The sequence below is a fragment of the Gigantopelta aegis genome, chromosome 3 (genome assembly GCF_016097555.1).
Source record: "Gigantopelta aegis isolate Gae_Host chromosome 3, Gae_host_genome, whole genome shotgun sequence".
Lineage (NCBI taxonomy): Eukaryota > Metazoa > Mollusca > Gastropoda > Neomphalida > Peltospiridae > Gigantopelta > Gigantopelta aegis.
Genome location: NC_054701.1, coordinates 10953756 through 11226255, shown reverse-complemented (window position 1 = coordinate 11226255; position 272500 = coordinate 10953756). Strand labels below are relative to the sequence as shown.

The 272500-nt window shown below is 37.5% G+C and overlaps 10 protein-coding genes across 13 annotated transcripts in view; 4 read left to right on the top strand and 6 right to left on the bottom strand.

Annotated features, from left to right (window-relative positions):
• LOC121368480 (toll-like receptor 6) overlaps nt 1-1998 on the bottom strand; it is a 5118-nt gene extending 3120 nt beyond the window's left edge. The window contains exon 1 of the mRNA XM_041493213.1: nt 934-1998. Within this exon, the coding sequence (XP_041349147.1) occupies nt 967-1998 (1032 nt within the window). The 3' untranslated portion in view covers nt 934-966. The remainder of the gene's footprint in view (nt 1-933) is intronic.
• Nucleotides 1999-8855: 6857 nt separating this feature from the next.
• LOC121369469 (toll-like receptor 4) lies at nt 8856-12073 on the top strand. Its single transcript, XM_041494572.1, has one exon. It carries the CDS (start codon nt 9497-9499, stop codon nt 11669-11671), a length of 2175 nt encoding a protein of 724 aa, XP_041350506.1. The 5' UTR covers nt 8856-9496; the 3' UTR covers nt 11672-12073.
• Nucleotides 12074-17012: 4939 nt separating this feature from the next.
• LOC121368479 lies at nt 17013-20506 on the bottom strand. The gene is made up of 2 exons (XM_041493212.1): nt 19811-20506; nt 17013-17623 (listed from the first exon to the last, which is right to left on the bottom strand). Exons 1-2 carry the CDS (start codon nt 20504-20506, stop codon nt 17333-17335), a joined length of 987 nt encoding a protein of 328 aa, XP_041349146.1. The 3' UTR covers nt 17013-17332.
• A 16097-nt stretch (nt 20507-36603) lies between these two features.
• On the top strand, nt 36604-119469 carry LOC121367519 (SH2B adapter protein 2-like). The gene is made up of 7 exons (XM_041491745.1): nt 36604-37942; nt 86368-86469; nt 100025-100155; nt 102165-102211; nt 102948-103124; nt 107591-107790; nt 108368-119469. The coding sequence occupies exons 1-7, from the start codon at nt 37226-37228 to the stop codon at nt 108785-108787; spliced, it is 1794 nt and encodes a 597-aa protein (XP_041347679.1). The 5' UTR covers nt 36604-37225; the 3' UTR covers nt 108788-119469.
• Nucleotides 119470-127930: 8461 nt separating this feature from the next.
• LOC121367518 (rab GTPase-binding effector protein 1-like) lies at nt 127931-182016 on the bottom strand. Its single transcript, XM_041491744.1, has 22 exons — nt 181881-182016; nt 175859-175996; nt 175000-175203; nt 172597-172723; nt 171488-171605; nt 170910-171026; nt 170234-170320; nt 169419-169554; nt 165541-165699; nt 163966-164088; nt 162947-162978; nt 161590-161863; nt 160162-160286; nt 157524-157745; nt 152672-152770; nt 147825-147863; nt 146966-147067; nt 144734-144923; nt 142523-142689; nt 140045-140161; nt 136072-136182; nt 127931-134382 (listed from the first exon to the last, which is right to left on the bottom strand). Exons 1-22 carry the CDS (start codon nt 181933-181935, stop codon nt 134215-134217), a joined length of 2910 nt encoding a protein of 969 aa, XP_041347678.1. The 5' UTR covers nt 181936-182016; the 3' UTR covers nt 127931-134214.
• A 4545-nt stretch (nt 182017-186561) lies between these two features.
• LOC121367517 (RPA-interacting protein B-like) lies at nt 186562-197128 on the top strand. 4 transcript variants are annotated; one of them, XM_041491741.1, is made up of 8 exons: nt 186562-186625; nt 188514-188600; nt 189859-189999; nt 190957-191035; nt 192043-192163; nt 192604-192667; nt 193356-193493; nt 194464-197128. In XM_041491741.1, exons 2-8 carry the CDS (start codon nt 188526-188528, stop codon nt 194491-194493), a joined length of 648 nt encoding a protein of 215 aa, XP_041347675.1. In that variant the 5' UTR covers nt 186562-186625; nt 188514-188525; the 3' UTR covers nt 194494-197128. The 4 variants fall into 4 exon arrangements, with proteins under 4 accessions (XP_041347675.1, XP_041347677.1, XP_041347674.1 ...); XM_041491743.1 differs by having other exon boundaries at nt 186562-186700; XM_041491740.1 differs by having other exon boundaries at nt 186566-186634.
• Nucleotides 197129-198149: 1021 nt separating this feature from the next.
• Nucleotides 198150-211563, top strand: LOC121369467 (inositol polyphosphate 5-phosphatase K-like). Its single transcript, XM_041494571.1, has 12 exons — nt 198150-198472; nt 199626-199730; nt 201311-201404; nt 201900-202016; nt 202522-202629; nt 203396-203463; nt 203831-203942; nt 205861-205970; nt 206649-206811; nt 207295-207432; nt 209353-209520; nt 210108-211563. Exons 1-12 carry the CDS (start codon nt 198441-198443, stop codon nt 210114-210116), a joined length of 1224 nt encoding a protein of 407 aa, XP_041350505.1. The 5' UTR covers nt 198150-198440; the 3' UTR covers nt 210117-211563.
• Nucleotides 211564-222361: 10798 nt separating this feature from the next.
• Nucleotides 222362-235276, bottom strand: LOC121367516 (metabotropic glutamate receptor 3-like). Its single transcript, XM_041491739.1, has 7 exons — nt 235085-235276; nt 232370-233827; nt 231044-231799; nt 229299-229673; nt 228293-228470; nt 226480-226677; nt 222362-225191 (listed from the first exon to the last, which is right to left on the bottom strand). The coding sequence occupies exons 2-7, from the start codon at nt 233825-233827 to the stop codon at nt 225151-225153; spliced, it is 3006 nt and encodes a 1001-aa protein (XP_041347673.1). The 5' UTR covers nt 235085-235276; the 3' UTR covers nt 222362-225150.
• Nucleotides 235277-241582: 6306 nt separating this feature from the next.
• LOC121367515 (metabotropic glutamate receptor 2-like) lies at nt 241583-253042 on the bottom strand. The gene is made up of 7 exons (XM_041491738.1): nt 252867-253042; nt 247039-248520; nt 245816-246565; nt 244860-245234; nt 243960-244131; nt 242885-243085; nt 241583-242301 (listed from the first exon to the last, which is right to left on the bottom strand). The coding sequence occupies exons 2-7, from the start codon at nt 248518-248520 to the stop codon at nt 242261-242263; spliced, it is 3021 nt and encodes a 1006-aa protein (XP_041347672.1). The 5' UTR covers nt 252867-253042; the 3' UTR covers nt 241583-242260.
• A 5660-nt stretch (nt 253043-258702) lies between these two features.
• LOC121368478 overlaps nt 258703-272500 on the bottom strand; it is a 70301-nt gene continuing 56503 nt past the window's right edge. Inside the window, exons 23-28 of the mRNA XM_041493211.1 lie at nt 270696-270867; nt 267579-268909; nt 265668-267173; nt 263984-265046; nt 262239-263177; nt 258703-260735 (exon numbers count right to left, since the gene is read on the bottom strand). Coding sequence (XP_041349145.1) covers nt 260731-260735; nt 262239-263177; nt 263984-265046; nt 265668-267173; nt 267579-268909; nt 270696-270867 — 5016 coding nt within the window. The 3' untranslated portion in view covers nt 258703-260730. The remainder of the gene's footprint in view (nt 260736-262238; nt 263178-263983; nt 265047-265667; nt 267174-267578; nt 268910-270695; nt 270868-272500) is intronic.

Genomic DNA, 272500 nt, shown 5'->3' with positions numbered 1-272500 from the left:
CAGCTGTAGCCATTTTATACAATGTGTATATATACTCAACAAAAACAAATAAACGCGAATTTTTTAATATATATACATGATCAAATTAATTTAAATACTGTCAAAATGGGCTTTAAATGTGCACAAGAATGTTTCCATCTGTGAACTGGCTAAAACAGACTGTTAGGCTCCACCTACTAGATCGCTTTGTAAATACAGTATTGGCATAACGACGTAATACACTCTACGAGAACGTAAACGTATAGACGGGTTTGTTTTTGTTTTTGTTTTTGTTTTTTTCTTAAAGAAAACACAGTTTGAAGAATACTTGAATACTTTATTAAGCAGGACAAATTATATTACTCTTCTACGATTTCGTCTTTCCAACTAGTTTGTACCAATAGAGAAAACGGTGGTCTAAAATACCACGCGAAAATCGGTTATGTACATTATGCTCCTCTGACGAAATCGGAGGTGAATTTCACTGTTAATCTTTATGTGATAAATTTAAAGATGAAAGATCAATGTATTTAAAGAAAGTGTATAATGTTCGGCCAAATGTTATTAAATTTAAACACTTGTTTCATTGTAAAAAATGCTAGTACTCCAAGACAGTTATGCCACTTTGTCAATAATATAAGCAAAATATGTTTCTCCTGTTTGTATGTGCGTGTGTGCGTGCATGCATGTGTGCGTGCGTGTGTATGTATGTATGTATGTATGTATGTATGTATGACATCTATATATTGTATGTATGTCGGGTTTGACTATTACATACATAGATATTAACGCACTGGCGCAGGAGATAATCAAATCCTTTCTGGCCTCAAAACTTGTATAATGCCGTCGCAGGGACTCGACCCTGCGGCATCAAATCGCTCGTACCTTGCAGACTTGCCGCGATACACTTTCGGCTATTGTGTCAAGCACAAATATATCTAAGTGGTCACATACCTGTGTTTCTATGGGTGTTGATTACGACAGTCATCACTGGCAAGACCTCGTGCTTGCAACTGGGTGAGGAACTGACCCTCCTGCACTGGCGACTGGGTGAGGAACTGACCCTCCTGCACTGGCGACTGGGTGACGAACTGACCCTCCTGCATTGGCGACTGGGTGAGGAACTGACCCTCCTGCACTGGCGACTGGGTGAGGAACTGACCTTACACTGGCCTCTTCTCTCAAAGACTGCACAACTTGTGTCCAAAAGAGTTCCCGTGCTCTTGGCTCCTCAGAATATTCAATACACTCCCGTGTTGTAATAAGATGGAACAGCGAGTCGGTCATGTGGCGCTGGTCGATGGCGCCCAGTTTGACAATGACCAGGAAGCCCTCGCCCTCCGACCGCAGTTGTCTCTGAATGACGGCCAGCTCAAACAGACACCAGCCGCTGGAGGCGAAACTGTCAGACAGAACTATGATGAATCTTCTACTGTCATTCACACAGCGCACTATATTGTCTGCACGCAGTCCGCCTAGTTCATAGTCTCTCTGGTTTAAACACAGCTTGGTGTTCGCCTGTTCCTCAAGTTCTGGAATAGCTTGTTCAAGGACCCACTTCAGATCTTTACCAGAATAACACAAAAACGCATCATACTTAAACTCTGCAGTTGCACCCGGCCGCTGACCCAGACGGTATCTACGCAACAGAAAAAGAAAATATCTGAAATGCCATCTATAGTAATAGAGGGCTGACCCCACAATGATGAGAATAACTAAGAAACTGGAAGCGAACATGATAATAAGGGACGTTGTGGATGCCAAGAGACACGATTGCCATCCGATTGTTTTTGCAAAATCAGTTAAGTTTTTCCCCCGTTGAAATGACGGACTAGCACATATATACTTCTCTCCAGATTTCTTAAAAGTATTGTTAAATCTCTCGTTTGTGAATACCTCTAGAAACCACAGGAGCTCACACGTGCACTCAAACGGGTTGTATCCCAAATCTACAACAATGTCCTCCAAATTTTCTGGCAACGAATATTCATTCACTGATGTTATGTCGTTGTCGTACATGTTAATAAAACCTAATGTGGGAGGGAAATCGTCGCGGTCCAAACTAGTCAGTTCATTGGATGCTAAATGCAAATACTTGAGGTTCGTGAATAATGTCACTGCCTTCGGAAACGTCCGCAGTATATTGTCACTTAAACTCAGCTCTGTCACAGTATGGCTGATTGGTTCAAACAAAGATTTAAGATACTTGTACTCATCATGATATTTCCGCTCAGATCCAAACGTTCTAGGCTGTTACATCCAGTGAGCATAGATGAGGAATAGGACTTATTTTCAAATAGTATTTCGTTGTTCTTCAGGGAGATGAATCTAACGTGGCTGTTGTTGAATGCATAGTCTTCAACGTAGCTCAAGCCGCAAATGTTTTCCAACGTTAGGTTCGTTAGGTTTGGCAAAAAAAAAAATGCATTACTGGCTATTTGTAAAATTGGATTCATGGACAAATCAATATATTCAACATGTGGAAAAGAGGAAAACATTTCTTTAGATATGTAGAGTAAGTCGTTGTGCATCAGGTAAAGTTTCCTAACCGCCGGCATGGAACAGTTTTTGGCGTTAAGTAATGACAGTAAGTTAAAGCTGAGGTTTAAGGATATTATTCCCAGATCTGACAGTTCTAACTGGTAGATGAAGTTTTGGCTGATGTCCACGCTAGTCAGGTTTGGAAGAGGGCGCAACGCAGATATGGTGAATGTGTGAAAATCATTATGCCTCATGTAGATTTGACAAACACCCGATCTGTTGAGATTGTGGAAAAAATCCTCTGAGATGCATTGTAAAGACATGTTATTTAGACTCAGGATGTGTAAATGTGGACGATTCAGTGATTCAAACGCGGCTGTCAAAGTAGACTTCAAAATTCGATTTTTATCCAAAATTAATGTTCGCAGAAATTGCAGTCTTATGAATGTATCCTTCGATATATATTTAATATGGTTTTTTGTGATATTGAGAAATTTGAGTCGACATGTTGGACAAGCGACATTCGCAAATGTTTGGTTGGTAAGGTATCCAAGTTTGTTGTTTCCAAACTGTAGTTTAGTTATATTCCGAGGTAAATAAGATGGTATACAAGTTAAATGTCTGTCCGAGCAATTGGCACTGCTTTTGTAGATGTGACATTTTTCACGTGTTTCTACTGAGCTTAAAGCTATAGGACAAATCGAAATTAGAACACCCCACTTGAATATTGTGCTCAACATTGCAGGTAGTCTAGCAAATACTATTTTCACTCAACTAAAGGCAAATGGAAATTACTATTGCCGTTTTCAAGCTACAGACTACAGAATTATTATTCTCTCTTGGTATGTAAAAACTCCACTCAATAAATACAGAATTGTTATTCCCTCATGCTGTGTAAAACCTCCACCCAGTGACTATGGAATGAATATATCCAATTGATATGGTATTACAAAATATTCAGAATGATTGTTCCAGGTATGTACAGACTTCAACCAGAACATATATGATTATACCCTCTTACTATGTGATTACTATGTGATTACTAAGTGATTACTATCTCTTGGTGTATAAATATTCTAGTTACTAAATACAGAATGATTATATGCGAAATGTTCAGAATGATTACCCCCTCTTACATGCCCCTCTTGAATTGAATCGGATTATCACACGATTTGAATTGGACGCACATAGTATACCACAAAGGTCATAACGGTCGTACTTTGATAAACTTCCTGTTGGGTTATAACTCAAAATTACAGCATCTGCCTTAGACACACATTGTAGTCCACAAAGGTCATATCGATCAACTTGCTGTTGGGTTATCAGTCAAATCACAACATCTGCATTGGACGCACAAAATATCCCACAAAGATCATAACCGTCATTCAGTATACACGTCCCTCTTCAATTGTATCTGACTGTCACAATATGTGAACTGGATGCTCAAAAAACACCACAAACTCCATACCGATCAGTGAGTATGCAACTCTTTGTTGGATTAAATCTGAAAATCACGCAACCTAAACAGAAGATTATCCGCAACGAAAACCAGTTGTCTAGCAAAGAGAACTCGGTAGGCCCTACCTGTGCGTTTAAGAGGGGGACGTAAAAACATCTGTTAAACAAACAGTGTCACCCTACTTACAAATTTAGAGCAGTCTGTTTATACACACTTAACTTTAACGACAGAGGCGTGTACTGAGGGGTGTTTCGGCGTCAAAACCTCCCCTGCGGATATGTGTATGCGTGCGTGTGTGTGCGCGCGCGCGCGCGTGTGTGTATGTGTGCGTGTGTGACAAACTAGGTTTTACGCTACACATTAAACCCGTCAAAATACTAGACCGACCGGCACAAACATAACATTGTCACTCGTTACGATTTAGGCGTGCCGTGACACACATATTGTGAGCAGCAAGGGGAATTCTTCCACGAACGTTTTTCCTTGTTCCTCTTTCTTTTCCTTAATTATTAATAACTTCCCATTTTGCTGAGCTTTTTCTCTCTGGGGTTTTCTTTTCTTTCTGTCTATAGTCTTTACCACAAGGAACGCCTTTTTTATATTATGTTAATAATGTAGATATACTGAATTTAATTTAATTTAATTACCGTACTATTCAATTTACTACACGTTATTTAATTCCATAGGCGTACGGGCTCCAATTTTTACAGGGGGTCAGGGTGGCTTTTTTCCTAAATTAAACGAACATGTCCGAATCTGGATAACAACATTTATTTATATTAACATTACTTCCAAACAGCTGTATAGGGTTGCAAACAAGTTACTACTCATTTTTACACGGATTACAACTAATTTTGAGGGTAGAGTGATCGAAATACATGGTGAAACGGTTCTAACATCGGTAATAATTTTTGCATGAATTTGAGGTTTTGCTCCAGCACTAGGGAGGAGGGCATTTGTTTCTCCCACCCGCCCCTGTCTCGTACGCCGTTTGTTTCTGAGCCGATTGTTTTCTCCCACACGCCCCCTGTCTCGTACGCCGTTTGGTTCTGAGCCGATTGTTTCTCCCACCCGCCCCCGTTTGTTTCTGAGCCGATTGTTTTCTAAATTTCACACAAAAATAGTTTTTAAAAAAATATTATTTTCAAAACGCTTTTACGTTTTTTCTCAAGTGAAACCAAACAGAATTTGTTTATATATGTAATGTTTTTCTTTTTTAGGAGGATGGGATGAACTATAGACCCATAGGCGTACGGACTCCCATTTTTGTGGCTTCCACCACTACTAATACCTGTACAAGCGTAAGAGACATGGGTACAGGGGGTGGGGCAACGTACGCTTATGTGTATAGAGAATAATACATGAGTGGCAGTTAGATACCATTTATCTTACAACGAGTTGTTTTTAAATGTATCTAACAAGTGAAAGCGAGTTTGATGTGTTTTTAAACAACGAATTGTAAGATAAATGGTATCTAACGGACACGAATGTATTATTCTATTTCTGACATATCCTCAAAAACCAGGTTTTAAGTAAATTAAAAAACAAAATTCGACTAAACGTTATTTACAGCCCATGGACTTGTAGCTAACTTACGCGTCACAGACAAATGATTGTCAGGTTAACTATACGTCACAATGTAATCGATTTCGATCGTGTTATTTTTTTATTGGATGTATGGCATTGGTGACCTGGTCATCACTTAGGAACAACCAGTCGTATGTCTTGAAATTGTTAAGAAACGTACATGTGTAAACAAGTATGAGTTACCAAAAATAACGAATGATGTTCTATATAAGACCTGTAACATGTTCTTATATAGACAAGTGGTCAACTTAGTTCCAGAGTAAAGTTGGGTCACCACTTATGCGGACACAGACGCGGATGCGGCTAAAAACCCACCCCCAGAAATAACTTTAGATTGTGTCCATTTGTCCAGTGGGGAATGCGGTCCGGCGAACGGCTACGGATACAGTTGTTGTTTTTTGTTTGGTTTTTGATCGGATCAAATAACAACAGATACAGTAAGGCGTCCGAAAACACACACGTGTTTACAAGCCCGTACTGGTAACCGCCCCGCATATACTACTGTCTGCGAGTAGCCTGTTCCTTCCAAATAGCAGCAAGTGATCGTTTATATACACTTCTCTAGTAATGGGGCACTGGTTGGGGTGTAGTGGGGGTGGGGGTAACACGTATCTACATAGGGTGATACTGGTGGTGGTAGTAGTAGTAGTGGTGGTGGTAGTAGTAGTAGTAGTAGTAGTGGTGGTGGTGGTGGTGGTAGTAGTAGTAGAGGTCGTAGTAGTAGTGGTGGTGGTGGTAGTAGTAGTAGTAGTGGTGGTGGTAGTAGTAGTAGTAGTAGTGGTGGTGGTAGTAGTAGTAGTAGTAGAGGTCGTAGTAGTAGTGGTGGTGGTGGTAGTGGTGGTGGTGGTAGTAGTAGAGGTGGTAGTAGTAGTAGTAGTAGTAGTGGTGGTGGTGGTGGTGTTGGTAGTAGTAGCGGTGGTGTTGGTGGTGGTAGTGGTGGTGGTGGTGGTAGTAGTAGAGGTTGTAGTAGTTGTGGTGGTGGTGGTAGTAGTAGTGGTGGTAATAGTGGTGGTGGTGGTAGTAGTAGTAGTGGTGGTGGTTGTAGTAGTAGTGGTGGTGGCGGTTGTGGTAGTAGTAGTGGTGGTGGTGGTGGTAGTAGTTACTAAGTGGTGGTGGTGGTGGTAGTAGTAGTGGTGGTGGCGGTAGTAGTAGAGGTGGTGGTGGTGGTAGTAGTAGTAGTGCTGGTGGTGGTGGTAGTTACTAAGTAGTAGTGGTGGTGGTAGTTGTGGTGGTGGTGGTGGTGGTGGTTACAAAGTATTAGTGATTATGGTAGTAGTAGTGATGGTGGTGGTTGTAGTAATGGTGGTGGTGGTAGTTACTAAGTAGCAGTGGTGGTGGTGGTAGTTACTAAGTAGTAGTGATGGTGGTGGTTGTAGTAGTGGTGGCGATGGTGGTTACTAAGCTTCACGTTCATGTCTCCAAGCTCTACAGTCCATGGAATTGGAGCATCCCTTGGTTGGGATGGTGATACAAAAGTGTATATTTTTATCCATTGCCAATAAAGATGTTATATTTTGTTGGGTACCCAGCCATATTGGCATTATGGGCATTATGCTGCCAAGTCTGCTTTGAATTTGCCACGCGACAGTGTATTTTCGACTTAGCAATATTATGGTGACGGTGCGTGCGCGAACAAGCTTCATTCTGTCAAACCAGTCCTAGGAGAGTGGCAGTCCATTTATTTTAAAGAAGGACCCTCCTCCTCAGTGACTGTGCGCCACATTTTGGGGGAGTGTGATCATCTGAAGCAGCTGACAATGGGGCGGGACATAGCCCAGTGGTAAAGCGCTCGCTTGATGCGCGGTCGGTTTGGGATCAATCCCCGTCGATGGGCCCATTGCGCTATTTCTCGCTCCAGCCAGTGCACCACGACAGGTCGTGGTATGTGCTATCCTGTCTGTGGGATGGTCCATACAAAAGATCCCTCGTTACTAATGGGAAAATGTAGGGGGCTTCCTCTCTAAGACTATATTTCTATACAAAGTCTTAAAAATTTAATACACTTACCTTGATATTTGTATAGTACTATACTTTTCCCCACAGCTCTTTACACTCTGGTTTTACATAATTATATAAATTTTATTCTTGATATAAATAATATTTCAGTGGCTTAGGCAGGATTTTGTATTGGGGGGGGTGGGGTGTGGGGGAGCACCTGGCATCGAAGCAAACAATGATCTCGAGTAGTGGGATATGACACAGGAACCTTTTTAATGTTATTAATAAGCGAAAAGGTAAAGCTTTCCCAGGACTGAGGGGGCATGGCCCCCCCCCCCCCCCCCCCCCCCCCCCCCCGGCTACGCCACTGTAATATTTTCATATGCCATTTCTGACACCCAATAGCCGATATATTTTTATGCTGGGGTGTCGTTAAACATTCATTCATTCTAGTACTAGTAGTGGTAGCGGTAGTGGCGGTTGTAGTAGCAGCAGTATTGATGGTTGTATCGGTAGTGGTGATTGTAGTAGTAGCAGTAGCAGTGGTGGTGGTCGGCGGTAGTGGTGGTTGTAGTGGTAGTAGTTGTTGTTGTTGTTTCAGTTGTAGTAGTAGTTTAGTAGTATTTGTTGTTGTGGTTGTTGTTGTTTTTGTTTTAGTAGTAGCAGTAGTAGTAGATCGATCGCGCATTAGGCGTACGCTTTACGACAGGACTGCGTTCAACCAAACAGAGCGGGAAAACGCCCGCTAGACTGGTTTAGGCGCCTCACGTTAACCCAAATGGCCACGTCAGGAACCAGTCACGCGAATGTTAGCGAAACGTTTGCTGTCTGAACTTAGGGAAGGACTGTATTCCGCTCCGCTCTATTAATTACAGTTAACTGTTTGAAGTTGCATGGTACCAAAGAAGAGAGTTTCGTGTCAAAGTTCGAGGTGCACCGTCATATATTTACGGAGTAAAAACAGCTGTGGGTGTGATCAGCAGTAATATGTGACATTGGTTATTTGTGCAAATACTATTATTCATTGGCAATAAATAAATACACTTTTATCTGTTATACAGTTGTTATGCAGTATATACCAGAGGTTGAAACTAATGCGTGGTAAATGGTATGTGACACACACACACACACACACACACACACACACACACACACACCAAGTTTCTTGCAGGTAGATTAGATGTGAGGTGCCACACCTTTTATTGCTGTACTTTCTGGGTGTGTTGATACGCTGCTTATATCTGTTTTATTAGAAAACGTTAACACTATCGGCAATAGGAATTGATTTGGTATATTAGAACCTTGACACACACATATGGAAATGTTTGCATATTGTTTGCCGTATGCCGGCCTGTAATCTCACGGTTACTACCCTACATTATTTATTCAGTTTAGTTATAGTACCAGGGTGTGTCATTGTGGACGGTTGAATCACGTGACGTTGATGGCGACGGCTCAGTATGGCCGACGCTTTTTTAACCGTTTACAGTTACTGTGGGAAATGAAGATTGCTGCAGAGAAGCAGTGTTCTGTTTATACCTTGTGAAATCATGATAATCATTTTAAAAACTCATAGTCTCAGTCTGGAAGAAAACAAAAACAACAAAAAACCCTACAATTTTATATAACGTTGTTAATGTGGAAATACTTCCCGGTGTGAGTCAGGAAAGAATGACAATCAATAGGCTACTCAGGATCAGCGGGTGGAAGAATGATAGTATCTACAAGGTGCGATAACCAGAAAATACACGACGAATACACGGTTAAGAAACGTGCGAACGTGACTGAATTCTTCATTCTGCGAGGATACGGATAACGTTATTAATATCTGGAAATATATACGTGTTTAACAATAAACATCATTTTGGATACGATATTCAATTGACGATTGTCATTTGGATTGTGTTTTAACGGTAAACAGTGTTGAAAATACTATCTGTTGAACCACCGATTGATACTATTCGATACTATTCGATTGATCTATTCGGATTTGGATTGTGTTTTAACGGTAAACACTAACTCTTGAAAATAATATCTGTTGAACCACCCGCCATGTTGGATAAGATATTTAAGTGCTGTGTTCTGCTATGGATTACTGGTATGGCTTTAAGCTCAGTAGGGATATCTGAAAAATGTCAAATCTACAAAACGTTTACTAACTGCACAGGCAGAAATTTAACTCGTATACCATCTTATCTTCCTCCTAATATCACTGTCCTTCAGTTTAACGATAACAATCTTGGAAACCTTACCAACCAAACGTTTGTGAACATATCGTACCCAAGATGTAGACTCATTCGCCTCAATATCGAACAAAACCATATAAATTATATAGCTAAGGATACATTCCAAAATCTAATATTTCTGAGAACATTAATTCTGGACATAAATCGAGTTGCTAAGTCCAGTTTGACAGCAGCGTTTGAATCGCTGAATCATCCAGCGTTGTACCGCCTCAGTCTAAATAACATGTCTCTTCGGTACATTTCAGAAGACTTTTTTCACAACCTCAATGGATCGGGTATTTCTGCCATATCTATGAGGGTTAATGATCTTCGTACATTCAATGTGTCTGTGTTACGTCCGCTTCCGAATCTGAGGAGCGTGGACATCAGCAGAAATTTTATTTATGACATAAGGCTGTGCTCAAATACTGGAATCAAAACTTTAAACTTGGACTTTAACAGACTGTCGTTAATCCATGGTGATGACTGTAATATGCCGACAATAAAGAAACTTCGTTTGATGCACAATGACATTATGTACATATATAAAGGGTTCTTCAGGTGTTTCCCAAACGTTGAACGTGTTTATTTGTCCCTCAATCCAATCATAAAAATATATGACCACGCATTTTTTTCTTTACCAAACTTAAAAGTACTAAAATTGGAAAACATATGTGGCTTAAGTCAAATTGGAGAACATGCATTCAGCAACGGTAACCTGACAACTATATCCTTGAAAAATAACAACATTCAGTTTGATAGTGCTTTCTATTCTCCAGATATGTTTAATGGATGCACAAACCTACAGCGCTTGGATCTAAGTGGAAACATTATGATAAAGACAGGTCATGAATATTTTAATTCTTTGTTTGAACCAATCAAACATACTGTTACAAACCTTAGTTTAAGTGACAATATACTACGAACCTTTCCGAAGGCAGTGACATTATTCACAAACCTCACAAATTTGCATTTTGCATCCAATGAACTGACTAGTTTGGACCGCGATGATTTTCCTCCCACATTAGGTTTTATTAACCTGTACGACAACGACATAACATCCGTGAATGAATATTCGCTGCCAGAAAATTTGGAGGACATTGTTGTAGATTTGGGATACAACCCGTTTGAGTGCACGTGTGAGCTCCTGTGGTTTCTAGAGGTATTCACAAACGAGAGATTTAACAATACTTTTAAGAAATCTGGAGAGAAGTATATATGTGCTAGTCCGTCATTTCAACGGGGGAAAAACTTAACTGATTTTGCAAAAACAATCGGATGGCAATCGTGTCTCTTGGCATCCACGACGTCCCTTATTATCATGTTCGCTTCCAGTTTCTTAGTTATTCTCATCATTGTGGGGTCAGCCCTCTATTACTATAGATGGCATTTCAGATATTTTCTTTTTCTGTTGCGTAGACACCGTCTGGGTCAGCGGCCGGGTGCAACTGCAGAGTTTAAGTATGATGCGTTTTTGTGTTATTCTGGTAAAGATCTGAAGTGGGTCCTTGAACAAGCTATTCCAGAACTTGAGGAACAGGCGAACATCAAGCTGTGTTTAAACCAGAGAGACTATGAACTAGGCGGACTGCGTGCAGACAATATAGTGCGCTGTGTGAATGACAGTAGAAGATTCATCATAGTTCTGTCTGACAATTTCGCCTCCAGCGGCTGGTGTCTGTTTGAGCTGGCCGTCATTCAGAGACAACTGCGGTCGGAGGGCGAGGGATTCCTGGTCATTGCCAAACTGGGCGCCATCGACCAGCGTCACATGACCGACTCGCTGTTCCATCTTATTACAACACGGGAGTGTATTGAATATTCTGAGGAGCCAAGAGCACGGGAACTCTTTTGGACACAAGTTGTGCAGTCTTTGAGAGAAGAGACCAGTGCAGGAGGGTCAGTTCCTCACCCAGTCACCAGTGCAAGAGGGTCAGTTCCTCACCCAGTTGCAAATGACGAATCTTCAGAAGAAACGTTTGTGCAGCAGATACAAGTTTGAAAACAGTGACTAACGGTTTCTCCCAAAATGGCAATAGTGTTTACTGGCCCCGTGCTTATAAAACTTTTCAGACTCGAGACTCGAGACTCTAATAGAGTCTGATATTCAAAAAGTTTTATAAGCACGGGGCCTGGTCACGGAGATCAGATGTATTGAGAATAGACGGCACTTGTGCGGATAGTTGTAATCAGACCGATATTGCAGTTTGACTTAAAATAGGTTGTTCGCATTGGTCATGCTATCAGATTTATGACCGGCACATTTTGGGTTCGAATCACGGAATAAATGTACTGCTTAATGCTCTCTCTCTCTCTCTCTCTCTCTCTCTCTCTCTCTCTCTCTCTCTCTCTCTCTCTCTCTCTCTCTCTCTCTCTGTGTGTGTGTGTTCGTGTGTGTGTGTGTTTGTTTGTGTTTGTTTGTGGTTTGTTTGTTTTTGTTGGGTGTTTTTTGTTTTTGTGTTGTTGGGGTGTGTGTTTTTTTTGGGGGGGCGGTTGTTGTTTTTTTTGGGGGGAGGGTATTTTAAATTTTGTTTTGTATGGGTTTTCTGGTTTGTGTGTGAGAGTGAGCGTGTGCTTGGAGTTTGTTTGCAAATGGCATTATCTATTTCTAATAAATTAATGTATTATTTTTAGTGTGTCATTCTATAGTTGCTGTATCTTTTTTAACCCTGCAATAACTATATGTATAGTGTATAAATAAGAAATAAATTGTTATTTACAAACTATTTTGTTTTGGTGTGAGCCTACTACCCATGAAAACTGTATAGTTGTGAAATAAAATAGTTAATTTTATTATTTTTTCGAATTATATCCAGGATTGCAGGATAAATAAAATAACAGGTTACTGTCTTAAGATATCGGCTTTATCCTGCTTAGTCGAATGGCATTAAATAGTTCGGCGGAGATTCCTAATTCTAACCTTCGTAGGATAAACTTAAAGTTTATTTTGTTTAACGACACCACTGGAGCACATTGATTTATCGGCTATTGGTATTTTTTACATAGTCTTAGAGAGGAAACCCGCTACGTTTTTCCATTAGTAGCAAGGGATCTTTTATATGCACCATTCCATAGACAGGATAGCATATACCACGGCTAATGATGTACTGATGGGCCTACCGAGGGTGATCGATCCCAGACCGACCGCGCATCAAGCGAACGCTTTACCACTGGACTACGTCCCACCCATCGTAGCATAAAGTTAAAATTTAAAGACAATAACTAGTTATTATATATGTCTTTAGCATCTAAATTATGAACTTATAGCAGCTAATGGCATACACACTACTAACATCCGAGTATTCATGTTATAATTTTGTTTTCCTGTGTATTGTATTTTATAGCAATATTACACGTTATAGCAATGACAACTGGAAATTGTGGTGTACGTTTCCTGTCGAGTTCAGTATAATAGTAGTCAAAAATAATTCGACATGACGAGAATGTAAACTTCAAAAGTAAAATTTAAAAACAAAACACAAACGTGTTAGTTTATTTATACATGTAAATCATACAATTAAACAAAAATGGCATATCTTGAAATAAAGTACAATGATATGTTGTGTACAGAATGAAATAATGTCAATGTGTATATGCTAACGTATTATTGAAATAAAGATAAGATGAACACCACGGCCTTTGTGGAACACTGGTTGGAACGGGAGTTGGGGGGGGGGGGGGGGGTCCGGTCAGAGAATGGGTCCATCGAGAGGATTCTATCCTCTGACCTTAGGGCGCCTTATACCGGCTGAGCCCGGTCCTCAGGACGAAAAGGTTTTTTATACGCAACATCCCACAGATATATATATACCATGACCTTTGATATACAAGAAATAGCTCACCGACGGGGATCGATCCTTCACCGACCGCGCATCAGGCGAGCGCTCCACCACTGAGCTGTGTCCCGCCCAGGAAGGAAGGAAGAAATGTTTTATTTAACGACGCACTCAACACTTTTTATTTACGGTTATATGGCGTCGGACATATGGTTAAGGAACACACAGATTTTGAGAGAGGAAACCCGCTGTCGCCACTTCATGGGCTTCTTTTTTCGATTAGCAGCAAGGGATCTTTTATATGCACTATCCCATAGACAGGATAACATACCACGGTCTTTGATATACCAGTCGTGGTGCACTGGCTGGAGCGAGAAATAGCCCCTGTTATATAGCGTCGGACCACACAGATAAATATAATGAGAGAGGAAACCCGCTTCCGTCACACCATGGGCTCCTCTTTTCGATTAGCAGCAAGGGATCTTCTATATGCCCCATCCCACAGACAGAATAGTACATACCACGACCTTTGTTATACTGATGGGCCCACTGCCAGGGATCAATCATTGACCGAGCGGGCATCAGGCGAGCGCTATATCACCGAGCTTCGTTCGACATCCAGGACGGAAAAAAGCACTTGAATGCATGGATTGGACAGAAAAAGGTGAGTATATTTGATACCAAAATAAGGGCATATTTCATTTGAAATCAGAATGCACGTCCTAGTTCATGTGCGATGGCATTTAGGCCCGGCAAGAAATCGACGTTATATCGTGGGAAATTTAATTTATAATAATGTTGACGCGCGACCGTCAAAATCGACGAGTGCGCTAACCAGAGACTAGAGATTTATTTTGTTTGGCCTAAACAAACACTCGTTTCCTTTCCTTCTGTCAAGGGTGGAGACCACCAAATCAAATCCCATAGACGATAATAGTAACATGTGGCTAAACCTCCTACCTGCAGCGTATCAATCGACATACACATCACGGCGAGGCGGGACGTAGTCCAGTGGTAAAGCGCTCGCTTGATGCGCGGTAGGTTTCGGATTGATCCCCGTCAGTTCTAGTGGTGTCGTTAAATAAAACAAACTTTAACTTTCTATCATATCACGTCCATTTAAGGTTAGCCCCAAAAAACAGTCTGTTGAGCAACAGTAATCGTTCGGTATAATGGAACCCAGCAATGCTAATGACATTTTAACTTTATGATCGTAACAATATCGTTTAACAAACCATTGTCTGTCACATGTTCCAATCACTAATAATGGGAACAGCTTGGTAGCAGATCAAAATGCTAATTTTGTAGACTGTCGTTCGTTGTCTCGTTCACTGGTATTTTAGTATATACTACACAAAAGAATTTAAGGGTCAGACGATATTTTCGACATTATTTTTTGAATGTCAATTATATTAGCTAGACCATAATGTCACGCATGGTATTGTTCCATTATGACGAAAGTGGGTCTAAGCAACCCATAAATGAATTAAAATCCACTGTCATTGACACTGTCGACTAGTTCTAATGGCAAAAACATGATTACATTTGCACGTAAATTAGGGCGAAAGCGAAAGGTCTGCTAAGTGCCCATAACTTGCTTTTTCACAAAGCGCTTCATTTGTACGCTTTGCACGTGTATTCCATGTTCCCAATGCTGAATTTCCGTATAATTGGAGCTTGCGTTCGTGTACGGTGCACACTCAAAATTCGACAATGGTACGACTTCAACTGACTATCGAAGATCGAGGAAGGGCTATTGCTTGGCTTCAGTATGTCAATACGCAAAGAAATGTTGCTCTGAGACTTGGTGTCAGTCAGAGTGTCGTTGGCCGACTGTGGCAACGGTACCAAGCAACGAATTCTGTTCGAAATCGTCCACGTTCGGGAAGACCCCGAAGCACTACAATAGAGAGGACCGCTACATCACCAATATGGCTCTACGTCAACGCACAACTACTGCACGCCGATTACGTGACAATCTGCGGACTGCGACTGGAACTTGAGTGTCTGATCAAACCATACGCAATCGTCTGAGAGCCAATAATCTACGCTGCCGTCGCCAGGCTGTTCGACCACCACTCCTACCACGTCACAGAACGGCCAGACGTCACTGGTGCACGCTTCATCTGCGGTGGCAACGTGTTCAGTGGGGTCGAGTGATGTTCACTGATGAGTCCAGGTTTAGTCTCCAGTTCAACGACGGTCGGGTTCGTGTCTACAGACGTCCTGGGGAGCGCTTCGCTGACGTTAACGTTAGACAACGTCACCGGTTCGGTGGTGGCAGCGTCATGGTGTGGGGCGGCATCTCTATCCACCACAGGACCCCCCTCTATGTGGTGGATGGCAATCTGAATGGAATCCGCTATCTGAATGAGATTATCCGGCCGTTGGTTCTCCCAGGCCTTCAGCAGATTGGCGGCGGGGCAGTTCTGCAGGATGACAATGCCAGACCCCACCGCGCCAGGGTGGTAACGGACTTTCTCAGACAACAAGGTATCGCCAGGATGGATTGGCCAGCATATTCGCCTGACTTGGCCCCAATAGAGCACGCCTGGGACGAATTAGGCAGGAGAGTTCGGGATAGCCATGCCCCTCCGGCCAACCTTCATGATCTGGGTCAACTTCTTATGGCAGAGTGGCAGGCCATTCCCCAAGTGTTCTTCAGACGTCTGATCAACAGCATGAGGCAACGATGTGTCGAGTGTATTCGCGCCAGGGGTGGATTCACACACTATTAAACGAATGTTCTAATGTGTAAAATCCATGTTTGACAACCTTCAACTTTGACAGCATGTCATGTGACTTTCTTGTATACAGTGACGTTTATTTGTGTTTTTTTGTAAATATGGAACAATAAATAAAAAAATTGGTGTAGTTTACATCATCAATCTAATACACTCTGAAACTTATTTGGTTATAAATTTTTGACCCTTAAATTCTTTTGAGTAGTATATATAACCTCGTGTTTGATTCAATGTCACTAATCCGTTCACTGGTATTTTAGTGTAACTTCCTGTTTGATTCAGTGCCACTAATCCGTTCACTGGTATTTTAGTATAACCTCCTGTTTGATTCAATGCCACCAATCCGTTCACTGGTATTTTAGTATAACATGTTTGATTAAATGTCACTAATCCGTGCACTGATATTTTAGTATAACTTCCTGTTTCATTTACCCATTCACTGGTATTTCAGTACAAAATCCTATTTGATTCAATGTAGCACTTTATCTCGTTCGATCCCATTGTTTTCATTGTTTAGCACGTCATTTTATTTATTCACATTCATTGCTTAGCACTTCAACTGGTTTGATCTCATTGGTTTAGCACTTCAGCTTACTACGCGACATCGTCTTATGTTGCATGATTTCACTCTACTATGCGGGAATTCATACTGAACTTGTAGGCACATGGGAACGAGGGGCAGTGAACTTGTAATTCCCTCATTTGAGGACGAAAATGTACTCTCTTCTTTATCCTAATATATATATATATATATATATATATATATATATATATATATATATATATATATATATATATATATATATAACCAGTTTCTTGTGTCCCCACCCTTCAAATAGACCGTGTCCCCTCCACTAAAGACTGTGCTCACCACTCCAGACATTGTTCCTACGGACCTATATTGAATCACATTTCGGTCTCAGAAACTTTCACTAACAGTCGAAATGTTTTTATATGAGATTTTTACAGAACATAATACATCAGAAACTAAATAGAGAATTCCTGGCCCCATTCACAATCCCCTCCCTCACCCTCCCACCTCCTGTTTGGATATGTCGGTGGTAGTTGTCCCAAATTGTATGACGCAGGATTCGTGCAATATGAAACAAGACTTCTGCAGTATATGGTAACCCTAGATGGTTTTCATTCCCTTTTGTCAAAATCGTCTGTTTTAAACGCGTTTGACCGCTGCATCAGCCCGTGAAGGGCAGTGAGGTTCTTCAGGTTGTAACCTCGGCAGCTGGGAGGTCTCGGGGTCAGGTCATTCTGGTCCGTCACGTTACGAGTTCGTCCGATACACAACGACTTCGGGGCTCTCTCGTCACGTGACTGGTAATTACGAGACGGCGCATCCAGTGACGGAAGCAATATACTTGATGACTTCCGGCAAGTTATACCAGAAGCTGTTTTAGCTCTTTGATCGTCGTCAAGTACCTTAAGAAAATAAATAGTATATAAGTTTTAGTAATTATTTAAAGAGGCAAACATAGGTTTGTTGCTATTGTAAAATGTTTCCGACAACTGAAATATTGTAACGACTAAATTATCACACTACAGTCCGTCCTACAAGGATCGCCATTTTTCTTACTATGGAATTTACCACAACTTATTTATTTCTCAACTGTTTGTTTAAGTTATTTTCAAAACACTTTTACTTAAAACCAAACTTGTTTCTTGTCGTCCTAATATTTGTAAGTAGCTCAAACTGGATTTGGTATCCCTATAATTTCTTACGTACGAAACAAAATGACGTGGAAGATCAGGAAAACAGTATCTTCGTTGATTTAAAAGATGATATACTTATTTATTAAAACCCTCTTAAAATAGTATTAGTTGTCTATGTGGTATTCGTCAGACATTTAAAAGATGTGAGCATCGAGTACTTTCCATATACACCTGTATGAATGTTTGGACTGAACACGTGCGTCGTTGGTTATGTGCCCCTCTCTCTCTCTCTCTCTCTCTCTCTCTCTCTCTCTCTCTCTCTCTCTCTCTCGTTGACGCTCTCTCTCTCTCTCTCTCTCTCTCTCTCTCGTTGACTCTCTCTCTCTCCATCTCTCTCTCTCTCTCTCTCTCTCTCTCTCTCTCTCTCGTTGACTCTCTCTCTCTCGTTGACTCTCTCTCTCTCTCTCTCTCTCTCTCTCTCTCTCTCTCTCTCTCTCTCTCTCTCTCTCTCTCTCGTTCTCTCTTATTGTCTGTCTTTCTATATATATATATATATATATATATATAGTCTTTTAAAACTTAAAACTAATATATATAGGATAACCAACACTAGGATAATCAACACTAGGATAACCAACACTAGGATAATCAACACTAGGATAACCAACACTAGGATAATCAAACCGCATTTAATAATATAATATACAACCACTGATATTTTATACAAAACAAAATGTAGGCAATGTAATATGCTATTTTAGTCATTAAATCTGTTAATCGTCAACGTATTAACGCAACAAACTCAGGAGAGTTCCTTTAACGTATAAGCCTACGTTATCTGTTATGTGGGCTGTTTTTGTTTTCTTGGGGGGGGGGGGGGGGGGGGGGGGGGGGGTTTAGAGGGTAGGGTGAGGGTACTAGGAAGTTTTTATTACTATTGTGTTTGTAACTGAATCTTCTTGAGGACGCTTAAAAATAAACGTAATTTTACCAAACTAAAGTTGGTGTCGTGTGCCTCCACCCTCAGAATCCGCGACTGGCTGTAGCTTACCAGTGTGTGGGTTTCGGACATTTTCATTTTGTTCAGAGAAACTCCGACTTAGTCAGTCAGGAAGGAAATGTTTTGTTTAACGACGCACTCAGCACATTTTATTTACGGTAATATGGTGTCAGACATATGGTTAAGGACCACACAGATATTGAGAGAGGAAACCCGCTGTCGCCAATTCATGGGCTACTCTGTTCGATAAGCAGCAAGGAATATTTTATATGCACCATCCCACAGACAGGATAGTACATACCACGGCCTTTGTTACACCAGTTGTGGAGCACTGGCTGGAAAGAGAAATAGCCCAATGGGTCCACCGACGGGGATCGATCCTAGACCGACCGCGCATCAAGCGAACGCTTTACCACTGGGCTAACTGGTATACTGCTATCTTGTGGCATTTTAATTTTTCACGGACTGGTTAACGCTTGCCATATCAAACTGTGTGAATTAATTTATGAGGATTTGGAAGCATGACCGCTCGCTCGAGACAAAGCTGTAAGCAATGCTTAACTGCTAATTTTTACTAATCTATAATTGTGTGATTTGTCTAGATAAAAATATAGACATAGATATGATAATACGGCATATCCACCCACACCCATAATGCCCACACAACCCCGCTCCTTTAATGTAAATAGTTGTGGCCTACGTTCAGCCATCCGCGTTTTGCTTAAACGTTTGCAAACTATCCTGGCTGGTTCCCTGTGTGGTCTTCTGGCCCTGCCAGAGATTTGACTTGGGATGGACGTCACGTCTGAACCGTGATCAGATAATCAGGTATGGGCACATAATTAGAGTTTACGTTTCAATCCTGAAGTGGTAATTTGGTTTACTGTGTAAAGTATGAACCAGTTTAGAAAAACGTAAGCGACAAACGGCTGGATGCCCCTGGAAAAAAAACTTACCCAATTTGTCCCATATTCGTCGCCATTTGGGGAGATCCCATCCTTGGACGAAGCAACGCCAGGCGTCAGTGGGTGGGATTCGCTGCTTCGCCGTGCATTCTTGTTGGATCTGGGGTCAAGTGGCACGCCACTGTTCAGAGTGCTCGAATGCACGCGCAGATACTGATTCAGCCCAGGGGTCAGAAGAGTTGTCTTTCCTGAATAAACATTATCACCATGATGTCGTGATGCGTTTAATTCGGAAACCTTTCGCCGATATTCGCTTGTGTATTGGTTTACTCGTTTAGGGTAGAACCTGTTAATATCCTGGCCAGCGCCCGTACCACGAGAATAATACGCAATTGTTTCTGCATTTGATGCGTTATTTGTGTGGATCAAATCGGAATTGGACCTTCCATACGGAATAAATTCATCGGCAGATCTAGAGACAGGTGTCCTTTGGCGGAACCTACTCGTTAGAGTCTGTTGGTTGGATGTCAGATAGGGCACAGAGCTCTGACGTAGTATGGGCTGTTCTGGGAAGCTCACAGCTTGTGGTTTAGCTTGTGCTAGTTCAATAGAAAGCAGCTTTGTTTCGCTGTCTATGACTTCCATCGTCCGCTTCCTTTGGGTTTCTATCTCTTTTAGCTTCAGCTTCAGCTCATGTTTGATCGTGTTCATGCGCTGCTTGTTACCTGCGGAGAGTTCCGAAAGCATTTTGTTTGCACAGTCCTTGTCCTAAGAAACATATAAAATAATTCCTTAAATTATTTGATCACCAGCCATTGAGCACTAATATACGTGTTTTGTGATCTGAATACTGTCCACCAACTATGATTTACTGGTATTCCTGGGAAATATCACTGGGTTGTACGATTTAATGTCGTTATTCAAACCATGAGTACGTAAACCACATCAGCCGTTACAATCGGCTTACAAATCATATACAACCAAGGCTTACCCGTCGCCAGTTTTATGAAGCTTATTTTTCGATGTCGTAATATCTATTGATTTGCCAATATTTAATTTCCTGTTATTCCAACGAGTACAAACAAATACGACAAAAGCAAAGTTTATTTAACGCTTGATGCGGGATAATAGGGAAAACGCAGAGTTAGATTAACTGCTTTCAAGTGATCTTTGTCTTTTTTATTAGCTGTATTTACTATTGTTGAACGTTTGGCGTTGGGTAAAGCAGTACCATTCGCAGGCCTGTAAGAACGTTGCATGGAGGGGGGGGGGGGGGGGGCACAAGCTGTATTTGTATCATTATCTATATGATATGGAGTTGTACCCCCTTCCCCAGTACATTTTCGGCCTGTAACATGACTGTCACTCTCCCACGACTGGGTTGACAGAATAACTTTTATTCAGGAGGACTGCCACTCTCCCAGGACTAATTAATTTGTTCAGGATGATTGCCATTCTGCAAGGACTGGTTTGACACAATTAATTTTCACCGTTTCAATCATCTTGTTAAGTTGAAAACAAATCTTAATATGATGTTTAAAATCACTGAAGCAGAAATGGCAGCACAATATTACATCTTTATTGACAATGGATAAACAGACGGCAAACGTCGGTGTAGTGGCCATATTGAGTGGTTAAACTTCACTCTGGGTGAGAACCGGTACCGGTATGCGAACCTAATACCTACCAGTCCGATGACTTAACCACTATACCACTTATGCCGATACCTTGCTCACTTTTCAGTATTCATTTACTTCATTTATTTCAACTTACTTTCGAGTTTATATCCAAAGTTCAGACACGCTGTCCTGGGCACACACCTCAGCTATCTGGGCTGTCAGTCCAGGACAGTGGGTTAGTGAGAGTGAAGTCGGTGTAGTTGTCTTACACTTACTCGTTAAAACTCGCTCTGGGTGGGAGCCGGTATCGGGCTGCGAACCCACTACCTGCCAGACTTATGTTCCACCATAGCCGTACGGTCTCTCATTATTGGGGGGGGGGGGGGGGGGCAGGCCTATTTGTGCCCGAATTAAATAAAATTGCCCGAATCTGGATAACAACACTTATTTATAGTAGCATTACTGCCAAACAGTTACATACGGTTGCAAACGAACCACTACGCAATTTTACTGGGATTACAACCAATACTGTGGTTAGAATGATGAAAATACAATGTCATGGTGAAAAACGTTTCAAGCCAGCGCTAATTTTTTCCCGAATATCTCTATCTCTATCTCTATCCAGGAGATGTGTGTGTGTGTGTGTGTGTGTGTGTGTGTGTGTGTGTGTGTGTGTGTGTGTGTGTGTTGCACCTCCACCCTCCCGGCCCCCTGTCTCGTACGTGTGTGTGTCCGATGGCTTAACTACAACACCACCGAGACCGGTACAGTGTTCTCCTCTGTATTAGAACAGATCTATTAAGTACATAACCCTAGCTTGGTATAATTCGAAACAAATAAACAACTATGTAATGTTTTAAAAAAAAAAACATTATAGTTTCAGTGTCAAATATTAATAACTCGATAAGATTAGCATAGCTTATATGTAGTGGATAATACCATCGTGTAGGTAGGGTCACAGTGAAAACGGGTATTATTCTCGAGTAAATTCTTAATAGGTTTTATAAGGTTTTACACACCTGGTAGGCTATGGCGTCAGTTATAGTCAGATACATACAACTTGATATGATTAACTGCATAATGTCATTAAATGCGTGCACGTGGTCATTTTGCGATCACTTTTAGAATGGTTAACGAGTGAACACTAAAGTAGGTTTAATATAAGCTTTATAGTTTGTTGACCGATTCTAAATTAAATCTTGTTTTTTCAATGTCAATGTTAGCGTTCATATACATTGAATGCGGCGCGTGCCTTTGGTGTAGCTATACAAATTAAAATACATGTACATTCATTTTTTATATTTCTTTTCGTGCTTATATCCAATTAGATTCAACCAAGCTGCCGTGGCACACACTTCAGCTATCTGAACTGTCTGTCCAGGACAGAGGGTTAGTGCTTACTTGTTAGTGGTTAGTGAGAGAGAAATTCTACTCGCCATTTTACTCTCAGCTCTCGAAGGGTGAAGCTGTCTTGTCAAAACTGAGTTTGCTGCAATGTTTAAGATGTTATCGACTAACAGAGACGTTTTAACCATTGTAATTACATATCAAACTGAGTTTGCTGCAATGTTTAAGATGTTATCGACTAACAGAGACGTTTTAACCATTGTAATTACATATCAAACTGAGTTTGCTGCAATGTTTAAGATGTTATCGACTAACAGAGACGTTTTAACCATTGTAATTACATATCAAATATAGTTTTCTGCATAATATATTAGTGGCTGTATATTAAACGTGTTTCTGGTCGTTCTAATATTTGTACTAGGTTAAATTTCATTTTATTTCTTAAAAGACAAAATCCAGTTTGGGCTTCTAGCAAATATTAAGACGACCAGCAACACATTGAATTTACAGACACTGATATTCTAAACAAGAAAATATATTTAATATGTAAGTTTAATCGTAGAAATACTTTATTAGTCGGAAACATTTTACAATGCAGGGAACTCGGGAATGTCCCTTTAAGAGCTTTCGTTCTTTGGCTGTTTCGCGTGCAACACGACTGGTCTACGGCGACTGTTACTTTGGTTTATGGTTTGCTCGAGTGTCCTCCGACGCTATTCGGTTGTATGTGAAAATAACGCTAGAGATGATTGTGTGTAATACTTCGGGAATCTTGGACAACCAAATGGTAACCAGCTATTGTGTTTGAAATACGGATTGTTTTCCTAAATCTGATGACACAGACCTTTATTTAGATTATTTCCAGAGTTGAAGCATGACCTTAAACTTACATGCTGGTAATCGGTGTCGACACTAGACGAAGAAATCTGACGCCCCTATGCGAAAGTCCCATTATTGTTGTGCTGACGTAGGAAAAAGTGTCGTGACACGTGACTCGACTATCGCGCTAATGTTTAAGGGTCGTTTCATGGTAGAAGACCATAGTTATTTGTGAATCTTCAGCTGAGATTTATGCATGCCAGCCCTTGGCATCCTAAATGCACACCTATGGTTTAAAGAGAAAGAAAGATACAGGTATTTTAGTCTCAAGGAAATTACAAAAAGGGTCATAATTATAAAGATGACTCATTTTAAATATTTTTTGTTAAATGTTTGTGTTACTTTCATTATAATGTGCCCAAACTGCATGATTTTTGGTGCATTTTTGATATGACAATGTTCACATCTATATAAACCACACCCAAGCGGGAGTTGGCGGATATCACACATATATTTATGGAAACTTTGTACATCAAACCCTACAAAAACATTCATTTCAATAAAAGTTTAGCTATTAAATTTTTCACAAAATCAGCTTGTTTGAAAATTACATAATTGATCGAGCCCCACTTTTGTCACAAGGAAAACCCGGTGTATGAATATCAAGCCCCACTACAGCTAAACCATTTGCACTGGGGAAGCTAAAGTTGGTTCGATATTCAACATTCAATATTGAATATTGCTCTGACAGAAAAACATTCAACATTTAGGGTTTTTTTTCTGAATTATGCAACATTCTTTAAAATCTACGATATAAACTTTAAGTCCTGTGATAATATGATGAATCTAGGGCGGTTTAGGGATATAAATTAATATGGTGTGGCTCGGAAATGTTGCACAGAGCTAAGCCTCGCCGAAATCTACAAAACAAAATGATTATATAGCAAAAGAATCAACATACACACATCTGAAATTATGTCATATGATAAACATTCTATGTTTAGTTTCAGAATTGTGGGTTTATTGATTTTACACTGAATACCATGTATATGGATGGGGCGTTACGTGGGATGTTGCCCCTGTGCCACCCTGTTTTTGTTATATATCGGTGGGATGGGCAATATTGAACACCTCTTTATCAAATAATAAAAATTCTACGTTTTCTTTCAGAATTGTGCGTTCGTTTACTCCATTTTAATACCTTTACAGTGTTAGAAGAGTAGATTTTAGCGTGGATTGTCACTTTGCTTTATTTCTGAGCCAACCCATATTATCGTTTATTCCTAAGCCACTCTAAATTGGTTGTTTTCACAGACAAAGACGTATTTGAATTGAAGTTTTTAAAGAGTGTTAATTGCATCTTGCAGAAAAATATTCTGAATGTTGAATGTTGTTCTGTCAGAGCAATATTCAATATTGAAAGTTGGACGTTGAATATCAAACCAAATTCCGCTTCCCTTTGCACTGCTGTTGAAAAAGCTATTGCCATTTTAAAAACATAACTCCTTGGCTATCACTAAGCTTAAGAATTTACTTCTAATTCCAAATAATTAGCCTTCAAACATGGATCTGTGTAAAACCACTAAGTGAACTCTTGTATCATGCACGCCCGCAAGGCGAATAGGCTAAACCAGTCATCTCCAGCGTTATTCACACATAGAATAACGCTGGAGGACACGAGCTAGTTTATGGTGAGAGTAAGCCAAGTTGTAATCTGGAGGAGTAGACCATCGATGTTCCAGCGTCCACAAGGGCGGTTTGGGGTGGGACGAAAGCCGGCAGCCCTCGTCTTCCTTGGTCCCTTCCGCGACGACCCCCCTCCCCCCTCGTCGAAGAGAGTACTAGCATCATCTGGGGCTGGAGGGTATACTTAAAGTAAGTAAATCTATTAACGCGTTCATATACCACGGCGGTTTCAAATACGCCCATCACGGGCTTAGCCTCTGACATCGCCAGTGACCGAGTCCGGGACAGGACATACTTAAAGCATGCACACACTACCAAAAGAAGTCAGGGTTTTTTTTCAGAGCGGTTACACTCCCAATGGCCCCTGGCTACATAAATACATAGCAATAATAAATATATAAAATATTTTCAAAACATAGCTCTATTTTTAACTCTTTTTTAATATAAAAATGCATTGCAGTGAGTTTTTTTAAATTGAGGCTGGAACACAACTGGTGCACATTTTTCCAGTGCGAATCTTTGTATAGATTAACACCTGTCCGTTTTCGTCCAGTCCCTTCATATATATGAATGGGTTTGTGACAGACGAGTACTGCTTTGCCTAGATATTATAGTCCATGAGCCAGACCTGGAATGTTTAGGTTTGACTACTAAATCGAGGGACTTAAAACCACTATGATTTTCAGTTAGCCTGATGTCTGAACTATATCAAAATATGTGATGGACATTTCAGAAGCCCATCTAAATATGAAAATGGCGGTAATTTTTTTTATAAATTAGCAATTATCAGATATTAGCCTCTTCTTCAAAAAGGCAAAATAATTTGATTGAATATTGCCCAGTATTGCATCCTGAATATTCTAATGTGTATTTTATAGCATTGTTGTGATATATTAAAGGAAAAAAAAAGTGTCTTTTTGTTTTTACATTGATTGCAAAAGAAAATTTGTATATAAAAACAAAAGTAAGAAAATACAGTGTTTAGGGTTTTTTAATCAGTGTAACCCATAGTGACTCAGAAAATAAAAGTCCTATCTATGGGGCGTGGATAATGTTATCCCCAGTACTTTGAAATCATGGCTGTCAGACTTATCCAAAAGTCACTGACATAAGGGGTAGGGATAACAAATTTAGGTTTTTGGTCTCTTCTATTCTTTCTATGGCAATGAAAATGTGCAAGAAGTTATAAAAGTAATTACTCTTTACTGTTGTCTATAGATAAAATTCATGTGATAATGCAATGATGATCAAATCCAGGATGGCGTCCATTTATGGCGGAAAAACGAAAATATTGTTTACTGGTTAGCTCAAATCATTCTAAATCATCTTTTCTTTTTAAAACTGCTCGTAATACAATGTCCTAACAAATTGGTTTGAATTTGTAACGTAATTAGATCTGTAGTGACATGGGTTCAAATCCTTATGATGACGATATGCTCTCACTTTGTTATGCACCAATTATAAAGGACTAACACATTTTAATGTTTCGTCACTTCTAGGCTTCCTATGGTGATGAACATTGGCAAACAATAACAAACATTATTACCCTTTATTAAAGTACATCAGGCAATTTCATGTGATATGATGTCCGGATGAATTACAAGATGACATCCATTTTGGTATGTTTGCAATAAAACGTTATTTATCTCTATTACAGATCTTAACAATTTGGTATGAATGTTTAGGGTTCGAATCTTGAAGATGGTTCTGTTTGACTGTAAATGTGTTCAACCTTTTCATGTATCAGTTATAAAGTGCTAAATTTTAGTCACTTCTGGTCTTTCTGTGACATTGAAATTTGGTAAGAAGTGAATACACGTTACTGATGTTTGGTTGAAATCGATATGCTAAAGCTATCCTGATAAATCCAAAATGGCGTCTATCTTGGCTGGCAAAAATGAAACAATAATAAACTGACGCAGTCTAACTCGTTGAAAACAACTGAACAGTTTGTTACAAAATCTTGTTTATCTCTATTACAGATCCTTACTATTTGTTATGAATGTCTTTGGTAAATTAGTATAGTGACATAGGCTCGAATCCATGCTTTATATTGATACTTTTTAACCTGTCCATGCACCTTGGAGATCAGCTAAAACAATGTTGACGAATCACCCTTTGGCAACCTCGGCACAAGCCTCTAAACGCTTCATTCCATGGATGAAATCGGTACACAGGTTCGTACACGATTGATTGCGACTTCGGATTTTACACGTACATTTACAATGTAACGTTCTTGTCCACTATTGGTAGAACAAATCTAGACCAAACATTCTTCCAATGAGGATCAATAACTTTGGAAGTCCAGTTTCTAAATGGTTTGTAGCAGTACTCGGGCACTATGGAAATGCTTGGTAGTTACAATCGAAGATATTTGCTATGATTTCAAGATGTTTAGCAGTGCAATCAATGACTGTAAAAGCGAACTGTCGTCAGAGTCCATACCTTACCATGCTCATACTCGAACAGCCAAATCAAATACAGATATAGCAAGTGTTCCTAGCGTGGCTTGGGTATCGGAGTTGTATAAATACATGTAGGATTTATCAGCTGTCTCTTGAAATAAGCCGTCTTTGCTATTACTGTCACTAGTTTACTCAAGTGCTATGTTCGAATGTTGATGCTGTTGTGTACCATGCACTTTGTTTGAAATAAAGCTCTGTTCCCTAGCATTTGAGTGAACCACTGATGAGATCTTTTGTGGACTGAATTTTTCAAGGCCCAGCTGGTTTTAACATTCTTCTTCCCTATGACCAAACGTGTTAACCGGTTAATCTGTCCGGTGATGCAGAACGATACCAACAGTCCGCTGCTTTTTGGCATAATCTAGTGCGGAATAAAGACAATCAGTATATCAGATTCTGTTTGTGCTTGATTTAATACATGACTATGTACTTTCACGTTATCATGGAGTATACCAATGAAGCCAACATTATTAGCGATTCTATTAATGAACATTTCCCAGGTCCAATCCTTGTATTGTATGGACGACGAGAAGTCTGACTTTAGTATTAGGTGGCAATTTGATTTGATTTGCAATACCAATGTTCATAGTTGTGAGTTGAAAGCTCGTGATATCTATCAAATTTAATCATACACAGGGAAAATTGATGTTTAAATATGACCAGTACTAATCTAAGATGCCTTTTTTAAGAGTTGCATTTCCACCTATGTAGTAAAAACCGACAACCATCAGCAACAAGGCACATTTACTCACACAATGGATTTACAACTGTTACATTCCTATATTCCTAAACCATCCCTTCACCAAGCACATCTATTTCACACAGAAACTATTCCTCTGCAAGCTCTGATCGATTCTAATCTAAAATGGCCTAACATTAACTGAATGAAATAGTCAGACCACTGCTCAGTGTTGTGTTTCATCCTGCTATAATTTTGAGTTTATGATCTTGCAAAGTTTTAAAAACATCTGAACAGATTACTGCATACTTTAGCTGTTACTTATAACAGATGCGAGTCCATGTGGAGATACAATGTGCATTGAAAATGACGGTTGGCTCCTTTATAATAGAAGATGGAAATGCAATACTTAACGAGACGTCTGAACAAGTACTCATCAAAACTTAACCGTGAATGTGACCAGTGTACTGTTATAGATGATAAACATATTGAATTTTAATCACATGCATGATGAGTTTCCAGCTACCATCAAATAAGTGAACCCCTCTCATCGTCTTAACAAGAATGAGGACATATCATTTGATAAAATCACAATTAAAATTGCTGTGCTCATCCAGTACCGGTACTTGAAACAAACGCAGATGTTGATAGACTCGTTGCTTCTACTATTCTAGATTTAGTAAAGAATCTGCAAGCTGTTAATTGAATTTAAAGGATCTGTGTATATTGCTATTGTTTCTGCATTACTGGGAAGATGATAAAACAAACGATACAATGTCCATCAGATCATTAGATGAACAAAGCAAACAATAGTGGGCTTTTCCACAATTCATTAAATATGTGTGTCGCGGGTTTCCTCTGATGACTACGTGTCAGAATTACCAAATGTTTGACATCCAATAGCCGATGATTTAATTAATTAATGTGCTCTCGTGGTGCCGTTAAACAAAACAAACAAACAAACACATTTTTTATTAAAGATGTTGTCAGAAAAAGGTTTCCTATTCATGCTTGGAGTGAAAAATTAAAGTTTCTTTTGTTTAACGACACCACTAGAGCATATAGATTTAATATGAGACATGACATCTTCAGCTTTTGGAGATAGCCTACCAGTGCTAACCTGAAGCTACATGTATACTTCAGTTCAGGAGACAGCTGATTTATTTTATTCACCTGATACTTAAGACACTGATGGTAGACACTATGTATAGCTTTATTCACTTGCAATGGAAGGACTTCAACGACAGCTCGCTTTGTGCAGTCAAACATTTTAGAATCAAAACGATTTCTCTCTCGGTACATGAAAATACACAAACTATACAGAGGATAAGCTTTGATGATGAAGTGTTTCATCAGTGTTCATTGGATTGGCAACATGATCGTTTTGGACTTGAATCAGTGAAAGCAGACCGGCTATAACGTTGGACAGTGCTAAAACCCACTGGACACAGATGTAAAAATAATAAATCCCTACCATTCTGGTAAGAATCTGTTGTCTTGACCCATCCATAGAATCAAGTTTGTAGAGGCTTCAGTTGTGGAAGTTCCCCTGAGTGATCTATTAAAATATCTGCTGTCAGTCTTCAAGAATAATTGGTACATGAAAGGTTGAAAAGAAGTAACGTGACAGCATACTGTCATCTTCAAAATTCAAATCCATGGCACTGCAGATTAATAATCCCCTAACTTCAGACAAAACTGTAAGGAATTAAATTACATTACAAGCTAATTTGAAAGATTTTATGCGAATTAGAATGATGTGACAGTTTTTAAACATCACTTTCATTATCCCCGCCAAAATGGACGCCATTTTGGAATTCATCCGGACATCATATCAAACTGCCTGGTGTATTCTAAAGGGTAATAATTATTAATTGTTTGCCAATTTTCACCACTATAAGAAAACAGAAGTGACGATAAATTAAAACGTGTTAGCCCTTTATAATTGATGCAAAGTATGGTTGAAAACAACGCGAGAGCATATATAGTTTTCATAAAGATTTGAACCCATATCACTACAGATCTAATTACGCTAAAAATGCAGACCAAATTGTTAGAATCTGTAATAGAGATAAACGGCAAGCATTAAAAAAAATAATTGATGATTTAGAATGATTTGAGCTAACCAGTAAACACTATTTTCGTTTTCTTGTCAAAAATGGACGCCATCTTGGAATTGGTCATCATTGCATCGTCACATGAATTTTGCCTATAGACAACAGTAAAGGGTAATTTTATAATTTCTTGCAAATTTTCATTATCACAGAAGTGATACAAGTGACTAAAAACTTAAATGTATTATCCCTACCCCTTATGTCAGTGAATTTTGTATAAGTCTGGCAGCCCTGATTTCAAAGTACTGGGGATAACAATATCCATGCCTCATACATGGGGATTGTATTTTCTGAAACACTATGGGCTTACACTGATTAACAAAATATAATAACCATTTATTCTTTGTTTTTTTACATACAAATGTTCTTTTGCAATTGGTGTATAAACAAAAAAAGATACTCTTTTTTGCATTTTTTACTTCATATTTTCTCAAATATTTAAAAATATATAAAAACAATGCTATAATATATACATTAGAATATTCAGAATGTAATACTGGACAGTTTTCAATCAACTGATTATGCCTAACCACAGTCAATTTTGAAGGAAGAGCTATTTTCCGACATATGTTAATAGATAAATACTGACGACACAATTTTAAAAAATGGACGCCATTTTTATACTTAGCTTGGCTTCTGAAATGTCCATCACATATTTGCATACAATTCAGACACCAGGCTAACTGAAAATCATGATGGTTTTTGTCCCATTTTGGTAGTTAAATTTTGCCTGGCTCATGGACTACTAGGAGTTACTATGCTTGAAACATTTTTGAATTGTTCAAAAAGTCATACATGACTGAGTACTAACAAACTATACCTGTTCCTGTGTAAAATTTATTGTTTTTAATCTAGAAGCTGTACGGTAAAACAGGATACACATTTAAGTGTGGGTATGTTTGTGCGTGCGCGCGTCTCTCTCTCTCTCTCTCTCTCTCTCTCTCTCTCTCTCTCTCTCTCTCTCTCTCTCTCTCTCTCTCTCTCTCTCTCTCTCTCTCTCTCTCTCTCTCTCTCTCTCTCTCTCTCTCTCTCTCTCTCTCTCTCTCTCTCTCTCTCTCTCTCTCTCTCTCTCTCTCTGTGTGTGTATGCGCACTCATGAGTACCACCTCACGCACTCAAACATTGATTTAGTACCTTTAAATCGCCATGTTAGGCTACCAGCCACTGGGTGGTGTAGTTTTATAATCGTATACCTTTTGGCAAAAAAAGATTTTTATGACATACATATATTTATATCGTGTGAATGGATAAGTAGCATATTTAGTCCATTTTGCTGTTAACTAACCATTTGCGGGTATAACCAGAAGCATACTGGCAATTGCATTGTAAAGGTAGAAATCTTGTGTCGGACGAATTTCAGTGTTTCTGAAATTGTCATTGTCAACAAACTGCAGGGATTACGTATCTAGCTATTAGATAGACAACAATCCAATTCCTCCAGGATTGCAGCCAGCACCAACAAATAAGAGACCAATTCACAAAGCTCTCTTAGGCTCTGCTAGACAACAAGGTATCCTCTTTGCAAGCCTTTTAGCATTGCACTGCGATATCGCAAAGTTGCGAGAGTTTAGTGAATTAGGCCCTTGATATTGTTTGCTTAAATAGCCTTGGCAGAAACATTAAATGGCGATAAAGAACATGCCCAGTTCACCCTGGTGTCGAGTAGAATCGTTTAAATTGATAAAGCAACCTATTTTGGACTCGACAGTCATGATTATAGTGAACAAGAAGAAGACGAAGATATAGCGACATAATGGGAATGATAAAAACTGATTCCATAGTATTTACGAATTAACCATTTCGGCTGCCATGTTGAAGTCAAGCAATAGTAAAAAAATTATCTGCATTAGAAAGAGAATGCGAGAATCTGTTTTCTACATGAATTCATTGACCCCAAAACACAGGCATTGTCTGTAGCAATACCTTTGTCCAAGATGATGTGTAATCCAAGAAACTGCAATTCCCACATGTTATTTTGACCGCCATGATAGTACTCACTTTGGATTTATTCGATGATACCTTATCCAACTTACGAGAAAGAAATACAGAGACAGACATTATTTGATAAAAGGCTTATGATACAAAATACAAACGAAAGCAAGCAAGCAAGCAAATATATATATATATAATATATATATATATATATATATATATATATATATATATATATATATATATATATAGATATATATATATATATATATCACACACATATACATACATACATACATACATACATACATACATCTCATATCACTATATTTTTACATACAAATAATATATGTAAGATTTTTTTAAATAACAACTGCGTATTACGTTGACTAAACATATCATAATCTTCCCTCATATGCTCTTTAATTTACCAGTGTCTACGGTTTACACAAAAACTGTCTAAATCTTGAGAATGCAATTCGTATGCTCAAAGAAATATTAAATTGAAAGTAACTTTCATCACCAAGTAAAGATTTATGCTGGTCATAGTAATAGCAAAAATCTCAACTTTCCATACAGGAAGCCTATTCTTGTTGTAGAATAGCATAGTTTTTGTTTAAATAAACGGATAAAACTATTGACGTCACCCATATCCCGGCTTAGCCATCCAAAACAAAAACCAAGTTTGAATAGGATTTGTTTAATGCTTGTAGCCCACGTAGTATGCCCAGCATCATCAAGATATTTAAGTATAATATAACTCTGTTTGGGCAATCTGAACCATGGAAGTTGGATGTTTAGTCCCTAACCGGAGGGGACGAATGGATTCATATCCATCCTTATGGCCATCAGTCTGTCTGTCTGTACCACATATAGTTTTCTTCAATGCCTCAAGATATTCAGCTGAAATTTTGTTTACACCTTTATCATGTACTGTTACAGATCAAGTTTGACTTACTTTGTAATGTAGACATTTTTCATAGAGCCAATGGCCCTTGAACGTAGAAGATAGGAACATTTCTTTTCCGAACTTTTTTCACAATACTTTAAAATAATGAGCTGAATTTTGTGTAGCCTATATCTTTCTCATGTACTGATACAATCTGATTAAAATTAGCTGTACTGGTCTACCAGTAGATCTAACAGCATTGCGTGGACTCCCCATGTCCAGGTGACATTTCATCTATAAATAACAATTTAAATATCGACTAATTACACTTCGCCTTTTATAGCGTTATTCTGGAGCATACAAATTCTAAAATTATTGGGCGAGACAGTTTATGCAATAGGCGAACTTGTTGGTATATTTCAACATTAAAAAACAGGGGGAAAAGTGTAGTAATAAACTCTGGATTGTATACTAGTATAAACAGATTTTATGGCTATACCATCACGGGGTGTTTTTCGTCTTGAAACGAATTTTATATAAAATTTTATATTGAAATTAGTTTCTGGCATATACTTCATAATTCACCCGAATCATTTCGTATACCCTCGGCATAATCCCGAATGTTTTCAAATTATTTTTAAATCACTGGCATGATTTTGCAAGTAAGGTTTTGATTGGTCGAATGAAAGGTCAACAGGACATGAGCTCCAACGGGGTGCTGTTAGATCCACGGGTAATAGTAATTAATCAGTGAAGCTAATTTTAATTAGATTGGTACTGATACAGATCAAGTTTGACTTCCATGGCGATTTCTTAACGTTTGCATTTGCCAGTTTGACACCCAGTAGCCGATGTATTTTTCGTGTTGGGAACACCCATCATGTTGTTAAACATCTATTTTATTCTATTCTATTCTATGGCGATTTACCCATTTTTTGACTGTTTGAACTTAGGAAATACGAAAATAAGTTTTCTGGACTTCTTTTCGCAATGCCTCAACATAATAAGCTGAAATTTCTTATATAGCTTTGACACATACTGATACAGATCAAGTGTTACTTCCATGGCGATTTACCTATTTTTGACGGAGTCTGAGATATAGCCTTTGAACTTGCATTGCTTTAGCAGTACTGTCAGGTGCACAAGTACTGAACACGCACGAGGCGGGTAAATGAACTGATGTGGAGTTCTCCATACTCGCCTAACACGATGTGTTACTTTTCCACCCTTAAGAAGATACTTAAAAAACTTAATTTGGACAGATTCTGCTATTGTGCTTCGAGCTCAGCCCCAGATGTCTGACCATAAGTTAAAAGTTAAAGTTTGTTTTGTTTTATCGACACCACTAGAGCACATTGATTTATTAATCATAGACTATTGAAACTCAAATATTTGGTAATTTTGACACAGTCTTAGAGACGAATCCCGCTACATTTTTTCTTTAGTAGCAAAAGGTGTTTTATATATACCATCCCACAGACATGATAGCACATACCACGGTCTTTAACATACCAGTCGTGGTGCACTGGCTGGGTCGATACATAGCCCAAACGACCACCGACGGGGATTAATCCTAGACCGACATCGCATAAGGCGAGCGCTTTACCACTGGGCTACGTCCCGCCTCGACACATTAGTTAAAAGTTGGAAGGAAGGAAGGAAGGAAAAAGGAAGGAAGGAAATGTTTTATTTAACGACGCACTCAACACATTTTATTTACGGTTATATGGCATCAGACATATGGTTATGGATCACACAGATATTGAGAGAGGAAACCCGCTGTCGCCACTTCATGGGCAACTCTTTTCGATAAGCAGCAAGGTATCGATCCCACACCGACTGCGCATCAAGCGAATCATAGCATCAAAGATTTTTAAACTATCAATTACACTTTTATCCCCTATTCTCTTCTGATACCTGGTTGAGTTTTATTATAAGAGAATCGAAACACCTCGGTGGATCCATTCAACTGATTGGGGGTTTTCTCGTTCCAACCAAAGGCCGTGGTATGTGCTTTCCTGTCTGTGGAAAGTGCATATAAAAGATTCCTAGCTGCATTATGGAAAATGTAGAGGGTTTCCTCTGATGACTACGTGCCAGAATTATCAAATGTTTGACATCCAATAGCCGATGATTAATAAATCAATGTGCTCCAGTGGTGGTGTTAAACAAAACACACTTTAAACTTTCATCATTGGACCATTTTAAGATCGCAAAGAATATACTGTTTAAATAGTCTAATTCCAGTAGATAGACAAAACATTTCAAAGACTTTAATGTTTAATTCTAACTGAGAGCAAGAGTAATGTTTTGGCAGCTGACTTGGGTGTCTTGAATATTTCAAAATAGCCATCGGTGCCAAATTCACAAGCATCCCAGCAGATTCTAAGACCAGAGGCATCGGCATGTTATAATGTGTGTGTGTGTGTGTGGGGGGGGGGGGGGGGGGTATGCAATAGAGAACAGTACAAATTTGCACAATATAAGTTTAATACGGTGCATGATCACACACACACACAAACACACACACACAGAGAGAGAGAGAGAGAGAGAGAGAGAGAGAGAGAGAGAGAGAGAGAGAGAGAGAGAGAGAGAGAGAGAGAAGGGCCGTAGATAGCGGGGGAGGGCAAAAACAAATCCGATAAAAATAACAGAAACTTAAAGATAATCCTCTTTTTAACCGTTTGAGGAGTTTTAAGTATGTAACCTCCCTGAAATGGCTGCAAAATTGTATTTCAGAGCCTCTCGATTTTAAAATGTCCTGGGGTAGGGAGCATACGCAAATAGATTCAAATATCCTAGATCAAAACACAACAACGACAACGTGATGTAAAAAAAACAAAAACAAAAAACTATACCGATTAAAACTTACTCAACATCTGCTGTACATGTGGTCGATTAAAACTTACTTAACATCTACTGTACATGTCTACTAATGGTCGATTATTATTTATTTATTTTTACATTAGTTGTTGTAAAAGTAAGCCTTTTATCAAAATGAAACTTTCACCTTCAATTCACAAAATAATAGGCCCTAAACTGCTTTTATGCAAAATATGCTTCGCACACTTTAAAAAATATATATATATTCAACTTAAAAAAATACACAAAATTGTCATTAAATCGCCCAAAAGTAAACCAAATAGGCCCTACCACCATTCACACATAGATAAGTTGAAAGAAATTTTACGACGAGACCCCACGCACCTCCTACAACAAAAAAACCCAGATACACCCCGACTCCCGCGCCCATCCCTTCTGCCCCCCCCCCCCCCCCTCCAATGTCAAATTCTTTCCGACGCTCCTTTAGTCAGTACCCGTCCCTTGAAATAGAAACAAATGTGGGTACAAAACCTTCAAACTACGTTTTGATCACTAAAGCCCAACTAGAATGAATTAATGAAGATTTATCAACACAACGGCTGCACGACAATCACACGCATGAGCTATTAAGGTAAATGCAAAAATGAAAAACCGCTCTACGAGGTGCTGTGTCATGTAAATATATAATCGAATTGTTTGGGAAATGTTGTTTTGCATTTTTCTTTTGTAAATCATGAAATAATATAGGCCTACTGAGAGTGCATTTATTTACGCATAGTCCGATAAAAATAAAAATAAAGAGAAAAAAAAAGAGAGAAAAAAATAGAAAGAAAGAGAGAGAGAAAGAAAGACCGATAAAAAGAACAAAAAGACTCAGACAGATACCGCCAGACATATTATTAACCCTGTGGCCTCGATGTGCAGTGCGCAAACCAGGAAGTGTAAATCTTCAACTAGGTGTTCGGGAAGTAGCATAACAATCCTCCGATTCGCTGCTACTCGGAAAGCAGACGCATTACTATCTGTTGGACTATCACGTTTTTGAACATGTTTACTACAGTGATTTCGGTGTAATGGGAGGACTAGGTGTTTAATGGCCACTGTGAACGGGGCCTCACATGAGGAAGCCTCACCCCTGGGCCAAACATGGATCCAGTTTTGTGAGGGTGAGGCCACGACCGCGGCCCAAGATTTTGTGCGAGACTTCCTTATTTATCAAAACAGCTCGTCCCATAACAGAAACAGGGAGCCAGTGGACCCGTACGAATATTATCGGAAATTCGTGGAATGTTTTGAAAAACAGTTTGACCTTGAAATACGTCGGACCTCTTTTATTTTGGACGATACGAGTACAGAAGTGAAGTTGACACGGTCCGAACAATGCCCCGTGCGTCAAAATGGCGTGCCCGAGTTGGCAGGCGATTACCACGAACGGAGTATTGTCGCGGAACAAGGGGTTAGCCCCTCGCGGAAACCCAACAAAAGTATTCTACGAAGATTTTCCTTCAAAAATATTAAAAAGGGGAAAATATTTAAGCAGTCGTCGGACGAAGTAGATGCTAATGCCCACGGGGATAGTAATACTAGTAATAGTCACAGAAAACAAAAACTAAAACACGAAAAAGAGGTGAAAAAACAAGCCGCAAAATTAAGCAAATCAGATGGTCGTGTTTCAGAGGTTGAAAAGGAAGGTATCGTGTATGTTTTAGCAGGGGAGGATTCTAAAGGCAAGTCAAAGTGGGAGCGAACGAGGCTGGTTTTGTTAAAAACCACGGGAGACTACCTGCTCGAGTTTTACTCCCCACCTAAGGTAAGTAGTCAACACGAAGATAGTACCCAGTTGGTCACACATAACGGTTTTCGTCGGCTTGCGTTGACCTCCGCATTCCTGACTTGTTTATCCATTGTCTGTGAATTGTCACTAGCCTAGGTAAACGACACTCAACCAAATTTTTAACAGCATAAAGAAGCAACGTGCAACTTGTAATTACAATGTACACATATTGATCATAAGATGAGCTGTAGAACTATTTCATATTTTGAGCACAAAAAACACACTACCGACAGGCGACACTGTCACACACACACATACACAACATGCACACAAAAGTGACACACACACTAGTCTAAAATTAAAAGTACATGTATTATAATTTTATAATTATTATATATATATATATATTTTTTAATTTCAATTTTGTTCACAAATATACCCACTTTATTCTTTTATCTCCTTTAATCCAAAAATGAAATTAAAATTAAACTATTAAATATAAAATACACATAGACACGCTGGCATGAGTTCGACCCATACCCCCTTTCAATGGTTAGGGTTAGGCTCAGGGTTAGTCTTGGAGACTTTGACAAGCATAATAGTGGAGTCATATCAAACCTTTAGTAGTCCTCTACCAGTGTTGTCTCTGTCTGCCCCACATAGTTTTCTGGAAAAAAATTTACTCAATGCCTTGAGAAGACATTGAGATGAAATCTTGTGTATTATAATCATTATCATTGTCATAATTACTATTACTATACATGTATCTGATTTAACCATTTTATATTCTTATGTTGTCCAATGTATACCATTCCATTTTTATATGATCCATATATAAATGAATGATTTGATTTGATAGCTTTATCATACAGGTACCATAAGAGATCAACTTTGATGTTTATGGTCATTTACCCATTTTGAACTAAGGAGAGATGGAATGTTGTTTTCTGAACTTTTTTTCTTCTAAGTTTGACATTCATGGCGATTTACTTTTTTTTCTCTCACAATTATGGCCCTTGAACATAGGAGATACAAATATTTGTTGGGCCTGGTACAGGGGTTACGTAAATATATCAAAAGCTGTACATATGTGCTGTTTTGTCTGTGGGAAGTTGCATATATCTATATACAATATCTCTTGCTGCAAATGGAAAAATGTCTGATGGCCAGTATCCGATAATTTAATAATTAATCAAAGATGCTATACTTGGTATCATTAAACAAATAAACTTTTTTTCTTGTGACAGTCACTGCATATTTTTATAGTATTTTTCAGTATTAAAGGGACATTCCTGAGTTTGCTGCATTGTAATATTTTCCCGACTAATAAAATATTTCTACGATTAAACTTACATATTAAATATATTTTCTTGTTTAGAATATAAGTGTCTGTATATTCAATGTGTCTCTGGTCGTCTTAATATTTGTAAGAAGCCCAAACTGGGTTTTGTCTTCAAATAATTTCGTACGTACGAAAAAAGAGTATTTTAGAAAATAAGATGAAATTTAACCTCTAGTACAAATATTAGAACGATCAGAAACACTTTTAATATACAGCCACTAATATTTTATGCAGAAAAATATATTTGATATGTAATTACAATCGTTAAAAAGTCTGTTAGTCGATAACATCTTAAAAAGTGCAGCAAACTCAGGAATGTCCCTTTAACTTAAGCTGGGCTCAGTCTTGAAAAACAAAAAAGTCATGTTAATTACAACTTTCTAGATAATTTGTCTGTCATAAATTTCGTCCACTCAGCTGTACACTATTATATTCCCATATATTGCAGCTTATCAACAGTTTTGTATTCGTGGGGGGTGTGGTGGGGTGGGGGGGGAGGAGTAGTGAATATAGATGATCATGGAATGTGTTATGGAAAGTTATGCGGTAGGCATGGAGCGTTCTTCAAGAGTTGCATATATACAGCCCTCTACACTGCGACCGATTTGGTCACATATATGCAACCATATGTTTCATTTGGCGACTCAAATATTTCATACTATCTATATAAAAATAGAAGTCGGCGCCATCTGACTCATAGATGAAAAAGTTAATGTAAAGGGTTGATATAATAATAATAATAACAGATTTTTATTTCAGATCAGAGATCCATGGAACATATTTAAATATCACATGCAAAACTGATTACATAATATACAGTAGTTTGTGCCAGCGATTTACACATACAGAATTGACGTACACATTTGTACACCGGAGGTGGGCAAGTAGGTCGTTTGAAGTTGTTTCAATTCTGCTCTTCAGTGAATATGCTGTTGAGCTAAGTAAAGCGCCAAAGCTTTTTACTCAATGACTGACAAACATCTTGCTGGCAAGATATAAAATTTTACTAAATAATGGTTGTAATCAGATATGTTACCTAAAGAGGGAGATAGAGCTTAAAAAAACTAAAACATTTTTGGGTTGGGGTTGGGAAAGGAATTCATATTTACAAAATAGACTAAACTGCAACAATTGACCAAAACAAATTCACTAGCCATCGGGCATGGCAATAGTAGTTATTTACTAGTCCAACATTGAATATCACTAGCCATGGGAGTGGGACTACCATAATCTTGAAGCTCTGTCTGGCATGGCAATAGTAGTTATTTACTAGTCCAACATTGAATATCACTAGCCATGGGAGTGGGACTACCATAATCTAGAAACCCTGCAACAAATTTCAGTACATCACCACACAAATTAATATATCGAAGGCACATTCAGTGCTAGCCCTGAGTGGCTATTTTTGTTTGCCAAAATTTTTGCCAATCTTCAATTTCTTTTGCCAATCTAAATATGTATTCGCCAATTACATCTTGGCATTTCAGTTAAAATATTTTGTTTTTAATCCTGTTCTTTATGATAATATAGTACATGCTAAGATGTACTTATTATTCAGTTTACGTCTTGTATGACACTATGGCACTGTTTTAGGGGATTATTTTTTAGCAGATGTTTCAACCTGAAAAGAAAAATTAATTAGCTCTGCTCAAATTTTAGTAGAAACCATCCGCATATTAGACCAAACTCTGTGGTTATCGACAGCAGTGTGTAAACCCCCCCCTCCCCCCCCAATTTAAAAAAAAAAAAAATCCCGATGCATATATGATAAAGCTATGAATAAATGTTTTTATTAACAAAATTTAAAAAAAGTGCGAACCGACTCAGTTAACAGTACAAATGGATCCGGGTCGAAACGACGCGGGTGATCTAGTAACAGGGCCGAAACGACCTGTTACCAGTCACACCAGTTACTATGCTACCCCTCCAGAGTGCTCCAAAGCCACCGGCCTATATACATATATCTTAATAAATAGATGTATTATTGTATATATATATATATAATAGAAAAATCTCTTTTTTTTTTAGAAACGAAATGACCAGACAGGCTGTTTTATTTTATGAAACAAAAATTTATATATATATATATTATAAAAAAACAAAAAATATTTTTTGTAAGTGCGTAACTCTTGATCATATCCTACCCCATGACCTCGTTTTGTAACTATCCTCCAAACTTACCTGTATGATTTATTACTCAGTTTACTGAATACTGTTCATAATTGTTTTGGTGTCCAACTCAAGAGTATTGCCAGTCACCCAAAATAAAGACAAAGGAAACATCTTTATATGTTATTGCTATCAAAACACTGGCTCGCGACTGTTTCACAAGTGGAAAAATGCTCATTCAGTTTCACGCCGGTTTTGAGAGACTTGTATTTCTGTGCAAGGGGCGGAGGGATGTATCATGTTGGCGTTTATATTATATCAGTATATATAGCAGATATGAATTATAATTTCGCCATTTAATATGTTTGAAATATAATCTGTAAACGTAGAAAGGTTAAAGTAATAATGATTGCATATAAGTGAGAAACAATGTCTTCCTCACCAACGTACCCACTTCGTGGAAATGAACTCAAGCACGTGACCTAGATTTACAATGTAACCGGTACGACAAAACACGACTAATAAAATTTAAAACTTGTTGTCGCTAGTTGTCACGGGGATCCTATAATACCCGTAACTGAATGAAACACGATTATCCAAATATCTCTCCTAACTGTATATCTATTAGATCTCTCTGTAACGGGCAGTTATACCCGCGTGGCTCGTCTAGGTATGATCAGAGATAAGATCTTATATAAAGTATATGTAATATAGCACGTTTAGTTCACTAGAAAACACAACAAAAACACAATACACTTTGGAATCTGTATTACTACTACGCTGACAAAAGTACTGCCGCAGTAGTTAATTAACAACAACAAATAATAACAACCCAGAACTGATCACATAATTAGTTAATCTCTAGGTGTCTAGTTTACACAATATTCTAATCACTTCACTGTGACACAACACCCACACGTGTGATAATTGGGAAACGCTTCCAGGGGAACTTAATTAATAAAGGAATTACAACTCTATTCCTGACTGGTTAATTTTTAATTAACCCTTAACTACTCATTCAGTAACCTTGTAATACATAATTAATACTGGTACCTATCACAATAAAGACAGTAACCTACAGTTTACCTAGGTCCTCTAGGATGACTGGTTAAGCTTTATATATATTAGAACAGTGAGCCTACAGTTTACTGCGTCAGATTACCGGCAGCACCGTCTAAATAATATTGGTATAATACAGTATTAAAATATTTAAAGTCACATCAATCACATCAAGGTTATACACAGAGCAGAAAATATATAATTACCAGTCTGGATGGACAACGATCCCCTGGAGCCTTCCTTTTGTTTCTCCCCCATATCTCTAAAACCCTAGCTATTTATCATAACCCGAATATCGCCTAGGGGTACAACGCGGCACCGAATACCTACAAGTGATATTTCCACAGCGACCAAGACGGGAATTTTACTTCGATGGCCAGACTTGCTGATGCCTAGTCGCCAAAATTACGGTCGTAAAAACCGCACTCGCGGAGGTATTACGTAACTACTGGACACATGGCCTCCGCACCTGGTCTGGGTGTGTATTGAAAACAACAAGTCCACCGTCGCGCAGAGGTATTACGTAACAAAGTGCCCATCTGGGCTTAAGTGCATATTGGAACTGCACACAGCCCTCTAAAACAATTAATATCGCCACTGGCGTAAACAAAATTAAGAACATGTTCCGTCACACTAGTAATCAAACATTTAGTATCAACAGTGCAGCATGACTTAAAGAGTATTTAATTTTATTTAATCATGTTTTGTAACTTTAGGACAGGCAGCTGGCAGTATGCTACTGAATAGTAGACTGGCTCACAGACATGCAAATAGCGCTTATTTACACCATGAGGCGGATCAACAGAACAAAACTGGTTGAAGAAATGTTTGGTTCTAAAAATCAGATGGGGGGAAAAAATCTTTCGCAAATTAGTTTTTTCTTTTCGCAATTGGCGACTTTGGCGAACGACAGCCTGAGCCCTGCACATTGATCAACTTCAGGGTCTCTGGCTCAGTACACATACAAACAGTTTTCATTGTATTATGTATCATAATTTTCTGCAAATTTCTCGCAAATCGTTAACATTTTTCTTAATGCAGAAATAGATGGGCAAAGAAGTGACATATCATCAGCAAAACTGAAGTTATTTAGAAACACCCCACCAACATTACACCCAACTGCACATTTTAACAACTGTAGGTTAAGGTCATCAATATATATATTAAATAATAAGGGTGATATATATACTCTTCAAAAAAAGAAACGCAAAAGGGTACAAATGGGTTATAACTCAGATTTTATGTTTCCTACTGGTTCATGCTTTGTGAATATAAGGTCATTGCATGTCCCAAACACATTCCCACGGTTACATTCGATAAAACGCAGCTACTGTAAAATAGTTTCAAAATGTGAATATTCGCAAAAACGCAGCCACGTGCAAACCATGTCACCACTGCACGTGCGTTGTCTGCACGTGCAACATGAACACCGACAGTATAAAAGTGCAGGGTGTTCGCTTGCCTGGCCTCTGTATCTGGCCGACAGTTGACAATCCAGGACATGCCACGTCTCAGTGAACCGCAGAGAAACAATGCCATTGGCCGACTAGACGCAGGCGAATCCAGAACGGCCGTTGCCAGGGCATTCCATGTGTCCCCAAGCACCATCTCCAGACTGTGGGACCGTTACCAGCAACATGGATCAACACGTGACCTCCCTAGATCCGGTCGACCACGGGTCACTAACCCCGGGCAGGACCGCTACATCCGGGTACGCCACCTTCGGGAACGATTGACTACTGCCACCTCCACAGCCGCAGTAATACCAGGTTTGCGCAGGATATCCGACCAGACCGTACGGAACCGCCTACGTGAGGTAGGAATTCGTGCCAGACGTCCAGTTCGAGGTGTCATCTTAACACCACAACACCGTCGACTCCGAGTGGTGCCAGATTCATCGACAATGGCCTCAACTGCGATGGAGACAGGTGTGGTTCAGTGACGAGTCCCGATTTCTGCTCCGACGTCATGATGGAAGATGTCGCGTGTATAGGCGTCGTGGTGAACGTTATGCGGCAAACTGCGTGCAGGAAGTGGACAGATTCAGCGGGGGTAGTGTCATGGTGTGGGCAGCCATCTCACACACTGGCAGAACTGACCTGGTCCACGTGCAGGGCAACCTGAATGCACAGGGCTACATTTACCAGATCCTCCGGCCACACATCGTTCCAGTTATGGCCAACGCCAACGCAGTGTTCCAACATGACAACGCCAGGCCTCACACAGCACGTCTCACAACAGCTTTCCTACAGAACAACAACATTAATGTCCTTCCTTGGCCATCGATATCACCGGATTTGAACCCAATTGAGCATCTATGGGACGAGTTGGACCGACGCCTCCGACAGCGACAACCACAGCCCCAGACCCTGCCCGAGCTGGCAGCAGCCTTGCAGGCCGAGTGGGCCACCATCCCCCGGGACGTCATCCGTACTCTGGTTGCTTCAATGGGCAGGCGGTGCCAGGCAGTTGTCAACACACGTGGAGGCCACACCCGGTATTGACTCCAGATGACCTTGACCTTGGTGGTGTGTCCTATCACTTACTCACAATGGACTAGAGTGAATTGTGAACAATCCTGCAACATTTGGTAATTATCGGACTCACTATTCAATAATTAAATCAATTCTCCAAATGTTACAACAATGTGGTTTTGCGTTTCTTCTTTTGAAGAGTATATATATATATATGAAGAGTTTCATCGCAAAATGCGATAAACGCCACTATACACACACCCAATCCTAAAAACTTTTCATTTCAAACCACCATAAACACTACGCAAGTTTCTCTGCAATCTGCGATATTTCTTCAAACGATCGTATCGCATTTTGCTGAAAACTGAATTTGAACTTATGTTTGTCTACATGTGAACAGTGTCTGAGTGGTGTTCACACAATGGTTTTTAATATGGTGTTTATCGCTTAACTTCATATATATATATATATATATATATATATATATATATATACACACACATTACATAACATTTTCAGAACAGTTATCTCGTTTAAATTATATATTTTGAAGTAAAATGTAGTCGGACTCATTATTTTTTTTAACAGTCCTTCATGTTAAAAATATCTGGCAAGTGATAAATCACTTTCTTGATAAGCTCCAGGGGAGTGATTTGCATACCAAGGGAAAATCTTGAGTAAAGCTTGCACACATATTGAACAGTCACTGAATTCAGTATATAATGATAATCAAACACTAAACGACAGTCTATAGGGTTAAAGCAGCTAACATAACCAACTGAAGACACTTTGTGACCTTATTTTTAGGTGAATGATAAAAAACAAATTAATATGCACTTGGGTATGCAAGTGCGATCATGCATATCATATGAAGGACTGGTTTAACAGATGGTTTTCTATCCAGTGCATGTATTTATTATCATCGACTAAATATTGAATCTCAAACATTTTGGTAAATCTGGCAGTGTTAGAGGAATATAAACCCTACATACATGTTCATATACTACATATATAGTTTGAAGTACATATACTACATATATATAGTTTGAAGTACATATACTACATATATAGTTTGAAGTACATATACTACATATATATAGTTTGAAGTACATATACTACATATATAGTTTGAAGTACATATACTACATATATAGTTTGAAGTACATATACTACATATATATAGTTTGAAGTACATATACTACATATATAGTTTGAAGTACATATACTACATATATATAGTTTGAAGTACATATACTACATATATAGTTTGAAGTACATATACTACATATATATAGTTTGAAGTACATATACTACATATATAGTTTGAAGTACATATACTACATATATAATTTGAAGTACATATACTACATATATATAGTTTGAAGTACATATACTACATATATAGTTTGAAGTACATATATTTCATTTTCTTTTGTCCATAAAATTTTCCATTCAACTGATTTGGGTTACCAAATGTTTGACATCCAATAGCTGATGATTCATTAATCAATGTGTTCCAGTGATGTCATTAAACAAATCAAATGTTAACTATTGTATAGAGCTAGCTATTTGGTAGCCATGCTAATATGAAAAAACCACGTTAAATCCAGATTTGGGAATGTTTGTTTAATTTTAGCAGAAATCGGCCTAAACACAGCCCCAACCTCCACCCCACCCCCCAAATTAAGGAAGCCTGCATGTATGCCTATGAAAACATTAAATGGAAAGTTTATGTAGCTGTTCGTTAAATACAAAAACCATTGAGTAGGCCTGCATGTATAGGTTCACTGCATAAGCACATAAGAATTTCAGCCTGTTAGCCATGTGATTCAAACTATTTGAGTTGATATGTACATCCCACTAACTAGTACCAAATTTCAAAAGTGGGGTCACATAACACCTGGTCGGTGTGATTGATCATTGTTGCCACCTCCCTGGAACTATTTTCATTTTGCCTTTCATCCATCAGTTAACATCACTGACAAGTATGTGACATAATGTGTAACAAATCAGACCTTGTTTACAAAATGACATCACATTTTACTGAGAACAGACATTGTACATGTATGTAATATCGATGCCAAATGGATTATACCAGTCAGGTTTTTTTTAAATTATACATATATGTATATAATATACGCAGCCCCTGCCAGTGCACTATGACTGGTATATCAAAGATTGTGGTATGTGCTATCCTGTCTGTTGGAAAGTCTATAAAAAAGATCCCTTGCTGTATTACAAAATATGAAACGGGTTTCCTCTGATGACTGTATGTAAAAATTACAGTATGTTTGACATCCAATAGCCAATGATTAATCAATCAAGATGCTCTAGTGGTGTCGTTAAATAAACCAAACTCATTGATACCTTTGTAGCAGGATATTTATGCAGGGCTCGAATTCAATGGCAGTCATGCGGCAAATTGTTGCAATGCCCTAGTAATATACTCCAGTGTCCTGAAAATTAATCAAAATCTTTCGCGACTCCTGAAGGTTGTTTTATTACAAAAACATGAAACTGTTCACACATATTTATTTTGAGTGGGAGCTGTTGTGTTATATTGATACACTTGTTACGGTTTTCTTGTTGCCCTGCCTTTTGTCCGTAGTGCCCTGAAAAAAATCTCCATCATTTGAGGCCAAATGGCCATGCCCTCTGCCAAATTTCGAGGGCTGTATGTGATTAGATCATTAAATTAATTCATTTCAACTTATTTTTGTGCTTATATCCTGGGCACACATCTCATCTATCTGGGCTGTCTGTCCAGGACAGTGGGTTAGTTGGTTAGTGGTTAGTGAGAGAGAAGAGGGTGTAGTGGCCTTACACCTACCCACTGAACCCTTAAGAATTTGCTTTTGGTTGGAGCCAGTACCGGGTTCCCGAACCCTGTACCTAGCTGTACCCTGTAATCTGATGGCTTCACCACTGCGCCAACGAGGCCATTCATTAAAACCTGTGTAGCAAGATATAAATTATATTAGTACATATATCCATGAAGCAGGAGAATTGGTAAACATTAAATTGTTGGTACCCATTTTATAATATGTATATATAGCAGGTGATTTACAATAAATCGTTAATACCCATGAATCAGGACATAAAATTTACACTACATCGGTCGTACCCATATCAGGGCACAATATTTCACGCAAACCGCCATTCTGTTCGCGTGTCGGTTACGCAAAATAAAATTTACGCGAACCGCAAATCGGTTACGCCGTGACTGGTAGACATTCAAAAATTAAAACTTGCAGACTTCACGATTACTGGACGTTTTTACATGCAGACATACTACTACAGTAGTGTTGGAAATAGAATAAAAATGATTTTCGTCGATTACTTCTTTCATATTAAACTGATAAGTAAATATTTTGTAAATATCTATTTAATGATACTCTACCTAATTTAGTATGTACTTGTTTGGGCTCTCATTGATGTACAAGATGGTGTTTACTCTTGAAATTAAAAACAAAATGTCAATAAACAGGTGATTTGCGCACTTTACTGGAACAGACTATAACAGAGTTCCATCCAGTGTCAATTTCATTTACCCTTAAACAAACTTTTAATTTAAAACTCCATGTTAATTGAGTATTTTGAATTACATCATAAATTATTAATAATGACCAGCTTATTTAGTGAATATAAATTCAATATAAGTACATTAAAAAGTTACACAATCTTGCAACCACTTAAAGGTGCTATATCATAGTTATATGTGAGCATTGGTTTGTAATACAGATTGTCCGATAAATTTTTTATTTTCTACTAGTAAATAAATTTATTTCATTATAATCCTTTATGGGCATATATTTGAAGGTGTAGTCCTTATATTTTAAAGCAAACTTTAATAAAACATTGTTTGCAATAGCTGTCATTATGCAACATTGAGATAGCACCTTTAATACCGGTATAACAGATTCCACACTCAGAATAGTTCTTGACTGTTTTGCTCAAAAGTTACTTATAAATGTTTGCAAATATTTTGTTTTGGATAGGGATTGGGGTAAACTGTCTGTAGACATTCCATCACATATTGCAACAACAATGAAACTGATACCTCGATCACAATTTGTTATAGTCTGTTCCAATAAAGTGCATAAATCACCTGTTTACAGACATTTTTCTTTTAATTTCAAGAGTAAACACCACCTTGTACATCAATAAGAGCCGAAACAAGTAAATGTTAAATTAGGTAGAGTATCATAAAATATTTATTTGCAAAATATTTACTTGTCAATTTAATGTGAAAAAAATAATCGACGAATATCATTTTTATTCTATTTCCGACACTACTTTAGTATTCTGACCAATGTTTTAGACTGATTTTTTAAATACTTGATACGCAGCAAACCAGTACACAACGGTATATTGCAACGGCTGTAACTTGCGACCGAAGGCTCAGAATAGAGACAAGCCAAATGTTTCAAAGAAATGTGCACGGACCGCTAAGGCGCCTAAATTATCTGCTGCTATTTTATATCTAAAGGAATATATGTAGACATAATACTGGATTGCCTATAATTTTACAAAGGTTGAAAAAATCCAAAAATGTCTCGAAAGCTGAAAAATACTAACATCGCATAACGTCACTGTAGTATAGAAGTACTATCCATAAAGTGAAAGTAGCATAGCCACCGCAAAATATCAGTGTCAAATTGTGGTCTTTCTTTTTATGTTATTATAAGATTTATTTTTATTAATTTAATCTAATCATGCACCAGTGAGTAGCCTGTTTTACAGTTGAGAGGAACTGGACATTTGTTGTTTGGTTTTTTTTTAGGTTTTTTTTTTTTAATCAGCTATATACTAAATTTTGCATATTATCAGTGACAAATGGTTTTTATATATCTACAACGCTACGATCATACAAAAACAAAAGAAACATCTACAAGTCACTTCTTTCGATTTGCAAGCATTAATGAAACTGTTTCGTTTTCTTTTGTATTTTGTTTTAACTTTATGTTTGAGCTAACAATTATGTATTTAAAATATAATTTCAACGTAACTTTGAGGTAACCGATCAGGTAATCTACATGTTACGCAAATATAATTCACGTAACCGCACAATTGGTTACCTAGGTAGAAACCATGTGAACCGACTTCCGGTTACCTCAGATTTCAAAATATTTTCCCCTGCATATATAGTAGGATATTTACACTAGATCTTAAGTACCCAGGTACCATGCAGGGGATTTTACTGATTATCTGTTACAGGTGAACCTTCCTGATCTCCATAATGCCTGCCTGTCCCCAGTGCATCTTGAAGCTTGTCACTGTTTTCATCATGGCTCAGGATAATCACTGGAGATAACACACGGGAAGAGTACACAAATAGGTGTCACTTGTCAACACTGTCATATATGTACATGTATAAATTATGTGTGCATTGTACATGTATTGAATTTAAAGATTCTACCGAAATTGTAATTTTAAATAATGTAATAATAACTATAATATAGATGATTTGGGGATGATTCCATCTCATAATCGTATACACTTCCAACTAAAAATCTGGGATTCGTGGAATCCCAGCTAGAATCCTGCTAAATTTACAGATTACGTGAACATGTATGTGCGCGTATAGTCGTGAATGTATAAATATGTTTACGTGAGTCGTTCACCAGGAAAGGCAAACAGTCCTTCTTGCTCCCTTCCACACTCTTACTAACATTTGTTTTTATTTTAAACTTCATGTGATTGCTCACCTAGAAGTAGCCTCATTTCAGGAGTTGTGCTACAGGTGAAGACTGCATGTCACACTATACAATGTATTGCATACATGTATTCATGTTTATAAGCAAATGTACACACACAGTAAACTATAAAAATATTTGCTTGCATACATTGATGTGTACAAAAAAATAAAAAAAGATGTCAAAACCACTTAGGCAGCCACCCTGCCTTAAGAGGGCTCATGCATGATGTTTTTTGTTTTTTTTGCAAATTCTGTACTAATTAATGTAAAAAGGTCAGCTTATTTTCACAGATAGATAAGATAAAGATAAGATAAAATTTATTGCATTCAAACGTTCCACATGGGAACAAAGTGCACAAAATAACATCAAAATAACATTAAAAATGCACAAAAATTCACATGTCTGTGCATATATAGAAACAGATTGCATTCAAATTGGGCTTATCAAAACAAGTTGGTGAGGAAGGGTATTTGGCTTTTATCTGGGATGAGGGTTGGGCATGACAGTGTATAATCTTCAGAGTTAGCGAGGGGGAATGCCCCACATCACCCGCTTGAGATGTCTTATATAATATAAATGATTGATATTCAGATTAGGAAACATAATATACTCAACAATGAAAGGTTAGCAAATATCTTTTATGATGTCTAAATTTGCCATGGTTGAATAAACTGAAAAGAAAACCAGGTCATCCTGTTGTGTTACGGCAAATGTTGATGAGTTTATGTTGTTTGTAAATCATTTTATGGTAAACATTTCAGATGTGAATACTAATAAAATTAGGTTAATTTATAAATGTTATGTCATTTCTTTTAACATTACATGTAGCTAAACTTTCATTGTTGAGTATATATTGCACATTTAGTAACATAATGATAAACACGCATCTGTGTGCAGGAAAAAGTCGATAATATCTGAAGTCTGTATATATATATACATGTATAAATGTATTGTCTGTTAAGTGTTGTTAGAATTAATATGAGCTGTAAATTCAGATGTTGCTGAAATGTCTTTGTCTTGAACAGTTCAATACAAACGTATATCAAATATGTGGAGTTACATAATTGCATGTCTCTAAGTACTGAATATGGCCTTGATTATTAGCACACTGTGTAGCTTAGTGGTAGAGAAATCATCTGGGTGTATAGTGTGTTAGGATTGACCTAGCTATCTCCATTGACCAATGCATTGGCTTATTTTATGGTCTACCAGTACCAGTGTCCATGTGTACTCAACGTTTGCTAGAAATATAAATTGGAAAAGTAAAGCAACTATATTTAATGTGTTACATCTGATGACATATATCTAGCTGTAGTTATGCATTACTATGTTGCACAAATTGTTTATCGTGACATATATTTGATATATCACAAGCGAAGTTGAATACCAGTAGTATATGTACCAAAGACCATTATGCCTATAGTGTGGGCTGTCAGGGCTATGCTAATAGAAAATGTGTGCTGACAAATGGGCACTGGTACATGTAATTAGATGAAGTACTTTGCATGGTGCCAGTAGGTTTATTATCATGCCCATAGGGTGCATCTTGAAATTAGGAGGGTGAGGTTTTTTTTGTTTTGTTGGTAAACCCAGGCAGAGTGAGCATAAGTATTTTTGGTTTTGCCCTCTTATGTACATGTAGGGTCATCATGACATTTGGGTGCAGTTTCAGGGGGTAGGGTACATGCCTTAGATCTTAAAATGGAATAACATTATGATACTGACAATTTTAGAGAGTTTCTTTTAACCCCACCTAACCCATCTTACCCTGCAGGCAAGATTATCTCATGTACCTGAGCAATTGAAGATTCACAGATATCATGATGTGTTTGACACCTACATGTAGCTAATACATCATGTACGTTGTAAATGCAGAGGTAAAAAACTATCAGATATTTATCTTGAATTCTGGATTTTAAAGGATATACTTCCCAGTGTTCTCCAACTTTTATGCGACCAGGTTGATGGACATGTGAGGCCCAAGGCCTCACAAACGAGTGGTGGGGGTGGGGGTGGGGTTGAGCTCGAGAGGGGTTCGTCCCCTCTCGCACCGGAAAATTTTGTAAATCTTAAGTCACAAAAGGTGCTTTTTTCTGGCATTTAATAGTTGATTTAAATAAAGTTAACCATAATCTATCTCATGATCTGCCGCACCGGCACCGGTCACGCTGAAGTAGTCGGGCCTAGATGATCATAGGCCTAAATGTGTGCGGCCAGTGAGCTAATCTCACCCAGAAAATTTTGAAAATAAAAGCTCATATAGATGCGATTTCCTGGCATCTGGGGATAGTATTTTGCCGTCTTTCATTGCATAAAATATTATTCTCGATTTATGGTTTTCAACATGCCAACAGCCAGCAGTAGACAATTCCCCTGCATAAAATTTGCCCGGACCCTTGTCAATTACTCGCAAGGACTAAGATTTACTAAAAATCATAATATGCAAATTGCCAATGATGAAATACAGGGCTAGAAATGAAAAAAAAAATCAACATGCACCAGGTGCATGCTGAAAAAAAAGTTACATGCACCATTAAAATTCTGCATGCACCAAAAATAAGGTAAATCCTGTTAACAATGAGGAAAATACTATTTTAATTACCTTGATTACAGTGTTGATTTTTTTTTATACGAAGCTATTCAGAATTATTCGGCAATACCTATATTTATTTATTTATTTATTAACAGTACCGGAACGTTATACAACTGTGTTTATTACTGATTCTTGATCAAATTTGAAAATTTCACTCAACGTAAACGCCTTACAGAAATCAATAATAGGCCTATTACAAAAACGTACAAATATTTGTGTTTTGTATTAAGCAAGTTACCAACTTTTTTAACTCGATAAGATCTGTTGGTATAATATAAATTAGCCTACGGAATTCGACGAGAAGTTGCGATTGAAATAATCACTGGCTGACTTCGAATCAACTACGCGAGTAACGCACCTGCACGTTCGCAATCATCTGATCAAGTGTCCATATCTGAGGTCGAAAATGTTCAAGGCAGTTACGGTACTTTGTATTGATCACAGATCTGGCGGAGTTCAATTTGTCAGTGACGACAACTGTGTTATGCGCGTGGATACCCCAAAGTCGGTCTCGACCACCTTCCCTAATACCGTTCACGGATATAACCGAGATATTGCCGGCAATTTTCACAAATATATTTCACGGAAATGACCGAACAACCATTGTTGTAAGTAGGATTATGGGATACAAAATGGATGCGCCCATAAGATAAAAGTTATCGTTTTCATGTGGCGAACAGATTATGAAATGCATACGCAAAATTCAACAACTCGAGTCTGAATCTGGTTGACAACAGGATACTAGTATACGCAATACACAGTACTTGAAAAATATTAGCATGCACTGCGTGCACGCAGTTTTAAAAGTTACATGCACACGCAAAAATCAGCATGCACTGGTGCATGTACTAACACTACATTTCGAGCCCTGAAATAACGGGTGGCTGTCTGTCAAAAATTACCGCTCGCTGATTGGATTAGAGGAGCCAAGCTGTTGAGAGCAATCTACGTTGCACCGCTGAGATTGTGCCGCTTGTATTAAAGGGACATTCCTGAGTTTGCTGCAATTTTTAAGATGTTTTCGACTAGCAGAGACGTTTTAATGATTGTAATTACATATCAAATATATTTTCTGGATCAAAATATTAGTGGCTGTATATTAAACGTGTTTCTGATCGTTCTGATATTTGTACTACCGGGTAGTTAATAATTATTGACAATGCATTAACCTACGTAGAACACAGCCTAATTGTTTTCAACAACTGAACAAAGACCGATTCTGTAACACAATACTCAATGATCAGCTGTAGACAGGAGTTCCGTCATAGTAGACAAGCTGATGCCTAGGGACCGATGGCGATGAGTTTGTAAGGAGGATAACTCTGGAAAGTACACTGGTTTTTGTACCAAATGATGTGTGTCCCTATTGCTCTAGATAGTGAACTGCAGAGATCAGTCTATTTTAAGGGAAAGCTCAGTAATATTCATGAAGTTAATCACCGCCAAAACATTGTTTGAACAATCATTAATGCCAGTGACCAGATTTCAAAATAAACTCAGGCAACAGGTAGTTAGTATTGTTTACATTTTTACTATTAGTGATGACTGTTAATTTAACTAAGTGGACTGTTGTCTTGGCACGTGAGTGAGATCGTACGCTTTTTTGCATAACCAAAACCGTTCTAATGCCAAAAACAAAAGGTTATAAAAAATAAATGTGTCAAATTAACATATTTGAGTATAAATACATGGCATACTTCAACAATAAAACTTGTAAAATAATCCCCAAAACAGTAATATTTTTTGGTGAATTTTTTTTACCCTCTTATAAGTCGACCCCCCAAGTTATAAAATAATTTTTGGGTGAAAAAAAATTCGACTTATAGGCGAAGATATACGGTACCATACATATATGTGATTTACATTTGCTTGGATAAAACGATCGTTCATATAAAATTAGTTATTAAGCAAACAAAATACTTACAACCAACCCAAAACAAAATTTGAACTATTTTTATTACTTAATTTACTAGTATCCTAGCGCCTTTTTTCTCTCTTTATTTTGCTTTTTGCTTTTTAATGAGATGTTACACCACAGTTTCACATTTGAGTCATTTCCGCATATTTCTTAGGGAGTGGGTTTCAGCTCAGTCATTTGAGTGTTCGTGTCGCAGGATCAAACAACCGCGATGGATCCATTCAACCGATTGATTTTTTTGTCGTTCCAACCAATGCACCATAACTGTCCAGCCTGTGGGAAAGTACATATAAAAGATCCATTGCTAATGTAGCGGGTTTCATCTCCAATACTCATGACAGAGTTACGAAATGTTTAACATCCAATAGCTAGTGATTAATAAATCAATGTGCTCTAGTGGTGTCGTTGAACAAAACAAATTTCAATATTTTTTAGTTTGCTCTGAATAGCAAAACAACTAATTATTTTGCAAGATAAGTTTTAAAGATCGAATGAGCTATGCACCGATTCAATTTTGATTTTGTAGTAACAAGCATTGCCATCCATCCCCTTAATGCCTCAGAATACATCTTATGATACCCCATCCCCTCAAAAGCGTTACGTAATTGTTGAAAATAAATCCCACACACACACTCTACTACTGTACTAATGACAAATTCATAAAACATAAAATAATCAAATTAAATTACTACTTACTTTATCTTTCATAACAGGAGGCAGTATGTAGCACATACCTTTGCCGTATCCTGTCGATAACACCCCAAATGTATCCTTCAAATTCAAAATGGAATCAATAATGTGTAATTGTTTTGGTTTAATGACGTAATTAAATCCAAATTCAACCAAAACGGCATTAGCCAACTCTTCCATGTTGTAACGTCGCTTGGTATGAGACGGCCCCTGTAACTGCTGCACAAGGCGGAATCGCCCAGTGGCCGATCACGTGATCTACGTCTCGAAAATTTTGTAATTGTTGCAACGGAGTGTCACGAAGTGTAGCTGAATGTGGGTACTGTCGGGTTTCTTTCTGTAGTATGTGTATTAGTGATTAATATGTGGAATTTTTTGTATCAGTTAACTCGAAAATGATCGATGTAAAGGTATTTGACGTCAAACATAGGATTGTTGTGGTATTAGAGCCGGAATCTTTGCCTACCGTTTGGTAGTCAGGAATTGCCAAAAATATACATAGGTTGGTCTCTGACTGTAATGAGAGCGCGTATTTATGTCCAAATGTCCGTCTAGCTGTCTTACAGTCAGAGTACTCGGGCTAGGGATAACCCTACTGTGTTTTCTGATTTGCGAACGTATATCGGTGGTTTTACTGTCGCAAATTTAGTTTTATTGGCGACGCGTTAGCAAATCGGAAAACACAGTAGGGTTATCCCTATTCTAGTTAAACTGTTTGCTGGTTGATTTTAAATAGGAAATTGTCACATTTGTAGTAAGAATAAGCCTATAAACGTCACCAGCTGGTGACGTCATTAGGTAGTCCATTAACAGACGATGGGTGTCGGACAGTTAGCGGCTCGAACATAGATGTGTAATTTGACATATTTAATCTGCTCTCATGATTAGATAACGACTAATAAAAAATAATATGTTCATTTCTGACATAAAAACTTCTCAGTATTTAACGACTTCTGTATGTAATATGAACGCTACAGAAATTGTCTTTATGACATCATTACAAAACAACCCTGTTCCTCGCTTAACCTATGACGTATTTCTGCCAGAAAATTTGCGACCGGTATATCGGTGATTTTACCACCTGAAATTTTTAGCAGGGATCCAATCAGATTCGTTCTTACAAATGTGTTGAATTAGAATATTATTATTATATACTCCAAGTCCAAGTACAGGCTAAATATAGCGATAGGTGAATAGAACTGACGGAAGTTTTTTTCATCATAGCGGATTGATTTTCGACTTGACGGCATTTTTTATCAGCTTGGCGGACCCGTCTGCAAAAATCTTCAGCTTGGCGACGCAAATTCTCAGCTTGGCGGGTGTACAAGCCGCTTCTGGGGTTGGAGAACATTGACTTCCTGCTCATGTGTATTTTTTTTTTTTTTTTTAAAGAAAAGCTCATAGTAATACCTGCTTTATAAAACAAGCAAAGTTTTCGGCATTTGTTCCATTGTTGTCGTTATCTTTGTATAGACCTGTCTTATATAATTAACCACCTACAAATTAAAATGTCATTAAAACAAGAATATGGGGTTGGGGTAGAGTGGATTTGAATGTAATGAAACCATTAGACTTGAAATGATAATTACAAGGCATTCTCGACACCCCATCCCCTGTAATCCCACCCCATCCCTATAATCTCACACCACCCCCTATAATCCCACCCCATTCTCTATAATCCCACCCAACCCCCTATGATCCCACCCCACCCTCTATAATCTCACCCAACCGCCTATAATGCCACCCCACTCTCTATAATCTCACCCAACCCCCTATAATCCCACCCCACCATCTATAATCCCACCCAACCCCCTATTATCCCACCCCACCCTCTATAATCTCATCCCACCCTCTATAATCTCATCCCACCCTCTATGATCCCACCCCACTCTCTATAATCTCACCCAACCCTCTATGATCCCACCCCACTCTATAATCCCACCCCACCCTCTATGATCCCACCCCACTCTCTATAATCTCACCCAACCCCCTATAATCCCACCCCACTCTCTATAATCCCACCCAACCCCCTATGATCCCACCCCACCCTCTATAATCCCACCCCACCTATAATCCCATCCCACCCTCTATAATCTCATCCCACCCTCTATAATCCCATCCCAGCCCCAGGTGTTTAATTGTGGACAACCATTGGATGATCTACAGCGTTGTTGACAATCTTGTGAGAAAGTCGATTGTCGAGTTCTGAAGCAAACACTGCACGTTCTCCTCCCACGTGTGTCTGTCTGTCCTGGCTTTGACTGTCTGAAGCAGACACTAGACTACACAAAGCTGTCCTTGTGCTCATGTGTTTGTCACTTGTTTGTCACTGAGCCACAGTACATTGTGCACTGCTGTACTTCTCAAGTCAGTTCACAAGTTAGATATAAATTAACAGTCACGCACCAAACTGGATTAGACTGCACTTCATGCAAATTTCATTATAAGTCTGCTTACATCTATACATCAAAGCCCCCTCCCCCACCCCTCCCTGCAAGCTATATGTGTATAACATAATCAGTCAGAAAGACACAAGATGACTGCCCCCAGTTAGCAGGAATAATCATGGTTTTTCAAAATTAATTTTAAAGTTAGGCATTTTCATTTGTTAAATTGCATGTCTGTATGTGTTGGTGGTCTGGGTTTGCATGTTGCCAACAAATAAGGCTCATATTTTATAAACCTGTCTCTTTGAAAGAAAGTAAAGTTTGTTTTGTTTAACGACAGCACTATAGAGTACATTGTTTTCCTAATCATTGGCTGGATGTCAGACATTTGGTAATTCTAACATAGTATAGTGTTTTCCCTAGCTTGTTTTAGCATGGCACAGCACCATGCCTCAGTAGTTTAGCACCACCTTGCCTTAATCAGTGCCATGCTGCACTGAGATTAAAAACGCTTTGTTCAATAATTCATTCTAAAATTGCCTTGATGAAACACTCAAAATATTTATTATTAATTAATAAAAATATCTCTGTTATATATTTTGCCATCATTTATTAAAGCAAGAGCATTAATTACATTTATGTTTTTTTTGTTTTTTTTGTCTTTAATGCAAAAAAAAGTGCCCTGAAAATGGTGAAAATGCCCCCAAAGTGTTTTGTCTACCATGCCTTGCCAAATGTCTAGGGAAAACACTATTTAGTCTTAATACGTCTTAAAGGAAATCCGTTACAATTTTCAGTAAGCAACAAGGGATATTTTATATGCAGTTTAATAAATGGTCTTACAAACAGGACAGCACATACCATGACTTTTAATATACCAGTTGTGGGGCACTGGTTGTGATAGCAGAAAACGACACTTGGAGAATGGGTTGACAACCAAAGCAGCCCAGAAGAGCACATCAGATCCCCCTTTAAAATAATTCAACATACCATAGATTTGGAAACATTATTATAATTTTTATGTGGAGTATACTAAAAGATATATAGTAATGACCAGTTAGTTCTCTCTTCTGTGAACTGTATAAAAATTAAATGTTTTTAAAAGATCATTGTACTTGTAAATGTAGCATAGCCGGAGTTTGATTTGTTTTTATCCCTTTTTTTTTTCTTTTTTAATTATGTCTGTATTTATTTTAATTTATACATGTACTATATTTTTTTTTTTTAAACCTACATGGTAAATTTGTTTCATGGGTTGTAGAGATTAGATTACAAACGTGTGAGTGAAATTGTTTCAGATAATAGTGTTTTGTCGAAGCTTAATATCTAGACTCATAATCTATCATCCTGATGTTCATGAATGTTTAATTATTGGTGCATTTATGATCATTTTTAACAAATGTCTGACATTATTTTTTATTTAGTTTTCATATATGGCCATAGTTACAAATATCCAAGGAAAGTTAGAGCACATTTTCCCAAACACACACCTTACACAGGTATCTTTATACCCCCCCCCCCCCCCCCCCCCCCCCCTCCCCCTACAGGGCTTTTATAACTTACTCTGGGTGGGAGCTGGGATGGAAGTCTAGCTCCTAGCACTTTGCCAACTTCTTGGGCGGGATAAAGTCCAGTGGTAAAGTGTTCGCCCAATGCGCGGTCAGTCTAGGATCGATCCCTGCCAGTGGACCCATTGTACTATTTCTCATTTTAGCCCATGCACCTCGACTGATATATCAAAGGCCAAGATATGTGCTATCGTGTCTGTAGGATGATGCATACATGTATAAAAGATGCCTTGCTACTAATAGGAAAATTTAGCAGGTTTCTTCTCTAAGACTGTATGTTAAAACTACCACATGTTTTGTAATCCAATACCTTTTAATTTTCTTTCGGGCCAATTTCATGTATATGCACCAGCTTTAATGCTGATTGACTTAATGACAGTGTTTCTGCCAGAAAGAAAACTTTGGGTATGCAGTGCTCAATTTTAAGGATTTGGGTTGCTTGCCAGGAGGGCAAGTATGGGTTCACATTGAGGTTGCCCCTCCAAAAATGTGGTTGCCCTGATTTCATCTGTGTTTTGAAACTAGAGTTATATTTATATTCCAATAAAACAGTAACCAACATGTTTGGAATTAATATGTTGTCAATGTAAAATGTAATATGACAATAAAATACATTACTTTTTAATAATGTTTTTAAATGTTTGTAGTTATACACATGTACACATAGGGCCTAATTGCTTAAGATTTTTGTGATTTGGCGACACATCAGCTATTTTCTAATCGAATGCACTCTATGTTCCAATCGAATGCACTGGAATGTTCAGCTGATTACGATTTTTCCTGATGTCTCACAGAATCGGCCGAGGAGTTCCGAGTGGCAAACACGTAATTTCTACTGATGCTTTAGTAGAGGGGATGATTTTCCGTTTCAGATTTTGCCACATTCCGTTACAGATTTTTTGCAAATTCCGTGTGGGTTTTTGTCCTTTTTGTGTGTTAATTAGTGTCATGTTTTATTATTATAAACTATATCCATTTGTGTTTTATTGTTCCAGCTCTGAGCTTGTTGGCTATTGCTATTTTTTAAATACCTGTACACATTTTTGTTGACACAAACTTAAAAAAAAGAAAAGAAATTAAGTAATGTTTACTTGCCACTAATAAAGACTAAAAAAGTGATGTACCATATTTTCTGGCCTATTACACGCATTGGTGTATAAACTGCACCACTTGGTTTTAGACAAAGTTTCGACCTTCGTCCGTACATAAGCCGAAGTTAAAACAAAGTTACAAACTTAATTACTGTTAATTATTGTTTGTATTTAATAATAATAAAGAGATCCATTCTCCCTTAAATTCAAACAATACATAATTGTTGATTGTGTGGCTTTCAGTTTCATTTCATTTAATGGATTATGGTTAAGATTCATAAACAAAACACACATTTGACAAACCCCGCTATTTTCATGAAAATATTAACAAGAACTTGGTAATGCCTTGTTTGTAATCTTACATTAGTTGCCAAAAATATATAAATAAATAAATACATGATAACATTTTATTTGGTCCAGTATGATTACAAAACGTGAACCAAAAAAAAAAGTGCACAAGTAAGAATTACTAGTACCCACTCGATTACACATGTATGTTTCTCTGTAACCTAACTAGCGTGCCGTGTGCACAAATTACATATTCAAACGTGGTTGGGTCAAGCTGGATATAGGCCAGCGGTAGTGAACCGACACTAAGCACTGTTCTGTCGATCGTTTACAGTTTCGACATTGTTTTATAACTTTTAAATGAAGGCCTTTAACAAACAAACAAAAAAGAAAAAAAAAAGATTGTTTAGAATTATGTATTCAGAACCAGTTTAAGGATTCACGGGGCCAATAGCACAAATAACAGCGGGGCCCAATTCCCAAGATATATATTTTTCAACCCATTCGGGGAGAGGGGAAAAATTACCTGGGGAAAATAAATGTACCCAATTACTCACCGCGGGACCCCCTGAAGCGCGGGAACGTAGCATGTGCTACATGCTATTAGAATAAACCAGTAAGAAGAAAAGTAAAATGCTATTTTTGTGTGCAATTTAGAAAACAATCGGCTCAGAAATAAATAATGTGTAGTAAATTCCATAGTATGAAAAAAGGTGTTCCCTGTGGGAGCGACTATAAATGTGAATTGCTTCCGTACAGACAGATTAACGAATATGCCCAAGGTTTACGAAATTATGTTTTCCAACGAAAGTGTTGTGTAAATCGGTTATACTTCCGAATCGTAACAAGTATTATTAAAAAATATTGAAATTGAACATACTAAAAATCTTGTTATATAATCAACATTCTAAAATTGTATTAGTTCATGTTTATTTTTATATTTCAAATTAAATTTTACTGTGTAAAGTGACACGGGTAAACAGTCAACATGCTTTCTTACAAGCTTACAGCGTAACTTCCGAGAATGAACGGTTCTGGTAGTGTTTAGACATACGAAAGTTGGCATACAAAAACACTATATGCGTATATTATTAATATTGAATCTTAAAACTACCAAAAAGATTTATAATGGTGCTTGAACCAGAAATACAACTTTTGAAGGTTTTTTTTTTTTTTTAATCGCGAATTCCGTTTCAGTTACTAAATTCCGCGATTCCGTCCGGTTTTTTCGTGATCGCGGAAAATCATCCCTTCTACTTTAGATAATGACAGTTTAAAAGTGATTGTGGGCAAGGAAACTGCACATTATTATGTGACACAACTCGCCTTTTGGTGTTTAAACAAAAGTCAGTCGTACGACGGGCAACTAGTATCAGAGAATTAAGTTGCCCGACTGAATATTAGGTCGTCACAGACGACCGGACGACCGTAAAAATTGAGTGCTGGTATGACACTTTGGAATTGAATGCAATCATAGTCAACAGTGGGTATTGGGGGGGGGGGGGGGGGGGGGGCTTTCCCAGAAGGAAAATGGGTTACGTTTAAGGTTAGGGTTAAGAAAAGTATATAGTAATGATAAGAATAATTAATTTTGGGAAAAGGTTAACTTAAAAACATAAAATCTGCCAAATATTTGAGTATGGCGCCATACCCATTTTACCCTCTGGCAGAAACCCCTGAATGACTGCATTATCAAGGTGGGTAATATGTTTCACCTTTTTGTCTGAATGTCTGAATTATAACAAATAATACATTTATATTTAGCTCTACAAATGGATAAACATTTTTGGTTTATTATAGTAGTAGCTCCTGCTGTCAGGAAAATGTTGTTTTTGTAGACAGCTGAGAACCTGAGGGCCTGCATGTGTATGGGGATAGCCAGTACACACAACATCCTCATTAGCCTTGAATAGATCTATAAATGAGAGGGTAGGATTGTCCATGTTTCAGAATAATGTTTATAATAGGGTGACAGTTTTGTACTCTGTATTCAACAACAGAGAAGATTACAAGCAAACGTTTATTGTTCATGTGTTATTTTGAAGTATACTACTCAAAAGAATTTAAGAGTCAAAAATGTATAACCAAATAAGTTTCAGAGTGTATTAGATTGATGATGTAAACTACACCAAAAATTTAATTTATTGTTCCATATTTACAAAAAAACACAAATAAACGTCACTGTATACAAGAAAGTCACATGACATGCTGTCAAAGTTGAAGGTTGTCAAACATGGATTTTACACATTAGAACATTTGTTTAATAGTGTGTGAATCCACCCCTGGCGCGAATACACTCGACACATCGTTGCCTCATGCTGTTGATCAGACGTCTGAAGAACTCTTGGGGAATGGCCTGCCACTCTGCCATAAGAAGTTGACCCAGATCATGAAGGTTGGCCGGAGGGGCATGGTTATCCCAAACTCTCCTGCCTAATTCGTCCCAGGCGTTCTCTATTGGAGCCAAGTCAGGCGAATATGCTGGCCAATCCATCCTGGCGATACCTTGTTGTCTGAGAAAGTCCGTTACCACCCTGGCGCGGTGGGGTCTGGCATTGTCATCCTGCAGAACTGCCCCGCCGCCAATCTGCTGAAGGCCTGGGAGAACCAACGGCAGGATAATCTCATTCAGATAGCGGATTCCATTTAGATTGCCATCCACCACATAGAGGGGGGTCCTGTGGTGGATAGAGATGCCGCCCCACACCATGACGCTGCCACCACTGAACCGGTTACGTTGTCTAACGTTAACGTCAGCGAAGCGCTCCCCAGGACGTCTGTAGACACGAACCCGACCGTCGTTGAACTGGAGACTAAACCTGGACTCATCAGTGAACATCACTCGACCCCACTGAACACGTTGCCACCGCAGATGAAGTGTGCACCAGTGACGTCTGGCTGTTCTGTGGTGTGATAGGAGTGGTGGTCGAACAGCCTGGCGACGGCAACGTAGATTATTGGCTCTCAGACGATTGCATATGGTTTGATCAGACACTCGAGTTCCAGTCGCAGTCCGCAGATTGTCACGTAATCGGTGTGCAGTGGTTGTGCGTTGACGTAGAGCCATATTGGTGATGTAGCGGTCCTCTCTATTTGTAGTGCTTCGGGGTCTTTCCGAACGTGGACGATTTCGAACAGAATTCGTTGCTTGGTACCGTTGCCACAGTCGGCCAACGACACTCTGACTGACACCAAGTCTCAGAGCAACATTTCTTTGCGTATTGCCATCCTGAAGCCAAGCAATAGCCCTTCCTCGATCTTCGATAGTCAGTTGACGTCGCACCATTGTCGAATTTGGAGTGTGCACTGTACACGAACGCAAGCTCCAATTATACAGAAATTCAGCATTGGGAACATGGAATACACATGCAAAGCGTGCAAATGAAGCGCTTTGTGAAAAAGCAAGTTATGGGCACTTAGCAGACCTTTCGCATTCGCCCTAATTTACGTGCAAATGTAAGCATATTTTCGCCATTAGAACTAGTCGACAGTGTCAATGACAGTGGATTTTAATTCATTTATGGGTTGCTTAGACCCACTTTCGTCAAAATGGAACAATACCATGCGTGACATTATGGTCTAGCTAATATAATTGACATTCAGAAAATAATGTCGAAAATATCGTCTGACCCTTAAATTCTTTTGAGTAGTATATATATTTGAGGATCATATGTGATTGATGAGCGGCAGTGTGTGAAGTTCAAAGTCCATTGAAATAAATCTATTTCAAACCTCATGAGTAATCACACCCCAGCTTGAAATACAGACAGGTCTGTTGTGGGCCCAAAGTGAAACGGTATAATTTTACAGATACACTGATTTGCCAATAAACTGCTTTTGATGTTCAAAACGTTTTCACATACTGTCAAGTAAATGCCCCTTGCACCAGCTTTGACACAATGTCTTGATACCCGCCCATAAATAACAATGTTGTGTTCACTTATTGAACATGTGTGAAATATCCCACCCAGTGGAAAAAAGGGGTTTTACATATTTCCCCAGAAGTGCCCATTTGAACAAGGTTGTTTTCATATGTCGTTGATAAAGTGCCCCACCAACCAATGTTGTTTTCCTATAAAGTACCTCACTGACCAATATTGTTTTTCAATATTGCCTATAAAGTGCCCCACCGACAAATGTTTTTACTTTTTATCCATAAAGTGCCCCACTGACCAATGTTGCTTTCACTTATTACCCATGAAGTGCCCCACCGACCAATGTTGTTTTTCTATATTGCCCATAAAGTGCCCCTCTTAACAATGTTATTTTCCTAGATATTGCCCATAAAGTGCCCATCGACCAATATTTTCACTTATTACCCATAAAGTGCCCCACTGACCAATGTTGTTTTCCTATATTGCCCATAAAGTGACTCACTGACCACTGGTGTTTTTCTATTTTGCCCATAAAGTGCCCCACCAACCAATTTTTTTTCTTATATTGCCCATAAAGTATCCCACCAACCAATGTTTTTTCTTATATATTGCCTATAAAGAGACCCACCAACCAATGTTTCCCCCCACCCCCACCACCCTATATTACCCATAAAGTGCCCTACCGACCAATGTTATTTTTCTTATATTACCCATAAAGTGCCCCACTGACCAATGTTGTTTTCACTTATTGCCTGTAATGTGCCTCATTGACCAGTGTTATTGTTGTGCACATGCTTACTACCCTTTGAGACCTGAACTTGACCTGAAGGCTGCATGGCTGCACTGGCCAGTCTGGGTGACCCCTGTGTGACTTGACCAGTGTTGTTGTTTACCACTCCAAGTGACCATCAAACTGAAACATTGCTGCCTGACCATGCAATCATTTTGTACTATTGCTTTAGCATTCCACTTATGATTAAGATTCCAACACAATGTGCAGTTTGGAATGTTGACAGATTTATTTACATTCTTCTTCATACTAATTGCACTTTGATGTTTAACAGTGAATGCAGAAAAAACAGATTACTTTTTTCTCATAATATATACAGATAGAGATCGTGGCATGATTGTATTGGTACATTCTTGAAGGACATTAACACATAATTTTGTATGCAGTGTTGAGGGTCCTGTTTTTTGAGCATGTGATATGTAGGAATAATAGTCTTGAATTTTAGTACCGGGTACATGTATATGTATTTACCTATAATGCTTTCAGAGAGATATTGGAAGCAGGTATATACTATCCTGTATGTGGAATGGTGCATATAAAAGATCTGTTGCTGCTATTAATACTAAAAGAGTAGCCCATGGAGTATGTGACAGTAAGTTTTCTCTCTACTTATCTCTGTGGCCTTAACCGTATATCTGACACCATAATTAAAATGTGTTGGGTGCATTCAATAAAACATGTTTTTCTTTCCCCATTGACTTAAAAATGTTCTGAGGTGTCATTAAAGAAAAGTTATCTCTCCACTGCCCCATAAAAGTTTAAAGATCCCATAATGCTACCATTGAAGTTTAAAAACATGTTTTATTGGGGCATGGAGTAACTTCAACTTGGTAATGGCACTTTCACTATAAGCTTTCAACGTTATATTGTCTGTTGTTCACTAAGAATGTGTGTATGATAGCTCTCCAGTTAGCCCAGTCCAATCTGTGTGACTATTTTGAATACAAGGGCATATCCCTAGGAGTGTGTTGTGTATGGATTCATGAATAATAATTCACTAGCATAATGGCGAGTTTCAATTATTTTTGACGAATTGACACTTTGGAGTGCATTCTCCAGCTGAATCCATTGTTTAATTAATGTTTCAATGTTCTTGACAAATTAACACCTGCTTCATATTTTAATAAAAAACCCCATCAAGAAACATTGGTTAAATTAAATGGCAAGGAATGTTTACAAAACTAATAAGCCCAAATGACAGGATCGTTTTGGCCCTTGTCTGGATGCTTTTGCCACTCAGTTCTCAGCAGTGGATTGCTGACATTAAAAGTGTGACACATGTGCTAAATGTGTACATGTAATTTATGATTTCCTATTTATTATTTGTCAGTCTTTGTTGTATTCCATCTGAATATATTACTATCTCTGTATCTGACTTATACGGTTTAATTTACACATTGATTCGATGTATACCTGAAAGTGGTCTAAAGTGCTAGATTTGTGTATCATGTACATGTATGAATTCAGTCCCGACCTGCGTGCAAAAAGTTCAAGCTGCATTGTTCACAGCTGTCAGTTCTTGAAAACTAATCTACAGTTAGAACAATAGTGTGACAGCACAGGGACAGATTAAGTACAGGGTAAATCGGTTGAACTGGGGAAGGTTGAACTGGGGACAGATTAAGTACAGGGTAAATCGGTTGAACTGGGACAGCACAGGGACAGATTAAGTACAGGGTAAATCGGTTGAACTGGGACAGCACAGGGACAGATTAAGTACAGGGTAAATCGGTTGAACTGGGACAGCACAGGGACAGATTAAGTACAGGGTAAATCGGTTGAACTGGGACAGCACAGGGACAGATTAAGTACAGGGTAAATCGGTTGAACTGGGACAGCACAGGGACAGATTAAGTACAGGGTAAATCGGTTGAACTGGGACAGCACAGGGATAGATTAAGTACAGGGTAAATCGATTGAACTGGGGACGGTTGAACTGGGGACAGATTAAGTACAGGGTAAATCGGTTGAACTGGGGACAGATTAAGTACAGGGTAAATCGGTTGAACTGGCAACAATGTCCGGACAGCAGTGCCAACAAGAAAATATGTGTAGGTTATTTCCCTTTTATCATTAATGCTAGTGATGACAAATAATGGCATCTTCATTTTTCATTCATATAGTCGCCAGGAGGGAATGCACTGATTGGTTCCAATTTATTAAATGTTTTTGGAAATGCAACTGTACGTGCATATATTTGGTCCCATTTCGATGTTATTGTTATACCTGTAGATACATGTACATTTGTATATGCATATTAAAAATGTGTAATGAATTAAAAGTAACTGATAATAATTTTTTTTAAAACAACAAAGAACAAAGAAAACAACAACACAAACATATATTTACATTTAGATTAGTCCAAACCAATTTATAATTGTAGGTGCAGCTGTTGTGCATGTTTTTCATTTTATTTTTTATTTTCTTCTTTTTTAAATACATGTAGCACTACAATGTACATGTAGGTTAATCATGAATTTTTAATACATAGAGTTTATTACCAGAGTGTTTTTCGGTATCGTCAATATCATATATTAGGAATAAAAATTGTATTATGCGAGCCTCTGGCGAGCATAATACATTATTTTTATTCCTAATATATGATATTGACGATACCGAAATACACGAGGGTAATAATCTCTTTATCATATAAGCTCAAGCTTAATACAATGTGTTTTTGTAAACTACACTTTAATTCCAGTCCGCCATTACTAGATATTCAAATGACGTAAGAATATGTGGCGCGGTGTATTTTTAAATGGAAATGATGTCAAACTCGAATGACGTCATTTTGGATGTCCTTACATCAAAATAAAGTTATGCCTAACGTTTTTTGTTTTTTGAACGCTGGACAGCTTCAGTGTCAAATTGCCATTGAAATGTTTTTATTTGATGACTTTGTATTCATACGTCAATCATGGAGTGTCACCCAAGTACGTTTGCTTAAATGTCAATAAACCTAGTGCCGAGACCTCGACTAATTTACATCTAATTTGCAAAGTTATCAAATTCTCGAAGTATGTGATCTGAAAAAAATCACATACTTTGATTGCACTGAAAATGTAAGATATTATATGATAAATATATTGTAACGGGCGGCTCATGTCCACAATTGCTCGCGCTTTAAATTTGGTAGCGGGCGCCACGAACAATTGTGTTTCCGAGCCCCGCTAATGATAATTTGAAATAACGTAACTGAGCAGGAAGCATTCTCTTCAGGGTCTTAGAAGAGTTAAGGTCCAGTTAAAATCCAGATATAACAAGATACTAGATGACACTAGAAATTCAAACTAAGATACAACACAGAAGTTGGAGAATAAACATTTATGTCACAAAACACAAATAAAGCAATGGTTGACATGGAATTGATCGATCGCGTTATTTTCACGACGCGTGTTATTGTCCAATTATTGTGTCTGGTAGTATACACTGCTCATTTACAGTGTATTGGAACTGCACTGGCCATGTGCAAATCCACTAAGATTTCGTCTGGGGTGGGGCGTCGGTCTGGTACACTGGAAACGTTATCGAACCACAGGAGGTCCAAGGTCTAATATCCTAGTGAAGCTAACAAGGAGAGAAGGCAACACCTTGTTGGTGCCCGTAGTCAAGCCGTTGTCCCTGTGGGTTCACTCCGAGAATATAAGAGGTCTTGAATCTCTGGTGGGAATTAAACATCAACAGAAGTACCGGTCTGGGTCAAACATCCAACAACAGAGTGGTGACGGTCTTCAACAATTGGAGTACATCAAAGTCACCGCTGAGGAGTGACAGCGATACTGCGAGTTCCCCGGATGCCTTATGGATGCATCGCCGCGCCTTACACCTGCATCTACCTCCAGTTCCTGTCCCGCTCCTCCGTCACAGCTCACCACGAGCTGTAGTGAGAATTCAGGGAAACCTCAACCTGTAATCTCTCATCCAAAACACTAGAATACACTTAAGTTCACAATCCTAGAATGCACTAATTCCACAATTCTGGAATACACTAGCACAATTATAGAATGCACTAAGTTCACAATCCTAGAATACCAATGGCGATGAGGTAGTCGTTGCTGCTGATGACTGACACTAAGACATTACAAAGTACAAGAAAGTAAGGGGTTCCCAGATGCTAACATATTTCAAAACAATATCACATATACACGCTGAACATCTAATATGCTATGCGTCTAAGCTGCGTCCCATGCGTTAACAAAGCGTTCAATGCTGCGTCCCATGCGTTAACACTGTGTTGTTGCTGCGTCCCATGCGTTAACACTGTGTTAAGCCGCGTTCCTTGCGATACACTGCGTCCCTTGCGTTGTGCTGCGTTCCTTGCATTGACACTGCGTTGTGCTGCGTTCCTTGCGTTGACACTGCGTTCCGTGTGTTGTGCTGCGTTATTTGCGTTAACACTGCGTTGTGCTGCATTCCTTGTGTTGTGCTGCGTTCCTTGCGTTAGCGCTGCGTTCCTTGCGTTAGCGCTGTGCTGTGTTCCGTGCGTTGTGCTGCGTTCCTTGCGTTAACACTGCGTTGTGCTGCGTTCCTTGCGTTCCGTGCGTTAACACTGCGTCCCTTGCGTTCCACTGCGTCCCTTGCGTTAACACTGCGTCCCTTGCGTTAACACTGCGTTGTGCTGCGTTCCTTGCGTTGTGCTGCGTTCCTTGCGTTAGCGCTGCGTTGTGCTGTGTTCCGTGCGTTATGCTGTGTTCCGTGCGTTGTGCTGCGTTCCTTGCGTTAACACTGCGTTGTGCTGCGTTCCTTACGTTAACACTGCGTCCCTTGCGTTCCACTGCATCCCTGGCATTAACACTGCGTTCCTTGCGTTCCTTGCGTTAACACTGTGTCCCTTGCGTTCCACTGCGTCCCTTGCGTTAACACTGCGTCCCTTGCGTTCCACTGCGTCCCTTGCGTTAACACTGCGTCCCTTGCGTTAACACTGCGTTGTGCTGCGTTCCTTGCGTTCCTTGCGTTCCACTGCGTCCCTTGCGTTAACACTGCGTTCCTTGCGTTCTACTGCGTCCCTTGCGTTAACACTGCGTTCCTTGCGTTCCACTGCGTCCCTTGCGTTAACACTGCGTCCCTTGCGTTCCAATGCGTCCCTTGCGTTAACACTGCGTCCCTTGCGTTCCGCTGCGTCCCTTGCGTTCCTTGCGTTAACACTGCGTCCCTTGCGTTCCACTGCGTCCCTTGCGTTAACACTGCGTCCCTTGCGTTCCACTGCGTTCCTTGCGTTAACACTGCGTCCCTTGCGTTCCACTGCGTCCCTTGCGTTAACACTGCGTCCCTTGCGTTCCACTGCGTCCCTTGCGTTAACACTGCGTCCCTTGCGTTCCACTGCGTCCCTTGTGTTAACACTGCGTCCCTTGCGTTCCACTGCGTCCCTTGCGTTAACACTGCGTTGTGCTGTGTTCCTTGCGTTGTGCTGCGTTCCTTGCGTTAGCGCTGCGTTGTGCTGTGTTCCGTGCGTTGTGCTGCGTTCCTTGCGTTAACACTGCGTTGTGCTGCGTTCCTTGCGTTCCTTGCATTAACACTGCGTCCCTTGCGTTCCACTGCGTTCCTTGCGTTAACACTGCGTCCCTTGCGTTAACACTGCGTCCCTTGCGTTAACACTGCGTTGTGCTGCGTTCCTTGCGTTGTGCTGCGTTCCTTGCGTTAGCGCTGCGTTGTGCTGTGTTCCGTGCGTTGTGCTGCGTTCCTTGCGTTAACACTGCGTTGTGCTGCGTTCCTTGCGTTAACACTGCGTCCCTTGCGTTCCACTGCGTCCCTTGCGTTAACACTGCGTTCCTTGCGTTAACACTGCATCCCTTGCGTTCCACTGCGTCCCTTGCATTAACACTGCGTCCCTTGCGTTCCACTGCGTCCCTTGCGTTAACACTGCGTTCCACTGCGTCCCTTGCATTAACACTGCGTCCCTTGCGTTAACACTGCGTTGTGCTGCGTTCCTTGCGTTGTGCTGCGTTCCTTGCGTTAACACTGCGTTGTGCTGCGTTCCTTGCGTTAGCACTGCGTTCCGCTGCGTTGTTCTGTGTTCCGTGCGTTAGCACTGCGTCCCTTGCATTCTGGTCTCCACTCTGCTGTTGTTGGTTCCAGTCTTTGGAGATGGGTAAAAACCTCAAACCCCCGTTACAGCGTTACGTTTCGTCTTATATACCCCCAACCCGGGTAAATGACGTCATGTTACATGACGTCGGCTAACATTACGTCATTAATTACACAATCGGAAGGCGATGTCAAAATCCAAAACCCGGAAATAGTTCAAATGTACAATTAAGACCCATGTTTAATTTTAATTATAGAATTGTTTCATATTTCTTATTTTATAGTCTACAATTTAATGTGGAGATGCTGTTCTCTGTAGGTTGATAAAGGCAATAATAATTTATTCTTTATATCGCCAATGTCAAATAACATATAAACAAAACCAAAAATGTATAGTTAACAACACTTTAAATCGGCTTACATTTTACATGCCTTTACAAGTGTAATTAACGCCAAAGATAATTTAGTAATAATACGAAAAAGATTCTGGGTAGATAAAGAAATAAGATATTTAAGTATAAGTCGTTGTGAACACTATAACTTCTATTATTTTATTATATAGAGAACAGTACTCACGTTTTAATACTTTTATACGTTCCGTTGTTCCTTATATTCCAACGAAACATCCTTAATAGTTCGTAATTAGAATAAAAGTGTCTAAACGTGATAAATCAACACGTTAAACTACATCGAATACACAGCAAGAGCTAAAGCTGGCCAGGGGCCGCTTCAATATATATATACATGTATTAATAACAAACAAACACTCACAAAATGTAAAATAAAACAAATACATACATCAAACCAGTTTATTAAAGTCATTTACTGAAATAATTCTAAGTATATATGGCTAAAATATTAATATTTTGTAAGTTAGTTTTATATTTATGCTCATTTACATTTTAGTATCGTTCAAGCCAGTGCGCCACAACTTGGTATATCAAAGGCTGTTGGTATGTTATCCTGTCTGTGGGATGGTGCATATAAAAGAGCCCTTAATTGCTACTAATGGCAAAATGTTGTGGGTTTTTTCTCTAAGACTATATTTCAAAATTACCAAATGTTTGACATCCAATAGCTGATGATTAATAAACCAGTGTGCTCTAGTGGTATTGTTAAACGAAACAAACAAATAAACTTTAATTTATAGTATGTAATGTCATCTCAGAGACACATTTATTTGGGCTTACTGCTTGTTCTCAATCCACTTTATTTATTACATAAATATTGTTTATAAAAATAACAGTAAATTTAGATACTTTACTTCAGCTGTGTTTCATTCTGTACCTTGAAGTAAATTAGCTTAATGTATTACAGCATAAGCTCAAGTTTTATCTGCACCTCATATGCAGGAATGCACAGAGCATAATATGTGAGAAGGCTGGTAAATAGGTGGACTTCCTGCTTGCCGACATACTTAAAAAGCTGCCTTGGGATTAGTTGCAGGTTGATAGCCTCTTTAATAGTCGTGATTGACATTAGTCCACACCGGAGGACTCCATGACATACAGGCTGTTTGCTTGACCGGATTCCGTAACACACAAGATACTGCCTTTGTGACTGACTTACATATTAAAAGCAGGGCGGGACACGTAGCCCAGTGGTAAAGAGCTATAGCCTGATTGAACCCCATCAGTGGGACCCGTTGGGTTATTTCCCGTTCCAGCCAGTGCACCAAGACTGGTATATCAAATTTCTGTGGTGATAAAAAGCCCAAAGATATAGCATTACCCAATGTGCGATCAGTCTAGAATCGATCCCCATTAGTGGGGCCCGTTATTTCTCACTCCAGTGCACCACGATTGGTATATCAAAGACTGGTATGTGCTATCCTGTCTGTGGGATAGTGCAGATAAAAGATCCCTGGCTACTAATGAAATATGTATTATATATAGTGGGTTTCCTCTCTAAGACTATATATGTCCAGTGGTAAAGTGCTCGCCTGATGTGCGGTTGGTCTAGGATCGATCCCATCAGTGGTTCCGTTGGACTATTTCTCATTCCAGCCAGTGCACTGGTTATAAACTGACAATCAAAAGAAAGTATACCAATTACTTTTTCAAAGTATTAAAAACAACACAAAACACAAGTTGATGCAAATGTTATATATTGAAAGTATGATAATTTGGCGATAAATAAACACGAGTATACTCAATAAAAGCCATAAAATGATAATATCACAGTTCACAACAGCATTAGGGTGAATAAATTTGACCACAAAGAACATGTTTCAATAGCGTATATGTCCACCATGTGCAAGTATGCAAGCATGGACCCGACGTCGGACGGATTTCCGTCCGTGACAATACGGACTGTCCGCTGTTGGCCACAGATACTGCCCCAAACCATCACAGATCCACCACCAAATGGTTCAGTCTCTTGAACACAGCACAGAGTTGTTCTCTCTCCTGCACATCGATATATCAGAGTCCTGCCATCAGCTCTGAATAACTGGAACCTGCTCACATCAGAAAAGAGTACATGTTGCCAGTTCCAATGTTGCCAACATTGAAACTGACGTGCCCAACGTAAACATCGAAGTCAATGTTGCCTCGTCAATGTCATCCCTCTGAATGGTCGATAGGCCCTGATACCATGCTGTCATAGTCGACAACATACAGTGTGACGACTGATGACATGTCCAAGGCCAGTCGCTGCAGATGACGTCATAGTGAGGAATCTGTTACTTAAGTGTAAGATGCAGAGATGGCGGTCCTCGTTGGCTGTTGCGATGCGGGATCTTCCACTTCATGGTCTGTCTGCAGTCCTGCCAGTCACCCTGTAACACTGTATCAACCTGGTGATCATCAATTTTGTGTAATTCAGGATTCTTGCCACATGGGCATAACTCGCACCCAACTGGACTATACCAATAGCTCTCTCTCTCTCTTTCTTCAGCAGTTAGCCTTGCCATGTTCTCTGGTGTTTTACTGTTGACTGAGGCATGTTCTAAGCAATGGCACCCTTTTTTACACCCTTATGTGCAAGAGTATCATGTTTCTCGTGCAGTATAAATTTGATGAATAAACTCATTTTGCACGTGCGGCATCGCCCAAACGCAGCAATGTGCGACTATTTGTCATTGATTGCATTATAACAAACAATACTGGAACCTATCTAACCTTCCATGAATGTGTATTGTGTTTATTTATAATAAAAATAATTGGTATACTTTCTTTTGATCGTCAGTTTATATAGAAGGCCTTGGTTCATGTATATGCTATTCTGTCTGTGGGATGGTGCATATAAAAGATCTCTTGCTATTAATAGAAAAATGTATATAGTGGGTTTTCTCTCTAAGACTATATGTCAGAATTACTGATGATTAATAAATCAGTGTGCTATAGTGGTGTCATTGCACAAAACAAACTTAGAATTTTTTCATAGAAGCTTTTAGAGAAGAAAAACCCCTAGCTACGGTTATAAATAGAGTTAAACAGTGCTTGTGTCACTTGATTGAACCACGTATATATATGCAGTGGAATCATTCAACTGATGGGTTATAAATAAAGTTAAACAGTGCTTGTGTCACTTGATTGAACCACGTACATATATTGTGTCACTTGATTGAGCCACGTACATATATTGTGTCACTTGATTGAACCACGTACATATATTGTGTCACTTGATTGAGCCACGTACATATATTGTGTCACTTGATTGAACCACGTATATATATTGTGTCACTTGATTGAACCGCGTATATATATTGTGTCACTTGATTGAACCGCGTACATATATTGTGTCACTTGATTGAACCGCGTACATATATTGTGTCACTTGATTGAGCCGCGTACATATATTGTGTCACTTGATTGAGCCGCGTACATATATTGTGTCACTTGATTGAACCACGTACATATATTGTGTCACTTCATTGAACCACGTATATATATGCAGTGGAATCATTCAACTGATGGGTTATAAATAAAGTTAAACAGTGCTTGTGTCACTTGATTGAACCACGTACATATATTGTGTCACTTGATTGAGCCACGTACATATATTGTGTCACTTGATTGAACCACGTACATATATTGTGTCACTTGATTGAGCCACGTACATATATTGTGTCACTTGATTGAACCACGTACATATATTGTGTCACTTGATTGAACCACGTACATATATTGTGTCACTTGATTGAACCACGTACATATATTGTGTCACTTGATTGAACCACGTACATATATTGTGTCACTTGATTGAGCCACGTACATATATTGTGTCACTTGATTGAGCCGCGTACATATATTGTGTCACTTGATTGAACCACGTACATATATTGTGTCACTTGATTGAACCACGTATATATATGCAGTGGAATCATTCAACTGATGGGTTATAAATAAAGTTAAACAGTGCTTGTGTCACTTGATTGAACCACGTACATATATTGTGTCACTTGATTGAGCCACGTACATATATTGTGTCACTTGATTGAACCACGTACATATATTGTGTCACTTGATTGAGCCACGTACATATATTGTGTCACTTGATTGAACCACGTACATATATTGTGTCACTTGATTGAACCACGTACATATATTGTGTCACTTGATTGAACCACGTATATATATTGTGTCACTTGATTGAACCACGTACATATATTGTGTCACTTGATTGAACCACGTATATATATTGTGTCACTTGATTGAACCACGTACATATATTGTGTCACTTGATTGAACCACGTATATATATGCAGTGGAATCATTCAAGCCCCTGCATGTGCTGTAACATCACCGTGGTGCAGGGGTGTAACATTCTCTTTGAGAATCGCCAATACAGCACAAAATTGAAGTTTTGAGTAAAATTCAGTATCCGTAAAATTCTGTGATATTTGTGTTTTTGTACAGTTCTTTACACTGTTTTTGTTTAAGTCTTGAATTTTTATATTGATGTTGATCATCACTTTATTTATTTGCATTACCATAGTTTGACACCCAATAGCCGATGTATTTTTCGTGCTGGGGTGTCGTTAAACATTCATTCATTCATTCATTCATTCTGGAATCATTCAACTGATGGGTTTTTACTCGTTCTAACCAGTACACCACAACTGGACAAAGGCGCTGGTATGTGCTGTCCTGTCTGTGGGAAAGTACATATAAAAGATCCCTTTCTTCATTTGGAAAAATGTAGTGGATTTCCTTTGATGACTACTTGTCAGAACTACCAAATGTTTGACATCCAATTATGGCCGATGATTAATTTATCAATGTGCTCCAGTGGTGTCTTTAAATAAAACAAACTTTATCAGATTTGTCATTCATGAAATAATTTTTATTTGTCACTTGTTAAAACTTCTGACAAATGAAAATCATGTTACTCAGTAGATAACTTTGATAATAACTAGTAACTGATATATTATCCTCTATTCAGTAGCTTCCTGGTCATGTAAGTGACTACTTAACAGGCACAGAAAGGGATGTTTTAATATCAGTTACCACTGCTAGTAATATGGTACTTTAGTACTTTCCTCCACATAGTTGAGCACAACTCGAGCTATACTTATCAGCAGGGTTTTATTTATAAAATTTGACTGGCTTAATTTTAGCATCATTTAACAAAATCTTGGGAAGGGATTTAAAGTTAACATTTAAAAGAGTAATACTATACATATACATATACTTGTAATTTATTCAAATTAATATAATTGAATTTTATTTGCATCTATACACTTTACGGTAATTTGATTGGTCCAGAAATGCTTACTTTTTTTCATTCATATCTCGATGAACCGAAAAAAATAAGCCAAGCCTACTAACCACCACCACACCCCCCCCCCCCCACCCCTCCACTGACTCGCACTACATTTGTGCAACAAGCCGGATTATTCTGGCAATATTTAGATATTTTGAAGAAAACAGGTGAAAGCTACAAAAAATGTATACAATAAATTAATGCAAAATGCTATAGCAGAGTATAGACATCTAGATATATACGCATTGATTTAAAAAACCCACCCCAAAACCTGAGACATGACATGACATGACATGAGAAATCATGTAGGAAACTTCACTTCAGTAACTTACTTGTAAGCGATGTTCTACAGTTGTTGATGAAAATTAAACAGTTCCACCAACAGCATAAATGTTAGACACGTTCCCTTCATTCAATATAAATTAAACACAAATAGGACAATTCCTTCCAATATAACTAAATGATCTGTAAAAATGCACAGCAGCTAGAGGAAATGATGTCATTTACAAAAAAAATCACCTGATTCAAATAATAGTGAATGAACGTTCGTATTCTTACGCAACATAAGTATCAATGAAGTTTACACAAACAATACTACAGGCATATTTAAAGCTAAACAAAATAAATTCAGTTATGTATTGATAAAGTATGCATATAAATTTTATTATAAGATTTGACCGCAATTAATTTTTGGTTCATGCATGTATGAACCGAAAAAACGATGTGCTCATACAGTGTGCACATTGTTTTTGTCGGTTCATACTTGCATGAACCAAAAAATAATTGCGGTCAATTCTTAAATATCTGTTTTGCCTATGAAATGTTATGGGTGAGGGAAGGTGTGTTTGTCACGTGTAGCATATCGTTTTCAAAATATATCTTTATATAATAATTTATTTATTTTTATTTACATTCAGATTGGGAATTTGTTTGTCCAAAATTGGGAGTAAAAACCATGACTTACTTACTTGAAACATGTTTATTATGAAATTAAGGAAATCTGCTCGCAGTAATGAGCACTTACATGTAGCTACAAGGTATGACAGATAAGGAATGAGACTATATAAGAAATTCATTTATTACTGAAAAACTTGAGATTTCAAATAATGTCCCCTTGAGAATAATTCCCAGGGCATTAACTCACTTTTCCGTTCTCTTCTTCATGCTTCAAAACATTCCTGGAAGTCATTTCCTAGATCCATGGTCTGTTGTATATATTTTTTATTTCATCCACGTCATTAAAACAAGATCCTTTCATGAAATGTTCTAAAGAGAAAATAGTCATATTCAACGAGAAGTGGTGAATAAGGGTTGGTATTCAGAATGTCTGGTTCTTTTAAAATTTGTTTGAGAATATTAGTGCACATGCATTTCAACACTTTTCTGTGTTTGATCATCCATCAGCAGTGTTTCTGCCAGAAAGACATTTTTGGGTGTGGTGCTATGGAATTGAATGCTTGAATGCAACCACAGTCAACTGGGGGGTATGGGGGCCCTCCGCCAGAAAGAAAATGGGTTAAGTTTAGGGTTATGATAAAAGTAATTTTGTCGAAAGGTTAACTTAAAAAAAAAAAAATCTGCAAACAAATTTGGATATAGCGCCATACCCGTTTTACCCTCTGATCAGGACTTTGAAACCCATTTTCATGCACACCATCCTCATGGCTAAATATGCTATCAAAATCTTACGAAATGATGATTCCTTATTCATGTGTATCATCTTAGCCATCATTCTAATCACTATAAAGCAATCATTACACACTAATTTCACACTTTTACAATGTTTTCGTTGGGTTTTCTGGTTTTGGGTCCACTGGATTTCAGATCACCATCACTTAGCACAACACATTACTTCACCATAAAACATTTTCAACATACCTTACCATAAGTTTCAGTTGTGGTTTATTGAGATCTGGCCAAAATATTTTATGTTGATGCACTTCAATCATATACATACACTTACCTTTGAGACCCAATAGCTGATGTGTATTTTTGTGCTGGAATATCCAGCGATCAAAATAAACACTTGTCCGTTTGTCCTGACAAGTGAATATTTACTTGGTCAAGCATAATTTACCTCATTGGTTATCCGGTGGACAAGCAAAAAATTATAAAACATCATAATTTTGAGTGGTTATTTTACTTCAATAAAAGAAAATAACAATCGATGAACAAACAACATTACGAACGATCAACAAAACTGTGGTGAAAAGGCCAATCATGTGGCTTAATTGTTGTTGATTTCTACAAGTTTGTCATTATTCAAGCTTTGACAGTCACAAACTTAATATTAACGGTCATTTTCTATTGAATTAGCAGTGTGGTGCAGTACATTATAATACATATATAATTAAAATAATTTTTTGACCATATTATGCATTATGTACATTCTTGTACAAGACTGTTGTATTAATACACCTGAGCAAGCCCGATGTCTTGCAAATGTTTACCCATCTAAAAAAGGTATTCATTCAAATCCATATTTAGATCGCCTTTTAAAGGGGAGATGGGGATGCTGGTCCCACCAGCTTCAGCTGGGAACAGGCCTTTGCACCTCCGCCACCCACAACCCCTGCTTCTGACGCCTATGACAAGTGTAAATATTGGTGGACTAGTAGATTTTTAGCTTAATTCTATCACTGATATCAATAAACATTCATTCATTCATTTGCTCTACATTTCTTTTGGGCATTTTCTGGTAAGTATAATCAGACATCTACACAAAGGGGTGTAAAAACATCCACTGTCTGCTTGATCTGGAAATGCTATGCTCCATAGAACATACAGTTCAAAGTTAGTTTGATTTGTTTATATAACATCACCACCAGACCACATTGAATTATTAATCATTAGCTATTGGATGTCACACATTTGGTAATATACTGACATTATAGTCACAAAATGTTTCCATTAGTAGCAAGGAATCTTTTATATGCACCATCACGCTGGCAGGATAGTACATACCACGTCCTTTGATATACCAGTCTTGGTGCAGTGGCTAAAAACATTCCCGTTTCTTTTTTGCCACACCTCATATAATGTCATTGCTGTGTGTGAATTCATTTCAGCATGCACATATATATTTTAAAACTAAGAGAAAAACAACTACAAAAACTCACACGTATTTGTAGGTTCAAGTATTTATTTCAAGTAATGGTTTAGCTTTTAAGCATTGAAAATTGTTCAATTTAAAAGTGAAATCTATCCAGCTGCCAATATAAGATGTAATTTAGCAGCCTAGCATCTGTCCACTGTTTTTCAAAATTGTTCCCTTGGTGATTGCTTGACAAATAAAACACATTTGTGCCATATGTCTGAAACTTGGCATTATAATGCAAACATGTATATATACTCTTCAAAAGAAGAAACGCAAAACCACATTGTCGTAATATTTGGAGAATTGATTTAATTATTGAATGGTGAGTCCGATAATTACCAAATGTTGCAGGATTGTTCACAATTCACTCTAGTCCATTGTGAGTAAGTGATAGGACACACCACCAAGGTCAAGGTCATCTGGAGTCAATACCGGGTGTGGCCTCCGCGTGTGTTGACAACTGCCTGGCACCGCCTGCCCATTGAAGCAACCAGAGTACGAATGACGTCCCGGGGGATGATGGCCCACTCGGCCTGCAAGGCTGCTGCCAGCTCGGGCAGGGTCTGGGGCTGTGGTTGTCGCTGTCGGAGGCGTCGGTCCAACTCGTCCCATAGATGCTCAATTGGGTTCAAATCCGGAGATGTCGATGGCCAAGGAAGGACATTAATGTTGTTGTTCTGTAGGAAAGCCGTTGTGAGACGTGCTGTGTGAGGCCTGGCGTTGTCATGTTGGAACACTGCGTTGGCGTTGGCCATAACTGGAACGATGTGTGGCCGGAGGATCTGGTCAGTGTAGCCCTGTGCATTCAGGTTGCCCTGCACGTGGACCAGGTCAGTTCTGCCAGTGTGTGAGATGGCTGCCCACACCATGACACTACCCCCGCCGAATCTGTCCACTTCCTGCACGCAGTTTGCCGCATAACGTTCACCACGACGCCTATACACGCGACATCTTCCATCATGACGTCGGAGCAGAAATCGGGACTCGTCACTGAACCACACCTGTCTCCATCGCAGTTGAGGCCATTGTCGATGAATCTGGCACCACTGCAGTCGGAGTCGACGGTGTTGTGGTGTTAAGATGACACCTCGAACTGGACGTCTGGCACGAATTCCTACCTCACGTAGGCGGTTCCGTACGGTCTGGTCGGATATCCTGCGCAAACCTGGTATTGCTGCGGCTGTGGAGGTGGCAGTAGTCAATCGTTCCCGAAGGTGGCGTACCCAGATGTAGCGGTCCTGCCCGGGGGTAGTGACCCGTGGTCGACCGGATCTAGGGAAGTCACGTGTTGATCCATGTTGCTGGTAACGGTCCCACAGTCTGGAGATGGTGCTTGGGGACACATGGAATGCCCTGGCAACGGCCGTTCTGGATTCGCCTGCGTCTAGTCGGCCGATGGCATTGTTTCTCTGCGGTTCACTGAGACGTGGCATGTCCTGGATTGTCAACTGTCGGCCAGATACAGAGGCCAGGCAAGCGAACACCCTGCACTTTTATACTGTCGGTGTTCATGTTGCACGTGCAGACAACGCACGTGCAGTGGTGACATGGTTTGCACGTGGCTGCGTTTTTGCGAATATTCACATTTTGGAACTTTATTGTACAGTAGCTGCGTTTTATCGAATGTAACCGTGGGAATGTGTTTGGGACATGCAATGACCTTATATTCACAAAGCATGAACCGGTAGGAAACATAAAATCGGAGTTATAACCCATTTGTACCCTTTTGCGTTTCTTTTTTTTAAGAGTATATATATATACTCTTCAAAAGAAGAAACGCAAAACCACATTGTCGTAACATTTGGAGAATTGATTTAATTATTGAATGGTGAGTCCGATAATTACCAAATGTTGCAGGATTGTTCACAATTCACTCTAGTCCATTGTGAGTAAGCGATAGGACACACCACTAAGGTCAAGGTCATCTGGAGTCAATACCGGGTGTGGCCTCCGCGTGTGTTGACAACTGCCTGGCACCGCCTGCCCATTGAAGCAACCAGAGTACGGATGACGTCCCGGGGGATGGTGGCCCACTCGGCCTGCAAGGCTGCTGCCAGCTCGGGCAGGGTCTGGGGCTGTGGTTGTCGCTGTCGGAGGCGTCGGTCCAACTCGTCCCATAGATGCTCAATTGGGTTCAAATCCGGTGATATCGATGGCCAAGGAAGGACATTAATGTTGTTGTTCTGTAGGAAAGCCGTTGTGAGACGTGCTGTGTGAGGTCTGGCGTTGTCATGTTGGAACACTGCGTTGGCGTTGGCCATAACTGGAACGATGTGTGGCCGGAGGATCTGGTCAATGTAGCCCTGTGCATTCAGGTTGCCCTGCACGTGGACCAGGTCAGTTCTGCCAGTGTGTGAGATGGCTGCCCACACCATGACACTACCCCCGCCGAATCTGTCCACTTCCTGCACGCAGTTTGCCGCATAACGTTCACCACGACGCCTATACACGCGACATCTTCCATCATGACGTCGGAGCAGAAATCGGGACTCGTCACTGAACCACACCTGTCTCCATCGCAGTTGAGGCCATTGTCGATGAATCTGGCACCACTGCAGTCGGAGTCGACGGTGTTGTGGTGTTAAGATGACACCTCGAACTGGACGTCTGGCACGAATTCCTACCTCACGTAGGCGGTTCCGTACGGTCTGGTCGGATATCCTGCGCAAACCTGGTATTGCTGCGGCTGTGGAGGTGGCAGTAGTCAATCGTTCCCGAAGGTGGCGTACCCGGATGTAGCGGTCCTGCCCGGGGGTAGTGACCCGTGGTCGACCGGATCTAGGGAGGTCACGTGTTGATCCATGTTGCTGGTAACGGTCCCACAGTCTGGAGATGGTGCTTGGGGACACATGGAATGCCCTGGCAACGGCCGTTCTGGATTCGCCTGCGTCTAGTCGGCCGATGGCATTGTTTCTCTGCGGTTCACTGAGACGTGGCATGTCCTGGATTGTCAAGTGTCGGCCAGATACAGAGGCCAGGCAAGCGAACACCCTGCACTTTTATACTGTCGGTGTTCATGTTGCGCGTGCAGACAACGCACGTGCAGTGGTGACATGGTTTGCACGTGGCTGCGTTTTTGCGAATATTCACATTTTGGAACTTTATTGTACAGTAGCTGTGTTTTATCGAATGTAACCGTGGGAATGTGTTTGGGACATGCAATGACCTTATATTCACAAAGCATGAACCGGTAGGAAACATAAAATCGGAGTTATAACCCATTTGTACCCTTTTGCGTTTCTTTTTTTGAAGAGTATATATATATAGTACATTGTTCTTTGGGCTAGCTAATTGAATGTTTTTGTTTTGCTTTTATTCTTTGTTATTTTTGAGGTTGTGGTATTAAAAATATAAAATAAAGTTTGTTTTGTTTAACGACACCACTAGAACACATTGATTAATTAATCATCAGCTATTGTATGTCAAACATTTGGTAATTCTGACACATAGTCATCGGAGAAAACCCGCTACATTTTTCCTAATACAGCAAGGAATCTTTCATACATGTATGCACTTTCCCCACAGACAGGAGAGCACATACCACAGCCTTTCACCAGTTGTGTTGCACTGGTTGGAATGAGGGAAAAACCCAGTCAGCTGAATGGATCCACTGAGGTGGTTCGATCCTGCAATGCAAGCATCTCAAGCAAGCACTCAACTGCCCCCCTTAAAAATATAAATGCCAGTCTGTTAAAACTCGGGTGTATACCTGTAGCTGGATTAACCTAGTACAGTTTACATTAAAATATGTTAATACCACATGACTTAAAAATATAAATGCCAGTCTGTTAAAACTCGGGTGTATACCTGTAGCTGGATTAACCTAGTACAGTTTACATTAAAATATGTTAATACCACATGACTTAAAAATATAAATGCCAGTCTATTAAAACTTGGGTGTATACCTGTAGCTGGATTAACCTAGTACAGTTTACATTAAAATATGTTAATACCACATGACTTAAAGGGACATTCCTGAGTTTGCTGCAATTTTTAACATGTTATCAACTAACAGATACTTTTTTAACGATTGTAATTACATTAAATATTAGTGGCTGTATATTAAACGTGTTTCTGATCGTTCTAGTATTTGTACTAGGTTAAATTTCATTCAAGTTTGGGCTTCTAACAAATATTAAGACGACCAGAAACACATTGAATATACAGACACTGATATTCTAAACAAGAAAATATATTTAATATGTAAGTTAAATCGTAGAAATATTTTATTAGTCGGAAACATCTTACAATGCATAAAACTCAGGAATGTCCCTTTAACCTTAATACCACATGACTTAATAACCTGCTGTATTTGCATAGTTACATAGTATAACATGGAGATTGTCTAGGCTATCTACATGTAATGACAGTCTTTACTTTTTGATGAATAAGTAGAGGAATTTCCTTGTATAAGCAGTTATGGCATTAATATATATATTATACTATTTATTTTATTTGCGTATCAGTACGTACTCGAAAACATTGGTTCATATCATACACGTTACTATATCTGTTTATTTGAATCAAGCCTTGCAGCTGTTGAGAATTTTAAGTGATTGTTTAGCCGGCAGGTATCAAAGTGCACTATTATTAGTTGAGCCTACAGGTATCAAATTTGACACTACATGTATTTTACTTTCATAAAATATCAACCTTGATTTGTTACCTGTTGACTATATATGCATGAAACATATTTATTGTCTGAAAGTCAGAAACTTTATATAAATTGCTTTTTTCTTTCTTTTTCTGGTGGCAACAGTCTTGACATCAACTTTCTTGTTTAGCTGTACATTTATTTATTTAAATATGATTAGAAGACAGTGCACTAGCTGGACTGGTTGTTGGATTTGTGGGGTTTTAAGGTTTTTTTTAATCCTTGCTTCTTCTTTTTTTAAGTACTGTTAAATTAATGTGATAGGATCAAAATGAGTCATATTGTTAGTGAGTTTTCCATCCTTCTGAACATCCAACTAATTGTAGTAGGGAAGGTATTTACTTCTGTGGAATTATTGTTTTATACTGTGCATACATGTTGTCCATTAATATACTAATAAAATCATCAGTGAACAGTTTACAAAATATATTTTTTCTTCAGTAATATAAGAGAATTATTGATTTAAAACCACATTTGGTACCCAAATTAAAACAAAAACAGCCACAATATGTCATGCAATATTTAGTTGTTAAAAATACTGCTTGAATTTATGTTACTACATGTATATGGTACAGCAGAGTGACAAATCTGCTAACCCTACGCCCGAAGCTAGTGCTTTTTCAAGTCAGGCAAGTCACAAATGTTAAACCACTTGCCTGATGGGCTACTGCTTAAAATGCATAAAACCAAAGGTCCCAGAGCTTAATGCACTATTTGAATATTAAGACATCCCTCATATTTTATATGTTTCTAAAATTAATATACCTACATTGTACTAGTGACTTTTATTGAAATCTTATTTACATAGAACAGAAAAACATTTTTCACCAAAGTCATCACAGCTGCATACACTTAACTGCCAAACCTTCTAAGATATTCTGTATAACTTAAATTACATTTTGTACTTTCCTTCGTTCATTGAACTAGATTCGTTTTATATCGTCAATGTATTTAAAAAAAATTTTTTTTATTATTAATAGTTTGCATCCAACTGGAATATAAAATAGTGCCATACTAATATGCTACTTGTATATTCATATTTAAGCATGTATTGCTTGGAATACTTAAATAATCATGTGTTCTTTCTCTTTCAGTCATTGAAGCCCAAAAATGGACTTTTCTGCTTTCTCATAAAAGCAGTGAGAGAGACGACAGGATTGGAAATGCCAGATCACGAACATTCCCTAGTCATGAAGGTAAGTTTAAACTTTTATTATGTATCATTTGTTTATAGGGTTATAATAAATATTAATTAAAGATGGCGACCAATCTACTTTGGGAGGCCTCTAGATCAATGATTGTACGATGGGAATGAATTAAGCAATCTCAGTTATATTTGAGTGGGAACAACTTGAGGGATGGGGTCATTCCCCCTTCCCCCACATTAGTCATTAATTAGCAACAAGCCTCTAATTTCAAAGATAATAAACACTTTGTGGTTGCAAACATAGTTTAAATAGAGAATAATGTATAGAATATAATATGTCAGATATCTGCTTGATCCTGTGATGGTAAAAATGGGAAATTCGAGCATCGCAGAATTTCTTATTCGGCCTGAACAGGATATAAGCAGATATCTGACGTCGTTAACATATTATATGAGTATCCATGACAGACGATGTTTATGACATGAGTGCCTAAATTATAACATTTCCCAAGCAAGAGCAAGGGAAATTTGATAATTTAGGCATGAGTGTTGAAAACATTGTCTGTCATGGACACACATGTAATATTCTGTTTAATACCATAGAATTATTCTGCTAAATTAGTAAATATGCACTCCAGTCAATGTTTATACGTACTATCAACCTTTCTTTGCCGGCAGAGTAATTTCTATTCATTGTAGATGTCTTAAAAACCTGATCACAAGTCAACCATTCTAAAGTGATGTCATATTAATAATAACCTCTTTATAATTAAATCTTGAGTTTAATACAATGTCTTTTTGATAAACTTTATACTTAACTATAATTTCAATCGGTCATTGCTCAATGATGTATGGATATGCGACTCGATGATTTTTTAATAATGGAAATTACGTCAAATGTAAATGATGTCATTTTGGATAGCCTGACTGAAGAAAGTTGTCTCTGTGGAATGTCATATCAGCCAATCAGAAAGAGATGCACTTTTATTACAACCAATCGTTAAATGACAAAGCTAAGGGGACATACGATTATTTTATGACACAACGGAAATCATACAATAAATATGAACCCTTGTTTGTCGTGAGTAATAAAGTAGAATACTGATTTAATACTAGTTTTACATGTACAGGTGCATGTACAATGTATGTCACAAATTCAAATGAGTTTTATGTTCATCCCAATTAAGTACAATGTGTAGGTCTGAATGGTTTTTAATGTTAGTGGAAACCATTGTGAATAACAACAGAATTATGTTGAAGAAAACTTATCTGGAGAGATAAAAACACGGAGAGATCATTGACATTCTCTACTTTCAGGTACCTGCATGTTGTTGACAACAAACTCAGTCCAGCTTGTCATTATTCATAGATAATGGTGGCCTGCACCGATGCAGCTATTTGTCGATGGAGTGTTGCATATTGCACGCCCATGGTTACTACTAAAAATCTATATATGTGTAAGCAACTAATTAGTCCGTATGCACAACAGCTCAAGATCTTGGTATCATAACCATGGTAACTCCATTATTGTTTATGTTTTGCAGTAGAACTCACTGTAATAATTGTTGCTTCGTTCCAGCTGGACATGTATGTAATTTGATCCTGTCAAAACATCTATTAACACATTTGAAATCACTTCAATGTACAAGTCAGTGCAACAGGTGTTTTGTGAAATATTTGTCATGACAACATAACATTTAACAGTGTATAACATTCATATGTACATGGACTGCATCATAAACAGTTGATTAAAGATAAACATTTATTACATCCCTCAGACCAGAAAAAGAAGCAAGAATCCATTAATTTACATATTTTCTTTCCCAAATCATATTCTGTTATTTTAAAAACTAAATTATTTTTTAAATTTTTATTATACGATTGAATAAAAACAGTTTAGCTGGACCATGCTGTGGTCACCATTTTATGCTTGTTGATAACTGTAGAAAAATGCCTACAGGTATACTGTCACAAATTTTACAATTTCAAGTACTGAATGCAGCAGAATTGAACAAGTTTTTAAAATAATACATGTATTTCTTAATTACAATATATAAATTTGTTGCTTTACGTTGGGTGCAAATGATTCAAAATTAATGTTTTCGTGATTTACACTAATGTTAAGACTATTCCTTCCTGTAAAATGACAGATGTCAACCTCTGCAATTAATGACCAAGGCAAAAAAAAGAGAGAAAAAATGCTGTGGAAAAAATAGTGTCCACAGCATTTTCCACAGCAATTAAATTGTTAACATGTTTCCAAATCTGGATTGTAAGTAAATCTGATGAGGAATTTATTTGTTTTGTTTACCAGTGATGTAAAAGTTAACACGCGAATCACATGTGCACGATCAAGAACAATGATGGTGTAAAGGGATGACAATTTATCATATACAGCTTAGTCAGTCCGCAGTGACGTGCCAGTTCAATTTTTATCTTTCAATTATATTACATCAAAGTGTCAGAATATATTTAATGTGATATAAAATTAAAATAGTTTTTTTTAATAACGGCATAAGTTTTATTAGAAAATCTAAATGCCCCCTCCATCTCGCCCTGTCCCAAAGTCAAGTATTTGGTAAAGTTTGGGTTTTTTAGATTAGGCCACACGGCACCAAAAAAAAGGCTAGAATATTTTGTCAATATAAATGACAGAGAAAAGTGTATTAAACTATCAGAAAATATGTATATATCTCTATAAAGGTACGTGTATATTTACAAATATCTCATCATCAGGCCTACCATAACACTTCAAGTGACTTGTAGGAGTGTATGTTGAACATTTTACTGAAAATAAAACATGCATACTGCACAATAGCCATGGTACTCATGCACGTACTCATTCAACAATGAAGAAGCTGACATCACCTGTAATAATAACAACAGTGCAGTTAATGTTGCAATATGTATGTTTAATCTGTTTTCAGTTCACTAAGTATATTTTATGTTTAACAAATAATAAAAACATCTTGACAAAAAAAAGTCCGATATACTCCATGGCGGAACAAATTCTGTGGCAATGTCCACGGCATTGCCAATTGCCGTTGATAATTGCAGGGGTTGAGATGTACAGTTAATTTGGTCAACATTCCTGGGTTTCTCTTTACTATAATAAATATTAAATTTTAAACATCTTCTGTACTAGAACATTGTGAATATATAATGCCTACATATACTTTGTAAATGATAAATAAATATTGTGTTAACATTGCATAACTCTTGACAAACACCCACATCTTCTCTATTAATTTTTATACTGCATCTAATGACCCACCCCCACCCCCACCCCTACTCTCATAAAGCATTCGGCAATTGTTGAGCTGCCCCTATACACAAAAGAAGTGGTTTAATAACCTGTAAAGCTGAATAGGTAGAAAGTACATACATACGGGCTCAAACTTAATAGAGGCACTGAAAGCTAATATTGTTGTTGCAATATTATGAATTATCATCAGTCAGGGGCTTGTCCGATGGCAGTTTTTTGTCAGTGGATAAATATTATTTCCATTGGTTGAAGGGACTTATTTTGGGGTTTTATATTTGTTACAAAAGTTATAGATTTAAAATTGCAATAGGCAGACTTAAAAATTCTGGTGGTGAGCATTTTGCCTATGGCAAAAACATTTGAAATTGTATATAACAAAGGAAGGAAATGTTTTATTTAACGACGTACTCAGCACATTTTATTTACGGTTGTGTGGCGCCAGACATATATGGTCATTCCACACAGATATTGAGAGAGGAAACCCACTGTCGCCACTTCATGGGCTACTCTTTTCAATTAACAGCATGGGATCTTTTATATGCACCATCCCACAGACAGGCCATTGATATACCAGTCGTGGTGCACTGGCTGGAACGAGAAATAGCCCAATGGGCCCACCGACAGGGATCAATCCCAAGCCAACTGTGCTTCAAGCAAGCAATTTACCACTGGGCTACATCCTGTCCCTGTAGGTAATAAATATGTAAAGTCAAACCCTTGTTCATGAAAAAACACAATACATTTGTAAAGTCAAACCCTTGTTCATGAAAAAACACAATACATTTGTAAAGTCAAACCCTTGTTCATGAAAAAACACAATACATTTGTAAAGTCAAACCCTTGTTCATGAAAAAACACAATACATTTGTAAAGTCAAACCCTTGTTCATGAAAAAACACAATACATTTGCAGTGCTGAATAACATGTAGATAAATATACACAGAATACAAATGAGTTCCCGTGTGAGACTGTTTTCAATCGTACTTCACGGACGAATATACATTTTTGGCCAATTTAAGTAGTCGGTCCTTTTTTTATTTTGGTCAGTTAATATTTATTCTGGCTTTTTTCACCAAGTGTTGATCCAAATTGTCCATGTCAATATTATCAACCCCTTAATACTTCTCCCCTTCCCCTTCTTGTTTTGTATGTCAGTTTGTATCCACAACAAGCATGTTTGAACCTTAGTTGGATGTATATTAAATCAGTTCCTACCAACTACTTCCAAATAAATAAATATAAATTCAATGCCTGCTTTTGTTCAGGTTGAAATGGTTATGGTACATGTAAAATAAAATGCTTATTTCACTAACCCAAATATTGTAAAATGTTCAGCTTTAGCTTACAAGATAAATTGTTACTTTAGTACTCACCATATAGAGTGCATCCACAATGAATGCCCACCCCTGCCCAAAAAAAAGAAAGAAGAAAAGTTATTAAAATTATTAACATATTAATGTTGTCATTGTGTTTGTCATCGGTTTGGGTTTTTTATTTATTGGTTTGTTTGTTATTTTTAATTTTAATTTTATTTTTATTATTTGGTATATAGAGAGGTAACTACATGTATACATTTAAATTTTAAAATAAAAATGTATTTGAAATTTCTTTTATTTGGACGTAGTATTTTCTTGGGGGTTTTTATTACAATTTTTAGTGTTGAGTGTATATGAGCCGTCACATGCGAAAACCTACAACTTAGTATGATGTCAGAAACCGAGTAAACGCGGCTCAAAGTTTGATGTCACGTATAAACGCAGAAGTAAACGTTGACATGCTGTTTGCATTGTTTGTTTTGAAGGATTTAGAAGATGACATCTTCTTCTTTACATGAAGATTAGTTTGAAGTAAACATATATCTGTATGTAAATATTGTTTGGTTACTATTTTGTATTTTGTACCTGAGAACATTGGTCGAGATCGTTAGTGATACCATTAGTACTTTGATACACATTTACAAGCATAGGGAGAAATCCTATATATCGATATGGTATGCAAGTTTCACACGTTTTTATAACGTACATGATTATACATAACATAAAGTTCGTCAACTTTTCCAGAAGTTATATACAATATTCATAAGTTAGACCAAAGTTCAAATTAGGATCATATCGGGTTGCATGGCCTACCTGTTCTGTGAACTACAATCAACACCACTATTTCTATTCCTGTTTCTATTTATAATGTAAACACTGAAAACTAAATCATTTCCTACAAAATATATATATATATATATATATATATATATATATATATCTGTAACAATACTACTTTTTTAGTTACTTATTTTACCATCGACCGGCCTCGGTGGCGTCGTGGTTAGGCCATTGGTCTACAGACTGGTAGGTACTGGGTTCGGATCCCAGTCGAGGCATGGGATTTTTAATTCAGATACCGACTCCAAACCCTGAGAGAGTGCTCTGCAAGGCTTAATGGGTAGGTGTAAACCACTTTCACTGACCAGTGATCCATAACTGGTTCAACAAAGGCCATGGTTTGTGCTATCCTGCCTGTGGGAAGCACAAATAAAAGATCCCTTGCTGCCTGTCATAAAAGAGTAGCCTATGTGGCAACATCGGGTTTTACTGTCGTCTGCACACACATTGTGGTACGGTAACAAACGTTTCATTTATATACCTTTATTATACGTAACGATGTCATTGCATAAGCTGGTCTAGAGATTAACATGCGGAGGTATAGTTGATCAATTCTTGAAAGGTTGTTTCTTCCTCAACCAATTTTATTATTATTATTATTGCTGTGTGTGTATGTACATGCGTGCGTGCGTGTGTGCGTGTGCGTGCGTGTGTGTGTGATAATTATTAAATAGTTATAATCAATCTCTGTTCACTTTACTCACTTCACATCATTTGTATAGAAGGAGTTGGTTTTCTTTCCTTACAGATGCGCAGTAGGTCTGGGATCAATCCCCGTCCGTGGAGCCATTGGGCTATTTCTCATCCCATCCAGTGCACAATGACTGGCATATCAAAGGTCGTGATATGTGCTATCCTGTCTGGGATGGTGCATATAAAACATCTGTTGCTACTAATAACAAAAATATAGCGGGTTTCCTCTGTAAGACTAAAGGTCAATATTCCAAATGTTTGACGTCCAATAGCCGATGTTTAATAAATCAATGTTCTCTAACTTAACTTTAACTGTATTGGATGAATATGATAAATACAGTCCAGTAGATGTACAAAATAATACTAAACATAGAATCAAACACTTATTTGATGATAACACCAGTGAGCAGAATGACACTGAACCTGATCCAGTTAGCACAAGTTACAGAAAGGATGCAGTGGATTATCTTTTAGAAAATAATCTGAAAATCAAATTTTTGAAGTTGAAGGAAATGGAAAAAGAGCAGAAGGAAATGTAGGCCTACATAATATTCTCGCTGGGTAAAAATTAAAGGAGGGCGAAAGCTCCCCTCCATCCCCCCTAAAAAAGAAACCAGAAGAAAAAAAGGGGGAAAAAAGGGTGGGAAACATGGTTACCGTATAGGCTAGCCCGAGTACTTGGGCTATGTGTAGGTCTATTGTTGGGTATTGGTCGACTTTGCGAAAAGACATACCCCTTGTTTTAATATTATTTTAATAAAGATTTCAAGATATGTAAAACAAATAAAGGTGATCCCCTAAATTGGGATAACATGTCTTTGTTCTTTTTATTTTTTTCATCGAATGAATCGATAGCACTGATATCGCCAGTTGATAAAAAGTTTCGGTTTTGTAAAGGCGGTGTATATATAATTTGGCATCCAAGAAAAATACTTTTAATGATGAACACTGCCACTTCCGTTATTTTTATAAGTGATGATACCCCCAAAATGAAAAGTTTCTAATATTTTATAAAGAATTAAAAATCGTCAGTTATGACCAACTACATCTGCATTTGAGAACAAAATATCAGACGAAAGTTAGTGAACACAAAAGACTGATTGACTGAGGCTGTTAAAATAGTTTTAAATTACGTTAGGTAACTATCGTAAGCCACTGAAATTTTCCCACACTACTGCTTGTTTTCTTTGATGTCGAGTGTGCAGACTGATTGATTTGTTTTTTCAGTGTGAAAAAAAGAGTCCAATATGAAATAGCGGAGTTGGGTTCTGTAAAATATAGTAGGATGCGGGAAAGTAAAGAGGGATGGAGAAAAATATAGGGGGTGGCAAAACACAAAAGTGGGGCAGCAAAATGCAATAGCTGTGTGTGTGTGTGTGTGTTTGTGTGGTGTGTGTGTCTGTGTGTGTGTGTTTGTGTGTGTCTGTGTGTGTGTGTGTGGTGTGTGGTGGTGTGTGTGTTTGTGTGTGGTGTGTCTGTGTCTGTGTGTGTGTGTGTGGTGTGTGTGTGTGTTTGTGTTTGTGTCTGTGTGTGTGTGTGTGGTGTCTGTGTGTGTGTGTTTGTGTGTGGTGTGTGTCTGTGTGTGTGGTGTGTGTGTCTGTCTGTGTGGTGTGTGTCTGTGTGTTTGTGTGTGGTGTGTGTGTGTGTGTGTGTGTGTGTGTGTGTTTTGGTGGTTGGGTGTTTTTTTTAGGTGAGTTAGTTTTATTGTGTTATTCTATAACTAAAATTTACAATTGTTTTGTTTATTCCTAAGGTACATATTTTTATATTTTTAAATTTAGATTGCTACACAAAATTAGGGTTGGCCAGATTATCTTGCTACAGTACTTTTTGCTTTTTGAAAACAAAACTTAAGGAAATATTTCTATCACAACAACATAATTATAAAAGAGAAAACATTGCTAACAAATAAACCAGAAATTTATTGATGAATGAGTTTATTTTAGGAAAAATTACATTTCACTTGCGTAGGCTTTCAGGGAGTGTTTTTTACTTGTATGCATTATAACAACAACACAAGGTTTGCTAGCACAACTTTTTGATCTGTTCAACAATAATAATATTGATGGTAAAAACAGGTTTTAAAAAAAATCTTCAAAAACGTTACTGCAATACGAAACCAAGATTTGGCTAACACGTTTCTGATCTGAATAACCATAAAAGATGAATATAAGTATATTTTTATTAAGCTTATTCAGGCATTCTGTGGGTCCAAAGATAGGCAGGCCCCTTTCCAAAAGAAAGTGGCATTAAAAATTCACTCTCGTTCCAGCCAGTGCACCACAACTGGTATATCAAAGACCATGGTATGTACTACCCTGTCTGTGGGATGGTGCATATAAAAGATCCCTTGCTGCTAATCGAAAAGAGTAGTCCATGAAGTGGCGACAGCGGGTTTCCTCTCTCATTATCTGTGTGGTCCTTAACCATATGTTTGATGCCATATAACTGTAAATAAAATGTGTTGAGTGCATCATTAAATAAAACTTTTTTTTCTTTTTGAAAATTCACAATATTTTATGCTACAAATTCACAGTTGTTATGCTAAAAATGTCCAATATATAAGAATTGTTTTTAATTTTTTGCAAATTTATCGATGTATAGCAGTTAAAAATTGATATTAAATTTGTGACTGTTATAGATTGATAAATTCGCAAAACAAAAGATGAATAATTCTTATAATTACAAACAGCACAACTTATTTAGTTAAAACTAGACATAATTCATAAATCAGTTTCTAACCTTCTTCCCATGACCTGCTTTACGTAATGACGTCCCATTTGATGTAATGACATCATTTTCTGAGGTATTCAGTTTAAAATCCTTCACTATGCTACGCAATTTTGTGCAGTGTGTGACAGATGTACATCAATAAATTCATTTAAAAATGACAGATTTGATATAATTACAAAGATGGGAGCTTGTGCAAAGGGTGGATTAAATTACAGCAGTCGAAGCCTCCCCTTGATCAAACAGATTTTCTCTTTTTTTCAATACTTTTACATGTAAGCATGTCTTAACCACTCATAAATTTCACTAGCCACAGTTTAGCCCCTCACCCTCTTTTAAAATGTATGCACAAGCGCCTGGGCACACCATATTTAATTAAAATACACATAAATTTCACTAGCCACAGTTTAGCCCCTCACCCTCTTTTAAAATGTATGCACAAGCGCCTGGGCACACCATATTTAATTAAAATACACATAAATTTCGCTAGCCACAGTTTAGCCCCTCGCCCTCTTTTAAAATGTATGCACAAGCGCCTGGGCACACCATATTTAATTAAAATACACATAAATTTCACTAGCCACAGTTTAGCCCCTCACCCTCTTTTAAAATGTATGCACAAGCGCCTGGGCACACCATATTTAATTAAAATACACATAAATTTCACTAGCCACAGTTTAGCCCCTCACCCTCTTTTAAAATGTATGCACAAGCGCCTGGGCACACCATATTTAATTAAAATACACATAAATTTCACTAGCCACAGTTTAGCCCCTCACCCTCTTTTAAAATGTATGCACAAGTGCCTGGGCACACCATATTTAATTAAAATACACATAAATTTCACTAGCCACAGTTTAGCCCCTCACCCTGTTTTAAAATGTATGCACAAGTGCCTGGGCACACCATATTTAATTAAAATACACATAAATTTCACTAGCCACAGTTTAGCCCCTCACCCTCTTTTAAAATGTATGCACAAGTGCCTGGGCACACCATATTTAATTAAAATACACATAAATTTCACTAGCCACAGTTTAGCCCCTCACCCTCTTTTAAAATGTATGCACAAGTGCCTGGGCACACCATATTTAATTAAAATACACATAAATTTCACTAGCCACAGTTTAGCCCCTCACCCTCTTTTAAAATGTATGCACAAGTGCACACCATATTTAATTAAAATACACATAAATTTCACTAGCCACAGTTTAGCCCCTCACCCTGTTTTAAAATGTATGCACAAGTGCCTGGGCACACCATATTTAATTAAAATACACATAAATTTCACTAGCCACAGTTTAGCCCCTCACCCTCTTTTAAAATGTATGCACAAGTGCACACCATATTTAATTAAAATACACATAAATTTCACTAGCCACAGTTTAGCCCCTCACCCTCTTTTAAAATGTATGCACAAGTGCACACCATATTTAATTAAAATACACATAAATTTCACTAGCCACAGTTTAGCCCCTCACCCTGTTTTAAAATGTATGCACAAGTGCACACCATATTTAATTAAAATACACATAAATTTCACTAGCCACAGTTTAGCCCCTCACCCTGTTTTAAAATGTATGCACAAGTGCCTGGGCACACCATATTTAATTAAAATACACATAAATTTCACTAGCCACAGTTTAGCCCCTCACCCTCTTTTAAAATGTATGCACAAGTGCACACCATATTTAATTAAAATACACATAAATTTCACTAGCCACAGTTTAGCCCCTCACCCTCTTTTAAAATGTATGCACAAGTGCACACCATATTTAATTAAAATACACATAAATTGGCTTCTAGCGTCCTTTCCATGACCTGTTAACGTAATGACGTCATTTTCTGAGGTTTATCGAAGGATAATATTCAGTTTTTCTTCGATGTTGTCCAGTCAAAATTGAGGAAATAGTATAAAAGCGGAAAGTTTGTAATTATATATATTTATTTAATTATGTCTGTTGTAATATATTAATTATACTGCATCATTCTTTGGCCTGCAAAAATATCCTAAGTATGATTTACTTGTTTTAATTTTCCCAATCCCATCAGTCCTGGGTCCCTTGCAAAAAAAAATCCTATATAAATCCCTGCTTATTAATTGCAGTGTGAAACCAAGATTTGGCCAAAAATTAATAAAAAGAAAAAAGAAAAATGGATTTGGATGATACATATATGTACATGTATATTTAGATTTTGTTAATGAACTATTTTCCAGGGATATGGCAATATTGAGTACCAGTACATTAAGATTTAACAGTGAACTACGTCCAGGGAGAAGCTAGACAATCAGTGATTTATCCAGGATTATTTGTCAGAGTCCTGTGATCAAAACAATTATTGCAATGCATAATTACACAACTATTCACACATCAAATAGGGAATTTTGAGTGGCACACACTTTTTTTCAGCATCACAGATTGCTTGGATAATCCATGTCGGTACTGAGTATATATTCGATTTAATAATGAACAATTTTCAGGGGAAGGCATTATTGAGTATATTTTGCTTAAAGGTAGGGCCTACTCAAACAAGAGCCTTACGTGTTGGAAAGATGCATACCTGGACAATCAACACATACTGACACTTTAACAAATGAAAAACGGCTAATTTTAGAGTTAATAAAAAAACGATTATTCCTGCTAACTGGGGGTAGCCATTTTGTTTCGTTTTTGTGACGTCCGGTGGTATAGCTTGGGGCGAGGTGACGTCAGCTTCGTCCATCTCCTCTATGCACAGTGTAAACAATCGCTCTAATTTACGACAAGGCACTTCGCTTTCATCAACCTGACTTGTAAAACAACGTAAATGACTTTATAGTATAATAAACTATTTAACTAAATATATTTCAATTTGCATCAATAGAATGAAATAGAGTTAGTATTTTTCTTTTTAAAAAAATCCAAAGAAAAAAATGCATATATGGTACGTGTACGTTCGAGTAAAAGCGACCACTCGCGATACCCAAGTGATACTTTTCTTTTCTTTGGGACGACATAATTGGTCAGTTTTGTGATTTTAGATGGGAAAGTTTACTTAATCAAGGGTTTTACACAATTACTTACAGTAATAAAGCAAGATGGCTGATAATATCCATTACGATTTGAGGGGTATCCGTGTGATTATCACACAATACCCTATTATTTTAATAAAAGAGGCACGTCTTTTTAGTGTGTTCAGACAGTGTCTGGGGACTGTCTAAATATATACCTGCCAATCAGGAACCACAGGTACAGGCCTCGGAAAGAAAAGACCATTTAACCCAGAAAACACTCCCGATTATTATTCAGTACATGGGTTAATTTATGTACAAAACATAATACAGTTATTTCAACACTTTGACAATGGTGGTTTATTTTGTATTGAAAAATATTATATAATTGTTGCTGGCTTACTAGGATGGCTATTATTACAGAACATTGCGATGCATCCGCAAAAATCAGGTATGTTTTGTTTCTTCAGTTCGAAGACTAATTCCTGACCTCACACATTAGGTATTACATAACCACCAGCTCACCATAGGGCGTATTTACTGGGATGGTACAAAATGACTGTGCCCGTTATATATAATAGCTGTCACATTTAACCGTTTTATTAATTAACTATACGATTATACTTGTTGATATTAAGCAGTAATGTACATTATGTATCGTTGAATATGCCTACCATCCCAAAAGCCTTGCTTAAGCATCCCTTTAAAAAAATAACCATTTTCCAGGGGAAGGCATTATTGAGAATATTTAGTTTCAACCAATAAATAATTTTCCAGAAGAAGGCAATATTGAGTATCTTTAGATTCAACAAATAAATTGTTTTCCAGAGGAAGGCAATATTGAGTTTACCATATTTAGATTTAACCATGAACTCTTTTCCAGAAGAAGGCAATATAGAGTATATTTAAATTCATAAATGAACTATTTTCCATGTAGAAGGCAATATTGAGTATATTTAGATTCAACAATGAATTATTTTCCAGGGAGAATGCAATATTGAGTATATTCAGAGTCATCAGTGTACTATTTTCCAATGAAAAGTCAATATTAAGTATGTGCATATTTAACCATGATCTACATCTGTTTACAGAGAGATGGCAATATAGAGTATGTGTATAGTTATATTTAACCATGATCTACATCTGTTTACAGGGAGAAGGCAATATAGAGTGTGTGTATAATTATATTTAACCATGATCTACATCTGTTTACAGGGAGAAGGCAATATAGAGTATGTGTATAGTTATATTTAACCATGATCTACATCTATTTACAGGGAGAAGGCAATATAGAGTGTGTATAGTTATATTTAACAATGATCTACATCTGTTTACAGGGAGAAGGCAATATAGAGTATGTGTATAATTATATTAACCATGATCTACATCTGTTTACAGGGAGAAGGCAATATAGAGTATGTGTATAGTTATATTTAACCATGATCTACATCTGTTTACAGGGAGAAGGCAATATAGAGTATGTGTATAATTATATTTAACCATGATCTACATGTTTGCAGGGAGAAGGCAATATAGAGTATGTGTATAGTTATATTTAAGCATGATCTACATCTATTTACAGGGAGAAGGCAATATAGAGTATGTGTATAGTTATATTTAACCATGATCTACATCTATTTACAGGGAGAAGGCAATATAGAGTATGTGTATAGTTATATTTAACCATGATCTACATCTATTTACAGGGAGAAGGCAATATAGAGTATGTGTATAGTTATATTTAACCATGATCTACATCTATTTACAGGGAGAAGGCAATATAGAGTATGTGATAGAGGCCCCTGATCATGAGCAGATGGTGTCATGGTTGGTGGTGCTGCGTCGGGTTATCAACCAGGACCGAGCGACAGGCGAGGAGGCTGCCGGGACATCTGTTATGTGAGTGCGATCGATCCCCGTTGGTAGGCCCATTGGGCTATTTCTTTTCCTTTCCTTTCCTGTTATGTGAGTGGGACACTCAGGACAGGGTGGGTGTGGCATTTATATTTTCACCCACCATCCACAAAGTAAACTTTTATCGAACTAAGTATGCATAGAACAAATGACACAAACCCACCTATTAAATAATTATAACAGTGTTTCTTACACAAACGGTGAGAACATCATTTATTGTTTTATGATAACACACACCAAAACCATACCTATGTGTGATATTGATTTAACTACATACAACTGACCCAGTGTGGCAGCCATACCATCCAGTTAAACAAGCATGATCAAAATCGATAGCTCTGTGAGGTACATGTATAAGTTAACCTGAAACTGATTGCTCTGTGACGTATAAGTTAACCTGAAACTGCTTGCTTTGTGACATACAAGTTAACCTGAAACTGATTGCTCTGTGATGTACAAGTTAACCTGAAACTGATTGCTCTGTGACGTATAAGTTAACCTGAAACTGATTGCTCTGTGATGTACAAGTTAACCTGAAACTGATTGCTCTGTAATGTACAAATTAACCTGAAACTGATTGCTCTGTGACGTATAAGTTAACCTGAAACTGATTGCTCTGTGATGTATAAGTTAACCTGAAACTGATTGCTCTGTGACGTATACATTAACCTGAAGCTGATTGCTCTGTAATGTATAAGTTAACCTGAAACTGATTGCTCTGCGAGGTATAAGTTAACATGAAACTGATTGCTCTGTGACATATACATTAACCTGAAACTGATTGCTTTGTGAAGTATGTTAACCTGAAACTGATTGCTCTGTGAAGTATAAGTTAACCTGAAACTGATTGCTCTGTGACATATAAGTAAACCTGAAATTGATAGCTCTGTGACATATACGTTAACCTAAAACTGATTGTGAAGTATGTTAACCTGAAACTGATTGCTCTGTGAAGTATAAGTTAACCTGAAACTGATTGCTCTGTGACATATACATGTAAGTTAACCTGAAACTGATTGTTCCTTGACATTTAAGTTAACCTGAAATTGATAGTTGTGTGACATATAAGTTAACTTGAAACTGATTGCTCTGTGATGTATAAGTTAATCAGAAACTGATTGCTCTGTGACATATAACTTAACCTGAAACAGATTTGTCTGGGACATATAGGTTAAACTGAAACTGATTGCTCTGTGACCTTTAAATACGGTATGTTTTAAACCTAGGTTTTTTCAGGATATGTAAGAAATAGACTACTACATTCATGTCTGTTAAATACTATGCACCATTTATCTTATCACTGGTAAGATATATTTTGAAACAACTCACTGTAAATCAAATGATAGCTAACAGACACTCATGTAGTATTGTCTGTACATCACCCTCATCCCCAACTTGATCAGTTGTGATTCAGCACTTGGAGAACATTGAGAAGACAGTAATGTGTCACAATGTAATACATTTCCTGGTTCATTTTAAAAAGGATTGCATGTATTGTATTGTACATGTGTGTTAATATCAGACAGACTTGCAAAATTTACCTTTCCTTAATAAATAATGAAATAATTAAGAAAATGCCTTCAAACTAAACAATTACTGAGGTGATTGGGTTTGTAACAGTAAACATTGTTTTATAATGTTTAAAGAACTTAAGTGGGTTTTTTTAATTTTCAGTATTTATATTCTTTTATATTGATTGCTTTTTATTATAATAATTTTTAAAAATCAGTATGGTGTGTTTAATATGGCTAATGAATTTGGATAGATTTCCATATCTAGAAACATAACATGGTGCTAATAAGCCTGGTAATTTAGTAAATATTTGATTTACATTGTTCCATTACTGGTAAGTAAGAACTACATGTAAATTAACAGTCTGTTATCACCTTTTTGTGGAAAATGTTAACTGAATGAAACTACATGTATCCAAGATGAAAGACTGGCAAATGCTATTTATAGGCTATTAATGATTAATTTGTACTGTCTATTTTTAGGCGTCCAAGGTTACCAACTGCCCCATCTGGTTCTATAGAAAGAAAAGGTACAGGTTTTACACTTTTATTACTGGGAAAGTAATGTGACTGAATATTAGAACATTATGCTACCAATCATTATGTCATTTCAATAGCAGTAAAATTCTGAGAAACTATTTTTTAGAAGCCATATGCATTGTTACAGCACACAGTTATAATTAAGCTATAATTTAAAAAAAAAGAAAATAAAGAAAAGATCTTTGGGAAGTGTGTCGTGTGGTCGTAACCTTTTCTTACTTTTTTCTTTTGCTTTTCTTTTTTTACTTGTTTTGTTTTTATTTTTGTTTTGTTTGTTTACTAAATGGTCCTTGCTGGGGAGACTGATTATACAACAAGATCGATAAAAGCTGTGTATGTTATTTTCCATGTCTTGTTAATAGAAAATTAGGATACCATCTTTATCCTGTTCAAGCTGAATTCAAGCTGAACTAGTTATCCATTCTTTCCATCACAGGATAAAGATTATATCTTCCAGCATTTATTAATTACTTGTATGTTACATAATTTTACAAATATGTACAGTGTTAACAGTGTACATATTTAATTATTGTACAATATAATCAGTGTACAAATTTATTATTGAAAATGGCTGTCCAAGCCTGATATTACCTTGTGGTTTGTCTAATTTGCTAAATTCTTTACCCACTATATATATATATATATATATATATATATATATATATATATATATATATATATATATATATATATATATATATATATATACTCTCTTGTTTTTTTCAGAGACGACTGCCATCACATCAGCCAATAGGAGTTCGTCGCAGGGCAGTTTAGGGGGTAGTACTCCCGAGGTGCCACCTCGCCCATCCCCCCGGCCCTGGAGTACACCTCACCACACACCATCATCTAGTCGGGTGTCCAGTGCTGCCGATGTGGCCGCTGCAGCAAGATATGAAAGCGGTTTGGAAACTTTTTCTTTTATAGTCCGCTAATGATTGGTCTCAAAGGGACTATCCTGACTTTGCTGTCCTTGTAACATGCAGAGCCTTTTTGATGACTGAAATTATATATTAACAGCATTTTCTTGTTTAGAATATCAGTGTCTGTTAAAACAAGGTTTTTGGTGTTGTCCTAATGTTTGTAGTAGCCCAAACTGGATATTACAGTACAATACTTTGTCCATATAAAAAAATATATCTTATAGACGGGTTTATTGGCCAGTGACGTCAAAGTACTGTGTGTGGCCATGTTTATAATCACGTGATTGGTCCGCCATTAAAGGTAGGGTCAACTCAAACAAGAGCCTTATGTGTTGGAAAGATGCATACCCGGACCACCAACACATACTGACACTTTAGCAAATGAAAAACGCGTAATTTTAGAATTAATAAAAAAAACCCATGATTATTCCTGCTAACTGGGGGCGGCCATTTTGTTTCGTTTTTGTTACGTCCTGTGGGATAGCTTGGGGTGAAGTGACGTCAGCTCCTGACCATCTTCTGTATGTACAGTGGAAACAAAAGCAGTAATTTTCGACAAGGCGCTTCTCTTTGATCAACCTGACTTGTAAAACAGCATAAATGACGTAATAATATAATAAACTATTTAACTAAATATATTTGAAGTTGCATTAACGGAACAAAATGGGGTTATAGTATTTTTCTCTGTTAAATAATCCAAAGGAAAAATGTACACTGTTAGGCCAATTGATGTGCTACGTTGGAGCAAAAACGACAATCCACGATACCCAAGTGATAATTTTCTTTTCTTTGGAATTACGTAATTGGTCAGTTCTGTGGTTATAGATGGAAAAGTCTACTTAATCAATAGTTTTACAGAACTATTTACAGTAATAAACCATGTCCATTACCATTTTAGGGGCGACAGGTAATATTCCACAATACCGGTATGTATTTTTGTGTCTAGACAGCATCAAATAATTGGCTCGTCGGTTACCAATCAAATACACACCTGCCAATCAGGAATCACAGGTAGAAGCAACTAACAGCATAGACCAATTAACTAAGAAAACACTTTGTGTATCATTTCAGTACGTAGGTTAATGCATGGACAAAACATAGTTAATTATTTCGACTTTTTGCGTAGCCAATTTGACAATGGTATTTTATTTTGTATTAAAAAATAATATATATAGTGTTGAATATACTTATTGCTGATTTACTGGGATGTGTATTATTACAGAACATTGCAATGTATGACTATTTATGATCCCGCAAAAGCCAAGTAGATTGTGTTTCTCTAGTTCTAAGGCTCATTCCTGACGTTACGCGTTAAGTATTACATAACCACCAGCTCGCCAGATGGCGTACCCACTGAGATGGTACAAAATGGCTGCGCCCGTTATATATAATAGCCGTCACATTTAACCGTTTTATTAATTAACTACACGATTATACTTGTTGGTATTAAACAATAATGTGCATTATATATCGTTGAATATGCATACCAGGTCAAATGCCTTGACTGTCCCTTCCTTTAAGGGAGTGAAACTTGCACAATAATAACATTAGAAGGCATTGCATCTGGTTGCATTTTCAGTATTTATTACCTTTTTAGTACATTTTCTGAAAGCAAAACCAGTATGTCGGATAATTCAACCTCATTTAAAGAATGTAGATTCATATCAAAGTTGGTGGAAGTGTGTTAATAATTAAAAACGTAAATAATAAAGCATGTATATACATGTGAATACAAAAGCATAACGAATAATTTAAACTTATGCAAGCAAATATCATTTCCCTGGACACCTGTATAGCCTAATATATTGAACATTAAAACAGTATTTTAGTCTCTGCTGACAGGAGTATCAGATGACCCCCCTCACCAGCCTATGCTCCTGTTTTGTTTGTACTTGTCTTGGGCATCGCCAGTAAGTGTCAAAGGGGTTCGTTTTATAATTAACTAGTATATCGAACAGTTAGGCCTAATGACTAACCAGAGGCGAGTTTTCGGGGTAATTTAGTGTTGAATATTGTGGATGATTAATTTAATTTAATTTGTTTTTTTAAAAACAAAAAATAATAAATTTTTTAATATTTATAATAATAAAATAATAACAAATTAATTCATTAATTCATTCATTCATTAATATTAATTAATAAATAAATAAATAAATAAATAATAATAATAATTTAAAAAAATAAAATTTGACAAAGTGGGTGTGGGTGCAATTTTTGGTGTAGCCTGCATGCCTATTACGTTAGTAAATTATTTATTTATCATTTATTTACACACATATAAAAAATTATAAATTAAAAATAAGAGAGCAATATTTGGAAGTGTGAACTGCGTCCCACTTTCAACCCCATGTGATCACATCTGGAATATCCCAGAGCTAATAATAGTAACAGCTAAACGTTGACATCTAGATCCAAGGTCAGTCTTTCTTTTTTAAAATGCTAAACCACGTTTTCTACAAACGTACATAATTGAAATATTTTTTCTATATTTTAGGATATATTCAGTAAAGTTTCACTTAATAACAATCAAACTCATTTACTTGTGCATGTTTAATTTATTCACTATGCTTTATTATTTATGTTTTTAATCATTCACAGATTTCCACCGACATTGATATGAATATACAATCTTTAAATGAGGTTGAATTATCCGAGAGACTGGTTTTGCTTTTACAAAATGTTCCAAGAAAGTCATAAATACTGAAATTGCACCAAGATGCAATGCCGTGACATGTTATTGTTGCTTGAATTTCACTCCCTTAATGGAGGCCGTACGGTTACGCCATCTATCGACAACGTCATAAACTGCTGGGCGACAATCGGAAAAACCCGTCTATAAACTTCTACAAACATTAGCACACGACTGCAAACAAATTGGATATACAGATACTAGTATTGTAAACAAGAAAATGTATTTCATATGTAATGTTAGTCACCAAACAACCTGTTAGTGGGAAACATTTTACAATGACTGCAAACTGAAGAAAGTTCCTTTAATAACCTGATTTACATATACGGGTGATGTGGCTCAGAGGTACAACACTCAGGTGAAGTGCAATGGGTCACCGAATCAATCACTTGTAATTGATTAATTTTTGTTCCATTCCAAATAGTGCCCCATGACTGGTATATCAAAAGTGGGGGGTATGTATTGCCTTGTTTATAAAAAAGTGCATAGTATATAAAAGATCGCTTGCTGCTTTATCAGTAGGAATACTGGTGGCAGTGGATAAACTCTTTTCTTTTTATCTCCCTCCTCCCCCCCCCCCCCCCCCCTCCTCTCTCTCTCTCTCTCTCTCTCTCTCTCTCTCTCTCTCTCTCTCTCTCTCTCTCTTACACACCAAATAGTCAGATAGTCATACTTAAGAGAATTTCTTTCCTTCCCTATTAACCTAATTCAGACAACCTATTAGTTGCTTACTTTTCTAGCCATTTTTTGTTTTTTTGTGATTGATTGGTGGTACATGTACATGTATAGTATGCAGACTGGATAGTGATTGAGATGTAGTTGAAGTGATCATGATGAACTTGTCTGAATTAACTCAGATGATACTTGGTTGTATGTTTTAATTTTTTATCCATAAAGGTAAAAAGATGTGGGGCAATAATGTATACAGTCTTTCCCTTAAGCAAGAGAAGCATATGTAATATATCCACTGTGACAACCTGAAACTATTATTTTTATTCAGTATTGTCATGATGATGTCAATGTTTTCGTTGCATATTCAAATCCTATATTTGACATCATGCCAGCACATTTACTAAAATGACATTTTTACCATTTTCAGGGCCTTTCTTTTTTTTTTCATTCTTACAAAAAAATTTTTTTTTAATAAAAATAAATTTAATTAATGTGCATGCTTTAATAAATAAATGGCAAAATATATAACAGGCATGTTATTAATATATAATACATTTTAAAAATGTTTTATAAAGGCAGTTTTACAATTAATTATTGAAAAAGGCTTGTTTAATCTCAGGGCAGCATATGGCTGATTACAGCAAAATGATGCTAGACAATTGAGGCATGGTGCCGCACCATGCTAAAACATTAATGATAGTTATGATTACATGATGGACGGGACTTTGATCAATCCCTGTCGGTGGGCCCATTGGGATATTTCTCGTTCCAGCTAGTGCACCACGACTGGTATATCAGAAGCCGTGGTACATGTATGTGCTATCCTGCCTGTGGGATGGTGTATATAAAAGATCCCTTGCTTCTAATGGGGGAAAATGTAGCGGGTTTCCTCTCTAAGACTATATTTCAAAATTACCAAATGTTTAACATCCAACAGCCAATGATTAATTAATCAATGTGCTTTAGCAGTGTCGTTAAACAAACAAACACACACTACTTAGAGAAACATGTCTGGTGATCAATTGTTTGTGACAGTAAAGTACATGTGACATGACAGTTATGATTACGTTTGTTTGATGTTCCAGAAGCTCTAGGAATCCCTGAAGGAGGCATTGACTGCGTTCTGCGTGAGTACCCCTGGTTTCACGGAACCCTCTCGCGGCTCGAGGCGGCACAGCTTGTCCTACAGCAGGGTCCGGTCGGTCACGGTGTGTTCCTGGTGCGCAAGAGTGAAACACGCACCGGAGAATACGTCCTCACGTTCAACTTTCAAGGACGGGCAAAGGTAATGAGCTTCAGGGGGAGGTTGGGGACGAACATTAATAAATTAATCATGCATTAGGAAAATCATACCAAGACTAAGCTTTACTGACTATTTCCTAAAGTACATGTACCCACAGCATACGTTTACAGCATGCATGAAACTTTTATTGCAGATACAATATTTCTACTCCTCTTGTTCCTTTTCTTAAAATATTAAAGATTTTCAAGATAATTTTTTTAGAAAACTATTAAAAAAAGATCCGATGATTGATTGGTAAATGCAAAAACACATTGAAAAAAAAAAAAAAATGGTGTAAACTAATAATTTTAAGCATTCATGTTTTAATAATTTCTATTATTTTTCACTTTGTATTCTTGGGCTACAAATGTATGTTCTTCATTATTGTGATAAGTCTTAGGTGTGTGTGTGTTCGAGTTAATTTCAGAAGAATGACATATTATATTCAGATTTTGTTATCTCAATGTTAAAGGAACCAACCAAGATACTTATGATATTGGTCATTCAAGATTAACATAATAGTTTGTAAAAATTATGCAATTCAGCAAATATTTATTTGATATTGTTGGGTTTTTTCTAGCATCTACGGATGACAATTAATAATGACGGACAGTGTCGTGTACAGCACTTGTGGTTCCAGGCAATATTTGACATGTTGGAGCACTTCCGGACACACCCAATACCGCTGGAATCGGGTGGGTCCTCTGACGTCACTCTCACAGACTACATAGTGTATATGGAGCGGCCGCGGACACCCACCACATTACCCCGTGGGTCGCCACGGTCGCACGGAAATTCAAACTTCGGCGGCAACATGCGCAATTCGCTCTCTGTGCACCACGGTCAGTTTGACAGCACGCGCGATGCGGTGGTGGTCGGCGGGTCCATACGATCGCGGACGTCGTCCATAGAGAATGTGGTGCGGGACTCACAGACGCACGGATCTCAGGGACAGCTGTCTCATGGCCGGGCTGTCGAGAATCATTATTCGTTTGTGTAGGGTGAAGCAGTGGAGTGGAATCGTTGTGTAGCGTGAAGCGGCAAAGTGGAATCGTTGTGTAGCGTGAAACATCAGAGTGTAATTGTATGTGTAGCATGAAACATCAGAGTGTAATTGTATGTGTAGCATGAAACATCAGAGTGTAATTGTATGTGTAGCATGAAACATCAGTGTGTAATTGTATGTGTAGCATGAAACAGTGTAATTGTATGTGTAGCATGAAACAGAGTGTAATTGTATGTGTAGCATGAAACATCAGTGTGTAATTGTATGTGTAGCATGAAACAGTGTAATTGTATGTGTAGCATGAAACAGAGTGTAATTGTATGTGTAGCATGAAACATCAGAGTGTAATTGTATGTGTAGCATGAAACATCAGTGTGTAATTGTATGTGTAGCATGAAACAGTGTAATTGTATGTGTAGCATGAAACAGAGTGTAATTGTATGTGTAGCATGAAACATCAGTGTGTAATTGTATGTGTAGCATAAAACAGTGTAATTGTATGTGTAGCATGAAACATCAGAGTGTAATTGTATGTGTAGCATGAAACATCAGTGTGTAATTGTATGTGTAGCATGAAACAGTGTAATTGTATGTGTAGCATGAAACATCAGAGTGTAATTGTATGTCTAGCATGAAACATCAGTGTGTCAGGGATTTACCTTGTTTTTCTGAAATGGGGGTCCCTTGGACTCACCTCTTTTCTGGAGGTCCCAACCTGAAAACAAAGGGTCCCAAAACCACACAAACGACAGAGAGCTGCAGACAACAAATCACTTGTATACTATATCATTTATATGTTCCATTAAAGTAAATTTAACAAGCTGTGTTGTTGTTTTTCCTTTCGGGAAATCATTGTCGGTATTCATTGTTTATTCTTTCAAAATCAACATTTCAGTTTGATCTGTATAATTATTTGAACCATTTCCTGCAAGCTAAATGACACTCACAATACCATGCGTTGTTTATGATTCGTGCTACTTGTTTGTTAATGCAAATCAGAACAATCAACCAATTTGCTTTATTCGCCTGGGAATTTCCGATTGTGTTCGGCCTGTTGACGAGAAGTTCCGAATGATCGCAAATCCGCGATCTCTTTCCGGAAATTACCAACTTTACCCGATTAAGCGCAGCAAAGGATAAAGACGCAGTGTTTCCAGAGATTAAAACTTTTTGTTTTTGATATGGGGAATCCCCATTTGAATACGCAGTTTATAGGTAGAAAAGAAATAGTGTGTTACACAGAATGATCGATCTTTGATAGTGGACAGGGTTACTGAAAATGTCAGATATTTTATGCGTCCCACGGGATGCAGTATCTCTATTTTTGTGGGTCCAGTTAAGTATTAGTGCGTCCTATACGCAAGTTTTGTGCGTCCGGTAAATCCCTGGTGTGTAATTGTATGTGTAGCATGAAACCGACTGTAATTGTATGTGTAGCATGAAACATCAGTGTGTAATTGTATGTGTAGCATGAAACAGACTGTAATTGTATGTGTAGCATGAAACATCAGAGTGTAATTGTATGTGTAGCATGAAACATCATTGTAATTGTATGTGTAGCATGAAACATCAGAGTGTAATTGTATGTGTAGCATGAAACAGTGTAATTGTATGTGTAGCATGAAACATCAGAGTGTAATTGTATGTGTAGCATGAAACAGAGTGTAATTGTATGTGTAGCATGAAACAGAGTGTAATTGTATGTGTAGGGTGAGATGTTAAGAGTGTAATTGTATGTGTAGGGTGAGATGTTAGAGTGTAATGTTCATGTAGCGTGAACTGTCAAGAAAGTAATCTTTATGTAACGTTAAATATCAAGAGAACAATGTGGCTAAAATCATTCAAATTGTTGGTGAGTGTTCACCCTCCTGAACATATTACAGATCTAATCATCGACTCCACTTGTCTGTGTTAATAAAGTCAGTAAATAAGCACATGTACATTTATAAATAAAACATGGCTTACCTCCAAAGTTTGGACCAGAGGACTAATTCACAAAGCTCTCTTAAGAAACATTGCACTGTCCATGCATGTCTTTTGGATTTGAATTGAGTGAGATCGCAGAACTTGCAAGAATTTGATAAAATAGGCCCCAGATCTTCAGAGAATCTGACTTTCAGAGTAATGGACCTTCAGAATACAGACATATCACTGAAGTTCACTGTATTTCTTGTTACAGTATATGGTACAGAATGTAAGTGAGAGTATGTGTTACTGATGTGTTGCACTATACTTCTGTGCATCTGTTAACGTGCAGTACTGGACATACAAATGTATGCTCGTCTTTATTATTAATGTGTTATTGTCAAGCTGTAGTCATTGCTACTGTGCAACATCCTTCAGCCAAACCTATCATTCTTTTTCTTTTTCATTTACTTTTTCTTTTTCTTGTTTTTTTCATTTTTCACTTCAAAATATGTTAACTCTGCAACAGTTTCTTTGTTATAAAATATGTATTTATTTGTACTAATCTGTAATTCTTGAACATGTTATTATGCACTCATTTAGTGAGGGTGTTTCTATATTGTATTGTAAAAATGATAAATTTAAATTTGTGAAGAATTATGAAAATAATGTTGATGCATTTCCATTTGTTTTAGACATATGACTGAGCATTCAGACATGCAGGACTGTGTCTGATTTAGTCTTTTGTACAGCCTATTTATGTGCTCAATATACATGTACACATGTAGCTGTATATATATATATATATTATGCTAATCACTGAATTAATTTATCTATTTTATTTTTGTAAAAAAGCAGTGGTTTGTCCTCAGATGGATTACCTTTAATAGATTTGTTTCGTCAGATCTAAGTGTACATAGTTTTTGTGGGGTTTTTTTTATCAAAGACTGGACAGATTGAGGTTTTACATATTTTAACACATTTATATTTATGCTGTACATATTTTAATTAAATCCTCGTGATCTTCCCCTCTCCACCTTTTAACGTTATTGGCAAAACTTCAATTTACAGTGTAAGTCAAAAGTAGGGATTGATCATTCCTATTGTAATGGTTTGTCTACATAATGAGTGTATATACCCTTTATTGCATTGTAGACATTATCATAGAACTGGTGATGACATGTTTAATATTGCATGCATGTATGTAATGCAGATTTAGAAGGTGATCAACTGAAATTTAATATTTCACATACACAAGTACATGAACGCCATTCAGAAATTAATAGCCTCAAGTTTAATATTGCGTGTACAGTGCACTTTATGAATTGGTCAACTGAAATTTAATATTTCACATACACAAGTACATGAACGCCATTCAGAAATTAATAGCCTCAAGTTTAATATTGCGTGTACCGTGCACTTTATGAATTAGTCAACTGAAATTTCATCTTAACACGTTTTACTAATTATCCTTGACAAAGTCTAAAGGCAAGATACTATTACCCGGTACTACTTTTCCAACAGAAATGGCGGCAACTTTGGATTAGCTCCAACATTAAGTGTTCAGCTCCTTTTATCACAAACTATAAGTCTACACCAATAAAACTTGGTTTATAGTTGCACCTACATGTACATGTATGTATGTTCATCTCAATGCATGTAAAAGCAAAATAATAATAATTTTTTTAAATTATTTAAAATTAAAATGCTTAGCATTTAGCTCATATTTATATATGGAATGTTTTGTGTATCCATCTCTCACCAACTACAAGTATAAATACTATATCAGTAGTTGCCATTAATTTGAAGTCAGATTAACTGTTAATGAAAATGATCCAAGTTTATTTCTTGGATATACATCTAAGAATATTTCATCACAATGCATGTTAAACAATTTAAAATTCAAACAAATACTAAACAAATTTTCTTTTTAATGATATTTTTTAAAGAAATAAAAATAATCACAAATTTTACATACAGAGTAATACTTTTATAAAATTAATTAAATAAATGAAATACTTAGTTTTTTAACATGAACATACAGCATCTAACCGATAGTGAATAAGACTCCCTGTTATGTACAGTATATTTTATAAATTACTTTCTTGTGATAATTACAATGCAATGTATGCATATGTTTTGCTTTTAGTGACATTTTTTAAAAACTAAAAGCACATATGGATATGTTTTTTTCCATCTGTTAACATATTACTTAAAAATCTTTGTTTGGTAACACCCAGTTTCAGTGGCTTTGGGAGATACTGAATTTTAATGTGAGAGTGTGATTGAGACAAAGGTTTGCATATCCCCTTTTAAGGCAATTTTCCTCAGTTAATTCTTGCCTAAGTATTTATATGTACTGTGATTTTGCCAACCTCTGATTATGTGTTATTTAGTTTGTGATTCAGTTAATATGCTTGTACATATTGCTTTATGGGTATGATGATTGATTCTTTACGAGCATCTATGAGCATCTATCGTAGAGACATTCCTAAATTTGTAATACAGTCAAACCTGCTCTTGTGCCATCTAAGTTAAGAGGCCACATTTTTATTCTCCCAATTCATCTAATATAGTATATACTGACCTTTATTAAGCAGCCATCCGTCTTGAAAGGCCACTTTTTGATACTTTATATGGTGGCTGCTAAATACAGGTTTGACTTTTATTAGTATTCACTTCAAAAACCTATAACTGAGTCTTCTTTTTTCTCCTTTGCTTTTTTGTTTTGGTCTTCTTTTTTCTTCTAGTTAGTCTCCAGCAATAGAGTTTGATTTTACATGCCCTTCCTAGCTAAAGTCTTCCTTTATCCTCCACTGATTAAAAAACAGTTAATAGGGCAAAGTTACTACGCATGCTTATTCTAGTAATCCAATGCATTCAGAGAAATTGTTTACCACGCGCAGTTATGTGCAGAATTAAACAAACATTTTTGAATGCCTTCCTGTTTGTAATGAATAGAAACTTTTCATGATGCTTTGACTAAAAGCGTATCCAATTGACTAACCTTTCGGCTCAACATGTAACCAGTTACCTGTTTACGAAGGCATCGATTTCGACAAAATACAATGTATGTATGGAGCCATATTTTAAAAAACATCAACATTAGTATTTTCCTTCATTTCTCTTTAAAGGAACTATTCTGAGTTTTCAGCCCTGGTAAAAATTTCTCCCAACAGAATAAACATACATTCTGCTTTTTCCTATTTTTAAAACACTATCCTTACCTTAAGATGTTTAAAATATATGGCTTAATGCTGATAAATACATTTGGAAAAAAAAAAAAAAAAAAAAAACACTAGCCATCTTACATTAACATGTTTTAAATCATAAAATGTATTATACAGATAAATACAGTTACTTGAAAAAACCTTTGGCTGAATTATTTCAAGTTTAGTTTGGCTTTTGTAAGAAAACATAATTTTAAAATCTTTTAAAATGGCAACAAACTTGGGATAGACTCTTTAATAACTGGTTGGACAAGGCTTCTAACTTTTTAAAAACATTGTGACATAATCAAAAGTTTAAGTTTTGTGGGGGAAAAAAAGACGTTTGAGTAACCTTAACCCCCATATTTACAAGTTGAGTAACATTAGATCTACCTCAGTCACCTAGTAATGACCATTTTCAGTTTCACCCAACATATATTTTGTGACATCCATCATGGAACAATGATTAGCCAGCGTGACAATTTTTCAACCTCATTCAAGAAGCTGTGTCAGTATTTCACTCATTGTTGATTAACTTCAGATCAGTTTTATCCATGACTTCCAACTCGTATTTTACAAACAAAAAAACAGCTTTAATAAGCTGAGTAATCCCTGGGTTTTTTTCATAAGTGTAAGTTAATAAATAAGTATTATTTGTGTTTTACACTATACAGCAAAATACATGTACCTAAATTTAGGGGCTACATGTGTAGTTGTTAAAGTGTTCGTTAGCTTAACCAGTGGTTAACAAACATTTTCAAAATTCAGGACCAAATCATTACAAATAATAACTGAAAACCATGTTGAAACTTGATGGTCAAGTCTAAAGTTAATGGTTCATATCTAAAGTTTATTTTGTAATGTTTGCAAATATAATTAAAAAGAAAATATTGGACTAACTCAGGGTTAATTTAACTAATCTTTGAAAAATTGGATCCAGTTTCCCATTATACAATTTACTGCTGACAGTGTGGTTATCTGCAAGTGAATGAGTGCTGGCTTGGCGCTTACACATATAAAACTCAAGACTAATAGAGTGAGGTTTTATCATCATACAAATTGCATGCATGTGACATCATTTGAGATTGAGTTTAGACTCTAAAAGTGTTATAGCACGGGCCCAGATCTCTAATTTCCAGTAACTTGCAGCTGTTGCACAAGATGATCCATCCAATTGATTTTGTTGATGGACCAGCACAAATCGGTGGCCATTTGATATCCACAGGTATTTCACTAATTGGGGACCAGTGTAGTGGTAAATTGACACAGACATGTTACCACGCGTTACCACAGCTTGAGCAGATTGAATTATTCACGTCAGAGTTCTGTCTTGACATTGTTAAGTGATGAAAATGCCATGTCGGTGACAATTTGATGATATTTTAATCTTTTGTTTTGTTTAACAGTGCCACTAGAGCTTATTGATTTATTAAGTCTATAGGTGTGTATTTATCTTTGATTGGTTTGGTAATAACTACTAGATAGAATATTATTACCGATGTGATTAAAAATATCTTGGTACATATCAAAGTGATACATCCAATAGAATGCCAAGGGACGTAACACTTCGGCGTCCATGATGATGTCATAGATTAGAGCAGGCACGTCAACCAAACGAATTGATTGATATAAATTAAGATCGATTATGGATAATAAATAGGATATTAAGCTTGCTAACATTTCGTATCTTGTTTATGTCCCTCGTGAAATAATTTTCATTGTCACTCGCTAAAGCTTATGACAATTGAAAATTATTTCACACAGGACCTAAACATGATGCGAAATGGAAGCTTGTTTAATATCTTATAAGTATTAGTTACAGAACAAAATAAAAATGACTGGCTGCATTTTATTTAATTAATAAATAATAGACAATTGTTTTTAAAACATAAAATCAATCTTGGCAAATGCCCCCACCCCTCCTCCATAATGTACCCTACGATACCTTCTCCCCTAGAGTGTTGATAATTGTTGAACAGCCAGTGGGTAAATTTATTTTTGTCAGGAGTACCATTGTGACATAGCACTTTTGTTGAAGCAAAAATTGTTGATCAGGTTTTGAACTTTACTGAAAAAAAGTAAAACAATTTTAAAATTGTTGTTTTATGAAAATAATTTATTGTGAAGTTGCACATATTATGTATTTATTTTATTATATTACATATATGTATATGTAAACATTCATAGATATACATATTTAATATATGTATGTGTGTGTGCCGGGTAGGTGATTTTAGTGTTACTTGAGTTTCCAACATAAGAATTAAATGTTGGTGTTAAGAACCTCTAGTACCGTTACAAATTTGCCTTTTAATCTTGACTGTGAGATTGAAAATTCTTCTAACATTGATTGAATGAAAAATGAGATGTTTCAGGCCAGCGTTGAAAAGACTAAATTTGCAGTAATATGCCAGTCTGGGGCCTAATTCACAAAGCTCTCTTAGGCTCTGTTAGACAACAAAGCATCCCCTTTGCAAGTCTTTTAACATTGCGCTGCGAGATCACTAAGTTGGGAGAGTTTTGTGAATTAGGCCCTTGTTAGCATATTTTGTCAGCACTATTTTCTTTTTTTAAATCTTGTAAAATGAAATGTACATAAACATTTTTTAAATATACTGGTAAGTTTAAATACACTGGTAAGTTTTAAAAAACCCATTAATGTAGCAAATGTGCACTTGTTAAAAGGGTAATAAGGTTATAGGAATTTATAAAAACAGAGCATTTTAGGCAATTACAGTCAGACCTCATTACAACAACTGTCGTTACTACAACATTACACCAGCTGACCAAAAACTGATGGGAACAAACCTACATCATTCTTATTCTTTTCATTACACCAGAATTCACACTTTCTGACACCAATAGGGCAAATTAGGAACAAATGTACCATACATCCTACTTCAGAAAATAACTCCTTACACCAACATTACGTAATCAAAGATGCCATAACAGGTTAGATTTCAACGTTTAAGGTTAATGTTACACACACAGCCACTTGGCATCCTTGATTGGAGCTGATGTTACTTGATGTTACCGATGCCAGTAAATGGATGTCTTGAACCAGTAAATGATTGACAGTGAATGCACCTTGCCTATTATACTTAATGTGGGTTTTTTTTTAAAAACCAAAAAACATTTGTGTTACATGTACATGTATTTGTTTATAGTAATAGCAATGCATTAATTATTTAAATGCTATTCGTTCTTCTGTTATAATTACAATATTATAATAGCTGTTGTATTAAGCAGTATTTTTCCTTAATTTTTCATTATGGCATGGGAGATAACTTATGACAAATTCTCTACAATGGCAAATTTTATGTTAGTGACCCAAGGGGGATGTGATTGTTGTAAAGATGTCTGACTGTACATATATTTAGGGTTTCCTTGTTTTTTTTTCAACCTTTTTCATTTTCTAGTATATTGAAACTCACATTTAAAATCAATATTGCCTAATGTTATGGTCATGATGAATATTCGTATTTTATAGTAGCTTTTCTTTTATCACTTATGCAAACATATTTTCGCTTATCTTGCTATTAATGATTCAAATTTGATTTTCGTGTTAAATAGGTGTTGACCTAGATTTTATACTGAATGGAGCGTATGTGTGTGTGTTTGGTATTGTTAGAGATGCAAGTTAAATTAATGTTACATCTACAAAATGTATGATTCATTACTCATTTATTGCAATTCAGTATTGAACATTTATTATCTAGCTGTTTGTCTGTTGTCTCTTTGTACGGAACTAACAAAGTCTTGCACTGGTTATAATAGCCTGTTCTGTTTAACTCAAATACTCCTTTGCTTGAAGTTGAATTGAGCCAAAATTTGTGTGAAATACAAAATACAAGTTTAATTTCTCCTCTTCTTTTTAAGTTTGAGGCCAGATGTTCAAACATTAGTTAGCTTAACCTGGTGGTAGCAGAAATATTCAGTACCAAGGACTGAATCAGTACAAATGACAACTGAAAACGTTGAAACTTGATTTGGAATAGCAATACATAATAAAATCTAAAGTTTATTTTGTATTTGTGCAATCATAATTAAAATGAAAATATTAGACTAATCCAGTGTTAATTTAACTATACTTTGAACAACTGAGCCCTGGATTTTAAATCAGCCAGAATTAGAGGTCATTTTCTTTCTTTCTTTTTTTTTGCTTTCTTTTTTAAAAAAAAACTTCTTTTTTTAATTTAAAATTATTTGTTTTTAACTTCTTTTTTTATTTTAAAGCTGGATGTCTTTTTAAGGTCCACCAAGAGACATTGTGCAAGAGACTTGTTGGTTCAAACTAAAACAATGTACTGAACAAAACAAACTGGTGATTAATTATTTTTAGATATTGATTGTTCCTTCAAACCCGGTTCACATTGCTGCATTCAGCCTGCAAAGAGCGAGAAGAAAAGCTCACTTATGCACATTATGCTGTGTTTTGTCATCGTGTGCAACGTATTATAACACAGCCAGTCCTTGATGAGCTGTTTTTATTATGTGCAGGATGTTACAGAACAGCCGGTTCATGTTACGCTGTTTTCTTATATTGTTGTGCAAGATGCTACAATACAGCCAGTTCACATTATGCTGTTGTTTTACATGTTATGCACTCTTGTGTTCTCCTCAAGGGCAGTTGTATTAGGCAGTGGGAAAAAGAGAGGTGTTGTGTCTAGTGATCTTGAAGGTATAAGAAACCTTTGAGGAAAATGCATTCTTTGACATCCTGCCAATGGTCCATGTTGTTGTAAATTTGTTTTAATGACTGTTGGTGGTTGTCTGAGATGTTTCGTCAGTTTTAAGATAAATTCCTAATCAGGAGGGAATTTGTTCAGTGATATTTTATCTCCTCTCCCTCTCCCCCCCCCCCCCCCCCCCCCCAAGGGTTAATTCTGGAGACATCCTGTAATATTTAACACAAAGTGGTTAATCCTGAAGAGATCCCTTAACATTTTATAAACTTTTGTCATTCTTCAGAATCTGACACAAGTTGTTAATCCTAAAGAAATCTGTTAATGTTCAGCCACAAATCCTGAAGCAGTCTTATATTACCTGTTTTTCTCATCACAGGCACAGGATAAAAAATTTCTCAGATGGGTTAATTTCTCGACTTCTTCATCTGGAAAATGCTGCAGACAGATTGTTACTTCAACTTAAACTGTATTTACATGCCTATATCTTTTGAAGGTTCAGGCACTATTTATGGTGGTCTCCTTAACAAGTAGACCTTCATGTCTGATGGGCTGCCTCTCTTTGATGCCAGTCCCAGTCCATTTCTTGTTGTGCCTTGTCTGTCATCTAGCAAACTATTAGCAAACTAATTGCTTTGGATGGTTTTAAATATGATCTTATTCATTAAGAGCTGCTTGTTTTAAAATTGTTGCATCTATCTGCAATAAGAATGGGCACTGTTGCTCTACTGTGTAAGCTACATGCGTGTATACATACTCAGCAGCACAGAAAACAGTGGCATCATCTAGTTCAGTGTTGCTTGACGCTCAGATGGTTGTGCTGCTATTTTATATTCAATGCATTTTCTTTGGATGGATTAAACACATCTGTACTTGATTCTTGTTTCTTATTTTATGTTTCTACAACTACAAACAATTTGAAAATTATTTTATTGTTTATTTTTATTGTTGAGACTACAAATAATCGTAGGTGAGACATTGAATCCAGTATTCCTCAACTTACAGTTGACATATGTGCTCTAGCGGCGTCGTTAAATAAAACAAACAAACTTTACAGTTGACATTTTCATAGATTCAAAACATGGTATGCATGTTACTTGATCAGCTACGAGAATTTGGAAACCATCTAGCACAAAATACTGTAGAACTAGGTTTTGCAAATGGCAAAATACTAGAGGAACAGCAATGGCAATACTTTCTGAATGTGAAGTGAAATATGAAGATAGAATTGGACAACCACATGCAGTGCTGATGATCTGTCAGCTTAACTCACTGCAGTCTCATCAAATGTCATCTTCACCTTTGATCAATATTTTTTTTTTTTTTACAATGCATTTCTATGTAATTAAAGTTTTAACAAACTACCATAAAATTTGATGCAAAAGACTACATAGATAGTGATAGTTCTTTCTTCTTTGTGACCATTACTAGCAATTGGTTGAATGCACCACATGCCAGTCTGTGGTGCCAGTCATATGACAATACTCGATGCTGAGTTGTATCGCATACTAAACAATTGTCCAAATATTTATGTTCAGCTCTATCACTGAATGACCTGCTTTAAATATAAAATATGGCTGACTAGACGCAGATGTCATTTGTGTACTTTTAGTTGTATTTTAAGCCGGTATTAATCACTTGCAATATCTGCACTGTTCCTAAACATACAAAACCATTCCAAAATAATTTACTTAAATTTTATTTTCACGATCAATATGAAATAAATACATGCCAAATATACAATATACAGACTGAAATTATATACAGATGATGAAAAAGTGACCTGTTTACAAAGGAAACCATAATGAAAAACAAACACACTGCCAATAAAACACCGATCCTAAATAACTTGATATAGCTTTACACTGGTCTTCCATTGAAATACAGGTTTCAACAAGGATGTAAAATTGCAATTTCAAATGTAATTCCACAACCTACATGTACACATTGGCTATTCAGTCGCGATTGGTACACATGCACCAAGGTTCTCTTGTATGAGAGGCAGTCAAAATATTCATAGAACAACGGATACATGTACCAAGGTTTGCTTGTATGAGGGGCAGTCAAAACATTCATAGAACGGATACATGTACCAAGGTTCTCTTGTATGAGGGGCAGTCAAAACATTCATAGAACAACGGATACATGTACCATAACTTTGTATACAATATGTTTATGTTTTTCTTTTATGCATATATCTTATCAATGACACAACCCTCTTTGTTTGTAAATTTACATATTATTGTTTAATAGTAATCTACCATCCTAAAACCGTGAATTTGATCAGCTTGGAAGAAAAGAGCCGTTGTTAAATTTCTCACCTAGGAAGGTGAAAATGCTATTGAAATTCATAAGTGTATGGTTGGTGATTATTACGGAATTGGAATGCCTTTATTTGTGATACCTGATTTGAAGATAAAAAGTCAGAATGCTGAAAAATGGTGGTTGGTGGGCCAGCCAGAAGAGTTCTATTTTTCTGGCATTAGTAGCTTGAAGGAAAATTGAGTCAAATGCAATGAGTCAAGGATGATTATATTGAAAAGATATATTGAAATACCTGATAGTGGATCATGGAAGCAATAACGGCTTTGCCTAAAACATCCTTTCAACTCGATCTCTTCTTGCACTGAGATACAGGTATGATTTTGATCAGTTTTGTCATTCAGATTTCAGTACCAAGTTCTACAAAAGTTTTGACTGCCTTTTGTACATGTATTACAGAGTCTCATATTTTAAAAAAAAGCTAGATTAGACATTGTTAAAATTTGCACTCAACTCCATTACATATTAATTTTTTTTATAATGATAAAATTTAAAAAAAAGAGAAAAACTAAAGATCACACGAGTGCACTTAAGCAAGCACCTTCCTGATGCATTAAAAAAAAAACCCCTAAAAAAACCCCCCAACAAAACATGTTAACAACATTCTAAAGGGGAGAATCTTTACAGTTGACTTATTTCTATTAAGGGTCTCACAGTGGGTTAAGGCAGTCACACATACACTTGTGTAGGGTCCTTTTCACCATACATTTTGCAAACGTGTAAACAGCCAGTATTTGTTAAAAATAAATTATGAATAGCTACAGGTATATTACATATTATTCAATTATACACCGGAAACCGCTATAAATAGGAACTGAAGACTACTTGCATGTTGTCAGTTAAGTGAGGTAGTTTTTGAACAAATAATATTCTGAACAACAAAAGAAATGCAAATATTAAATTAATTTTCTTTTAAACTTATTTAATTTGAATCCTTTAGTTTTTGTGTCTACTGAAATTATCTGGTCTTGTGAACTTTTCAGGCCCATTTTGACTGTATTTCCCAAATTAATTTTATCATGAAAATATATATACAACTGTATACATGAAACCCTGCAAAACCGAACTCTCTGTAAACTGGAGTTCTCTCAGAACTGGATAATTTTCAGTCCTTTTTAAAATTTCAGTACATAAATTACCTCTCTAAACTGGATAAACTTAAAACAAGACTTTTTATTTGGTCCATGGGATTCTGGTTTTGAGGGGTTTCACTGTATTGGAGATGTAAACACTTGTCCCGACTGGTTTTTGCCGTTCAGCGTCACCATGGGCCAGGAGATATTTTTGCCCGTCTCTGGGCAATTATGTAACATTTATACTCTATGATTATGTTTGGTCCAGCACGTTTTTATTCAGTCCAGTAGAATTTGTAGCTTATTGGACAGTAATTTCAGCCAATTTCAACCCCTGCTGTATATATATATATATATACTCTTCAAAAAAAAGAAACGCAAAAGGGTACAAATGGGTTATAACTCCGATTTTATGTTTCCTACCGGTTCATGCTTAGTCATTGCATGTCCCAAACACATTCCCACGGTTACATTCGATAAAACGCAGCTACTGTACAATAAAGTTCCAAAATGTGAATATTCGCAAAAACGCAGCCACGTGCAAACCATGTCACCACTGCACGTGCGTTGTCTGCACGTGCAACATGAACACCGACAGTATAAAAGTGCAGGGTGTTCGCTTGCCTGGCCTCTGTATCTGGCCGACAGTTGACAATCCAGGACATGCCACGTCTCAGTGAACCGCAGAGAAACAATGCCATCGGCCGACTAGACGCAGGCGAATCCAGAACGGCCGTTGCCAGGGCATTCCATGTGTCCCCAAGCACCATCTCCAGACTGTGGGACCGTTACCAGCAACATGGATCAACACGTGACCTCCCTAGATCTGGTCGACCACGGGTCACTACCCCCGGGCAGGACCGCTACATCCGGGTACGCCACCTTCGGGAACGATTGACTACTGCCACCTCCACAGCTGCAGCAATACCAGGTTTGCGCAGGATATCCGACCAGACCGTACGGAACCGCCTACGTGAGGTAGGAATTCGTGCCAGACGTCCAGTTCGAGGTGTCATCTTAACACCACAACACCGTCGACTCCGACTGCAGTGGTGCCAGATTCATCGACAATGGCCTCAACTGCGATGGAGACAGGTGTGGTTCAGTGACGAGTCCCGATTTCTGCTCCGACGTCATGATGGAAGATGTCGTGTGTATAGGCGTCGTGGTGAACGTTATGCGGCAAACTGCGTGCAGGAAGTGGACAGATTCGGCGGGGGTAGTGTCATGGTGTGGGCAGCCATCTCACACACTGGCAGAACTGATCTGGTCCACGTGCAGGGCAACCTGAATGCACAGGGCTACATTGACCAGATCCTCCGGCCACACATCGTTCCAGTTATGGCCAACGCCAACGCAGTGTTCCAACATGACAACGCCAGGCCTCACACAGCACGTCTCACAACGGCTTTCCTACAGAACAACAACATTAATGTCCTTCCTTGGCCATCGATATCACCGGATTTGAACCCAATTGAGCATCTATGGGACGAGTTGGACCGACGCCTCCGACAGCGACAACCACAGCCCCAGACCCTGCCCGAGCTGGCAGCAGCCTTGCAGGCCGAGTGGGCCACCATCTCCCGGGACGTCATCCGTACTCTGGTTGCTTCAATGGGCAGGCGGTGCCAGGCAGTTGTCAACACACGCGGAGGCCACACCCGGTATTGACTCCAGATGACCTTGACCTTGGTGGTGTGTCCTATCACTTACTCACAATGGACTAGAGTGAATTGTGAACAATCCTGCAACATTTGGTAATTATCGGACTCACCATTCAATAATGAAATCAATTCTCCAAATGTTACGACAATGTGGTTTTGCGTTTCTTCTTTTGAAGAGTATATATTAAAAATGTTTGCATTTCTTTTCTTGTTCAGTATATATTTTAATTTTCAGGTAATATTTTGTTAGGCTATTTTGTAGCTCAACTGCCAAGTGACCGTGCCTCCTTTAAAATTGCAGAGCTAAGAAACCTTTTCTGACAACTTGGACCAAGAAATGGAATCTGATATATTTCAGATTTCCAGACCTGACAAGAAGTTTGTTTAGACACCACTAGAGCACAATTATTATTAATCATTGGCTATTGGATGTCAAACATGTGGTAATGTTGACATATAGTCTTAGAGAGGAAATGCTAAATTTTTCCATTAGTAGCAAGGGATCTTTTATATGCACTATCCAACAAACAGGATAGCCCACACCATGGCCTTTGATATACCAGTCGTGGTGCACTGGCTGGAACGAGAACTAGCTCATGCAATGGGCCCACCGACTGGCAGATCTGACAAGTGCCATGCATACCATATATTACTGTTTGCATACTACTGCTCAAGGTACCACTAATTCACATTCAGATTGTGTTTACCAAAACTAAATTCAAATATGGAATGCAAATACATGATGCTCAGCTTTACATAGCTATGATTGGTATATAAAAAAAAGTTTGTTTTGTTTAATAATACCACTAAAGGACATTGATTTATTAATCACTGGGTAACAGTTTGTAATTCTGACAGTCTTAAGAGAGAAAACCACCTATATTTTCCATTGGTATCAAGGGATCTTTTATATGCACCATCCCAGACAGGATAGCACATACCATGACCTATGATATACCAGTCGTGGTGTACTGGCAACAACAAGAATGGGCCACCGACGGGGATAGATCCTAGACCAACCACGCATCAGGCAAGCACTTTACCATTGGACAACAACTCATAGGTATATACAACAACAAAAGAAGGGTGTTTTGTTTACTAACACCACTAGAGCACAATCATCGGCTACTGGCGGTCAAACATTTGGTAATTCTGACATAGTTATCAGAGGAAACCCGCTACATTTTTAGTAATGCAGCAAGGGATCTTTTTATATGCACTTTCCCACGGACAGCTAGGAAAGCACATATCATGGCCTTTGACCAGTTATGTACAGGTTGGAAGGAAGGAAGGAAATGTTTTATCTAACGATGCACTCAACACATTTTATTTACGGTTATGTGGCATCTGAAGAACAGGTTGGGTTGGAAGGAGAGAAAAACCCCAATCAATTGAATGGATCCACCGAGGTGGTCTGATTCTGCGATGCAAGCACCCCAAGCGAGCACTCAACCGACTAAGCTAAATCCTGCCTGGTATATAAAGAAAACAACTTGATAATGTTTATATAATGAATTTTAACTAACATGGAGATTCTCCAGACTAGAACCATTTCCCAACAATTGACAAAACAATAAATAAGTAAATAATAAACAAAATGCTACATAATACATAATATATACTCTGTGTTTCTTTATAATACAATTTGAGCATATTTTCCCACTTTTTAAACTTTTTAACTAAAACTTAGAATAGAAATTGGAATATTCTCTGCTAAAACATATACAATGATTATATGAGCCATCACACGCGAAAACCTGCAACATAGCATGACGTCAGAAACCGATTAAACACAGCTCAAAGTTTGACTTCACATGTAAACGCGGAAGTAAAAGTTGACATGCTGTTTGCGTTGTTTGTTTTGAAGAATTTAGAAGATGACATCTTCTTCTTTACATGAAGATCAGTTTGAAGTAAACATATATCTGTATGTACAATAGTGTTTGGTTACTATTTTGTATTTTGTACCTGAGAACATCGGTCAAGATCGTTAGCGATACCATCAGTACTTTGATACACATTTACAAGCATAGGGAGAAGTCCTATATATCTATATGGTATGCAAGTATCACACGTTTTTATAAGGTACATGTACATGATTATACATAACAAAGTTCAACAACTTTTCCAGAAGTTAAATACAATATTCATAAGTTAGACCAAACATCAAATTAGGATCATATTGGGTTGCATGAGTCTACCTGTTCTTTGGACTACGATCAACACCATTATTTCTACTCCTATTTCTATTTCTAATCTAAATACTGAAAACTAAATAATTTCCTACAATTTTTTTTAAATATATATATCTGTAACAATACTACATTTTCAGTTATTTATTTTACCATCGTTTGCAAACAAATTTACTGTTGTCTGCAAACACATTGTGGTACGGTAACAGAAACGCTTCATTTATATACCTTTATTATACATCATGATGTCATTGCATAAGTTAGTCTAGAGATTAACATGCGGAGGTATAGTAGATCAATTCTTGAATGGTTGTTTCTCCCTCAACCAATTTTATTATTATTATTATTATTATTGCTGTGTGTGTATGTGCGTGCGTGTGTGTGATGATTAAATTATTGTATCTGTTCACTTTATTCACTTCACATCATTTGTATAGAAGGAGTTGGTTTTCTTTCCTTGTACTAATATTTAAATTTTACAAGAGCCTGAAGTAGGCCTACTCTTTGAGGCACAATTTGGAATTCAAAATAGAAGACCAAGACTAAGAACAGTGGAAATGGAAGAAACAGTATCTGTATTAGATGATGAGTGGGACGTAGACCTGATGCACGGTGGGTCTGGGATCGATCCCCGTCCGTGGAACCATTGGGACTATTTCTCGTCCCATCCAGTGCACAATGACTAGCACATCAAAGGCCGTGGTATGTGCTATCCTGTCTGTGGGATGGTGCATATAAAACATCCGTTGCTACTAATAGAAAAATGTATTATTGGATGAATATGATAAATAGTCCAGTAGACAATAATACTGAACACAGAATCAAACACTTATCTGATGATAATACCAGTGAGCAGAATGACACTGAACCTAATCCAATTAGCACAAGTTACAGAAAGGATGCAGTGGATTGTCTTTTAAAATATAATCTGAAAATCAAATTTATGACCATATCTTGAAGTTGAAGAAAATGGAAAAAGAGCAGAAGGAAATGTAGGCCTACATAATATTCTCGCTGGGTAAAAATTAAAGGAGGGTGGAAGCCCCCTCCACCCCCCCCCCCCCCCAAAAAAAAAGAAACCAGATGAGAAAAAGAAAGAAAAAAAGGGTGGGAAACATGGTTACCGTATAGGCTAGCCCGAGTACTTGGGCTACGTGTAGGCCTATTGTTGGGTATTGGTCGACTTTGCGAAAAGACACCCCTTGTTTTAATATTATTTTAATAAACATTTCAAGATATCTTAAAAAATAAAGGTGATCCCTTAAATTGGGATAACATGTCTGTGTTCTTTTTATTTTCTTCATCAAATGAATCGATCGCACTGATATCGCCAGGTGATAAAAAGTAGTTTTTCGTTTTTGTAAAGGCGGTGTATATATAATTTGGCGACCAAGAAAATATATTTAATGATGAACACTACCACTTCCATTATGTTTATAAGTGGTGATACCCCAAAATGAAAAGTTTCTAATATTTTATAAAGAACTGCTGAATAAACAAATGACAGTAATTAAAAATCACCAGTTACGACCAACTACATCTGCAATTAAGAACAAAATATCAGATGAAAGTTAGTGAACTCAAAAGTCTGATTGACCGAGGCTGTTAAAATAGTGTTAAATTACATTACGGTAACTATCGTAAGCTACTGAAATTTTTCCACACCGAGGCTTGTTTTCTTTGATGTCGAGTGTGCCGACTGATTGATTTTTTTTCCTCCCAAGTGTGAAAAAAAAGTGTCCAATATGAAATAGCGGAGCTGGGTTCTGTAAAATATAGTAGGATGCGGGAAAATAAAGAGGATTGGAGAAAAATAAAGGGGGCAACAAAACACAAAATGCAATAGCGGGCCGGCCGCCCCACTTAAATGGAGCAGCGAGAACACTTGTCACAACAGAAACAAAACTAAATATAAAACCATTCGACCCTTTGTCCGCCCAAAGTACCAGGTTACAAAATGCCCACTACCAACCGAAGAATGAAACGATATCGTTCGACAGTACTACCACAGTAACAAAAAACATGTATGTAGGTTTTCCCATGTGATGGCTCATATATAGATTTGGCGGTTTAAAACAAAAACGATATTCATAGTTAGACCTAATGTTTTAATAAGTAATAGTAAATGTTCACAATTCTTGGTTACAGTAACTTTTACTGCAATAAGAAATAATAAATATAACACAAAATTTTAATGTACATAGTCATACATGTACTTCACCATTATTCATAAAATGTCTATACAATGTATACAGTCGGACAAAATCCCACTCTTACACTTACTGTCACTAATAACATGAAACTAAATACAGACACAAATTTAACTATTAATCCATCATACATTTGTTGGCAATCAGGTGAAATTAAAAAAAACAGTGAAAACTCTGTAAACCGGAATTTCCTCAAAACCAGACGTTTTACAGAGTCCCTCTTTAAAAACCAGTACAGAACTCAACCTCTGTATAGCGGATCCCTCTTAAAACCAGACATATGTCTTGGCTCCAAAGGTGTCCAGTTCAGAGGGGTTTCACTGTATTACCAAACTGTTTGTGGTTACTCAAACACTTAAGGAGTTTAGTGAAGATGATACTGTCAAAATACTGATAAACACCCAATACAGAGCTTCCAACAAAGGACGTTTTGGGCATTTCAGGTGGGAAATCCACGTTATGGTTGCCTTTCCATTTGTGCGAGTTTATTCTTATGGCTAGCTGTGCCACAAGGCAGTAGAAATAGATTCATATGTTTTGTATTGACATTTTTCCATGGACGTGTTTAACCGCATTGGTGATAGAGATGGGGGTATACCATGAGTATATTTGTTAAACAGAATTCGCCTAAAAAAAAGTTGGGAACTTCTGATCTAATACTGTCAAAACATACTGAACACTGGACATGCAACACAATTATGTAACATAAAATTTGGCATATTTGGCACACCAAGGCCACTCCTCCTTCTAAAATTACTTAATGCTCATCAATAACCCACCCCCACATTTCCCAATCACAATTTGGTCAATATTCTATTTGTTTGTTTGGTCTGGTAATAAATGCTAGATTAAAACATGATCCATTAAAGAACAAAACGGCAATGTCTGGCTGCATTTTACTTCATATATTAAATAAAAATGAGACAGCTGTTTTGAAAATGAAACATTACTTTGGATAAACACCTCCCTCCACAATAACATACCATAACACTATTACCCCTGTAAGCATTACATAATTGTCTGAACAGCCCCTATATAACACACACTTGACAGGGTATATATACATTATATATACCCTGATGAGTGTGTTATATATACATGTAGGGGCTGTTTGTGATTAGAATATATAATTTAATTTAATTCGGATACATTACTACTAAACATTCTGTAAAAAAAAAAAAAAAAAAAAAAAAAAAAACCAGACACAATTGGCCTGAAATTAAAGATTGATAATCACAGAAAAAAAGAAGAAATGTTTTATTTAACGATACTCAACACATTTTAATTATGGTTACCTGGCATCGGACACATGGTCCACTACCACAAAGACAATTAGAATAGAAACCCACTGCCACATCTGCATGGTGTACTCTTTTCGTTAGTACATACCATGGGCTTTGTTACACCAGTTGTGGAGCATTCGCCGACACGAGAAATAGACCATTGGGTCCGATTATCACTGCTGTCTTTCCCACATTTCCAACTAACTTAAAGTGTGTATCTCCATAACATTTTAAAATGTCTAGTGACCTTCAAACTCCAATAATCCCAAAAAACCAACTGCAAGTGTATTATCCATTATTATAGCATTAACACTGGTAAAGCAGGTGGTTGTAAATAAACAAAGAGATTCTTCAAATAGCCCATTTCAGCAGAACTTTTAAATCAGTGTTGTGGTTGTTACATCACTACAGGTGGTTAAAAAAGTCCTTTCAATTCACTCTAACTGGGTTTAATGTTGAGAACTGGTCTATCAATGCTTAAGTTAATTTATTAAAATAAACATACATGTACCTCTTGCAAAATTACAGTGAATTAGGTCTCGTTAAATTAGTCAGTTGTGCATTTTTAAAACTAATTTATGCAAAATGATAATGTCATTTCAACTATCATTGAAAAATGTCTTTCCCACCTTAATTTTTAAATGTTTCCAGTGACCTTCAACTACAAAACCCCCAGAAAACCAACTGCAAGTGTATTATCAATTTGCACAAACCAGCCTCAATTCTGGTTAAGAGGGTCTATCAATGCTTGTTTATTTATTAGTCAATTATGTCTTGTTAAATTGGTCAGTTGTGCATTTTGTAAATAAATTTATGCAAAATAATAATGGCAATTGTCTCCAAGTGAAAAAACACACACCATCACAATGACTAGCTTTTTAAGTATTAGCAAAGTATGACCAAATCTGTGCAGATAATTAGCATTAGTCAGACCAATACTTGTGAATAGCTATAAATACATAATGTTCATTAGCAAGCAACAAACAGTGAGTGATTACAATAAAGAGGGGCGATTGAACAATTCTAGAAAAAAAAATTTATGCTAATAAATCTTTGCATATAGTAAGTTATAAACACTTGACACAATTATCCAGAGTATCTGAACTAAATACACTATTTGATTCATTGATTTTTCAAGCACTTGTCCTGTCCAAACCGAACAAAACTCAAAATTGTTCCATTAGCAAGCAAGGTGATGCAACTCTTTTGGTATTTTGAGGGAAGAAGGAAGGAAATAGTTCATTTAACAATGTACTCAACACATTTTATTTAGGGTTATATGGTGTCGGACATATGGTTAAGGACCACACAGATATTGAGGGAGGAAACCCGCTGTCACCACTTCATGGGCTACTCTTTTATATGCACCATCCCATAGACAGGATAGCACATACCACGGCCTTTGATGTACCAGTCGTGGTGCACTGGCTGGTTTGAGGGAAGACTACTGGTGTACTCATTAGTGAAGGTGCGCCCTTCCAAAGATTCAAAGCCTTGGCTTAAAAAATGTTAAGACTTCTTGGCAATGCCGTACAAACTGAATGTGTGTGACATCATTGAAGATTTCACAGCCCAAATCCTAAAGATTTACTGACACTGGAAATACTATGACAACCTGCTGAAACAGCTGCATAAAAACATCAAAGTCAAATGTCAATGAAATCCTATGAAAGGTGTGGAGTTGGAGAAGACAAAAGTTGGATTTAGAGAAGACAAAAGTTGGAGCTGAAGAAGACAAAAGTTGGAGTTGGAGAAGGCAAGTGCTTCCATGGCTTTGATTAAAAAATTAATGAACTAGCTTTGTGTATTTACTTCAGATATACTTGTACTTGTTAACTTTCTAAAGTGTTAAATGTTATATATGAAAAGTTTTAGTGACATAATTTCTTCTCATTCTGGTTAGAACAAGAGAAAAGGTTTCAGTCCTCCCTCTTACACAAATCACTGTAGTAGATAGTAGATTTAGCTTACATCAAAGAATTTCCAACCTTCAAAATATAATGAACATCCTGGAAATGTACTTCCAAAATACACTAGCTAAATTAGTATATAATTGCATTTTAAGACACATACCCCAGCTATATGTGCATGTAAAACTATATGTGGTAGAAGAACTGCAAGAAAAAAAGCACTAGGTACAAGCTATTCCTTGAAACTATTTTCATTTTAAAACAAATTACAAAATCACATTGTGTTTTTAATTTACACTACAAATTTTTATTTCCTACTTGCATTGTGTAATCTAACGCCAGGGATATGACAATAGCTTTCTACAATGAAGTGCAGGTAAACTAAAATATAAATTCAAGTCATCAATAATTGCACATATCCCAAATGTTTCCACTCGGCTATTTAAAAACAGTAACGTATTACAATGTACAGAATAAATGCATTAAAAAACCCCATTCACTTCCACAGATTCTACTTAATACTTTAAAAGCTGTTATTACATGCAAACAGTATTTACAAAAATGTACAGTATTTACAACAATGTCAACAAAACAAGTTGCCCTACTTTACAACACAGTAATTTTGTACATGTACATACAAATGAAGACCACTCAAGATGTCACCAGTCTATGTTCCACAGTAAGAATTAGATCTTACTTGTGTTTAATCGACCATTATTTAATGCATATTTCTTAAGATCACAAATTAATATAATAATAATACGTTGCAATTTTATTTTTCATTAAAAAAATACCCATCCTTTTTCTTTTTTTTAAATTATGGACATTACTGATTTTAAAGCAGATCAAATACTTTCATTTTAATCATATGACTCCAAAGTAAATCCCTGAAGATAAAACAAAGACACTTAAGACTGAAGAACCTTGAGATTCTCTTATCATCCACAGCTTATTAAGACAATGTTCATGGCAAAAAACATGCCATTGAAAACAAAACTGAAAATAGTCCACAGCTAAACAAAAAATGCTGCGGAGAATTAAAACCTGTGTAGCAATCTCCATGGCATTGCCGATTGCCGTGAGCAGCTGCAGTGGTTAATGATGGAAATAATGTTTTTCACCAACTTAAAAGAGTTTTAGCCTCATGGTTTTTAGACTAGCATTTTGGCCTCACAATCTAACTTTGAACACCTAGACACTGCAACCCAACAACTACTGATTCCACTTATATAAACCACTCACATAGTTACCCGACAACCTGAGATGTCAGAACCAACATGCAGGCTTTTTAACCTAAGACTGCAGTGCCAATGTCAAGACTTGTACTATTTGTACAACTACAAAACAAAAAAATACAGGTTGTTTATCTCAAATCATAACCATCAAACCCAGGCTGCCACCAACACCATGATAGATTTTAACATAACCATCAAACCCAGGCTGCCACCAACACCATGATAGATTTTAACATAACCATCAAACCCAGGCTGCCACCAACACCATGATAGATTTTAACCTAACCATCAAACCCAGGCTGCCACCAACACCATGATAGATTTTAACCTAAGACTGTACTTTAAAATTCACATATTTTATTTATAAACATGATCTTTGAGAATGTAATGTTCAAGGGATAAATAAATTAATAAAAAGCGCACACCTGTGAATGCTATGAAGTACTTTGTGAGTATACGTGCATGTTAAAATACAGTAACAATGTGTAGATACCACACATCAAAGACGTGCAGCAACGTTTCAGTCACACAGTATGTACACATGTACACAATCACACCTAGAGCTTTATCACAATAACACAGTGAGTATAATACAGTTTTCTACTCCATGGGTCCCTGGAAAATGGAAACATCTCCATAACTTCATCCTCAACAACCTCTGCCAGTTTTACATAGGATTAACACCTGAATTCTCTCTCACAGTAAATTTGCTTGAATATTTTAATTTTTTTTAATAAATGACCCTACAATTAAAAGTAATAATTTTCCACTGAGCTGGTAAAATCAGGTAGTAGTGCAGGCATGTATGTAGGAAATGGTGCCCAGCAAAGTTTTTATACGACCCTGAAAAAAAAAGTTTTTAAAAAGGAAAGGGGTCAACCCGTGAATGCCTCCACACCCCACTCCCTCTGCATCACATGCCTGCAGTGTCGGCCAAGTGTTGGAGGCTTTTGTGAAATATAATTCTCGAAAAGATTCAAGCCAGCTTAATGTAAGAAAGAACAGATGTTTTCATGACAAACCTAGTTTCTATTTGTGAAGCTTTCATTACATTATTGTCCATCGAACTCCATCCATATGCATATGAAATAACGAGCAGAAGCATGTTCAGGACTGAGAGCCATTGTGGTCGTTCGCTAGACTGGTACTGTGTGCCTAACATTACATGAATGTGATGTGACAGAAGACAATGGTACCAGTCAAACTGTTTGCCAGCCTCCTAAACACACCACAGCTGGGTGGTTGGCCAGTGCCTATGTAGGAACAAGATGAACTGTTCTCGGTAGTTTTCATTTCGAAATAGGAAAACACACAAGCATTTCATTATGCTACCCAAGGTGGACACAGCTTATGTATGGCTGGAGACAGGCCAAGAAGGAGAGGCAGAGTAGGAGCAGACCCAGAAGGATGCATGTTGCCTAGCATTGTGTTCCTAATACCTGTATCAGTGAATGACAGTACTTATGGTTTGATGCGAGCAATTGCTCTTGTTCACGTGTTTGCGCAAAATGATTTCTGCATGTGCAAAAAACTGCTCGCCTAATCACGCACTGATATCACTAATTTATTTTACTCAAAATGACTTTGAATTTGACACTGAGAGCAATTGCTCTGCTGCATAATTTCAGAAGAGCAGTTATTTGCTCACCATCAGTTTTCAAACCATAAGCACTTGAATAAAGCTAACACAAAGTGCACAGCTAGTAAAACACAAATCAGTTTACTGTTCCTAGTTAATCTGGAGTTGAAGGGGGTTCTGTACTGAAGTACGGAGTAGCATCCTTCACGAGGATGGTGTGACACACGTCGCAGACTTTAGCCGCCCGATTGTTGGGTCCCTGGAACACAGACTTGGTAACACAGTCCGTACAGAAGATCTTCCCACAGTGCTTACAGTGATGCTGAAAATAACAAAACAATATAAAAGATGATACTCCACTCACTAATATTATATTAACCTTCTGACTACTGCAGGTGAGATAGCTTGCCCAATGTCATGCAAGTCGACACACTGTACACTGTATACAGTCCATTCCCCAATTCATATTTCCCGTCATTTTGCACACGGCACTCATTGGAAATAATAATAGTACAACAGGAAATAAATTATTTGATTGTATGGCAACTTTAGTTTTTTGCTTTTCAATGGAAAACACTTGGGAATTTTTAGTTAAAAAAGTGGTTTTCGTTAAGTATTTTCGCTTGATAACAATGGAGGAACATCGCAGTAATTTTCAGCAATCAATAGCTGATTGTACCAGCTAATTTGATTAACATTTTGACCATTTTACCAACCACAAAAATCAAGAAATATTGGGATATGAATCGTAGTTTGTTTCCCAAAACAAATTCTGGAGAAGAAAAAACCCCACAGTTAATGGGAATAATGGACATAAATACTGGACATCTGGCCACAAATGCCCGAAGTAAATGCAACTTTTTTTATTATTTGCCTAATTTTAATCAACAATAACTGACCTAAAATATCATAAAATTAGTAAAAAAAACACAAAAATAATACTTAACGATTCAAATATAAACTTTCTTTTCTGTATTTATAAAAAGTGAAAATATGTGAGTAAAAGTAATAAATTTGTGTCCCCGTAACGTGGTTTTTGTCAAATTAATCCAATAGTCTGCAAGTTAAATGCCAATAATAGTATCAGGAGCTAAGATAGTAAATAATTTTATTATTATTCATTCATTTCTAATAATATTATTCTTCATTTTAGGACATAAACTAAAGGTTTACCTTGAGGAATGTTACACAACATTGTACTTGGATCATTAACATCTGTATAAGATATTAACTACAGGATTATTGGATTATTAACATCTGTATGATAAGATATTAACTACAGGATTATTGGATTATTAACATCTGTATAAGATATTAACTACAGGATTATTTTGTGGTGTGAACCATGTTTAAATGTAAGGGGAAAAGTAATTTATTCTCATCTGCAAATAAGGTCCGATACTTTGGAGTGACGGTTGAATGCAAATTGAATGTGCATTTTAACAAACATTGTTTCAAGAGGACTAAGAACAGTCTTATTTTCAGAAATATAAATGCTTATGCTCATCATCATTTGAAGTGTTCTGAATTCTCACGCATCCTGGCAATACAGCAGGGTGTATACTTATGGGAAAAAAGTAAGGGACCACATCAACGCTAACAGACAAAAGTAACAGCAACCAAAACACTCATTCCTAGTATCAAGAAGACAACCATGTTAGTGACATTGAATTCCATATTACTGACATGTATCTTTGTACTTCATACAGACATTACTACACTGATAGTGAATTCAACATGGTCTACAATACCAATTGTTCCTTTATTTTTTTCTCTTACTATATACATGTGTATTTACAAGATACCTACAAAACCCACTTTTATATTAAAAAGACCTGGCATGTACCAATCACATGAAGATCATGTCTTGAGTTCCTATTAAACAACAAAGAACTTACCAGCTGTGCAGAAGTTAATATTCAAACACGTTTTAACAAGAGGTAGGGTACACAATCTTCAGAGGAGCATGCACCTTTAAGACATATATCACAGACAATAACTAGAGGATTACCTTGCGGCGTGTGACACTGAAAGCCTGTTTACAGTTGTTACAGTCGTCAACATCGTCTTCGTGCTGCCACCGAACTTCATTCTCCGCCTGACGGATTTTCTCCAACTGAATCTAAATACAGGATTAAATTCAAAATATTTCACAGCATGTGTCGTTAGAAACTTATAACTTTATAAGACACTGTGGATGCACATAAAAGACACAGACAAAAAATAATCCACCACCAATACTGGAGGCATTATTGTCTGTTAATCGAGTGTCACAAAATCATGAAAATCATATCCAGATACTAATCAAAGGACAACATGGATGCTTAGTTTCACTTACAAGAAATTAAAAACTATGGAATATACAAAAACTAAAATTAGTAACCATCAAAAAGATTAAAAATCGTGATTTAAAAAGAACCTAAGTCATATCTTATGACACAACCTGTGTGTATACTGTCACAACAATAAGTGTCAATACAAGAATTTCACGGAATTAAGTATCTCGACTATTGTAAACTTTTTCGGTGCACTGTGATCAACATCCAGGTGCAACAGTTACTATAAGCCAAGTTGTAATGACCTTGGACTTGAGGTTCTGAGAAACTGATCTAAACTTTTAACTATAAACTTTATCACAAATGTTGATGTCATAGTGATGGATTAGACAAAAACAAAGAGTTAACAAAAAGGACACAATTCGAGGGGTGGAGGATGGGTGTGTGTGCAATAAAAATAAACAGAGGTAGGCTTTATCTTCAGGGCAGGGTGGGATGAAAATTTAGCATTTATTTTATTATGATCTTACTGTAATGACTGAGTTTGACAAAGTGTCTACCTGTAATGACTGAGAGTTTGACAAAGTGTCTACCTGTAATGACTGAGAGAGTTTAACAAAGTGTCTACCTGTAACAACTGAGAGAGTTTGACAAAGTGTCTACCTGTAATGACTGAGAGTTTGACAAAGTGTCTACCTGTAATGACTGAGAGAGTTTGACAAAGTGTCTACCTGTAACAACTGAGAGTTTGACAAAGTGTCTACCTGTAATGACTGAGAGAGTTTGACAAAGTGTCAACCTGTAATGACTGAGAGAGTTTGACAAAGTGTCTACCTGTAATGACTGAGAGTTTGATAAAGTGTCTACCTGTAATGACTGAGAGAGTTTGACAAAGTGTCTACCTGTAATGACTGAGAGAGTTTGACAAAGTGTCTACCTGTAATGACTGAGAGAGTTTGACAAAGTGTCAACCTGTAATGACTGAGAGTTTGACAAAGTGTCTACCTGTAATGACTGAGAGTTTGATAAAGTGTCTACCTGTAATGACTGAGAGTTTGACAAAGTGTCTACCTGTAATGACTGAGAGAGTTTGACAAAGTGTCTACCTGTAATGACTGAGAGTTTGACAAAGTGTCTACCTGTAATGAATGACTGAGAGTTTGACAAAGTGTCTACCTGTAATGACTGAGAGTTTGACAAAGTGTCAACCTGTAATGACTGAGAGTTTGACAAAGTGTCTACCTGTAATGACTGAGAGTTTGACAAAGTGTCTACCTGTAATGACTGAGAGTCTGACAAAGTGTCTACCTGTAATGACTGAGAGTTTGACAAAGTGTCTACCTGTAATGACTGAGAGTTTGACAAAGTGTCTACCTGTAATGACTGAGAGTTTGATAATGTGTCTACCTGTAACAACTGAGAGAGTTTGACAAAGTGTCTACCTGTAATGACTGAGAGAGTTTGACAAAGTGTCTACCTGTAATGACTGAGAGTTTGACAAAGTGTCTACCTGTAACATCTGAGAGAGTTTGACAAAGTGTCTACCTGTAATGACTGAGAGTTTGACAAAGTGTCTACCTGTAACATCTGAGAGAGTTTGACAAAGTGTCTACCTGTAATGACTGAGAGTTTGACAAAGTGTCTACCTGTAATGACTGAGAGTTTGACAAAGTGTCTACCTGTAACATCTGAGAGAGTTTGACAAAGTGTCTACCTGTAACAACTGAGAGAGTTTGACAAAGTGTCTACCTGTAACAACTGAGAGAGTTTGACAAAGTGTCAACCTGTAATGACTGAGAGAGTTTGACAAAGTGTCTACCTGTAATGACTGAGAGTTTGACAAAGTGTCTACCTGTAATGACTGAGAGAGTTTGACAGAGTGACAAAGTGTCTACCTGTAATGACTGAGAGAGTTTGACAAAGTGTCTACCTGTAATGACTGAGAGAGTTTGACAAAGTGTCTACCTGTAATGACTGAGAGAGTTTGACAAAGTGTCAACCTGTAATGACTGAGAGAGTTTGACAAAGTGTCTACCTGTAATGACTGAGAGTTTGACAAAGTGTCTACCTGTAATGACTGAGAGTTTGACAAAGTGTCTACCTGTAACAACTGAGAGAGTTTGACAAAGTGTCTACCTGTAATGTCTGAGAGTTTGACAAAGTGTCTACCTGTAACAACTGAGAGAGTTTGACAAAGTGTCTACCTGTAATGACTGAGAGTTTGACAAAGTGTCTACCTGTAATGACTGAGAGTTTGACAAAGTGTCTACCTGTAATGACTGAGAGAGTTTGACAAAGTGTCTACCTGTAACAACTGAGAGAGTTTGACAAAGTGTCTACCTGTAATGACTGAGAGTTTGACAAAGTGTTTACCTGTAATGACTGAGAGTTTGACAAAGTGTCTACCTGTAATGACTGAGAGTTTGACAAAGTGTCTACCTGTAATGACTGAGAGAGTTTGACAAAGTGTCTACCTGTAACATCTGAGAGAGTTTGACAAAGTGTCTACCTGTAATGACTGAGAGTTTGACAAAGTGTCTACCTGTAATGACTGAGAGTTTGACAAAGTGTCTACCTGTAATGACTGAGAGTTTGACAAAGTGTCTACCTGTAATGACTGAGAGTTTGACAAAGTGTCTACCTGTAATGACTGAGAGTTTGACAAAGTGTCTACCTGTAACAACTGAGAGTTTGACAAAGTGTCCACCTGTAACATCTGAGAGTTTGACAAAGTGTCTACCTGTAACATCTGAGAGTTTGACAAAGTGTCCACCTGTAACATCTGAGAGTTTGACAAAGTGTCCACCTGTAACATCTGAGAGTTTGACAAAGTGTCCACCTGTAACATCTGTGAGTTTGACAAAGTGTCTACCTGTAACATCTGAGAGTTTGACAAAGTGTCTACCTGTAACATCTGTGAGTTTGACAAAGTGTCCACCTGTAACATCTGAGAGTTTGACAAAGTGTCTACCTGTAACATCTGTGAGTTTGACAAAGTGTCTACCTGTAACAACTGAGAGTTTGACAAAGTGTCAACCTGTAATGACTGAGAGTTTGACAAAATGTCTACCTGTAATGACTGAGAGTCTGACAAAGTGTCTACCTGTAACATCTGAGAGAGTTTGACAAAGTGTCTACCTGTAATGACTGAGAGTTTGACAAAGTGTCTACCTGTAACAACTGAGAGTTTGACAAAGTGTCAACCTGTAATGACTGAGAGTTTGACAAAGTGTCTACCTGTAATGACTGAGAGTTTGACAAAGTGTCTACCTGTAATGACAGAGTTTGACAAAGTGTCTACCTGTAATGACAGAGTTTGACAAAGTGTCTACCTGTAATGACAGAGTTTGACAAAGTGTCTACCTGTAATGACAGAGTTTGACAAAGTGTCTACCTGTAATGACAGAGTTTGACAAAGTGTCTACCTGTAATGACTGAGAGTTTGACAAAGTGTCTACCTGTAATGACTGAGAGTTTGACAAAGTGTCTACCTGTAATGACTGAGAGTTTGACAAAGTGTCTACCTGTAATGACAGTTTGACAAAGTGTCTACCTGTAATGACTGAGAGTTTGACAAAGTGTCTACCTGTAATGACTGAGAGTTTGATAAATTGTCTACCTGTAATGACTGAGAGTTTGACAAAGTGTCTACCTGTAATGATAAAGTGTCTACCTGTAACGACTGAGAGAGTTTGATAAAGTGTCTACCTGTAACGACTGAGAGAGTTTGACAAAGTCCCTCTGCACAGCTTCACTATTGTCCAGGTCAGTCTGCAGTGAATAGATCCGAGTCTTTAGCGCCTGTATTTCACTTTCCAACTTCGCCTGGCAAAATAAATAATAAAGTATTGTGAAAGAAGTGAAAGAAAGTAGGCATCAATTCTTCATCTTAGTTGTGTGGCACTGGTTGGGATCAAAGCATCTCAGGTGAGCACTCTGCCAACAGATCTCTACAATACTGCCTCCATTACACAAACAAATCATGTTACAATGAATGAATGAATGTTTAACAATACCCCAGAACAAAAAATACATTGGCTATTGGGTGTAAAAACTATATTAAATGCAAAAATTAAGTGTTGAACAAGATCAATATAAAAAGTCCAGAAGTAAATTAAAACAGTGTAAATAACTGTGCAAAAAAGACAAATATCACAATTAGACAAAATTAAAATATAGAATAAAATTAAGTATCACGAAGAAATTGCAACAAAAGTTCAGGATGAAATTGAAATTATTCCATCAAGTTTCTTTGTTCAAATACATCTTTTCTAGCTTCTCTCAGTTGATTGCAGACCACCAAAATGTGGTGTACCATCTGAGTACACTGATAGTGCACACACTAAAGTGGAGGATCCTTCTTAAAAATAAATGAATGGGTCAAATATGTATGACAGATGCGAGCACGACACAAGACTATTTCATCCTTCTTGCACTGCCTATAGGACTGCCACTCTCGCAGGACTGGCTTGACTGCATGAAGCTTGTTCGCAACCACACCATTCCAATCATCTTGCCAAGTTGAAAAGATAAATTGGTGAATACTATGTTTAAAACCAGTATACGGCACCCCAACCCTGGCATGAGTCAAATCCAAAGCAGACTTTGCAGCTGAATCTGCTCCAAACCATGTCACAGACAACAGCCTGTCTATCTCACCTTGGTGTTGCAGTGCTCCTCAACCCACTGCTGAAGACACTGTATAAGTTGACCTGACCCAAACCATGTTATAGACAACAGTCTGTCTAACTCACCTTGGTGTTGCCGTGCTGCTCAACCCGCTGCTGAAGACACTGTATAAGTTGACCTGTGCCAAACCATGTTATAGACAACAGCCTGTCTAACTCACCTTGGTGCTGCCATGCTCCTCAACCCGCTGCTGAAGACTTTGGGGTATCCACGCGCATAACACAGTTGTTGTCGTCACTGACAAATTGAACTACGCCAGATCTGTGATCAATACAAAGTACCGTAACTGCCTTGAACATTTTCGACCTCAGATATGGGTACTTGATCAGATGATTGTGAACGTGCAGGTGCGTTACTCGCGTAGTTGACTCGAAGTCAGCCAGTGATTATTTTAATCGCAACTTCTCGTCGAATTCCGTAGGCTAATTTATATTATACCAACAGATCTTATCGAGTCAAAAAAGTTGATAACTTGCTTAATACAAAACACAAATATTCGTACGTTTTTGTAATAGGCCTATTATAGATTTCAGTACGGTGTTTACGTTGGATGAAATTTTCAAATTTGATCAAGAATCAGTAATAAACGCAGTTGTATAACGTTCCGGTACTGTTAATAAATAAATATAGGTATTGCCGAATAATTCCGAATAGCTTCCTATAAAAAAAAAAAACGAAGTTGCCTTATTTTTGGTGAATGCAGAATTTTAATGGTGCATGTAACTTTTTTTTCAGCATGCACCTGGTGCATGTAGATTTTTTTTTTTTCATTTCTAGCCCTGAAGTTGACCTGCACCAAACCATGTTACAGACAACAGCCTGTCTAACTCACCTTGGTGTTGCAGTGCTCCTCGACCAGCTGCTGAAGACACTGTATAAGATGACCTGACCCAAACCATGTTACAGACAACAGTCTGTCTAACTCACCTTGGTGTTGCCGTGCTCCTCAACCCGCTGCTGAAGACACTGTATAAGATGACCTGACCCAAACCATGTTACAGACAACAGTCTGTCTAACTCACCTTGGTGTTGCCGTGCTCCTCAACCCGCTGCTGAAGACACTGTATAAGTTGACCTGCACCAAACCATGTTACAGACAACAGCCTGTCTAACTCACCTTGGTGTTGCAGTGCTCCTCGACCAGCTGCTGAAGACACTGTATAAGATGACCTGACCCAAACCATGTTACAGACAACAGCCTGTCTAACTCACCTTGGTGTTGCAGTGCTCCTCGACCAGCTGCTGAAGACACTGTATAAGATGACCTGACCCAAACCATGTTACAGACAACAGTCTGTCTAACTCACCTTGGTGTTGCCGTGCTCCTCAACCCGCTGCTGAAGACACTGTATAAGATGACCTGACCCAAACCATGTTACAGACAACAGTCTGTCTAACTCACCTTGGTGTTGCCGTGCTCCTCAACCCGCTGCTGAAGACACTGTATAAGTTGACCTGACCCAAACCATGTTACAGACAACAGTCTGTCTAACTCACCTTGGTGTTGCCGTGCTCCTCAACCCGCTGCTGAAGACACTGTATAAGTTGACGTGACTTTGCCTGGACATTTTTCAGCGAGTTCTCAGCCTCCCGCAGTTTGCTCTCGCTTTCAGCCCGCACCGCCGACTCACGTTCCAGCTCAGATTTTATACTTTCATTACAGGCTAAGGATGTGGGGAATAAAAACAAACAAAATAAGACAACAGATATAAGACTTAACAGTCAAATAACATATAATTTAAATAAGAAATTGCATGTGTATGCTTTGTACCAACTGACCTATTTTCCCCTGCTGTTAAGTTGTTAAATGTCTTGCTATTAATTGACTTATTTTATCCTGACCTACAAATTTTAATTGTTTTAAAATATAGTGTCTAAAATTGCTACTAACTGTGTGTGTAGTGTGTAGTACAATTGCTACTGTGTGTGTAGTATGTAGTAAAATTGCTACTGTTACAGGGTGTCTACCTCATTAGAATTATTTTTAATTGTTTCCAGTTAACATCTTACTACTAAATTATCTAGTTTATCCTATGGTGCATCTTGAGGTTACTCAAGTTTAATGATTAATTGTTATACATCATTCTACAATTGCTACCAACTGACCGTATTTGAATATCAGGATGTGATGTAGCCCATTGGTAAAGAACTCACCTGATGCCATCAGTGGGTCCATTAGGTCATTTGTGATTCTAGTCAAGTGTTCTACAACATGATATGTACTATCCTGTCTGTGGGATGGTACATATAAAAGATCCTTTCCTGCTAACTTAAAAGTGTAACCCATGGAGTGGCTTAAGTGGGTTTTCACTCTCATTATCTCTGTGGTCTATAACCATATATCCGATGCCATATAACCATAGTTAAAATGCATTAAGTGAGTCATTAAATAAAACATTAATTTCATTCTTTCTTTCTGTTTCAATGTTCATACATACAGAGTTTGTCCTGCAGCATGTGTAGTTCATCATTTATGACTAATCATTAATTGTTGCGCGTCTATACCAACTGACCCTGCTTGAATGTCCTAACATACTAAGTTTCTCTTGCAACACGTGTATCTCATTACTAAAGTCTAATGATTAATTGTTACACAGGTCTCTACCAACTGATCTACTCTGAATGTCCGTTCAACCAGTGTATGTAAATTGTTACTAAACTCTAATGATTAATTACTGATCCTGAGTGTACATGTACATACCGAGTTTCTCCTGCAGGGTGTGTATCTCAATAATAAAGTCTAATGATTTGTTGTTGAACATCTATACCAGCTGACCCTGTCTAAAGGTCCATAGATACAATGTTTCTCCTACAATGTGTGCAGCTCGTTATTTAAGACTACTGACTCTGTTTGAATGGCAGTACATACCATGTTTTTCCTACAATGTGTGCAGCTCGTTAGTTAAGACTACAGACCCTGTTTCAGTGTCTGTACATATCGAGTTTCTCCTGCAGCGTGTGCAGCTCGTTAGTTAAGACTACAGACCGTTTCAGTGTCTGTACATATCGAGTTTCTCCTGCAGCGTGTGCAGCTCGTTAGTTAAGACTACAGACCCTGTTTCAGTGTCTGTACATATCGAGTTTCTCCTGCAGCGTGTGCAGCTCGTTAGTTAAAGACTACAGACCCTGTTTCAGTGTCTGTACATATCGAGTTTCTCCTGCAGCGTGTGCAGCTCGTTAGTTAAGACTACAGACCCTGTTTCAGTGTCTGTACATATCGAGTTTCTCCTGCAGCGTGTGCAGCTCGTTAGTTAAGACTACAGACCCTGTTTCAGTGTCTGTACATATCGAGTTTCTCCTGCAGCGTGTGCAGCTCGTTAGTTAAGACTACAGACCCTGTTTCAGTGTCTGTACATATCGAGTTTCTCCTGCAGCGTGTGCAGCTCGTTAGTTAAGACTACAGACCCTGTTTCAGTGTCTGTACATAACGAGTTTCTCCTGCAGCGTGTGCAGCTCGTTAGTTAAGACTACAGACCCTGTTTCAGTGTCTGTACATAACGAGTTTCTCCTGCAGCGTGTGCAGCTCGTTAGTTAAGACTACAGACCCTGTTTCAGTGTCTGTACATATCGAGTTTCTCCTGCAGCGTGTGCAGCTCGTTAGTTAAGACTACAGACCCTGTTTGAATGGCAGTACATACCGACTTTCTCCTGCAGCGTGTGCAGCTCGTTAGTTAAGATTACAGACCCTGTTTGAATGGCAGTACATACCGACTTTCTCCTGCAGCGTGTGCAGCTCGTTGGTGAGCGTTTCCTCGATGGTGGTCTTCTCCTGCTGCTCGCTCACCACCTGGTCCTTGAGGAAGAGGATCTCGCTGCGGAGAGACTCCTCCGTGTGCTCCTTCGCAACCTTCGCCGAGATGATCTCCTCGCGGTACTTCAGCAACAACAGCTGCATCTCCTACAGAAACAGATTTGTTTTAATACCACGTAACACGTGGCAAATTAAAATATACACTTATTTTTACTTCAGCAATCTCCTAATACCACATAACAAGAGGCAAATTAAAATATACACTTATTGTTACTTCATCAATCTCCTAATACCACGTAACAAGAGGCAAATTAAAATATACACTTCTTGTTACTTCAGCAATCTCCTAATACCACGTAACAAGAGGCAAATTAAAATATACACTTATTGTTACTTCATCAATCTCCTAATACCACGTAACAAGAGGCAAATTAAAATATACACTTCTTGTTACTTCATCAATCTCCTAATACCACGTAACAAGAGGCAAATTAAAATATGCACTTATTGTTACTTCATCAATCTACTAATACCACGTAACAAGAGACAAATTAAAATATACACTTCTTGTTACTTCATCAATCTCCTAATACCACGTAACAAGAGGCAAATTAAAATATACACTTATTGTTACTTTTTTTTGTTTGTTTGTTTTATTTAACGACGCCGCTAGAGCACATTGATTTTTTATCTTATCATCGGCTATTGGATGTCAAACATATGGTCATTCTGACACTGTTTTTAGAGGAAACCCGCTGCCGCCACATAGGCTACTCTTTTTACGACAGCCAGCAAGGGATCTTTTATTTGCGCTTCCCTCAGGCAGGATAGCACAAACCATGGCCTTTGTTGAACCAGTTATGGATCACTGGTCGGTGCAAGTGGTTTACACCTACCCATTGAGCCTTGCGGAGCACTCACTCAGGGTATGGAGTCGGTATCTCGATTAAAAATCCCATGCCTCGACTGGGATCCGAACCCAGTACCTACCAGCCTGTAGACCGATGGCCTGCCACGACGCCACCGAGGCCGGTTTATTGTTACTTCATCAATCTCCTAATACCACGTAACAAGAGACAAATTAAAATATACACTTATTGTTACTTCAACAATCTCCTAATACCACGTAACAAGAGACAAATTAAAATATACACTTCTTGATACTTCAGCAATCTCCTAATACCACGTAACAAGATACAAATTAAAATATACACTTATTGTTACTTCATCAATCTCCTAATACCACGTAACAAGAGACAAATTAAAATATACACTTATTGTTACAATCTCCTAATACCACATAACAAGAGGCAAATTAAAATATACACTTCTTGTTATTTCAGCAATATCCTAATACCATGTAACAAGAGGCAAATTAAAATATACACTTATTTTTACTTCAGCAATCTCCTAATACCACGTAACAAGAGACAAATTAAAATATATACTTCTTGATACTTCATCAATCTCCTAATACCACGTAACAAGAGACAAATTAAAATATACACTTCTTGATACTTCACCAATCTCCTAATACCACGTAACAAGAGACAAATTAAAATATACACTTATTGTTACTTCATCAATCTCCTAATACCACGTAAGAAGAGACAAATTAAAATATACACTTATTGTTACTTCAGCAGCAACAGCTGCATCTTCTGGAAAAATGGATCTGAGTAGATATCTCGTAACACAAGGCAAATTAAAATATACACTTATTGTTACTTCAGCAATCTCCTAATACCATGTAACAAGAGCCAAATTAAAATATACATTTATTGTTACTTCTGCAGCAACAGCTGCATCTTCTGGAGAAATGGATCTGAGTAGATATCTCGTAACACAAGGCAAATTCAAATATACACTTATTGTTTTTAATAAGCATTCTGAGAGTACTGCTAAAGCAATACATTTTCCCTACTGGGCTCAACAAATATCCGTGTATCTCAAGTTCAAGGGCCATAACATATTTTGTCAATTGATTGTTTTTAAAGTGTTATTTAATATTAATTTCAAAATCATATTGCAGCCATTTTATTTAAGTAATGCTTAATAATGGTTGTACTTGGCTGCACACCTGACAGAACTCTATCTACCTGTTATTACTTTAGGGTAGACAATCCCAGCCTGATGTTGAAACAAACACTGTGACTAACCAATAACTGAGGTAACACAAAATATCTCACCTCCATGTTGGTAGGCAGGTTGATATCTTCGTTCTGCATCTGTTGAGCCGTCTGTGAATGTTTGCCCACAAGACTGTCATTCTCTTCCTCTAGTCTCTTCAACTGCAAATACAGGCCACGTAAATTTACTATCCAGATTTAATCTCAGTTTGAGGGGAAGGACACAGATCAGTGATTAGCAGATGATGTGTAAGAGATCCATAGCCAATTTCACAAAACATTGCAAGTTTATGTTTAAAGTTGGTACCTGTAATACATTTACACATGTTTGGCTATTTCACATACACAAAAAAATTACATTATGGAAGACTGATCACGTTAAAAACAAAAACAAAAACAAAAAAGTAATTTTTATATGTTCTGAACTGTATTACTTGTTCTGCTTGTTTTTCACTAAAAAATGTGGGCTTATGATGCTTTGTGAAACTGTTCCCAGAAGACTGATTATAGTCTTAACAGTTTGTTGCTAAAACATCTCCAGTACCATGTAGTGCCACACTTGACACAAAGGCAGCATGTATTACTAACATACTAAATTTAGTATTCTTAAAGTTAAAAGTTGATTTTATATAATGACACCACTAGAGCATATTGACTTATCAATCATCGGCTGTTGGATACATTGGCTAAAAAATACAGTGTTGTAGACCAAACACATTCACAGGGCTGAAAATAACATGTACAAAAAGATTGAGAAAACTTGCAGTCTTGAAAGGCTGAGAGTTACTTAAGGTTTCCGTTAAACAGCAGAGGCTGGAACAGTTTTAGAGAAATTCACAAATCCAGACAATTTTGTGTCATAAACCATTTAATTAACTATTTATTCTGCACTTTCTGTCAGACAGTACAAAACACTTACCTCTTTTTGAATTTGTTCCCGTGAATCTGTTAATGTTTTCTGAAATATAAATGAGTACATTAGCGAGTGAAACTTTTAAAGCACTTAAATATAAAACCAGCTAACATATGGTGCAATTTACATATTTGAGAAAACAGAAAATCATAAGGAATCAGTAATGTAATTGGTATTACAATGCATGATTTTAAAGGTTCAAAAATTACCACTGGAATATAACAACAAAAAAAGAAAAAAGTTTTCTTTGTAAAAAAAAAAAAGAAAAAAAAGAAGAAAAGAAACAGTTTATTTTGTTTAACTGGAGCACATTGATTAATTAATCATCGGCTATTGGATTTCAAACATTTGGCAATTCTAACTCTTAGTCATCAGAGGAAACCCGCTACATTTTTCCTAATGTAGCACAGGATCTTTTATATACACTTTCCCAGAGACAGAAAAGCACATACCACGGCCTTTGTCCAGTTGTGGTGCACTGGTTGGAAGGAGAAAAAACCCAATCAGCTGAATAAATCCACGGAGTGGGTCGATTCTGCGATGCAAGCACCTCAAACAGGCACTCAACTGACCGAGTTAAATCCTCCCCCCCCCAAAAAAAAAGAAAAAAGAAAGAAAAAAAATGCAAACACAAAGAAGAGCAAATGAATACAATAAGTTTCAATGAAAACAAACTCATCTTATTTTCTATGTTAAGCTATTTACCACCTGATCCTGGAGTGATCTATGACTGTTAAAGACTCCAAAAATCGACTGTGTTTACCAAAATTGTAAGACTTAATGAATCTAGTGGTGATCTTGCCATCTGGTCTTGGACTTGTCCCTATGTTTACCATGGCTGTGAGATTTAATGAATGTACTGCGTTTGTTTTGTTTAACAACACCACTAGAGCACATTGATTTATTAATCATCAGCTATTGTCAAATTGAATGTTCTGTGTTTACCATGACTGTGGGACTTAGTGTTCTTACCAGTTGGTCCTGGAGTTATCTGTGTTTACCATGACTGTGGGACTTAGTGATCTTACCAGCTGGTCCTGGAGTTATCTGTGTTTACCATGACTGTGGGACTTAGTGATCTTACCAGCTGGTCCTGGAGTTATCTGTGTTTATCATGACTGTGGGACTTGGTGTTCTTACCAGCTGGTCCTGGAGTTATCTGTGTTTACCATGACTGTGGGACTTAGTGATCTTACCAGCTGGTCCTGGAGTTATCTGTGTTTACCATGACTGTGGGACTTAGTGATCTTACCAGCTGGTCCTGGAGTTATCTGTGTTTACCATGACTGTGGGACTTAGTGATCTTACCAGCTGGTTCTGGAGTTATCTGTGTTTACCATGACTGTGGGACTTGGTGATCTTACCAGCTGGTCCTGGAGTTATCTGTGTTTATCATGACCGTGGGACTTGGTGATCTTACCAGCTGGTCCTGGAGTTATCTGTGTTTATCATGACCGTGGGACTTGGTGATCTTACCAGCTGGTCCTGGAGTTATCTGTGTTTATCATGACCGTGGGACTTGGTGTTCTTACCAGCTGGTCCTGGAGTTATCTGTGTTTACCATGACCGTGGGACTTCGTGATCTTACCAGCTGGTCCTGGAGTTATCTGTGTTTACTGTGGGACAGTGACCAGCGTCCTGGAGGTGTTTATCATTGGGACTTAGTGATCTTACCAGCTGGTCCTGAGTTAGTTGATTGTCTTGTGTCTTACCTGGAGCTGTATGTTTACCCTGTGGGACTTAGTGATCTTACCAGCTGGTCCTGGAGTTATCTGTGTTTACCATGACTGTGGGACTTAGTGATCTTACCAGCTGGTCCTGGAGTTTACCATATGAGACTGTGTTTATTATGACCATGACTGTGGGACTTAGTGATCTTACCAGCTGGTCCTGGAGCTGTAGCTGTGTTTACCATGACTGTGGGACTTAGTGATCTTACCAGCTGGTCCTGGAGCTGTAGCTGTGTTTACCATGACTGTGAGACTTAGTGATCTTACCAGCTGGTCCTCCTGTTTACCATGAGACTTAGTGATCTTAGCTGGTCCTGTGTTTACCATGACTGTGAGACTTAGTGATCTTACCAGCTGGTCCTGGAGCTGTAGCTGTGTTTACCATGACTGTGGGACTTAGTGATCTTACCAGCTGGTCCTGGAGCTGTAGCTGTGTTTACCATGACTGTGAGACTTAGTGATCTTACCAGCTGGTCCTGGAGCTGTAGCTGTGTTTACCATGACTGTGAGACTTAGTGATCTTACCAGCTGGTCCTGGAGCTGTAGCTGTGTTTACCATGACTGTGGGACTTAGTGATCTTACCAGCTGGTCCTGGAGCTGTAGCTGTGTTTACCATGACTGTGGGACTTAGTGATCTTACCAGCTGGTCCTGGAGCTGTAGCTGTGTTTACCATGACTGTGGGACTTAGTGATCTTACCAGCTGGTCCTGGAGTTATGTGTTTATTATGACTGTGGGACTTAGTGATCTTACCAGCTGGTCCTGGAGCTGTAGCTGTGTTTACCATGACTGTGGGACTTAGTGATCTTACCAGCTGGTCCTGGAGCTGTAGCTGTGTTTACCATGACTGTGGGACTTAGTGATCTTACCAGCTGGTCCTGGAGCTGTAGCTGTGTTTACCATGACTGTGAGACTTAGTGATCTTACCAGCTGGTCCTGGAGCTGTAGCTGTGTTTACCATGACTGTGGGACTTAGTGATCTTACCAGCTGGTCCTGGAGCTGTAGCTGTGTTTACCATGACTGTGGGTCTTAGTGATCTTACCAGCTGGTCCTGGAGCTGTAGCTGTGTTTACCATGACTGTGAGACTTAGTGATCTTACCAGCTGGTCCTGGAGCTGTAGCTGTGTTTACCATGACTGTGGGACTTAGTGATCTTACCAGCTGGTCCTGGAGCTGTAGCTGTGTTTACCATGACTGTGGGACTTAGTGATCTTACCAGCTGGTCCTGGAGCTGTAGCTGTGTTTACCATGACTGTGGGACTTAGTGATCTTACCAGCTGGTCCTGGAGCTGTAGCTGTGTTTACCATGACTGTGGGACTTAGTGATCTTACCAGCTGGTCCTGGAGCTGTAGCTGTGTTTACCATGACTGTGGGACTTAGTGATCTTACCAGCTGGTCCTGGAGCTGTAGCTGTGTTTACCATGACTGTGGGACTTAGTGATCTTACCAGCTGGTCCTGGAGCTGTAGCTGTGTTTACCATGACTGTGGGACTTAGTGATCTTACCAGCTGGTCCTGGAGCTGTAGCTGTGTTTACCATGACTGTGGGACTTAGTGATCTTACCAGCTGGTCCTGGAGCTGTAGCTGTGTTTACCATGACTGTGAGACTTAGTGATCTTACCAGCTGGTCCTGGAGCTGTAGCTGTGTTTACCATGACTGTGAGACTTAGTGATCTTACCAGCTGGTCCTGGAGCTGTAGCTGTGTTTACCATGACTGTGGGACTTAGTGATCTTACCAGCTGGTCCTGGAGCTGTAGCTGTGTTTACCATGACTGTGAGACTTAGTGATCTTACCAGCTGGTCCTGGAGCTGTGTTTACCATGACTGTGGGACTTAGTGATCTTACCAGCTGGTCCTGGAGCTGTAGCTGTGTTTACCATGACTGTGGGACTTAGTGATCTTACCAGCTGGTCCTGGAGCTGTAGCTGTGTTTACCATGACTGTGGGACTTAGTGATCTTACCAGCTGGTCCTGGAGCTGTAGCTGTGTTTACCATGACTGTGGGACTTAGTGATCTTACCAGCTGGTCCTGGAGCTGTAGCTGTGTTTACCATGACTGTGGGTCTTAGTGATCTTACCAGCTGGTCCTGGAGCTGTAGCTGTGTTTACCATGACTGTGGGACTTAGTGATCTTACCAGCTGGTCCTGGAGCTGTAGCTGTGTTTACCATGACTGTGGGACTTAGTGATCTTACCAGCTGGTCCTGGAGCTGTAGCTGTGTTTACCATGACTGTGGGACTTAGTGATCTTACCAGCTGGTCCTGGAGCTGTAGCTGTGTTTACCATGACTGTGGGTCTTAGTGATCTTACCAGCTGGTCCTGGAGCTGTAGCTGTGTTTACCATGACTGTGGGACTTAGTGATCTTACCAGCTGGTCCTGGAGCTGTAGCTGTGTTTACCATGACTGTGAGACTTAGTGATCTTACCAGCTGGTCCTGGAGCTGTAGCTGTGTTTACCATGACTGTGGGACTTAGTGATCTTACCAGCTGGTCCTGGAGCTGTAGCTGTGTTTACCATGACTGGGACTTAGTGATCTTACCAGCTGGTCCTGGAGCTGTAGCTGTGTTTACCATGACTGTGGGACTTAGTGATCTTACCAGCTGGTCCTGGAGCTGTAGCTGTGTTTACCATGACTGTGGGACTTAGTGATCTTACCAGCTGGTCCTGGAGCTGTAGCTGTGTTTACCATGACTGTGGGACTTAGTGATCTTACCAGCTGGTCCTGGAGCTGTAGCTGTGTTTACCATGACTGTGAGACTTAGTGATCTTACCAGCTGGTCCAGGAGCTGTAGCTGTGTTTACCATGACTGTGGGACTTAGTGATCTTACCAGCTGGTCCTGGAGCTGTAGCTGTGTTTACCATGACTGTGAGACTTAGTGATCTTACCAGCTGGTCCTGGAGCTGTAGCTGTGTTTACCATGACTGTGAGACTTAGTGATCTTACCAGCTGGTCCTGGAGCTGTAGCTGTGTTTACCATGACTGTGAGACTTAGTGATCTTACCAGCTGGTCCTGGAGCTGTAGCTGTGTTTACCATGACTGTGGGACTTAGTGATCTTACCAGCTGGTCCTGGAGCTGTAGCTGTGTTTACCATGACTGTGGGACTTAGTGATCTTACCAGCTGGTCCTGGAGCTGTAGCTGTGACTGGACAAACTCCTGCTTGCACTCCTTTATGTACACCTCGCAGTCAGCCAGCTTCGTAGACAGACTGGAAATCTGAACACAAACAACAATTACAGACTCAACAAACAATAGTTAGTTTCAGATTTGACAAATATATAAAAGCAACTAGTATATCGTCGCGTGAGAGATAAAAGGTCGCAAGTGACAGATATGACCTAAAACGTCTTTTTTGCATATTCGGAATCGCCATCCCCTATTACATGTTGTCACAAAAAATCGTAGCTGTGTCTCTAATTGCATTGCTTATACAGAAGGATTTAAATGGTCGTAAGTGAATCACAGATACCAATTTGCACGAAAATAGACGTAACTGACACATACGACTTTCCTTCGATTTGCTTGCTGTCCATTATGTGAACACGACTGGTCGTGTGTGGTAGATACACCCTTTTTAAATACAGTTCATTATATAATTATGTCTGACATAGGTTGTATGTGCCAAATATGACACATATGTATTCTTTGTTATCGGTCTGGGATAAAAATTACAAATGCGAAGTACAATAGAGCATACATTATGTCAATATTTTTATGTGCTTGAATCCTAAAAATAATACGACTTTTGTCGTTGTGAGAGCCCAGTCTATTTAAGAAAAACATTTGGTACTACATGCGACGAACCATTTGCCAGAATGGTGTCTATATATATAAATAGGAATTGCAGTAACATTAATGTTCGTATGGTTTGCTATTTTATGTGCACCATAATTATAATAATAAACATGTTTTGGTGAATTTTCTTGAAAAACAAATATCTATTTTGAAATGTTTTTAATTGAAGCAAAGTTTCCAACATGTAATTTGTATCTGTAGATACAATTTTAATTCATAATAATGTTGTATGTGGCATATACGACCAAAGTGCAAGCATAATCACACTGATTTTGGATGTACATGTATTTAATTATATGTTACGGTGATCATGTTCCACCTTTCAGCTGCCCTAATGTAGGCATTATGGATTAACAATATTGCACATACAAACGTCATTGTAAGTTATCCAGGACAAAGTCCAGTAACAAAAGACAGTGTAATCAGACATAAAGTGAATGTGGCCTCAACATAAACGATAGCAAGATCTATGAACTTTGATTTACTACACAGTTAACAAATATTTGCAACAGAATATCCCTGTCCTGAGTCAAACACCCGATCCTATCCGAGACTGGACTCGGAATAGGTGTGTTCGAAACCCTAGTGGTATATGGACTATGGACACGTTAAACCAGTTACTAAGCTAAGCTAAGCAACAGAATGTTGAACGTGAACACACCAAAACATCAGCACAACATAGCACGCACAACAAAAGCTAAACATGACATAGCACACACAACATAAGCTGAACATGACATAGCACACACAACATAAGCTGAACATGACAGAGCACACACAACAGGACATGAACATAACATAGCTCACCCAACAGGACCTGAACATGATATATAACATACACAACAGAACTTGGCACATCAATGACAACAAGACCTGAACATAACATAGCAAAAAGCTGAACATGAGAAAATAATCACCATAAAAAATTAATGTGACATAGCACTTGCGACAGTTTATTTGTTTGTTTTGTTTAACAACACCACTAGAGCACATTGATTACTTAATCATCAGCTATTGGATGTTAAACATTTGATAATTATGACTCATAGTCATCAGAGGAAACCCGCTACATTTTTCCTAATGCGGCAAGGTATCTTTTATATGCACTTCCCCACAGACAGGACAGCACATACAACAGCCTTTATCCAGTCACTTGCGACAGAACCTGAACCTGAACATGACATAGCACTCGCAACAGAACCTGGACATAATGGAGAACTCACAACAAAACCTGAACATGACGTGGCACACACAACAGAACCTGAATGTGACATAGTACACACAACAGAACCTGAAGAAGAACATGACAGAAGACACACACAACATACCATGATCATGACAAAGCACACACAAGAGAACTTGAACATGACATATCACTCACAACAGATGCAGTAAATAATTTAGCACACACAACAGAAACCAGAGGATTGATCACTTAGCACTCAACAAAACACGGAGAGAACACTGCACATAACAGTCTATATATATCACTGAACAAACATCATACATAACCTGGAGAGATCTCTGAACACAGGTTCTAGATTACTGAACACAATAGAACCTGGAGAGATCACCAAACACGCAACAGAACCTGGAGAGATCACTGAACACACATCATAACCTGGAGAGATCACCGAACACATGATATAACATGGAGAGATCACTGGACACACAACAGAACCTGGAGAGATCACTGAAGGTAGTACTAAACCAAATAACTTCCGGCTGGGTCAAAGTTCGAGGTGCACCCAACTTTTGATAGAGAAGTGAACACCACAAGTCCTGTGATTGGTTATAAATGTGAGTGTGTTGGTTGTAAAAAATAATAGTTTCATCTGGGTAAAAAAAATGTGCAATTTTATTTCATCTAGTACCAATGTGTCAAGTAGCCTTGTGCTTGAAACATGTATGGGGTACCTGTAAAAAAAAGTACTCGAATTTTGTGCGAAACTAGGGTAGTCATAGACGCTACCAGTTATCTCAGAAACGAGCAGCTTGACCCACATTTTTTTCTGATTCACTTTAAGTGTAAGGGGTGGTAGTATTTATATCCGTGGCGTTTATGTCGGTTGATACGTTGCAGGTAGGAGTTTTAGCCACATATGTTACTATTGTCGTCTATGGGATTTGATTTGGTAGTATACACCCTGAACACACAATAGAACTTGGAGAAATAACCGGACACACAACCGAACCTGGAGAGATCAATGAAAACACAAAATAACCTATATAACCTACAGAGATCACTGGACACACAACAGAACCCAGAAAGATAACCAAATATATAATAAAACCAGGAATGTGCACTAAACACACAACAGAACCTGGAGAGATCACTGGACACAAAACAGAACCTGGAGAGATCACTGGACACACAACAGAACCTGGAGAGATCACTGAACACACAATAGAACCTGGAAAGATCACTGAACACACAATAGAACCTGGAGAGATCACTGGACACAAAACAGAACCTGGAGAGATCACTGGACACACAACAGAACCTGGAGAGATCACTGAACACAAAATAGAACCTGGAAAGATCACTGGACACACAACAGAATCTGAAGTGATCACTGAACACACATTATAACCTGGAGAGATCACTGGACACACAACAGAACCCGGAGAGATCACCAAATACACAACAAAACCAGGAGTGTGCACTGAACACACAACAGAACCCGGAGAGTACACCCAACGCACAGCAGCTGTAGGGTTTACTGTTCACTCAATATAACCTGGAGAGAATCCTGCATACTCAACAGGTAGACATGGTATAGTGTTCACTACTTCTGGATTTGATATTCAGTACACACCCTCATTGGAAACATAAACCCTATATCCTTTGAATGAACTTCACTTGAACCCGGTATATCCCAAACAAATAAGCTGCTAAACATAGTTTCTTCATTAAAGGATACCTGTTTCAGTTTGCTTAACTATTCTGGTTTGTCTGTTGCACTAGCTGATAAACCAGGTATTCTTGAAACTAGTGAAGTACACCCTGAGGCAGCAGAACCAGGAACTATTTGTAAAAGGACTTCCATGGTGCAAAGAACACGGAAAGAACACTGCACACAACATGACATCAGCTTTTCTAATGACTCATCAGGAACGAATACTTGCCTAGAAAAAGAGGTTTTGTATGGACAAGTCGTCTGATTCTGATGCACCATCATCAAACAACGAGTGTTTCTGTCAGAACATTTGGGTATGGTACCATACCCATTTTACCCTCTGGCAGAAACCCTGCACCAGATATGGTCACACAAAATCAGGGGTGGGTCAAAGAAAACAAGGATTTCACGAGTCAGAGTAGTTTTTTTCACATTATTTTTTGTAAAATATTTTGTTTAAGCTGTCATTTTATTAATACGTACTTCTACTTGTATTCCTTTCTGAATGTTTGCTTCTAAATATTTTTTATTTACAAGCTTTCTCCTTTTTAAAAATAAATATGTGATTTGCAAAACTGAAATGTTTTAGAAGTGATGGTTCTTTCAGAATAAATATTTAACTTTACTTGATATACTGTTGGTCGTAAATAACGCATTTAATTTAATCATGAATAACTGTCGTAACTACAACTATTTAAGCAAATAACTAAAACACCTAATATGTTATAAATACCGCAAATATACATGTACAAAGAAATCGTAAATATGTTCAGCTTTCATTGTCATTAAAAGAAATTCGACATCTTAACTACTGATCGAGAAAAACAGTTTTCCTTCATTATCTCGGCTTTTTAAAAATGAATTTTGATGCACTTACGTTCTTCTGGCTCTCACACGACGATATTTTGAACCAAGTTGTTCATTCCAACAGATTTGACAGAAAAGATGAAGATTTATTTAAAAACTCACCAGTGTTCACAATTTAAAGGACATTAATTTGCTATGTAACATATGGTTATTTTAACCCCTGGTCTAGGGAATAAAGGAGGAAACCCTCTGCCAACACACATACCACTGGTATTGAATGACAGAAACAAATCTTTCACTTTCACTATCCCACAGACAGGGCAGCACATACAACAAACTTTGATATTCAAGTTTGATCTTCTGACTGATCTTCTGACTCATATGCACCTTAGGCGAGTACTCTAACACTGAGCTAAATTCCACCTCTTCCACCTGTTCAAATGTACTGCAGTGTCGACATCACTAACCTGTTTGAGAGCATCTTCTGAGGCGTCTTTCAGAGCGTTCTCCAGTTCGCCGACGTACTTGGTGAGATTCGAGGTCACGTGTCGCTCGGTCATCAGGTGTCTCTCGACCTTAGCCTTCTCCGACTTCTCGGCCTTCAGTTCCTCCTGCACAGTCTGGAGCTGGGTCTCGTAGTTTGTACACATATCACAGGGCCGACCGAGCTTCTCGCGTGCCGTCTTCATCTAATAGCAATATTTTATAAAACAACTTCTTGTTAGATCAAAGGAATATATGCTTAACACCACTGTGGTACAATCTAAACTGTAGCAATTTAGAGTCTAGCATGGCTAGTTTGACACTTGGTTTACAGGACTAGCTCTGGATCAGCAAAACAAGTCGCCAAATTATCTATAAAACTTCAAAAGCTGCAGAAACCTAGTTATTTTTTTTTTATAAATTATTTCATGAAATTATTTCACCAAACGAAAATAAAATTCACCAGTTGATGAAATATGCTGGAAAGGACAAGCAGGGTTCTGAAAATTACAAGCATGATCATTCTATTTGCGGGTCGCTCACACAAATCTAATTTTGCGTAAACCTGTTTTTTGTTTGTGAAATAAGTTTAGTATATCATTTAAATGCACATAATGGGTTACACAAAAAACGAAATGGGTTACACAAATACAAGATTAATGAGTTAAGCAATTTTTTAATTCTTAGAGGTCTGAAAAGGATATTTAACAATACAAAAGCATAGCCTTCTCCTGCTAAATGGGTTATTTATCATACTTAAAATTAACAAGGAATCTTTTATACAGAGGAATAACCAGCAGAACGTGTTGTTTTGGGGGACATACACATACTAGGAAGGATGGAATACTATATACTTTGAATTGATGAATAACACTGCTTCTTTTCATTTCATTTCAACTTATAGCCAATTACGGTTCAAGCACGCTGTCCTGGCATACACCTCAGCTATCTGGGATTTTGGACATAACCAATTCTGGTCTTTGGCCATCAATATGTGCAATTTCCACATACCACAACCTTTGATTTACATGGACAATGGGCACTAGTTGGAATAGGAAAAAAACATTATGGGGCCAATAAAGCGTGCTATACTGCTGGGCTACATCCCACCATCTTGTGGACTCATAACAAACTGCTGTGAGAACATCTTCCAATGTCTCAACTAAATACTGTTTGATAAGTTAATCTTTTAAAGCAATGTTAAGAAAAAAAAAAAAAAAACATTTTATTGCGCAATACTCAAATGTTTTCAGAACACTAAATAGTGATTTGTGCTTAATTCGGTTTTATAAACTGGATTAAAACATCTAAACTGATGTGGGTGGAAAGATCGAAATTAATTTCTGATTAATAACCTTTTCACAATGCCCACAATGCACAGACTAAAAATCAATACAGAAATTATTTTATGCATTTGCTGAACAATATAGGTAGCAGAGCCAGCAAGGTTTAAACAAAAAATTTCTTTGCAGGTTTTTTTGGTCGGTTTATTACTGGAAATCAAAATATTCAGTAAACATATCTTTTTCAAAACAAGAATTACTTGATAAAAAATAAAGTCTTTGTTTAAAACCACAAGGTAAAATGCTCAAATTTAATCAACTATTTGTTGACATTACCAGGAGAAAACTAAACATAAAAACAGGAGTGCAGCATTTAAAACTACGAGTTTTAAAACAGTTCAAATGAAAAACTAGAGTTAATATCTCAGCAAGGTTCAGTAAACATATCTTTTACAAAACAAGAATTACTTGATAAAAAATAAAGTCTTTGTTTAAAACCACAAGGTAAAATGCTCAAATTTAATCAACTATTTGTTGACATTACCAGGAGAAAACTAAACATAAAAACAGGAGTGCAGCATTTAAAACTACGAGTTTTAAAATAGTTCAAATGAAAAACTAGAGTTAATATCTCAAAACAGATTTATTAAATTAGCCTTCACCTTTAACCATCTAACTCCCAACATAACAAACGCATTAAGTATGACTTAGGGCTGTTCTGAAATGAATAATATAGGGGAGGTGGAAGATACCATAACTATTATTTCATCACCAGTGGATCTGTGGTATTTAAAAACATTTCTTTATGGATACATAGTTATGTAAAATATTATTTTGTGGGTTGTGGGTATTTTAAACAAGAATTTTACAGAATTAAATGTCTCGCCTACCATAACTTTTTTTAGTGCACTGTGGTGAACATCCATAGGTGCAACTATAAACCAAGTTTCATTGACCTAGCACTTACAGTTGATGTAAACTCAAATTTTAATACAAAAGGTGACATCGTTTTCATCACTATCGCCTTTGAAAAAATAAAACCTATACAAGGTTTCAGTTGGACAAAAAGATTATTTGCAATTTGGCGAATTTGGTTAAAACATTTGTTGCCAAATAAAAATTTCAAGAAGCCAAAATGGTTGCAATCTACAAATAGGTGGCATTTTCAAATGAGCTTTCTGGCAAATTATTAAAGAAATATTTTTGCCAAATTGAAGTTTAATTTTTATTTGGCAAATGACAGCTAAAACCCTGCCTATATCTTGTCGTTTAACTTTTAAAGAATCGCTTCTGCACCCCTATTCACCATGTGTTCAATTTTGGATCAGCCCTTAATTACCTCTTCTTGTAGCAGCCTCCATTCCTTGTCACTGACGAGTCTCTTGCCTTCCAGACACCAGCTGTCGGTTTTAGTCTTGGCACATGCCATGAGGGAACGTCTCGCCTCCACCTCAGGGGTGGGATCTAAACAAAGAAAAACATGCAGAACTCAATTTACAAAAGTATTTTTTGCTCAAAAGACACCATAAACATATAACACAGAGACAAAGCCACTTTTTATTAAGACATCATAGCATATAGATGATGGCAATTAGATAATTAGTGATGACGCTTTTTTCTTTCTTTTGGTATGGGACTACTTTACAGGGCCTTCTCCATGCTTGCTGTCAATTGAGTGATCTTGGTATCAACCAAGCCCGGGGAACACGGAACCTGTAGTACTTGCGGGATAATCATCTCATATTTGGTGTCATACACGGAGATGAAATGCACATAATCGTTACCATGATTACACAAAACACTGGTGTTGATAATCAGTTGGAATTTTCTCATCGGTTAAAATTGGTTTGCACCAACCAATCAACTTTTGGTAATACAATCTGTCACAATTAGAACTTTGAAAGGGGTGTCGTGTTGACGGGACAGACTACAACAAATTTAAAACTGTTACTTTTAATAGATGTTCAATATCTGTTTCTTTATGTACACATGAAAGCAAACCCAAACCCTAGCACATTTACGTCATCTAAATTGTACGACAACGATCAATTATTATAGATCAATACTGGATTATAATACTAACTTTCTGCGGTTATACGATTTACTCTGTTCTGACTGGATGATGTTGCTAAAAAATTAATGTTATTTTTCAATAAACCTCAGAAAATTATGTCATTATGTTTATAATTACAAACAACACTTCTATTCAGTTAAAAATACACAAATGTCAGTTTCTAACATACTTTCCATGACCTGTTTTACGAAATTACGTCCCATTTGACGTAAAAAAAATTATCATCTGAGGTTTATCGAAGGATAACATTCAATTTTTAAAGGACATCTTCCAATCAAAATAGAATAAATTGTATAACAGTGGGAAATTTGTAATTATAAATTGATAAATTCAACAAAAAATGGCAAACAATTCTTATATAATTGATCAGCCTAAATAAAAATGTGTGTTTCAGGTTTCATCTTTGAAACAAATAGGGTAGTTAAGAACCTTTTTTCTTTTTTTTTAAATCAAATCAAACTGAGAAACCATAATTGACCAAGGTGTTCCAAATCTAGTTTGCTAACTGCAAAAAATTAGGGATCATGATTAAAATAATAATAATAATAATTTCTTTTTTTGTTGTTGGGTTTTTCTGGCTTTAAATTTTTTGTTAGGGTTGCTACATAAAATTAGAGTAGTTCGGGAAACCAGAAACACACATATTTTTTGAAAGGCCTCATTGGATCATCACTACAAGACGTGATGACAAACCTGTGATGGATTTCATCTGCGCCTCGGTGAGCGACGGGAGGTTGATGATCTTGTCAGGACTGATCCGCACTGTGATCCCATCCACCTCACTCAACAGCCGACCCTCGTGCTCCCCCGCCCCGTCCAGCAGCTTGTCGTCCAGGTGGATGTCCGAACTCGACAGAGACTTCTTGATCTCGTCGTCAAACCGGATGTCCTCCGAGTTGATTGACAGCGTTGACGGGCTGTGAGATCGCTCTATGGAGTCCATTCTCGCACTCGGTTTCTGCTGTAACTGGTAAATAAATATGTTCAGTGTTTGTTAATATATATTATCATGAGATCAAAATATATTTGCTCTAATTTAGCATACAAGTCTTAACTATTTTAATATTTTCTGCCTTCTTTTAAAAAAACCCACAAGCATTCTGAGAGTACTGCTAAAGCAATACATGTCCCTAACAATTTTTCGTATCTCCTAAATTCAAGGGCCATACTTCTGTAAAATGTGGGTAAATCACCATGAAAGTTAAACTTGATCAGCAACAGTACAATTAAAAATATATAAAAAATTTCATCTGAATATCTTCAGGCATTGCAAAACAAAAGTCTGGAAAACTAATTTTGGTATATCCTAAGTTTAAGGGCTAAAACTCCATCAAAAATTGGTAAATCACCATGAAAGTCAAGCTTGATCTGTAACTACATGATAAAGCTATATAAAAAAATGTCAGGTCAATATGTCAAGGCCTGAAATATTTTTTTGGGAAAACAAATTTTCACATCTTTTATGTTCAAGGGCCATAACTCCATCAAATGTGGGTAAATCACTATGAAAGTCAAACTTGATCTGTAACAGTACATAATAAAGCTATACAGAAAATTTCAGCTCAATATCTCTAGGCTTTCTAAAAAAAGAAAAATACATCCGGAAAAATATATGTGGGACAGATGGACAGAGATAAACCTATAATCCCCTCCGGTTGGACCTGGTAAGGTACTAATAACCGCTAAATTTACCAAAATAAGTGGGTGAAATATACATAAAATAAACATTTATGAATACAACTCAACTAATAAGCTTGAAGTTAAAACTGTAACTCATTTTCAATACCACACCACATTCATATGATTACTGCATGTTTATGCTTTTTATGTAGGTGATGTACGAAATTCAGAAACATTCTCACTCAAATTCTTTCTCGGATGTTTGCTACTGTTTTAAATTTTTAGTAAACACATAATGTCATAGGGTCTAAGCAACATGCATTGTGCTTTACAGAGTCTTGAAATTGTCACATATCACATACAATAACCACATATATAATGTAAATCATTCACATGACAAAGCAAATTATTTTATTTGATTGTCACATACCTGTTCACTAGGTTCACCTGCAGCTGCTTGTTCTACAAATGATAAACAAATGGAAATTAATTGAGACATCAGATTCATACCTCAAGGGTAGAACAAACAAAAATAAGACTAAAGTAGGTGTCACTGTCCAAATTAAAAATTGACTAAACTGGTTTGATTGTTGTTTGCAAATGTTTTCACATTTACATAAATGTTAGTACACAAATTCTGATGTTAAACACTCACATTTGAACATCTTTTTCAACCCCAAAAATTATCAACAAGTACTAGTTACATGTAATTCCGAAGAGGGAACAGAGAATCTGAGAAGTTTAGCTCTCCATACTAGTATGAAAATGTTGACCATTTGTGAACAACACCGTAACAATGTTCCTTCCAAAGTTCATTCTATAACAGACAAATTGTAGAATACAAAACACAGATTTAGTTCAAAGCAAGTTGTAGAGGGACTACTTTCCATTCAGATATAAATCTGAAAGTGAGAAACTGAAGAAAACTTGGAATGTTTTCTCTTGTCACGAATACCTAACCTGACATATGCAGGGCAAACAATGGAACAAATTTTGGCTTAGTTCATTTTCAAATACGTAGATTAGTTCCTTAAAATGTGGTTAATTTAACAAAACAATTAATAGTCAAAGACTAAATGCAGTAGCCATCTTGTTTAAAATACTACAGGGAGCATACAGTAGAAGAATTTTAGGCCATCCCATTGGCTATTGGGATGTTCGGACCAGACCACTAGCATTGGGGGGGGGGGGGGGGGGGGAGTGCACTTGTGTTGAGGACAGGTAATGTTGAAAAGAAATTAGCAAATGGCTAATTTGGCAATGGATAGGGTGAGCCCTGCCTCTGATATATCATACTTTGCCCACCCCCATCAAGTCTGAGAGACAGGTCCAAACATCCCAACAGCTAATCAAATGACTAGAATATTCCACTGAATGATTAGCATCCTGATCCGGTCACATTTCAGCTACTTCTTTCAGATAATTTATGATAAGAAATTCATCCCGTACCCATCCTAGAAAGGCTATGTTTCCTGCGCTCCTCCTGCTGTTTCTCCTGCTTCTCCCGCGCTTCCTCCAGCTCCTTGACCTTCTTCTCCTGGGCCTCACGTTCATGGTCTTTGATCTGTTGTTCTACAAATAAACCACACCATAAATATAATATATATATATATATATATATATATCGATCGATATATTTTGCTTCTATTAGTGATAATAAATGAAATATTAAAAAAAAAACCCACCCCACTAATTCTTAGGTTTATGGTGTTTAAATTTGAAAAATCCAAAATGGCCGACCTCCTGAATGAAAACGGCTAACTTCTGTAAATGTTTACAACGAACTACTGCTATAACGAACCGATAGTCCTGGTCCCTTGCAGTTCGTTATAAGAGTACTTTACTGTAATATAATTAAATTTCCATTACATTCATTGCAATATAATGCCATCTCATTGGTCCAGCCATTGCAACACGAGTTTGTTCATAGCTTGATGAACATAAAAATTGTCATCAGGAAATGTCATGTCTGATAACGTCATTTTATATTGGTATTTTGTCTTAAGCGTCAGTGTTTTAGAACCAAAACATAATTCAAAATACAACATTTTAGCGTTATTATTAGTAAGTATGTTTTAAATTTAATTATAAGGATTGTCTGTTATTTCTTTTACATTAATCTAAAATGAACACAAAAAATCAGATGATTTTTGTTTCTTCATACCCCTGATGAACGTAAAAGAAATAACAGACAATCTGGAAAATGATTTCTAAAGTACCCACAGACAAAAAAGCAATAAAACAGTACCTCTTCTTTCCTCCATAATTACCAAACCCAGATACAATGCCAAATCAAGTCCATCTGAGAAACAATTATTCCCATACTACTAACATTACATTCTAACCATAACTAAGATGTTTTAACTACTCAACAAGGTTGAAAAGTCAAAAACATTTCTATATTTACTACAGGATATAACAAATCTCAAGTTTAGATGACCAGACTGACGAGCAACATGAAAGCTCATCTGAACACAAAAAATTGGTTTCACAGGTCATCCTGACAGTTGGAGTACATTTTAGCATCTCATTAAAATCATACTGATACACACAGGCAAGATAAAGTATTAAAGGTAAATCCTAAGATGTTAACTTTACCTGCCATTTAACCGTAAAAAATACCCTGATATATGGATAACATAAACCCTATGTTTTTTAATGTACCAGCCATCAGACAGTGAGTCACCCCAAGACATAAATGTATCCAGGTGAGTTCATCATACCTGCGATCTGCCATTTAACCTTAAAATATATGGGTATGGTTAATTCCTAATGATTTTCACCATACCTGCCACCTGCCGCTGCTAATATATGGGTATGGTTAATTCCTAATGATTTTCACCGTACCTGCCACCTGCCGCTGCTAATATATGGGTACAGTTAATTCCTAATGATTTTCACCGTACATGCCACCTGCTGCTGCTAATATATGGGTACGGTTAATTCCTAATGATTTTCACCATACCTGCCACCTGCCACTGCTAATACATGGGTACAGTTAATTCCTAATGATTTTCACCATACCTGCCACCTGCCGCTGCTGCTCGGCGCTGAGCACAGACTCAATCCGTCTCATGTCCATCATCATGAGGCGCTGAGACTCCAGGAACTGGTCGTTGGCCATCTGCCAGGTCTGTCGCAGGGCATCGTGGCTCTGTTTCTCCTCCTCCAGCAAACGACAAACTGTACAATGAAATAACACAAACATAAAATGTCTGGATTCTGTTACTGTGACAAATGATATTCTTTTATTGATGGTGAGTATACATGTTTGTATGAAGTTGACTGAAATGGCATTTATAGTTATTAAATGGTTCAACAGTGACAACTGCGACAACTGCAGTGTTCAATAAATGATGGAGAAAATCACTAGCCCCCACAGAAGCTTTGGCTAGGTCTAGTGGATTTGTCGAACTCTGCAACTGGTTTGACATCTGCAAAACATTTCCTACATGCAGTTTTTAAAACAGTTAAGACATTTACTGTCAAACCAAGAAGAAACCATATTATAGTGTGGGAAAGAAATCAAAACAAACACTATGAAAAAAGTATTAAACTATGGCTAACAAAAAAAGACCATTTAAACACAAATTTACAAAGCCTGTTTTCTATTATCTGCATGGATCTACATATTATTTACAATGTTTAAAACACATGCATTTAAAAAACACAGACTTGATCAATTCAGCACATTATATTTAATGACAACTAGTTTTATTAATTATTAATGGTACATGCATGCAGTGGATACAATAATGAGAATCATAAAACAAACTACCATATATTGCCATGCCAAAGACTCCTTGTATAGCTGACATCTTAGTTTTTACCCAAAATATCAAGTACAAAATCATTGGCCTTGTGTATAAACCGAAGTCATCTTTTGTCCAGCTGTACAATGTATTGATTTCAATAATACTGTCAACAAATAGACTTGTGCTTTTCGTTTTCATTATATTTTTTCCCCTTTAATTATTACAGACACGGTAATCATTATCGCAATGCTAAAGTCTTCCATGCCGTACAAAAATAATTTAGCACCGATAAATCATAACAGGAAAATAAACAATTCAAGCATTAACAACATATCACTGCACATAAGTAATTAAATTATTCACTGGACAGCAAATAATAAACTCATTAAGGCATGTTTAATCCCTCTTTTCCCCCTACACAGAAAAACAATTCTGTGGTCCATGGCTGTTGTTTACACTGGTGCAAGTGGCAAAATCATGTGATCCAATCAAATAAGAGCAACAAAATGATATAAACAGAGGTGTCCAACAAAGATGGTGGACGGTTGGAAAGAACACGTTTTTACCATTGAAATGACAGTAAAACATGTAATTTTTATTATTATTCATCAAACTATTAAAGGGACATACCCTAGTTTTTCATACTTTACTTAGATTTTATGGTTTAGATGATACATTTCCGTACATTCGAAGTGTTTTTGGTCATCCTGGTGTTTTTAACATCACAAAATGTCTTTCTCATATTTTTAAAAATGCATGTGCGTCTGAGAAGTAACAGTTATGGAGTCACGTTTTAGAGGATATTTCACATTTCAAAGTCACAGACTCATGTTTCACTCAGTTGTAACTTTATCCAAATGTGTTACAGGTTTGTAGATTAACTAAACTTGGTGTTACTGTTCAAGAGCTGAAACTAGGGTCTGTCCCTTTAAAGGAAACATGTCACGTAACCTATATTTGGCACCAACCATGTACAATTAATTATAAATTGAATCACCTAAAAAAAAAAAATTATAAAAAATTAATTACTTAAAATATCTCCGTTTTGCCGTATCAATATGAGCTGTTAGTAAATGAAGAAAGACACACATTTACTTACAACAGTGATACTGAAGAAAAAAGGGATAGCGAGTCGGAGGGTGGAAAAACTGATGGTGCCAGACCAGACCGGTCGACCAATTTACAGCCCGGAGCCCGAAAGCAACCCGGAGACAAAAGATACACCTCGATATGATGTATTTAAATATGTAAAAAATATAAATGTAGGACAAACATTTTTTGGTGTTTTTTTTTTAGAAAATATCGCATTTTTTATGTTCGGGCTGTACATAATGAAATCTGTATGCACAGTGTAAACAAACGCTCTAATTTACGACAAGGCGCTTCACTTTCATTAACCTGGCTTGTAAAACAACATAAATGACTTGAGAGTATAATCAACTTTTAAACTAAATATATTTCTATTTGCATCAATAGAATGAAATGGGGTTATAGTATTTTTCTCTCATAAAAAAAGTAGCATATTATTAGGCCTATTGGTAGGGTGCGTTAGAGTAAAAACGACCACTCACGATACCCGAGTGATAATTTTCTTTTCTTTGGTACTACGTAATTGGTCAGTTTTGTAATTTTAGATGGGAAAGTCTACTTAATCAAGGGTTTTACAGCATTATTTACAGTAATGAAGCAGGGCGGCTGATAATGTCCATTAACATTGTACTTTAGTCGCGACAGGTTACGCCACAATACCCTGTGATCTTAAAAAAACTGGCACGTATTTTGTACGTATGTCTAGACCGTGGTAATCACTTACCTGGTCGATACCCTGCAATATACACCTGCCAATCAGGAATCACATGTGCAGGCCACGGAAAGAAAGGATCAATTAACTAAAACAGCACTCCGATTCTCAAGTCAGCCCGTGGATGAAACATAATAGTTATTTCGACACCGACAGTAGTGGGGTTTTTTTGTATTGAACTTCGTGTTGCTTTGGGGCTTCGGGTGATGAGGAACGTTTTTGTGACGTATTCCGCCCGAAGATTAAATACATTATTTAAAATTATTATTGTTTTCTACACGTTTTTTAAAAACATATTTAAATACATCGTACTGAGATGTATCCTCATGCCAAATCTCATGTTTGTATATGCCATATTTAATTACTTATTGACGTTTCCTTCTTCGGACGGTGAATACAGATTTTGTTATGTAGGCCTACAGCCCTAACATGAAAAATCTTTTTTTTTCCAAAAAAATAAATACATAAAAAATTCTACATTTTTGTTTTAACATATATAAATACATCATGCTGAGGTGTATCTTTGTGCCAAATATGTACAATGTACACCTCGGCATTCGCAACCGAATACTGTTTTTGTCTCCGGGTAACGTTCGGGCTCCGGGCTGTAATTAGGCTGACACCAAAGTACCATGCGGTGTTGGTGTCCAATCTTTTCTTTTGCGATAAAATACACGCGTCTTTTTTCGGATACAATCCTTTGGAAAACCATAAAAAGACAATCCCGATCGTTTAAACTGTTTATTTTTACACCCAAAGGCCGCGCAGTACGGCACTGTTGGACTGAAAAGATCATAAGCCCCTTACTCCATATATAAACAGTTAACAACAATGGAAGAGTACAGCGGCTCTGACGTCACTTCCCTTTTTTTCCGAACGCTCACAAAGAAATATGCATAAATCGTACTTTGATACTGATTAGCGTAATTTCTTCATTTTAAGTTAACTAAACGTATTTTATTGTTATAAAGTTATTTGTATATTATTTTTATATCATTTTTCTTTTAAAATGAGCTATAATATGGTCTCGTGTCATGTTTCCTTTAATGCATTCAAGAACAAAAAACTACATAATATTGCATGATGGGGTGTTTAATTTATACTGTGCACAAATTATTGTTACATAAGCTGTGAAAGGCTTACGGTCTGATCAAATTTCATCGGGAGTGTTTTCGATCGGAATTTTATGAACCAATTTGTTGCCTCTGTGTATAAGCCGACTGTCTTCTTTTGGAAAGTATTTCTAGACTTCAAAAGTCGGCTAATACACGGCAATATATGGTACCACAACATCAACTAATTAAATAAACTACCACACTAAATCATACACAACCGCTTCAGTTTACCTTCATGCAGTTCCTTTCTTCCTCTGTCATTATCCTCTTGCAGCACATTTTTCTGCATCGTTAACACAGCTACATACATCTCAAGATCTTTACGGGCAGCTTTCTCAGCCTTCAAGTATTTAAACAACTGCAAAAGCTGCAAACAGAACACAGAACATATTATTTCTAGTCTACTGATTGAATTCCTGTCAGAAATTTAAAATTAGTATTCTCAATTACAATTTCTTTTGTAATACAAATACTAAGAAACATTTTTCGATTATTAAGATGTAAAATTAATGCAATTGGTTTTAAAGATTAACCCTACATATAATATACCAGTACTCATGGTCTGATGCCAGCAACTGCTTTAGCTCATGTGTACCCGCACAAAACAATTTCTGCGTGGGTGAAAAACTGCTCCCCATTTTACATGCCAATATACTTTTTAGATATGAGTAAACCTAACAACATGCTGCAGACTTGTTTTTCAATTGCTCACCTACAGAATTTCAGGAGAGCAGTTTATTGTTCACCATTGATTTTAAAAGCCATAAGTACCGATATACACTAGTGTCATGATACATCAAGACTGAAACTTGCAGCATGTTCTGGTGCAGTACGATATATAGTAAATCAAACTTGTGGTTCACTTGCCTTCATGAACATGCACTAAAAATGTTTTTGCATATTGTAAATACTATCCTAAAACCTTTGGGCTGTAGAAGTCTAAACCATCGCCTAATTTTAAATCTATCCAACATGAGGAGAATGTGTTATAAAGTATAACAGGATCATCTGTTTTGAGTATGAATTAAACTGACTGTGTAATTCACCTTTTCATCAGGATCCTTGATACTGTCAAGATCAGGTAATGACGGTGATTTCTTATCTTCAGGAAACAAAGGACCATTAACACCAGACTGAATAATAAAATATATTAATTAAAACTTTGCTTTTAATTTATAATTCTCATTTTGTACAGTTTCTTATATTTATGAAGTTCTTTTTAAAACTCAATAATAACATTAGCACTGTTTATCTGCAAATTCATTGCTAGTTCAAATAGAGTACATGCTTTCATCAATGTTGTACCTTCCCATCTGAAATGTTGAAATATTGATATTTAGTAAGGTGTTACATGTTTATTGTTCAATAAATGTGTAGTATATAATGCCACTTAGTGGTCTACAGTCTGTTTATATATGTTAGCATTTATTGATTATGATAAAAGTAATAAAGTTGCACATGTACCACAATTCTCAAGTTTTTTGTGGCTGTCTCTGTGCACATTGTAATATGTGAGTATTTATGACATACAATATATATAACATTTTAACAGCAAACAAAAAGAATAAAGTGAAAAGAGTTGTCCCCCTTGAGTACAAATCATCTACTTTAACATTTTACTTAAAATATGCCCATGAAAGCAAACCTCAGACTTCTAGTCATAACAGTGACAAACCTAAGCATATAGCAAAGTTTATGAAATGAATAAGTAACAGATCATACTTGAGTCTCCATATCTTTAATTTTGTCTTCTGCTTCGGCCAGCTTGGCCTTGAGTGTGGAGATCTCCTCTTCCAATGGTAGAACCACCGACTTGAGCACCTGGGCATCCTCTTGAGCCTACACAAGGTAATATACACAGCAGTGTTTGAAAACATGACTAGATATAATCAGTTTGTACAGGCCTCTAAAAACAATTTGTTGTGCAAATCTTGATTTGCATAAACCGTATATTTTTCATTCAAGCATTAAATTTGAGTCATCATTTATATGGTCATTGCGGGTTACTACAAACGTGAAATGGGTTACTAGACTTCTTTTCTGCCTCATCCATAAAAGCTTTGTGCAAATTTTCCTCTCATTGTAGACCAAGTTTTAAAATAGGTATTTATTAAATCACTAAAAATATGCTGGGTTGTCATTAAACAAATTTTCCTTTTCTTCTTGGTGGATGAACAAATGAAAATAGAAATGAGAAACTATGGAGGCTGGTTATCATTTGATTCATCACACATTAAGAGAACACTTAACCACATGCCTAGCTGCTACATGCCCCTCCCCACTGACAAGGTATCACATACCTTTCTCATACTGTCTTCCAGGTTTTCATGCTCTTGTTCCAATTCTGAGCTTGTCATGGGTGTGATGTGTCCACCAACCTTTTTCAGTGACTTAGCAACAGATGCCAGGATTCCTTCTCTGAGAAATAAAATGTAACATAACACATAATCAGCATTACGTTTGACTCGGGACATGAATTAATCGTTTCTCATAGACAATCATTCTCTTAAAGTAATAATAAAATATACTGACTTACATGCTTTAAGCAGGGTGTTAGCTAGTAGTGAAATACTAAATACAGCTACTCTACTAATGTGCAGACCAAGTGCAGACAATGAACTCTAAGGAATGGAATGTCACAAGAAATACAAGAAAGAACTGGTTTATTTAACGACGCACTCAACACATTTTATTTACGGTTATATGGCGTCAGACATATGGTTAAGGACCACACATATTTTGAGAGGAAACCCGCTGTCGCCACTGCATGGGCTACTCTTCCGATTGGCAGCAAGGGATCTTTTATTTGCGCTTCCCACAGGCAGGATAGCACAAACCATGGCCTTTGTTGAACCAGTTATGGATCACTGGTCGGTGCTAGTTGTTTACACCTACCCATTGAGCCTTGCGGAGCACTCACTCAGGGTTTGGAGTCGGTATCTGGATTAAAAATCCCATGCCTCAACTGGGATCCGAACCCAGTACCTACCAGCCTGTAGACCGATGGCCTGCCACGACGCCACCGAGGCCGGTCAAGAAATACAAAGTATATGATTTACCTGCCCGACAATAGGTCATAATATCCCACTTCGACAGTGGGGTCCAGTTTATGGTATAGATTATACCCATAGGGATACAAAAGAAATGTCCCCAATGTAATATTATCAAGTCAACATTTGACATTTTGGCCACATGCCTTTATCAAAATTATAAATGTGTTGGCTGTTACGACTTTATTGGTTGTTTTGTCCAATTCATACCAAGGACCCAAAAGTACAATCAAAACATTCTAGGTTTTCAAAACCAGAATTCTCATACTGACAACAGATTTCTCATCAGCTATGTCAAAAAACCTGACAAAGTTCACACTTAACCAGTCACATGGTCATTTATCAAAGTCTATATTTACCTTTCCTGACTGAGTTTGTTTCTTAGCTCTTGAATCTCTTCTTCATATTTCTCATTCAGCTTGTTCAGGTGAGCTCTCTCGGTTTCATACTGGATGGCTGTCGTCCGCGACGCTTCGTCTGCCACTTCTAGCAAAGGAAACAATAACCACTGTAAGACAATTTATAAAACGCAAAACATTTGCTGTACACGACTGCAAGAAAAGGAAAGAAATATGTAATGACACCCCAGCACATTTTAAAATGCATCTATTTGTTGTCTATAATATGGCTACTCCGACACTTGGTTTACAGACTGACAGAAAAAACCAACTGCCACCACATAAGCTACTCCTGACAAATGGCAAAAAGTATAGTTTACACACACACACTCTCATAGACAGGGCAGGCATGTACTACAGCCTTTGACATACATGTCATGGGACACTGACAGGGCTCAACTTGTACATTGCCAAATTAGTTATGCAAAGTGATAAATAAACTTGACCTTAAATTAACCACATTTTAATATTTTTCAAGGAAATATTCTACATATCTGAAAATTGGCTCAACAAACATTTGTTCCAGTGTGAGCCCTGACTGGATGATATGGTGATATGGTGATATGGTGATATTGTGAAAACAACTGACAAATCCAACAAGGGTGGTCAGCGCATGAAACATCACATCTCAGACAAGATCATCAGTCAGTATAAACCTCAACCCAATGGGAATGATTTATTATATTTTACATTAATCAACAACTTCAATTTTGCTTAAATGTTCAACTGATTGGGGGTTTTTCTCATTCCAACAAGTGCACCACAACTGATATATTAAAGGACGTGGCATGTGCTATCCTGTCTGTGGGATGATGCATATAAACGATCCCTTGTTACTAATGAAAAAATGCAGCGGGTTTCCTCTCTAAGACTATAAGTCAAAATTACCAAATGTTTGACATCCAATAGCCGATGATTAATAAATCAATGTGCTCTAGTGGTGTTGTTAAAAAAAAAAAACTTTAACCAGAGCCATATGTTTATGGTTTTTCGTAAAACTGATTGTGATAGAATAGGATACAATGAAAACCAGTCAAGTGGCAACACTGTATAGTATAAAATACCTACCAGTCAAACTGCTTGTGAACACTAGAACACTGAACACTATGAGATACCTTTCATGACGTGCTGCATGCTGTCCACCTCCTGTTGGCAGTAGCACTCTATACACTGTATACTATAAAATACCTACCAGTCCAATTGCTTGTGAACACTAGAACACTTAACACTATGAGATACCTTTCATGACGTGCTGCATGCTGTCCACCTCCTGTTGGCAGTAGCACTCTATACACTGTACACTATAAAATACCTACCAGTCCAATTGCTTGTGAACACTAGAACACTGAACACTATGAGATACCTTTCCCGACGTGCTGCATGCTGTCCACCTCCTGTTGGCAGTAGCACTCTATACACTGTACACTATAAAATACCTACCAGTCCAATTGCTTGTGAACACTAGAACACTGAACACTATGAGATACCTTTCATGACGTGCTGCATGCTGTCCACCTCCTGTTGGCAGTAGCACTCTATACACTGTACACTATAAAATACCTACCAGTCCAATTGCTTGTGAACACTAGAACACTGAACACTATGAGATACCTTTCATGACGTGCTGCATGCTGTCCACCTCCTGTTGGCAGTAGCACTCTATACACTGTACACTATAAAATACCTACCAGTCCAATTGCTTGTGAACACTAGAACACTGAACACTATGAGATACCTTTCCCGACGTGCTGCATGCTGTCCACCTCCTGTTGGCAGTAGCACTCTATACACTGTACACTATAAAATACCTACCAGTCCAATTGCTTGTGAACACTAGAACACTGAACACTATGAGATACCTTTCATGACGTGCTGCATGCTGTCCACCTCCTGTTGGCAGTAGCACTCTATACACTGTACACTATAAAATACCTACCAGTCCAATTGCTTGTGAACACTAGAACACTGAACACTATGAGATACCTTTCATGACGTGCTGCATGCTGTCCACCTCCTGTTGGCAGTAGCACTCTATACACTGTACACTATAAAATACCTACCAGTCCAATTGCTTGTGAACACTAGAACACTGAACACTATGAGATACCTTTCATGACGTGCTGCATGCTGTCCACCTCCTGTTGGCAGTAGCACTCTATACACTGTACACTATAAAATACCTACCAGTCCAATTGCTTGTGAACACTGAACACTATGAGATACCTTTCATGACGTGCTGCATGCTGTCCACCTCCTGTTGGCAGTAGCACTCTATACATTTTACTACCGGAGCCATATGTTTATGGTTTCTCATACAATAAAAACCTGTCAAAGAGCCAGCTAACACTGGACAGTAGAAGATACCTTTCATGACGTGCTGCATGCTGTCCACCTCCTGTTTGTAGAAGCGCTCCACCTGCTCGATCTCATCGTGACGGCTGTGTTCAGACACGGCGGCGGCGGTCTTCACCCCCTCAAGTTCCGACGACACCCTCCCCAGCTGCTCGTCCAAACTCTTCACCCTCTCCTCCCATTCCAGACGCTTCTCTCTCTCATGCTTCAGCTCCTCTGTCGGTTTACAACACAGTTAGTGAGTTACTGTTCAACATTTTCACAGATGCCATACTCATTTAAAAAACAAAACTGAAATTATCTTTACAAAGATCAAGCATTTATACTACACATAAATAAAGGTAATTTTTAAGAATTTCAAACCAAATCCAGTCAACTTTTTGGAAATCATTTTGCACCAAAAAAAAGCTGAAATAATAAAAGTTGAAAAATTACATCCCTGCATTTTATAATCAGTAACTCAAGCTTTAAAAAATGGACAAAACATTTGATTTGCAATTTGACAAATTAAATTTGAAAACGAGCAGCCATATTCGATTTGTCTTTGCTAAACAAAAATCATGTTATTAATATAAATGTTTATTTTTGAATTAGGTTTTTGGCAAATTTACAATGTATTTCAATTTACTGGAATTATTTCTGGAGTGAACTTCAGCTTTAGCTTGAACAACAAAATGTGTTGGTTTTTTAATCCTTTAACAGTGCACTACATGTAAATAGTACCATGTAATAAAATATTCACAAGTGTGAATTACAAGTGCAAATATATACATGTATATACAAATTATACATAAAATGTATTTTGTCCCAATAGTATTAGTAATATATGTTAAATATATACATATAATAAAACAAATCTGTTTACATTTACCTTCCTTTTGTAAAAATAATTCTTTGAACTTGGCTCGTTTGATACCAAATTCACTTTCGGCCAGTTCTTTTTCTTTCAGAAATTTTTGTTCATTCTCTTGTAATTGCCACAGTTGTTGTTTCAGCATGGAAATTTCACCTACAATAAAACAGGAAAACATTTCAAATACATTGCATATCAGACTAGCAATCATTACCTGTACATATGAAGAGTTCAGGTGCAAAATGCAATATAAACCATTTTTTTTTTTTTTTTTTAGTTAAAGCCATTATTGTATGTCAGTAAGAGCTAATCGTAGGCCAGCTGATTTGCCACAAAATGCGATATAAACCATTTTCTTTCTAGTTTTTAGTTAAAGCCATTATTGTATGTCAGTAAGGGCTAATCGTAGGCCCGCTGATTTGCCACAAAACACGATTGATCCTTATGAAATTTTATTGGGTAAATCCAAGGTTTTTTTTTAAAATCACTTTTACTGAAAATGAAAAAAAATTGATATATCGCATTTTGCGCCTAAACTCTTCATATATTGCTTTATCCAAAAGTGTTTACAGATACATGCAGACACTTTGTCCCATTTCTCTATCTGGGTAGTTTTGATAATCAAAAACCTATTTTCATTTTACAATGTTAATAATATTTATACGTCAGTCTTTGCCAGGAGAGGCGAGTGATCATTCCTGCTCCCGTCCACACTCGCCTAGAAAGAGTTAGGAGAGCAGCAAATTGATTGCCTCTTACTAAAATATTTAATACAGTTTATTTGACACATCATGTGATTGCTCGCCTAACACAATTTCAGGAGAGTCAACTTCAGCTCGCCTTGATTTTGCTCCTGGCGAAGACTGTATGTGATGATAATAAAAGGAAAAGAAAAGAAATGTTTTATTTAACGACGCACTCAACACATTTTATGTAAGGTTATATGGCATCAGATATATGGTTAAGGACCACACAGATATTGAGAGAGGAAACTTGCTGTTGCCACTTCATGGGCTACTCTTTTCAATTAGCAGCTAGAGATCTTTTATATGCACCATCCCACAGACAGGGTAGTACCTACCACAGCCTTTGATATGCCAGTCGTAGTGCACTGGCTGGAACAAGAAAAAGCCATTTGGACCCACCGATGGGGACTGATCCCTGGACTACATCCCGCCCCCATAATGAAAAGTGTGAGATTTATAAACAATTCCCTAAAGAGGTATATTTCTCCTTCAGTGTTCAGCTCAGGAATTAATTACATCAATGCAATATTCACCAAGATATGTGATGGCTACAACAATCTTCAACATCAGTATTAAGTGAAACAATTATAACTTTAGATAAACACTCAAAATAAAACACGTACATGTCAATACATGCACGAATGCAAATGCACACTTCCAAACTTGGCATCAACTCGAAATGTGACCAATTGCAGCTCACCAGCTTGTACAATGTATGTTGCTTTTCTAATCACCCATTATCACCAAACCTAGCAAATAATGCCAATTTAATAAACTAGTCATGTTTCAATTTAGTGTTTATCTATATGTGATAAGTACTGCAAACTGTAGTGGCACTTGTAGCCCACACACAAACACACATTTGCAGGAAATTACACTGTTGCAGCCATAACCTTGTGCATACATGAACTAGTAACAATTACATACATATATGGCAAACTAGCATTTTTATAACACATACTGCCCTCACCACCCTACTTCGCAGGCTTCAAGATTCATTGAAAGAAATGTATATATGACGATTATGAGCCATCACACGTGAAAACCTACAACTTAGCATGACGTCAGAAACTAAGTAAACGCGACTCAAAGTTTGACGTCACATGTAAACGCGGAAGTAAAAGCTGACATGCTGTTTGCGATGTTTGTTTTCAAGAATTTAGAAGATGACATCTTCTTCTTTACATGAAGATCAGTTTGAAGTAAACATATATCTGTATGTACAATAGTGTTTGGTTATCATTTTGTATTTTGTAACTGAGAACATTGGTCGAGATCGTTAGGGACACCACCAGTACTTTGATACACATTTACAAGCATAGGGAGAAGTTCAATATGTCAATATGGTATGCAAGTATCACACGTTTTAATAACGTACATGATTATACATAACATAAAGTTCAGCAACTTTTCCAGAAGTTATATACAATATTCATAAGTTAGACCAAACATCAAATTAGGATCCTATCGGGTTGCATGGGTCTACCACTCGGTTAGGCCTACCTGTTCTGTGGACTACAATCAACACCACTATTTCTACTCCTATTTCTATTTATAATCTAAATACTGAAAACTAAATCATTTCCTACAAAAAAAATATATATATATATTTGTAACAATACTACATTTTTAGTTATTTATTTTACCATCGTTTGCAAACAAATTTACTGTCGTCTGCACACACATTGTGGTACGGTAATAGAAACATTTTATTTATATACCTTTATTATACGCCATGATGTTACTACATAAGCTGGTCTAGAGATTAACATGCGAAGGTATAGTAGATCAATTCTGGAAAGGTTGTTTCTCCCAATTTTATTATTATTATTGCTGTGTGTGTATGTGCATGCGTGCGTGCGTGTGATAATTATTAAATTATTATAATATCTGTTCACTTTACTCACTTCGCATCATTTGTATAGAAGGAGTTGGTTTTCTTTCCTTACAGATTTATATTTTAATTTTACAAGAGCCTGAAATAGGCCTACTCTTTGAGGCACAGTTTGGAATTCAAAATAGAAGACCAAGACTAAGAACAGTGGAAACGGAAGAAACGGTATCTGTATTAGATGATGAGCGGGACGTAGTCCAGTGGTAAAGCGCCCGCCTGATGCGCGGTAGGTCTGGGATCAATCCCCGTCCATGGAGCCATTGGGCTATTTCTCGTCCCATCCAGTGCACAACGACTGGCATATCAAAGGCCGTGGTATGTGCTATACTGTCTGTGGGATGGTGCATATAAAACATTCTTTGCTACTAATAGAAAAATGTAGCGGGTTTCCTCTGTAAGACTATAGGTCAATATTACCAAATGTTTGACATCCAATAGCCGGTGATTAACAAATCAATGTTCTCTAACTTTAAATGAATTGGATGAATATGATAAATACAGTCCAGTAGATGTTGACAATAATACTGAACATAGAATCAAACACTTATTTGATGATAACACCAGTGAGCAGAATGACACTGAACCTCATCCAATTAGCACAAGTTACAGAAAGGATGCAGTGGATTGTCTTTTAGAAAATAATCTGAAAATCAAATTTATGACCATATTTTGAAGTTGAAGGAAATGGAAAAAGAGCAGAAGGAAATGTAGGCCTACATAATATTCTCGCTGGGTAAAAATTGAAGGAGGGCGGAAGCCCACCTCCACACACGCACAAACCCCAAAAAAGATACCAGAAGAGAAAAAGAGAAAAAAAAAGGGTGGGAAACATGGTTACTGTATAGGCTAGCCAAGTACTTGGGTTATGTGTAGGCCTATCACTGGGTATTGGTCGACTTTGCGAAACCTTGTTTTAATAAAGATTTCAAGATATCTAAAAAAAATAAAGGTGATCCCCTAAATTGGAATAACTTGTCTGTGTTCTTTTTATTTCTTCATCAAATGAATCGATCGCACTGATATCGCCAGGTGATAAAAAGTAGTTTTGTTTTTGTAAAGGCAGTGTATATATAATTTGGCGTCCAAGAAAAATACTTTTAATGATGAACACTACCAATTTCCGTTATTTTTATAAGCGGTGATACCCCCATGTGACAGCTCATATACAGATACACCACAACACTGACCAGCAGCTAAAGAGGTCGATGACAGTCACTTTTTGCACTCTTGTTTTGGATTAGTACATAATAAATAAAACATACAGGTATCTTACCATTATTACACTTCAAATCCATATTTCGTAAACAGTACAATTTTGTAAATATAAGGTATTCTTCAAACAAAATATTTTTAATAGCAATTTTGCATTGGAATTGTTAAGCATTTTGAAAATAAAACATGCACCCAGTTTATTATTAATGTATCTATGCAAAGAGTCTTTAAGACACATCATTGGAATACTAATTATGTTATTCAAATTCAAAATTAGTATTATTATTACAATATTTCACCACTTTAAAATAAAAACTTACCTTGACCCTTGTCAAAATAGTAGGGACCGCGGACACTTTTTTAAATATGACAAGAATGATATTGATTGTTTGTTATACTGAAGAAATACCTTTAAAAGAATTTAAAAAAAAAATGAAAATTTTGTAATCAGGGTAGGTAACTCCATTTTGTATGGCTTATTAGCTAACCTGTCTTTGATTTTTAAAACATAAGTTAGTGGCATTAAAAAACAAAATTACATCACCCATGCTGTGTTATTGAGACAATTATATACACATTTAGTGCTGTTGTTGTCGAAGGTGTGCAAACATTGGTTTAATTGGTGAAACAAAAAGTTGTAGAATACATGTAGTTAGGATTTTAAAAAGGTTTTTTTTACACATTAAGTATATAGTCAAAGTTGGCATTTTTACCTGGGTACCACTTTAATAGATTACAGCCAGTGCTCCACAACTGGTGTAACAAAGGCTGTGGTGTGTACTATCCTGTCTGTGGGATGGTGCATATAAAAGATCCCTTGCTGCTAATCGAAAAGAGTAGCTCATGAAGTGGCAACAGCGGGTTTCCTATCACAATATCTGTGTGGTTCTTAACCATATGTCTGACGCCATATAACTGTAAATAAATTGTGTCGAGTGCGTCGTTAAATAAAACATTTCCTTCCTTTCACTTTAATAGTTAATATTTTGACTTAACATTTTTTCCAGTGACATTTTGTCCTACATCTGTTAATTATAAAGATGTGGTTACAGGGATTAATTTTATGTGATTCCCTAACAACAGATGTGTCAGGGCCATTGACAGGGCCATGTGTCATTGAAAATGTAAACAAATATCCGCCATCTTGGATTGTAGTAAACACACAAACAGGAAGATGTTGTTAACGGGCGATCACAGTTAAATACAATAAATCAAAACATCTAAATTTTGTCATGTACTGCAAGAGTAATAAATTAAATATAATTACCTCACAAAAATAAATACTTGCAATAACGACAACACTATTTTTCAATAATTAAATGTGGTATCGCTACTTTTTCACTTTGCCACTGAATAAAACGTAAAGTGGCAAGTAACATGGTCATGAGTTCTATATTTGTTATAAAGTTTTATTAATGTATTTTATACCTGTTTAAAGTACTGGTATTCTTCCAGTATTAAACAATAAATATTTTATAGACGTTAACTAACATGTGCTTTTCAAACCTTGCATTCAGCGATGGTGTAACAGATGTGAGTGGCGCTACCAGTCTTCCGGTGCGGTCTCTAAAAATAGTTCTGAGTTCAATATTGTGCAGTCAACGACATTTACATAATTTATTTTTCATAATTTTAGACAAAATTTTAACTTTATAATGTTTTAAAAAGATTAAATAAATTAAAAGTACCATGCGTCAAATATGTCACATCAAACCATTATCATTGAATATGTTACATTTATTGTACATGTACAAAGCCAAAACGTGGGTGCAAAAATTGTTGACCGTAGAAATCTTAAGACATAAGGTATCAAAGTAACCATAACTATTACAGTATGGAGAAGCTACATTTTTATATGCATCTGTCCCAGACAAGACAGCACATACCACAGCCTTTAATATGCCACCCAAGCAGCACTGGATGGAAACTGGGAGGGCGTGGGTGGAATTATTCAATTATAATTGTTTATATTGTGGTATCGGTACATAAGACAAACGATGGAGGTTACTGACAGGAATTAGGACAATATATTGACAAGATCTTGAAGATGCAATGTCATTGGAACGGACAACATGAGCCAGCCCTCGACTGTCAGTGACAGCTCGGTGGCTCTGGCTCTTTTCTAAATTAACCGAGACCAACGACGTTGTGAAATGCAACTATGAACACAATGAATTAACAACCCGACCTGTGTCTGTGGCCGATTCGAGAGGTCCAAACTCATTTTCTTCGTTTTCTGCCATTTTGTAAGTCAATATAAGAGCATTTTCATGGTTTATTATGAAACTTCGCCTTGGAGTTGAACGTCACAGCACTAATAAAAAGTGCCATCTATTATTGGAATTACATTTCCTGTTTAATTTCAAGGGAGGTAAGCAGTAATTTAAAGTAGCATTATCGTTAGATTTGCATTTTATAGGCATAAATACAATTTTTAAATATATTCAGAGTATTCGGGCTAACCCACACCGACACATAAATTTAATAAAAAGTGATGTACAATATCGAACATAATTACGATTTTAGACAACTCTTTTATATTATTTAAAAGCAGTGAATTGCCATCAGGGTCACAGGTCTATCAAATTATCCTATACGCAAAAAAGGATGACCATAAGCGTACGAGACAGAGCAAAACCTCCAATTCAGGTAAAAATTATACAGATATTCGAACAAAATATGCTGACCTGATACACGAGCGTAGGAACGTGCCACACTTTTATATTTGCACACTTTCACACTATTGTAAAGCAAAATATCTGAAAAGTGTGTGTGTGGGGGGGGGGGGGGGGGGTACATGCCCCTGTTTCCTACGCCAATGTGATGTTTCTACTATGTATTTCCATCATTCTACCCTGAAACTGTGTTGTAATCCATGGAGAAAATGCGTAGTGATTCCTTTGCAGCTAGCTGTTTGGTAGTACGCTAATAGGAATAAATGAGAGAGAGAGAGAGAGAGAGAGAGAGAGAGAGAGAGAGAGAGAGAGAGAGAGAGAGAGAGAGAGAGAGAGAGAGAGAGAGAGAGAGAGAGAGAGAGAGAGAGAGAGAGAGAGAGAGAGAGAGAGAGAGATGACAGAGATGACAGAGGGTGGAGAGGGATACATGCGCCGCGAAAATACGCAAATGTAAAGGGTATTTTAATTTGATTGAAATCAGCTCTACTGATCTAGACCTGTGGAGCTGCTTTGAATCAGATTGGGTCTTTTCAAATACACGTGCACTGACCTTTAAAGCTGCAGTCCTTGGAATATTTTTATTATTTAAGCATACAGAATAGATGATTTAGTTCTGTTTGGTACATAAAAGGTCCACCACATCGCTATAGTTTCGCAATGCTCGCTTACCTATATTATCTAGATTAACCACAAACGCAATGGCCAGCTTTGTTTTTCTTCAATTAGTGGGACGCCAGTAGAACTGGGATTTTACGTGATTTGCGCAGGCGCTGAGCTTCTCATGTGATTTTGAACAAATTTAACTGTCTTGATTGAGGGGTCGTCTCATATCTCCAAAAAATATTTATATCCATAGAGGTATTGTATAACACCTTTTCAAGGGTCGGTAGGAGATTTGCCTTGAAATTTTGACAGAGGCCAGCGGTTGGCATACGCGTTACATGTAAGGGGGTGTTAATAATTACGTAACGCTCTAGGGGTAGAAGAAGAGGGTGTTGTGTTCGATTTACGTAACATTTTTCAAGACTGTATGTTATTTTTATTCATTACTTAGACCTAAAAAGGTGTTTTTTAGAAATGCGCGGTCAGTCTAGGATCGATCCACATCGGCGGGTATAAAAAAGGCCATGGTATGTGATATCCTGTCTGTTGGGATGGTACGTATAAACGACCCCTTGCTAAAAAAAAAAAAAAAAAAAGGGTTTCCAAGAGATTTCAGCGGGGTTGGGGTTATAGACTGTGTTGAGCGAAGTTTATATGGGGTCATGCTCCCCCAGAAAATATATTTTAATATTTTTTAAGCTTGGCTTAACTTTAAAAACGGTGGAAGTCAGTGAGTATTGGTGGAAGTTGACTGGCTGGTGTTGCGCTGAAGTATTCTTTTAAAGTTACAGTCTCTGGTTACCATATTATAACATCATGTACAAATATGAAATATAAGCTCAAATGCACGTTTAAAAAACTCGTGTGTGTTCGCTATTAACGGAGATCGTCAAAAGTATACGCTTGATTCGTCGCCTGTGCCGCCATAGCTCGGCAAAGCACAAACGACAGCCTGTTGTCAGCTTCAGTTAACACGTGCGTTTGCCGATTTCAAATTGTAGGGTTCGTCTCAAAAAATTAAAAGAGAAATCTTGCGCTATACGAAGAACGTTCGGTTCAGGATACGGTACTAGAGTCTTTCGTTAAAACCGGTTTGATCTTGACAACGTATTATCGACAATCGTACCTTCCTATTTCAGAATTAATATTTTATAAAGTGTTAGTAGATGTCACGGGGATTCTATAATACCCGTAACTGAATAAAACACGATTGTCCAAATATCTCTCCTAACTGTACATCTATTAGATCTCTCTGTAACGGGCAGTTCAAAACCGCTTTGGCTCGTCTAGGTATGATCAGAGATACGATCTTATATAAAGTATATATTATTATAGCACGTTTAGTTCACTAGAAAACACAACAAAAACACAATACACTTTGGAATCTGTATTAACCTACGCTGACAAATGTACTGCCGCAGTAGTTAATTAATAACAACAATAATAACAACCCAGAACTGATCACTTAATTAGTTAATCTCTAGGTGTCTAGTTTACACAATATGCTAATCACTTCACCGTGACACAACACCCACACGTGTGATAATTGAGAAACGCTTCCAGGGGAACTTAATTAATAAAGGAATTACAACACTATTCCTAACTGGTTAATTTTTAATTAACCCTTAACTACTCATTCAGTAACCTTGTAACACAGAATTAATACTGGTACCTATCACAATAAAGACAATAACCTACAGTTTACCTAGGTCTTCTAGGATGACTGGTTAAGCTTTATATTACCAAATACTCGTATAAATATAGAACAGTAAGACTACGATTACTTCGTCAGATGACCGAAGACACTGTCTAAAGAATATTGGTATAATACAGTATTAAAATATTTAAAGTCACATCAATCACATCAAGGTTATACACAGAGCAGAAAATATATATTTACCAAAGTCCCGTCTGAACTAATATAGATCGTTCAGTGGACGACGTCCGTGATCCCCTGGAGCCTTCCTAGTTCTCCTCGATATCTCCAAAAAACTAGCTATTTATTATAAAGCAGAATATCGCCTGGGGGTACAAGGCGGTCCTCCCCCTATCAAGTGATATATCCCCAACTCCCAGAGACGCATTTTTCTCTTTGATCGCCAGACTTACTGACGCCATCGTCGCCAAATCACGGTTGTAAAAATCGCACTCGCAGAGGTATTACGTAACTACTCGCCACATGGCCTCCGCACCTGGCTAAGTGTGTACGGTCGCGCGGAGGTATTACGTAACCAAGTGCACACGACCTTCTAACACAATATCGCCACAGGCGAAAACAAAATTAAGAGCATGTACCGTCACAGTAGAACTTTCAGTTTAGTTTGTATACTAGTAACACATTAATCATGTATATATTTAAAAAATAAAATATACTAAAGTAGACTATGAACGTTTTCACTTCTTAATTTTACGTGTTAAAATCGACAAATTCAAATAAATATTCTTTCGTTTGGAAAGGGTAAAGTTAGGGGAGTTAAAAAAAAATTGAAATGTATGCCAACAGCTGGCCACTGTCAAAATTTCAAGACAAATCCCCCACCCACCGACCCTTGGAAAGGCGTTGTACCATACCTCTATGGATATAAATATGTTTTGGAGATATGAGACGACCCCTCAATCAAGACAGTTAAATTTGTTCAAAAATTGCGAAATCTCACGTGATCTCTTGTTGAGGAATACCACACTTGTGATAAGCCAATGAAAACCGAGATCGGTAGGAGCCCGTCAAAAGTGTCCCACTTTCAAAATACTGGCTTTGTTTTTGACCTGAATAAGCCAGTGTAACGAAACCAATGCGGAGTGCGGCGTCATATATATGCACCAAACGTAATTGGATTTTCTGTTCTATATGCTTAAATAATAACAATATTCCGGATACTGCCGCTTTAAAACACCCGGGTCCCGTTATTTTAGCGCTAAAATACCTTAAGTGCACAGCTACCGTATGCACTTAATCTGGGTCATCTTTGTAAAACGGCGCCCTGTTGGTGAGAACATAATTCGTTATTTATCATAGCACACACTAATAACACGTATGCATGCATATGATATCGATTTCAAGACAGATTCTGGGTGATGACCTAGTCGCCACAACTATACCATACAATAAAATTTTAGGTACGTAGAAATTGATAGCTCTTTGACTGATTACTCTTTGACGTAAAAACGCAAACGTCGTAAATAAGATTTAGTTGGAAAAGGCGTCTTAAATTTGTTTTAAACCTGGTGTTTGCAGGGCCGTGTCCTCCGTGGGGGGGAGGATCAGTTGCTCCCCCCCCCCCCCGACTCTTTTTTATTATTCCAGAAAATAGCATACATATCTCGGGGTTTAATTTCTATAGTGTTTCATTTGTTTAGAAAAAGTAGTCCCCCCAGAATTTTGATCAGGGTACGACCCTGGTTTGAGGACATTTATGTACAGTAATTTTTTTTAGAATACTACATCAGTGTCCGTTATATACCATTTATCTTACAACTCGTTGTTCAAAAATGTATCCAACTCGCGTTTGCTGGTTAATTATGTTTTAAAACAACTCGTGAAGTATTATCTAAGCAGGTCGACCTTTAAAATGAAATTAGTGTTTAGAAGCTATGTTCAAGGGGAGATAATTCGTTCAACGCAGGAATTATAAATTACGATTTTTGTTTCATCGTGGTACAAATAGTAACATCGATATCTACTTTCGTTTTATATTATAATTCTTCTTCGTTTGCAACATATACATACAAGTTAACGATACTTATTATTCTCTAATTCAAACACCTCGCAAAAGTTTATGTGCATGGTTTATTGCGATACCAAGACAGGGTTTCTGGAAGTTTAGGCAACATTTTTTTAAAAGTCTTATTAAGTTATTTTTAGAACCTTTTTGACATATCAATATCATAGACTTGGGAATTTTTAGTCTTAAATTCCAAACCATCAAATGGGGGTAAAATTAGTTTTGACATTGAAATGCAAACCTAGTTAATTAATATTAAGATAAACGTTTCGGCCAGTTAATGTGACGTTGTTGGAGGTTAAAAAACCCACCTCAAAACCGGACTCTTGAGTGGCTTGACGTTACCTTGACGTTACCTTGGTGAACTAATCCAAACAACGTTTGTGGTTAACTTTCTTGTCAGTTAAATTGGTGAAGTACTCAATCAGGGCTAGCTCTGGCAGTCGCCAAAAGGTCCAACTTTATATTCACCAAGAGCTAGCCCTGGCAATTGTCAATAAATTGTCACTAAATCATGGACCAATGGTTTGGTACTGATTGTGATGAGACTAATACAATGGGCACACTGAGGAGGTTTGATCCTACAACAAAAATACATGTAGTCTCTAAAATAAAATATGACCTGTTTATTATTTTTTTAAAATAACAATTTCAAAGAAATAATATGTCTTCCTAAGGGAAATGGTAGCCTGCTAGAAATAAGAGGGGTGTGAGGGGAAGGTTTAAGATGGTGTGTGAAACATCAGGACCTCTGAGAGGTATTTTTTAATATGGAATTAAAATATAACACTAATCAGGAGCTAAGTAGCAAAAGTTAAAGTTTGTTTTGTTTAATGACACCACTAGAGCACATTGATTATCAATAATTGGCTATTGGATGTCAAACATTTGATAATTTTAACATAATAGTCCTAGAAAGGAAACTCGCTACATTTTTCCAATTGTAGCAAGGGATCTTTTATATGCACCATCCCACAAGACAGGTTAGCACATACCACAGCCTTTGATATACCAGTTGTGGTGCACTGGCTAGAGCGAGAAGTAGCCAAATGGGCCCACTGCATGATGGGGATCAATCCTAGATTGACCGCACATCAAGCGAGTGCTTTACCACTGCGCTACGTCCCACCCTAGTTAAGTAGCAATACAAACATTTGTCTCTTGAAAAAGGATTAGCAAATATTTTAGTGGTATTAGCATGTGAATTTATATTTCATCTGCTAGATCTAAAAAAATGGCCTGTTCTTTATAGGCTGCTATTTTGAGCCCTGCCAATCATCTTGGATGAGTGCTCTACTGGCTCTGCTACATGTAAATCCCGCCCACCCCCAAGACTGTCAATTAAAGTTTGTTTTGTTCAGCAACACCACTTAAGCACATTAAGTAATTAAGCATTGGCTATTGAATGTTAAACATTTGGTAACTGACTCGTAGTCCAGACTATCCGATTCAGGACTAGTGAATCTGAGTGTAGGTTTGAATCCATCAGTATATATATATGTAATGTTTTTACATAGCTTGACTGTTCTCTAGCTCTATCCTGTTTATATCTTAAATACAGTACAAGTGTACTGTTATGAAAACAGTCAATTTCCAACAACTAAATGACGGTCAGTCACTGTGTGTAAAATAAATATTTACTAAATCTGATGCCACAGACCCTTAGTTTGATAATGTTTTAGTTTAATCATGATGTTAAACTTACATGTTAGTGACTGATACAAACAAGAAGAAACCCAGTACATACACTGCCCATACATGTAGTGATTATCAATTTATTAACAATTTATACAAATTAATTGTAACCTCTTGGTTTTGTAGGAATCTGCCAAAATGGAGTCTTCCAAAGTTCAACGACAGGATATGTACAAATCTTCGACTCCTCCGTGGAAAGATGCCTACAGAAAGGTAATGTTACGTACATGTATACTAATAAAAATACAGGTGAATGGACATGATAGTACAGGTTTTTATAAACAAAACAATTTGAAGGTACTGGTACATTATAAAAATTAGGTGGTTATGGGTTTGAAATCTTTTGAAATTGGACACTGTGTTTCATGTACTTTGATAAATTTTAAACAGCAGTTCTCTTACTATTTAATCTTTCTAATAATTATAAAAATGTACACATTAATTTCCAAGATTTTATGGTATGTAATTTTACCCTTTGTACCCTCTATCAGAGACCCTATAGTACATTACAATGTATACATGTACATTTAGAGGTATATTGCCACAGTTTCTATTAGCTTAAAATTATTAAATTTTATTTTAAATTAATAAGAAATGTTGTATCCTATGGCAAGTGTAATACATAAATGACACTACAGTCACATGCAGACTTTTGTTTAGCAGATACCTGTTTTAAAAGACCATATTTTTATATTCTTTTGAAAACCCAATCATTTAACAAGATAGAGTTTTTGCTAAATGCAAAACAGAAAAACAGCTACATATATTCGAGCTCTGCCATGGTTACAAAACAAGTCTATTTTAATACAATGTCCAACTAAACTTGCCATTTGGATCATTCCTTCAAAGCTTTGCTATGGTGAAAACTGCATTTGCTTGTGTCCTGCATGTGCATTATCATAGATGACACAACAGACAATGGAAATTGGTGAATTGGGTAGCCTAGGAACAATACAAAACTGAATACTCTGTCTAAAATGTTTACATGTAATTAATATGCCTGATTTATGGAGGCTGTATAGGTGGCTTTTTAACACCAATTTGACTGTATAAGATGCCCATCTTGATGTTTATAGGTAGTTTAGTACTAAAGCCATTATATTTAAGGCTTGTAGGCACCGAGTTCACATCTTGGGAGTACCAGCTACTACCGAGATGGAGATTAATTTGTTCATTGGAGAGCTGTAAGGAAACTATATGTATACACAATTTGTTTCCTTTAATGGTATCCTGATAATGTGTAAACAAGAAACCTTGAACCTTAATTGGATAAAAGCATGGAAATAACATAAATATCATAAATATAAAAAAAAAAATTACCCTTAAACTTGGGTATGGAGACAGGTCCTTAATAACATAATCCAGAAAAAGGAACATTAATAAAACCATGATAAAATCTATTGTATTTGTGTGTGTATCTAATTTAGAACATTTGAAGTTGATTCAGTAGTTTATCTTTTTAATATTTCAGCGATGTCTGGAGAGACTGCGGAGTAGTCGTGAGAAGATTCACAATCAACATCGTAAATTTGACAAGAGTGGTGACGAAGCCAACACAGACAGTGCCTCATTTGTCAGACACGTAATGACAGAGGAGTTACAAAGCTTTGACGTGAGCTTCTCATTTTACTTGGGGGGGAAATAGCACATTTTTATCAGAATAATCAGGCTGCAAGGTCTTTGTTGTTGATATTTTCTGTAGGAAACAATATTTCAAAATCTTATGTAACCAGAAGTCCAGTCACAATATTTTTTAATTGGATAACTGACTGTTTGGTTATGGAAATTAAATTGGCAATTGCATAACCGACATATGAGCAGTCCAATGGTTCATTGAAATATTGAGCTCTGTTTCTGAAAGAACTAGAACAATTAACTGTTTTTTCTAAGCTTACACTATCAGATCTGTACCATCTACATGTACATACATTTATTATTTTGTTTCTGTTACTGTATATATATATATATATATATATATATATATATATATATATATATATATATATATATATATATATATATATATATATATATATATATAATATTGCCATAATGGTGTTTTTTTTTATTGTGGTAAATTTAAAGGTGCAGTCTTTCTGCCCTATCCTATATGTACAATTTTACTAAACTTGGGTATTTTCACTGGTAAGGGACTAGGAAGTGCTTGGTTCATATCCCATAACTCAGGGGTCAGAACTAATGTCACTGTACCAGTATCTTTCTCATTAACTAAACATTGACCCCTATTCTGCAACCCAATCCTTTAAAAATTGCGAGAACGATCATTTTGTTTGTGCATCGCTTGTTCTTCATTCACACCTAAAATTTAAGATACCATTTACATGGTATTGACAGGTTATGCAAAAATGAAATGGGTTTCCAGAGTTTATTTTTGCAAAACCTGTATATAGTTAAACCATTTATGAATTCTCAGAGACCTGCACACACAGCAAAGAGATGCTTGAACATTCTTTGAAAAAATCTAAAAATGAATGAAGATATATATGTATGTGTTTAAAGCAGTTTTGCCCGCCGTTTTTTATGCTCATTGTTATATATTCATTTTCAGATTGACTCATTTGCCATTGATGATTTAGATGCAATGCTGTCACTTTTTGATGACATTCAAAAAGAATTAAAAATAGAAGGTATAATCTTTATACAATGTGTGTCTTAACTATTTTATAATCATTGATTTACTCAGTCGATGTGTCTTGTTTTTGGGGCAGGATTTAGATCACCTTCGGTACAATGCGCCATAGAATTGCTTACCTTGGATGACCTAGGTTTTTACCTCTATCAGTCAGTGTCCAGACTGGCACATCTAAGACTGTGCTGTCTACTGTACTGTCGGTGGCAGAGCTCGAAATAGGACGAAAACATATTTAATATTTTTTAAACAGCAGACCAAAAGATATATGCTCTTCTAAAAACTAAAAACAAAACTTATATTGTCTGCTGGAAATGAGACGGCACAGGTTGAAGGGAGGTTTTGGGATCGTATTTGAACTAAATAACATAGATGGTTGTACAAATATTTTTCTCTTGATAAATTACCTGCAATTTGGTTTTAGCAGGTGAATTGTTATTCCTATTTCTAAAAAGTGGAAAGTTTTTCACTTTGTGCAGACAGCTATTTCAAGCCCTGCTGTGAGAAAGTCCATATTAAAAATCCCTCGCTACTTTTCAGTACAATTGGCCCCTGTGGTAACAACATGTTTCTTTTCTCACTTAAGTCTAAAGGTATACATTGCTATCTTGCTTATGGTTCAAGGAATTGAGTCTGGACCAAGGGTCAAAATAATTGTACATGTATGTTACCTACCATAATTTAAAATATGCTTAGGTGTTGTTACACAGCTATTCTTTTCTTTCCCTTTGTCATCTCTTGATGTTTATATTAATCCCACTCATCTGTCTCCTATGTACATCTAAAAGATAACATCATTCTCTGTAATCCAGGTCTTCTGTACATAATATATTTTAATGAAATATTTTATTTTTACTTAGCAGTTTCTAACTTACAATGGCATGGAGTAGGTATTTAGAAATTAAACCTGTAAAAGTTTCACTATTTTGAAAAATGTTGATGGCACTGCAGACACCCAGTTTTTAAAATGTTAATGTTAAAGAATTATTTGATTATTTTATTTAGAAGAGAAAATGGTAAACGATTATGAAGAGTACAAACAGAGCTTGGTGCATGAAGAAGTAGCTCTGTCTGCGGCAATCGAGGCTCTGTCCACAGATGAGGTTATCTGCCCACTCTGTCAGAGGTAATTCAGTACACTGTGTTTACATGACATTAGGAAAAAAGCATATTGACACACCCTACATACATAACACTAAGAAATGGCAAGTGAACACTCCCTGAAGTGAACACTAGTTCTGTAATGTGTATGACCAGGGCATTGATATAAAACGTAAAGTTCAGACTTGAGACAAACCAATCTCCAGTATTTTGCTACATGCATTTTGTTTAGTAGAGACTATTAAAGAATTGAATGTAAACTTTAAACAGTTTTTAAACACAGGGCCAGAATAGGCAATATGTTAAAAAGCAGCATGTTTGAGAGTTGTGAGGTCTGATATTGCAATTCCAAAATATCTTGTTTTAATTGGTTTACAGTTTTATTTTACATGTATTTTACTGAAGAAATTGTTGTGGTTTTTTTAACATGCTTGATGTCTTTCTTTTAATTTTTTATCATTTCAGACATGCTTTAATGTTAAATAAAGGAGTGATATTTTGTCCTTGTGGTCTCAGAATTAACACTGAGGTAAGTGGGAAATAAATAGTTTTAAAAAGATGATAACAATAACAGAAAAACTTATTTATGTAATATTCAGTACATATTACACATTCAGATTGTTGTTGTTTTTAAGTTGTACCTATTATTCCATGTATTAATTGCAAATTTTTATAGTTTTTAAAAATGTGTTCAAAATGATGGTGTGCATTATAAATAATCCATAAGCAGTGTCCATAAGACAAATATGGGGAGAGCTATATATTGATAGAAAAAAACCTCACAGATTTTAAGTTGACTGAAAGATAAGATGGGGATGTTAAAAGAACACTTGACCAAACCAACATAAAAACCCAAATGGCTTGGATAAAATAAGCAAAAGAAAAGATGTCCAGACAGTAAAAGTAAAAGAGAGAGTACAATGTTGATTCTCACATGACCGGTTCAGGAAATAGAAGACTCTGTGGAAGATTTTAATCATTTCATTGGCTGTTGGGATGTTTGGACCAGTGTATTCATTAGGTGGAAATACTCTTGGTTAGAGATCAGGTTCGGTGTTTATCAAAAGAGAAAATGATCCAAATATTCTTCTGTTTGTATTTTAGATCGGGAAAATATTTTATAACATGTGGATGCAATTAAGGAGCTTTAAATGAATCCCCAACATATTTTGTGTGTATTTTGTACCTCATTTGAGAGAGACCTGCTTGTGTTTCAGCAAGACTGTATCAGTCTGGCCAACGTGAAGCAGCAACTAGACGAAGGACTTTCTCTGCACTCATCGGCCTGTAACAAAACACCGGCCTTCAGTGTCGTTGATGGTCTGGGAATCACCAATCTCCTCATAACGTGTCAGGTAATAGATAGATACGATGCACTCAACACACTTTCTCTGCACTCATCAGCCTGTAACAAAACATGCCTTCAGTGTCGATATGGTCTGGGAATCACCAATCTCCTCATAACATGTCAGATAATAAAATGTCGGATAAAGACTTTTGTTTCTTGTTTCGGAATGAAAAATAATAATAATCTGATTTTCATCTGTCTGTCCGTCGGTCTGTCTGTCCGTTCTACATATAGGTTTCAGGATTTATTTTTGTGCAATGCCTCAATAAATTTTGTGTCTATCTTTATAATGTACTGCTGCAGATCAAGTTTGTTTTTCATGGCAATTTACCTATTTTTCACAGAGTTATGGCCCTTGTATTTGACCATATGTATGAAAATTTGTTGGGCTCTGTAGGGGACATTTATTGCTTTAACAGTACAGATGTATTCTCAGAATGCTTGTTCTTTGATGAAAAACTTGTGCTTTGATGAAAAGCTCACAATAATTTAAAGGTTATTTTCTTCTGTTCGTTTTAAATTATTTTCATTCCTTCACTCAAGATCAAAGCAAGCAATCAGGAAGTGTAAAGAATGTCAAACTTGACAAAGCCTTGACTCCATTGTCTCTATTATGTTTATAAACTGTGTTAAATACCCGGTACATAAGTTATGTGGTTATGATACTGCAGTAAGACAATGATTATAGTTTTCTTTTATAATTTGTTTTTTTTTATTCTTGTTTCACCTTGATGATAATGGTGATTTTATTAACTTTAGCATTTATCTTTATTTTAGTTATCACATTTAGCACTATATTTCAGAGCTGTATGTGCTTGATCAAGTAAACTATAGTTTGACCTGTTTTTCTTATCCATTTATTTTAACAACAGAGAGAGAAATTTTTATAACATTTTTCTTTCTATTCCTGTAAAATACAAAACCAGTTCATAGTTCCAAGATATTTAATTCTGCATATTCAATTGATGTTCTTTCAGATTTGTGACTTCATGTTTGTGGTTGTATAGCACAGAAATGAAGATCTTCTGGTTCCAGCAGTAATATCTGATTGAGATGTTTATTGTGGATGATTCAGAAATACACAATGGACATGGACTTTTCATTCCTTTCAAAATGTCATGTCTTGTTTGATGACAAAATTTTACTTAACCACTATATTGTTAATTTTCCATTCTTTTTTGCAATGCAGTCTGTGATATTTACATGTATGGTCTTTCCATTGTTTTGGTGTTAAACACGTTAATTATGCATGTATTGTAGCAGAAATATATTATTGTATGTAACATACTCAAAAAAATTAATTAAGGGCCAGTATACATTTTGGTAATTCTTTGTTAGTGTCATATTATTTTAGCAGAGTTTGATCACAGGTGATGTCTCTATATTGTTTCAGTATACTCTGGCTCATAATATTATTCAAGGTGTGGTTTTCATGTATTTATGAAAACAACCATAATGCACATTACTCTTTTGTTCTTAACAATACTTGTTATTCATGTTATTTTAGCACATTTTGATCACAGGTGATGTCTCTATATTGTTTGAATATACTTTGACTCATAATAACTGCAGAAATCTTGTACAAGGTGTGGTTTTCATGCATTTATGAAAAACACCATAATGCACATTCGGCTAGGATTTATTACTCTTGTTTATAACAATACTTGTTATTTTGTTCACTATAAATTGTTGTTTAAATCATTAAGTTTAAGAACATGCCACAATGTCACCACCTCACATCGTATTTAAAGAAAAATGCAAAAAATCTACTGGCCTTTAATTAATTTTGTTTAATTAATTGGAGCTTTATGAAGTGTTGTCCATCTGTGCTGTCTTGACCATGATTGTTGAGAGCTCTTATTTGTGTTGCCCTGACTTACCAAATTGGACTTTGTGGAATGACATTAGGTATTAATTTACATTAACTCAGGGATTTCATTAGTAGGCAGCTTGTCATTTTTACCACCTATTTAGGAAATGTTTGAAGGGTATAGAATTACACAAAAAAAGCTTTCCAACTGAATGTTGATAATGTTGATATTTAAGATATATTATGCTACCGTGGACATGAATGAAACATAAACCTAATTTGTCTTATCATATTTGTAGCAGACAGTAATAGCCAGATATAATTTCATGGACTTAATATTTAGACTTTGGTATCAACTTGTTTTGGTTACATGGCATTCGTAGCAGAGGGTAATAGTGCCTATAATTTAATTTTCACGTGATATTTCTATTCTTAATGACATTGCTGTAAAATGTATATGTGCTGGTTTATAGGGTGTTTTTTTGCTTATTGACATTGTCAGTGCGAGTACATTTATACTAGAGCACATTGATTTATTAATCATCGACTATTGGATGTCAAACATTTGGTAATTTTCACATATACCGTATACGCAAAAATGTTCGCGAATAAAATATACCGCGAAAATCGCGAACACATTGACAGCACCGTGAATTTAATTACACACAAACTTATTTGTGATTTTAAAAATAATTTTCATGGATACAACAGACTAGCAGTCAGAGGTACCTGTTAAATTTATACCGAGTTTCATATGCACTTTGTCTTTACCGCCAAATTATCCACAAAGTGACGTGGTTCTGTAAACCTGCATGGTCACGTGGATTTGATCGAAGTGACACACAGTTGGGTGTAAGTCTGTTGTTATGTAATCTCAGTTTTGTTTGTTTTCTTTGTAACCTTGAATGGAAGTTTGTGGGTACCATCAATAATTAAAAGTTATTTCTTCTGATATTTGCGTTTTTCAATTTTCTGTATCGCATATGCGTGTTCCATCGATAACGTGTCATATCAGACATACATACAACATTGACGTCTCGCAGACAGCATGGTAACATGTCCAAGTGTGTGCATAAAATAGTCATTGAAAAGAGTTTGGCAAATGAAATGTCTAATTTTGATTTTATTATGGGGGTCACAGTCGCGAAAATGTAAAATGAAAGCCCGATCGCGAATTATTTTAGCCACGAAAATATTTGCATATACGGTAGTCTTAGAGAGGAAACCCGCTACATTTACCCATTAGTAGCAAGGTATCTTTTATATGCACCACCCTACAGACAGGATAGCACATACCACAGCCTTTGATATACCAGTTGTGTTCTTTGGATAAAGCTGATAACCTATGTCATTCTCTATATACAGCCAAATATGCATAAAAATATGACATTTTCTATTACAATCCCAAGGTGCCAGGAATCTTAATTGTACTTTAATATATGCACTAAATTGTTTGGTTAGCCTACTTGAGACTTGATATCCTTAAATATCAACATGCATTTATATCTGTCTCAATTGGAATTTACAACCTAGACATTGCCTAGAACAATCTTACATGTATACATGAGTAGAGCTCTGGAACTTTCAGCTGTGGCAGTATAGTTGAATATTTACAGTTTTGTGATGTTTATTATGTCTTACAGTTATAGTTTAGTTAGCTTTCGGCATGTGTGATCTAAAAACCTGTGTATTGTAAATTATTGTTTGTGCTCAAGTTATTTTTCCTTATGATGTAGAATACCATTTCCTGTTTCATCTTTTATATTGTATTTATAAACAGCATTAATGAGCTGACCTGGATGATAAAAAGCAAATAAATTTGAAGAAATCCACTATTGATGTTTCAGTTTGTTTATTTTTATGACACACAGTACAGTAGAAATATTCAGATGGTCCACGTTTTTGTCATTCTGCTGTTTATAACATGGTACCTTGAAGATAATAAAGGAAATGTATTCAGTAAACTACACAAAAAAGAATGGTCACACATATCAGCTAGCTAGATCAAATGACAAGACTTTGATCTTAGTCAGAATCATGAACATGAGGTTTGTCTTATCACAGTACCCAGTATTTAATCAGCAGCTTTAGTTGTCAGATACAGTATTTGAGTAATTTCTTCAAGTATTTATAGCTAAGTGAAAAGAAACATAATTATTTAACCTCTACCTTTTTCCCCTAGGTAGCAGTAAAGAATATTTCTATGTTGTTTTTCTAGATGGGATATCTCTTTAGGAGTACTGGGTAATATGGTGGCACATGACTACAACCCATCTTGGGCAAGTGGTCTAACAGTTCTACACCCTGATAGGTGGAGTGTGAAAGATAGTAATTTGCCAAGAGGCACCAAGTGAGTAGAGCACTTGCTTGAGTTCATGAATTTAATCTCGTCGGAGGACACCGAAACTATTATAATGATTACCAGTACCAAATACATCAGCAGAAGTAATATTTTACATAAAAGAAAACTGAACCTTCACCATTTATAATGTGATTAATCGAATTTCTCACAAGTATTATATACATGTAGTAGATGTTTACACATTTGTATTCTCTAGATGGGTATGCAAAATGTAAAATATACGCAATAGCTTATACGGTACGATCTGCGATATGTAGGTAATTATATATGCGCTATAACTACTGTCCAACTGTCCAACTGTGTGCAAATCATAAGCAGTGTTTTGCTTTACATTTAAATGGTACAAAATTTGAGAATTAATATTCCACATTGGGTAATATGCAATACAAAAATATTACAGAAAGTGGAGGAATTTAAAAAGAAAAGAATACGAAGAAGATGTGGCTCGTCAGTCAGGGTAAAACACACCGGAAGAAAACGGAACCCATATTTTGATGACGTTTTTCTCAGTGACCTACTGCTTTAGTTTTGATTTAGATCTCGGTTACTAGCAAAATGCCATAATCTGCTGACCGTAACAACTCATTGCCGTTTGATGTTCCTAATTTTAGTTGGTAGATTACGTTCATAATAAATAATGGCTCCTGTAATTGTGAGCTGAAATGGTTGAACTTGACAGAAGTGTTTTTAATAGTTTTCATGACATAATCCATCTGTCACCGTGATTCAGTTTCCACACCAGGTCCACATACAACACTGAAGTGTAAGATACTGTGCAAAAGATGTCGAAGACTAGTCAGTCAAAGTGTATCAGGTATTTCCAGTTTGTCAAAATCATCCAGATTTCAGCCTTCACTACAACAACAAATAAATTTATGGTTAGCTTATTTATGCAGGCATTACCGATTATATTAATTCAAAATTGAATTTGGTTCCGTAATCACGGTAATGATCTTGTTTGATGTGATGTTTATGCAGTGTTCTCGCTGCTCCATTTAAGTGAGGTGGACCGGCCCGCTATTGCATTTTGCTGCCCTCTTTTATATTTCTGTGCCCCTGTTTATTTTACAGCACCCTACTATATTTGGAAAAATATCCGCCCGGTCCCCCCTTCACCTAACCCTAACCCTAACCCTAACCTTAACTCCAACCCTAACCCCAACCCTAGCCCTAACCCCAGCCATAACCCCAACCCTAACCCCAACCTTAACCCTAATCCTCAACCCTAACTAAAAATAATAATGGAGGGGACCGGGCGGATATTATACCCTATATTTTACAGCACCTATCTCCACTATTTCCAAATGCAAAATGTTTCCCACATAATTTTTTTTAATCATTTTGCATACTGGACATCAAAGGAAACAAGCTGTGGTGTGTACGAATAAAAAAACCTAACGAAAAACGTCTGTAGCTTACGACACATCACGGTTATCATAACATAATTTAACAATATTAAGGTATTTTGTCCCATACCTGTATCCATTTGTATGTTTGATACATACAATAAAAGTTATATTTTATTTGAGCCAAAAAACGTAAAGCAACAAAAAAGAAGAAGAGGGAATGCTTGGTTGATATTACAACTACCAGATATCGTTGTGTGTTGGTCAGCTTTGTGTAAAGACATACTCCTTATTTTGCCTCTCAGTATTTGGTACAAAAAAGTTAGTACGAAATACAAGCCCACTCTTCTTTTATGTACCGTTAGTTGAACCGATGTTGTCAGTCTGTTTTGCTGAATTGATCAAAGTTTTAATATTACTATTTTAATAAAGATTTCATGACGTATGAAAAAACAATAATGTGGGATCAAAAAATTCTGTTCATTTTATTTCCATCTTAATCGAATGAATCGATCGCTTTGATATTGCCAGCTGAAAAAAAAAGGTTTGTTTTTGTAAAGGTGGTGTATATATATTTGGCACTCAAGATAAATGATTTTAATGGTTGTACCTTTTACTCAGGTTGTTCCTCTGCTCTTGGAATGTAGGATCTTCAAAGCCAGTGTCAAGTTTTGTTGATGCTTTGAACTTGGATAGCAATGATCTTCCAGAGCTTTATGCTCTCGGGTATGTGAAATGTAACTGGAATGTTACCTTAAATTAGCTCTTCATGTATCAGGATGATATGCCTTCTTGAATTTATACAGTTTGAACTTTCTACCTGTTCAAATGATGTTATATAATTTATTCACAATTAGAACCATATAATATATATTGTATATAATATAAACTTACGATCAAAAGAAAGTATACCAATTATTTTTTCAAAATATTAAAAACAACACAAAACACAAGTTGATGCAAATGTTATATTTTTAAAGTATAATAATTTGGTGATAAATAAATAAGAGTATACTCAATAAAACCCATAAAATGATAATATCACAGTTCACAACAGCACTAGGGGTGAAATGTGCGATTTCATAAAGGACCGCTCATAATGAAGGTGAATAAATTTGACCACAAAGAACATGTTTCAATGTATGTCCACCATATGCAAGTATGGACCCGACGTCGGACAGATTTCCGTCAATGACAATACGGTCTGTTCACTGTTGGCCACAGATACCGCCCCAAACCATCACAGATCCACCACCAAACAGTTCAGTTTCCTGAACACAGCACGGAGCTGTTCTCTCTCCTGCACGTCGGTATATCCGAGTCCTGCCATCAGCCCTGAATAACTGGAACCTGCTCTCATCAGAAAAGAGTACACATTGCCAGTTCAGATGTTGCCAATGTTGAAACTGATGTGCCCAATGTAAACGTTGAAGTCGATGTTGCCTCGTCAATGTCATCCCTCTGAATGGTCGATAGGCCCTGATACCATGCTGTCATAGTCGACGATGTACAGTGTGACGACTGATGACATGTCCAAGGCCAGTTGCTGCAGATGACGTCATAGTGAGGAATCTGTTACGTAAGTGTAAGATGCGGAGATGGCAGTCCTCGTTGGCTGTTGTGACGCAGGGTCTTCCACTTCATGGTCTGTCTGCAGTCCTGCCAGTCGCCCTGTAACGCTGTATCAACCTGGTGATCGTCAATTTTGTGCAATTCAGGATTCTTGCCACATGGCATCACTCGCACCCACCTGCACCATACCAATAGCTCTTTCTCTTTCTTCAGCAATTAGCCGTGCCATGTTCTCTGGTGTTTTACTGTTGACTGAGGCATGTTCTAAGCAATGGCACCCTTTTTTACACCCTTATGTGCACGAGTATCATGTTTCTTGTGCAGTATAAATTTGATGAATAAACCCATTTTGCACATGCGGCATCTCCCAAACGCAGCAATGTTTGACTATTCGTCATTGATTGCATTATAACGAACAATACTGGAACCTATCTCACCTTTCATGAACGTGTATTGTGTTTATTTATCATAAAAATAATTGGTATACTTTCTTTTGGTAGTCAGTTTATTAAATTTTGTAATTTTCATGGATGTTAATCATCTGCCTCTTGATGTTTCACAATCATAGAATCCTGTGTAAAATTTGTATATGTTGTGAGATTGTATTTAAAAATTGCAATTTGTCCATTCATGCATTCATTCATCTTCTTCCACCCACCATACTTGTATTTTGATACATTTATAAAGTAACTGCAGTTTTCTTGAGTGAATAATTAATGTTTATTTTCCTTAAGACTACAAGAAGTTGATGCTTACGATTTACGTGTCGATGAACATGCATGGTCAAAGGCTCTCTTGAAGGACCTTGGTGCTAAAGGTTATGTACGGGTGAGATCAATGTTTTCATTATTTCGTTCACCATCATTAATAAGTTAGGATTGTTTATTGCCCTTGTGTAATAGTTAATAGTGGTGGTAATAATACAGTTGCAAGAGTACTTCATAACGGTTGTTATATTGTATTTTATTAGTCCCTAGCCGGTCCAACCGGAGGAGACTATAGATTTGTCTGTCCGTTCATCTGTCCCACATATATTTTTCCAGATATTTTTTTCACAATGCCTTCAGATATTCAGCTGAATTTATTTGTATAGCTTTATCATGTTCTGTTACAGATGCAGTTTGACTTTCATTTTGACAGAGTTATGGCCCTTGAACTTGGGAGATACAAAAAAATGTGGGTCTGGTAGGGGACATGTATTGCTTTAGCTGTACTGCCAGAATGATTGTTATATTGAGCTTAGATAAATAGTTTTCAAAATAATTAAAGTTGTTTTGATTGTGGATTTAAAAAGTGTGTGATTTCCATTATTTTCATTCCCAGATAAAAGTGCGAAGATTACAAGGATTGATGACTTTTGTGTTCGTCAAAAGATCCATTCTTCCTTTTGTGTCAAGTATTGAATCTGAAGCAACGAGGACAGGTTTTGGTGGCTTGTGGGTAGGTTTTTGTGTTTTTAGTGTATATTTTCATGGTTTTATGCATGTAGAATTTAATGATAATATGACTGCATTAATTTATAATTGTCCATTTGATGAGGTGACTATAATCATCAAACAGATTTTTCAAAAAGACATATTGAGGCACTTACCTGATTTAAAAGTGTTTAGTTTTATTACTGACTTATTTTTGTGTTGAGTGCTCTATCACAAATTGTTTAAAGTTAAAGATAATACAATGTAGTTCCCCAGTTACACACGTTGCATTTTGAACTACAACAAACACCAGAATCGCTAGAAATAATTTGATTGATAATTTAATAACATGTTAATCGATATGTATGCCGTGTAATTTCATTGTGTAAGTAATAATAGCCAATTAATATTTGATAACACCTATTTACCTATGGTCAGCCTTTAAAGTGATTCTTCGGTGGAATGTGTGGCCATGACTCGGGTAATACAGTAAGTTAACGTCAGTTTTAGGTTCTTGTCTTTGATTTCAGGGTAACAAAGGAGGCGTCAGTATTCGGCTTGATGTGTTTGATGTGAATCTAATCATTGTCAACTCGCACCTTGCAGCTCATCAAAACAATGTCGCTGAAAGAATGACTGTACGTTTTAACTCATTTCACTTTCTTCTTAACTATTGTTTGTTTACTTGTTAACATTTCATGATATTTAAATGGAGCGGTTGTAAATTTCAGCTTCTACTGGTGGCATTGGGTTTCTTCATTCACAGACTTGAGTTTTTTGCCATTTGGTAGACACTTAACAGTTCATTGTTTAAAACGTGTTGGGAGATTTTATTACACATTCATTTCTCTGTTTAGTTTAAAGGCCATATTGTCACAGACCACTGACCTATTAAATGGCCTAACAAAGGATTACCTGAACAAAAATATATTTGATTTCCCCCTAAATGTATTTTATTCAAACATCTACGTAACCACCATACTTCACTTATTAATGATATTTTGTGAAAATAATTGAATTATGGCAATGGTCCATAATTAAAAACTAAAACTGCCAAGAGGATTGACATGGATTTCACTCCATCGTGGTTCAATGAAAGTGATGTGATACATGTTGCTAGATTTGGTTTTCAAAAATAATGTAATTTTCATTTATTATCCATTTTTAGAGAAATACGGTCCTTAAATCCGTGACAGTATGCCTTTAATGTAAGTAAGAGTCGAATTTATAGATTTAAATTCTATGTTCAAATAGTGATAATCAATATGTTGGGATGTCATAGACAAAGCTTAATAGTGTTTGGTTTGTTTTGGTGTTTTACTTGTAGGCGTTTCCACAATATGTTCATATTTTGTTGTGTATTCTTTCATTCCACATAATTAAGTCTTCAAATTTGTGTTTCAGGATTTTGACAGTATATTAGATGATCAAAGGTTCCGAGATGAAGATGTTGAAAACATTTTAGACCATGAGTATGTAATGCATATAAACACCTTTTATATGAATGGCCATTAGTTAAAGTTAAAAGTTTATTTTATTTAAACAACACTAGAGCACATTGATTTATCAATCATCGGCTATTTGATGTCAAACATGTCGTGTTGGAAGAAACCCACTACATTTTTCCATTAGTAGCAAGGGGTCTTTTATTTACACCAATCCACAGACAGGATAACACATATCACGACCTTATATATTCCAGTCATGGTGCACTGGCTGGAACAAGAAATAGTTTTGGATTTTGAGTAGTAATATTTTGAAGAAAAAAAGCAACATGATTTCTGGACTTCAGTCTTAATAGTTGTTAAATTAATTATTTCCTATAACTTGTTCTTTCAGTTACGTGTTTTGGATGGGCGATCTCAATTTCCGACTCGATGACCTTAGCAGAGATGAGATCCTAAAACATGTATCAGAGAAACAATTTGATAAGCTTCTCGAAAATGACCAGGTATAGTGCTGTTAAAAAAAGAGGTGAAATAATTAAGAAACTGGTATTCTGTGTTAGTAGTAATTTTGACAGAGTATGAATTAATTCTAACCCCCATCAGAGCAGTACACATACATGCAGTTTAGATCTACAAATATACAGGTAATGGCCTCGGTGGTGTAGTGGTTTAGCCATTGGACTTAAGGCTGATGGGTATTGGGTTCACATCTCTGTACCAGCTCCCACCTAGAGTGAGTTTAATGACTTAATGGGTAGGTGTTAGGTCATTTTTCTAACTTCTTTCCCACTAACCCACTGTCCTGGTCAGACAGCCCAGATAGCTACTGTATGTGTCCAGGATAGCATGCTTGAACCTTAATTGGATATAAACACGAAAATAAGTTGAAATGAAATGAAACGTGCACACATTATAGATGACGTTTACTTCCTTAGCTTCTGTTGATAATGTGTAGGATACAAGACATGCTGTTATTGTTACTATGAAGTTTTAGCTTCATGTGTAGATTAATGAAACATGCACACATTATAGATGATGTTTACTTCCTTAGCTTCTGTTGATAATGTGTAGGACACAAGACATGCTGTTATTGTTACTATGAAGTTTTATGAAGTTTTAGCTTCATGTGTAGATTAATGAAACATGCACACATTATAGATGATGTTTACTTCCTTAGCTTCTGTTGATAATGTGTAGGACACAAGACATGCTGTTATTGTTACTATGAAGTTTTAGCTTCATGTGTAGATTAATGAAACATGCACACATTATAGATGACGTTTAGTTCCTTAGCTTCTGTTAATAATGTGTAGGACACAAGACATGCTGTTATTGTTACTATGAAGTTTTAGCTTCATGTGTAGATTAATGCAGATCTTGTAGCTAACCTTTGTAAGGGTACAAGAGTTTGTCAGTTAAAAGTGTAGGCAAATACAGACACCAGGCATTGAAATAAGAATAGTAACTCATTCACAGGGGTGCAATAAATTATAAGTCTGGTGTCCTATAGGTTATGACCTATTTATGAAGTGTACGGTTCCCATTTTTAGACCTTTATAAACATGTTGGTTCTTTGTTATTTATTCATTTCACTGTTCTCTTGGACTTGTGCATATAATTTATATCAAAATTTAGGTAGTACTGTTTTTGTTCAGAGCTTTGGTGGATAATGAAGTACCATTCTCGACTTTCTTGACACATAGTAACCTCCTGGTGACCTGACCGGCTGTTATAGACTTATTTCAATGTCTGATACACCATAGCCACTCTTTGTAACAGTATTTATTCATACAGACCAGTGTTCCCATAGACAGGTTTATGCAGTACATAAAATTAGTTTTATGGATGGTAAACCGGCCTCAGTGGCACAGTGGTTAAGCCATCGGACTACATGCTGGTAGGTACAGGTTCGCAGCCCGGTACCGGCTCCAACCCAGAGCGAGTTCTTAAGGGCTCAATGAGTAGGTGTAAGGCCACTACACTCTCTTCTCTCTCACCAACTAACTAATAACTGGACAGACATCCCAGAGAGCTGAGGTGTGTGCCCAGGACAGCGTTCTTGAACCTTAATTGGATTTAATCACGAAAATAAGTTGAAATGAAATGATGGATGATCACTGGCTTGGATGGTTGATGGTGACACAATGAAGAGATCATGGTCTCAAACCAAGACAGTGACTCCTCTTTAACTAATCACTAGCAACTAACCATTAACTCATGGACTGCCCATATAAATGAGGAGACATGTGTCCAGGACTATATGCTTATACTTAATCCTTAACTAGATATAAGCACAAAAAAGGGTGGGGTGGGTGGATTTTGCATAAAGAACAAGTTTTAAATAATAAAATTGGTCAATATATGTGCAACTGCCAGTTAACAACTACAATATGATTACTTAATTTTTTGTTTGTTTTTAAGCTTATCAAGTGTTGCAAACAGAAGTTAATGTTTGAGGACTTCCATGAAGGTGAAATAACATTCCCTCCTACCTACAAGTTTGATGTGGGAACAGATGACTACGATACAAGGTGGGTTAAGAAAACTATTTGCAGCTTGTTATATACAAAATATCTTATTGATTTCAAAACTTTAAACTGACCTCACTAGTACTGCAAATATCCTACAGTTAATACTGATTGACTGTGAACTTGCTGTGTTTACGATAATGACAATTAGTGCATTTCATAGCAATAGTACAAGTCACATCTGAACAAATCAGTTGTCTGGTTGTAACACCAGAGTCATCTAGCTTTTATGAAAATAGTATGATGTGGAAATATTTTTGGAAAAATCTACAAGTTCTTTGTTACCATTCATAAATATTGCCATGTTACGGTCCTTGTTCTGCATTCATTCTTACCTAAGGCAATTGTTTCTTCTTGTTTTCCCTTTTTGTTTTTTCCTCAGTGCCTAACCTTCAACTCCTCTCAAGCCTCTAACTTGACTCATTTTTACCTGATCCTCATCATACTATTTCAATCCCATTTGTTTGTTTGTTTATTTATTTATTTATATATTTTTTATTATTATATATTTTTTAATTATTATTATTTTTAAAAATTATTATTTTTATTTATTTATTTATTATTATTATTTTTTATTATTATTTATTTTTTTTTATTTTTTTTTTTTATTTATTTATGTATGTATTTCTTAGTTTATTTATTTATTATTTCTTAGTTTATTTTAATGTCTGGTCATTGCAGTCCCAAGCAGCGACTCCCGGCATGGTGTGACCGGATTCTGTGGCACGTCTATGATTCCAGTTACGACACCGTGCATCTTGCCGTGAAGCCGCTTGGTTACACCAGTCACTCCGCGTACCAGATCAGTGACCACAAACCAGTGACAGCCACCTTTGAGATTAATGTGAGTCATTGTCTGGGCTTTATTGTGTATCCCTCGGAGCACTAGCTAAACAAAAATCCAGACTTGTTTTCTAATTCAAGTTAAATGGTGTAGCCCAGTGGTAAAGTGCTTGCCTGATGCATGGATGGACTGGGATCGATCCCCATCTGTGGACTCATTCCAGCCAGTGCACCACAATTGGTATATCAAAGGCTGTGGTATATGCCATCCTGTCTGTGCATATAAACGATCCCTTGATACTAATGGGACAATATATTAAGCAGGAAGCAAGTAAAAATGCTACACACTATCTTCAGCATATGGCTAGTACATTTCATCTCAAACTGCAGTCTAGGGTTAAAGAACAAAATTATTTCATGAGTAACATAAACATAAATTTGAAATAAAATGCCATGGAATCTCATGGATATATCACTATAAATATAAAGTATTATGAATGGTTTGAACCCTGATTTCATCTGAAATTACGTTCTGATTTTGCAGGTGTTTTCAACTCCAGTTGAGTCGCACATAGTTTTCCATTCTCCGAGTAAGATCTCTGCTGGTGTTGATATGGTCGTCAAATACTCGGTGAATCATTACAGTAAGGCCTCCACATCAGACTGGATCGGTCTGTACAAGGTAAGTGTGCCTCAGTTTGTTGATATGGTCATCAGATACTTGGTGAATCATTACAGTAAGGCCTCCTCATCCGACTGGATCGGTCTGTACAAGGTAAGTGTGCCTCAGTTTGTTGATATGGTCATCAAATACTTGGTGAATCATTACAGTAAGGCCTCCTCATCCGACTGGATCGGTCTGTACAAGGTAAGTGTGCCTCAGTTTGTTGATATGGTCATCAAATACTTGGTGAATCATTACAGTAAGGCCTCCTCATCCGACTGGATCGGTCTGTACAAGGTAAATGTGCCTCAGTTTGTTGATATGGTCATCAAATACTTGGTGAATCATTACAGTACGGCCTCCTCATCCGACTGGATCGGTCTGTACAAGGTAAGTGTGCCTCAGTTTGTTGATATGGTCATCAAATACTTGGTGAATCATTACAGTAAGGCCTCCTCATCCGACTGGATCGGTCTGTACAAGGTAAGTGTGCCTCAGTTTGTTGATATGGTCATCAAATACTTGGTGAATCATTACAGTACGGCCTCCTCATCCGATTGGATCGGTCTGTACAAGGTAAGTGTGCCTCATTTTGTTGATATGGTCATAAAGAAACTTGGTGAATCATTACTTGGTGAATCGGTCTTACAGTAACATTGAATCGGTCTGTACAAGGTAAGTGTGCCTCAGTTTGTTGATATGGTCATCAGATACTTGGTGAATCATTACAGTAAGGCCTCCTCATCCGACTGGATCGGTCTGTACAAGGTAAGTGTGCCTCAGTTTGTATGATACTCTAAACATGAGGGGGTGGAAATCAGTTCAGTCGGTAGAGCACTCACTTGAGGTGCTTGCGTTGTAGGATCGAATCACCTCAGAGGCTTCTTCCCCCATCCCAACCAGTGCACCATGACTGGTATATCAAAGGCTGTGGTGTGTGCTGTCCTGTCTGTAGGAAAGTGCATATAAAAGAACCCTACTAATAGAAAAATGTAGCTGGTTTCCTCTCTTAAGATCAATTAATTAGCTATTGGATGTCAAACATTTGGTAATTTATGTGCTGTAGTTGTATCGTTAAAGAAAAAACCTTTTAACTTAACATGAATCGGCTGAATATTAGGTCCTCAGCGTGATCCGCTTTAGAAAGGTTTCACTGTATATACCAAAAATAAAGCTGGATTACAACAGTTAATATCAGAGAAGAGTGATTTGTAATACTAAATGTTTTCTATCAGATAAATATCTTTCATACCATAATAAAAGGTTCCCCATTTCAACAGTTTCCAATTCATGGATTAGACCTGTATGCCAAACTACATGTAGATCAAATGTTTTACTAATGTCACAAAAGATAGCTCTAACTTGTTTGCAATTGTCCATAAACTGACAAATATAATGGCATAAATCTAAAAGCTGGTGAAGTGTTGAATCTTCTTGAATAAAATTAGATTGAAATTTTATTAACTAGAATATAATAAAGATGTAATATTTGAATGAGGGGCGGGATTTAGCTCAGTCGGTTGAGTGCTTCTTGAGGTGCTTGTGTCGTAGGATCGAATCACCTCAGTGGATCCATTCAGCTAATTGGGGTTTTTTCTATTCCAACCAGTGCATCACAACTGGTCAAAGGCTGTGGTATGTGCTTTCCTGTCTGTGGGAAAGTGCATATAAACAATCCCATGCTGCATTAGGAAAAATGTAGCAGGTTTCCTCATGACTATGTGTTAGAATTACCAAATGTTTGACATCCAATAGCGGATGATTAATTAATCAATGTGCTCCATTGGTGTCGTTAAACAAAACAAACTATTATTATTTGAATGATGTCCCTTTGTATTCTCATAACCCGACTGATAGATATCACAGTTTTCAGTTAGTAAAATGGTATATCTTAACACTACATTGAATTAATATTAACTAATAAGTATTTTTTTGCAGTCTGATTTCTCAAGTTTCCGAGACTACATTACATATGTATGGGCCGTAGACGACGCAGAGAAAAAGGTGACGATCAAAGGCAGCTATTTGAGAGTGAAGCCTGGAGAGTATTATCTGTGTTACCTCACAAGAAAATACTCACTGCTAGGAATGAGTGAGCCCTTTAGGGTATGTGTATATTTGTTGGTCTTGAATTAAGGCAAAGACGTTGCAACTACCCATTAACGGTTATGATTAATGTAGTCTAACTGCCACAGGTTTCTTGTTTCATGTAAGATTACATGGATATTTTATTCAGAGAAAATCCCATAGTATATGTGCTGTCCTACCTGCGGGAAAGAGCAGGTTTCCTGTGAAGATTATGTGTCAGAATTACAAAATGTTTGACATCCAACAGCCGATGATTAAGTAATAAATTGGTTTTAATGGTGTCGTTAAACAAAACAAACTTTAACTTACAGTGTCTTATCCTAGTGTTGTGAATTGGTTGGAAATCCATCGTCGATCATCAGTTAGAATCGGTTTGTACTAACCAATCAACTTTCATTTACACAATCAGTTAGAATAAACATTTAAGAAGGATTTCAATTATAAGGACTACTTCTAATTTCACAGGAATAATTTCACCTTCCTATGCTCTTGATCACATCAGTAGAGCCAAACCGATCAATTTTCGATTATAATCAATCATTGGAAAATCACAATTTCATCCTTTTGATTTTTTAAACTTTATTGTTTTATGTGTTGTTTTTCAGATTGATTAAGTGGTTTTCACCAAATGACGAAAGAAATCCATTTCTTATTTTGAGTGTATCGGCCAAGACTTAGTCTACCACCATCATGACGGTAACATCAGAGTTCAGATGAGCATTCTACCACTGGCCCATAATCCACACCAACAGTAACAAAAGACAATTGTCTTTTAGTGGCATAGTGAGAGTGTGTGGCAAGGCATAATTTTCACTCTCCATTAAAATACATTTCTCTGAAAACCAAACAGATTTTCCCTAGGAATATTCTTCTGATGATTTACTTGACACTACATGTAATAGTTTATGACAAGTATAACAAGCAACAAAAATTAATAAGTCGTGGTCTTATTGAATAAGCAAAATGTTGGTAAATGGGCTATTAGAATTTTTTCTGATCTTTGAAATATTTCATGATCTTTGGAAAAAACTGACAATATTAGAACATTATATATATGTATACATATATATATATATATTAAGAAACTAATTAAATATTTTGTGTTCATAATCACTAATAATAATTTTAAATACTGAGAATGAAATTGTATGAATTTTTACTATTGGTTTGATGTATATCCTGGTAAGAATGTGTTTTATCTGTTTATCTGTTAGTTGTTTTTATGGGATTGACATTAGTTATTTTAATTTCATTTTGTTACGGTAGTCCAATTAAACTTAAATTGAATATCATTTCAGGACGAAGCATTGAATTTGGGGATTTATTTTTAAAATTAGGATTTTGCTACAATTGTAAAAATGATGTCTTTCAGATATTTGGGAATTCCATCTCATAATAATAATCTTACACTTTCGACCCAAAATCTGGGATTTGTAGATGTATGGAATCCTGCTAAATTCACAACCTGTATTATACATTGTAGAACTGGTTGCCTTAATTAATGTAGACTGGAAAATCAGCAAAATATATTTTTACTAAATTTACATAAATTTACATTTATTCCTTTTTGTATGTATGCATTTCTATTTTGTGTTTTTAGGGATTTTTTTCTGATTTACATCTTGCACAGTAGCCACAAATCAAACAGAAAGCTATATTTGGAATGTTTTTATTATGTTTTTAACCAAACACAGTGTGACTGAGGTCAAACATCCATTTGTACATGATCCATTTCTGTCTGTTTATGCATGAACTAAACATGCACATATCAGTTCAGGGATGGAAATAGGAAGTAAAATATGACCTGCTGTTACTTTTTAAAATAGCAGTCAAAAGAAATTAGTCCTGCTAAGAACAAACAGCTTGGGATGAGGAGAGGGTTTAAGAATATTGTGTGAAAAATTAAGTTTAAGAGCATTATGGAGTTAAATTATAATGACAAGCTAAATAGCAGATGAGATAATCATACATACATACCTCTCACTGTTTCTCTTTCTGTCTCTCTCTCTCTCTGTCTCTGTCTCTACCGGCCTCGGTGGCGTCGTGGCAGGCCATCGGTCTACAGGCTGGTAGGTACTGGGTTCGGATCCCAGTCGAGGCATGGGATTTTTAATCCAGATACCGACTCCGAACCCTGAGTGAGTGCTCCGCAAGGCTCAGTGGGTAGGTGTAAACCACTTGCACCGACCAGTGATCCATAACTGGTTCAACAAAGGCCATGGTTTGTGCTGTCCTGCCTGTGGGAAGTGCAAATAAAAGATCCCTTGCTGCTAATTGGAAGAGTAGCCCATGTAGTGGCGACAGCGGGTTTCCTCTCAAAATCTGTGTGGTCCTTAACCATATGTCTGATGCCATATAACCGTAAATAAAATGTGTTGAGTGCGTCGTTAAATAAAACATTTCTTTCTTTCTCTCTCTCTCTCTCTCTCTCTCTCTCTCTCTCGATCTCGATCTTGAAAAAGGACCTGTGATGTTTGCATGATTTAAAAATAGACTGCTTTCGCAGGCTGCTATTTGGAGCCCTGCAGTGACCATTGTGCATTATGGCTTCCAGTTGTCTACACGGCTATATGAAGGCAACATGTCTGCAACTACATGACATATATTGGTGGAGCATTGCTATTTTCTTTTTATAGCTGGTATTGTCATCAAACAAAGAAGATATCAAAATGCCAAAGAATAGGTTCTGTGTCCATGAAAAAATGCTCACAGATGTATTTCAGCGTATTCTCTAGTTATATATTCAAGTTTTCACTGATGCAGAGACAGACATGGACGATGGATTACGTACAAATGGATGCCTGGCCTTATAAGGAATAATACAACATTGCATAAACAAAACTGCCAATCAAATTAATAATAATAATTATCCATAAATCAAAATTTAAACATGAAATGGATCAGCTTATTTGTCGCCATGCTTCAATAGATAGTTACTCTCAGACTGTTGTGATATTTGTTTTTATCCTCCAACCACTGTTTCTATTGGCCAATTATGATGACTGATTAAAGCAAAGTCATAAACATATTGTCCAGTTCAGTCTTATTATTTTATTATAATTATTATAAAATTCACTACATTTTATTATGGTACTGTAATGTCAAGCCTCTCAGCTGATATATATTATGTCACAAGAAGGAATGCATACAGTGCATACATATATTATGTCACAAGAAGGAATGCATACAGTGCATACATATATTATCTGAAGTCACCATGACATAATCAAGAGGTAGCAATGGTTGTCTACCTCCTAAACCACGAGACCAATTAACCAATGAAAAAGAGTGCATTACCATCTAGGGACTTACACTAGTAAGTGCTTTTTATAGCATGGCTTTCTGGCACCTTACTACTGGTTGATTGAACTTAAACCAACATCAAAAGGTGTTTGTTGAATTTAGCAATACCACAGGTACTAAATATACAGTGCAATGTATTTATTTATATATATGTATTAATTTTGTATGGCATAATTTTAAAGAGATTGACCTCAGTTTACTATCATTGTTAAATATTTCCGACTATAGTATAGACTTTTTCACAACTGTAAATTGCATATGTGATATGTTTTCTTGTTTAGAATGTCAGTGTCTGTATATACAGTGTGTTTCTTGTCGTCATAATATTTGTAGTTATCATCAAAATAATTTATAGATAAAAAAATATATATTTATGAGGAAATACAATGACCTTTAGGCAGGGTTTCTAGATATGGTAGCCCCACTTCCACGGCTAGTGATATTCAATGTTAGGCTGGTAAATAACTACTATTACTATGCCCAACGGCTAGTGATATTCAGCGTTAGGCTGGTAAATAACTACTATTACTATGCCCAACGGCTAGTGATATTCAATGTTAGGCTGGTAAATAACTACTATTACTATGCCCAACGGCTAGTGATATTCAATGTTAGGCTGGTAAATAACTACTATTACTATGCCCAACGGCTAGTGAAAAAAAGAAAGAATCAACTTTTGCAGTTAAGCCTATATGAATATCATGACCCCCCCCCCCCCCCCCCCCCCCCCCCAATTTTAGTGTTTTTAATCTCTATCTCCCTCTTTAGGTAACATATCTGATTATAACTATTATTTAGTAAAATTATATTAACTTAATGTAAAGTAGGGCTAGTTAATTTTTAATCGTGGCTAGTAAATTAAAAAAATCACTGATCCCATGGCTAGTGGATTAAAAAAAAATCCTAGAAGCAATGCTTTAAGATGATCTGAAATATATTGAATATACAAATGGTGATATTCTAAATAAGGGAATGTATGTGCTTGTTACCCACCTGACCTCCCTGTTTCCATTCTCTGGAAAGATGGGAGTCAAGTGACCAGAACTGGAAGCAGAGGACTCATTGGATGATTTTAAGCCATCCTATTGGCTGTTGGGATGTTTGGACCAGTCTACTAACATAAGGGAAAGATTCCATTTGTTTGAGGTCAGGTTAAATATTCATAAAAAGAGAAAATGATGCACATTTTCACCAATTTTAATTGTACTTATTAAAAAGCCTCTGCTGGTTTAACATGTCAACAATGACCATAACCTCTGGTCTGTTTCTTTAATAACACATAAACCACAGTTGTTAAATACTAACATGTCAACAGTGACAGTAACCTCTGGTCTGTTTCTTTAATAACACATAAACCACAGTTGTTAGTTACTTTTTGTCTTTGATGGCATTATCTCAAAACTTTTACCAGATATTTTTCACTCTTTGTTCAGTTAAAATCAAAATCTTTATTATCTATATTGATACATGTATTTTCAATAGTGTAATTTTCAGTGATAAATAGAGGACCCTTTTCATTTGCGACTGATCAAATATTTTGGATGACAATATTATGAGCGGAGTGTGAACTGCCTAGTCTAGTGTGAAAACATTGATTTCGTTTTAGTTTTATTTGTTATAATTAGAAGGGCTTGATTAAGCCAATCTTAAGAAAAAGTTTTGTTTGCTGTAATCAAAATGACTCATGAACATTGTTATAGATTAAATTTTAAAAGATTTGTTTAAATACTTCTCTTTTTTTCAATATGTACATGTATATAATGTAAAACAAATAATAAAAAATAAACAGTATCCAGAAATCTACCACTAAAATGGTGGCATGGGTTACAGCCCAATCAGATTATGCTTGAGTTTAATGTGGCAGATCATATCAGTGTAAAGATTTTTGAGAACAAATAAAAAATATTGAACTATATAACCATACACAAAAAATCCCCTTTTCGTTTTTAACAAAGCTGATTAATTAAGGTTAGTAGTTCCACAGATTTTGTCAGTAGACAATTTATTTATATTTTTAATATATTTTCTGCTGTAGAAAATTGTGTAGTGTGTTTTTGTTTAAAAGTTTGTTTGTTTGTTTTAAGCAGTTTGACGATAGAAATACAATATTAAGAGGTACCAGTAAGGAATTACAATTAAAGATCTACTGAGTTACAGTAATGACTTGTCATTTATCTGTATCAAAGGCAATTGTGTCAATAATAAATAATAAAATTCATATCGAGAAGATGTTGGAGTCATTACAGACCTGGGAGTACTGACAGAATGTTCGAGAACCGACCACCAACAAGCATACCAGTGAATTAGATCTTAGGGCCATTCCAGAATTAATCACAGAGGGTGTTCAAGAGACACTGTTTTTTTAATATACCCACCACCATCAAAACTGAATTTAACCATGTGAGATCTACAGTAGCAAGTCTGCAGCATGGCTCTAAGTGGGGGGGGGGGGGGGGGGGGGGGGGGGACCTCCTTAAAATCTGTGAAATCACCTCTGCTTTATAATCACTGAAGCCCAATGTTGTTAACCACATGTTACATTTAGCAAGCTTTCTGCCAAAAAATAAGTTGAGGGTACATAATAAAAATATATCAGATCTTAAATGTCCCTACTAGGTGGTTTATGAATTTGAAATGAAATTGGACACTGCATTTCATGTTCAATGACACATTTTAAACAACAGTTCTCTTACTATAATCTTTCTAAAAAAAATTAATAAAAATGTATGCATTAATTTCCAAGATTTTAGCGTACATTATTTTACCCTTCGTGCCCTCTGACAGAAAGCACCAAGGATTTCAAATTTCATGGGAAACACTTTTTCGATTCTGTGCCTTGTGATTATGGGAACACATGGGAAACTGTTTAAAAATAATAATTATATAAACAAATTATATATTATTTTTGTTGAATAGTCGTACTCTATATAATAATCATTGGAAACGAAATTTCGGTTCCGTGAATTTATCGACACAGTACCAGAAATGATTGTTTCTGTGAAATATAAGGGCATGGGCACCATAACATAACAAACTATTTCATCATCTTTGTGTATAAATGGTCACCAACATCACTGCCGGATATCCCTGGGTTTCACAGTGTTAACCCGTATACCCATTTGGGAAAAGCTGCATATGGCAAACCCATTGGACATTAAGTAATAATTACAGTGCCTCCCACACACCACCCCCTCTTGATCAATTCTGGAATAGCCCTTAGTGGCCACTCTGCATTGGATCTCTCTGCTAATATGAGCAATGTCATTATTTATTCTAGAAAAGAGAGGAAAGGAATGTTTGTTTTAATGGCACTTAAGCTGCTGATTTCTTAAGACAGGAGGAAGGGATCTAGTCATACAGCAAAGTTTATGTATGGTATCAATTAATTTGTAATTATTTATTACAGATAAAATAAAAATATATGGCACTTGTAATTATGATACTTAACCTTTAAGCTTCAACATATTAGAAAAAGTTGGGTTGTTTTGTTTAACGTCACCACTAGAGCGCATTGATGTATTAATCATCGGCTATTGGATGTCAAACATTTGGCAATTCTGACATATAGTCTTAGAGAGGAAACCCGCTACATTAGTAGCAAGGGATCTTTTATATACACCTTCCAACAGACAGGATATCACATACCATGGCCTTTGATATACCAGTTGTGTTGCACTGCCTGGAATGAGAAATAGCTGAAGGGTCCACTAATGAGGATCGATCCTAGACCGACTGTGCATTATGTGAACGCTTTACCACTGGGCATAGGCGTATGGGCTCTCATGTGTGTGTGTGTGTGGGGGGGGGGGGGGCAAGGTGGCTTTGGCCCGAATTAAAAGAAAATGCCTGAATCTAGATAACAACATTTATTCATATTAGCATTTTCACCAAACACCTATATAGGGATGCAAACAAATCGGTACGCATTTTTACATGGATTACAACTCATTTTGAGGGTAGAATGATGGAAATACATGGTAAAAATGTCTCAGGTTAGCACATTTTGCCTGAATATTTGTTTAATTTTTGCCTGAATTTGAGGTTTTGCTCCAGCACTAGGGGGACAGTTGCATCCCCTGCCCCCCCCCCCCACCCCCTCTCTCTTACACTTATGCCCCAATTTACAAAGGTCTTTGAGGCTCTATTAGACAACAAAGCACCCTCTTTGCAAGTCTTTTAGCATTGCACTGCGAGATCACAAAGTAGCGGGAGTTTAGTAAATTAGGCCCCTGGGTTACATGCCACACCTTCAACATTTAGAAGTGACCGTTTGTGACAGCCAAAAATGGACATGGACAGATCACACAAACTATTATAGCGTTGATTAACGGTAAAATCAAGGTTGACTCGTACCAATTCAATAACCATAGAATACCAAAATCAGTTTGTGTTTAAATACACTATACATTTTGTGACTGTGACCCATAAATATCAGACTACCAGAGTACATCAAAGTATTGTGCCAAAATGGTGTTCATGGCTCATTTTCGGTATAACCAGATGTTTAACAACACCCGGTCGCACATAATGCTTTTTTTTACAAAACAGTTCCAAGCACAAACTATTGGTTGTCCCAAAAGTGGAACATTTTTGCCCATTGTTTTTACAACTAACAGACTATTATAACCAACACAGGACTTGTTAGTTATTCTCTATCAAAATTCGGTTTTATTAAATTCGACCAGGATAATAAATAGTATAGAGCTGGGCGTTATTGAAATTTCACACTTCTGTTTTTTGGGGGAACATTGACTTACTTCGGCTATGGTATTGATCAGTGTGATAAACCATATTGAGTGGTATTTTCGGTATACTTGGCTTTAAATGCATGGCCTGACTTTTAAGTCTCACCCACTAATTTCATCTTTATAAAATTAAATTCCATATACTCGGCGGTATTGAAATTTCATTTGAGACTTATTATATAGTATTTGTTATTTGATTTTCTCCCATAGGTTTAAAGTGACAGATTAGTCTTTTAAACACTACGGCATATTTTTCAGTATTGGAGCCATTTTTTAAGACTGAAATAGGACATTATTTTATTTCAATGTTTAGAAATTTCAATTCCGTAATTCCAAAGTGTTTCTCTGTACAGTAAATCTGTATTGACATGATACCGATACCGAACAGTATATATATGGTATAACGCCCAACTCTAAATGAGTTACCAGTTATTATAAAATTTATGACCCTAGTGAAATACTTTTTAAATGCCGTAAGCTTTAGTGAATGACAGAGAAAAAAAAAATTCATGAGGAACATAATTTGATTATGACTGATACCAAGTTTGTTATTCTATTTGTTACCTCAGCTTTTGAGATCTAAAAACCATGTACATGTGTATATGTATATATAGAAATGATGTAAACAACTGTACACCGTCACTATTCTGAGTATTGTTATAACTCTGTATTTTATTCACAATTTCAATTAATTGTAAAAAAAACAAATGTTCTATTTATTCTGTTAAAGAAATCTGTATTAAATTGTATTAACGTAACATTGTATTAAAAAGTTTAACAATGAAAATTGAGAGAATTATGTGACATAATTGTGTATTTGCCTAATCATAATGACATCATACATTGTATATACTAGTAGTAGCTACTGACAAGGTTTGTAGGTGTCAGATCATCCAATAATATTGTGTTTCATCAATGTATGATAATTTGTCAGTAAGAAACTTATGATATTTATTTCCCTGGTTATGAATGCCCACTGAGGGCATTTTTATAAATATTTTAATGCCAATAAGCAGATACGGGAAAGTAAAGGTAAAATATACTTTATTTAACGACACCTCAGCATAATTTGAATGTGTGGTCTTTATTGTACATGTATATTAAAAAACAATCTGAGACTTTCCATTAAAAAACAAACAAAATTGATTTGTGAGCTGTAGAAATGTATCAGACAATTTTTTTGGTTTTTTTCATGCTACAGGCTACAGGTTAAAAAAACTTGTTTTGGACCCCACCCCCAAACCGACCACTCATCCATCCCCCCTTCCATATGCAATGTGCATTTCTATTTGAATATGTGGTTTCTACCTGTCTTGTTTTTGTTATGTATTTGGGTTTTTTGACAGAATATCATGATTGATAATTACTTGGATGGTATTCTTGTACAGAATTCCATGTTTGTTTACAGAATATGATGATGATAAAAACAGTAATTCTTCAGTGATGGTCATGAGCCTTTTTTTATCTTGTAACCACCATTTCTATTGACAGAATATGATGATGGATAAAAACAGTAATATCCTGTAAAATGACACCATGATGTTTCTTTTTTATCCTGAAACCACCGTTTCTATTGACAGAATATGATGACGGATAAAGCAAAGTGATAGATGTATCCCGCTACTAGTAGTATATGACTCTGACGTCACAGTGACGTCACACGCATAGCTACGTTACAAAATTGCTCATTTGACCTCTAGATCATTGTACAATGTGGCTGAAATAACAGAAATAATAGCTTTTCCCCTTAATTTTTATGGTTTGCAGGATAAAAATAATAACTAGTTAATAATGTCAGAACCTCTAGGAATTTCCCATTCTTACCTTCACAGGATAAAGCAGATATCCGATGTCATTAACTAGTTATTCTCTATGTATCTGTAATTTGTGATGTGAAAGTCAAACGGAACTCAAAGGCTTGAAATTCATCTTGTTGAATGGGAAGCAATCTCTTCTTCTGACATTTTAATCTGGAAGCAAATGCTACAAAATGACTGTACCGATATAAACTTTACTCTAACTTTATGAAAACATTTTTTTTTAAAGTTATTTGGTTTTGTTTAATGATACTACCTGGAGCACATTGATTTATTAATCATCGTCTACTGGATGTGAAAAATGTGGTAATTCTGACATATAGTCTTAGAGAGAAAAGCCCGATACATTTTACCATTAGTAACAGGGATCATTTATATGCACCATCCCACGGAGGGGCGGGATGTAGCCTAGTGGTAAAGTGTTCTCTTGATGTGCGGTAGGTATAGGATCAATCCCCGTCGGTGGACCCATTGGGCTATTTCTCATTCCAGCCAATGCTCCACAACTGGTGTAACAAAGGCCGTGGTATGTACTAGCCTGTCTGTGGGATGCTGCATATAAAAGATCCCTTGTTGCTGATCGAAAAGAGTAGCCCATGAAGTGGTGACAGCGGGTTTCCTCTCTCAATATCTGTATGGTCCTTAATCATATCTGACGCCATATAACCATAAATAAAATGTGTTGAGTGTGTTGTTAAATAAAACATTTCCTTCCTTCCATCTCAGAGATGATAACACATACCATGGCCTTTGATATACCAGTTGTGGTGCATTGGTTTGAAGAAGAAATAGCCCAATGGGCTCAACAGGGATCTATCCTAAATGAACTGCACATCAGTCGAGTGCTTTACAACTGGGCTATGACCCACTCCTAATATCTAATCTAATTCTGTGTTATTCAATATCAACATGACACTAATTTCTTAATTTGAAAAGTGGAAAGCAAAAGCTGGTTGTGAACCTGGGACCTAATTCACTAAACTCTCGTAACCTTGCGATCTCGCAATGCATTGCTATAAGGTTTGTAAACAGAATGCTTTGTTCTCTAGCAGAGCCTAAGAGAGCTTTATGAATTAGATCCCTGATTATTACAAAGCATATTGTGTGTTTTAAGTGGCAGTTGCCTCGTGGCTCCTGTTCGTTTCTAGTCTTGCACCCAGTACAGTGAAACCTGTCTAAACCAGATCATGCTGGAGACCTAATATTTATCTGGTTTAGAAAGGATCCGATGTTTTGAGGTTCACGTTATAGAATTTAGAAAAATTGGGACCATGAAAGTTGGCCCGTTTTGCTGGATTTTGGTTTGTTCACCATCCAGTAGACAGGTTTCACTGTATATTTATCATACTAGGCTGCCATTAAACACTTAATAGTAGTCATAATAATAGCTGTTGATGCATGGTATTGTGGTCTATTAGAGTACGCCGTGCGGCCCAATACCTCTGACTTCAGCACTCGAGGTTTCTGTCAGGGTTACCTCACCCTTAGTCCTTATCAGTCTAGCCTCTAACCATTGACCAGTCCAGGTTGGGTGTCCGTAACAGAAGCCAAAGCTCCTGCTGGCATAGCTCTCTGGATCACTGAGACATACAAGACCCCCCCCCCCCCCCCCACCACCACCACCACCACATCATGGAATGGACTATGAAGGGGAAAACATTTATTCATTCATTCAGTTTAATAAGATGCCTTTCTGTTTTACAAGTCACCTGGTACTTGTATAATATACTAAACAAAATTAATTAAGGGTCAATAGACACTTGGTAAAAAAAAAAAAAAAAAGTTTTCTTTAACGACGTACTCAACACGTTTTATTTACGGTTATATGGCGTCAGACATATGGTTACGGACCACACAGATTTTGAGAGGAAACCTGCTGTCGCCACATAGGCTACTCTTTTACAACAGGCAGCAAGGGATCTTTTATTTGCGCTTCCCACAGGCAGGATAGCACAAACCATGGCCTTTGTTAAACCAGTTATGGATCACTGGTCGGTGCAAATGGTTTACACCTACCCATTGAGCCTTGCGAAGCACTCACTCAGGGTCATTGTTTGAGTAAATTCTAACCAGAGATGCACACAAAAATACAAGCTTTGTAAAAACAGAAACATTTACTAGTACTGTATCTTGTACCATATAACTGTATATATTTGTATATATAGGAAAAATGTGGAAATATAAACTGGCATTTGATTTATTTTGGGGGCGGGATTTAGCTCAGTTGGTTGAGAGCTCGTTTGAGGTGCTTGCGTCGCAGGATCGAACCACCTCGATGGATCCATTTAACTGACTGGGTTTTTTCTTGTTCCAACCAGTGCACCACAACTGGACAAAGGCCGTGGTCTGTGCTTTCCTGTCTGTGTGAAAATGCATATAAAAGATTCCTTGCTGCATTAGGAGAAATGTAGTGGGTTTCCTCTAATGACTACGAGTCAGAATTACCAAATATTTGACATCCAATAGCCGATGATTACCGGTAATTAATTAATGTGCTCCAGTGGTGTTGTTGAACAAAAACACACTTTTAAAAAAAAAAAAATTTGAGAGGTGTGATCTAGTCCAGTGGTAAGGTGATCGCCTAATATACAGTCGGTGTAGGATCGATTCCCATCAGTGGGCCTATTGGGCTATTTCTCGTTCCAGCCAGTGCTCCACGACTGGTACATGTATATCAAATGCCATGGTATGTGCTATCCTGTCTTGTGGGATGATGCATATAAATGTAGTGGGTTTCCTCTCTAAAACTAGTTTTTCAAATTTATCAAATGTTTGACATCGAATAGTAATCCATGGGCCAGATACCAAAACCCTCTATCCCCCACCCCCCACTTAGGGATTTTTGGAGACAAGTATTTTTAGATACTTCATTATATATGAATTTAATAAATCAATGTGCTCTAGTGGTGTCATTAAAACAAACTTTAACTTAATTAATTTTGTTGAGTATATTACAAATAAAGTAATTCCATTAATGAATATGTCACAACACAGTTTGAAAAATAATAGATATTTATTCATATAACATAGACAATTACACATATATTGGTACCTGGTATAAAACAAGAGCTAATGTATACACCTGTACAGCTAAGACTATGAAATAAACAAATATACTCTACATGTATTTAACCTCTGTAAACTATTTTATACATATTCATATACTTCATTAACATGCACACTGGTTTCACTGAGAAACTAAAACTTTGGTAAATGTTAAAATACATTTGTCCATTTACTTTCAACAGGTACTCTGACTCACATTGTCAGGAATTTTACAGTTTTATTAATATTAATATTTTATTTATCAATGTAATGAACATAACATGAGCAGCAGTATTTAGTTACAATCATCATGAAGATGATTTCATTATGTTCATTCACTGATGTGTTTTCGTTATTGGCTTCAGTGGCGCATCCAGAAAATCAATTTTGGGGGGGGGGGGGGGGGGGCAATGACATGAGGTGGAATGCCGATGGAACTTTGGGGGAGTTTTGGAGGGGATCATAAAAAAATGAAAATTAATATATAATAAAATTATAACTGTCACAAAATTTATGGGGGTGGGGGGGCCGGGCCCCTGGGCTCCCCCTAGATCTGCCTCTGGGCTTACACAATATTTATTGCCATTCAAAAAATTAATGGACTGGGGACTGGCCAACAGGCATTAGTCTATATTAAGGCCTCGCCCAACATTTTTCAATATGAATATTTTACCAACATTATTAATTTTTAAGTCACCACACCATTCAGTGTGCTTAAAGTCCAGTTTAAGATATAGGTCTTATTAAGAAATTTATATGAAATACAGCAATATCTTTCCATCTTCTTTTCAATAATTCTTAGTAGGTTGACCTTTGTAGTGTTCAAAGGATATTAATACTTGTTTAAAGACACCTCACCACATTTGATCTGTGGCTTTATGCTTATATATATATATATTTATATGAACAGTCAAACCTGTCTTAAGCGGTCACACAAGGGAGTAGATAAATCGCTTAAGACAGGTGGCCACTGATTACAGGTTGCGACATATAGTCTTTAAAACATATGCTGTTGTTTCTTGTTATAGCATCTTTACTGTTAATTAATGGATGTGTGCTTCACAGTTTACTATAAATAAACTTTTGACATGTCGCCTCCTTCAGGAAAAACTGCAGCTGGAATGTATTAAATTAACCATTCTCAACAAGTTTGTTTTCTCTTTCCATTTAATTATTTAATTTCTACTTCATGCAGTGTATTGTCATAGAAAGTGAATCTACAAATGTCAAGCGTAACCTGCCCAGGGGCAATTAGATGCTTTCCATAGTCATACTTCCTTAATTGATACACAGTTGAGATGTCGGGACTGAATGGGTGCTAGTATTCCTGAAGGTGTGAAAATCTGTTATTTGCTGCATCTTATCGCTGTTGTTAAATATCCCTTTTATATAATAGTAAACATTTACTGTGGCCGCTTAATATAGGTCTTTTAGCGATTTGGGTGGCCGCTGGCCGTGTTAGACAGGTGACCGCTTATTACAGGTGCATTTACGTTATAAATCATTCGGGAGAGAAAAAAGTGGCCACTTAAGGAAGGTTACCACTGAATACAGGTGGCCACTAGGACAGGTTTGACTGTATATATATATATATATATATATATATATATATATATATATATATATATATATACAGTGAAACACAAAACATGTGGTTTTGAAGTAATTCTGGTTTACAAAGGGTCCAGTTTTGAGAGATTTAACTGTATAAATTTGGGCTATTTAGTGTAACTGGAAATCAGCTGCCACCACATAGACTACTCCAAATGGCAGCAAGAGATATTTTATTAGCATTCTACCCAGATATTTTGGAAAGGGAGCTATCCAAGCACATGTGCAGGGGGACAGTGTCTGGGATCGAAATTCCTCCCTGCTCAAGCACATTTTCTTTTTTCTCAATATATTCCCGGGGAGCATGACTCTGCCTCCCTGTCTTCAGTTGCCATAGTCTAGACCTCAACCCCTTGCTAAAAGCCCTGCACACATGCCTGCTATCAATATATATATTTTTTTCTTTCAAAGTTCTACAGGAGTTAATAATATGTATATATTTATAAGCAACACACTGATACCTATTGTGAAAATGTTTGAGCAATCTGAAGTTGATTATTAAATGCATTTGGAATCGGCTGCGAATATATGATGGTAAATGATACCATCCAGTTGTGTGTAATGTGGTGTTGTGGGTCCTCATAATCCAAATGTTTTCATTATTTAAAAAAGGTATTGCAGGTTGGAAATAAGCTTCAATTAGTGCAAGATGAAGTAAAACATTTAGATTAAATTGAAAATATATTTCTTTACACATGTATAAAAAGCAGACGATTTAAAGTAAGTAGGCTGGCAGTACGAAATGAATGGGGCACATTATGGTATACATGTAGGGTATTTTCCAGCTGTACACAAAGGACACTTCTAAACTAGAAGTCTAGTACACTTTTCTGTATTTTTTATAATAGTAGGCAATTAGTCCCTGCCTTTCTTCCTAGTTAAATCCCTGAAATGTATTAGGTACATAAGTTTAGTAATGATTCCATCAGTTGATTATGATTGAAATGTTTAATGATGAAACATGCATAACATCCCAACACTATAGTAGAACCTAACGGTGTTATGTACACATATTTACACACAATTATGTACTGACAGGAAGGTTTGTGATTTTTCATTGGTCCAAAGTATGTTAGCATCTTTCTGATTGGTTGGCCAGTTTAAATATGTGTTGAAAGATTCCTATTTTACAGTGCACCAAGGTTCTGCTGTGAGCCATATCTGGATCCTGAAATATAAAGAAGAAATTGTAAATTGTTTTCAGATAATGTAATACAGTGAAACCCCTCTAAAGCAGACACCCATCGAACCAAGTGAAATGTCAGGTTTTAAGGGGTATCCTGTTTACAGAGGTTTTACACTAAGTATACTGGGCTTCTAGAATTGTTGTCAAATTCACTAGCCATGGGATCAGTAATTTAAAAAATGTACTAGCCACAATAAAATATTCACTAGCCCTACTTTTCTTTAAGTTAATAAAATTTTAGTAAATAATAGTAATAATTGGATATGTCAGTGGGACTATACTAAAGAGGCTTCAAAACACTAACATTAGGGGTTGGAGTGGGGTCAGTATATTTATAAAATAGACGTAACTGCAACATTTGACAATTTTTGTTTTTCACTAGCCATCGGGCATGGCAGTTGTAGTTATTTACTAGCCCAACATTGAATATCACTAGCCACGGGAGTGGGGCTACCATAATCTAGAAGCCCTGGACTAATATTTAAAAAGGGACCAAGAAACCTGTCAGATATTGAAGGAATTCTGGTTTATAAAGGGTCCAGTTTTGAGGGGTTTCGCTGTAGTTGTAAACTGGGCGTAGGGTATAAATATAAACAGAATTATTAATGCTGATAACAGAAGGCCATGAGCTTGTTAGTGGGGCTGGGAATATTTGATATAGTGTGGGACATGAGAAGTGCTATCATATTAAAAATGTGAATGGTGGAATGGGGAAACACTGGTAGACTGATTATTAATCATATAGATATTGACCATGAAAAGGTTTTGTAGGTGTATTCATTGATATATACATGTATTTAGTATATAGAGTCTATCAAGTGTAAAATACTGAGGGGCGAGGTGTAAGCAGTAAAGTAATGGAGGGTCTGTTCCAGCTAGACAAGATGGGCACTTCTAAACTAAAACGGGAACTTTTCATGGGGGAAACTGCCCCTACTAACCCCCTCCCCCAATAGTTAATACTTTGAGTGGTAGATCAAAATTTACATGTTTTTCTGCTAATTTCACTTTTATTATGTTATATATGTTTTATTATTTATTATGTCACCTAAAGAGGGAGATAGAGTTTAAAAACCTTTAGATTTGGATATTCATATTTACAAAAGAGACTTAAATGCAGCATTTCACCACTTTTTTTTGTCACTAGCCGTCGGGCATGGCGATAGTAGTTATATACTAGCCCAACATTGAATATCTCTCTATGGGAGTTGGGCTACCATAATCTAGAAGCCCATTGTTCCTTTAGCTGATCTGTGCTAATTTCACTTACGTTTTAATGTTCCTTTAGCTGATCTATTCCCATATGCTATCTCTGATTGCGTCCGTCGGTCTGTATGTTTTCCAGTGAGATCAGGGGTCACGCGTAACACCTTGCTATGAGGGGCATATTCTGACTGTGACTTCTTGTAATAGTGGGGGTTAGAGCCACCATGCAAACTTGACCCAGTATGACGCGTGTGGGATGCAGCTGCAAAAAACAAACAACATAAATAATATCTGCAGAACTACATCATGCAAAACAATAATAAAAACACAACTTTGTCACTCATAATTACAATATGTAAACAATATAGCCATCAAATAAAAAATTTCCAGGTTTTTAATGGGTGGATGGGTTTTCTTTTATTTAGAAATTTTGGAAGTAGTTAAAATTCACTAACTCACTCATTCAGGAGGTTATTATGGAAAATATTACATTTACATTTGTTACATAATGATGAATGGCCCCAAAGGTGTACCAAACAACCTATTTACATTCCATTGATTTTCATGAAACAGTGGTGGATTATATTAGCTTTGTACATGCAAGGCCATACCTAAGCTTACTTGGGTTCCAGTGAAAAAAGGATCACTGTACAAAAAGGGTATAGCACTCTTTAAACTAAAAGTAGGGAACATTTTTTTTTATTAGTGACAATGTAGAATTATGGAGCAATCTCTGAAACTTGCATAGCTAATCCAATGCAATATTGATCAAAATGTTCCCTGAAAAAGGCCCTTTTTTCATATTTTTGTCTCTTCCCTCCACCCCCACTGCACTAGATGTGCTCCTGGAGCTCGTTCCACAAAGTGATGTTATCGTTAAGATCACTGTAAGGGCGTAAATATAACATACAGAGGTCTCCGTTTCCCAGGATGACGGGTTCTGAGTATATCCCCTGACTGTCCCCCCCCCCCCCCCCACCACTAGATGTGACTATAACATACAGAGGTCTCCGTTTCCCAGGATGACGGGTTCTGAGTATATCACCTGGCTGTCCTCCCCCCCCCCACTAGATGTGACTATAACATACAGAGGTCTCCGTTTCCCAGGATGACGGGTTCTGAGTATATCACCTGGCTGACCCCCCCCCCCCCCCCCACTAGATGTGACTATAACATACAGAGGTCTCCGTTTCCCAGGATGACGGGTTCTGAGTATATCCCCTGGCTGTCCCCCCACCCCCCACTAGATGTGACTATAACATACAGAGGTCTCCGTTTCCCAAGATGACGGGTTCTGAGTATATCCCCTGGCTGTCCCCCCCCCCCCCCACTAGATGTGACTATAACATACAGAGGTCTCCGTTTCCCAGGATGACGGGTTCTGAGTATATCCCCTGGCTGTGCCCCCACCCCCCACTAGATGTGACTATAACATACAGAGGTCTCCGTTTCCCAGGATGACGGGTTCTGATTATATCCCCTGGCTGACCCCCCCCCCAACTAGATGTGACTATGACATACAGAGGTCTCCGTTTCCCAGGATGACGGGTTCTGAGTATATCCCCTGGCTGTGCCCCCACCCCCCACTAGATGTGACTATAACATACAGAGGTCTCCGTTTCCCAGGATGACGGGTTCTGAGTATATCCCCTGGCTGTGCCCCCGCCCCCCACTAGATGTGACTATAACATACAGAGGTCTCCGTTTCCCAGGATGACGGGTTCTGATTATATCCCCTGGCTGTCCCCCCCCCCCCCACTAGATTTGACTATAACATACAGAGGTCTCCGCTTCCCAGGATGACAGGTTCTGAGTATATCCCCTGGCTGTTCCCCCCCCCCCCCCCCCCCCCCCCACTAGATGTGACTATAACATACAGAGGTCTCCGTTTCCCAGGATGACAGGTTCTGAGTATATCCCCTGGCTGTTCACGTAGATCCCCGAGCTCTGTCTGCTCTTGTAGCTGGGAGGAACGATCACCGATCCGGCGTAGTAAGTCTCTTGGTCATCCTCAAAGTAGATTCCTTCCACTCCCATGTTCACTAGCTGTCGCACCTGTCAATCAAAGTTAAAGCTTGTTTTTGTTTAACGACACCACTGGACACATTTATTTATTAATCATCAGCTATTGGGTGTCACACATTTGGTAATTCTTAGTAGGAAGGGATGTTTTATATGCACCATCCCACAGACAGGATATCACATATCACGGTCTCTGATATACCAGTCATGGTGCACTGGCTGCAACAAGAAATAGCCCACACTGACTTATGCATTAGGCGAGCGCTTTACCACTGGGCTAAATCCCACCCCAAGTAATTAAGTTGTACAAATATATGATTAAATTATTTCAGTATCACATACATGTACATGAGTAATAATAATCATTCTCTAATTAAAATATATAATGAATTGTCTAGGGATTGTTTAGTGATAAGTAGATGATCTGCTATGTTTTTAGCAAGTACTCCATTCATTCATTCATTTCAACTTATTTCTGTGCTTATATCCAATTAAGGTTCAAGCACGCTGTCCTGGGCACACACCTCAGCTATCTGGGCTGTCTGTCCAGGACAGTAGTTTATTTGTTAGTTGGTTAGTGAGAGAGAAGAGGTTGTAGTGACCCACCGAGCCCTTAAGAACTCGCTCTGGGTTGTAGCCGGTACTGGGCTGCAAACCCTGTATCTACCAGCCTGTAGTCCGATGGCTTAATCACTGTGCCACTGAGGCCAGTTGCAAGTACTCCATTCTCCTCAATACATATAAACTAGTCAGCAAATAGTTTCATTAAATGGTGTCTGTAATAAATTAATGCTCTCTGCAACTAGTTCATGATATCATAATAACTTTAACTAAAGAAAACAAAAATCAATTTTTTTTTACCTTAGGTAAAAACATTGAGAACAGAATGAGTGTCGTGGTGAGAAAGAGTCCAAATGCCAGGCAGGCATCACCAAACTCATGTGCCATCTTCTGGTCCTTTGTCAGCCCACCCAGCAGAGTCCACGCCAGCCAGATTGGGATGCTGAAGCCTGCTGCTATTCCGATGAAGATGCTCTCCCTGTGATTGGTGATGATGCCGTGTGCGTTGAGGGCCAGCAGCGTGGTGATGAGGATGAGAAACATGATGTAGACGAGAGACAGCAGATGGTTCTCGAACTCGGTGCGGACAAACGTCGTCATGTTGAGATAACCATCATTGGCGGACCACGTGTAGTGGTTACAGATCCATTCCATTGTTCCATTGTTGGTATACACCTGTGAAAAGGCAAACACAGACAAAATAGAATTAAATTAAAATCCACTAGCCATGGCATTAATGATTTTAAAGATTTACATGATTAAAAAATCACTAGCCCTACTTTAAGTAAATACAATTTTACCAATAGGAATAATCAGATATGTTACCTAAAGAAGGAGATAGAACTTTAAAAACCCTTACATTGGAGGGGGTGGCAGGGTATTCACATTTATGAAACAGACTTACTAGTAGCATTTGACAACTTTTGTTTTCACAAGTCAGTGGGCATGGAGATATTAGTTATTTACTAGCCCAACATTAAATATCACTAGCCATGGGAGTGGGGCTATCATAATCTAGAAGCCCTAATATTTTTTTTTCAGTGTTCGACAAATGTTTGAGAAAGTCACTAGCCATAATAGAAGCTTTGACTAGTGTCCTATGTAATTATAGTATTACAGCTGATAACTTCCACTAGCCAGGACCAAGGGCTAGTGGATGTGTTGATTTGTTTTCAATTATTGTGTAACGAGCACCTGATAGTGGATTATGGAAGCAATCACAACTTTGCCTAACATGCTTCTGACTCCGCCTTGTGCAGAGGTATAATTTTAATATTGGAATATGGTTTTGTCATTCAGATAATATGAATATGAAGTTTATTATTTAAGTGACTTTTCCAGTATTCTGTTGTGATACAATATAAATATTTACATCCTATTATGTGATAGAATGCCATGTCTCCCGACTTTTAACTGCAAAAGTGTACAAGATGGGGTAATGGGGGTCAACTGTTTCATCTCCAGTGCTGCAGCAAATCTTCACAGTCACTAAAACCGATAAAGAGATTCAGGCAAAATTAGCTGACCTGAAAACTTTTCACCATGTACATTCAACTCGCAATATTAGTGTGATCCATTTAAAATGCATATCGCTATGTTTGGAGCCCAATATAGCTGTTTGAATATGAATAAATGTTTTTTTTTTTTTAATTTAGACAAAAGTCAGCATGTTCCCCACAAAAATAGGAGTTTGTAAGCCTATGTTTAACTACATACTATTTGTATTATCTTAGCAAGACTTCCACAAAGCATTAAATCATGCCTCCAGATAAGAATAATTCGTTATTTGCTGAAATAACTTACTTGGATGGCTTCAACTTTTAAAAAAGCATGCCTCCAGATAAGAATAATTTGTATGCCTACAGATAAGAATAATTTGTGACTTGCTGAAATAACTTACTTGGATGGCTTCAACTTTTGAAAAAACCATGCCTCCAGGTAAGAATAATTTGTGACTTGCTGAAATAACTTACTTGGATGGCTTCAACTTTTAAAAAAGCATGCCTCCAGATAAGAATAATTTGTGATTTGCTGAAATAACTTACTTGGATGGCTTCTGGTGGTATGGTGATCAGCCACTGTGTATCGATGACAACCTGGACTCCCAGTGCAAACAGGAACATGAAGACCTGGTAGATTCCTCTCAGATAGTTGGGCGACTCAATATCGCCCGGCAGCAAAGATGGCTCAGAGCTCTTGGATGTCAGGATGACCATCAGCTTTACCAGAAGGACGGCGAAGCAGAAGGCGTAAGACACGCCAACTCCAAACCTGGTGATTCCACACGTTGCCTTGGTGGGGACCGGTATATAGGCGAAGAGAGTCAGGTAGCAAAGGAGGATGCCCAGGAGAAGCAGCTGGCCCAGCCACATGGTCCGCCATTGTTGTCTGTGACCCCGAATTAACATCTTGTAGACGATGTACGCCTCAAAGACGAGGACAGCAAAGATTCCCAGACATGCCAGGACAATAAGAGCAATGACCCATTTCTGGCCAATGTTGAACCGCATCTGTATCATGTCTCGGTCACTGCTCATGGATGATGAAGGATAGGCACCGGTCATCTCCTGGTCTCTCGGGAATCGAAAGAAGATGTATTTCCCTCCTTCCGTTGGGTCCATGGTCATTGTTGTGGTCATTTCTGTGGTTGTGGTTGTGGATATCTGTCTGGGCGGTAGTGTCGTTTGTACGCGTTTACACTGGTTGCAGGGTGGCGGGCAGGTCGTTCCAGGATAGTATCTCATGTCAAAGAGTGTACTGAAGTCTCTGTTCATTGGATCATCAGGATACCATACAAAACGCTAGAAAAAATAACACCATTCATAAGTTAATTAAACTCATGCATTTTAGCACACTAATAGATGTATTGTATGAATCAGTGTAAACTGAGGTATTGCAATAATAAAATATGTACTATTAATAAAATAAAATTGTGTTCCCCCCCCCCCCCCAAAAAAAAATAAAATAATAATAATAATAATAATAAATAAAAATTGCAACAAAACAACATAAAAAAAACTACCTAAAAAGAAAACAGGAAAAGTGATTTCTTGGATCATAAAGTAGTTTTCACAAAAGTGTATGTTAAATGGATTATTAAAAATATTCTTGTATATTAACAAATAAAAATCATAGACAAAACCCTATTTGATTCACAGAGGTTATTGGTGATACAAATGTTAATACAATTTGCATTGAAGAACTGAACCTGGAGATGTTAGGGCTGTTGGTACCTACGTATAGATCTACTTTCCAGAATGATATACAATATAATTTTGACTTCTTAAGATGTCACCATAATGGTACACGATCTACCTTTGACTTCTTAGATATCACCACAATAAACAGTGTGTAACAAAGTAGCTTCTTACCTTTTTATACGTCCCTTTAACAACTTGGTGCACTTCATATTTAGAGAAGTCCGAGGACACGTCACCGCTGTCTGGTCTGGAATTAAAATACCGTTTTCCAACCCGGAAACCCTTTATTGCCCTATGGAGAGTCCAGCCTCGGCTTGGCTTGTCCATTAAACCTGAGCAAAGATTATATCTGCTACAGTTTGCAACTGATGCATCAAACACGCCTTGAATAATCGACTGCACTGCGATTATTGCAAATGGAATATAGGTATCGATGTGAGTATCTTTCATAGACTGTTTATCAAGATCGCATTTATCGCTGCCAATGGAGTTCACCTTACAACCCCATTCCTTCTCCCAGTATCGGACAAACCACTCGTTGTTGGAGCCCGGTGTCTGGACAACGTTGTTGGGCTTCAGCTGTCTCCAGTATTCCGTAAAGTTTCTAACATGCTCCTGGAAGGTCTGGTCTATGGCGGGATACAGGACGATGCTGTTGTTGGCTGCTGTTACCGTCTGGTCGAGCACGTCTGTGTTGGTTCCCCAGGAGGATGTTCCGAGAAAGACGAGCAGGTGTTTGGCAGATGGTCGTGAGTTCCCAGGTGGCTGATCATTCTCAGCTGCCCTAAGGATCCGTTTCGCCGTGCTCGCAGATCCAAACACCACGACGTACCTCACAGAACTCTTGTCCATCAGTTTGTCGATGATTGTCTGGGAATCTTCTGAAGTAGAAATAGTCTGCACTATGCATATACTTCGTTTCGCAACTTCTTCTTTGAAAACTTCGGCGCTTGCCCTGCCAAATGAATCGTCCTGGAAGACGAGCTGTACGAATTCTGTTTTCAGCATAGACTTCAAAATGGCGGCAATAGCTTCTGCGTCCGTTTTATCTGATGGAACAGTTCTGAGGAAGTATGGGTAGTTACTAACATCGCTGAGTGCAGTGCTTGTGGCGGCATGACTTATCGACGTCAAGTACATGTCTTTGAGTAGTTCTCCCACGGGCATAGCCTCGCTACTCGTATCCGGACCCACATAAGCCATCAGTTGTCTACGATCAACATCGCTAGGCATCACTTTACATTGCTGAAAAGCCATAATATTCTCTATAGCTTCTTCTTTTCTTAAACAGTTATCAAAAGCTACGCCTCCAATAGATATCCTATTATTAACCTTGATGCCGTTAGGCTCTCTGAGATCTAATTTGCGTTGAAAGTAGTCTATTGCCCAGAAAAAGGCCATCATGTTCTGTAGGCCTCTGAATCTAATGTTATCACTACACCTATAGGCATTTGTCCCCCGTTCGTGAACCCCAAATAATCCTCCTATATAGTAGTGACTGTCTGCTCTGTGATTCGTTGTGTTTAAAACAGCTACATTGTTGTCCATGCAGTAAGAGTTGGTGTTGCAGACTTTCTGCGCTGACAGCCATCCTACAGACAGAAGCAGAGTCCCCGCTACAAACCACATCTGAAAAATAACAAAGTTACCTTTATATATATATATATATATATATATAGAGAGAGAGAGAGAGAGAGAGAGAGAGAGAGAGAGAGAGAGAGAGAGAGACAGAGAGACAGACCGACAGATAGACACATGATGAGAGAGAGAGAGAGAGAGAGAGAGAGAGAGAGAGAGAGAGAGAGAGAGAGAGAGAGAGAGAGAATATACATATATATACACAATGACATGAAGATGGATAATAATAATAATAATAATAATAATAATAATAACTGTCGCCCCACTATATAAGAACATAAGGGGATCATTAAACTGACAATATCGATGGGTGTGTTTGTGCATGTGCATTGGATTAGCTTACTACCAAACAGCTTTAATTGTAGTATTCCAACTGAATCATTATATGCATTCTACATGTATTACTTCTAACTAATATTGTGTGTAGAATGGTGGGAATATATAGTGAAAAGTATTCAGGCCAGCTAATTTTGACAGAATGTCTCTATCGTTCATGTCCGCATGCGAAGATTTATTCCAGCACTGGGGGAGGGGGACACTTGATTCCCCACTGACCTCTGATTCCATACATGTACGTTTGTGTCCGTGTGTGTGTGTGAGGGGGACACGGGATGCGTACGTATGTGTTATATTACCCCCCCCCCCCCACACACACACACACACACACCGAGACACACACACCATATATGAATTTGTGGGTGCATATGCGTCTACTATTATACGTACGTAACGCCTCGCCGAACCAGACGCTAAAATATGTGAAACATCCAGGGTAATATTTTGATTACTTTTATATTGAAACTAGAGATGCACACCCCAACATCCAAATAGAATAATATACCTCCTCTATATTCAACTATTATAATATATGTTTGTCCCAGTGGACCTCTATCGCAAACAAATATAATATGCAAAACAATCCCATACCTCGAAACAAGTTGCCATACAGTTTATAAATGTATTGATGTCGACATTCATGGGTGTTAGTGTAAACAACAAGACTAACGAAATATACAAATAAAACAACAATGCAGAAATATTAGCATAACACAATTAATTTAATAGTACATTAATTATAAAGTGTACATCATTAATGGCATGATAGTAAGTACTACACAAAGTATAATCGCCAAACTGTTTGTGATTCTATCGCAAACAAGGTGTGCTCGCGGTGTCGGCATATTACATGTATCATTATTATGATCCAAACGTCCTATAATGCATATCTTAAACCGTGTATACACCAACCTTGACGCCTTCCAATCCCGACCCTGGGGTCTATTGTTGTGGGTGGGGTTTACAAATGGTCACAAATCCTCACAAGTGTCCTGCAAGCTGACAGTGGCGGTTTCAGCCCGTCCCCATGTTTTGTCTAAAAATACTACACACCCTTCGTTCAATACCTGGCTAGGTAGTTTTCTATGTGGCATGAAGGTAGGCCTACAGACACATCGCAAGCTTGTCGCCAAACCAGTTCTGCCGGTGTATTTATAGGACAATGGGCAATCCCGCGTATTTAATAACTGTGCTCGAGCATATCGTTAACAACCAGTCAGGACTGCACCGTTACACACGCCTTGATAGTGTATTAGGTTACTATTATAAGGATGGTAGGTACTGAGTTCGCGTCCCGTTATTGGGTCCCACTCAGAGTAAGTTTTAATTGTCTAATAGGGAGGTGTACGGCCATCTACACCGATTATCTGTCTCGATCTCTTTCTCTCTCTCTCTCTCTCTCTCTCTCTCTCTCTCTCTCTCTCTCTCTCTCTCTCTCTCTCTCTCTCTCTCTTTCTTACTTTCACTCCCTCATAATGGCGCTGTCACTTGTCTGTCTGTCTGTCTGTCTGTCTGTCTGTCTCTCTCTCTCTCTCTCTCTCTCTCTCTCTCTCTCTCTCTCTCTCTCTCTCTCTCTCTCTCTCTCTCTCTCTCTCTCTCTCTCTCTCTCTCTCTCTCTCTCTCAAGGTATGTGTCCAGTATTGATTGTTTGAACCTTAATTGGATCTAAGGACGAAATGAATATTGCTAACAAGCAACCGAGCGCTATTATATATTACGTGGTAAACAACGTAACGTGTGGTGTGGTATGTGTTATGTAAAGAGAGCTGCATATCTCAGTAGAACACTCGTTTGAGGTGCTTGACATGTAGGGTCGAACCTCCTCAGCGGACTGGGGTTGTCCGTCCCAGTCAGTGCCCCGCGACTGGTGTACCAAAGGTTGTAATATGCGTTGTCTTGTCTGTGGAAAAAGTTAACTTTTGTATTGTATAACGACGCCACTAGAGCAAATTTTATTTATCAATCATCGGCTATTACATTTGGTAATTTTGAAATATAGTTTTAGACAGGAAACCCGCAGTTACTCGCTACATGCTTCCATTAGTAGCAAGTGATATTTTATGTGCACCATCCCATATACAGGATAGCACATGCCACGGCGTTGGAAAGAGAAATAGCTCAATGGGCCCACCGACGGGGATCGTACCTAGGCCGACCGCGCACCAGGCGAGCTCTTTACCACTGAGCTACGTCCCGCCCTTGTCTGTGGAAAAGTGCATAATATAAAAGATCCTTTGCTACTGGTGGAAAAATGTCGGGTTGTTTTACTATGTGGGTCGGTTGCTTTTGGGGGTTTTATATTATTTATTTAAATTTTTGTTTGTTTGTGTTTTGGTTGTTTGTTTGTGTTTTGGTTGTTTGTTTGGGGTTTTTGGGGAAAGGTATGGGTGGTTGGATTTTTATTTATTTATTTAGGTTTTTTTTGGTGGGGGCGTTTTTGTTTGTTTGTTGTTGTTGTTTTTTGTTGTTGTATTTTTGTATTATTGTTGTTTGTTTTGGGGGTGTATGGTTTTGACCAAGTGTCGAAATTACTAGTGTTAGACACTAAATAACATGTGTTTTGAATGTGCTGAGGTGTTCCTCACCTGACCCACCAACCACAAACTAAAACGGTATTTAAATAAAGTTGGAACATCGCGTCTCAGAGTAAAATAGTGACTGAAGGACGACAGTGTAAGATGGGGGTGGGGTGGGTGCAGATGCAGCCATGTGCTTCTTAACGCCGTGGGTACTGACTTGTGTGGTCAGTGAGTAGGCTTACCCATAATCCATACACACACACACACACACACACACACACTAACACACACACACACAGACACACACACACACACACACACACACACACAGACACACACACACACACACACACACACCACACACACACACACACACACACACACACACACACACACACACACTAACACACACACACACACTAACACACACACACATACACACACACATACACACACACACATACACACACACACTAACACACACACACACACTAACACACACACACAGACACACACACACACTAACACACACACTCACACACACACACACACACACACACACACACACACACACACACACACACACACACACACACACACACACACACACACACACACACACACACAACATACAGGTATTAGTGTATCGAACTTCACCAGGAGGATTTTTCTTTTGATTGCACATCAAGTTCAAATAAAGATTTTAAAAACATATTGTAATTGAAGTGTCTGGATTTTTTTTTTTTTATGTTTTTTTATTTATCTTTTTTCTCTTTTTTTTTTTTTTTTAACTGGACATACTAACTTTAAGCTAAACTAAATTGTTCATTGTGTTTGATGTATATTCGGTTTTGAATCGTATATTGATTGAAAATTAAAATTTAAAAACGTGCAGGGTGCATATATTTAGGGATCTGCAACACAGGTCCACCAGGCCTTAGACCGTCTAAACATTGGAATATCTTAGAATTATAGTCATCGAGAGAAAAACAAATGAATATCGAATTCAATAAAATATTTAATAACTTGACAAAATTTGGTTCTATTAATTTTGGGAAACAAGCCAGTATGAGACTTTTAATACTTTTATTTGTTTTTAAAGCGTTATTTATTTATTTTATTTATTCTATTTATTTATTTTTTATTTTGTAAATTATTTTTTATTATTTATAATATATATATTTAATGTAACTTTATAGAGAAACGGGGGCGGGACGTAGCCCAGTGGTGAAGTGCACGCCTGATGCGCGGTCGGTCTAGGGTCGATCCCCGTCGGTGGGCCCATTGGGCTATTTCTCGTTCCAGCCAGTGCACCACGACTGGTTTATGAAAGGCCGTGGTATGTGCTATCCTGTCTGAGGGATGGTGCATATAAAAGATCCTTTGCTACTAATGGAAAAATGTAGCGGGTTTCCCCTCAAAATTACTATATGTTTGACATCCAAGAAATCAATGTGCTCTAGTGGTGTCGTTAAACAAAACAAACTTCTTTACAGAGGAACGGGAGATAATCCTTATCAGCTCCAACTTTTGATTCTGTACATAGCTAGTTATGCCCCTTAAACTTTCCGACTTCAGAAAGATAAGGAAAGGAATTGTGTGTGTGTGTATGTGTGCGTGCGCGCGCGTGTGTGTGTGTGTGTGTGTTATTTTGTTGTTGTTGTTGTTGTTGTTGTGTGCTTGTTTTTTAAAGCAATATTATTTTAGCTTCATTTTCGTGCTATACATCTTGACATGGATTATAAGTAATATTGCGAGTAGAATTATGGAAATACTTAATGAAACCTTTTCAGGCCACAGCTTCTCCATTCGAAGATTTGCTGCAGCACTGGATGGAAGCAGTTAGACCCCCTGACCCTCCCACCGTCTCGTGACCCCCTGACCCTCCCACCGTCTCGTGACCCCCTGACCCTCCCACCGTCTCGTGACCCCCTGACCCTCCCACCGTCTCGTACGCTTATGTTGATTAATTAATCATTGGCTATTGGATGTAAAGCATTACGTTGGATGTAACGTACTCTTCAGAGGAAACCCGCTAAAAATATTCATTAGCAGCAAGGGGTCCTTTATATGCACTTTACTCACAGATAGTAGGCTCTAGGCCTATTTGCATATCGAGGCCTTTGATATGCCAGTCGTGGGGCACTGGTTGGAACGGGGGAAATATCCGATCACAGAACGTGTTCACTGAGGCGGTTCGATCCTACGACCAAAGCACCTCGTGTAAACAAACTACCGACTGAGTTAGATCTGTTTTGTTTTGCTTAACAACACCACTAGAGCATATTGATTTATTCATTATCGGCTATTGGATGTGAAACATTTGGTAATTATGATATGTATAGTGTTATAAAGGAAACCCGCTACATTTTTCCATTAGTAGCAAGGGCTCTTTTATATGCACCATCCCACAGGCAGGATAGCACATACCACGGCCTTTGGTATACCAGTTGTGGTGCACTGGCTGGAATGTGCCCACATACGGGGATCGATCCCAAACTGACTGCAGATATAAGGCGAACGCTTTACCACTGAGCTATGTCCCGTCCCCTCACAGAAGACGGGCGTATGTCTCAAACTAACCGACGCTTCCGAAAACAAATCACTTTTTACTGGCACATGTGCAGGGATTTTAGCAGGGGAAGGCTGGTTTAGACTGGCGAGCGAAGTTTATAGGAGGCTTGAGTCATGCTTCACCAACACAAATAAGTCTATTGAACAAAACAAAAAAATACTTAACGGGAGTGTTCGACCCACCCTCCAGAAACCCGCACCTCTTTTATTGGGATATGTCCACTTGGGACCAAGTAACTAAATATAATTTCTTAATCTCCCAGAGCCAACAAATCGTAAAACCTCATTTTGTTTTCTTGAGAAAGTAAAACAGATGTAGTATCCACATATTATGTGATGTAGTAAGTCACATAGCATACTCTAATGGCCAGCAGAAGGTATAGTTCTGCACTTAGGGTGATCGCTTCGTAAAACGGGCCCTCGTCATCTAGGCTACTTGATGTTGTGTAACATAAATCGGTACAGTGATGTGTAGGGGTGGAGGTGGCATGTATAACGGCCGACCCCAAGTGCACCATTCAACACTCTATAACAGAAGATACTAAATGGTTGAACTAATACATTTCTCAACGTGTCGTCAACACAATACTGACATTCTTTACGGTCAGACACCAAGCGAAAAAATGGGATCGGTGAAAACAAGTCTTGGCACAGTCATACAGCGTCTTCTCTCTCCACTTAGACAAAAAAAGGATACTTTTAAACTTAACAAGGGACCTTTTCGTATTTTCCCAGTTGTCAGGAAAAGAAAACCTAAACAGAATAACATGTAAACTAGGAAAACCTAATTACTTATATTGAAAGCTGGCTTGTTAAAACAAAAACGTTAAAATAATAGTTAAACATTAAGATTTTTATCCATACGGCCAAATAATAAACAAAACCTTTGTAACAGTATATATAAAAACCCAACACCAAAATTTAGAAAATAATATATTACATTTATTCACATAATATACACACAAATCACATTATCTGATATACATATATAGCATACATGTGAATAATAATCATGATTCTTAAAACACTTTCTAAACTCAGAAAATACATATTTAGCATACACGGACTATGATATATCCATAACATAAACTATACATTTCAAGGCAAATTACTCATGACATAAAAATACAGCGGACGTCAGACTGGAAGAAACTCGGTAGAGCCAAATGTTAAGGTCGTTAAAACGAACGCTTATCAATTTGAAATTTGTAAATTGTTGTGTTAATTATTAATGATAAATTTGTCAATTCTGCGTTAATCACCAGTTACAAGTTAGTTGTTTGCATTAAAAAATTACATGCAATATTGTTACAATGACGTTTTTGATACTATGCAATATGAAAACAATTTTTTTTTAATACTAAATTTTGCATTAAAGCGAATTAAACATAATATTTATTTAGGTATTAATGTTTCGTGTTCTTTTTTCTATTGGTAGTTAAAGAATAGACTGGATATCGTATTATTGTCAAATATTTCACTGAATCCATATTGAGCAAACATAATATTCAAGTGCTATATCATGACGGGAATTCTGTGGCACTTAACGGATACCTGCATGATATACATTTTTACTTTGTTCATACACCATACTATTAGTGTTTTGTTGTTTTTTGTTCATTTAAAAAAGAACCCATACAGTGCATGTATTATGAGTAGAAGAGGCCGTTACTACTGTTACACATATACCCACACACTTGAACATTCATTCGTATAAACCTGTACATATTTATATATAAAATATCGTCTTTATGCTTTAATATATTTCCAGTCTAAATTTTTATACAACACACACATACATACAAACATAATTTTTTATTTTATGAAAGAAACAAAATTAACAATAGAAATGTTAACATGTAGTCCTACCCAACAGTGAAAATGGTATAATATTCATCTCGGGTGCAAAATGTCATACAATTGATCACCTAAAGTGTAAATAGTGAATGTGTCTACTCCCCTATCAAAAGTAAAACAAACGTTGCTAATAAAAGAGTTTTAAGCCGTGTGTATGGCCGCATATTTGTTTCTCATTACCAAACCCAGTGGCTATGGTTAGTACTAATAATAAGTGATTGGAAATTCCGCATTATTCCAAGAGCTGTATAATTGAAACTGCTTCACGGATGTACTGTCGTGTCTGTGAGAAAGGGTATACCAACAGCCCTTATTGTTACGTCAGGATCGAACCACCTCGATGAATCTATTCAAATGAGTGGGGTTTTCTCGTTCCAATCAGTGCACCACAACTTGTCAAAGACCGTGGTATGTGCTTTCCTGTCAGTGGGAAAGCGCATTATAAAAGATCTCTTGCTACATTAAGAAAAATGTAGCGGGTCTCCTCTGATGACTACGAGTCATAATTACCAAATGTTTGACATCAAATAACCGATGATTAATTAATCAATGTGCTCTAGGGGTGTCATTAAACAAAACATTTTGCTTTTATATTGTTACATGGTAGGGGTAGCGTCTGTGGGAAAATGTATACTAAAATTAAAGATCTGGAATTTGTGTAAATTTAACAAAAATGAATTACAATGAAATTAATCACACGACAGTTAGAAATACCAGTCTGCTTATGAACGTACCAGACTTGCTCTGTTGTAAAACATTATTTAATCAAAACACTGAGAACTACCGACCCCTTTACTGCTGTATTCTAGATTATTCAGATAACACTATTTTAAACTGATGCTCAACAATATGAAACTGATATGTACGGAACATATTAGTACTGTATACCTAATGTCTCACCCCTGGTGTTGTTTGGAATGACCCGCGAATATGCTTAACCCATGGGGATAATGTCACGTACGTGATCACTCCCAAAGGTTAATGCTGACATATTAATATTTTTCTTGTTTCCTGGCCAACATGACACGTTATCAGGAACTTGTAGTATAGTATATATTTAAACAAACCAAACAGATTTTATTCAAGTCATGATTGCTGACCCAATGTTGGTTATATAAAGTGGTCCCAAGCTTGGTGATCACAAAGCGCCGAGGTTCTGCTGCGAGCCATAGCGGGATCCTGAAACGAACAATGAGAAATATTTAGAGATGGATTACAATGGAGGGAGACAAAGGGGATATTTACTCCCGGTCTTAAACTCATAGCAGTCCCTGAAAATGAGTATTATGTACAGTGTTGTTTTCCAATGCAATCGCTTTATTACAGATAAATCTAGGCGTCTTGACAGTGTCCTAAACTTAACTCCTTGCCAAATGTATAATAAGGTGAAGAACAACCATGACATTATGCTTTAGAAACAAATCTTTTAGAAATCTAGATGTCAAGTTAGCTTAATGATATGAACAACAAAACAGGTGTCTAATTCACAAAGCTCTGTTAAAATGTCTTAAGTAACGTCACCTCATCCCTGCAAGTCGTTTTGCGTGGCACTGCAAAATCGCAAAGTTGCGTTAGGCCCCAGTTATTATATTCAAAATGGCATCGTTGTACAAGACATAGTTAAAAGAACGTTTTAACATGGTTGTGTCTGCTCTCATGAATCAATCGGATACTTCGTCTCCAGAATAAGACATCATTCTAAGTTGGACAAATGCAAACCTTCACCAGATAGAGCCCAATGGATATTCAGACTTTTACTTACGTCTCAATGTGCCCTTTGCTGACCTCGTTCCATACGCTATCTCCGACTGCGCTTTTCTATTGACGGTGTACTTTCCCGTAAGTTCTGGGGTCACACGTATCACTCGGCCGCTCTGAGTGGCATATTCTGACTGCGCCTTCTTGTACAGATGAGGGTTTGTCGTGCTGTATGTGCTGCCAGGGTGACGTAGGTGTGTAGCCACTGAACAAAAAAAATGTACTTCATGTATTCATGTATATAATTTAACATAGCAGTTACGTTTTCTAATCCTTTGTACCTACTGCCTGTTATTTTCAATTTAATATACACCTGATTAATCACCATTGTGACTCCGCCATAATTTGCTTAGCAACCAATACGATAATAAAAAATATAATTTAACCATTTAAAATAGACCATCCATGTTAATTGACTTGCGGTTCATCAATATCCAAGTCACATACAGATTTACAATGTCAAGTAGAAGAGTTATTCTCCATTTTAACACTCGGGTGTAGAACGCTATTCCACTATTTTGTATTGCAAAGTACTACAAATATAAAACGACAACTGTGTTGTATGCAGGTAGCAATGAGAACAACTTACATGGATCTCCAACAGTGATTGGTTAACAGTAAATGCCCTGGTTGTTGGCGTATATCACGGAGTTGGTTTTACTCTTATACTTACACGGATCTCTAACAGTGATAGGTTCGGAGTAAATGCCCTGGTTGTTGACGTATATCACCGTATATCACCGTATATCACGGAGTTGGTTTTACTCTTATACTTACACGGATCTCCAACAGTGATAGGTTCGGAGTAAATGCCCTGGTTGTTGACGTATATCACCGTATATCACGGAGTTGGTTTTACTCTTATACTTACACGGATCTCTAACAGTGATAGGTTCGGAGTAAATGCCCTGGTTGTTGACGTATATCACCGTATATCACCGTATATCACGGAGTTGGTTTTACTCTTATACTTACACGGATCTCCAACAGTGATAGGTTCGGAGTAAATGCCCTGGTTGTTGACGTATATCACCGTATATCACCGTATATCACGGAGTTGGTTTTACTCTTATACTTACACGGATCTCCAACAGTGATAGGTTCGGAGTAAATGCCCTGATTGTTGACGTATATCACGGAGTTGGTTTTACTCTTGTAGCTCGGGGGCACGATCACCGATTCTGCGTAGTACGTGTCGCGGTCATCATCCAGATACAGGCCTTCCGTACTCATGTGCACGAGCTGCTGGATCTGGCAGTGAGAAACAAACGTAATAGATACAAACGCCTATGATTATATACGAGCGTACGTACATCGATGAGTGTGTGCAGACCTATATATTATTTTGTGTCGTATTCCCATATCAAAATCGTCGAAAGGCTGTCAGGCAACACCGTAATTGCTGATGAACGGCGTGCATGAGGTTTTGAATGAATTTACATACCTATTCTGACAGTATACATTTTTGTCATTTGTAAGATTTAGTGTATATTTGTTTCGAAAGTTATCAACAGTATTTATTATACACATTTTTCTTTATACCAACTTTCTAAACGACGAATAATAAAAAAATATATACATGTATAAACAAAATAATATACAGAGGTACCAGTCAAAGCAAAAGCCTTAAGTAACCCATTGTACCCCTGGCGAGAACCGGTCCATAGGAACGATATTTGGAGGGGGAGGAGGGAGCACAACCTCTAGTGGAAGGACACAAGCCCTGTTTTTATTTTTATTTATATAGAGTATGGCTAAAAATGTACATTTGTGTTCTCAAGCTGGGGTGGGGGCGGCTGCAGATCCCAATGGGCCTGGGCCTCGTTCCATGAAGCTATCTTATCGCCAAGTCACCTTAGAAGTGCAAAACTACCATATAGACTTACGGTAATTTTAGCGCTACGATCGCTTCATGGAACAGGGCCCGAGAGCACACTATGACTGATCAACAGCCTGCCTCCATGACAACCATAGCTTACCTTGGGTACGAACATGGTGAAGAGCACGCACGTGGCAGTCACGAACAGGCCGAACGCCATGCAGCCGTCGCAGAACTCGTGCGCGTTTAGGTGGTCCCTGTTGAGACCACCGACCAGGCTCCACGCCAGCCAGATGGGGATGCTGAAGCCGGCGGCAATGCCGATGAAGACGGACTCGCGATGGTTGGTAGAGATGCCGTGAGCCTTGGCGGCCAGCAGCGTCGTGATGAGGATGAGGAACATGACGTAGACGAGCGACATCAGGTGGTTCTCGAACCCATTGCGCACGAACGTCCTCATGTCGTGGTAGCCGTCCTTCACAGTCCACGTGTAGTGGTTGCAGATCCACACGTTGGTGCCGTTGTTCGAGACTACCTGTTTGTGAGAAGAATGACAATTCAGAACCTGATACATGATCTTATGGAAGTTTGTTATGCGACTTCTCTTAAAGCGTCCATATCCCAGTGGGTTCCTTCATCCATTTATATCTCTAAGAATGAGTGCAGACGTACAGAGGCTGTTAATCTATATTTGAAGGAATTCGTATTACTATAGTAAATAAGCAACCAAACAGGCACCCAACAACGCGCAGACACAAACATTCAAATGCATATTAATAAAGCAATAATATTTTGAGTCACAAATCTCCTTTGGTTAACCGAAAATGTAGACTTTTCAATATGACAATCAAGCCGTCTTCAAGAAGACCTTGTAAATCCTAATGACATATTTCCAGGGGAGCATGACCAGAACCCCCTTTGTAATGTTTCTGCACAGTTTAGACCCCTTACCCATCCATTCAATCTCCTGTACACGCTGCTGAATCTGCGAATGTTTGGTGATACATCTTGTTAACTCTATCGTCCTTATCCGAATCGCCCTGAAGGCACAGTGATAAACAAATGAACACAGTCAGCTAATGTTTGGGTACATCTTACCGTTAATATCGTACTTACCCGAATCGCCTCTGGAGGCACAGTGATGAGCCACTGGGCATCAATGACGATCTGTATGCCCACGGCGAACATGAACATGAGGAACTGATAGACGCCCTTCAGGTAGTTGGGAGACTCCACATCCCCGGGCAAGAAGGAAAGCTTCGAGGACTTGGACGTGAGAATCACCATCAGCTTGACGAGCAGGACCGCGAAGCAAAACGCGTAGGACACGCCGACGCCAAACCGAATTATCCCGCACGTCGCTTTCGTTGGAATTAGGATGTAAGCAAACAGCGTCATGTAACAAAGGAATATTCCAAAGAGAAGCAGCTGCCCCAGCCACATCGTTCTCCATCTGTGACCCATGCGCGTTCCCAGCAGACGATACAGGATGTAGATCTCGAACATGATTACAATCAGCACTCCGAGACCGGCCATCACCCCAAGGGCGATAATCCATCGCTGGCCTACTTCGAAACGCGTCATGTACTCCTCTGCAGTTCGTTCAGTGAACGTGATTGGGTAAGCCCCGGTGACCACCTGGTCGGCAGGGAACTTGATGATCGTGTAATTCCCTGCCTGCGTGCTGTCTGCTGTTGTTGGGGGAGCTGTAGCCCGGGTGACGCCAGGGGTCGTTGGCGGCGTTGTGGTTCTGAATATATCGCAGGCGGGACACGGCTCTGGACACGTGCTAGCTTCGTATTTCCTCGAATCAAAATTTATCAATTCGTCGGGATTTATCATTTTATCAGGATTCCAGTCACCAAGCTGAACAAACAGAAGAAAACAAGAGTTAATAACGTTAGTTCTTCAAGATGTGTGTTCGTATGTGTTCGCACGTGTGTGCGTACAAACAGGAAGACTGACCAACAGGCAGATATTATGAGAGAAAGAGACAGACAAGCAGGTAGAAGACAGTAAAAGCACGCGATCATGAGAGAGAGAGAGAGAGAGAGAGAGAGAGAGAGAGAGAGAGAGAGAGAGAGAGAGAGAGAGAGAGAGGGGGGGGGGGGGGGGTATACCGAGACTAGAAATCTTGAGTGGACTTTGTGTATACTCTTCATGTCTGTTGTGTAGGCCTGGAGTAACCTATTTTAACACAACACATCCATTATATAGTTACAGCCAATTCAAACGAAACGGCAACTGGCAACACATAGATCCACGTTATTTACAAACATGTATAGCTATATACATTCTAAAAACAATAAAGCATTCAATAAAAACGTTAAAACACTAACCTTCAAGTATTGTCCGCTAACAACACGATACACTTCGTAATTGGAGAATTTGGCAGCCACGTCTCCCGACTTGTACCTCTTGTCAGGGTTCAAACTCTGGTCATAATAAAATTTACCATCTTCAGCCTGGAAACGCTTGATGCCGTAGAAGATGGTGGGTCCCCGGTTACGTATGTTCATTAATAGAGTACAAAGTTCATACGTTCCAGTACAGGCATCTGTAGCGGCCTTGAAGATACCTTCGATTATCGACCTGACCGCAATGATTGTGTAGGGGACGTACGCATCAATTTCTGTGTCCTTCACCGTCTGGGAGTTAAGGTCACAGCTGTTATTTCCTGTGACCTTACATCCCCACGTGTCTTCCCAGTACTTGACAAACCACGGGTTCGTAAATAACGTCGTCTGCAATTGGTTTACCGGTTTTAGGTTCCTCCAGTAGTTGGTGAACGCGTCGATGTCATTCTTAAATAAATCCTGCACAGAGTGAGCCATCACAATGCTGTTTTCTGATGCCTCTGCGGCCTGCTTTATCACGTCCTTGTTTTTGCCCCAAGAGGATGTTCCGAGAAATATAAGAACTTTCCTAGCTGGTTTGCGGGTTCCAGCAGCTGGATTGTCTCTTTGCGCGGCATTCAAGATATTCTTTGCCGTCTGGGCGTCGGCAAACAAGACAACGTACTGGATCGTGCTGTTGTCCATCAGTTTGTTTATCACCTCCTGGTAGTTCTCATCTACGGCCATGCTTTGAACTATGCAAATTTTGGAATATTTGGCATGCCATTCGAACGTGCTCTTTCCATCTCTTCCGTAGGCGTTGTCCTGGTAAACCAACTGCACGTACTTTGTGCGCACCACTTTCCCAAGGATCGCGGCGAGGGCCATGGCATCGTTTTTGTTAGAGGGAACAGTCCTCAAGAAGTATGGGTACTCTTCTGCGTTGCCGAGCTTCGACGCTGTGGCCGCGTGACTCACGGAGGTCAGATTCATGTCCTGCAAGAGTTCTGCTGCTGCCATCGCCTCTGTGCTTCTGTCCGGCCCAACGAACGCCAACAACTGGCGTCTGTCCACTCCAATGGGTTTCGTCCTGCACTGCGCGAAACCCATGATGTTGTTAATAACCTGCTCCTGTCTGCCACAGCTATCAAAGGCTACGCCTCCAACAGACACTTTGCTATTGACCACAGGCCCATTGGGGTTTTCTTTAAGAGTTAAGTTTTGTTGATAGTAGTTTATTGCCCAGAAAAAGGCTTGCATGTTCTGAAGTCCTCTTAACCTAATGTCATCACTGCACTCATAGGCATCCATCCCCTTTTCGTGTACCCCGAATAGGCCACCAATATAGTAATGATTGCTGGTGCCAGAGAGAGAAGTCCTGAGAATAGGCATCGAACTGTCCACGCAGCTCACTGTATCTGACCCACACTTCTCCTGGGCAGACGACAGACACACGAGAAGCATAACTCCTCCGACAATCAACATCTGAAAAACAGAATTCATTTTGGTGGTTTGAAGAATATTTATTATTACCAAACACAAAAATAAGCGATCTTTGGATTGACCACTAGGCAATAACATATATGGCCTGTTCTTTCGTTTTTTAATATAAATAAATTTATAAACAAGATGGCAGCAACTTGGTGTGTGTGTGTGAGGGGGTGGGGGGGGGGGGGGGCAGTTCTGTTGGCCCGTCTTCCAAATGGGGTGAGGGAAATGCAAAATCTCCACGGCTAAATGGTGCAAATGCCCTATTTTCTTCACCACCTAACCGCACCCACCCCCGCTTCTGACGCCCTGAGTTAATCATTTTAAAATTTCCAAATTGCCAACAAAGAGTTAACTGAAAGAAGCGTAAAGTGTTGTTATTAGTACTGATACTGGTTGTTATTAGTACTGATACTGGTTATTATTAGTACTGATACTGGTTATTATTAGTACTGATACTGGTTATTATAATTTTTGAAAACTCTTACTCCGAAACGTACCGGGCGTGTAGCCTAGTGGTAGAGCGCTCACCCTTGAGGTACGACAGGTCGCAGGATCGACCACCCTCAATGGATTCTGGTTTTCACAGTCCCGACAACTGGTACATGAAATTCCGTAGTATGTACTGTCCCTTGCTTCTTTATTGATTAGAGTTATTAGTACAAGAGCATTAGCCAATTTACATATATGGGGTTAGAATTTTTTTTTTAGAAAGCTGATTTTTTTTTAGGAAACATTCTTGACTCATCCCCAATTACATATCTAATGAGTCCCCAAAAATCCTCTTTGGGCATTTTGCATAATTAACCTAATTTGCATATTAATGAGCAAATTCCCCAAAAGTCAGAAAATGGACCAAACAGCTCACAGTATCATCAACCATTACCTTCAATTGAGCAAAAACACTTGAGTTTAATAATATTTTATTCAAACTTTTAGTATTTATGGTCCTTACAGACCAATCAGAACATTGCAAATACCTCCTAATTCGCATAATTTGCATGCAAAATGGCCAAAATCAGACAAATTATATGCTATTGCTATTGGAGCATCTAAATGTTTTTAGGGAAATGTGGGACAGTTTTCCTCAGAGCTTTTGCACTGCAATGTGTGCAGGAATGTGAATATTCAAGAATATGATATGATTAGCATAATTGTGCCATTCAAAAATAAATAATTTAAAGGAAAATGAGAGATGACGATCCACATCACAAAATAAAATAACTGAACTTGATCATCAAATTCTTAGCTATCTTTTATGGAAACTTAGATATGACTGATTAAAGTTAAATCGTGATAGTGATTGCGAATCTTTATTTACTGTCATCATAAACTGACTGGGGTTGAATTTTCACATGTTTGGCCACAACACGATGAACACATTGCAGTGCAGAAGAGTCCAGCTTTCCGACATTTGCATTTTTGCCTGCATGTTGCCTTGACTTCGCAGCTGACAATATTGAGCACACTATCTGGAGCAGCAGCACGATCTGTTGATTAAGTAACAACTGGTTTCCTCTATTTCTCTGTTGCGACTAAATGTCGAAATAACCGTAGTCTAAAGCTGCATCCTAACCGGACGCGTGCAACGCGAGCAGTTTTTTTTTAGAAACCATTGAATGAATGAATGAATGAATGAATGTTTAACGACACCCCAGCATGAAAAATATATCGGCTATTGGGTGTCAAACTATGGTAATGCAAACAAATAAAGTAATGATCAACATCAATATAAAAATTCAAGATTTAAACAAAAACACAGTGTAAAGAACCGTGCAAAAACACAAATATCACAGATAGATACTGACTTTTACTCAAAATTTATTTGTGCTGCATTACCCATTCTCAAAGAGAATGTTACACGCCTACACCACGGTGAGGTTACAGCACGCGTAAGGGTAGAAACCATTGATTTCAATTGCTGCATCCTAACCGCACGCGTACAGCGCAACAGATTCATGTAGTCGACACGGGCGACAAACATATATTAACTAATAAAAGAACTTTTACTTGGCGGTTTCAGCTGTTGATAACAATTTTATGGTCGTTATGGTCGCATCTGGTTAGGATAGAAATATTGTCGCGTCGCACGCTCCGAGGTAGGATACACCTTAAAACGTTTTTAAATGTCGGTAAACAAATATTAATTTTCTTTTCTTTTCTGCAACGTAGGAGATTTTATCATGTTTTAAAAATGGTAAGCGTAATTCTACCCTTGTTTGCAAACAATAAATGAAGTTACTTGACAGAAGTTAATTTGTCATTGTTCTAAATCAGTTATCATGGATGTTTCTGTCACACAATCGGTTATATTTCTGTCACCTGTCACGTTTCATTCCGATGTAAATAGTTACTTATATGACATACTTCTGTCATATTTAATTTGTTTTCAGACGTTTGAATATGACAGATCGAAAAGAAAGGAATGCTTAACAACTTGTTATACATAGTGTTTAAACAGTGGTCAACAAATGGTAACTGTGGCACTTGGAGTATTCGAGAAGAAACCCGCTTCCGCCACATGTGCTACTCCTTTAAAATATCAGCATACAAACACAGACACATACATATAAACAGATATATACACATACACACAAACGTATACACAGACACACACATACATACATACATACACACACACACATATATATATATATATCACACGCACACACACACATACACACACACAGACACACGCACACACACAGTCACACAGAAGTTTGTTTTGTTTAACGACACCGCTAAATACATTGATGTATTAATCATCGGCAATCGGATGTCAAACATTTGGTAATTTTGATATATAGTCTTAGAAAGGAAACCCGCTATAGTTTTCCATTAGTAGCAAGGGATCTTTTATATGCACAAACAGAATATCACATACCACAGCCTTTGATATACCAGTCGTGGTGCAGTCACACAGAGAAAAAAAGAAAGAAATGTTTTATTTAATGACGCACTCAACGCATTTTATTTACGGTTATATGGCGTCAGACATATGGTTAAGGACCACACAGATTTTGAGAGGAAACCCGCTGTCGCCACTACATGGGCTACTCTTCCGATTAGCAGCAAGGGATATTTTATTTGCGCTTCCCACAGGCAGGATAGCACAAACCATGGCCTTTGTTGAACCAGTTATGGATCACTGGTCGGTGCAAGTGGTTTACACCTCCCCATTGAGCCTCGCGGAATACTCACTCAGGGTTTGGAGTCGGTATCTGGATTAAAAAGCCCATGCCTCGACTGGAATCCGAACCCAGTACCTACCAGCCTGTAGATGGCCTACCACGACGCCACCGAGGCCGGTAGAGTCACACAGAGACACAGACACATATATACATGCATATACGCATAGACACACGCACAGGCATATACACGCAGACATACATACATGTTGAAACACTCAGACATATACATAAATACAGATATATGCACACAGAAATGGACAGACACACACAGAGACATACACTGGCATAGCCAGGATTTTAGATGGGGGGGGGGGGGGGAGGGGGGCAAGGGCAACCCATATTATGCATGTATGTATGTCTGTCTGTCTATCTATCTATCTGTATGTCTGTCTGTATGTATGGTTTTATAAAATTGAATACCATGACCCCCGGTGTCCCCCTCCCAACTCCTCGCTACGCCATTGCATAAATGCATACATACATACATACATACATACATATATACACAGACACGTACACATATACACATAGTTCTACATATATATCTTCAATAAACACATACATACACACATATATCTACATGCATGCATATACATACATTTATACACACAGACACATACTTATATACGTACGTACACATGTATGCATGAAAACATACTTGTACACTTATGTACGTACGTACATACAAACACGTATCATCAATACACAGGCCTACATAAACACGCACACACGCACGCACACACACACACACACACACACACACACACACACACACACACACACACACAATGTATACCTCCAGTTGTCTCACTGCCAATAGCTACAGGAATGTCATATTTGTTGTAGGTGCACATCATAATTCACAGTGCATCCTAAACTGGGTGTTGGCCAGTTGGTGTTTTTGCCTTCAAAAAGTTTATCAACCCAACTAGACATGACAGCACACTCATCTTATCTCATCTAAACTGTATCAGTTGTATCTAATCTTCATAAATATATCTACATGTATATAAAAAAAACATTGATCACTACAACAAACCGCTCACCGCTGTTTTAAAAGAACAAATACACAATAACTATCCTCAATAAACACACATTATGGCGGAGTTAATGTGCAATAAAAACAAAGCACGTTGAGAACACGTCACCCACCTTGACGACTCTTGAATCCCGACCCTAGATGTTTTCTAGTTTTTCACTGCCCGTCTGCCTCCATTTGTGTCCCACCTCGCCCAGCCCGGTTGGTAGTTTTCTCTAAAAATATCCACCTGTACCGACGACTACCGTTGGGTAGACACGTTATTCACGTTTGTGGACGCCGCATAGGCTTGTCCTTCGCTTTCATAATAACACCTTTCTTGTGACGTCCATGAAAACGGAGCGGTCGTCAAACCAGTTCTGCCGGTGTAAAAATAGTACGATACGATCCCGCGCATTCACAGAAATACCATAGTATTCACTGCATTGAGCATTCAGGACTCGGTCGATGCATGAGGTCTCGTAGTTGTAAAACCATACGCACCTTCAGACTGGTAGGTACTGGGATCGCATCTCTGTACCGGATTTCACCGAGAGGAAAGAAGGAATAAATTGTATCATTTAACGACGTACTTTATTCTATTTACGGTTATATGGCGTCAGGCATATGGTTACGGATCACACAGATATTGAGAGAGGAAACTGGCTGGAACGAGATGGGTCCATCGACGAGGATCGATCCTAGACCGACCGCGCATCAAGCGAATGCTTTATCACTGGGCTACGTCCCGCCCCTACATTTCACCGAGAGTGACTTTTAACGACTGAAAGCATGTCAAGTCACTACAAGCGCGTGTGCAGGGGGAGGGCTTTTGGGGGTCGAAACTCCTCCCTGCCCAAGCACTATTTGTTCATGTAAATATATTTAGCATGAGTTAACCCCCTATAAACTTCGTTCGCCACAGTCTAGACTCCCCCACCCACCCACCACCCCGCTAAAATGTCTGCACACGCGCCTGCACTATACATGTTTCTCGCTCGCTAATAACTAACAATTAATTCAGTACCCACGACTGGTATATCAAAGGCCGTGGTGTGTGTAATCATGTCTCTGAAAAAGTGCATATAACAGATTCCTTTCTGCTGCTGGAAACACGCCTTCCAGCCAGTGCACCACGACTGGTATATCAAAGGCCGTGGTATGTATTACCCTGTCTGTGGGATGGTGCATATAAAAGATCCCTTGCTGCTAATCGAAAAGAATAGCCCATGAAGTGGCGACAGTGGGTTTCCTCTCTCAATATTTGTGTGATCCTTAACCATATGTCAGACGCCATATAACCGTAAATAAAATGAGTGCGTCGTTAAAGAAAACATTTCTTTCTTTCTGAACGTGCACGTTAATTTATTTCTAATACAAACCAATGGAAACTTGGAGGGTTTTCTCTGACTACATGTCACAATAACCCAATATAAACAGTTGATGATTAATAAATCAATGTGCTCGTTAAACAAAACAGTTTTTATAATGGGTTATTTATCTCCTGTCCCATCTGATGTTATATGACTAGTGTATCACAGACTGATATGTCACATTCCATATTAATCACAAATTAATGCACGGCTGATTAAACAAAAGAATGTGTAACAGGAGAGTTTAATGTTTAATATTATTTTGATTCTATACCGTAAAAATAAAATGTATAATTGAATCTCTTTTTTTTCAATTTATATGCTTTGTTACTGATATGTAAAAAAGAAGAAGTTTGTTTTGTTTAACGACAGCACTAGAGCACATTGATTAATTAATTGTGTGCTATTGGATGTCAAACATTTGGTAATTCTGACACGTAGTCATCAGAGAAAACCCGCTACATTTTCCCTTATGCATCAAGGGATCTTTTATATGCACCATCTGACAGACATGATAGCACATTAGTAGTAGTAGTAGTTTATTTACTTCATGCCGTGTGGCTCATAAGCATACAAGTATATACAATATTATAAGTCTTATATAAATAATCATCAGCATAAACATAAACAAGTGGATGTGTATTTGGAGGATGGACAGTTATACATGTTGCGATCTTAAATGTAGTGCATATTTTAAATATTTTTCAAGGTTACAAAGTTGTTTTTTATTCTGAACAGACAGTAATTGTATTAATTTAAAAACAGACGGTCTTAACCAGTACTATTTGTTTACATACAATACGCGAATATGCAAATACAATGGACATATTAAAATAAAATGAAATTCATATTCAGTGTTATTCCGATTACACATACGACATTTTCTCTGTGATCGTTCAGTTCCACAATACCCTCCTTATTCAATAAGTATTTGGTGCGATGAAACACGAAATTTTGTGATGAGAGATGAATAAAAAACAGGTAATGGTATCCTCAGATAATATTGTAAACAAAACGTATCTGTTAAATGCTTTAAAATATTACATTTTGGTGAATTGGTCAACAATTTGTCTATTTCTTGAATACAGTGATCTGACAGGCGCATGCTAATTCTTTTTATAAATATTACATGATTATTAACTTGCTGATTAAACCATATATCTCCAAATCCTAAAGAAAATAATAAATGTTTTACATGGTGTAGCCAGTTAAAAGATTTCTGACTTTCTAACATATCATCATATGTTGATTTCAAGATACAATCATTCGTTTCTAAAAGCTTCAACTAATATTTAACAATTCTTACTTTACGTACTAGGGCCTACATATAGAGGCAATCTTCCTAATTCTGTTAATACAGCTGCATTCATTGTACCTTTTTTCACATTCAATATTATTTTACAAAAATCTACGTAACCAGGGGTTGTTTTGTATAATTTATAATAATAATAATTTATCATATATTATAGTACAATTGCACTATTATGAATGCACCACATTAAAGTATGTATATTAATAAACATACATTTCACTTTATTACATGTTTTACACTTTAATTATTAATTAAGTGTTACGACTGGCTGCATTGTATTCTTAATGGTATTGTCAGTTTATGGATTGGTCAGCAATGTTACTATTTTGGGAAGTTGGGTGTTGTCAGTTCAATTCAATTCATTTATTAACCTTGAACATTTACAGTTCATCAGTTATAATGTGAACAGAATGTAAGTAGTGTTTTAATTTATGTATTGTAGGGTTTTTTCCTACATACTATGACAGCAGCACAGTATTGTCTGCGTACATTAAAAGAAAGAGTGAAATATGTTGTATATACATCGGCTCACTAGAGGCTCTAATTAACTCGTTCTCAAAATAATCTACATACAATGAAAAACAAAATGGTATCAAATGTCTTTTGAAAATCAACAAAGGCACCGTCGGAAAAGTAATACCTATTTTTATAACGTTTGATTAGTTGTATTTAAAACTGCCTTGGGAATGCACTGTATATTGTTTGATATTAATTAAATATCACTATGTAAATAAAATATATAATTTGTATAATAAATTGCACTTTAAAAATATACATTTTGAATACGTTTTGTACATCAGTAAACAATATGAACCCACAAACAAAAACGAAAACAATATTGATGCCGCATGTTATTGGTGTTTTGCTTTATCAGATCTAAGTGGTAGTTCATCAAGATACACCTCGAGCATCTGCTGTTTTTGATTAACTAAGTTGATGCGATAATCGCCGATGTATGATCTATTTCACTAACTGTATATATCTTTAAAATTTGTGTTATTTAGAAACCATGTTGATCGAGATGTAGCTTTCCCGTAGTCTTTTTAATCCGATAATTATCTACTTAAATTGAGAGAATACACAGACGGAAGACTAAGCTAGTTAACCGATCATATAACATAACTAGCGGAATCACTAATGTTTACAATTAATCAGATAAATTACATCATCATGTCTGTGGCAAATTGTGAATATTTTATTATGTTACGTTACGTTATATAGTGTGAAGTCTTGATTATGTTATGTAATGTTATATTATCATGTCACATTTTATATTATAGACTATAGATAAATAATGCTAAAGAGTTTAAAGTTGTTGTTTGTTTTGGGTTTCTTTTAATGACATCACTAGAGCACATTGATTTATTAATCATCGCTATACGATGTCGAACATTTGGTAATTGTGACATATAGTCATAGAGAGGGAACCTCTACATCTTTCCATTAGTAGCAAGGGATCTTTGATATGCACCATCTCACAGACAGGATAACACATACCACGGCCTTTGATATACTAGTCGTGGTGCATTGGCTAGAACGAGGAATGGGCCCACCGACGGGGATCCATCCTAGACTGAACGCGCATAACGCGAGTGCTTTACGACTGGTCTATATCCCACCCCAAATGGTAGGTGCATTACACTGCCCACTTGTGAAACTGAATACCATTGTATCAGAATGACACGCCTGTCATTGCTCGTCAACAACATAGATTTAGGAACTAATTTACAGTAACGAGTTAAGTCATTCCTGACGTGTGCCACCGGTGAGGGCAGGATATGCTCATATTTTGCGAACACTTGATTTCATCACTTGTTTTACAGTGATTCATGGGCGCATGCCATCACAGCTATATTTATTCCAATGAGCTCTGTCAGTATTATGCTAGTTTTTATTCAGTAAACTAGTCTGTGAGTGGCAGTCCTCTTTTGAGGTTCACAGGATGTATTGTCCAATAAAGGATCTCCTCGGAAGTGGCTGTCCTATGGCCGAGGCACTAGATGGAGATTTTCATTGAATGAACCACTAGTTTAATTTGCCGAATGCTCATTCGACTGCATTGTGCAGAGACATGGTCTTCATCATGTATAACGGTTTTGCCGTCCAGATTTCACATTTCGATTGGAAATACAGACTGTCCGATGTATATCCATGATGTGCAATGCTGGTCAAGATTGGAAATACACTGTCCGATGTATATCCATGATGTGCAATGCTGGTCAAGATTGGAAATACACTGTCCGATGTATATCCATGATGTGCAATGCTGGTCAAGATTGGAAATACACTGTCCGATGTATATCCATGATGTGCAATGCTGGTCAAGATTGGAAATACAGACATCCGATGTATATCCATGATGTGCAATGCTGGTCAAGATTGGAAATACAGACTGTCCGATGTATATCCATGATGTGTAATATTGGTCAAGATTGGAAATACAGACTGTCCGATGTATATCCATGATGTGTAATATTGGTGAAGATTGGAAATACTGATGTAGATATATTTAGTTTGTTCCGTCCCAACAAGTGCCTCACATCTGGTATATCATAGACTGTGCTATGTGCTATACTGTATGTGGGAAAATTATCATGTTTGGCATCCAATAGCCGAAGATTATCACATTAATTAATCAATGTTCTCTATTGGTGTCATTAAAGAAGCCAAACTTTAAACACCGTTACTGAGATCAGCATAAAAAGCATCCCATCTTTGTCACTCATGACCAGTTTGTACATGTCTATGTGACAGATTAATGACTATCTCTGATGGGATCTAATGGATACTTAACAATGGCATGTAGCAACTCGTCCTCTACTAGATCAGAATATGTGGGACAGACGAATAAGACAGACGGACAGCGACACAACCTGTAATACCCTCTGGTTGACTCGTTTGGGGACTAATAATATGGGTGATCTAGCCTAAAGGGTTAAATAATACATTTTAAAAATCTCACGATTGCAGACCATAAAAGTTAAAATGCTACCAATTAAAAAGTAATACGGTCTAAAACAAATTGTGTGTTTCCAGGAACCCAACCCTACCTACAAAAATGGACCAAATAAAAAAAAAAAATCAATGTATTTTTTTTAATTGTTATTTTAAAAATCTTTATTAATATGTAGATGAAAATTGAACCAACAGGGGCAAATATAGTTTTCAAAAAAAAAAAAACCCTAAACAAAATGCAACAACACATACCTTAACTAATTTTTTGCAGCACGTCCTGGATACACACAATTTGTTTTATGCCAAAGTACAAAAATAAAAAACCAGCCATTTACAAAATAATAAAATTTTATTACATATATAAAATATCTTTATATACAAGTATATAAATTTGATAGATTTCTCTTTTCTAAAGCACAACATCTACCTTTCTATTTTTCAGCCAATCAATCGTTATAAACACTGCGATGTGAACTTATATTACTGATATACACATATTTTTTCATTAATAGTATAAACATAATATTTATAACATCACACTCATTGTATAGGGCCTATGCAATACAGGACACATTGAAATAAAAAATAGTTTAGTAAGTACTCTTCTTTCTTTTCTTTTCTTTTTTTTTTGGGGGGGGGGGGGGGGGGAAGAGGGATTTCATTGAAATAAACAACCATTTAATTTTTTTAAATTGGCATGGTTATCTAGGCTATATGCTGACAAAACTAGTCTAAACTCACAGTCTTTGGTGAAATCTTGCTATATTGTTGGAATACACCTTGCAATTTAAGTCATATGACACTGCTAAAGTCTAAAGTCTGGACTAGGTTTCACAAGTAAAGATAAAACCTGGATATACTAGACAATCTACTAACAAATCTGTGAATATTTTAAACTAATGTAATATATCGAAAATACATACAGTGGGCTACATAATCTATTTAATACAAATGTACAAAACTGATCTTTTTTCTTTTTTTAAAAAACCTTCTTTTTATACCAATAGCTTTCATTTGGCCTGAAAAGACCAAAGATACCTGAATGAGTAAATCATGAAAATGTGAAAATATGAAATAGATTTGATACAAATAAAGAATCTTATAACAGTTACTTAACAAATGTTTGTCTAAATAATGTAAATAAAATATGAAATAATTTTTTATTTTTTTTCAATTCAACAAACTGAATTTATAAGTTGCAATAAACCTAGTTTTTATTAATACCCAATGAACATATGTGAGATATTAATTCACTAGTTTTATACTTACATAATAAACAAATGACATAAAATGTTTATTAATCTTTTCTAATAATAATATTTGTAGATAAACCATTGCTCCATAACTGGTATAACAAAGGTGATGGTATGTAGTATCCCAACTGTGGGATGTTGCATATGAACAATCCCTTCCTGCTTTTCAAAAGAGTAGCCCATGGAATGAAGGCAGCAGGTTTTCTCTCTCATTATCGGTTTGACCCGTAACCATATGTCTGAAGCCATATAAGCATAATTAAAAATGTTTTGGGTGTGACATTAAATAAAACATTTCCTTTCTTTCTTTTCTAATAATACTAAAACCTTTTAACACATTATAGTTTCTGTAAGGAAAACAGTCACCAAGAATTGAACCCACAGTTATCTGGTTCGACACATGATTTTTACTGTCATGGATGACGAGATATGTAATGACCAATCTTAACATCACCTACGACAAGACACATACACAAACATGTATATAAAGACCACTCAAGTGATATACAAAATGAGTCAGCTATGAGCAGGTGGTCTTTATTTAGATGCAAAAATATATCCATTTGGACGTTTGGCTTAAAACATTTTATTACATATAATAATACATGTACAAAATTAGGCAATGGTTTTGAAATCGGTTTTCCAAATTATGAGACCAGCTACGTTAAAGTAAGGAATTGTTACCACAGGTTTAGTGTGCTTCAATATTGTTACTTTATTTTTATTTATTTAAGTAAAAAGTCACTTTTGTGTCAACTACACAGACACATGTGTATTTATGTCATCAAGATGGTCATTCTCCAGAGCTAATTGTAATCAAGTAATATGTCCATTACCACTACAGAAAAACTGTTTTAAACTCAATTTTGTTCACGTTTTGTCTATACTGCAAGTTGTGCAGTTTTAAGAGAATAAAATGTTTGTCTTGTAATGGACTGACAACACGAAGCATTTTTTCAAATGCAACCAAGCCTGCAGCAAACTAAACACATCTCTGTGTCTGTCCTGGAAGTCCATGTAATCCTTGTCTATGTTCTTCATCATCAAAGTTTGTTTATCGTCAGGGGCAAATACATCTAGCCAAACTTGTAGAATGGAAATTCACTTAACCTGTAAAGAAAGAAATAAAAAATACTTTTCAATTTGTTTGGAGCAAAATTTCAGTTGTATAGCTAAAGTATATATTTTAACACATTCTGTAAGTGAATAAAAAAGAATACCTGGAATAACATTTCCGTTCAGGAATAAAACTTATAACTTTAGTTGGAATGAGTGTATTTTAACTTATGTCCTATAACATTGTAGTTAATGTAGCGCAACATTTCAGCTTGAGTGTTCAAATTTGAATTTTAGTTTAAACAAGTATTTTAACTCACATCCAATATTGCAGTTAGATCATATCTCATATTCCAGTTAATGTGGTCCAACAAACAATTTTTTCAGCTAGAGTGTCATATTTGACTTTTAGCAGGAGTTGGTACACTGAAACCTGTCTAAAACGGACCCTGAACTAATTGGAATCCTGTCAAAACTGGCCAAGTTTCATGGTCCCGAATTTTCTAAATTCTAAAATGCGACCATCTAAACACTGGATCCTGTCTAAACTGGATAGATATCAGGTCCCCTGCATGATCTGGTTTTGACAGGCTTCACTGTATAATATTTTAGCTCATGTCCCATATTTCAACTTGTGTGTTAGGAGTCATATATGGATAAATCTTTTAGTTGTATCCTGTTTTTGCTTATTTAATGCAATAGTTAAGCTTTTGTAGTTGAAATAACTTGCATATGATTTGAGTCTTTCTTTTTACTTTGTGCAGATGAACTGTTCAATATATACTTAGTCGAAACTCAAATCATAAATAGAGATTATTATACTAGCTTGTGTCTTGTACTGATTTTACGAAACGAGTGTCAGCATTTTTGTATTGCCCGAGTGAGAGCGAGGGTAACACATGAATCCTGACATGAGTTTCGTAAAATCAGTATGACTCACACACGAGTGTAATAATTTCTTTATTATCCATATTATTGTTGTTGTTTTCTTTATGAATAACAAGACCCAACTCAGTCACAACTAGAAGGAGACAACGAAATGACGTCATATTTCAAATGCAGTCTGAGCTAGGACTGGAGAAGCAATGTCATGTTATGACGTCACTTCCCAAAATTATGTCATTACTCTTTGTTATTACACGTGTGCTTTGTATGATTATTATTCACTTGGTTATGTTGAACCATATGGATAATAAGGCCATTAATGTGGTAGTGTTTTCCCTATAAATTTGGCAAGGCAAGGTAAACAATACTTTTGGGGCATTGTCACCATTTTCCTGGCACTTTTTGTTTCATTAAAGACCCCAATAAACAAAATTGAAATAAAAATAAATGTAATTAATGTACTTATATAAAAAAAGTCATATTTTATTAATTAATAATATAGTTTCTCAGAGCATTTTATAAATTTTAAAATTAATCATTGAAAAAGGCTTGTTTAATCGCAGTTCAGCATGACGCTAATTAAGGCAAGATGATGCTAGACTATCAAGGCATGGTGCCGCACCATGCTAAAACAGGCTAGAGAAAACACTACATATATGTATGTGGTCTAACCTCTCATGTCGATATCTTCATACGGGTTATAACCAGAACCAGGAGTCACTTCCACCATCTGCACAGTTCCACCAACTGCAGAGGCATCAACCCGGTGAGGTTGAGACGAGCTTGCTATGACGACCTCACCCTGCGAAGACTGGGAACCCCCTCCAACAAAGATTGTGGCACCCTCCCCGTTGTAAGGCTCAGAGCTGCTCGATATGAAGACTGCGGGATCTTCGTAAGGGTGCGAGTCGTCCGGCAGAATCACTGTCGACATTTCATCACCCTGAGGCTCAAAGCCACCTCCTGATGTGAAGACGGTAGCACCTTCCGAGTAGCCAGGCTCATCCACGATGACGGTACCACCTCCAGACTGATGAGACTCGAACCCTGGTCCTTCAGATGTGATTACCACACCACCTGGGTGCCCAGGCTCAAAGGTTTCTGTCATGACGACGGTACCACCTCCAGACTGATGAGACTCGAACCCTTGTCCTTCAGACGTGATCACCACACCACCTGGGTGCCCAGGCTCAAAGGTTTCTGTCACGACGACGGTACCACCTCCAGACTCAAAACCACGTCCTTCAGACTCAAAACCACGTCCTTCAGACTCAAAACCACGTCCTTCAGACAGGACTACCATACCACCATCGGAGTGCCCAGACTCAAAGGTGTCATTCATGAAGACCGTACCACCTCCAGAGTGGTGAGACTCGAACCCACGTCCCTCAGACACAACCACTGTTGGAGACTGAGGCTGGGAGACTGACCTGGAGGTGAAGGTCGAGGTGCCAGTATTCCGTACAGAGACTGTTGAGGAGTCCATGTAGTGTGGCTGGGAGGAGGAGGCGTAATGGGCCTGGAAGTGACCCCTCACAGAGCCTTCATGCAGTCGCGGTGCGTTGTCATACTGGTGGCCGTATGTCGAGGCGTACTCGTAATCATTACCTACTGACAACACAAACAGAAGGTCCAGATTAAAACATAGGAACACTGATGTATTCACAATTGGCAATATTGTCACAAGCATATGAGGAGTTCTCATTTGGTGTACACCCTCCTCTCGAAACAATTTCCAATATTTTAATAAGATATGTTTTTTGTTTTAAAATCATTGCTAACATTAACACCACCAACCCTATCATCAGGTTTGTATGCTTGTTAAAAGTTTTCATATCTGTGAATGGCTGCAAACAAATATTGGTGAACACACAAAGGGACCTAACCTGAGTACGTTTTTGGCCAATAAAAACGTTTTTAATTATTAAATTTATAATGTACTTACATTTCCTTACTTATAATCTGTATACTCAATATTTTGTTTGAGGTCATTCTAATGGTTGTTGCAACTCAATTTTTTTTTTTTTTTACAGTACAGTACATGTATGTATGTATGCTAAAACAAAATTTGAAATAACTGTCATAGAAAGTCCCCAATATGTTTTATCAACAAAAAGTATTGTTTGAGTACATTAATCTATAGTCTATTCAATTTGCTACAAATCATGACAATCTCATACAGGTAGTTTAGTTTACCAACAGTCAAAACAACCCAAACAAGAAGTCAATTTTGTCTACAGAATATGATAGTAAAACAAAATGTCATTAAAAAAAGAGCATCTTTATGAATATTGATCTACATGTCATGTAAACTTAAAAAAAATTAGATTCTTAAAATAATTTTATTTTAAAACATACCAACTTCCATCAAGATAATTTGAAAAGCACAGGCAGTGCACCAAAGGGAAACAACTCACCTTTTTCTTTTTCATATTCCAGCTCTTCCTCCTCGATGAGTGCCTGATATTTTGAAAGCAGCCAAAGTTTCCTCAGCGGTCCGCACAGCAGCATGATGGTGGCATTGATGAGCAGACCGATAGCAACAGCCGCATCACGGACCTTCAGGACTCCGATTGTGGCCACCAGGCACCAGATCACCCACGTCGGGATGCTGAGGACAGCGATACCGAGAATCCACCTCGACTCGTGGTGGTTCTTTGACTTCCGGAATGTGGCGAATCCAAAGATGACGCAGAGGACGATGAGGATCATAACGTAGATGAGCGATAGCACGAGACCCAGGTCGTAGACGTCGATGGGCGCGCACCGCGGCCACAGGAAGCCGTTGTAGAGGACTCGGTCAAAGGTAGGCGGAACCAGGATGAGCCACTCGACTGCGATGATCACCTGGACTCCGATGAGCAGCAGCACCACCATGAGGAAGCCGCACGGTCTGCCCAGCTTGTTGTACTTGACCTCGTCCTTCCGGCGGCCCCTCCAACAGTCGACCAGCTTCACGAAGAGGGCGCTGTAGCAGATGGCGTAGACGATTCCCAGGCAGAACCGCCTCAAGGCGCAGATCTGACCGTCAGCGTGGGCGATGAAGGCGAAGACGAGAGCATACAGGAGAATGATGCCGAAGGCGAGGATGAAGCCGAGGATGGACGTTCCTCCGCGGACCGGGTACACAACCAGCAGGTAGATGAACATGCACACAGAAACAAAGACCCCAATTCCCGCCAGCGTCGCCACAACAAGGGCCCAGATCTGTGGGAAGCGAGACTTAGCCATGGGGATGCCGACCGTGTTGCCGGTGAGGACGTCAAAGTAGGACCAGTCGGTTCGGATCACGTTTTTAGTGCCACTGGTTAAAATCGAACCCTCCGATATGTAGGGGATGAGGGTGATACCGTTGGCAGCCAAACACTGGCAGCTGGAACCAGCTGGACACTTGGAGGTTGGATACACACCACTGTCCAGGTTGCCAATACCCTTGTACAGACCCTTTTGAAGTGTCAAACCATTCTTGTAGAAGCCGATCTGAAAAACACAAGCATAACAAGCTCTGACTAGTGGTAAAACAACATTTTTCAGAAACTTTGTAAATATATTCAGAATGCTATATGCAGATAATAGAGGCATGGTGCACTGGTTAAGAACAATAAAAGCGAGGCCTGGAAAGTCTACTAAATAATTTGGAAATATTTACTGAATTCATGATCCTTTTTTTTTGACATGGGGATGACTTTATATTTAGTGGCTGATACAATAACATTTACAGAAAATTATTTTTGTTTTTTCTTTTCATCTCTACCCTTTACCCATGGACCATCCAAACATCCCAACAACCAATCAATGGCTAGAATCTTCCATTATGTTTATGACACACAAGGGACATTTTGTTTTCAAAACGTTGATGTGCGACAATGAATAAATGAATAATGTATTAGCATCTACTATTTAAAAGATTAGAATTGTGTACCAATACCTGAAAACTTGCATAGTGAAACACCATGCAAAACTGAGCAAAATAATTTCCTGGGCTAGGGATATCAACATTTTTCAGAGATCAGCTGCATAAATAAATAATTAGAAAAAACCCACTGAGCTATTTTATGTTTTATTACATGAAAAGAAGCAGCTACTCATCAAAGACCTTACCTGCTGATAGACGTACTGGTCAATTTCCGGATTCCTGTAGTAGTTAAGGATGTTGTATCGGATATCACCGTAACCTTCGTCGGTGAAACGGAACTGGAAGCTATTGTTCTTCAGGTCTTCAGGCAGAACGGCCCACTGAGCAGTCTTGATCCCGTTAAAGATCATGTCTCGGCGTTGGTCCTGCTGCAGTGCGAGACATGCCGACACGTCGATGGGGAGCTGGCGACAAGCCTCGATGTTGTTCAGGCCATACGCCACCATGAACACGGAGATGATGGTTGACAGGATGTAGTTGTCCTGCTTCACCATGTCCGCAGTTATCCGCTCCTGCCCTGAACAGATCTTGGGGAAGTGTCGCGTGACGATGGAGTTGAGCAGACGACAGTTGTGGATGGTCTGGTAGAACTCCTCAAACCAGTCATCTGGGATGTGGCGCCGATTCTTTAGTGTAAGCGACATCATGTATTCAATGAAGCCCCCGACATTTTCCGACCGGATCTGGATGGAGATCGCTCCCCGAGCCTCTTCTTCAAGACCCTTGGTCACAGCATGGCTGCTGCCCCAGTAATCGCTGGCCAGCCACACAAACCGGCCGGTGAGACCCTTATTTCTCGTGGCTTGGAGGAGAAGACGGATTTGATGAGGCTCGACAAAAAGGATGACAACATTGGCCCCAACCTGCTGACTCACAACATCTACTGCCCGCTCAGCCTGCGCTAAGGTTAGGTCTCCAGCTAACTCGATCTTATTGGCAATGCAAGAGCGTGTGGCTTGAGTGTTAGCCGACCCCAATAGAGCATTCACTGCAGACCTTCCATAGATGGAGTCTGAGTACATGACTGTCGCGTAAGTCCAGCCAAAGGATCGGAGCACTTCGAGCATCAACACAGCCTGGATGTTGTCCGGAGGAACGGTGCGTAGGAAGTACGGGTGGAAGTGTTTGTTGCTCAGCTCCACGGACGTTGCTGCGGGACTGATCATGGTCACCTTGAGAGGCGAGAGCATGCCGCTGAGAAGGATGGAGTTGTGGCTGCTGAACGGGATCACGCTGACGATGGTCTTCGGTGCGATCACCTGCCCCACACTGCCACTGTTACACATGGCCGTGCCACTCAGCAGGCTGTACATGTCCTGGCCCAGCCTCATGGGCTGGTTGCAGGTGTCAAGGGCCAGCCCTCCCAGCTTGATGGAGCCGGGCAGGTTCCGATCCTTGTTGACGAGCTCAATGGCGTAGAAGAAGGCCATCAACTGCTGGAAGTGCCAGTCGGAGAATATGGGGCCACACTGGAACGCGTTGTCGGGGTCGCGGTCGTGGATTGCTCCCACATACACGAGGTTCAAGTCGAACTGTTTGAAGGGTGCGTCGACCAGCATGTAGCGAGATGGCTTGTGTTCGGGAAACACGCACGGACACTTGTACTCATCGTTCACCTGACACACGGACTGCTCGCTGATCCCGTACTGGATCCACAGCTTCAGGAAGTGTGTGTCATTGTAACTGCCAATCTGTGAAAATATATATGGTGAAATTAGTAAGAATGTCAAATGTCATGCGAATTGGTGCAGTATGTTCAAAAGCTGCCAGTTGACATTTTGTGTTTTTGAATATTATGTTTACTGGGATAACATTTCTGCTGGTGGACTATTAGTCATTAGCCCCATTGCAATTTAAAAAATTGATGTATATAAATACAAAATTGTTAAGACTTGTTTGAACTGAATGTTTGACAGTACTTTGTCTTAATTACTGGTTAAAGAACTTCTATTTTTGAAGAAATCACGTTAGCCAAGTGAATAGGATGCTGAATGGTCAAATGACATGCAAATGGGTGCAGTAGATTTGAAACCATTTTAAATATTATATTACTGTTATTATCTATGAAGAACACCTAATAAGCATCCTATACTCACATTTGTATACTGGTAGTCTGTGGTCATGGGCAGCATCTCTGGTTTATACAGATGATAACCTCGGTCACTCTCCCCGCTTGGAGTGAAGTAAAATGGCTGTTTCGTGTTGTCTGTGAATTTGGCCTCCTGGGTTCCATGGAATATCCTCTCTCTGCGTTCTCCACTGGTCAGAAACAGCGAGCAGATGCCATAGTAGTTGTTTCCACACAGTCCCTTAAGGGAGTTGTGGATTCCAATGGCCGCTGAAAACACAGCATTGACAACATAGAGGACGTAAGGATCTTGTACGTAGTTGTCGGCGCGAGACATTCCAAAATCGGACTTGTCACTGCAGGCGCGAGGGTACAGAGACTTTGCCGTCTGCAAAAGGTAGCAGCGATGAGCCTCTTGGAAAGCTTCAATAAACCAAGTGCCGTTTCTCTCGTAGTTTGAAGGCATTTTGTTCTCCAGGTACGCATCAAACTCTGGAACATCAGCTGTCTCAATATCGAGGGTCATGGCATTTTCGTTTCTAATCAAATTGGGTATCTTTGTCAGGAGATCATTGTCGAATCCCCACTTATCAGTACCAATGAAGAAGTATCCCTCATAGATTTCCTTCCTGGTCTCCACCACTTCCAATATGGGTGTGGGATCATCCACGAAGAGTATGACAACTTTAGCGTAAGTCTTCGATTTTACCATCTTCAGAGTCTCACGAGCTTCTGCGGTTGTCACCGGGCCATGCTCCCCGATTGTGATGTTCTGAGAAACACAGATTCTGTTCAGATAGGCCAGTCGGATAAACTCTTCCTTGCCCTTTTCACCAACACTGTCGAAGGTGCTGATGATCTGAACATTATCGATGTCCCATCTCTTCAGGTAGGAGATGATCGCTCTGGCTTGCTTGTCGTCAGCCGGAACCGACCTCAGGAAGTATCTGTACTTGTACTGGTTCTGAAGCTCCAGACTCGTTGCTCCGTAGGTAATCTGTGGAATGGATATAGGCGTGAGCACATCGGCGACTCTAATGGCTGACTCGGAGTCAAATGGTCCAATATACATGTCGAAGTAGTCGGGATTGGGGCGCACGGTTCCTTGCTGCAGCTTAATGTTTCTGCTGTGGATATTGGCAACAAGGTTTCCTGCTCGGAGAGGATTCTGACAAACATCGAGACCAATGCCACCAATGTCAACGCCTGGTAACAGGTCTTTGAAGATTCCCTTCTTGTCATTGACAAACTCGAGAGCGAAGTTGAATGCTTCCAGGAGCTGGTAGCCATGTCTGTTGTTGATGCCGCTGCAGCCGTATGGATTGCTGTCTTTACCTTTGCGGTGGATGTCAAACAAACCTGAAATGCACATCAAAGAACACCCATGTAATACTTGTTAACTAAAACACAATTTTAGCATTGTTTACAATAAGATGTGAAAGATAATGAGTCATTCAAATTTTTATTAAAGCACAAAGGTGTACAGTAGTATTTATATAAAAATGTTGGTTGCAACAATTATCAAATAAAAACTCAACAACAAGACGTTCATGATCTGGCACTGATGCAGAAAATTTTACTGGGGAGTCTAGACTGGCGAGCAAACTGTTTTGGGGGTTGGGTTATGCTCCCTCAATAAATTAAATGAAAAAAAGACAATTCACTTGGAGCAGAGGGGTGGGGGTTTGATCGTCCCAAAACACAAGCACCTGATGATGTTCATTTATGAAGCTCCTATATACAGGTGGTTCATATTTAATGGTGGATTCATTGTAATAAAGTTTAGTTTCTTTAATGACTAGAGCACATTGATGTATTATTCATCGGCTATTGGATGTCAAACATTTGGTTATTTTGACAAAGTCTTAGAGAGGAAACCAGCTACATTTTTTTCAATTAGTAGAAAGGAATCTTTTACATGAACCATCCCACAGACAGGATAGCACATACCATGACCTTTGATATACCAGTGCACTGGCTGAAACGAGAAATAGCCCAATGGGCCCATCGACTGGGATTGATCTTAGATCGCCCACAAATCAGGTGAGCACTTTACCACTGGGCTACGTCACGCCCCATTCAGTCATTGTAATATGTATGCAATAAATTAACACACTGTAACACTGGGCTACGTCCCGCCCATTCAGTCATTGTAATATATATGCAATAAATTAACACACTGTAACACTGGGCTACGTCCCGCCCATTCAGTCATTGTAATATGTATGCAATAAATTAACACACTGTACCACTGGGCTACATCCCGCCCATTCAGTCATTGTAATATGTATGCAATAAATTAACACACTCTAACACTGGGCTACGTCCCGCCCATTCAGTCATTGTAATATGTATGCAATAAATTAACACACTCTAACACTGGGCTACGTCCCGCCCATTCAGTCATTGTAATATGTATGCAATAAATTAACACACTCTAACACTGGGCTACGTCCCGCCCATTCAGTCATTGTAATATGTATGCAATAAATTAACACACTGTACCACTGGGCTACGTCCCGCCCATTCAGTCATTGTAATATGTATGCAATAAATTAACACACTCTAACACTGGGCTACGTCCCGCCCATTCAGTCATTGTAATATGTATGCAATAAATTAACACATTTTGTACCTAATATTTGTTTTGTTTTTCAAATCAAAGAACTGCATAAAAGAAAACATATTGCTGAACTTAAGTGGTTCATTCACATCACCAAACCCCTCTGAAGATGCACCTGATGTTGTACTCTTAATTCTATACGCAGGACTTCTAGAATTTTTTTTAAATCCACTAGCCATGAGATCAGTAATTAATGTATTTTACTAGCCACGATTAAAAATCCACTAGCCCTACTTCACTTTAAAGTAAATACAATTTTACTAACAGTAATAACCAGACATGTCACCTCAGCAGGGAGACAGAACTTAAAAACACTAAGATTGGGGAGGTAGGAGTGGGGCCAGGATATTCATATTTACAATACAGACTTAAATGCAGCATTTGACAACTTTTTTCACTAGTCGTCAGGCATGTCAATAGTAGTTATTTACCAGCCCAACATTGAATAACACTAGCCACGGGAGTGGGGCTACCATACTCTAGAATCCCTGCTATACGTACAGATATGATCTGTTCACTTACCAACTAAATATATATCTCCATAAATATAGGAAAAGTCTTTAAAGTTTGTGCTGGATGGTATACATATTTCACGGCATTCATCACCACACGTTCCACTGATGTTGAGCTTGGAAAACTCATCCTTCAGATACTGCTGGTCAGTGATGGTCAAACCATTCCAGTAAGTACCAATCTGCAAATAATAACAACAACAATCAAAATTAAAATAATAATAATAATACTAGTAGTAGTATTAGCTGTAGTAGTAGCAGTAGTAATACTAGTAGTAGTATTAGCAGTAGTAGTAATACTAATAATTGTAGTAATACTAGTAGTTGTAGTAATAATTGTAGTAATACTAGTAGTTGTAGTAATAATTGTAGTAATACTAGTAGTTGTAGTAATAATTGTAGTAATACTAGTAGTTGTAGTAATAATTGTAGTAATACTAGTAGTTGTAGTAATAATTGTAGTAATACTAGTAGTTGTAGGAGTAGTAAGGGACTAGTAGTAGTAGTAAGAGTAGTAGTGTAGTAGTAGTAGTAAGAGTAGTAGTGCAGTAGTAGTAGTAAGAGTAGTAGTGCAGTAGTAGTAGTAAGAGTAGTAGTGCAGTAGTAGTAGTAAGAGTAGTAGTGCAGTAGTAGTAGTAAGAGTAGTAGTGCAGTAGTAGTAGTAAGAGTAGTAGTGCAGTAGTAGTAGTAAGAGTAGTAGTGCAGTAGTAGTAGTAAGAGTAGTAGTGCAGTAGTAGTAGTAGTAAGAGTAGTAGTGCAGTAGTAGTAGTAAGAGTAGTAGTGCAGTAGTAGTAGTAAGAGTAGTAGTGCAGTAGTAGTAGTAAGAGTAGTAGTGCAGTAGTAGTAGTAAGAGTAGTAGTGCAGTAGTAGTAGTAAGAGTAGTAGTGCAGTAGTAGTAGTAAGAGTAGTAGTGCAGTAGTAGTAGTAAGAGTAGTAGTGCAGTAGTAGTAGTAAGAGTAGTAGTGCAGTAGTAGTAGTAAGAGTAGTAGTGCAGTAGTAGTAGTAAGAGTAGTAGTGCAGTAGTAGTAGTAAGAGTAGTAAGGGACTAGTAGTAGTAGTAAGAGTAGTAGTGCAGTAGTAGTAGTAAGAGTAGTAGTGCAGTAGTAGTAGTAAGAGTAGTAGTACAGTAGTAGTAGTAAGAGTAGTAAGGGACTAGTAGTAGTAGTAAGAGTAGTAGTGCAGTAGTAGTAGTAAGAGTAGTAGTGCAGTAGTAGTAGTAAGAGTAGTAAGGGACTAGTAGTAGTAGTAAGAGTAGTAGTACAGTAGTAGTAGTAAGAGTAGTAGTGCAGTAGTAGTAGTAAGAGTAGTAGTACAGTAGTAGTAGTAAGAGTAGTAGTGCAGTAGTAGTAGTAAGAGTAGTAGTACAGTAGTAGTAGTAAGAGTAGTAGTGCAGTAGTAGTAGTAAGAGTAGTAGTGCAGTAGTAGTAGTAAGAGTAGTAGTACAGTAGTAGTAGTAAGAGTAGTAGTGCAGTAGTAGTAGTAAGAGTAGTAGTGCAGTAGTAGTAGTAAGAGTAGTAGTGCAGTAGTAGTAGTAAGAGTAGTAGGACAGTAGTAGTAGAGTTGCAGTAGTAGTAGTAAGAGTAGTAGTACAGTAGTAGTAGTAAGAGTAGTAGTACAGTAGTAGTAGTAAGAGTAGTAGTACAGTAGTAGTAGTAAGAGTAGTAGTACAGTAGTAGTAGTAAGAGTAGTAGTGCAGTAGTAGTAGTAAGAGTAGTAGTACAGTAGTAGTAGTAAGAGTAGTAGTGCAGTAGTAGTAGTAAGAGTAGTAGTGCAGTAGTAGTAGTAAGAGTAGTAGTGCAGTAGTAGTAGTAAGAG

Coding starts and splice junctions, on each gene's coding strand:
- LOC121369469 (XM_041494572.1), top strand. CDS start 9,497: ATGTTGGATAAGATATTTAAGTGCTGTGTTCTGCTATGGATTACTGGT.
- LOC121368479 (XM_041493212.1), bottom strand. CDS start 20,506: ATGCTTTCGGAACTCTCCGCAGGTAACAAGCAGCGCATGAACACGATC. Junction 17,624..19,810: donor ACGAATATGGGACAAATTGG/GTAAGTTTTTTT, acceptor TATTTTCTTAAG/GTACTTGACGACGATCAAAG.
- LOC121367519 (XM_041491745.1), top strand. CDS start 37,226: ATGGCCACTGTGAACGGGGCCTCACATGAGGAAGCCTCACCCCTGGGC. Junction 100,156..102,164: donor GCTGCCGGGACATCTGTTAT/GTGAGTGCGATC, acceptor GTCTATTTTTAG/GCGTCCAAGGTTACCAACTG. Junction 102,212..102,947: donor TGGTTCTATAGAAAGAAAAG/GTACAGGTTTTA, acceptor TGTTTTTTTCAG/AGACGACTGCCATCACATCA.
- LOC121367518 (XM_041491744.1), bottom strand. CDS start 181,935: ATGGCAGAAAACGAAGAAAATGAGTTTGGACCTCTCGAATCGGCCACA. Junction 171,027..171,487: donor TGGAAGACAGTATGAGAAAG/GTATGTGATACC, acceptor TACCTTGTGTAG/GCTCAAGAGGATGCCCAGGT. Junction 160,287..161,589: donor GCAGATGAAATCCATCACAG/GTTTGTCATCAC, acceptor TTCTTTGTTTAG/ATCCCACCCCTGAGGTGGAG.
- LOC121367517 (XM_041491741.1), top strand. CDS start 188,526: ATGGAGTCTTCCAAAGTTCAACGACAGGATATGTACAAATCTTCGACT. Junction 188,601..189,858: donor GGAAAGATGCCTACAGAAAG/GTAATGTTACGT, acceptor TTAATATTTCAG/CGATGTCTGGAGAGACTGCG. Junction 192,668..193,355: donor GTCTCAGAATTAACACTGAG/GTAAGTGGGAAA, acceptor CTTGTGTTTCAG/CAAGACTGTATCAGTCTGGC.
- LOC121369467 (XM_041494571.1), top strand. CDS start 198,441: ATGTCGAAGACTAGTCAGTCAAAGTGTATCAG. Junction 202,017..202,521: donor CAGGTTTTGGTGGCTTGTGG/GTAGGTTTTTGT, acceptor CTTTGATTTCAG/GGTAACAAAGGAGGCGTCAG. Junction 203,943..205,860: donor AGCTTCTCGAAAATGACCAG/GTATAGTGCTGT, acceptor TTTGTTTTTAAG/CTTATCAAGTGTTGCAAACA.
- LOC121367516 (XM_041491739.1), bottom strand. CDS start 233,827: ATGTGGTTTGTAGCGGGGACTCTGCTTCTGTCTGTAGGATGGCTGTCA. Junction 228,471..229,298: donor TCTCAATGTTTTTACCTAAG/GTAAAAAAAAAT, acceptor TTTGATTGACAG/GTGCGACAGCTAGTGAACAT. Junction 225,192..226,479: donor AGCTAAAGGAACATTAAAAC/GTAAGTGAAATT, acceptor TTTATATTTCAG/GATCCAGATATGGCTCACAG.
- LOC121367515 (XM_041491738.1), bottom strand. CDS start 248,520: ATGTTGATTGTCGGAGGAGTTATGCTTCTCGTGTGTCTGTCGTCTGCC. Junction 244,132..244,859: donor TCACCATGTTCGTACCCAAG/GTAAGCTATGGT, acceptor TCTCACTGCCAG/ATCCAGCAGCTCGTGCACAT. Junction 242,302..242,884: donor AGCAAAGGGCACATTGAGAC/GTAAGTAAAAGT, acceptor TGTTCGTTTCAG/GATCCCGCTATGGCTCGCAG.